This window comes from Panthera tigris, chromosome B4 (assembly GCF_018350195.1).
Source record: "Panthera tigris isolate Pti1 chromosome B4, P.tigris_Pti1_mat1.1, whole genome shotgun sequence".
NCBI classification, from domain to species: Eukaryota; Metazoa; Chordata; class Mammalia; order Carnivora; family Felidae; genus Panthera; species Panthera tigris.
Genome location: NC_056666.1, coordinates 76,080,180 through 76,318,505, shown reverse-complemented (window position 1 = coordinate 76,318,505; position 238,326 = coordinate 76,080,180). Strand labels below are relative to the sequence as shown.

The following is a 238,326-nucleotide window of genomic DNA, read 5'->3' as shown; positions in this document are numbered from 1 at the left end:
CTCTCAAAATAAATAAATAAACATTAAATAAAATTAAAATAAAATGCATGCTTTTCAAACTCATGGATAAAACTGATTTATCCAAGGAAATGAATAAGAAGCAAAAAAAAATTAAACTAAAATGGAATAAAAGTTCTAACATAGAAATAATATATTAGTTAAACTTAAAATTCTCAGATTGAATTTAAAAAAATCTAGTGGAGTGCCTGTTTGGTTCAGTCGGTAGAGCATGCAACTCTTGATCTCAGTGTCACGAGTTCAAGCCCCACATTGGGCATGGAGTCTAACTTAAAAAAAGAAAAAAATCTAGGGGCACCTGGGTGGCTCAGTTGGTAAAAGGACCAACTCTTGATTTCAGCTCAGGTCATGATCTCACAGTCATGAGATCAAGCCCCGCATAGGGTTCTGCGCTGACAGTGGGAGCCTGCTTGGGATTATCTCTCTCTCCTCTCCCTCTGCTCCTCCCCCTGCTCATGCATACTCTCTCAAAATAAAATAAACATTTAAAAAAAAAGAAAAAAATCTAGCAATATAATGTCTACATGAGACACAGTTTTTTAAAGTTTATTTATTTTGAGAGAGAGAGCGAGTGCAGGAGGGGCAGAGAGAGAGAGAGAGAGAGAGAGAATCCTAAGCAGGCTCTGCACTGTCAGTGCAGAGCCCCAAAATGGGGCTTGAATTCACAAACCACAAGATCATGACCTGAGCCAAAATCAAGAGCCAGATGCTAAACCGACTGAGCCACCCAAGGCACCCCGGAGACACTTAAAAGAAAGGTTGGACAAGTTAAAACAAAAAGACAGGAAATGGCAACAATTAACCAAAAGAAAGCAAGCATATGTTTAATATCAGGTCAAAAATAGAATTCAAGGCAAAAAGTATCACCAGAAGCAAAGGAAAACTATAGCTAAAGAACATGGAATATACAGAAAATATAATGCATCTCTATTAATACAGGTGCTTATTATGACATAACTTCAAAATATACAAAATAGTAGCTGACCCCTGCCTCTCCCTGCAGCCCTCTAAAATGATGTCGGTTTTAACTCCCATATCCCCCTCATCAGTTGGCCTGGAAATGAATTGGGGGTCTTACTCCTCAATGCCACTTCTAGATCATTCTTCCCTACTCTCTAATAATACTCAACTTTCAATCTCCTGTTACTGTGCCATATACCCCCCATTGCCTTCTCTGTTGCAGTCCTTTACCTCCTCTTTGTTTACTGTCACTCTGTCCAGTACTTCTGTCATAATCCCTAGCAATTTCAATATTCATTTAACTTTTTATAATACCTGACCTTGCAATGTTTTGATTTTTCTCCTTTGGTGACTTAATCCTCTAGCTATTTAGTCATACCCTTGACCTTGTCATTGCAAAAACAAAACGAAACAAAAATACCCTGCAACCAATCTGTAATTTCAGTTCCAAATAACTCATTCTGCAAACATCACCTCTTTACAGCTCATTCCCGCTAGTTTCCCAACTCCAACAATCCTCTGATCTTCACAGACCTTTTATTTCATCGATTCTACCATCTTCACAGTGTCCCTCATCCTTTCATGTCCTCAATTCCTTTGTAATCTACTTTAAATCATAGATAATTACAATCAGATAGATTACATAACCTATCTGGTGGATAGATAGATAGATAATTATAATCAGTCCTTTGCATATGCTCTCAACTCAAACTCACTTATTCCTCTCTTGCTTCAAAGTACTCCTTGGTTGACCACAGTCCAGCTTAAATCAAATTTGCTCTGCCTGCTCGATACCTGCATCCTGGCAGCTGAATGTAGCTTAAGATAAACATTCAAATTTGCTGACTAGTCTTACATTAAATAATCATTAACCTCAACTGGCCCCATAATACTGCCTGGCAAACATACTATATTTCCTTAATCCCTTTACTCTGACTTTGCTGGACAGGTTTTCTCCTATCTCCTTAAATTCCTGAGACTTTCCCTTTCATCTTCTTTCTTAGTTTATGACCAAGTTCCTCCTCTCACTGAGAAAATGGAAGCAATCATTATTAAGTCCACATACTTCTACCACATCTCTCTAACTATCTGCATTTGTACCCATATGTCTACTTTCTCTTTTGTTACCTGTGGATAAAGTATCTCACTTCCACCTAATGCCAGCCCCTCACTTGTACACTAGATCTTATCTCCTCTTTTCTATTCAAGGACATTGCTTCAGCAATTCTCCCATCTCTCTCTGTACCATCAATTTTTCCTCTATAACATGATGTTATTTTTCTCAACTTTGAAAGCAAACAACTCTCTCTCTCTTAGATCCACTTCCTTCAACAGTTATTGCTCCATTTCTCCCTTTCTTTTCACGCCAAAATTCCTTTTAAAAATTATGTAAGCTAACTAATTTCTCTCCTCTCCTGAACCTACTCTAATCAGGTTTCTGCTTCTACTCCATCATCGAACTTGCTCCTAGCAAGGTCACCAACAACCTTCATACTGTTAAATCAAATGATCAGTTTTGAGGTCTTACTTGATATATCAGCAACATGTGAAACTATGGATCACTCTGTTTCCTTGAAATAATTTTTTCACATGGGTTCCAGGACATTGTACTCTCCTGGTTTGCCTCTTCTCTGGCCACCTTTATATCTTTTTGCTGGTTCCTTTTTATCTCCCTGCCCTCAAAATGTTGCAGTGGTTCAGAGTTTACTTCTTAGGCCTCTTGTCCTGTCTACACTCCCTTGATGGTCTCAGCCTTATGGCTTTAAATACCAATATATGGTATATACAATGCTGATGATTTCAAATTTATATCTCAGACTTTTCCTCCGAACTTTGCCCCTGAATTCTAGTCCTATATATCCAACTATCCACTTGATATCTCCACTTAGCTGAGCTCCTGATAGCAACAGACCTATTCCTTATGCTTTGTCCCTGATGATACTTTTTGCCTTGAATTTGTAGCTTCAATTCATCTTATATAAAATAGATACTTTGTTTCTGTTTTTCATTTTGTTTTGTTTTTGGTGTTTTCTGTTCATATTAGTCTGGAATACCTACTTATATTTCTTTCCATTTGTCTGTAGTCTTTCATTTTAAATATGTCTCTTATAGATAATATATTGTTAGACCTTAATTTTTAAATCCAGTCTGAGATCCAACCTGAGATTCTGCCTTCTCATTGAGGGATTTAACTTATCCACATTTATTGTAATTTCAGTTATATTAGGATTTATTTTTGCCATCTTATAAAGATGAGTAAGATGGAAAACTCCCTAATGAGCTGATTAGGAAAAAGAGACTATTCAAGTAATCAAATCACATAATGAAATCAAAAGAACTAGTACAGATACAACAGAGATAGAAAAGAATATGATGGTCAATTATAAGCTGATATACTAAAAGCTAGATGATTTTTGGAAAATTATAAAATCCAAGATTGGCAGAAAACATTAAAAATATGAACAGATTAAATACCTATAAACACATTGAATAGCAATTAAAGACCTTTCCCCCCTGGGGGGCGGGGGGACCTTAGGCTTATATGGTTTTACAATGAATTTTACTAAGCTTTCAAGGGACAGATAATCCCTTTATCAATTAAATGTTCCAGAAAATAGGAAAAGGGAAAAAGCTGCATAATGATTTATTCCAAAATCAGTACAAGAAAAGAGAATCATAACCCATGTTACTGATGAAAATAGATTTTAAAAAATAAATGCAAAGAAATATTATCCAACTCTGGCTTAACATGACAAAGCAATCAATGTTATTGACCGTATCTATAGATTAAAGGAGAAAAATCACATAATCTTTCCAAGAATTGTGGTATAATACACTTGATAAGGTTACACATTTGTATTTAAAATGTCTTCAGAAAAACAGAAATATTAATTCTCTATACTAGCAATAATGAACCAAAAATGGCAATACCATTCACAATAGTACCAAAAATTATAACATATTTAACAATTAGTTCACAAATGTGGCACAATATGTTTACCCTGAAAAAAATTTAAACTCTATTCAAGGATATAAAAGAAGATCTAAAAAAAAATAAATAAAATAGATAAAGTATGTTCTTAGTTAAGACAACTTAGTAAAGATGTCAGTTCCTTGAAAAATAACCTATAAGTTCAAATCTTATTTTAAAGGGTGCCTGCGTGGCTCAGTTGGTTAAGGTTAAGCATCTGACGATTTTGTCTCAGGTCATTATCTCATGGTTTGTGAATTCAAACCCTGTACTGGCAGCTGTGCTGAAAGTGCCAAACATGCTTGGGATTCTCTCTCCCCCTCTCTTTCTCTTGTCCCTCCCCTACTTGCACTCTCTCTCCCTCAAAAATAAATAAATAAACTTAAAAATTTTTTTTTTAATGTTTATTTATTTTTGAGGGAGAGAGAGAGAGAGACAGAGCATGAGCGGGGGAGGGGCAGAGAGAGAGGGAGACACAGAATCTAAAGCAGGCTCCAGGCTCCGGGCTGTCAGCACAGAGCCTGACTTGGGGCTTGAACTCACAAACTGTGAGATCATGACCTGAGCCGAAGTTGGACACTTAACTGACTGAGGCACCCATGCACCCCAATAAATAAACTTTAAGAAAATCTTATTTTAAAATGTTAGCTGGAACTTTTTTAGAAACTTGACAAACTCATTCTAAACTGTATTGTGAAAACATACAGCACATGAAAAGAGGAATCACTTTTGAAAAAGAAAATGAGAAAGGGGTTAATAATATAGCTATTATGAGCTGGCATATTATAGAAATTATAGAAATTAAAAAAACACATTATAGAAATTAAAAAAACAACAGCAGCAAGATAGAAACACAAGAACAAATAAACCAACAAAGAGCTCAGAAATAGACCCATGACACACAGAACATGACATATGAAAAAGGTGGCACCACAAAGGTGTCAAAGCCACCTTCATGAGGAAGGAACAGATTTCTTAGAAATTATGTTGATAACAATAGCCCAAGTATGGAAAGAGCCCAAATGTCCATCGATGGATGAATGGATAAAGACGTATTACTCAGCAATCAAAAAGAATGAAATCTTGCCATTTGCAACTACGTGGATGGGACTGGAGGGTATTATGCTAAGTGAAATTAGTCAGAGAAAGACAAAAATCATAGACTTCACTCATATGAGGAATTCAAGAGACAAAACAGATGAACATAAGGGAAGGGAAGCAAAAATAATATAAAAACAGGGAGGGGGACAAAACAGAAGAGACTCATAAATATGGAGAACAAACTGAGGGTTACAGGTGGGGTGGTGGGAGGGGGGATGGGCTAAATGGGTAAGGGGCACTAAGGAATCTACTCCTGAAATCATTGTTGCACTATATGCTAACTAATTTGGATGTAAATTTTTAAAAATGAAAAATAAAATTAAAAAAAATTACGTTGATAAAACAGGTTCACAGTATGAAGAAAAATCAAGTTAGATCCCTACCTTACACTGAATAAATACGAAGATAAACTTCAGATGACTTAAAGTTAAAAAATTTTTTTCTTTATGTTTATTCATTTTTTTAATTTTATTTTTTATTTTTTAAAATTTACATCCAAATTAGCATACAGTGCAACAATGATTTCAGGAGTAGTTTCCTTAGTGCCCCTTACCCATTTAGCCCATCCCCCCTCCCACCACCCCACCTGTAACCCTCAGTTTGTTCTCCATATTTATGAGTCTCTTCTGTTTTGTCCCCCTCCCTGTTTTTATATTATTTGTGTCTCCCTTCCCTTATGTTCATCTGTTTTGTCTCTTAAAGTCCTCATATGAGTGAAGTCTATGATTTTTGTCTTTCTCTGACTAATTTCACTTAGCATAATACCCTCCAGTCCCATCCACGTAGTTGCAAATGGCAAGATTTCATTCTTTTTGATTGCCGAGTAATACTCCATTGTATATACATACCACATTTTCTTTATCCATTCATCCATCAGTGGACATTTGGGCTCTTTCCATACTTTGGCTATTGTTGATAGTGCTGCTATAAACATGGGGGTGCATGTGTCCCCTTGAAACAGCACACCTTTATCCCATGGATAAATGACTAGTAGTGCAATTGTTGGGTCGTAAGGTAGTTCTGTTTTTAGTTTTTTGAGGAACCTCCATACTGTTTTCCAGAGTGGCTGTACCAGCTTGCATTCCCATATGTTTATTCATTTTTTGAGAGAGACAGAGTGCAAGCAGGAGAGAGGGAGAAACAAAGAATCTGAAGCAGGCTCCAGGCTCTGAGCTGTCAGCACAGAGCCCAATGCAGGGCTCAAATTCACAAACTGTAAATCACGACCTGAGCCAAAGTCCAATGCTTAACCAACTGAGCCACCCAGGCACCCCATGACTTAAAGGCATTAATAAAAAAAAATAAAACTATCAGGCTAATAGAAGAAAATATAGAAAAATATCTTTGTGATCTAGGGAATGGAAAGGTTTCTTAAACAAGATCCAAAAATACAAAACTTAAATCGCTTTAAATACCTTACAGTTTTATTTTATGTATATTTTAATACTTTATGTACACTTTATACTTTAAATATCTTATACTTTTATTCCTCAATTATACCTCAATAAAGCTGAAAGTAAAATAAAAACAAAACCAAAATGAAACTTAAGGCCCAAACTTCATGGATTATTTGCCAGCATGGCAAAACTTAAGAGTGGTTAGTACCAATCTTGGCAAACAAAATATGTGGGAAGACTGAGCTCTTATGCATAGGATGTGGAAGTGTAAGCTGTCTTAGCTGTTCTGGGAAGCAACCTGAAAACACTTTCATGAAGTTAAGTGTGTGTGTGTGCCTTGGAATCCCAAATTACCATCTCCTGGGTATATGTCTTAGAAAAAAAAGTGTCATGTGCGTTATCACGGGAACATATACAAATGTTCACTTAGCTTTTGGCAAGATAGCAGGGAGATGAAAGCAGGTGTTTTAACCAGGGGAACACTGACAAAAAATAGGATGGAAGCAGACTGTGGAAGAAATGTAGCAACTAAAAGCAACAAACTGAGTGTACATATAGTCCATAGATTTTAAACACATAAAGTTTAAAAAGAAAAAAATAGGATATTTGAAGTATAATATTACTTATGCATATTAAAAATAAATACACACCTTTGTATGTATTCTTCCTGTACCTCTTCTTTTTTTATTTTTAAAAAAATGTTTGTTTGTTTATTTATTTTTGAGAGAGAGAATGCATGAATAGCAGATGGACAGAGAGAGAGACAGAGAGGAGACAGGGAATCCCAAGCAGGCCCTGAGCTGCCAGAGCAGATCCCGACACCGGGCTCAAACCCACAAGTTGTGAGATCATGACCTGAGCTGAAACCAAGAGTTGGACACTTAACTGACCGAGCCACCCAGGCACCCCACTTTCTATACCTCTTGTTAAAAACTACACACAGCAAAAAGGAAAGCGAATAAAAATGCCTACAACTGATACTAAAATGCAGGCAAAAAATCCTACAATCTCTAATTTAAATGCAAGTTGAGAGAGATAAAGTACATACCATTCAGAACTCCCACAAATGTGTAGAGGCACAGAATCTGCTTGAAAGTGTGGAGGATTTGCAGAGTCTTAATGTTGGTAGAACCTGGTAATAACAAGCATTTGCTCCCAGAAGGAAATCACCCAGCCATTAGTTGGAACAGCTGAAAGCTAGTCTGAAACCTGGCAGATCAGCACTGGCAACAGGAGTCAAAACATATGGGCTGGGAAAATTCATATGAAGGAAGGTGCTTGGGAAAGTGTCACTTTCAGGAGAAAGAGGCACTTTGGAAAGTAGTCATTGTTCCTTGAAAACAGCAACCAGTGGTAAATGGAAGAAAAGAAGTAACTGGTAATAAGTACCCCACTGAAAAAGTGAATAGGAGAATCAGAAATCTGACCATAAAAAAAGCACCTACTTAAGAAAACTGCTTTTCATTCTAGTAACAGAAGAGGGGGCCCTTGAGCTGAAAAAAAATCAGGAAAGGCCCTTGAAACCTTGTCCATTCTGGCTTGAAAGATCCACCTGCTAAAAACTCAGAAAATCTAACATATTCAAACATGAATAACAATAACAACAAAACTTCAGTATCCATATAAAGTTACTATAAAAAAACACGCACACACAGAAACAATCACGAGTTTTGACAGATGAAAGCATACCAAAGCAGAAATTGCTAACCCAAAGCAGAAATTAAAACTAAACTACAAGATACATAATTGTAGTGAATCCTGTGGAACCCTCTCCACACACCATCTTCAGGACCAAAGTACTCATATCCCAAGTTGCTACAAGTCACTATGAAGATATTATAGTCATGAATATCTATGCAATAAATAATATAGCAACGACTTTGGTAAAGTAGGAACTACAGAAGATTGGAGAAATGGACAGAAAATGCTAATAATGACTTTAATGCATATCTCTCATTTCAAGACAGTCCAAGAAAGAGTAGCAACAAAAAAAGTAAGAATTTAGGAGAACTAAACAATGTTGATCTATAAGACAGTCTTATAAGACAGATAAAAGGTTTATCAGTCTTTTACTACAAAATGTTACATGATGGTATATCAGTTACCTGTTGCTACATAACAAAATTTAGTGGCTTAAAACAACACACATATATTATCTCACAATTTCTGTGGGTCAGGAGTTCAGTACTGGTTTGGCTGGCTGGTTTTGGCTTATGGTCTCTCATGAGATCACAGCCAAAATGTTGGCTTGGGCTTCAATCATCTGAAGGCTTGATTGTGGCTGGAGGTTCTGCTTCCAAATTGGCTCACTCACATAATTGTTGGCTAGAGGCGATATGGATGTCTCCAAAGAGCTTCTTGATATGTGATACTCAAGGGAATATCATAAGTGACCCAAGAGAGACAGAAAAGATGAAGCCATAATGCCTTTGTATGTACCTACCAAAAGTAAAATTTTTGATTGTTTTTTCTGTTAAAATAAAAAATTGATCTTTGAAAAAAAAAACAGTCAATACTCAGATAACAGAAGTTTCTTAAATCAGAAAAATACTCTACTACAAGAGCCTGTTAAGTTTTGAGTTCTGCATTCACAGTAGTCATTCAAGAGGTGTAAGAAAGGAAGAATGGGAAGATAAAAAGCTACAGCAAGAAATACAGAGAAACTATGTTTGGTCAGCATGATTCACTAATGGGAATGTTCCAACATTATCTGACTTATTTGCAAGACAAAGACCTTTTAAAAATAGTGCAATTTACTGCTGGGAATTTACCCAAGGGATACAGGAGTACTGATGCATAGGGGCACTTGTACCCCAATGTTTGTAGCAGCACTCTCAACAATAGCCAAATTATGGAAAGAGCCTAAATGTCCATCAACTGATGAATGGATAAAGAAATTGTGGTTTATATAACACAATGGAGTACTATGTGGCAATGAGAAAGAATGAAATATGGTCCTTTGTAGCAACGTGGATGGAACTGGAGAGTGTTATGCTATGTGAAATAAGCCATACAGAGAAAGACAGATACCATATGTTTTCACTCTTATGTGGATCCTGAGAAACTTAATAGGAACCCATCAGGGAGGGGAAGGGAAAAAAAAAAGAGAGAGGTTAGAGTGGGAGAGAGCCAAAGCATAAGAGACTCTTAAAAAAATGAGAACAAACTGAGGGCTGATGGGGGTGGGAGGGAGGGGAGGGTGGGTGATGGGTATTGAAGAGGGCATCTTTTGGGATGAGCACTGGATGTTGTATGGAAACCAATTTGACAATAAATTTCATATATTTAAAAAAAAGATAAAGATAAAAAAATTAAAAAAATAAAAATAAAAATAGTGCAATTTAAAGATTTGGACCTGGTTCTGCTTGAATTGAAAGGGCTTTGCCTTGATCAAGAGCCTCAAGCAGAGGACGGAATAAGAGGATAAGTATAAGTATTAAGTCTTTTTTGTATATATGTGGTGATTACCTCCAACTACGATAAAAGCTACTCATGAAAGACCTTGTCTTTCTTTTCTATCTAGTTTAGCTGTTCAATAAATGAACTACCTAACAGATATCAAGATTTAAAAAATATGGTCAGCCTTCATTTGAAGTACAAATTTGTGATTACAAGAGTACTAAACTAAAAAGTCTTGACTTCCAATGCTGCTAGGTATTGGGCACCTGCGTGCTCAATAAGGGGCACCTGCGTGGCTCAATAGGTTAAGTGTCCAATTCTTGATTCCAGCTCTCAGGTCATGATCTCATGGTGAGCTCAAACCCCAAGTTGGGCTCCACACTGACACTGCGGAACCTGCTTGGAATTCTCTGTCTGCCCCTCCCCCTTCTCTCAAAATAAGTAAATGAACTGGGATGCATGGGTGGCTCAGTCAGTTAAGTGTCCAACTCTTGATTTTGGCTCAGGTGATGATCTCACAGTCATGGGATTGAGCCCATGTTGGGCCCTGCACTGAACATGGAGCCTGCTTGTGATTCTCTTTCTCTCTCCCTCTCTCCCTCTGTCTCTGCCACTCCCTGGTTTGCGTGTGTTCTCTCTCTCAAAATAAATAAATAAACATTAAAATAAATCAATAAACTAAAAAATGACCTAACTCGAGTTCATATTTCTAATTCTATTGACCTTCTATTTAAAAACTCAAGTTTACCATATCCTGGGCATTCTCTAATACTTAAAAAGCAAAATCAATCAAGCAATCCTAAAACACAATCTATACTTCTCTAATAAATCTAATTAAAAGTCTCCCAGAGAGAGGAGATGAGCTGAGTGTATCTGGGACTTCTTTCAGATTAAAGAATCTGTGGATTACTATTTAGAACCAGAGCACAATTACCAGGAGCTTCTTGTCATATTTAAATGATTTGAATAAACAGTTTGCTTCTGAGATGAGGTCAGTTCCCTTAAGGCTATAGCCTGGATGAGATTACTGACCTTTTCTCACTCTTTGGGAAGGCATTATATGTACTTATTCCAACATACTTTAACACAAGCCAATATTCCACACAATCATCCAATGGACCTAGTTCTGGGGATACTCCTTTTATGTTAGGATCTGGAAAATGTTAACCGTGTTTCTGACAATTACAATAGCTAAAACTTTTAGTTCCTTTTACTCTACTTTTCCCAGTTTACTTACAAAGAAAGAATATTTTAAGACAAATTTAAAACACAAATGATACAAAGAGTAATAAGTCTGAGGTCTACTACACAGAGTGTATGATCTTATGTAAGTCACCTAACATCTCTTTACTTCAATTTCCAATGTCTAAAATGTCAGTTGTTATATTTAATCTATATCACCAGATTACAATAAGCAGTTAATGACTTAATGTTGGCTGAGCTAATTTCAACAAAATCTACAGAAATCAAATTGCATGTTTTAGTGCAAGAGTTGGCAACCTATAACCTGTGGGCCAAATCTGGCCCATGGCATATTCTGTATGGTTCACAAGCTAAAGTAGTTTTTGCCTTAAAAAAAATTACACAGGTAAAAGAAGAAGAGGAAGGAGGAGAAGAAGCAACAGAGACTGTATATAGCCCACAAAGCCTAAAATATTTATTAACTGATCCTTTACAGAAATAGCATGTTGATACCTATGTTCTAGTGGATTTAGCTTCCCTAATCTGGGGAAGAAAACAGATATCCAGGTTCCCCCAAGTTCAACCCAAGAAGGTCCATACCAAGACATGTAGTAATTTAAAACTTCTTTTTTTAAGTTTATTTATTTTAAGAGAGAGAGAGCATACACGCAGGGGATGGGCAGAGAAATAGGGAGACAGAGAATCCCAAGCAGGCCCCACACTGTCAGCACAGAGCCTAACATAGGGCCCAAACCCACAAACCATGAGATCATGACCCGAGCTGAGAGCAAGAGTCTGATGCTTAACTGACTGACCCACTCAGGCGCCCCAAAACACAAAGTAATTTAAACAGCAAAAAGTAGTGATAAAGAATTTTATTTTTTTATTTTTTAAATGTTTATTTATTTATTTTTGAGAGAGAGAGAGAGAGAGAGAGAGAGAGAGAGAGCAAGCACAAGTGGGGGAGGGGCAGAGAGAGAGAGAGGGAGCCACAGAATCTGAAGCATGCTCCAAGTTGTCAGCACAGAGTCTGACACAGGGCTTGAACCCATGAACTGTGACATCATGACCTGAGCTGCCCAGATGCCCTGAGAGAATCTTAAAAGCAGCAAGAGAGGGGTGCCCGGATGGCTCCGTCTAAGTGTCCAACTCTTGATTTTGGCTCAGGTCATGATTTCATGGTTCATGAGATCGAGCCCTGCTGACAGCATGGAGCCTGCTTGGGATTCTCTCTCCCCCTCTCTGCCCCTCTACCCCACTCACACACACACTCTCTCTCTCAAAATAAATAAACATTTTAAAAAAGCAACAAGAGAAAAGAAGACAGTTATGTACAAGGGAAACCCCATAAAGCTATCAGCTGGTTTTTCAGCAGAAACTTTGCAGCCCATAAGGGAGTATCATGATATATTCAAAGTGCTAAAAGGGAAAATCTGTAGCCAAGAATACTCTTTCCAGCAAGAAAGAGTATTCTACTAAGAATAGAAGAAGAAATAAAGAGTTTTGGGGCGCCTGGGTGGCTCGGTCGGTTAAGCGTCCGACTTCGGCTCAGGTCATGATCTCACGGTCCGTGAGTTTGAGCCCCGTGTCGGGCTCTGTGCTGACAGCTCAGAGCCTGGAGCCTGTTTCGGATTCTGTGTCTCCCTCTCTCTCTGCCCCTCCCCTGTTCATGCTCTGTCTCTCTCTGTCTCAAAAATAAATAAACGTTAAAAAAAAAAAAGAAAGAGTTTCTCAGAACACAAACTAAAAGAGTTCATGACCACTAGACCATCCCTACAAGAAATATTAAAGGGGATTCTTTAAGTGGAAAGGAAAGACCATAAGTGAGGGTATGAAGTTAGAAGAACAAATGCAGTAAAAATAAGTACATCTGTAAATATCAAAGGATTCACAAAATTAAATGATGTAAATTATGACACCATATACTAAAACATGAAGGGAGAGGAATAAATAATGGGTTCAAATGTAATGAATAATCAATTTAACATAGACTGCTATATGCAGAAGATATTATATACATACCTAACAGTAACTACAAATCAAAAACCAGTAATAGATATGCAAAGAATGAAGAGAAAGAAATCCAAGTATATCACTAATAAACCAACAAACCACAAAAAAAGAGCAAGAGAAGAAAGTTTCAGAGAAAAATAATCACAAACCAAGTAACAAAATGGCAATAAATACCTATCTATCAATAATTACTTTGAATGTAAATGGACTAAATGCTCCAATCACAAGATAGGGTGACAGTGGATAAAAAACAAGATCCATTTATGCTACCAACAGGGACTCATTTCATACCTAAAGATACCTATAAATTGAAAGTCAGGGGGATATAATCATCAAGACAGTATGGCATTGGCACAAAAACAGACCAGTGGAATAGAATAGAGAACCCAGAAATGGACCTACAAATATAGGGCCAATTAATCTTTGACAAAGCAGGAAAGAGTATCCAGTGGGAAAAAAGACAGTCTTTTTAGCAAATGCTGTTGGGAAAATTGGACAGCAACATGCGGAAGAATGAAACTGGACCCCTTTCTTATACCATACATAAAAATAAATTCAAAATGGATGAAAGACCTAAATATGAGACAAGAAACCATCAGAGTCCTACAGGAGAAAACAGGCAGCAACCTCTTTGACCTTGGCCACAGCAACTTCTTACTTGACATGTCTCCAAAGGCAAGGGAAATTAAAGCAAAAATGAACTATTGGGACCTCATCAAGATAAAAATCTTCTGCACAGCAAAGGAAACAATCAACAAAACTAAAAGGCAACCAATGGAATGGGATAAGATATTTGCAAATGACATATCTGATAAAGGGGTAGTATCCAAAATCTATAAAGAACTTACCAAATTCAACATCATCCAAAAACCAAATAATATAGTGAAGACATAGGCAGAAGACATGAATAGACACTTTTCCAAAGAAGACACTCTGATGGCAAACACACGAAAAGATGCTCAACATTGTTCATCATCTGGGAGGTACAAATCAAAACCACAATGAGATACCAGCTCACACCAGTCAGAATGCCTAAAATGAACAACTCAGGAAACAACAGATGTTGGCAAGGATGTGGAGAAAGGAGAACTCTTATGCACTGTTGGTGGGAATGCAAACTGGTGCAGCCTCTCTGGAAAACAGTATGGAGGTTCCTCAAAAAGTTAAAAATAGAATTACTCTACAACCCAGCAATTGCATACTAGGAATTTATTCAAAATAAACTGTATGCTTTTATTGGTAAAATGAGCATACAGTAAACTAGTGTTTCCCCCCTACAGTTTATCATTGTTCTAATAAACCTATGGAATTGATCAATCTGTTTTATTTGAAAAGAACTATATGTTAATGAAATGTTAGATGATTTTTATAAATACTGTTTTCAAATGGGCAAGCATGAAAACTGTAATTTATTTTTTAATATTCATTTGTTTTTGAGAGAGAGACAGAGCACGAGCAGGGGAGGGGCAGAGAGAGGGAGACACAGAATTTGAAGCAGGCTACAGACTCTGAGCTGTCAGCACAGAGCCTGACATGGGGCTCGAACTCACAAACTGCGAGATCATGACCTGATTGATCATGGGTGACTGAGCCACCCAGGTGCCCCTTGGGTAGTGCTTTTCTACAAAATTTTGCACTGTTTCCCATATTTTACACATCTCCCTAATCTCATTTGAAGTGAGGGACTCCTCTGCCTTTTTCTCCTCCTGCTCTACAGATGAGGTGCAGATGTAGACTTATAAAATCTCGCAATTTCAGCCACTTGCATAACTCGTTCATACTTCTCAATAATTTTCCTTCTTTTTAAAAAAAAATTAAGTTTATTTATTCACTTCCAGAGAGAACAAGTGAGCGAGTGAGGGAGGGGCAGAGAGAGAATCCCAGGCAGGCTCCACGCTGTCAGCATCCATCCTGATGTGGGGCTCGAACTTATGAAATGCAAGATCATGACCTAAACTGAAACCAAGAGTTGGATGCTTAACTGGCTGAGTCACCCAGGTGCCCCACAATGATTTCCTTTTTAATTTCCACCATAATCATCTCCTTCTTACCACCTTTCTTTTCAATCTTTTCCTGCATGGGGGCCATTGTATATGCTTGCATGGATGTTGACTACAGTACAGTATTAAGAAATTCTTGTCATATACTGTATTTAATGTAACTGACAATAAGGCAGCAAAGGAAAGGGTCTATATCCGCAAGTAGCCTAACCTAGAATGAAGCAAAACATTCCTAAGTTTACTCTGGTATGGAAAAGCAAAGAATAGTCCATAGGTGCTTTGAAGTGACAAAAAATACTCTAGTGCCAGTTTTAGACACCTTCTAATGTTCTGAAAAATCACTGACTTCTGCCAAACACCACAGCCTGAGACCGAGCATCCACACATGGGGAATGATCACCCAAAATCCTACGGTAAGAGAGAGAAGTTCAGATGTGATCATGTGACATTCAGCATCACATACTACTCATATTGCAAAACATCATTCATTTATCAAGTTCAAATTTATTAGAAATGTTTGCTTGTCTTGTATAACACTTGCAGAACAAGTTACTTGTAACCCAAGGTTTTACTGTATACAGAAATCAGTTGCATTTCTATACACCAATAAAAAATATCAGAAAGAGAAATAAAGAAAACAATCCCATTTACAAATGCATCAAAAAAGAACAAAATACCTAGCTATAAATTTAACCAAAGAGGTGAAAGACCTATACTCTGAAAACAATAAGACACTGATGAAAGAAACTAAAGACAACACAAATAAATGGAAATATATACCATGCTCACGAATTGGAAAATGAATATATTTTTAAATTTTTTTTAATTTATTTTGAGAGAGAAGGACGGAGGGACTGAGAGACAAGAAGAGAGAGAATCCCAAGGAGGCTCCACAATGTCAGCACAGAGCCAGATCCAGGTCTCGATTCCATGAACTATGAGATCATGACCTGAGCTCAAATTAAGAGGAGACAGCTTAACTAACTGAGCCAACCAAGTGCCCTAGAAAAATTAATATTGTTAAAATCGCCATACTACCCAAAGTGATCTACAGATTCAATGCAATCCCTATGAAAATACCAATGGCATTTTTCACAGAACTAGAACAAATAACAGTGAAACTTGCATGAAACTACAGAAGACCCTGAATAACCAAAGCAATCTCGAGAAAGAAAAACAAAGTTGGAGGTAATCACATTCCAACATGTCAAACTATACACTACAAAGCTATAGTAATCAAAACATTATGGCATTGGCACAAAAATAGACACATATATCAATGGAACTGAACAGAGAGGCCAGAAATAAACCCATGCTTATGGAGTCAATTAATTAAATTAATCTATGACAAAGGAGGCAAGAATATACAATGGGGAAAAGACAGTTTCAATAAATGGTGTTTGGAAAACCTAACAGTTACATGCAAAGAATGAAACTTGATCATTTTTCTCACACCATATGCAAAAACAAACTCAAAATAGATTAAACACCTAAATGTAAGGCTCGAAACCTTAAAACTCCTAAAACGAAACATAGGCAATAAATTCATAGACGTTGATTGGTCTTAACAATAATTTTTTGGATCTGCCTCCTCAGACAGGGCAACAAAAGCAAAAATAAACAATTGGGACTACATCAAAATAAAAATCCTTTGCACAGCAAAGGAAACTATCGACTAAATGAAAAAGCAACCTAGTGAATGAGAGAAGATATCTGCAAATGATATTTCTGATAAGGGGTTAATATCCAAAATATATAAAGAACTCATACAATTCGACACCAAGAAAAACCAGACAATCCAATTAAAAAACAGGCAGAGAGCCTGAATAAACACTTTTCCAAAGAAGACATACAGATGGCCAGCAGGTACATGAAAAGATGCTCAACATTATTAGTCATCAGGGAAATGCAAATCAAAACCACAATGAGATATCACCTCATACCCGTCAGAATGGCTATTATCAAAATACAAAAAATACCAAATACTGGCAAGGATATGGAGAAAAGGGAAACCTTATACGCTGTTGGTGGGAATGTAAGTTGGGAGCAACCATTATGGAAAACAGTGTGGAAGTTCCTCAAAAAACTAAAAATAGAGCTACCATATGATTCAGCAATTCCACTTCTGGGTATTCACCTGAACAAAATGAAAACACCAATTCAAAAAGATATATGCACTCCTACGATCACTGTAGCATTATTTATAATAGGCAATCTGTCCACAGATAGATAAATGGATAAAGAAGATGTGCACACACACACACACACACACACACACACACACACACACAAATATTACTCAACCATAAAAAAAGAATGAAATCTTGCCATTTGTAACAACATGGACAGATCTAGAGGATGTTATGCTAAGTGAAATAAGTCAGACAGAGAAAGACAAACACCATATGATTTCACTTATATGTGGAATCTAAAAAAACAAACCAGGGGCGCCTGGGTGGCTCAGTCGGTTAAGCTTCCGACCTCAGCTCAGGTCATGATCTCACGGTTCGTGGGTTCAAGCCCCGCGTCGGGCTCTGTGCTGACAGCTCAGAGCCTGGAGCCTGTTTCAGATTCTGTGTCTCCCTCTTTCTCTGACCCTCCCCTGTTCGTGCTCTCTCTCTGTCTCAAAAATAAATAAATGTTAAAAAAACAATTTAAAAAATAAAAAACAAACCAAAACAGAAATACTCATATATATACAGAGAACTGGTGGTTGCCAGAGGGGAGGGGCAAGGGGGGAATGGGTGAAATAGGTAAAGGGGATTAAGAGGTACAAAATTGTGGTTATAAAATATATAAGTCACAGAGATGTTAAAGTATAGCATAGGGAATATAGTCAATAATATTGTAGTAACTTTGAATGATGACAAATGGTAACTACACTTATTGTAGTAAGAATTTTGTAATGCATATAATGTTGAATCGCTATGTTTGTATACCTGAAACTAATATAGTACTGTATGTCAACTACACTTCGATTAAAAATAAACTGAAAAAAATTACAAATAAATAAAAAATAAAATAAAATGAATAATGAATTCAAATGCTTGTTCTACCTCTATTGAGATGATCATAGTTTTTTCCCTATTAGTCTGTTACTATGATAATTTACACTGATAGTTTGTTTTGTTTTGAATATTAAACTACCCTTGCATTCCTGGAATAAAGTCAACTAGATTATTTGTATTACCTATTTAATATACTGTTCGATTCAGTTTACTAATAATTTACTTACAATATTTGTGTCTATGATAATTAGATTGGCCTTTAATTTTCTTTGTCTCCCTATCTGGTTTTGGTATCAAGGCTATCATGGTCTTATGGAAAGAGCTAAGGAGCATTGCTACTTTTTCTATGTTCTAGAAAAGTTTATATAAGATTTAAATAAGCTAGTCTTTGAAAATCTGAAAGAACACCTAAATAAAGCTACGTAAGTCAGGTGCTTTAATCACAGAAATGTAATCACAAAATTTCTTTAATGGTGCTATCATCAGCAAATACCAGAATATCCATGTAACAATAGCTAAAACAATAAAGATATTTAATTATTTCTTCTAACTAGGACTCTCTCCAGAAAAAAAGTGTTAACAACTGAGGGTTTTTCTTATTCTTGAGGTGTTGCATATAAGTGATACTGTAACAGAATGTGTAAAAAAGTTTGTATATACATCTGAGCAGGTTCAATTTAAACATGAATGAAAGGAGAATAGGGAATAAGCTTTCGGAAATCAATCAATGAAATATTATTTGATAGGTATTATAGTCTAAGTTAAACATACATATATACATGGGAATATATTTTAATTTTTTTTAACATTTATTTATTATTGAAAGACAGACACAGAATGTGAGCAGAGGATGATAGAGAGAGAGGGAGACACAGAATCTGAAGCAGGCTCCAGGCTCTGAGTGGTCAGCACAGAGCCTGATGTGGGGCTCGAATTCACAAACTGCGAGATCATGACCTGAGCTGAAGTCGGTCGCCTAACCAAATGAGCCACCCAGGTGCCCCGGGAATATATCTTATATAGAGAGTCAGAGAAAGAGTTTTATATATTTTTGTGCCTGAGATAGATCCAGTGCATGATACAATTAAAATTTTGCACATGTGAAAAAACCAGAGACTTTGAGTTCTAATCTTAGCTTGCTCTCCTCATGACTTAAGTATTAAGGTCCAAATCTTGTACTTTTGTATTCTCAGGGCCTAATACAGTACATAAACAGTTTATGGGAAGTCTGTTCTTCATTAGAATGGGGATAGTGATACAAATGTAATAAGTTAGTATGATCAGTCTGATTGGTTGAGAGTATTTTGTGTTTTGACAGATATCCTCAAAATAAAAATTGGTAATTTTTCTGCAATATCCCAAAAGTACAAATTAGATAGTTGCACACATAACTGAGAATCTGTTGTTTCGCTAATAGTGATGTGCAGATCTTCCCCCAAAATAACTAGGGCATTTTGAAAAGTTTTTTCTGCCTTTAGGAGTACAATTAATTGTGAAAGGGCAGGTGTGTTGGGGAGCAGGGAGGAAGAAGCAGAAGCAACTTGAATTAGACAGTACCTCTATCTTTTTCACAGGATAAAGGTGGGAGGAGGTAAAGAGGGCCAGAATCTGGTAATTTAAGGTGACAGGCACTAATAAAAAGTGTCTTTGAATTTAAAAGCTCCAGCGAGAGAGGACATAATTAAATTACATGAGGACAAAGACGGATAGAGAAAGACTAAAAGGTGTTCTCAGGTCACCCTTCCACTACAGCTGGGTACTGTTCTCACAGAGTTCCCTAGAGAGTCCTCTACCATCAAGTGACATTTGAGGTATTAAACATGTGAGATAGGATTGGACACCTTGAGCATATGATCCTTTAAGGGGTTGACAGTGCATACTTCCTGCTGAACTAGTTTCTTATCCTAGAGTCTGATCCCTGAGCTCAGATGTTCTCCTGTTTTCAATACTTTACAAACTTCTATCATTTTGTTACTAAAAGAATGAGGAAGAACCAACAGATCAGCTTCTGCTGTGAGGTATGCAATTTACCTCCAGAAAACTAAGCCTATATGAGAAAGGGCTGGGTGAAATGGGAAAGGGATCTATTATTTACTCACTATGTGCTATATGCTAAGGAGAGTACTAGGTGTTCATTTAATTTATCCTCATGACAATACTGTCAGCCAAGTATTATTGCCAAGGAAGAAGCTGAGATTTAGAGAAACTAAGAAACTTGCCCCTTGACTCATATTAAGAAGTAAAAGAGGTGAAATGCAAATGAATTCTGATTCCAGAGCTTATGCTTATTCCAGCAGAAGGAGGAATCCCTCCTAGCCAAGTGTTAATGCCTGGGTGTTTCCCTCTCACTTGATAACGCATCATCTCCCTCCTGTAACGTTTCTACAACACACTATTTACTGAAACAATTTAACATTCTGCAAACTAAGATTCTGACAAAATCCCAGATGTTTATGAAGTTCAGGAATATTAGTATACATGTGTTTAAAATTCCAAAAGATTGAAAGGAAGTATACTAATTCTGCCAACAATAAGTTTTTAAAAAAGGAAAATCACTTCCTCCTTCATTTATTGGAACTGCTTGGAAGCCGAAGTCAGGAAATCCCCTTCCTTGATTTGTGGTATTTATGTGGTTGTTATTCCCAAAGAACAGCATTTATTCTGCTTTATCCTCTGAAATTTTCAATATTTTATCATTCTTCATTAATAAAACATAGTTTTGATTGTTTTAAAGATTTCTGAATGACAAGAGTTTATTTTACTCCCTTTTTTACATTCTGAGAAAATGAAGCTATAATCAAAGAATACCTAATTACATCTTACACATAAAAAATCTATATTCTGGGGGTGCCTGGCTGGGTCAATCAGTAGAGCATGCAACTCGAATTTGGGGTCATGAGTTCAAGCCCCAATGTTGGATGTAGAGTTTACTTTTAAAAAAATGTACATTCCCTACAATGATAGTTTACTATCCTAGGAATTACTTATAGGAAAATACCTTTAATACACACACACATTTCTGGTTTGAGTAACAGATATTTGGGAAGAATGCAAATTGTTCACAGTATAGGATTCAGCCCTTTTTCATAAAATCCAAGAATAACTTCAGAATATTTTTAAGAACGTAAAATAAATTATTTTCATTACTGAAAGATTATCGTTTGTGGGGAAATAGGTTCTACTTACATAAAGGGGTTAGAAAAAAGCTTAGGGCAGAAAGCTGCCACCATGTGGCAAAAGCGCCTGAAGTTAGCTAGCAAGATATTATAATGAGATCATGAGTAACTTGTTATATCACCTGCAGGAAATTACTTTCTACCTGATGCCAATATACTATTGTACTTTGATCAGAAACTCCACTTGCCCCCAGACCCTTTGCTTCTAATGGTTATTGTCTGATTGTTTTCTCCACGTTCACCTGTGTATGACCTTGTTTTCTTCACGTTCACCACGTGGGTAATAACCTGTGAGTTCAATAAATATGGAGACAAAACCCCCATTTGGGGCTCTTGTCCTCAGACATTAGCCTCTCTCATATTCAATTCTGCATCTGCTCTCTTGCTGGACAAGTTAGAACTCCAGACTCATAGTCTGTGACAATCGTTGACAAATAGTTTAACGGAATGTTTCAAAATAGACTAACACAGGGATGTCTCACTGACTCAGTCAGTAGAGCATGGGACTCTTGGTCTCGGGTTCATGAGTTCAAGCCCAATGTTGGGTGTAGAGGTTACTTCAAAAAAATAAATAAAAATAGGTAAGTAAATAAATAAATAAAATAGACCAACACAAATATGTTCATTTAAATACAAATGAATTATAAAAGTAATTGAATGGGGGGAGGGAGGCAGATAGCCTTTTCCATGAATGGTCCTAAAACAACTGGGTATCCATATGGAAAAACCTTGACCCTTACCTCACACCAAATGCTAAAAAATTAACTTGAAATGGATCAGAGACCTACAGGTAAGAGCTAAAACTATAAAACTTCTAAAACTATGAGACATAAGTGAAAATCTTCATGACCTTGGGTTATACAAAGATTTCTTAGAATGAAAAAAGCACAAGCCATAAAAGAAAAAAATTGATAAAGTGTACTGCATCAAAACTTAAAAACTTCTGCTTTTTGAAAAATACTATTAAGAAAAATTAACACACCACAGACTGGAAGAAAATACTTGCAAAGCATGTATCTAATAAAAAACTTCTATCCAGAATATAAATAATTTTTACAACTCAATAATAAGACAAATAATCCAATTAACAAATGGGCAAAAGACCCCACCAATACAGAGGTGTGTGTGTGTGTGTGTGTGTGTGTGTGTGTGTGTGTGTCTGTGTGTATAAATACAAGATGTGAACCTTCATTAGTTATTAGGGAAATGCAAATTAACCACAATGAGATATCACAGCACCCACTAGAATGACTAAAATTTAGAAGACCAACAATACTCAGTACCAGTGGAGAATGGGGAACAACTAGAACTCTCATACATTGCTCTCAGGAATGCAAACTAGCACAGTCACTTTGTAAAAGTCTGGCAGTTTTTTAAAAAGTTAAATGCACATTACAATGCAATACACTCCTAAGCATTCACTCAAGAGAAATAAAAACAGATGTCCATATGACGACTGCTATGTAAATATCCATAGCAGTTTTATTCATAATAGCCCAAACTAGAAACAACCCAAATGTCCATCAACTGGTGAGTCCATAAATTATGATACATCCACATAATGGAATATACTACTTAGCATTAAAAAGGAATGAACTACTGCTACATAAAACAACCTGGATAATCTCAAAAGCATTATGCTAAGTGAAAGAAGCCAGAGCCAGACACAGAAGACTACAAACATTCATATGAAGTTCTAGTAAAGTTAAAATTGTGATGACAAAAAGCAGACCAAGTGGTTTGCCTGGGGAAGGAGTGCAAGATTAGGGGAAGAGATTGATGGCAAAGGGGCAGAACTGAACATTTGGGGGTGACAGAAATACATATCTGACTTGTTATGGTGGTTACACTGCTGTACACATTGAAATGTATACTTAAAAACTGATGAATCATATTGCATGCAAAACATACCTCAATGAAGTTTATTTTTAAAAAATGGTCCTTTTCTTTTGTGAGAATCAGAGATCTAGATTAGACATAAAATGTTTCTAATCATGTGACATTATTAAAGAGTCAATAATGTCCTTTCTTTGACAATTTTTTTAAACAGAGAAGTTTTTTTTAATGTGTATTTTTTAATTTATTTTTTTTACTTTTTTAATTTTTTTAAATTTACATTCAAATTAGTTAATATATAGTGAAGCAATGATTTCAGTAGATTCCCTAATGTAGATTCCTTACCCATTTAGCCCATCCCCATCCCACAACCCCTCCAGTAACCCTCTGTTTGTTCTCCATATTTATGAGTCTCTTTGGTTTTGTCCCCCTCCCTGTTTTTATATTATTTTTGTTTCCCTTCCCTTATGTTCATCTATTTTCTTTCTTAAAGTCCTCATATGAGTGAAGTCATATGATTTTTGTCTTTCTCTGACTAATTTCACTTGGCATAATACCCTCAATACCCTCCAGTTCCATCCACGTAGTTGCAAATGGTAAGATTTCATTCTTTTTGATTACTGAGTAATACTCCATCATATATATATATATATATATATACCACATTTTCTTTATCCATTCATCCATCAATGGACATTTGGGCTCTTTCCATACTTTGGCTATTGTTGATAGTGCTGTTATAAACATGGGGTGTTTATTTATTTTTGAGAGAGAAAGAGAGAGATAGCAAGTGGGGGAGGGGCAGAGAGAGAGACAGACAGACAGACATAATGCCAGGCAGGCTCCACACTGTTAGCACAGAGCCCCATGTAGGGTCCAAACTCAAGAACAGTGGGATCATGATCTGAGCCAAAACCAAGAGTCAGATGCTTAACCAACTGAGCCACCCAGGAGCCCCTCTTTGACAATTTTTAAGATAAAGAAGAGAAGGCCGTTTTTTGAACTAGATTTTTGAGGCTAAAGTATCTAACATATGTACTATATACATATTATATATATCATGTAATACATAGTTAACATCTAATTCTAAAAGCATTTAGGGGCGCCTGGGTGGCTCAGTCGGTTAAGCGTCTGACTTTGGCTCAGGTCATGATCTCACAGTTCGTGGGTTTGAGCCCCGCATTGGGCTCTGTGCTGACACATGGAGCCTGCTTCAAATTCTGTGTCTCCCTCTCTCTCTCTGCCCCTCCCCTGCTTGCGCTCTTTCTCTCTCTCAAAAATAAACATTAAAAAAAAAATTACCTAGAAATCTTGTTAAAAATTACCATTCCTAAGGGCGCCTGGGTGGTTCAGTTGGTTCGGTGTCTAACTTCGGGTCAGGTCTAATCTCACTGTTCGTGGTGGGTTCAAGCCCCACATCAGGCTCTGTGCTGACAGCTCAGAGCCTGGAGCCTGCTTCCAATTCTGTGTCTCCCTCTCTCTCTGACCCTCTCCCACTCACACTCTGTCTCTCTTTCTCTCTCTCTCAAAAAATAAATAAACATTAAAAAAAAATTTTTTTTAATTACCATTCCTATATGCTACCCCAGACTTACTGAATCAGATCTCTGGGGTAAAGTCCCCAAATCTGTATCTTTTAACAATACTGCCAAGTAATTTCTTATGCATATTGAAGTTTGTACAGTAAAGTATTTGAGTTTAGGGAATGATATGATCAGATGCATATTCTAGAGAGAGAACTTTGGTTGCAATATGAATAGTTTGGAAGGTGGTAAAACTGGAGGCCAGGAAACTCAATAGGTGGCTATTGGAATAATCTGGGTAAGAGAAGTTGATGGCCTAAACTAGAATAGGATTGGAGTTGGAGAGAAGTAGGTGAACTAGAGAGAGGTGAATGTCAAATTATTTGGAAGATGAATTGTCAAGACTTGATGGTTTGTTTGGATATGGAGGTAACTTCTGTAACTGGATAAATGCTGATGCTATTTTCTAACCTGGAGAATATAGGAAAACAAGCAACTTTCTAGAGGTAATGGTGAGAGTAGGAAGGAGAGACACCAAGTTCAACTGTGGGCCTATTAATTGTAAGGGGGACTTAAAAATAGAGATATCCAGTAGGCAGCTAGGGGATAGTTCTAGAGTCGCTAAAAGAAATATCTGGGTTTAAGATATAGCTATAGCAGAGGCAGGTTTGCTGTGAAGCTGATGAAGTTAACCTTTAGGTCTCTCTTGTGAAGGTCCTTTTCAAGGCCTTGAGACAGGCCCTGAAAATTCTATATTTGAAGATCTATATTAATTTTCTAGAGAGGGTCTCCCCTAATTGTGTAAACTTCAGGCCTCAGACAACTTTGGCTTTGCCTCTGAGCTATAGGCCAAAATCATCAGCATAAAAATGGTAACAAAGGACCCAGGAAAGGATGAAATTGCTTAGGAGAACGTATGTAGCAAACAAAACCAAAACCAAAACCAAAACCAAAACCACCCGAAAACAGGGGTTTTATTAGGTTATACATTATTTTCCAGACATGACTATTATTTTAAGTGTAAAGAAAAATCAAGGGAAAACATCCAAAAAGGAAGGTAAGAAACGGTTTGTGACCACAAAGATACATTATGGTTTAGTTGAACCTTAAATTTTAATTTTGTATTAAACTATTATGTAAATTTGCCTTTTTGGGTAGGCCCATAAGGAATCATTTTTATAACTATATATGAAAAAATTAAACTCTGTATTTTTTCAAATCTCAAAAGAGGGATGAATATTTAAGCTGAGCACCTTTGTGGTTCTTATCTAAATGCTTTTTTTTTTTAAATTTTTTTTTTAATGTTTATTTATTTTTGAAACAGAGAGAGACAGAGTGCAAGTTGGGGAGCGGCAGAAGTTGGATGCTTCACTGACTGAGCCACCCAGGGGCTTCATAGGTAATTCTGATGTAGGTAATCCATACTTTAAGGCACAATGTTTAATGGCTCCCCAGTTGTCCTACAATACAGTTCAAACTCCTTAACATGTCTTCCAATGTCTTATAAAATCTGGCCCCTGCTTCCCTTTCCAGCTTCATCAGTGACTACCACCTCGTGCACCCAAGGCTTAAACTATACTGAATTTTCCCTCATTTTTAAAGTAAGCACAGCTCTACTATGCATTGTTTTCCCCTTATTGATCCTACTCTATCTATCGCTTCCAGTAAACCAGCCACATACATACATCCCTCTGCCTTGCTAATTCCTATTTACTATTCAGTTTAGACATCAATTCCTCTAGGAAGATTTCTGATTTCCAAGTCTGAAGAAAATCAGAAAGGCTATGTAGCCTCCTGTATTTTCCTCTATCAGAGTACTTATCTAAAGCATCCTACTAACTTAATTATTTGTCCCTCTGAATCACTATCTTGTTCTCCAGTAAATACACAGTCCTTGGCACTGTACCTGGCATATAGTAGGTACCTGACAAATACTAATTGAATAGTAAAATGAATGACTTTTACTTAGAAGTATGAATGAAGTTAAGGGAAAGATGATAATAAAACTGCATTTATGCAACTTAAAATACGTATACCAACGAACAAGTACCAGGAGGGACTATAGAAAAAAACCCACAGCAAATGAACGAGGAGGAAAATGAACAAAGGATTAGAATAAGTTATTCAAACAAAGAAATCCAAATGGCTAATAAACATCAAAAAAAAAGATATTCTCATTTTCAATTAAACAAATGCTAATTAAAATAATGATATTATCATTCCATACCCATCAACCTTACAAAGATTTAAGTCTGATAATAACCAACTTTTGGTGAGGATGTAGAGAAATGAGATCACACACAGTAGATTAAAGGGTAAACTGGAGATATGTACCTAAAAACTCTAGCATACAAACAGACGGATGTCTTTTCAATATTGTTTATAAGAGGGAAAAATAGAAATAATCTAAATATCTATCAGCAATGGCATATGTGTTAATGGAATACTTCAAAGCATGAACTAGAGTTACACATATGAATATGGATAGTCCCCCACAATAAAGAATAAAGCATTACAAGATCTGTATGAGGAAAACTATAAAACTCTGATAATCAAAATCAAAGAACTAAAACGGAGAAGTACTGCATGTTCACAGGTAAGAAGAGTCACTGTTGTCAAGATGTCACTTCTTTGCAAATTGATCTGTACATTCAATGCAATCCCAATAAAAATCCTGGCAAGTTATTTTGTGGATATTGACAAACTGATTCTAAAGTCTATATGGAGAAGCAAAAGACCAAAAATAGCCAATACAGTATTGAAAAAGATGAACAAATTTGGAGAATTGACACTATCTAACTTCAAGACCTACTATAAAGCTACAGTAATCAAGACAGTGTTGTATTGATGAAAGACAGATAGATCATGCAGCTGAACAGACAGCCCAGAAATAGACCCACATAAATATAGCTAACTGAACTTTGACAAAGAAGAAAAGGCACTACAATGGAGCAAAGATAATTTTTTCAACCAATGATACTGGAACAACTAGACATTCACAATGAAAATAATGAATCTAGACACATACATTGTACAGTTTGTAAAAATTACCTGAAAATGGGTCATAAATCTAAATGTAAAATGTAAAACTACAAAACTCCAAGAAGATAACATAGGAGAAAACCTTGATGACCTTGGATATGGCAATGTTTTAGACAGAACACCAAAAGCACAATCCATGAAAGAAATATGGATAAGCTAGACTTCAACAAAACTTAAAACTTCTACTATGTGAAAGACAATGTCAAGAAAATAAGGAGACAAACTACAGACTGGGAGAAGTATTTGCAAAAGATACAACCAATAAAGGAGTATTATCTAAAATATAAAAAGAACTCTTGGGGCACCTGGGTAGCTCAGTCCCACTTCAGCTCAGGTCATGTGATCTCACAGTTCATGAATTTGAGCCCCACATTGGGCTCTCTGCTGTCAGCGCAGAGCCTGCTTCCGATCCTCTGTCCCCCCCTCTCTTTCAAAACTAAATAAACATTAAAAGAAAAAAGAACTCTTAAAACTCATCAATAAGAAAACCTAATTACAAAATGGGCCATTTGTGCCCACCCAGGGACACACACACACACACACACACACACCCCAAAGATCTGAACAGGCATCTCACCAAAGATATACAGATGCTAAATAAGCATATGAGAAGATGTTCCACGTCATATGTCAGGAAGAAAAATGCAAATTAAAACAATAAGATACCATTACACCTTTATTAGAATGGCCCAAATCTGGGACAATGACAATACCAAATGCTGATGAGGATATGGAGCAACAGGAACTCTCATTCTTTGCTGGTGGGAATGAAAAATGGTACAGCCATTTTTGAAAATAGTTTGCCAGTTTCTTACAAAACCTAGAACCTATGAAAAGACATGAAGGAAATTTAAATGCATATTACTGAGTACAGAAGCTGATCTGAAAAGGCTACATATTGCATGATCCCAACTATATGATATTCTTAGGAAAGGCAAAACTATGGACATAGCTAAAAAATCAGTGGTTGCCAGGGTTGAAGTGGAAGGAAGGATGTATAGGTGGAGCACAGAGGATTTTCAGGGTAGTGAAAATACCCTGAATGATGCTATAGTGATGGATATATGCCATTGTGTATTCGTCTAAACTAAGAATAAACAACACCAAAAGTGAATCCAAATGTAAACTATGGACTTTGGATGATTATGACATGCAGTGTAAGTTCATCCTTGGTAACAAATGTACCATCCTATATACCCAAAAGTAATGTAACATTATGTGTCAAGTATACTCAAATTAAAAAAAAAAATTTTAATGTACCATTCCAGTGGGGAATGTCAATAAGACAAGCTGTGCTTATATGGGGACAAGGGAGTATATGAGAAATTTTTGTACCATCCTCTTAATTTTGCTGTAAACCTAAAACTGCTCTTAAAAAAAAAAAAAGTCTTACAAGGACTTTGACACAATTGGAGAAGGGAGAGTATTTTAAATCAATAGCTTTCTAAGAATATCCATTCTTGCTACGATTTTTAAGGATGAGAACTTCCTTTCACAGTGCTGTCACACACTGGCCAAAGTAATTTTAGCAAAAATGGTTAAACCTTGCCCTCTGAGATGTGACAGAGGCTCAAGAATGTGAATGCCAGGATGGGCACATTTCTTTCAGGCTAAGTTCTTTCTCAACTGTCCTACTTATTTCTCAAAGACACATGCTAATCAATGTTACATTTTCAAAATAAAACACCAAAAAAACAGATAAGGAAAAATGAGTCAATAGTGCCAATGTTGAGAAATCAGGAGTAAAGAGATATAGGACCCAACACAGGAGAAAAGCAAAGTATAATGGTACAACCACTATTTGATGATATAATCTGCTCTTTTTCCAGTAAGTTTTGTGTAATTAAGTTTTATACATGTTCTACTATTAAACTCCCATTTCTCATCTCATGCAAATGCAATTAAAAGGAGACTTTTTTCAGCTTTAGTACTACTGACTATAATAGTGTGATTTTTTTCCCACTTTTTGTATAGTTGCAGGTATTGTAACATTGTGTGATTCTACATTATTATCTACAAATTCCTGAAAGTCATTAGAATTATTTTAAGTTTTAAAATTTCATTTGAATGATACAACCTCCCCCCACTGCCAAAGTTAAATCTCCATAAATCCAAGGAAATAGTTCTTGTAAATCAAAGTAATTAAGATGCTTTGCTTCTGGGGCACCTGGCTGGCTTAGTCAATAGGTAGAACATGGGACTCTTGATCTCAGGGTGCTGAGCTCCAGCCCCACATTGGGTATGGAGATGACTTAAACAAACAAACAAATAAAAGATGCTTTGTTTCTAATAAAAGACAAATTCATTACTTTTTAGAAATATATTCCTATACAGAGCTTCAAATTTATTAAGTGGAATGTCTTTAAATTCATTTGACTTAAATCTAACATGAGATTCATATTTCATAATCCAATTAAAAATTTTCCAAACCTTTTATGGTACACTTAATGTTTTTACTTTCTGAATATTAGTTGATCTTGACTGCAGTGCAATTGAAAATAATGAAAATTCTTCAAGAATGTCAATCATTAGGGGCACCTGGGTAGCTCAGTTGGTTAAGCATCTGACTCTTGATTTCAGCTCAGGTCATGATCTCAGGATCATGGGATCAAGCCCTGTGTGGGGCTCCGCACTGGGTGTGGAGCCTGCTTGAGATTCTCTCTCTTCTTCTCCCTTTGTCCCTCCCCCTGCTCATGTTCTCTTTCTCTCTCTCTCAAAAAAATGTCAATCGTTAAAGCAAGGTCTTATAACAAATTAATGTTAGCCAATCTCTTTGCTAAACCAGAATAAAAAGAGTGAAAAAAATGCACATATATTGAAGAATATGCCTGACATACAGCAGTGGCAGTTTGTAAACTACATGCCAACCTCAGCACTTAAGCAGTTTTAATAATGTCAAGTTCTTTACAGTTTTTAACCCAATTTTAATTGGATTGTATTGGTGTTAGACTAAATTTTATCTAGAATATTTTAAAATTATTGACTTATTTTATTTAAAATACAGAATTGTAATCGACAACTTTGTGCCAAATGATGACTTCAGGAAAATTTTCTAACAAATTTGTAGCTTGACTTCAGACTTCCTTCCCACTATTGTACAAATACCATTAGAACAAAACGCAATTAAGTTCTCTTTCAAACATTATCAAAGTCACAATCATTTCAAGTAGACAATAATGTATCAGAAATACACTCCTTTGTAGCTGACACAAATTCTTTTAAAGCAACAAATATTACCAGTACAAAAACTGACTCAATTGTGTACTGCAGATAATTCACTGGGTGCTTTTCTTCAAAAATGTAGATGCCTAATCAATTACAGCACATACCTGGAATTATTTTCTATAATATTCCTAAATATTTTCATATAATTTTTTGTTCTATCTTCTGTTTTTCTCATTGCATTGTACCAGGTATGTAAACAATTGCCTGTATCTACTCCATTTTTTAAAATACTATTGCCCTCCTATCAGATAAAGGCCTATTATGTTTTATTAAACTGTAAAAACTATTAAGAACTTTTATGATATTATCAATATTTTTATTATTTAGTTTATACACTAAATTAGAAATTGACCAGTTGATTCTTTTCACAAATTTTGGATCTTATTACAGTCTTTAGAAAAATACTGTTTTCTCTTTCTTTTTCTTTCTTTCTTTCTTTTTCTTTTTTTCAGGAAAGTCTAGTTTTATTAGTACCATTTGGGATTACTAAATATGCCCTCCATTCCCTGGACCCATGGACATGCTTTTCTGCTGTCACTCCTAAATGCTAAACTATCAAATCATCTTTACATCCTAATTTGCCTTCTTTTATTTCAAAGCATTTTCAATGAACATGAGGATCTGAGTTAGTGTTTTTTGTCTTCTTTGGGTATAGACACAAAAGTGGAATTACTGGATCATATGTAGTTCTATTTTTAATATTTTGGGGAAACATTCATACTGTTTTCCATAATAGCTACACCAATTTACATTCCCATAAACAGTGCACAATGGTTCCCTTTTCTCCACATCCTTACCAACACTTGTTACTTCTTGTGTTTTTTAAAATGGCCATTCTAAAGGTGTGAAATGACATCTCATTGTGGTTTTGATTTGCATTTCCAATGATTAAAGACATTAAGCATCTTTTCATGTATCTGTTGGCCATCTGTAAGTCTTTTTGGAAAAAAATTTTATTCAGAACTTCTGCCCATTTTTAAGTTGGATTGTTTACTATTTTGTTTTATCAGTTCTTTATGTATTTTGGATATTAGCCCTTATCAGATACATGATTTGCAAATATTTTCTCCTATTCAGTAGGATGCATTTTCATTTTGTTGATGGTTTCCTGTGTTTTGCAAAAGCTTTTTAGTATGATGTAGTTCCACTTATTTATTTTTGCTATTGTTGCTTTTGCTTTGGGTATCAGAATAAAAAAAATACTGCCAAGATATATGTCAGGGAGCTTACCACCTAAGTTTTCTTCTAGGAGTTTTATGGTTTCAGATCCATTTTGAATTAATTTTTATGTATGGTGTAAAATAGTGGTTGAGTTTCATTCTTCCACATGAGGCTGTCCAGTTTTCCCAGCACCACTTATTGAAGAGACTGTCCTTCACTTATTATGTATTCTTGAGTCTTTTGTTGTACATTTATTAGGTTTATTCTTGGACTCTCTATTCCATTCTATGTGTCTGTTTTAATACCATGCTGTTTTAATTATTGTAGCTTTATAAATATAGTTTAAAATCAGGTTGCATGATACCTGCAGCTTTCTTCTTTCTCAATATTGCTTTGGCTACTTGGAGTTTCTCGTGGTTCCATACAAATTTTAGGATTATGTATTATATTAAGAAATGCCAGGGGCGCCTGGGTGGCTCGGTCGGTTAAGCGTCCGACTTCGGCTCAGGTCATGATCTCACGGTCCATGAGTTTGAGCCCCGCATCAGGCTCCGTGCTGACAGCTCAGAGCCTGGAGCCTGTTTCAGATTCTGTGTCTCCCTCTCTCTCTGTCCCTCCCCTGTTCATGCTCTGTCTCTCTCTGTCTCAAAAATAAATAAATGTTTAAAAAAATTAAAAAAAAAAAGAAATGCCATTGAAATTTTAATAGGGATTGCATTGAAACTATAGATTGCATTGGATAGTATGAACGTTTTAACAATATTGGTTCTTCCAATCCACAAGCAAAGAATATCTTTCCATTTCTGTCTTCTTGAATTTTTCATTAATGTCTTATAGTTTTCAATATACAGGTCTTTTGCCTCCTTGGTTAAAATTATTCCTAGGCTTTTTATTCTTTTTGATGAAATTGTACATGGTATTGTTTTATTTCCCTGGTAGTGTATTATCAGTGTTGAGAAACAACAGATTTTTGTGTATTGATTTTGTACCAACAACTTTATTGAATTCATTTATTAGTCTCAGTTTTTTTTTGATGGAGTCTTTGGCAAGATTTTAAACTAAAATCCTTTGCTTTTAGCAAACTACACTTTGCTTTTTGGCCTATACCTATACTTTGTGTGACTTGCTATTTCTTGAAAATCCATTGGTTTGGTTCACTCTTTTTCCAACAATATTTCACAAAATCAGACTATGAATAAATGCTTAATTACAATTTTATTCAGAAAAAAAAAAAAAAAGACACATCATTGTCAAAGAAGTGTAGTTCAGGGGCACCTGGGTAGCTCAGTTGGTTGGGCATCATACTCTTGGTCCCAGCTCCGGTCATGGTCTCACGGTTCATGGGTTTGAGCCCCACACCAAGGCTCCTCACTGAGAGTGCGGAGGCTGCTTAGGATTCTCTCTCCTTCTCTCTGCCTCTCCCCCTCCCCGCCCCCCCTTAACATGTGCACCCACTCCCTCTCTCAAAACAAATAAACTTAAAAAAAAGTGAGGTTCAGACATGGATGTTGGTTGATATTTTCATTTAAGTTAACCAGTAAGATAAAAAAAAGGTAAAATAGTGAAGAAGTGTATTGGAATTTCACTCATTTATCAATGACATGAGCAACTTGTTTGCTGAACTGGATGATTGTTTTTTTTGTTTTGTTTTGTTTTTTTTAATTTTTTTTTTCAACGTTTTTTATTTATTTTTGGGACAGAGAGAGACAGAGCATGAACGGGGGAGGGGCAGAGAGAGAGGGAGACACAGAATCGGAAACAGGCTCCAGGCTCCGAGCCATCAGCCCAGAGCCTGACGCGGGGCTCGAACTCACGGACCGTGAGATCGTGACCTGGCTGAAGTCGGACGCTTAACCGACTGCACCACCCAGGCGCCCCGTTTGTTTTTTTTTTTAAACCGCACACTGATCTTGAGCACCACAAGTACTACCTCCCCCCAGAGGGAGGAGGGCACCGTTCCTGGAAGCACTGCAATACCAGGTCGATGCGTGGAGTGGACGGAGCAAGCTCCTATTCCATCTCCCAGCTCCAAAAATCCATTTAATATATTGTCCTCGGATAGAGGACGTATCAGATATTAAACTGATAACAACAGATACTACACTTGATCTTAGCCAAAAGGCCGAGAAGCGATGGATGATAGTTTTTGAATACTGAAAGACTACTTCAATTTTTTGTGCTATTCACAATGTCAAGGCCAGGAATGTGATCATGTAAAGTTTAATTCTGCATTATCAACATTTTCTCTACAAGCCTACTGACTGTTTTTGTAAATGAAGCTTTACTGGAACATAGCCACATCCATTTTTTTTGAGAGGGAGAGAGAGCAAGCGTGCACAAGTGGAGGGAGAGGGAGAGAGAGGATCTTAATTAAGCAGGCTCCAAGCCCAGCATGGAGCCAGCTGGAGGGCTCGATCTCATCCTGGTGAGATCCGACTGAGCCACCCAGGTGCCCCTGGCCACACCCATTTTTAATATAAGAGTTGAGTAGTTGTGACAAAGACCATATGTACTAGAAAGCCTAAAACATTTACTTTTTGTTTACAGAAAACGTTGTAGACACTTGGGCCTAGAAAATCAACAAAACAATAAACTAAACCCTCATTTGTAACTTTTGCCAATTTCGGCAATGCAAATGTTCCTATTGAAGCCAATTTCAAACTACAAATGCGACGTTTCTGAACAGAGCTGGGAAGAGATGCATACATTCCCATCCGTAAGATACAACAGACAAATGCTCTCAGAGGAAGAGTTATTGGTAAAAGTTAAGTTTTAAAAAAGTGACGAGTTTTGAGTATTTATTACCTGATTTTAACGTATTTAATTGTAAATTTACATAATTTGATTTTTAACAGTGGTTGAGCTTAACAACTGGCTCACAAAATCCCCCCAAATTTAGCAATGAGCGTTGCAAACTAGTACAAGTCAACTGTGGCGTACTACTAGCTCTGTTTTCAAAAGGGCATTAAGGGAGGGGTTCAGAGTAATTTGCCTAGTTAAGTGGCTGTGTCGAGATTCAAATGTAGGTCTAAAACTCTGACCCCAGTTAGGCTTCATAGCCTTCTTAGCGGAGAATAAGGGCCTTTATTGGCTTGGTTTTTTTTTGTTGTTTTTTTTTTTAAATTGGGTGTGTGTCTGTGACATATATTGAGGGAACTAAACCTGCAAGGGAATGCATCGTCTGGAGTACCACCCTATATTGATATCGCATACTCTTTTACATTCCCATGTCGCTGGCCAATTTTGCTAGTCTTGATGCTTGCTACCCTATTCAGAAATCAGTCTAGCCTGGGTATTTGAAGGAAGAAGGGAACAACGGATTGGTCCATGTATCATCTGCTGTTGGAAATTTCTCATTAGGTACTTCTCTTAACTGCTTTAGGAAGTGTAAGTATAGGCATTTAGTAACACAAGCCCCTTGTAGCACTTATCAAGCTACGTGAGTTCCAAAAAACTTCAGACAACTTGTGATCTGAAACCTTTGCAGTGCAGGAAAAGGAAGGACTCTATCAGAGGCACTCACGCAGCCTCACGGAACTGGGCCAAGAATCTGGGGTCAGGATGGCGCACTGGTAGGCCTCTTGACGTACTCAATCTTTCACAGAGCTCCAATGCTAAGCGAAGGAATAATAATTGTTCGAGCTGTTCGAAGAACTTGATCCGCCCCATCCAACCCCTTCATATTTACACAGCCTTGGTGAGGTGAAGCGACTTGATGAACGTCAAGCGGTAGAATGTGGATTAATTTATAGCTCTTTCCACTACACCACGCCACCTCCTCTAAATCACTCTCCCTGCACAAAACTTACCCCTGAAAGCACCAGGAAGCTGGCTGGGGACTGGCCTACAGTTGAACCTAGGTCAAACCTCCCAGTCGCTCCGGAGTCAAACTGCGGTAACTCTGGGTCAGCGTTAAGACCAAAGCAGAAAAACGCAAAGCCCAAGGCTACGAAACGCAGGCGCACCCCTCACAGATAAGCGCGGAGACTTAGACTTTGCCTCTAGAAAAGCAACCACGCCTCCCAAGACGCCAACGCAGCGCGCAGCGGAGCCACGCGAGCGGCCCAGAAGGCAGGGCACGCAGTCGGCGACGCGCACGCCCGCCCCGAGGCCGCACGGGAGACCCGCGGGCGTGCGCGCCCCCGCGGCAGTGGGCGGGGTGGGGCGGGGCTCGGAGCCGGACCGGGGCGGGGCCGCAGAAGCTGTAGGTGTTGCAGCTGGGTCGCGACAGGTGCGCAAGGCAGAGTGCCTGGGACCCGTAGCCCCGCTGGTAGCAGCACAGAGGAAAGACCGCCTTCAGCCAGGTAAGGGCCTTCTCTGTCCACATCTTGCACGGCCGAAGAGTGCGCGAGACCCCGGCTTCCCTCCACAGTCTCCTTCTCCAGCGACTTCTGGGGCCAGGGGTAGCACCAGGAGCTTGAACCCCTTCCCCCCACCCCCGCCGAGAGAGAGAGAGAGAGAGAGAGAGAGAGCGTAGAGGAACCGCTGATCTTCTTGCTCTTTTCCTCATGTCTAGGTACTGCGCTGGTCTTGGGAGTAATTATGTAGGGCCGAATCTTTGCTGCCTGAGGGCCGGAGCTGATAGGACCACCTCTTCCATCGGGAAGACTCCTTTCTAACTATATACAGTTTTGGTGTGGTGGAGGAAGGCGACAGTTCATCAAAATTCCAAATAGTCTCCTAGGGAAATATTCTGATATTCAACTGCTTTTTTCCCTTCTTCATTTAAAGCCATTCCCTCTGTCTTCGATTTTTCCCCATTCCATGCTGCCTACTGAATGAACTCTAAGACACTTACACCCCTTTGAGGCATGTTGAGAATATAGCAGTCCTTGCAGCTGAGTGTGTCATCCCCGAATCGCTGTCGCGTATATATCATTGACACCTGTCACCAATATAGGTAGGTGTTAATATAAGGTAACTGTACACCCCTGGCTACACCTACTAAGCTTGAAGTTGTACGTGCTAGGAGCCAACCATCTGGCGTCCTTCCTTGCCTCCTTACTGGTGCTTAGAACGAGTTTAGCTGATCCTAGTGAGAGATATTTGAACTACTATTGTCTTTCACCTAATTCCGGCTTTCAAAAGTCTGCCTAATCCAGATGGTTCTACTGACTTGGCTCCTCAAGTTAGTGAAAGTACTTAGGGAGTTATCAGCCTTGAGACAATACCCCTTTGGGGGAGAGGTCTTCTTTTGCATTATTCTTTCTTTTGCTGTTGATTTAAGCGGTTAAACACAATACTTTTTATCCCCATAGTTACTAATACTATTCACAAGTGATAAATATTTTAGAAACCATAAAATAACACTTTCTTCTGAGGTCTGATGGAGACACAAAAGAAGATGACCTTCAACAAACATTTTCTAAGTTTCTGTGGAGTAATAACCTGGCTATGGGATGATTGTCTTAGGTAGACCTCCGAAAAGGTATAGAATTGTCAGGAGAGAAGGTTAAAAAAAAAAAAAAAAGTTTGCGTCCACATCTATTTCCTTGTTTTGCATCGACAGAGTGATACATAACATGCTATTAAATAATTTAGGAATTTATTTATTTCATTTTTTGGACAAAACAGTTATTGAGTGCCTCGTTTTGTCAGTTATAGTATGGATTCAAAGTTCCGAACATCCCCAAACATTAAAAAAAAAAAAAAAAAGAAAAGAAAAAACTTTGGGCGCCTGGGTGGCTCAGTCGGTTAAGTGTCCGACTTCGACTCAGGTCATGATCTCACGGTTCGTGAGTTCGAGCCCCACATCAGGCTCCATACTGACAGCTCAGAGCCTGGCGCCTGCTTTGGATTCTGTGTCCCCCTCTCTCTCCGCCCCACCCTGCTTGTGCTCTGTCTTCTGTGCTCTGTCTCTTTCAAAAATGAGCAAACATTAAAAAAAAAAAAAAAAAGTTCCGAACATCCCTACTCTGAAAAAGCTTAGTTAAAATCAAGTGAGTTAGGCAGAATCAATAGATAAAACTTACAGTTTTGGTGAAATCAGTGCTATGCTACAGATGAGGCCAGAGTGCTATGTCCTTCTTCTACTTTTCCTTATAAACAAAATAAACAACACAAAAAAACTTTGAGTATTAGTGAATTATTTTCCTCAGACATTTGTGTTGCGTATATGTCCTACCTGGTGTTCTGCCAACATTATAGCCTTTTGAAGATGGGATTAAGACTTGTCCTTAATTCTATGGTAGTTCATTAATGGTTGGTGGAGCTGTTTTTCACTGTTCTGTATTGGGTCTCGAAGTGTTGTTATCATGTAGTCCCTGAACTGTAGAACTTCTGGGAATAGAATAGTGTATTGGCAACCTTAGCAAAATAGTGCCATTTTGTAAAATTGCGTCATTGTGTAACTTTAACTTGGTACAGTCCAGTTTTGTTCCAGACTCTGGTTAAAAGTGGGCCAAATTTCAACCTTCTAATAATTCTAAGAAGAGAAAGCTTCAAAAGTGAAAATATTTATATTAACAGCGCATCATGATGACAGGATATTTTTTTCTTGCTAAGGTGCCTTCAAAATGTCTCTTCTTTTCTTTCTTTCTTTCTTTCTTTCTTTCTTTCTTTCTTTCTTTCTTTCTTTCTGATGGGAGACAGGATGGGTAAATGAGTGAAAGAGGAAAGGGTGAGAAGTGTTTGAAGATTCCTTGCAGAGCTTTATGATCTGAAGTCTATGATAGTCTTAAGCGCTTTCCATGTAACTTCAGGCTTTTATTAATTGCCTGCTGTGTGCCAGTGATCTAGTATATAGAGGATGAACATGATACAGTCCCTTCTATATGATTATGTTTTTCATTTTTAAATAGAGATTCTGAGTTAATAAAACAGATGATGGTTGTCTCATTTGGTCATTTGAGCCATGGTACTCGATGAACACATTTCTTTGACAATTACTTACCTCCTTTCTTTCTGTTTACACTCTGGGAAAGCGGTTTCATTGGGAATTTTTGGAAAGCCAGTCAGTATTTGCATGTATTTTCGGTATCTGTAACAATTATCTTTTTCCCTTAAAATACTTTCAAGTTCAATTTTAAGTATTGTTCCTCTTGGGGTTTCAAATTCTTCGCTTTCCTCTGATATTCTTCAAAAATCAACTGTAACTGACTTAGGGCTTCTGTACCAGGAGGGTTCACCAAAGACGTATACACACAGACACAAAAGAATTTTGAGAGCACAGGAGATCATTAGACATCTTTGCCATAAAAGGCTACCTAACCACAAATTGGGAGAATTTGTCAGTCTATATTGACAGCAGAACGGGTTTTCAGTATTCTTAATTCCATACGCTCAGAAATAGGTGACTTTTATTTAGATTGGAATTGCACTCTTTCTGCAGATAGGAAAATGTGTGACTTGGTTCCTAAGTCAGGAGTTTCCATAAGAAAAAGCTTTTTTTTTTTTTTTCTTAAGGTTTCTATGGTCTTTCACTATGTTTTGTGATAGGCAGTTAAAGTACTTTATTTTGGATTGTGTACAGTAATCTCCAGGTGATGTTAAATTACTTAACACAGACTCTTAAAGTTCTTTAGTAACAAATGAGTGGTTGTAAATTGAGTAGTTTCCTAATGATTGTGGAACTGAGATTCTGTGGTAAATGGTACTCTTGGTAGAACCATACCGATGTGTTTATTCTGTGGCTGGATGCAAAGTCCTTGAGACCCAGTCAAGTTACTGTTCTAACGGAGACCTCTTTTTATTAAAAGGACATGGTTTGACCCAACAAGCAGTCCATTATTTAGCATGTCAAATGATTTCTTCACCCTTGAAAATGTTTCTAGAGACTTCACATTTGCAGTCATGAGAAGTTAACATGATACCATCATATTTTACATTCTTTTTATTTTCTTTTAAAGAATTTCTTCATAATGCTACACTGAAACTAAGAACTTCCGTCTCTAGGGGTGAAAAGATGCAACTTTTTTTCTGATAACAAGTATGGAGCTATTGTTTCTCTTATTTATCCTCTAATGGAGTTTAGAAAGTTTCACAAACCCTCAAACATGTTTTTTCTTGCACTCCGAAGTATTGCCAATTTTTGTTTCATTGCCCATAGATTAGTAATCCTGATATACTTTTACTCGGTTTTAGATTTCCACAATCTTTTTTTTCCCCACATAAACTGAAATTTAAACAAATGGCCTGGGACTTCTTTTCCTCGTAGTCAGTTTCACTGACTAGGTAACATTTGCTCAGATTTGGCTTCCACCTCTAGCACTGGAGGAAACCTGTCTGTCCTTGCAACGTACCCAGTGACTTCCCTGGAATGGCCCTGTCACTGTCCTCCTTAGTTACCACTTGGCAACACTTGACCAAGTGGACAACTTTTTTGGTTATTTCTTTTAGTTGGCTTTCTTGACATGACTTTACCTGGTTGTCCATCTTGTAGTCTAACCAGTTCCTCCCATGCCCCTTCACTAACTCAGTCTTTTGTCCCTCAGGTATGGGTTTTTGCCTTGGTTTAGCATCCTGTTCTTATAATGCTCTCTCCCTGTGCAGACTGATTTATTTCTGCGATTTCAACTAACATCTCCATTTGAGTGATTTGCTGATTCGCTTTGAAGCTTTTTTCATATTTCATATAAAATTTCATATGAAACTTTGTTTCATATTTCATTTCATATTCTTATTTTATTTTCACATAGACAAATATGCATATATAGTTGGAAGATAAGAATTACATATGCTTATTATAGAAAACTTGAGGAAAAATAAAGAAGGCAAAATATTCCATAATCTATTCCAGTGGGAACTATTTGGTATATTTCCTTTCAGTCTTTTTTTCCTTTGATACACACACACACATACACACACACAGACATACACAGGTAATTGGGCTCATCCTATTGCAGTAGATATAGTTTTGTATCTGCTTTTTCACTTTACATTATGTCATAATTTTCAGTGGCATCAAAATTATTTGAAAACAATTATAATGGATGTTCAATGTCCTAATGTGTTGCTGTTGCATAATTTACGTGTGTACTAGGGTATTTCAATTGTTACAATATTATTAACAAGTGAAAAACAATGAGAACAAATTGATGCATAAATCTTTGTACGGATCACTCACTGTTTCCTTAGGTTAGATTGCCAGAAGTTCAATTACTGGGTCATAAGGCATAAAAATTAAAAAACACTAAACCTGCTGCCAAATTGCTTTTCATAAAGATTAGACTGTAATTAATACTCTCACCTGCAGTGATTGTGAGTGCCCGAATGCCTCCTTCGTAATATTGGATCTTATTTTTTTATCTTTATTAATTTGATAAGCAAAAGTGATTAATTTGTATTTACTAGTGAGAGCAAACATTTTTCATATATTCATGTCCATTTCAGTTTCTTCTGTGAACTGTCTTTTGGTTAGTCCATTCCCATTTTTATTGGGGTCTTAACATTTTAATTATGTTGTTTTTTGTTCGGGGTTCTTTCATTTATTTGGGGCTATGGGGAGGGAGTACAGATTTTTGTTAGGCCAAATTGAATGAGTGAAGGGATGAAGTGGAAAGTGTGCAGTAGTTGAAATGGTGGTGTTTTAAATGCCCGTTGGTATAAGGAGCCAGAGCTTATGTGTGTTGGAGCAGCACTGCAAAATGGAAAGGGTGCCTCCTTGAAAGTCAGGATTGCCACCTTGGTGTTGGGAACCAACCACTTAGGTCGTCTTGGGAAAGTCATCCATCCTCTCTGAGCCTTATCTGTAAAGTGAACAGGGTTGGGTTATTGATCCCAAAGTCCATACACCATCTGCGCCGAAAGGGTGACTTACAAGCCACTGCTCTCTAGACATTGTGAAATTATTTTTTGTCCTGTCCCTGACCCGTTGCCCATTTTAGATATATAGAGCCCGAGGAAAAAGACTGGATGCAGTAAAGGCAATTTTCATAGTGGGTAGTAAGGCTTAATAGAACCTAAAGGCAGAACAATAGAAGTTGCAAAGATTGGTAATTTTTAGGCACTCCCATGGATTGACACTTGGCAACCTAGTTACGTAAGTCATTGGAGCCCTGCTGATGTATGCCACAAAGCCCCACCATCTCTAATGATACAAAGCAAATCTCATTTTATGACAGCCTGTTTAAGTTGCGAAGCCAAGGTACTCAACAACTTCCAGTATTCCATACAGAAACTATTCAGAGTGGGGGTTCTTCTTTGTTATTTGTACGAGCTCTTCATTTTAAGAATATTAATTATTTGCCCTGTGGTCAAATGTTTAACTAGTTATTTGCCTTTTAGTTATCTGTAGATCTTCTCCTTTGGGATTTCTTTTGTTGCTTTTATTTTGTGAAGCCTTTTGCCTTCTGGAGATGGATTAAGTATTCAGTTCGATTTCCTTCTAGTTTTTATGGTTTTACTTTTTATGTTTAATTCTTTGTCTTGAATTTATTTAGGAGTACCAAAGCAATGTGTTTAGTGCCTTTGCATATCTCCTGAGCTCCAGATCCCTGTCTCCAACTACCGGGACTATGTGGATAGTCCCTATGTACCTACCAGGCATTATGTCCACCTAGTTTCCCTAAGGAGAAAGCTTGAAGTCGTCTTGAAAGTTTTAGTCTCATTTCCCACATTTAATCAAAACTCACTACATTTGGTTGATTCTACTCCAACAGTGATAATGGCTCTTTGTCATTGTTCTAATTAATACCCCCCTTTTTTCACTAGTCCTTAGAATTGGCTTCAGTTTTTCCCCTTTAGACCAGAGTTGTCATTAAAAAATAGAACACCGACTCTCAAAGTATGGTTTCCTTGATTACCTGTTTCAGAATCGCCTGGGGTGTTGGTTAAAAAAGGTAGGTTCCCAAGTCCCACCTAGACTTATAAACCGATATATTTGGGGGAATGGGGTCTGGGAATCTGCAGTTTTAACAAGTGCCTCAGGAGATTCATTTACACACTTAAGGGGAAGCAAAGCACAAGTATATTAAATCTAAATTTCTCTGAATGCTATTCAAGACCCCCACTCCCACACCCTGACAGCCTATTTTTCCAGACTTATCTCCCACATCACTACCCACCCACCTGGCATTGTAGCCATACAGTGATTCATGGTTTCCTGGACCCACCCTGTCCTTTCCTGCCTCTGTGCCTTTGCTCATGCAGTTCCCACAGCCTCATACTCCTCTCCCTCCTCCCACTCCTGCCTAAATCCTTTTCCTTAAGAGCTCAAATAAAATGCTCCTTTTAAAAAATGAAGCCTCTAATTTGTTCTATTTTAATCATTGGCTCCCTCCCCAGTCTTCACTTAGCACTTTATTTTTACTTCTTTTTTTTTTTTTTTTTACCTCAATGCTGTCACTATGAATTATTGCTTCCTTAAATGATTATAAGTCTTCTAATTGTGAGAACTTTGCCTTTCATTTCCATTTTGTGGTCATTACACATATAATAAGCAATTAAATATCATAAAGTATATGAAATATATCTCATCTTGCAAGCAGTATTCCATAGAAATGTTTGGCTTTGCACCACACTTAGAATAAAGTTGAGATCTTTTACCACTGCTTGTAAATCCTTATTTAAGGATGAATGCTGCCACTCATCTCTGTCATCTTCTCATACTTTTCATTCACTCCCTGGTCATATTTTTCCTGCCTCAGTGCCTTTGCATTTGCTATTTCTTACACGTTGAAAACTCCTACATCTGTTCTCTTTGCCTGGCTGGCTGCGTTATCTCCTCCCCATCATTCAGGTCTCAGCTCAAATGTCATTCACTCAAGGAGGCTTTCCCTGACCACTATCTAAGGCATCTGCCCCTTTTCCTACTGCCACTTCAGTTACTCTCCTTGCATTTCCTTCACTGCACTAATCACAGTTTTTAATTGTCCTGCTTCCTCAGTAGAATGGAAGCTTCATGAGAGCAGAGACCTTGTCTCACTTTTAATGTCATGTCTTTAGCAAACAGAGCACTGAGGGCGCCTGGGTGGCTCAGTCGGTTAAGCAAACAGAGCACTGCTTGACATGTGGTAAGTCCTCAGTAAGTATTTGTTGAATGCACACATAAGCCTTGAAGATAGACTTTTCATTTTACCAAGTCCTGTTTTGGTTTGCAACTCAAAGTTTTGTTGTTGTTTTTTAATGGACAACAGCTGATGTAGTTCCATCAGGGTTCAAATCAGGTAGCAGCCTCTGAGGGTTTCTGAAGGTAGCAGGAAAAATGGAGACTGTGATAGCCAGGATTCACTTCCATCTGAATGCAGGCTTTCCAAGGTGTTCCCAGGATCCAGGCCACTATTTTACTACTGCTGTCAGCATCTACTTCCAGGGTTGTTACTGCTGGCCAATTCTAGTCTTTAAACTCTCATTACATTTTTAAAAGTGAGCAAAATTAGAATCCAACCAGTCCTCAAGCAACCAAAAGTTTTCTTCCGGTTTCCTTTTCTAGAAGAAAAATAAGAAAGCTACCTAGAATCCTCAAGGAAACATGAAATGATGTTCATTATATTTACTACATGCCTATTGATTTGAAAGATTTTTAGCAACAGCCTTAAACAAGGTGTTTCTTGGGAGCTTGGGTGGCTTAGTTGGCTGAGTGTCTGACTCTTGATTTGGCTCAGGTCATGATCTCACAGTCGTGAGATTGAGCCTCCTGTCGGGCTCCACAATGAACTTGCAGCCTGCTTAAGATTCTCTCTCACTCTGCCCCTCCCCTATGTGTGTTTGTGCTCTCTCTCTCTCTCTCTCTCAAAAACAAAACAAAACAAAAAAATAAACAAGGTGTTTCTTGTTAACATCTCATTGAACCAGTCTAACTCATCAGTTACAATTTCTTCCAATTTCTCTTCATTGGGTAGACTTATTCTTTAATTCCATTTTTTCTTGAAACTGGCTTGAAACTTTATTAGAAATTACAATAGTTTTTATAGCAACTTATAGTTTTCAAAGTACTCTGGGGTTTTTTTTTCCCTCATTTAATGCTTACAACCATCCCTTGTGAATACGTTTTTGAGATGTAGAAACTGAGACCCACTGATTCATTTTCCCAGGTCACCCAAAAGCCCACTACTCAATTAAATGCCTCTCAATAACTTTTTAAAACAGCACCATAATTTGATATAATTTTTAAAAGGTAAACATGAAAATGTAGTTGAAACATTAATGTTATACGTTTGTAACCGGTCCCTAAGAAATAAGATGCATAACTTAGTTGAGATAAGTACAAAATTTTGTCACTTCTGTGGCTCTATGGTTTGGTAATTCTTTGTTTGATCAGCCTCAGCTATGCTTGTCCTTGATTAAAGCATTGTTCTGGGTGAGCTGCTCAGATTTTTACAGAAAGGAAAGATTAGAGAACTTGCCTAGAGAAGAGTCACTTTTCAGTAAGCCCGTTTTAATTCTCCTCTTGCTTGAAGGGATTGGTTCAATTGATCTGAACTGGCCTTTCAGATTGAGCAGGTCCTGAAAAAAACACATCATCTAAAATTTCAGATAAGAAGAATGGAAGCCAGGTCCTTCCTGGAAATGGCCAGGAGTGAAACTAAGAAGCCCTGTATTTGGAGAAAACTCAATTAATTATTAAGGACAAAGGACTGGTATAAGGAGGTTATATCCTTAATGGAAGCAGCCTTCTTAAAATAAGTGTACATGATTCTTCTGTTGTGACATTGTAAAGAAGGTTCTTTAATTAGCCACTTTGTCTTAATTAAGCATGTGATTGGCAAGACCTGTGAGCATGTAATTTATAGACATTCAATTATGTAGGTGGGCCTTTGTTTTGATATGTGGCAACTGAGAACTAGCATAATGCTGTTTTTTATTCATATGACACATGTTTATTGAGTCCCTACACTGTACCAGGCACTGATATTTGATGCATCTGATGTCAAAGTATGGAATGGTACAAAGGTTAAAGGAGAAACAGGCTATTCAGAGTAAATCTATGCTTTCTATAATGGTCTCTGTTGACTATAAATTTCCACATTATTTTTCCAATTAACTGTGCCTTTTTCTACTTTTCGCTTTAAATTTGAAGTTACTGACATAGTTTTCTGCTTTTCTATGTACTGATAGAGGTTTTCCTTACTATGTGCGAAAAATACTGAAAAAAGACTCAATCCATTGGATTATGTTTGTCCTTACAATGTGTTAATTATCAACTGGGCACAGGGAGGAGGACGAAGAACCAAGCAGAGAAAAATTACAAATTAGATTTGAGAGAGAAGTCGAATCAAACTTGGAGTAGATTGGGTAATTTTTTATTTAAAGAAGAAAAAAAAAAGATTAGAAAGAATCTTGGGTGGTTCTTTGTGACCTAAAAATTTTAGACCAAAGTTCGTTTTTGAAGGCTGTAACTACAGGTTATTCTTTTACTAAAATAAGATATGCGAATGCTACCGCAATTATGTAAAAAGCTAATTTGGGTTTCAAAAGTGCAAGAAGATAAGATATTCAAATTAATGAATAAAGTGATAGAAGCTGTGTAGGATGGTGATAATTATATCATCTTCCAGTTAGACTTTTTACAGAGGTGTTAAGAACACCTAAAATTTGGCCCTTAAACAGTATAATTTGAGAGAGATTTAGACTTTTGGGCACAGAGAAACAGTGTCAGGGTTTTAAGCAGATCTGATGTTCCTGGTAGTTACTGCCAGCTTCTCAGAGATGACATTCAAGGTGCTCTTTTTTTCTTGCTGACGTAACGAAAATAAGTTGACCCTAAAATATAGTGTGCACTAGAATGGCAATTGTAGTTTATTCTCTCTGCAAGAGGTCGTTTTATTTTCATCCCAGCCTCCTAAAAAATGAAGAAGTTAACATCTATTTGGCCTTTCTGGGCCTCAGTTTCTTCATCTGTAGAGTGGGACAGCAATATTCTGAGTTTGCTACCGTGAGGATTAGTAAGTTTATATATGCAAAACAAAACAGGATCTGACGCGCGGTAAACATTCAATAGACATTAGCTATTTTTATTACCAGCACCACTGTTACTTTATAAGCACTTATTTTAGCACTGAGCTAAAGGAACATTTTAGAGATGATGAGACTGAGGCTTAGAGTAATTTTCCTAGTGTTACCCCATAAGCAAGTAGTAGATTCAAGATGTAGACCTAGGCTGAAAGAAACTGGAGACAGAATCGGCTTAGATATGGAACAGACTGGGGCATTTGGCCCAACCCTTACCCATCCCTTCTAGTTTCAAGACGCTTAGGATAAGACTGGCCCAGACCACCCCCCAGAGACCAGGAACTTGTGTTTTGCAGTAAGTAGTTAGAACATGGACATTAGTGTCTGTCAGACTGTCCCAAATCTTGGCTCTGCCACTTACTAGCTCTGTAATCTTTGGCAGGTTATTTAACCTTTCTGAGCCTCAGTTTCTTTCTCTGTAAGATGAGAATAATAGTATTTGTTTCGGGGCACCTGGGTAGCTCAGTTGGTTAAGTGTCCAACTCTTGATTTCAGCTCAGGTCATGATCTCATGGTTGTGAGTTTGAGCCCTGAGTCGGGCTCTGAGGTGGCAGCATCGAGCCTACTTGGGATTCTGCTCCTGCCCTGCTTCCTCTCTCTCTCAAAATAAAATAAATAAACTTAAATAAAAAATTTGTTTCATGATATTATAGGGACTAAGGGAGTAAAACCAAATGGAATGAATCACCCTGCATATGACCAGTACTCAATAACCTGGCCCCAGGCTTACTCTAAGGTGGCCCAGATTTTTTTTTTTATCTGATTCTGACACAGTCCATCTAGATGGTTGGTGATTAGGGCCTGTGTCTGCCTCCCTGCTGAGGCCTAAGAACCCTGGGATCAAACCAAGTCTAAACACCCAAAGCTGTTTTTACATTGGAATCATAGGGGACTCTTAAGAAAAATTGGAAGTGTTCAGACTTTACATGAGAGATTCAGATTCCAAAGATGATCCTCATATTCAAAGCACCCTCCCCACCCCCTGCCTCACCTCCCCACCCTTGACCCCTGCACAACTAAGAAGTGTTAGGTTGGCTAGTTGAGGGTAGCAGCTGAAGCACAATCCCAAACAGTGATCTTAATGCTTGGATTGTCGGTGTCAGTGGGAATATTAATGAGTAGTCAAGGGGTGGGTGCCCTACAAAAGGGAACTCTACAGAAACGATCTCATCTGTGTAGTCAAACAACGTTTCTGTTTGGAAAGAATATTAATGAGATCTGGATAGGAATCAGACACCGGGAAAGGACAGCTGCTGTGAGAGGCAATTTGAATTGTACAAGGAGTTACACATGATATTACTAAAGTCCTTGTGCCATTTTAAAAAGTAATTAAGTTGTAAAGATAATCAACAATTTATAAACAATGTTTTAAAAACAACTGTAGTTTCAAGAAATAAATGTATTGAGGGGCCAGCACATATTTGAAAATATGTTCAACTTTCCCCATGAGTAAAGGAATGAAAAGTAAAACAATAATATACCATTTTTCATACATCTAGCAGATTGGAAAATATAAAAAGGATTAGCAATGCTCAATATTCACAAGGATGTGGAGAATAGTCTTTCTCATATAGCTGATGGTTCAAATATAAATGGATGCAAAAATATATACAAATTGATGCAACTTTTTTGAAGAAAAACTTGGGAATGCGTATTAAAATTTTGATGCATAGGCCTTTTACTAGAAATGCTGCTTCCAAGAATTTATGCCATGGATGCATACTTCCAAGTAGGCAATGATAGAAACATTTTCATTGGCGTCTTGTTCTTAATAATGAAGAACCTGCAGCAACCTCTATGTTCACTGACAGGGGCCTGGTTAAATAAGTTATAGACTATTGCAGAGTGAAATAGTATTTGGTACTGAAAGGGTGAAGTAGATCTCTATGTCCTCCTCCATCTATATGTCCTTTCCTATATGTCTTCCTGTCATGTGTGAGAAGATGTCCAAGAGGAAACAAATAGTTGCTGAATAGCATATTAACATAAAGTCATTGCTATTGTTAAAAAAAGAAAGTATATGGGGCGCCTGGGTGGCTCGGTCGGTTAAGCGTCCGACTTCGGCTCAGGTCATGATCTCACGGTCCGTGGGTTCCAGCCCCGCGTCGGGCTCTGAGCTGACAGCTCAGAGCCTGGAGCCTGTTTCAGATTCTGTGTCTCCCTCTCTCTGTGACCCTCCCCCGTTCATGCTCTGTCTCTCTCTGTCTCAAAAATAAATAAACGTTAAAAAAAAAGAAAAAAAAAGAAAGTATGTGCGCTGGTGTTAACCTCACTGTGCCTCAGTTTCCTCATTTGTAAAATAGGTATCATTATAATGATGAATATAATGTCTATGTCATGAGTTGTTGTGAGGATAAAATGAGATAATATTGTGGAATGCTTAGGACAGTGACTGACATATTATGCTGGGTGTTTGCTATTATTATCATGCATGGGCAATATCAGAAGGTTTATGCTCCGAAGCGTGACAGAGGTTACCTTTGGCAAGTAGCGTTGTCTTGGGGGAAGGGGTGTGCAAGAGCAGGCAGAGACTTCGATTTCTTATATTGTATGTGTCTACATAATTGTTTATGACAAGCAGGCCCATCGCGTGACCAATCACTATGACAAAGAAGCGAGGCAAAGAAGAAAATGGCGGCTCCAGTTTGGAGTGCTTGTTGAAACCTGTGGAGTGAGAGGTTCCCCGAAGGAAAGGAGGAGGGTGAAAGACGGTGGTGATGTGGGGATACAAAAAGGATGCTCATTGATTCCACCTTGGCTGCTGAAGCTCTTTTTGAAAACCACTAACCTAATTAAAGATCAAAAAATTTTAAATTGCACAAGAACCTTACGAAGGCCCAACATTTATATCTGGACTTTTCCTTTTTGCAATTTAGTTTTACATTTATACTAAAGAAGTGATTCATGTTTCATTTGACTTTTGGACAAAAGCTACAAAAAAGTAATTGCTCACATGTCCAAAACATTTAGGAAGAGGTAGTTCTTCGAATAATTATAAAATAAAAATTTTGATCTTTTAAAGGCACCACTAATGTCTTTTCAACTAGCATTACTACCTCCATTATGTAATATTATAGAGTAATTTTTGCACTAAAAAAGTCAAACAGCTGAAGAATATGCTACATTTATGAATTATTTTCATCAGAGCCTTATGACATAGGCCTTGTTAAGACAGTATGACATATAAACTAAGCTAAGCCAAAATATGTAATCTGTTAACTGAACCTTTAGAATAATGTTTATTCGATGTGTTAGACACAGAGGCATACGACAGTACTAACAAGATTTGGCTCTGACCTCAAGCAATGTGCCAGGCACTGTTTTTCATTTATTATCTCCTTTTATTTTTAGAACAACCCTGTATCTTAGGGTTATCATCCTCATTTTATACAGAAGGAAAGTGTAGGACGGAGTGGTTGCCATGCATCTGGTTAGCACTGGAATCAGGATTGGAATCAGCTGGTGTTTCCATGGTACCGCTCTGCCCCCAAATAACCAAGACGTGAGGATAGGTGATGTGAGCCCCGTGTTGAGGGCACACTGAGAATTCTCAGGGACCTCAGTGATCAGCTATCATCCAGTCTAGTGACTTAAAACTATAATTTTTTTAAGTTTATTTATTTTGAGAGAGAGATAGAAAGAGCTTGCACAAGCAGGGGAGGGGCAGAGAGAGAGAGAGAGAGAGAGAGAGAGAGAGAGAGAGAGAATCACAAGCAGGCTCCACGCTGTCTGCGCGGAGCCTGACGCGGGGCTCAAACTCACAGACTGTGAGATCATGACCTGAGCCGAAATCCAGAGTCAGATGTTTAACTGACTGAGCCACCCAGGTGCCCCCAAACTGTAATTTTTAAAATAGAAGTTTTATTGAAATACTCATATACCATATAATTTACCTGTTTAAAGTGTGCAGTTCAGTGGTTTTTGGTATATTCACAGCCATCACCACAATCAATATTACAACGTTTTTATCACCTCCCAGAAAAAAACCCACACCCTTTAGCAGTCAGTCCAATCCCCTTCAACCCCCCTGCATGTGTGAGGCAACCACTTATCTACTTTGTGTTTCTTTTTTTTTTAAATTTTTTTACATTTATTTATTTTTGAGAGACAGAAACAAAGCACAAGTTGGGGAGGGGCAAAGAGAGAAGAAGACACAGAATCTGAAGCAGGCTCCAGGCTGTGAGCCGTCAGCACAGAGCCTGACGCGGGGCTTGAACCCACAGACTGCAAGATCATGACCTGAGCCAAAGTCAGATGTTCAACCAACTGAGCCACCCAGGCGCCCCTCTACTTTGTGTTTCTATAGGCATGCCCATCCTAGACATGAAATAGAATCATACAATATACGATCTTTGTGACTGGTTTCTTTCACTTGGCATAATTTTTTCAAGGTTCACCCGTGTTGTACCATATATCAGTACTTCATTCCTTTTCATGGCTAAATATCATACCTTTATATGGATAGACCACATTTTGTTTATCAGTTGATGAATATTTGGAATGTGTCCACTTTGGGGTTACTGTGAATAATGTTATTATACACAATCATGTACAAGTTTTTGAGTGGACATGCGTTTTGTTTGTTTTTTTTTCATTTCTCTTGGTGGGGGTGTACCTCCCCCAGGAGTGGAATTCCTGGGTCACATGATAATTATGTGTTTAACCCTCTGAGGAGCTGCCAACTATTTTCCAAAGCAACTGCATCATTTTATATTCTCATCAGCAGTGTGTGTGAGGGTTTCAGTTTCTGTATATCCTCTCCAACACTTGTCAGACTATAATTTTTTTAACCGCATCCCACAGTAAGAAATATTTTACATTCTTACCCAGTTTATCCACACACAAATAACTGAAACAAAAGCTTTTTGAAAGACTACTTATACTCCGTGTGATGCAGTCTGACATTTTGTATTTCATTCTGTTCTTTTTCTTTAGCACAGACATCTTGGCTCTGACCCGTTAAAACTGATTTCACAACTCACTAGTTGTGACCCGCAGTGAGGAAAATACTAGGCTGTTTTAACCTTTTCATTTCACACAAGAGGAAATTGAGGCCCTGAGACATGACTTTTTCAGCAGATGATACTGCTAATTAGTTGTAGATTAAAGATTAGAACCCATGTCTGTTGGCTTCCTGCTTTAACTTTTGACATCTCGAATTTAGTTGCCCTCATATTCAGTTCTTTCTTTTCTTTTCTTTCTGGAGTGGTAAAGTGTGAATCGCTAAGGGTGAATTCTGTAAGCACCCCATGAAAGTTGTTCTGATTCTTTGGTGAGCAGTTTCCAGAAGTGGAATTGCTTCTCAGAATTACACAACCTCCTTTTCATTATTCTTGCTCTGCATCTTAGTGGTTTTTTTTTAAATGTTTGTTTGTTTGTTTATTTATTGAGTGAGTGAGAGCAAGCAAGGAAGGGGCAGAGAGAGAGAGGGAGAGAGAGAATCCCAAGCAGTCTCTGCACTGTCAGCGCAGAGCCCTCCACAGGGCTAGATCTCATGACCACGAATGAGATCATGACAGCCGAAATCAAGGGTTGGATGCTTCGACTGAGCCACCGAGGCACCTCTCTCTCTCTTAGTGTTTTTAAAAATTTTTTTTTAACGTTTATTTATTTTTGAGACAGAGAGAGACAGAGCATGAACAGGGGAGGGTCAGAGAGAGGGAGACACAGAATCTGAAACAGGCTCCAGGCTCTGAGCTGTCAGCACAGAGCCCAATGCGGGGCTTGAACTCATGGACCGCGAGATCATGACCTGAGCCGAAGTCGGCTGCTTAACCGACTGAGCCACCCAGGCGCCCCACTCTTAGTGTTTTTAGAGATCAAAATATCCTTAAAGAGTGATTTAAAAAAATTTTTTTTTCAACGTTTTTTATTTATTTTTGGGACAGAGAGAGACAGAGCATGAACGGGGGAGGGTCAGAGAGAGAGGGAGACACAGAATCGGAAACAGGCTCCAGGCTCCGAGCCATCGGCCCAGAGCCCGACGCGGGGCTCGAACTCACGGACCGCGAGATCGTGACCTGGCTGAAGTCGGACGCTTAACCGACTGCGCCACCCAGGCGCCCCAAGAGTGATTTTTTAAAAGAGACAAAATGTTGCTAAGGTGATTCTGTCTTGATACAAACATCTACATCCTTGTTGACCCCTGGGAATTTGATCATTGCTACAAATTTCTTATTGTCTAGGATACATGTTTCTACAGAGACCTGGCTAAAACTATTCCAAGAAGAATAGCAGTGATAATTCTAACAGACTTGTAAAACTTGCCTGTAGACTTGTCTGTCACAGTGTGGCTGAATAATAGAGTAGTGAGCCTTTTAGGTACAGTATTTGAAGTTATTTAGTCATTCTATTTTTTTCATATTCCTTGAGTTTAACTCAAAAGTTTGAATAAACTAAAATTACTAAGTCAGTTCTGAAAAATGATATGTACTTTCTCAACAACTAGCCTTAAGACTGCATAACAAGCATTCATTTTTTTGTACTGATAGTGTTTTGGATAAAATTTAAACCTGATGTAATTTCACTCAAAACATATGCATAAAGTTCCTTCTATTTAAATTTTTTAATGTTTATTTATTTTTGAGAGAGAGAGAACGGGGGAGGGGCAGAGAGAGAGGGATACACAGAATCTGAAGCAGGCTCTGAGCTGTTAGCACAGAGCCTGATGCAGGGCTTGAACTCACGATAATGACCTGAGCCAAAGTCAGATGCCTAATTGAGCCACCCAGGTGCCCCAAAGTTCCTTCTATTTAGAAGGCAATGTACTAGATGCCAAGAGGGCAAAAGGCAAAGTAGATCTGTCCCCTGATCCCAAGAATCTTTCTATCAAGTAGAATTTATAAAATTATAATAAGATAAAGGAAGTGACCTATGCTGATTGGGAATAGGGCCAGGGCAGTTCAGGAAAGGGTTCTTTGAGGAGGCGATCTTTCCTGGAGTCTTGAAAGGTGGATAGTTGAGGAAGGGATAACATTCTAGGTGGAGTGAAAAAATATATGGTGTATCAAGGGAGTAGAAACTGGTAATGACATAATTTTGGAGATTCTCTTTTCATGTCAAAATTCTATGAAGTTAGGCTTCTCCCTATCAGAGAAAGAAGTTAAAATAAATAAAAGGAATGCTAGAATGAATCTTGTGATACTAGATTATTTGATGCTAGATTGTGTGTGTGTGTGTGTGTGTGTGTGTGTGTGTGTGTGTGTGTAAACAGGTAGATAAAGAAATAAATATATATATTCCTGGTTCTATCCCCCAAGGCAGCCTAGAAACAGTGACATCTCAGTAGCAATGAGAACATGTAGTATCCAGATTTGGTTTCTCCAATAAAAGGAATCATGACTCCTTGTAGTACTTGATTCCAGGCCTGGGGCCAGCAAATACAAGACAAGTTTGGGTCATCTTATAGTGCTATAAAGTAAGAATGTGCTTAAAAAAAAAAAAAAAAAGTTGGTGGCATATTGAAAGGACACTAGAGCCAAGCTGAAAGAGCTCCAAATGACCAAAGCTGGGAACAATTTGAGCAACAAAACAAAATTACCCAGGGAATAGAATAATACAGGAATTATTATAACTCAGGAAATAAAATAAATATCCATGAGTCTATCCTAATATTAATAATGATTGAATAAATAAGCAAGGGAGAAAGGACAGTTCTTTCTTACAGAAGAATCCCAAGTAATAAATGCAGACGGAATGAGGGCAAGAGAAAAATCACCATTAGAACAGCACAGTAATAATTGCTGAAGGCAAGATCAGTGCATGAATGCTAAAATTAGTAAAAGTTTAAGGAGGAATAGGATTAAAGGATCTCCCCCAAATATTTACAAATTATAAAGGGAAACATAGTAACTTTACAGTGGTGAAACCCGGCAGGCACTACCCTAACCGAATGATCAAGGTTAACATCACCATTAACAAGACATCAGCATCATGAGCCTTGTGATATGATGCACTGAGGAGGAAGGCACATCAGACTCTGTAGTATTCCTCCCAAAATTCTAGAACTTCACTCTAAATCTGAGAAAGTATCATATTTTAAAAAGTGACCTACCCCTTCCCCCCCCCTCCTTTTTTTTTAAGGATTGTGAGATATTCCAGGCTCATCTGGTATTTCCCTGCCCCAGCTCTGGAATCAACCACTTCTTCAAGGAGCCCTGGTTCTTTTTATTGGAGACACCAAGAAACCCAAATTGAGGGACATTCTATTTAATACCTGACCATTACTCTTCAAAAGTGTCATGGTCACAAAAGACAAAAACAGAGTGACTGTCATAGACATTGGAAGAGACTTAAGAAGCCATGACCATTAGGGGCACCTCGGTGGCTCAGGAGTTAAGTGTCCGACTTCGGCTCAGGTCATGGTCTCACTGCTCATGAGTTCGAGCCCTGCATCAGGCTCTGTACTGACAGCTCAGAGCCTGGAGCCTGCTTCGGATTCTGTCTCTGTCTCTCTGCCCCTCCCTCCCTTGCTTGCTTGCTCTCTCTCACACACTCTCTCTCTCAAATATAAAATAAAACATAAAAAAGAACAAAACAAAATGAAGCCATGACCATTAAATGTAGTGTAGGATTCTGGAACAGAAAAAAGACTCTAGTGGAAAAACTAGTAGAATTTGAATAAAGTCTATAGCTTAATTAATAGTATTGTACCAATGTTGATTTCTTAATTTCGATAATTGTGCTGTGGTAATACAAGATAAAACTAGATGAAAGGTACATGGGAACTTTTGTACTTTATTTGCAACTCTTGTGTAAATCTAAAATTGTTTCAAAATAAGTTTTTAAAAAAAACTTAACTTTCAAAAGCTTTTTTTAAGTATGTGAATTTAGTCACTGTTTTGGTAAAAAAATATGTACACTTAGAAATAAATGTAGTTTATATTCTGAAAAAAACATTATATGGGAACATTTTCACGTTGCTTTTGTTTAAAATTTCCCTTTGCACCTTGAAGGTTTTTTTAGGTTGTTTTTTTTTTTTTCTTTTAATCAGTTGCTCCTATGGTGCCTGGCTGGCTCTTTTGCTAGAACATGCAACTCTTGATCTTGAGGTCATGAGTTTGAATCCTATATTGGGTGTAAAGATTACAAAAAAGTAAACAAACAGGGGGCACCTGGGTGGCTCAGTCAGTTAAGCTCTGATTTCAGTTTAGGTCATGATCTCATAGCTCGTGGGTTTGAGCCCTGCGTCAGGCTCTGTGCTGATAGCTCTGAGCCTGGATCCTGCTTCGTATTCTGTGTCTCCCTCTCTCTCTGCCTCTCCCCTGCTCATGCACTGTCTCTCTCCCTCTCTCTCAAAAAAAAATAAAGTAAATCTTTAAAAAAAATTAAAAAGAAATAAAAAACTGCAATGGTTGCTCCCTTTTACCTTTTGACATTAAAATCAGAAAGAGTTCTTGATAAAAAAGAAACAAGAAACAAAGTTTAAAACTTTAGTCTATTTTTTTTTAATTTTCTTTTAATGTTTATTTTTGAGAGAGAGAGAGACAGAGTGTGAGTGGGTGAGGGGCAGAGAGAGAAGGAGACATAGAATCCGAAGCAGGCTCCAGGCTCTGAGCTGTCAGCACAGAGCCTGACACGGGGCTCGAACCCACGAACTTTGAGATCATGACCTGAGCCGAAGTCAGACGCTCAACCGACTGAGCCACCCAGGCGCCCCTACAGTCTATTTCTAAAAATAACATTCTTTTTACTTTTTAAAGTTTATTTATTTATTTTGAGAGAGACAGCATGGGCGGGGTGCGGGGGGGGACAGAGAGAGTGGGAAAGAGAATCCCAGTCAGGCTGTCAGTGCAGAGCCTGACGTGGGGCTTGAACCCACAAACCATGAGATCATGACCTGAGCCAAGATCAGAGTCAGACAGTTAACCAACTGAGCCACCCAGGTGCTCCAACATTTTCTTTTAATGAATGAGTTTGTACTTTGTTCTCTCTAATCTGTGTGTGTGTGGGGGGTGGGGGGGTGCTGTGTTCAGGCAACTATGCCTCTTGCACAAGTAACAAAAAGCAAAACAAACAAAGAGTGGGGGGAGAAAGATATGATGAGATTAGGAGATTAGATTTATAAGAACAGGAATAGTATTAATGACAGTTGATTTGCTTTTGTCCCATCCTGGATTCTGCAAGACAGTTTGCTTAGTTAGGTTAAGTCTGGAAATGCATTTATTACAGTAGGACTCCTGGAGCAGCCACAGGTCTCACCCTCAGCAATAGCTTGAGGAAGCAGATACCTGGGGCCAAATTTCCCAGTGAGTCATTGCCCAACCCTTAAACTTTAAAGAACCTTTGTTCAGGAGATTTTTATCAACAAGCTATAGCTCCCCATAGGACATTTAGCCGTCTTACCTCAAGCTACCTGGTGTGATAAAAGAACTTTGAGCTGGGAATTAGAACTCTGGCTTTCATACTTAACTAGTTGTGGAGCTGGGGAAAATTATTGGACCTTCATGTGGCTCAATTCCCTTATTGTATAAAGGGGGATTTGGTTACTTGATTTCTAAGCTTCCCTTTTGATGTTAAAATCTTCCCTATGCATCTAAAACTGAAGACTTCTTCCTTCTTAGCAAACAGTTTCCCTTTCTAGGTGTCCCATTATTATTTGTGATACCACCGTCCTTCCAATGTCTGAGGCTAGAAAATCTTAGAGTTATTTCTGTTATATCCATTTCCTTTAACTCTCGAACACAGTTGACAACCAATCCAGCCATTCTTCCCTCACAGTTGAAGTGGTGTCGGTAGCATGTATACTAAGACTGGAACGATCCAGAGAAGATTAGCATGGCCCTTGCTCAAGGGTGACACACAGTTAAAGTGGTAGTAGAATGCATTTGACCTAAGAGGCTGGGTTTTAGAGTCTGAACACGCCTTCTGCTTGGGCCATATATTACCTACATGACCTTTGGCACATTACTCAACCTCAATGAACCAGGTTTTGTTTTCGTTTTTGTTTTTGTTTTTGCTTTTGTTTTTAATGGAAATAACACTAGTCTGTCTCCAGGGTTGTTGTAAGGCTTACATGAGTTAGTAAGTGTCCAATAAGTGATAGTGCCTTTTATTATTTGCACGTAGCAGTGCAGTGGATTAGATCTTAGAGTCAAATGGGCCTTTGGGAAAAAAAAATAGTCAAAGGTATGGTAGCCAGGGGTGCTTCAGTCAGTTAGGTGTCCAACTCTTGGTTTTGGCTCAGGTCATGATCTCACGGTTTATAAGTTCGAGCCCCACGTCAGGCTCTACACTATCAGAGTAGAGCCTGCTTGGGATTCTGTCTCTCCCTCTCTCTCTGCCTCTCCTTCATGCACATTCTCTCTCTCTCTCTCTCTCTCTCTCTCTCTCTCTCTCTCTCTCAAAATTAATAAACTTAAAAAAAGGCATTGCAGCCCAAACTGAATACCTCCTTCTAGATGGGTCTTTCCAGGCATTGGTACATGCCCTCTCACTCTTAATAGGATTTCTAGGATTAGGAAGTTGTCCTAAAGTCTGAGAATGGGGTTCCCATCTGAGAGAGAGTTGGTAAGGAGGGAGAGATATCACACCTTTAATTCAAGCCCATGAAAGTCAAGATGTTCACAGTGGAGAGTATTTCAAGAAGGCCCTAGTTAATTCTAAGTTTCACTGAAAGAACAGATGATTTATCTCTGATGCTGGCCATTCTGGGAAGATAATTGCCACTACACTCTTGCTGAAAGATAATTTGTATGTGTTTGCAGCTAAGTGATTCAAAACTTTTGCTACCCAATTTTCTACCATGGCCAAAAGTGATGGTTTTAATCATTATTCATTACTTGTAGTGGAAAGAAAATTGACTTTGGAAATCAGAGAGAATATGGATTTGAATCCCAGCTCTGCTACTTATGACTAAAAGATGATTGTACAGTTATTTAATATCTCTGAATTTCGTTTTTTCAACATAAATATGAGATAGTAAAACCAATCTTGTAGAGCGGTTCTGAGAATTAAGTGAAATATGTACTTCATATAAGTAGATGTTTTAAAATGTTCATTTCTGGGGCACCTGGGTGGTTCACTCGGTTGAGTGTCCAACTCTGGATCTCAGCTCAGGTCATGATCTCATGGTTCATGAGATTGAACCCCTCATTGGGGTTCTTGGGATTCTTGTTCTCCCTCACCCTCTGCCCCTCCCCTGCTCATGCACTTGCTCTCTCTCTCTCAAAAATAAATAAAAATACACATGTGAAAAATAAATAAACAAAACGTTCATTTCTTTCCAGGAGTGTGACTTTTAACCTCAGCCTGGAATTTTTAGCTTCCTAAAATCACTAGGATTTTTCTTGCAGGCATGTATATTTCAACATATGTAAAACAAACTCATAATTCTCCCACTTCTTCCTATGTTTACTGTCTCTCTTAATGGCATCAACAATCTTCTAATCATTCAAGTTTGATGATTCCAATTTTGATTCCTTCCCTAACTCTAAATCCATTTTATTCTAAGAACTGTAAATTCTCTTCCCACCTTTCCATTCCCACCTATGCTAATGTAAACCTTGATTACCTCTCAGACAGTTTTAGTATCTTTTTGACAAGTAAATTAGACTCCAGTCTTTGCCCCCCAATTATCACGTTATACACTGCTGCAGAATCAGCTTTTAAAACATGGTTCCCATTATGTTACTTGCTTTTTCAGAAACTTCCCAGGTTCCACCATAGAGACTGTGGGCAATTCACTATAGAACTCTTATCTTACAGATATAGATGTTGGGCTCAGGGAAATCATTCTTTTGGGAGTGGCACATTAAGACTAGACCTTATCTCTGCTCACTCACAGGCTAGTTCTTTCCAGTATTGGAATATGGCTCAAACTCCTTAACATGGTTTGCAAGGATTTTCCCGTTCTGGGCCCATTCTTTCCCTACCTTATCTTCCACTACTTTTGTACCTACAGTCAAATCTATTAAAGTATTCTATGCTATTTCAGCTCCCTAACAGTATAATGCTGTTCTCCCTACCTGAGATGCACTTTCCTCCTCCTGGCCTCAGTTGATGAAGTTCTGCCCCTCTGTAAGTCCCAAGTCAATCTGATGTCTCTTCCCTTCCCTCCCATCAAGCCAGAAAATCAAATTCCCTACTCCTAGACCACACATTGCCTCTAACCATATTCTGCTTCGTGCTATAATTATTGTATACGTGTCAGCAAGCCCCAGCCAGGGCAGGCCCTCTCCCTATACCTTATAGAAAGTAGCTAGTTACTCGGTAACCTGATACCAACATCTATCAAAAAGCGTGTACTCATTCTCGCCTTTATCTGTTTCATAGGGTGCTGCTAATCACATTACTAAGAAATGATAGTATGCTTCTGTAAAGAGAAGCGTGGTGATGGTGTGAGCCACCTCATTCCTTGAGCAAAAAGTGTGCTTATCACAGCCTTATACCAAGATAGATATTCTGAGTTTTCCTGGATTTCTGGCCAATGTTAATCAAAACCATGGAATTAGACTTGGGAATTAAATAACCCCCCCCCTTTTTTTTAACCATACTCAGTCCCTCAAATAATGAATGATTTTTCCTTTTTACAAAGAAATTTGAGAACATATCTTCTGTATTTTTTTCTTTGATCCAGAATTGATTGCTATAGAAGCACTGACGACTTTTATACCCACACCTACATTGAAAGCATAATTGTACCAAACAGTGTCTTACAGTGTGATTCAGTATTTCCTAACCTTGACTCAAAGGGTCATTACTGTGATGTTGCGTAACTGAGTTTAGCAGAATTGTTTTGCTTCTGTATCTTTTTCTTATGAGAGTAAGGGCTGACCATGTTCGACGGGTCTGTCAGATTCAGACTGGGAAGCAGATAAACAAGTAAATACATATTATTTGATACACTGACGTTTACTTCAAAGAACATGTGTAGAATTAAGATTATTTTATCCAGGAAGAGAGAGATTCTTGAAAAACCAACATGTATTACTTACTTACTCTGTGTCAGGGTCTTTTCTTTACCTTATTTGTTCCTCATAAGGATATTATGAAGGAAGTACTATTGCTATGGATGAGAAATCTAAGTTTTAGGGATGGGGCCAAAACTCCCACTTAAATGCATCTGTGTCTAATACCAGAGCTCCTTATCAGGAGGGGGTTCTATGTTACCTTTCAACATGGGGATTAAAACAAACAAGTAAAAACCACAAAACTCTCATTGTTTTCACCCAAGACTTTAGTCGGAAGAACGAGTACCGCGTGTGGAAAAGTAGTGTGCTCTTTAAGGTTGCTTATCACTTGTTTTGCATAACAGAACTTTCAGTGTAAAATGGCAGCCCAGGTTGCTTGGTTAAGCCCACTGGGTTCTGTTGTTGTCAAGGTTGCTAGAAACAGTACATGATGAACTCTGCATTCTGTCTGATCAGTTATGCTCTGCAGTTGTCAAGAGACCTGCAAGTAGTACTTTATCTATAGTTTTCACTCTTCAAATAAGGAAACTATGGACTCATTTCTAATCTTACCTTTTCTGGACAAAGGTTGGAACTCCTTTGCTAACTACTAGGGCAAAAACATCTTTGGCAATTTCTGGGGCAAAACCGAAACAATCCAGATTAATGGGCAGGGACTAGGTGATTTCAGGGGCATAGCTTTATGTATTCTTTGACTTGAAGCAATGTTAGAAAAGAATTACAGAATAGAGGTTTTGTCGCCTGAATTTAAAGTTCATTATATTTCTCCATGTTGTCAAGATTGTTAAAATGTAAAAATAATAAGTATATAACAATAGTCAATTCCGATATGTATACTTAAATTGCTCTTAATACATTATAACCTACTTAATATTTTAAATATATCCTCTCCTTAAATCCATATCAAAACACCAACAATGGTAAGTATTATTCTCATTTTTCAGCAGAAGAAAGTAAAACTATATATATTAAATTATATAGGTTGTTCAAGGTGACAAAAGTTATGATTTAGCTGAAGATTATCTCAACTTAAAGCCCTCACTCTTTATCTTATACCATGCTGTGTCCCCAGCTCTCTCTCCAAACCAAGTGGCCAGTGATGCACAGTTTGGGGAGAAAGGGCAGCCAAAAGAAACTTGGACGTAGGTAGAACCTAATTTGGACCTGAATCTACACAGATGCCAAGTGTACTTCCCTTGGGATGTAACTCAGAAGAGTGGAACATTTCACTCCAAATGTGACTTTGGAACAGATTTAAGTTCAGAGGGAGGCCAATTGATGTTTGCACAGTGAGGTCAGTCTTAAAATGATGGAACTGGAAGGGACCTTAGAGATCATCTGGTCTAACCTTCTCATTTTACAGGAAACTACAACCCAGATATTGAATCATTTGACCAAGGTTACAGTTTTTGAGAGAGAACTGGTAGAGGCAGTGGTGTGGTCTGCTGGCCTAGGTAGAGCTCTCTGTTCTCTCTTCTGCCACACCACTGCGAGCCCTTGGCTGCTAGAGAATCCTCTTCTGTGTCTAATACTCTGACTTTCTTTATTGCATAGGTATTTCCGTATCTGTAGACAAGATGGAATCAACTCCATTTAATAGACGGCAATGGACTTCAGTATCATTGAGGGTAACGGCCAAAGAACTTTCTCTTGTCAACAAGAACAAGTCATCGGCTATTGTAGAAATATTCTCCAAGTAAGTGCTGATCCTTGTCCAAGAGGACCATCTGTCTTGAGCAAACATTACCACCTGTCAGGGAAATCAGTAAAGGAAGTACATGGTGTAAAATGGCTTTACTGAGGGGCACTTGGGTGGCTCAGTCCATTAAGTGTCCAGCTCTTGGTTTCGGTCAAGTCATGATCTCATGGTTCATGACTTTGAGCCCCACGTCGGGCTCCACTGCTGGCAGTGTGCAGCCTGCTTGGGATTCTCTCTCTCTCTCTCTCTCTCTCTCTCTCTCTTTCTCTCTCTCTCTCTCTGCCCCTTCTCTGCTCGTTCTCTGTCTCTCTCAGAATAAGTAAACTTTAAAAAAAAAAGTCTAAAAAAAAATGGCTTTATTGAACACCTTCTGAATTTTAAGCACCATACAAGACACTGTGGAGGAGGATGATAATAATCAGGAAACACATTCTCTATCCTTGAATTTTTGTTTAGTTAGGGAGAGAAAAATTTACACACAGAAGATAACTATAAAACACATAATTATTAAGCAAAATGTCAGCAAGTCCAAAATGAATGGAACTAAGGACTAGAAACAATAGGAGAGAAAGAGTGACCATCATGGGCAGAAGCTAATCAGGAAGGCTTTTTGGTTGAGGTGCGTTGTGAGGCAAGCATTGATTTCGTTGAAGGGAGCGTTAGTACGCTCTATACCCGCATTGTCCAGTATAGTAGCCACTACATATGTGCCTATTTAAATGTAAATTAATTGGGGCGCCTGGGTGGCTCAGTCGGTTAAGCCGCCGACTTTGGCTCAGGTCATGATCTTGTGGTCCGTGAGTTCGAGCCCCGTGTTGGGCTCTGTGCTGACAGCTCAGAGCCTGGAGCCTATTTCAGATTCTGTGTCTCCCTGTCTCTGACCCTCCCCTGTTCATGCTCTGTCTCTCCCTGTCTCAAAAATAAATAAAACATTAAAAAAAAATTAAAAAAAAATAAATGTAAATTAATTAAAATTAAATAATACTTAAAATTCAGTTCATCAGTTGCACTAGCCACATTTCAAGCATCCAAGAGTTACATGTAGCAAGTGGCTACCATTTTGGAAATCACAGAAACATTTCATCAATGCACAAAGTTTTGTTGAACAGTGAAAACTGTGTAGGCAACCTACGGCCCACTAGCTGCCTGTTTTAGTAAATAAAGATTTATGGGAACATGGCCATTTCCATTTGTGCATTGTCTATGGCTGCTTTCGTGCTATAGCTGCAGAGTTGCAGCGGAGACCAGATGGCCTCAAAGTCTAAAATATTTACTACCTGGTCCCTTAAGAAAAAGTTTGCTGACCCCCTACTCTGGACCATGAGTTCTTTGATATGAGGGCCCCTTTCCCACTTATTTTATATGCCTAGTATATAGCATGGTGACTGGAATGTAGTAGGCACTCAACAGATGTTGAAAGAATGGTATATGTAATATACCAGGGATGCACACATTGACTTCACTCAAAGGGAGACGCCATACTGGGGAGGAGCTTAGGACAGCTGGTAGGTTTACCTTACTAGTAGAGTTTGTTAATTAATAGGAAGCTCGATACATTTAAGAGATAAAACATGGTCAAGGTTTGAAGAAAGACATTCTGGGAGCTGTATCTAGGATATAGCTAAATAACAATAAGACATTTTTAAATCTACCGTGCCACCTTTTCTTCAGGAACAAATCCATCAAGCACTTGCTCTGTGGAAAACACTGCCCTTCCAAATTGTTGACTTTGTTTACCGCTCAAGGTGGAATGAAGGTGGGGGGAGACTGCATAGGCCGTTTATCTTCCACATTATGCATTTTGTATTGTTGTAATTTTATGGCAAACATGTATTATTCTTACCAAAAAAAAAAAAAAAAAAAAAAAAAAGAAAATCAATAAAGATATTTTAGAAAAAAGGGACAGAGATCCTGAAAGGTAGTAAGACTTATTTTTAATATTTTTTTGAAGCGTCTGGGTGGCTCAATCAGTTAAGCGTCTGACTTCAGCTCAGGTCATGATCTCACAGTCCATGAGTTCAAGCCCTGCGTTGGGCTCTGTGCTGACAGCTCAGAGCCTGGAGCCTGCTTCAGGTTCTGTGTGTGTGTGTGTGTGTCTCTCTCTCTCTCTGCCTCTCTCCTGCTCACACTCTGTCTCTCTAACTCTCAAAAATAAATAAATGTCATTTAAAAAAATTTTTTTAACATTTATTTTTTTGGGGAGTGGGTGGGGAGAGTGCAAGCAGTGGAGGGGCAGAGAGAGGGAGACAGAGGATCCGAAATGGGCTCCATGCTGACAGGCTGACAGCAGCAAGCCTGATGTGGGGCTCAAACCCACAAACCGTGAGATCATGACCTGAGCTGACATCAGATGCTTAACTGACTGAGCCACCCAGGTGCCCCTGGGAAGGTAGTAAGACTTAATCCCTGACCTCAAGGAAACTGATGGTATAAATTAGTATAGTTTATATGGTAGCTGAAGTCCCTGAACTTCCTTCATCTTAAGAATCACCTGGGGTACTTATTAATAATATGGTGCTCCGGTTATCTATTGCTCATTAGAAAAAAAAAAAATCTCCAAAATTTAGTGGCTTGAAATACTAACATTTATTTTGCTTGTGAATCTCCAATTTGATGCTTCCATTAGCATCAGCCAAGGTGGCTCAAAGATGGGGTCCATAGTCTTCTAAAGACTCACTCACTCGCAAGTCAGGTCATTGCTGCTGGCAGTCATCTGGGATCTCAGCTGGGGCCCTGGTCAGAATACCTACACATGGCGTTTCCATGTGGCTGCGTGGCTTAGTTGGCTGGGTGCCAAGGGCAAGCATCCAGAGACAGAGGGAGGGAACAAAGGAAGAAGGGAGACAGGATCAGGAGTTGTGTGGCCTTTTATGACCTGGCCTCCGAAGTTACACAGAATCACTTTTGCCACATTCTCTTCAAGTTGGCCCACATTCAGGGGGACGAGAACTTGACTCTACTTTTCGATGGGAGGAATGTCAATTTTTGTTTTTAATGTCTATTTTTGAGTGAGAGGAGGGGGAGAGGGGCAGAGAGAGAGGGAGACAGAGGAGCTGAAGCAGGCTCTGTGCTAACAGCAGACAGTCCGATGCAGGGCTTGAACTCATGAACCGTGAAATCATGACCTGAACCAAAGTCAAATGCTTAACCAGCTGGGCCACCAGGCGCCCCAGGAATGTCAAAAATATTTTTGGACATGTTTTAAAACTATCCTATATGGCTTCCCTGGCTCCTCCCCTAAAGAGTCTGATTCGATGTGTCTGGGATGGAGCCCAGGAATTTGTGTTTTCAACAAGTATCCCAGGTGAATTTTACTTTCAGGGAGGTTTAGGGAGCACTGGTAGTGAAAGATATTCTATCAGGCTTATGATAAGTTCAAACAAAGGATTGTGGAAACTAACCATAAATAAAGGGAATGGGAAAGCAAGCAGTCTGGCATGGAGAGATACAAAAGGGAGAAGGGACTAGTACAGTTTAGTTTGAGCCGGATGATAGATGGCCTTGAATGCCATACTGAGTTCAGGATTTAGTTAGATAAACAAGGGAAACAATTGAAGGTTTTTGTGTAGAGAGAATGACATGATCAGACTCGTATTTTAGAAAGATGCTTCTGGCAACAGTGTAAAAAGGTAGACTGGAAAGGTGAGAGATTGATAGCATGGAAACAAGTTGTGAGGCTCTCTTGAGAACCCAGTGAAAACTATTGAGGGTGAGGGGCAGCAGGAATGGAGAGGAAGGGAAAGAACTGAGACAGTGTTGAGATGTGATTAATGGGAGTTGGAAACTCCCTCTTCTGCAGAGAAACTTCTCCACATTCTTACCCTTTTCACCCTCCCTAGCCCCACCTCTCTTCAGCTGAACTTGGCTTTCCCTCCACTTGCCTTCTGTCTCTGAGCAGTGGCCGCCTGCTGCTTCTGCACATGCTGGGGCTGGGAGTCAGGGTTGCTGCTGTCCTAAATCTCCACCACTGGTTCCCATCGATTGTTTTTCATTCCTTGTTCTGAAGTTCTAAACCTGTGCTTTGAGGCTCACATCTAACTGTACTGTACTCTTTCTCTATTCCCCTTTCTTGCAGTGGTATGCCAGCCACCTGGCCAAGCTCCCTGCCTTTGCTGGGGACAGTAGCTTCCAGCTTCATTCTCTCCTCAGTGTTTCTCAGCAACGGTGCTATGGGCATTTTCGATGAGGCAGACCTTCCTTCTGCAGGATGTTCATCCTTCCTCCAAATGCTAGTAGTACCCCCACGACATTGTGACATCCAAAAAAGAAAAATGAAGGGAAACCTTAGGAAGATTCCCTCACATGTTTCCAGATGTCCCCCAGGGCCCATAGTGCCCCCCAGTGAAGAATCACTTGTCCACATAAATGACCTGTCTCGTACTCTGAACTCATAATTTCTTGACCTTCCCTACTTCTTCAACCGACACATTGTCTCCCATGGCCCTGCATCCAATCCCAACCTTATCTCATGCAGAATCCATCTCTGGAATGTGCATTTGGAATACCTCTCTGATTGGAGCCTCCTGTGCTAATACTCTTCTGCTCTCTTATTCCCACTGACACTGCTCTCAGGCCAAAGCAGGACGCCCAGGCCGTGGATGTCAGTCTCCTTCTTGGCTTCACTTCCTTCCCTGCCTACCTCAGTTGGTCACTTCAGTGAAACTCTCACCCCTTCTTCAGTTCCTTTCCCAGCCCTTTATTCTGTCATGGCCTCGCCCAGCCGGTTCTCAAGATAGAGGAACTGGGTCTTTTAGAACTGATGAGAGTTAGGAGGTTGGGAAAAGCAGTTCATCTTAGGGGCTTTCTTAATCTTACAGAGAGAAAGCAAAAAGTCATCTTAGAGGTTACCTTCTCCTAGCATAGCAGGGTGACTGTCTTTTCTCCATGAAGGTTATAAGGGCAAATGGCAATTATGCAAAACTAAATCCTGAACTCATTAACAGAATCGATGTGCCAGGCTTCATGCTAGATTCTTTTTTTTTTTTTTTTAGTTTATTTATTTATTTTGAGAGAGAGAGAGAGAGAGAGAGCAAAAGCGAGTGTGAGCCAGGGAGGGGGTGGGGTGGAGAGAGAGGATCCCAAAGCAGGCTCAGTGTGGGAGCCCGAAGTGGGGCTTGATCTCACGAACCATGAGACCGTGACTTGATCCAAATTCAAGAGCTGGACACTTCACCGACTGAGCCACCCCGATGCCCATGTGTCAAACTAGTTTTGAAGGATGAATAGATTTTATTTGGTAGGCTGAGAGGATGGTGGTGACATTGCAGAGAGCCACAGGAGGTCTAAGGCACAGTAGTACAGGGTGTGATGTGCACTTGGGACAGATAAACCAGAGAATCAGCCTGAATCTCTTCTCCAGGTTTCGTGCTCAATGGAGACCCTGAATCAATGTTGCTGATCTTGCTCAAGGCTTTTAGGGTTCACTCACTATAGGTTTCCAAAGCAGATTGCAGGACTGTGTTCCACAAAGCATATACTCATCTCTACTTCCAACACCTGGTGACCTGATTTTCTCTTATTTTGAAACACTCCCTATTATGGGGTTTGGAATGAACAAATCCTGTACAAGCCTAGTTAAGAGACTGTAGGAAACCTGAGGAGGTTTCTGATCAGAGATTAATATAAAAGTGGCATTTGGAAGCTTAATCTGGCTCACGTTTGTAGAATTAGCTGGGCTTTACTTTCTAACTGCTAACATGTTTTACATTTATTTGTATATAAGAGTAACTTTTTTGGGGCGCCTGGGTGGCTCAATTGGTTGAGCGTCCGACTTCGGCTCAGGACATGATCTCACGGCTTGTGAGTTCGAGCCCCATGTCAGGCCCTGTACTGACAGCTCAGAGCCTGGAGCCTGCTTTGGATTCTGTGTTCCTCTCTCACTCTGCCCCTCCCTCCCTCCCTCATGCTCTGTCTCTCTCAAGAATAAATTTTTTTAAAGAAAGAAAGAAAACATTAAAAAAATTTAAGAGTGATTTTTCTAGCATAGATCTTAGGTCTCATGAGTACTTTATAGCTCGACTTAATTCTTTTACTGAACCTCTATACTATATACATCATTAAACTTGAGGTAAGGAAGGTCCTATTGATGAGTCGGTTTGAATAGCTAGCTTTGGGGGCGCCTGGGTGGCTCAGTCGGTTGGGTGTCCAACTTCGGCTCAGGTCATGATCTTGCGGTCCGTGAGTTCTAGCCCCGTGTCGGGCTCTGTGCTGACAGCTCAGAGCCTGGAGGCTGTTTCAGATTCTGTGTCTCCCTCTCTCTCTGACCTTCCCCCGTTCATGCTCGGTCTCTCTCTGTCTCAAAAATGAATAAACGTTAAAAAAAATTTAAGAAAAAAAATGAATAGCTAGCTTTGGTTTACTCACCACTAACTTCAGTGTAACATATGCTTTGCTTGATTAAAATTTGACTTTTTTGGTGGAATTTGGTTTCTTTCCAGAAGACTCCTGTTTGATTCTTACATTTTTGGAAGTAAAGAGAATCTGGCTCATTGGTTTTCAACCTATCTTAATTGAATTCTTCAGAGGAACCTCAGGGGCCAGGTCTGGGAAGATGGGAAGAACGAGAGGACTGAGCGCGAGACATTCCACACCAGCCGTACTGCTTTGATCTCTTTTATTTGTTAGGTTCTGAATAAGATATCATTTGAGGGCACCTGGGTGGCTCAGTCAGTTAAGTGTCCAACTTTGGCTCAGGTCATGATCTCACGGTTCGTGGGTTCGAGACCTGCATCAGGCTCTGTGCTGACAGCTCAGAGCCTGGAACCTGCTTCAGATTCTGCGTCTCCCTCTCTCTCTGCCGCCCACCCCCACTCGCACTCTGTCTCTCTCTCAACAAAAGAAAAAAGAAAAAAAAAGAAAGAAACATTAAAAAAAGAGATATCACTTGAAGGTAGGATTCTGCAGTGAAAAGAGTTTTAAAACCACCAATCTGGCTAACCTTTGCCCCATTCCTCTGACAGACCAGGAACTTGATGGCCAGTGATTATGACTGAGGCTCCCACCCCAGACAGTGGCAAAGCCAAAGCCAGCACACAGATCCCTGAACCCCACCCCCACACTCATCCCTCCCCTCTGTAACACCTCCACCTTCTTATGACTTTACCCTCTCCATAGTCTCAAGAAGGAACCTGGTTTATATTTAGTTTTTCCTTCATTAAGAAAAAATTGACCTTCAGATCTCCCTGGCTACCTTCCTCTTTTTTTTTTTTTTTTTCCTTTTCCTTTTTTGCTCCTCTGTAACGTTTTAGTGGTGAAATAGTTCCAGAGGAAAATACATTGCCTGAAACTTGGGAGTTTCCATTTTCTCTTTGCTCTCTTTGAGGGCATGCGAGCAAGAGTCATGGCTCAGGAACTCTGTTCTGGCCTTAGAAAAGTTTGAGGCACTGCTATTACTCCCAAGATAATTCTAGCATCCTCCATCAGCTGCCTGCCCCACCGCTGAGCATTAATGAGCAGTTGCAAGATTAAATTCTGTGTGTGAACAAGAGGATGGTGGACGACAAGACAGTCTGGGAGGGGGAGAGGGATGAGATTTTAATTATAGAAATGTCACTGCAAATATTTTTCCCCTCCAATTTGAATCTTCAAAATGCCTTCCCCCTCCCCTGCCCCTGCAAAATCAGTGACCTTCACATTTTGTGTCAGAATTACGCCAGTTGCTCTAAGTGCCTTTGAGGAAAGTCTGAGGCCTGAATCCTGCCCCAACGCTCAATTTAGAAGTGTGGCACCCCCCTTGGGGCGCCTGGGTGGCGCAGTCGGTTAAGTGTCCGACTTCAGCTCAGGTCACGATCTCGCGGTCCGTGAGTTCGAGCCCTGCGTCGGGCTCTGGGCTGATGGCTCAGAGCCTGGAGCCTGCTTCCGATGCTGTGTCTCCTTCTCTCTCTGCCCCTCCCCCCTTCATGCTCTGTCTCTCTCTGTCTCAAAAATAAACGTTAAAAAAAAAAAAATTAAAAAAAAAAAAAAGAAGTGTGGCACCCCAGCATCTCTTAGCATACCGAGAGTGCAAAATGTAAAAAGTACCACGGCCCTGACTTGGAAGAAAGCAGTGGCATGCGACCTTTCTCCCTGCATATCTAATATTTAGCGAGTACTTCATTCCAAATAAAGGACAGGGATATTTGAGTGGAGTTTCAAAACAAAATTCAAGACAGCCAGCGGCAGATATACCTGTGTCTTTCAGATGCCTCTGTGCTAAAAGGAGAGGACTGAAGATGAAAATTATTCTGGTCTTCTTTCTTTAAGTCTGTATTTCTGTTAAGACAGAAAAGGGAAGGGAACCTTTGAGCCTATTTACTCAACTAACCACTGTGCAAATACTTTGCCTTGGAGAACAATTGACTAAGAATAAACCTTTCTGCTGATTGGCTCTGGCTCCCATATATTGTGTTATCACTGTAATATACTGTAGATGATTACCCAGGGGGTGTGGAAACAAGGGCCAAGGCCAATTGTAAGTTCCTTTCTATCTATAATCCACTTTTCTCTTGCATTTCCATTTCTAGGGACTCTCAGACAGACATATTAGTACAAGTAAGGGGGAAAATATACGCACGAGGACATTCACCAAAGTACTATTTGTAATGGTGGAAAGCTGGAAATAATCCAAATGCACATAAAAGGAATGTGGGTAAATTAATTATATTTATAATGGAAGAGGATTGCCAGGGTTACAAGAGGCTGCTGTGTTGCTAAACCCAGGTGTTGGTAGCCTTGGTATCACATGACCTCTCAGCACTTTGTGCCTCCCACATTTTTCCTTCTCTTGGCTTCTCTGCCAGTTTCCTGGTTGTCTGCTACCTCTCTGTCTATTCCTTGTCATTGTCTCTTATGACCTCTTCATCCCCTTTTGACTGCTAAAATGTTAGTCTCCAGGACCTCTTCTCGCAGTGCACACTCTTGTAGGTGATATGGTGTATTCTCGTGGCTTTAATACCACCTGTGGACAGACAAGTCCTAAATTTATATTGCTATTTAGTTAACGTGGCTAACGCTGAACTCTTTATCTTCCCCATCCCCAGATTTGCTCCTCCTTCAGAATTCCCCATCCCAGTTAACAGTAATTCCATGAACTCAGCTGCCAAAAACCTGGGACTTGTTCTTGACTGCTTCTTCCGCCTTCCCTCACTACCAGTCCTGTTGATTCTACCTCTGAAATACATCTCAAGCCTACTCACTTTTCTTTCACTCCAGTGTCACCACCCTGGGCCAAGCCAGCATCACCTCTCATTAATGCCACCTCCTTTGTCGGCCCCCCTAGTCCATTCTCCACACAGCCTCTAGAGAACCCCTTTATTATTTGTTTTAAGATTATTTAAGGGGCGCCTGAGTGGCTCAGTCGGTTAAGCATCTGACTTCGGCTCAGGTCATGATCTCACAGTTCGTCAGTTTGAGCCCCGTGGCAGGCTCTGTGCTGACAGCTCAGAGCCTGGAGCCTGCTTCGGATTCTGTCTCCCTCTCTCTCTCTGCCCCGCCTCTGCTTGCTCTCTGTCTCTCAAAACTGAATAAACATTAAAAATTTTTTAAAAAGTTATTTATTTTCAGAGAGAGAGAGAGAGAGAGAGAGAGAGAGAGAGAGAGACAGGGGGAGGGGTAGAGAGAGAGAATCCCGAGCAGGCTCCACTGTCAGGGCACAGCCCATTGCAGGGCTCAAACCCACAAACTGTGAGATCATGACCTGAGCTGAAACCAAGAGTTGGACACTTCACAGACTGAGCCACACAGGTGCCCCTGGAGCACTCTTTTAAAAACATGAATTGGATCAGTGACCATTCCTTGCACCTAGGATTACATTCAAAACGCTCAGCATGGCGCACAGAACCTCTGCCTTCCTGATCCGTCTCTTGCTCTCCCTCTCCCGATGTGCCCCAGGAACCCTGGAGCTTTATGTACTTACACACCTGAGGCACCTTGGGGCCTTTGTGTGGGCCATTTTTCTGTGCCTGGAATGCTTTCCTCACCTTGTTTCGCCTGGCCAACTCTTTTGGTCAAACTTCAGATCTCAGTCTAAAGGTCTTGTTCTCAGGAAGGCTTTCCTTCAGACACACAGCATACACATACCTCCACCACTGCCTTCTCAACTTGCTTCCTTTGTTAGGCTATTTCATAATTCTGTGTTCTTTTTCTTTAAAGGATTTATTGCAATATGTGTGTGTGTATTATATATGTGTATGTGTCTAATGTATATATTTTATGTATACATATTATATATATACACACATTGTATATATATATGCATTATATATATATATTCATGTGCTTATGTGTTTAATGTCTAAACTGTTAAGCTGAGAGCAGGAACTATATCTCTTTTGGTTATTTCCTCTTACTACTTTTCTCTAGTGCTTGAGTAAAAATTCAGCTGTTCTAAGATGGAGAAAGGGAGATGCAGAATAGAATGCACAATATTATCCCATGTTTGTTATCTTTAAAAATTTGTATATTTTGGATGTTAATCCCTTATCTGATATGACTTACAAATACTTTCTTTTATTATTTCTTTATTTCACTCTGTTAATAGTTTCCTTTGATGCACAGATTTTGTTGAAGTTCAGTTTATCTACTTTTTCTTTTGTTGCCTGTGCTTTTATTACAAGAAATCATTATCAAATTCAACGTCATGAATCTTGGCCCCTCATTTCTTCTAAGAGTTTTATAGTTTTAGCTCCTACCCTTAGGTCTTTAATCCATTTTGACTTAATTTTTATATATGGTATAAGGCAAGGGTCCAACTTCTTTTTTTTTTTTTTTTTTTTTTTTTTTTTTTTTTGCATGTGGAGATCCAGTTTCCCAGCATCATTTGTTGAAAAGACTGTCCTTTCCCTAATAGATGGTGTTGGTACCCTTGTTGAAAAGCTCTTGACTTCATATGTGAGGGTTTATTTCTGGGCTATATTCCTTTTCTTCTCCCCCCTACCAAAAATTTTAATGTAGGAAGCAACATGTGAACATTACATTTAGATGGTAAAAGTCACCTTACAATTATATGACATATATGAAGTAATATACTGCTGGCTTAATGGAAAACATAACAGTTGTGACAGTCATGCTTAATACCTTGGTGAAGTAAAGAGAGAAATGGATGGGGTGGCACAGATATATGCAAAGATTTCACAGTTCAAATATATTTAGCCCTTCTGAGAAAATGCAGATGGGAAATCTGTGGCAAATATTTCTGTAATAGGGTGACTTCCATCCATTAGTAATCATTCTGTTCATGCAATTGAAGTAACTGTAATTGTTTTTGACTGGGCTCTATTCCATTCAATTGATCTATATGTCTTTATGCTAGTATCATACTGTTTTGTTGTGTTTGTTGAATTGTGATATGTTATACATAACATATAATTTATCATTTTAACTATTTTTAAGTATACAATTCAGTGGCATTGAGAACATTCACATTATCAGGCAACCATCACCATCATCCCTTTTTATAGCTGCATAGTATTCCATTACAGGAATACATTGTAATTTATTTACCATTCCTCTGCTAATGGAAATTCAGGTTGTTTTCAGTCTTTTGTTATTACAGTTAATGTGCTGACAAATAATCTAATATGAAAGTCATTTTTGCTTGTGTGAGTGTATCTATAGGACAAATTCTGAAACAGAATTGATGGATCACAACATTTGTGCTTTTGTAAAATTGACAAAATGCCACCATAGAGGTTTTATTAATTTACCCCCAGTATATCAGCTTAAAAAAAAAATCTTTCCCTACTTCATAGGTTAAAAATGTTTTAGTGTTGGGGCATCTGCGTGACTCAGTCGGTTAAGTGTCTGGCTCTTGATTTTAGCTTAGGTCACGATCTCCCAGTTCATGGGATTAAACCCCACATCAGGCTCTGCGCTGACAGCCTGGAGCCTGCTTTGGATTCTCTCTGCCTCTCCCCTCCTCACTCTTTCTCTGTCTCAAAATAAATAAATAAACATTAAAAAAAAAAAGAAACAAAACAGATGAACATAAGGGAAGGGGGGGAAGAGAAGAACGGGAAGCAAACTATAAGAGACTCTCAATGATAGAGAGCAAACGTGGGGTTGCTGGAGGGACGTGGGTGGGAGTTGGGCTAGATGGTGATGGGTATTGAGGGCGATGGGCACCAGGTGTTGTATGTAAGTGCTGAATCACTAAATTATACTCCCTGAAACCAAAAAAAAAAAAAAAAAAGTAAGTTGGTTTTGGTAGAGGGATGGGCCCTTCCCCATTCTGCTTTTTCTTTTTCTCTCACCTCCTTTTCCTTCTCTAAGTGACTTGTGAATTCAGAAGTTCTACCTTAAGACAGAGAACAAGTGGCCCTTTTCTAGGGTTGGGTTGGTGCTGAGTTCTAGGCATGTAAGCCCAAGGAGAGGCATGGGGTGGGGATATTCTGGGTGATGGTGCTGCCTTCTGTGCTTGACTCAGAGGCCCTGGGGAAGCCAGGTTAAGGTTGTCCTGGGTGGCCTGGGGATTTGCTGCAGCCTAGACATCCCAGCCCATCTTTGCCTTCAAATGGAGAAAACCTAATCCCCTCTGAGAAGCCCTGGGACTTCTGTCGTTTCTCAGGGATCTTCTGATCCAAGTAAGAAAAAATGATGAAAGGGGCACCTGGGTGGCTCAGTCAGTTAAGCATCTGACTTCAGCTCAGGTCACGATCTCACACTCCGTGAGTTCAAGCCCCGCGTCGGGCTCTGTGCTGATGGCTCAGAGCCTGGAGCCTGCTTCAGATTCTGTGTCTCCCCCTCTCTCTGCCCCTCCCCTGCTCATGCTCTGTCTCTTTCTGTCTCAAAAATAAAAACATTTAAAAATTTAAAAAAAAGAAAAATGATGAAAGTAATCATAAAATTAAAATAATTAAATTATACATGCTTGTTTATCAAATCTAAAATGCCATCCACTGTAGCCTTGCCACTATTTTATGCATCACTCAGAAAAAAACAAAAACACTGCCAATTAAAAGGACCAGTGCTTGCTTAGCACATAAACTTTTCTCCTCACATATCACCCTTATTCATACCTAAAACAGTAAAAACAGTTTTTCTTCAAGTGCCAAATCACATGTAATTTCTTTAAAGACATTTTCAGTGGCATTTAAAATATGTGTAATACCATCAACTACATTGAGCTAAAGTGACGATACCAAGAATTTAGATTACACTCACACATGCACAGGCAGTGTGACTAGCTCTCCATCATTTGGCAAGAACTGTAAGATTTCAGAGGCATTAGTGCCCGGGGGAAATGTGCATCCTTGTTCAATGCCATGTTACATCCTTTGGCTAATTGCAAAGTGTTTTTTATGCACGTGATCTCATTTAACCCTCACAGCAACCTTGACAGGAGATCTGTAAAGCCATTTTCTAGATAAGGAAACTGAGGTTTACAGAGGTTAAGTGATCACAGTTAATGAGACATCAAAGGGGGATTTAAACCCCAGACTTTCTGCTCTATTTAGTTATTTCCCAGCGTTTGACCTGCTCGCCTTGGACCTGTTAGACCAGACCCGATGACTGTAACAGTGCAGGAAGTGAGGGCTGCTCTGATTCTCTGCTTCTTCTGCTGGAGTTGATTAAAGACACTTGCTGGCAGAAATATGTAGGCAGAAGTGGTTTTCTTAAAGGATAAAAAAGTAAAAACAGGGCACCTGGGTGGCACAATCGGTTGCGCCTCCGACTTCGGCTCAGGTCATGATCTCGCGATTCATGAGTTCAAGCCCTACACTGGGCTCGCTGCTGTCAGTGCAGAGCCCGCTTCAGATCCTCTGTCCCCCTCTCTCTCTGCCCCTGCCCTGCTTGTGCTCTCTCAAAAATAAATAAACATTAAAAAAAAAGTAAAAACATAAATTTAATTTGAGAACATTCTCTTTCTCCCCCCCTCCCCTTCTCTGAAGGTACCAGAAAGCCGCTGAAGAAGCAAACATGGAAAAGAGAAGAAGTGTAAGTATTGAGGAGCCCCAGGGCATGTGGAACTTCTTGATAAAGCCTGTGTGGTCCAGCCACCTGCAGCCTCTGTGGGGCTCGGGCTCCATGTCAGCTGAGCCAGGCAATGATGCCAGCTGCTCTGATTTGTGAGCCATTTACTCATGAGGACGTGGTTCAGGTGCAGGGAATCTTATTTTTCCACTGAGGTTCTCCTTTTGAACCCCTTTCTCTTCCCTGAGTTGAGTGAAAGATAGAAGGCCAAATGCTTTGCCCGAGGTTAGTAAAATGGCTTACTAATTCTGCTCAAATTAGAATACAGGGTTTCCTAGGTTCCATCCCTTGTTCCAAATCAAACAACCAGAATTTCTGTATTTCTGCATTTAAATGGTAGCAGCTGTGCCGCTGTCGTCATCCTGGGGTTCTTTGTTTAAAGCACACGTCTTGACCCAGTCTAGTTAGCAAGTTTCTTAGCTGCAGGATCCATCAAAGGCTAAAACCTTAGAACAAGCTCTTTTGCTCTCATTCTCTACTCTCCCTGCTGGCTAGCTTCCAGCTGGGCTGGAGAATGTATTTCTTTTGAAATCTTACTTGATTTAATCTTGTGAGGAAAAAAAATCTCACTTATTTGGGTAAGAATTCTTTAATTTGGCTGGCATTACAGAAACATCCTCCTAGCGGTTTTTAGTACCTAACCTATTTAAGTTAGTGCAGAACGTGCCCCTGTCAATTTGTTCTCTCGAAGGGGGTAATGTTGACCAGGTCTTTGGCGTAATTTTCCTGTAATTAAAAAATGGGTCCCTTGTGGTCCACTGTAAGCAAAAGCTACCATCATTTCACTCAACTGCTGGTTTCTTTCCTCCTCTCTCTCCGGCCTGTTATTTTTCCCCTTCCTCTTTTCTTCCTTCCTTCTTTCAGTCATTCATTTAGCAAGTATTCACGGGTCACCTACTAGGTGCCAAGCACTGTTTTAGGCACTAATACAGACTACGATTCTTCCATCATGGAGTTTACGATAGTGGGAGAGACGGACAATAAAGAAATTGTGTCAGGTGGTGGTTAATGCTAAGAAACAACACAAAGTGGGTAGGAGGGATAGAATGTAGGGTGGTCCAGGAACACCTCTGATGAGGGGACACTGGAGTAGAGATCTGAGGATACGAACCAGGGAGAAGAATGATTAGGGCAGAAGGAAGAGCACATGCAAATGCCCTGAGGCAGGAACTTTGTTGATGTGTTTGAGGAATGGGAAAAGCAAAGTCATAGCCACTATGAGGACCAGGGCTTTAACTCTGATCACATGGGGGCCTTCAGAGGGTTTGCGTGCAAAGGAGTGATGTTATCTGACTTAAATTTTAAAAAATAGGAGGAAGAAATTCTAGGAACAATGGCAGATGCATGGAGACAAATTATAAAACAATTGCCGTGATTTAGGGAAGAGATGATAATGGGCTGGACTGGAGTGGTTATATAGGTGATGAGAAATGGTCAGGATTTATACTGAAAGTAGAGAAAGAGAAAAATGGCGAATGGCAAAACTCATTTTGGCTCAAACACCTGGAAAAATAACATTAATTGAGATGAAGAAGTCTGTAGGAAAAGCAGGTTTAGAGAAGGGAAAATGGTAGAAGCTTGGTTTGGGGCATGTTAAATGTGAAATGCTTTAAGACATCCAAGTAGAGATTTTTTTTTTTAATGTTTATTTATTTATTTTTGAAAGAGAGAGAGAGAGCACAAGCAGGGAAGGGGCAGAGAGAACAGGAAGGGGGGGGGGGGCGGAATCCCAAGCAGGCTCCATGTTCAGCGCAGCGCCCAATGTGGGGCTCGATCCCACAACCCTGGGATCGTGACCTGAGCCGGAATCAAGAGTCGGACCCTTAACTGACTGAGACACCCAGGTGCCCCCTATGTAGAGATGTTATATAAGAACTTGAAACTGGAAGAGATGTGAGCTGGAGATAGGATGTGTGTGTATCAAAGTATCCATGGTATTTAAAGACATGAGATGCATGTGATCACTTAGGGAGTGAAAGGAGATAGAGGGGAGGTCTGAGGACTGAGCTCAAGAGCACTTTGATGTTTCAAGTTGGGAGATAAGGAGGAACCAGCAAAGGAGACTGAGTAGGAGCAGCTGGTAAAACGACAGCAGAAACAAGAGTATGGGTGCCAGAAGCCAAGTGAAGAAAGTGCTTCTAAAAGTTTTGTTTTGTTTCTGAGAAAGAGAGCATGGGAGGGGCAGAGAGGGAGAGAGAGAGAGAATCCCAAGCAGGCTCTTCACTCCTCAATCCCAATGTGGGGCTCAAGCTCACAACCGCGAGATCATGACCTGAGCCAGAATCAAGAGTCGGATGCTTTACCAACTGAGCCACCCAGGTGCCCCCAAGAAAGTGCTTCTAAAAGGAGAGTTATCATCAGAGTCAAACACCCAGAAAAAGCTGAGAACTGACTATTGGAGCAACATGAAGGTCATTGGTCACCTTGTGCTATTTGGGAGGCCTGACTGAAGTAGGTTCAAGACAGGGGGATGATAAAAGTTGGTACCACGAGTGTAGACAAACACTTGTGGAGCCTCTCTTAGGTGCCAGGTGCTGAAACACAAAGAGGAATAAGATGTGGTCCTTGCCTTCAAGGGACTATTTAGAATGTGGAAAATAGAGTTTATAATCCCAGTGCAGTAAGTACCATGTTAGAGAAATACTCATGGTGCTGGGGGAGAGTTTGGGAGAAACTTTTAACCTGGACTATACCATGTCAAGGAAGGCTTCCCAGAAGTGGTGCCTGACTAAGCCCAAAGGATAAATAGGAATTAGTCAAGCAAAGGGGGCAAGGAAATGGCAGAGCAAGTGACACATGCACCGCACAGACACATGAGAACGGGCACATTTGACATTTGAAAAGATAATTGTCACATCCACCAAGATGGAGAGTTCAAGAAAAGAAACAGATTAAAGGGTGAGAGGTAAAGAGAGGAGAAAGGAGACTTCAGCCTTAGGCAAGGATAAGTGTAAGATGTCTATAGGATTTCCAGGTAGAATTCCAGGTATGGAGAGGGATCTGGCTAGAGTTATAGGGTCTGAGTCATCTCTAGGCAACTGGTGGGTAAAACCAGAAGGTAGATGACGTCATCTACAGGGAATATGTAAGTGAACAATGAGGACCTAAGACAGAACCTTGAGGGACCCCAGCATACAAGGTAGGGACAGAGGAAGGGAAACCTATAAAGAAGACTGAGGAGTGGCCAGAGAAATGGGAAGAACCCTAGAAAAAAGGGGTATCTCACAAAAGCCATGGAAGGAGGGAATTTTTTAAAAGGGGAGGGGTAGTCAGTAATGTCAAATGCTATAGAGGGATCAATTAAAATAAAGCAGAAGTGTCCACTGCATTTGCCAATTGAGGCAAAAGGATGTGAGTAGGTAATTAAAAAAGAAAAAATAGGGGCACCTGGCTGGCTCTGTTGGTAGAGCTACGGGACTCTTGATCTCTAGGTTGTGAGTTCAAGCCCCACACTGGGAGTAGAGTTTACTAAACAACAAAAAAATTTTTTTTAATAAAAAAAGAAGAAACAATAAACATGAAAAAAATGCTTAGCCTCACTAATAATAATAATAAATGTAAATTAAAATAACCATGAGGTATAAATTGTAATCTAAACAGTTGGCAGATTTTTTTTATTGGATAATAATTAGTATGTGAGGAAATATGAACTCTCACATACTGTTAGTATAGTTACCATACTATACTGTTCGACACCTTGCTTTAATCACTTAACATGCTTTTTGATATCTTCACATGTAAATATATATATAGTATCTAAAAAAATAGAGTATATAAAAATAGGTGAAAAAATTTGAGAGCATATGCACCAAATCATTGGCAGTGGGTATCTTGGGTGGCAGGCATAGGGAAGTCAAATAGGAAAAATAAGAGCATACGTTCAAGGCATGTGTACATTCCTATATTGACTGTGACTTTTTTCCCCCAATGAGATTTTTATTACTTTTGTAACTGGGAAAAATTATTAATAATAAGATAATAAAATGAAAATATTAGAGACCTGATCAGTGATCTTGACTGGAGCTACTTCAGAAGTGTTTGGGCAGTAGAGTTAGTGTGAATATAGAGCGTTCAAGTAGAAATAGCAACTACAGACAGTGCTTTCAAGACCCTTAACTATAAAATGCAAGAGATAAAGGAAGACACAAAGTTGAGGGATGGTTACTTTTTTTTTAAACACACTTTTAATTTTTAAATAATTTTGGATTTCCACTAGAGTTATTAAGATAGCACAGAGACATTATCAACAATAGCCAAACTATGGAAAGAGTCCAAGTGTCCATGGACTGATGAATGGATAAAGAATATGTGGTGTATACACACACACACACACACACACACACACACACACACACCGGGATATTACTCAGCCATCAAAAAGAATGAGATCTTGCCATTTGCAACGATTTGGATGGAGCTAGAGTTTATTATGCTAAGTGAAATAAGTCAGTTACAGAAAGACAAATACCATCTGATTTCCCTCCTATGTGGAACTTAGGAAACAAAACAGATGAACATATGGGAAGGGGGGGGAAGAGAGGGATGCAAACCATAAGAGACTCTGAAGGATAGAGAACAAACTGAGGGTTGATGGAGGGAGATTGGTGGGGGATGGGCTACATGGGTGATGGGTATTGAGGATACTTGTTATGATGAGCACTGGGTGTTATATGTAAGTGACAAATCAGTAAATTCTCCCGAAACCAGTCTTACACTATATGTTAACTAACTAGAATTTAAATAAAAATTTGGAAGAAAAAAAAGAATATTACAGAGAATTCTGATATGCCTCTACCTACCTCCCCCTAATGTTAACATCTTGCATAATTCTGAAACATTTATCAAAACTAAAAAATTTGTATTGAGGAGGGCACCTTTTGGGATGAGCACTGGGTGTTGTATGGAAACCAATTTGACAATAAATTTCATATATTAAAAAAAAAAACTAAAAAATTCACTGATACAATGCTATTAACTAAACTATAGAATTTATTCAAATCTCACCAGTTTTTCCCACTAATGACAGAGGGGTTGCTTTTTTTTTTTTTTTTTTTTAATGTGTGTTTAGTTTTGAGAGAGAGACAGAGCTCGAGCAGGGGAGGGGCAGAGAAAGAGGGAGAGATGCAGAATCCGAAGCAGGATCCAGGCTTTGAGCCATCAGCACAGAGCCCGATGTGGGGCTCGAACACACAAACCATGAGATCTTGACCTGAGCCTAAGTCGGAGAAATATCCATATAAATTAGTAGAAGTGACTGATCAGATGAAAGAATACTTGTATTCTACCATGGAAAGCAACTTAGAGAAACATTCGGGAGCAAGAGGGTACATTTATTCCTTTAGCAAATAGTGGGATCAGGTTATATGATAGCCTAGATTCCCAGAAGTGTACTTCTCCTTTTCTCTTCCTCTTCCACATACATCTAGGAAACAGAAATAAAGACCATTAATACTGCCATCAGTTATATTTTCAGGTTCCTTTCAAGCATGCAATATAGCACTTCTTGAAATCTATGCTTTGGTCACTCATCTCCATAATGCCTAGCTACCACTTTTCTGAGAGTCTCTCAGCCTAGGAATTTCTTCCCTTCCTTGGAGGCTATACATTCAGGTAGTCCATATTTCCAACTCCACTGTTGTCTCCTACCAAACATCCTCCTGCTTTTAAGATGAAGATACCCCTGCTAAGATTTCAACACTAAAGCTCATTTGACCCAGCCTCTTTATTTTATGGGTGGAATAACTGAGACAGAGAGGAAAGGACTTATCCAAGGGCATACATCTCAGAATGACAGTGCTGGGACACATCCCAAAGTCAAATGTTCCTGCAGAAAAGACATTGTGTTGCATTTCCAGGTTGTGCCTAATCTGGATTCAGGCAGCCAGTTCTGATCCAGAGGCAAATCTGCCAAGATTCTCAGCCTTACAGGGTAGAGTGAACAGCGTTCTGGATGTCACTGAGAGAGGAAGCTACAGTAATGTAGCAACTAACAAGGTCCTTGAAACCTTGCAGTCTCCATGACTTCCCACTGCCTACTCTAGGAAAATACTTGGGACAGAGTTAAACCCTTGATACAAAGGACATCAACTAGAATTTTACCTTATTTTGTGCCCCACACCCCTACTCTGGTATAGTGGAGACTGTGAAGACAAAGAACAAGAAGAGACTGTAACCCAAGTTCAGGATTTGGGAGATGACTGGCTACTTACTGTGCTTGATCATCATGAGGTATGGCTGGAGGAGTAGGGAGGGCCACCCACATAATATTAATTGTCACCACTAGATTGGGTGCCTGTTTATGTCACATACTGCACTACATGCTTTAATGTAGTCACATCTGTTCTCCATACTAGCCCAGGATTGTGGGTTGCAGAAATTAAACTTGCCCAAGGTCACTTGGCTGGGTGGGGCTGGATTATACTAGTAACAGCTGTTGTTGTAGAAAATACAGATAAAGAAAAGAAAATAGAAGTGGCCCTTTATGCCTTATCCAGTGATAGCCCAGGCCATCGTGCTGTCCAAACTGCTTTTAGCAATTGCTCTTGTTCTACACCTTCTTGCTGCCTTACCTTCCCCAGAAAGCCTGTAACCACTGCTGCTTCCCCATTTTTTGCTCTCCTCACATCCTAAAGACCTGGACACCTGGCGTTGCCTGGGTATGTTGCCAAGAGTGATTTAAGGGTATGGGGCCTTTAACGCTGTCCGACCATGCAGCCCTTTTTGTCCCCACTTCAACACTTTTGGAGCTGTTTCCTTTAAGGACTCCTTTTAGGGGCGCTTTGGGTGGCTCAGTCGGTTGAGCATCCAGCTCTTGATATCAGCTCAGGTCATGATCCCAGGGTCGTGGGATCCAGCCCTGTGTTGGGGCTCTGTGCTGAGTGTGGAGCCTGCTTGAGATTGTTCTCTCTCTCCCTCTCTCTTTGCCCCCCTTCCCCACTTGAGCTCTCTCTCTCTCTCTCTCTCACACACAAAAACAGAAAACAAAAGAACTCCTTTTAATAAAAGAGCACATTTACTCCTAGCTACAATGTCCCCTAAGGGATGGGTCCTCCACCCATACCCGTTTGGGGACACTGCCGTTACTCCATCCCACAGATCCCTCCCTCCCTGGTCATCACAAGTAAAGTAGAAATGGTCATTTTCAAGCTGCTTACATTAACATCAAAAAAGTTTTAATATTCTGTAGCAGATTTTTGTGATAGGATGATGATGTATAGTTTTTTTTTTTATTCATTTTTATTAAATAACAAATACACATTTATTGTAAAAAGAAAGAAAAAAAATACAAACGCCCACAATCCACAATCCAAAGGTAACTTATTAACATCCCCCTGTCTTTTCTTCCAGCTACGTTTCTGCTTATATTTATAAATACACATGTGCATTATAAACTGGGATTATGCTGTCTTATAATTTGCTTTTTTCCGCTCAAAAGCATCTTACGAGCATCTTTCCATGTCAGTAAATACACTCTGATCACATGGTTACTGAGAAAAGTAGTGTCCAGTTCCCAAGACAAAATGCCACTTAGATTCTCAGGACTCCTATTTAGTCAGGGCGAGGGCAGGGCAGGTGAAGTTGGAGACCGGGATGACTCATCCATTGTGTGGCAGGAGGTAGCATTGAGCAAAGCATGTTGCCAGAGTTAAGGCAGCACCGGTGTCCAGAGCAGTTTTTTAATTCTTTTCCAACAAGAAAATTTTTTTGTGCTTCTTGTATCTCTGATCCGTTCATGCTTCCACCAGTGAATCATCTTGTCAGTAAAGATTTAAACACTAAAATCAGACAGTTGTTCTTCTGTAAGTTTTTTTGTTTGTTTTTTTCCCAAATCTTGGTGCTACTTGATGAAGTGAATTCAGAAGAATAATAGGGTGAGAGACTTAATTCCCAATATAGCTGCTAATCCTGTTTAATTCCCCCGAAGTCTTTCAGTCCTAGGTGGTTTGTCCTTTCTTTGTAGAAAGACGGGTGAGTCACAGACCACAGGAACGGAGAGAGCACGAAGGTATTGGAGTTCGTGGTTTGTTGGGAACTGGGGCTGTTCGCTTTATTTATAGGAAAGCTTTCAGAGTCTGGGACATTGAATTTCACTTCATCAAGCACATTTCCTCGGTTCTTGAAGAACAACAGTGGCAGTTTCCAGGTTGTTTGCAATCTGTCTTATGTATAAATTCGTTCCGTTTCGACCCAGGTGAAAGTGGCACTCCCTGAGATGTGAAAACGTGTGTCCTTCAATCAAGAAAGTGGGTGGTGGTGTTTTCATATGAAGCTTGGATGTTTTTCTACCAAAGGATGTGTGAAGTAGTAAATTTCCTGATAACTGAGAATTTACACATGGACAGACATGTAGAGAAGAGCAGGGGAAAAAAGAGGATTAGGTTCTTATGTAAAAATAGAATTTGATTGTTCATATGCCCGTAGATTATGTCAGATATGATGAAATATAATTTATGCAAATACATGTGAAAGTCTGGTGAGTTCTTTCGGTTTCTTTCAATAGTTTCAATCCTTGATGATTATTGGTATTGGGTGGTTTCAGCTACACTGCCTCTTTGTTTTATTTAAAAGAAGAAAAAAGATTCACCATGTAATTTTGTGGTATGTAATGAGGAACTTGTATTAATGCAGATTTGTGGTATTTAAAGTACCTAGTATTTTGCTTTTTCTTTCTTGTTTTTCTTATTAATCTCTGGATAAAAATCCCTTGTCTCATTAGATCTGGGCTCTCCTTTCTTCTCATTTTGTCCTTATAAGGCTATCCTGTTTTATCACTTCCTGCTTCAGCTCCTGACTTTTTCTCTCTTCCCCTCTCCCTCTCCCGGGGTGGATGCTTTCTCCATGTGGCAGGACTGTAACTGTTCCCAGCTGTCCGAAACGCCAGTGGACCAGGAGCAGCTTAGACTTTTAACTTTCATTTTACAAAGAACAACATGTTTGAATGTTTCAACAGGCAAGTTATAACTGGCACTTACTTCTTGTTCTTCTAGAACACTGAAAATCTCCCCCAGCACGTTAGAAGGGGGATCCTGACTGTGTTAAAGAAGAAGTGGGAGAACCCAGCCCTGGGAACGGAGTCTCACACGGACTCCCTGCAAAACGGCAGCGCTGAGGTCAGACACGGAGGCAACCGTCCTCCCGGTGAAGTGGCAAGAAGGTCTGCCTCTGGGGCGGAAGCTGACCAAGAAGAACCCGTCCATCCCAGACCTAGACTTGGATCGCCTTCTGAAGCCCTCAATCGGTATCCGTATCCCCGCACCCAGGGCAGTGAGCATCTTAAAGACCACTCGAAAGAAAGTAAAAAAATGGAAAATTGTCTAGGAGAATCCAGGCATGAAGTAGGAAAACCCGAAATCAGTGAAAACACAGAAGCTGCAAACAAAATAGAGAAATATAATGTTCCGCTGAACAGGCTTAAGATGATGTTTGAGAAAGGTGAACCAACTCAAACCAAGGTAAGGACTGGGCCGGTTTCAAACTTGAGAAAGGCAATTCAAGTAATTAACGCTATTTTTCTGAACTAGACAGTTTGAGTAGTGGCCAGCATGTCTTTCGATTCAATGTTAAATGAATTAATTAAAAGTCTTGAATTATGTACAGAGATGCTAAGATTTGCGGATCTCTGACCCAGTTTCACGTGAAATCAGGCACACACAGGGATTCAGTTTAATATCTAGAAATGAAGAGAGTTTGAGGCTGATTGGATTTTGTTTTTGTACGCTTGCCCTTTTAATTTGTCTTCCTGTGCCTTTTGTCATTTGTAGCTTGGGGGGGGGGGGTTGGGGGGTGGGATTTCTGCTGAATCTCTCTCCCCTTAGACACAGCTGCAGGCTGAGTGTTAAGGCCAGAGTTTAACATGAAGACTAAGGCTTAGTTGTCTCTTTGCTAGTGGACTCCTTCTCCTCTGAACTTCCTCATCTGTGCCTTCCAACAAATGTTTTCTATCAGCTAAAATCCTCTCCCAGGAAAAATCAATGAGGGTAGCCAGACTAGCTGTAGCCTTCAGGAGTTTTGACTTGCAAATGCACAGGGTTGCATTTTCCTAGGACTGCTAATGAAATTTGATCCTTCGTGTGGATTGCAGACCGGGTACCCAGAGGGAATTACTTAACTAGAAAATGAGTTACATATGCTGGTGACTTATAACACAATCCAGGGGCGGCAGAGCTGGTAAAATTTTCCAGTTTTCTCATACTTTCCTGCATATCTGGCTTTGTACATGGGGATGGTTTGTTACAACAGTCATTATAATGAAATAAACAGATTTGATAGGAAGCAAAGCCATCATTTTCTCTACATTCCATCTAGATGGGAAAGCTGAAATTTTTTAAGCTAAATATTTGGCCCAAATCCCTACATGTGTGAAGTAATGGTATAAGGCCTTCCTTCTGAGACAAAAATTCGAGAACCCGTCCAATAATCTTCAGTTATGTTTGACGTGACTTAGTTTATCTCTTCCCATAACTTGCAGTGCCTGTGGCTTTCCTGACTAGAACAGTTCTTGGATGTTTAAGGGATCATCTATTTAAAGGATGTAGTAAGAATTTTTAAAGGTTTGCAAACCTAGAACCCTTTCCTCTGCATGAGTTTTAGCTCTATTTTAACACTGGAACCAGTTGGCAAGAGATGTAACCACAAAGCAGTTTTATGACTTTTCTTAAACTCTCATCCCTCTGTTTTTAGTCCTCTAGGGCCTGCCAACTCCCTCTTTCTCCTTTATGGTCTTAATAAAAAAAAAAAAAATTAAATTTAAATGGGAAGAAGAATTTTAAGTGGAAGGGAAAAAATGTCAGAAATCCTAAACAGAGAGGAAGGGGTTTTGTTGTGACTCAAAGCACCATTGTAAGTCTCCTCCTCAGAGACCCTGTTAGGGGCAGGACGGCTGATGTCATGCTAGCACACACAATGTCGATTCAGTGCAAAAGCCTGGTGCATGTCGAAACTGGCCTAAGGTAGGAAATGACTGGGATTGCAGCAAACAAAAATGCTGATTATGTGGTAGGATCTGGTGAGAGACTTTTTTCTCATACATGTCTGGCGAGAGATGTGTCAGAACAAGCCTATCATTTTGTGGCTGGTCAGAAGTGAAGAAAGACTCCTCATATAAAGAAAGATCCATCTAAATCTCTAATGGCAGTGGACAGCCTGACTGTTAATGGTATAGGAAAAAGGGGCGGGGGGGCGGTGAGTGTCTAAGTTGACCTGGACTTTTTAGATGGCTTTTAAAACTTCCTGACTAAACAGTCATTTGTCACTTAATGGAGTGCTTAGTCAAACAGACCTGCCCTCGGTTTTATAGCGGTTTCTAAGCATCATTGTGTTTCATTTACTTTGAAAAGTTTTATCTAATATTTCAAAAAAAATGCTAAAGTTTTGTCTACTTTAGCTTGAGGAATAACTAATTAGTTCGAAACTGGATTATGGTTATTGTTAACATGATTTCAGCTTTAACATGGATAAGGCTTTAATCAGGAAGTTACATAATTGGATCTTTGGAAGGAAGCTCTCACAAATATGGTAAGGACACTAGAAATCTTTTTCGGAGCAAGAGCCTGCAAGAAAGAATGTATACTTCAGAGCTAACAAATGAGTACCTCAGTGAGACAAATGAATATAGTAGGGACAAATTGGTTCCATAATTAAATTTTAGAGAACTGGACTGAATCTCAACTAACTAGCTGGTCAGGGGCAGGGAGCACATAGATAATGAAATACATGATCTGTCTAATGTGTTGTCCTAAATCTTTTTATCAGTTATTTACAGGAGACAAAATTAATTGGCTTGACTTCCACTTTTCTTAGTTCCTCTTGTTCCCTTTTGCCCGAGATAGTTTCTGTTCTTGTCCACTTTTCTTCCTGATCTCTCTGACCTCCTGGTTTTTTCTCTCTCCTTGTGAAAAAATCTCCTCTCTTTCCATGACTCTAAGACGTGAACCCCCAAACTAGGTTCTAATCCTCGGTTCTTAACCCAAGTTTCAGCCTCATATTTCTGGTTGCCTGCCAGATCAAACATCTTTCTTTGAATATCCCTTAGGCACTCAAGTTCAAGAAGGCTACAAAAGAATCCATTGTCTTTCTAACTAAAAACCTGCTTTACCCAGGTGTCCCTTAATACATCACCATGTACCAAATCTCTTCGTCTGTGAAAGTTGGGATCAGTTCTTCCTTCTCCGTGTTTCTTCTTCCCAGTCGGTCACTTACTAAGCCGTCTAAATAAGCCTACCCTCTAGGTGCTTCTCAAGTATGTGCCATTCTGTCTGGTCCCATAGCATTGCCACCACCTCCTCTGTCAGCTTCTCTTTTCCTTTCTCCCATCCATCCTGTACACCGTTGCTATTTATCTTTCTAAATAGAGTTGTAAATTAGTGTACCCCCTTCATTTGATATCTCAGGATTAATCTTTATTTAATATTTGGGTCCTCCACAATCTGAGTTCAACCTGCCTTTCAGTCTCTAGCCAATCTTATACTTAAACTCTGTATTAACTCCTCACTCTCTAAATTATTCATGCCTATCCCCTGCATTACTGCCTTCTGAAATCTTACTCCTCAAGGTCTATCAAGACTGTGAGGTCTTACCTCCATATCTGTCAGATAAGTTAAGCAACCCTTCTCATTCTCCTATAGAATTTTCTTTTCACTTCTGTTTGGGCACTTATATCATGCTTCCCCTTAATAGTTGTGTATAAATTTGTATACTCCCAAAGTCTATAATTTCTTCCAAAGTAATGATGTTTTTCTTCCCCAGCGGTTAGCACAGTGACTTAGCTCTTAGTGTTTATTTAGTTAAAGGAAGAAACGAAGCTTAGAATTCAAAGAGCTTATAAGTAATAAGAATTGATTAAAGGCTTTTCTTCACTTACTCTCTACCTTTGGTGAATAGATACATTATCCAGGTCAGATGTTTTAGTTGAACGTGATGGTTCTAATTCCTATGAACAAATGAGCAGTGGATGGATTAATATAACCTACCATCATTACTAGGAAAAAGAAACTCCCCAATGACATATACTGAAGTGGTTTAGCATTTCTATCCTCATGTATATGTTGATCTGGATTTTTGGTAGCTGAGGTAACTATTCTGTACATCTTTTTATGAAAAAGCTGATTAACTAACTAGTCCTAACCAACATTCAGTTGTCATCGGGTTGACATTTGAATCCATAACCTTTAGAAACCAGGATGTGGTTATTCAAAAAATTAAGTGCCCCTTCTTTCATGCCCAGGAATGACCAACCACTGTAATGAGCATGTGACAGGCTCATTAAGTCTCACTTCTTTCTGTTTGGTTCGTAACATATTTGGTTCACACAAATCCTTGGCTAGGAGAGTAAAGACCAAATATTTGGATAATATATTTCTACCTTCACAACCTATTTAAATTATTGTCTTTGGCTTGGGTCGATGGAACCAGTTAGGTGTAATACAAGAAAATAAGACTAGGCTATGGATATTCGTTGATTGTTTTACAAAGATGCAGACTACTGCTTCTTCCATGTAGTGTTTCCATTTTCTAGGAGAGGAGTTAGATAAAGAAAGAAAGGAGAGAATACCTCCTCACCAAACGTCATTGTTTCCTAAAACACATAAACTCACTCATTTGCTCATTCTTTAAGACTAAACAAGGATGGGAAATAGTAATGAGAAAAATGATAAGTTTATCCACAAATGAAAAGAATTAAAACTATTTAGAAATTTTGTTTCTTTCTCCTTTTATCCCTGTTTCTTCATGGTATATTTTTTTATTTAAAAAAAATTTTAACGTTTATTTATTATTGAGAGACAGAGAGAGACAGAGCACAAATGGAAGAGGGGCAGAGAGAGAGGGAGACACAGAATCTGAAGCAGGCTCCAGGATCTGAGCTGTCAGCACAGAGCCTGACGCAGGGCTCGAACTCCCAAACTGGGAGATCAGGACCTGAGCCAAAGTCAGATGCTCAACCAACTAAGCCACCCAGGCGCCCCTATTCATGATACATTTTAATGCTTCCACTTAGTCGTATTTTAATTGTGTTGACTTGTCTTATATGACAAAGGCAAAACAGTACATTCAGCTAAAATAGAAGAATCTAAAATAAAAATGGAAGTGTCCCTTGTCCCAGCCAGCCCCCTTTTCATTGTTCACTACTTCTCTCCCTTTCTACTCCTACGCCCTTAAATTTCCCTTAGAATTTCTGTTCCTCTTTTTACCGGGATGACTGTATGAATGGCTGGCACCAAAACACCAACAAAAGCTGCACTTGTTAACGGGAGAGTAAAACCATCCTTCTTCAAACAGCCTAATATTTTTGTGGTTTTTCTTCTTGTAATTTCCTGGAAGCGACATTGGTATCTTGTTCACCTTTATGTATCTCTGGTACATAACAGTATATATGTGTTGGTGTAGTGTGGAGCAAGCCCTTGAGCAAGTAAGGTCACCAAGCTCAAGTTCATTAGATGTTTTATCCATAGCCAACCAATCTATAATCTACCTCAAAGAAACAATTTATGTTTGCCTTCTTGAAGAATGGGTAGGTGTCCATAGGGAATCTACAGTGTTATAAAATTATCCGTGACATTTAATTTTCTCCTTTCTTGGGTAACAACTGCATGTGTTCTTTTATCCACTTAATGTTATCTTAATAACATTTTTCTTCTGCTTTCTTAATGTCTTTTCTTTTTTTAATGTTTACTTATTTTTGAGAGAGAGATCGAGTTGAGTGGGGGAGGGACAGAGAGAGAAGGAGACACAGAATCTGAAGCAGGCTCCAGGCTCTGAGCTGTCAGCACAGAGCCTGATGCGGGGCTCAAACCCATGAACCATGAGATCATGACCTGAGCCGAAGTTGAGCACTTAACTGACTGAGCCACCCAGGTGCCCCTTCTGCTTTCTTAATGTCTTCAGTAAGTCATTTGAAATTATGTTCCAAGAAGAGGAAAAGAGATTTGAATAACTGTCAACACACTGTAGGGTCTAATGTAGTCGTCCAAATGTTGGGGAGTATATCCTTAATTTGCTTATCAGCAAATCATAAATCTTAAATTGACCTGACATTAAACCTCCAATAGATACATTGCTAAAGCTTTCAATATGGATACGGTAACTGGTTTTGTTAAATAAACACAAGAATTATCTTTGGTTTTCTATCAGTGCCATCTTTCTCATATTAAAAGTAATTTTTTGCCCATTTATTGTAGTCACCTATGCTTTATAGCTTCTTTTATAATTTCAAAATGTAAGTACACTGTAAATACAAGTGTTATTTTAACTGACCTCTCTTTATAGTGGATTATTTCTCATAAAGACCTCACACCAATGTAAATTAAGTTTTATTTACCCTTAATTAGTAACTCATTAATTCTTTCATCTTTTGTGGTAAGGTAAATAATGGATCCAGGTGTAAAGACGCCGGTCAAGGAATTCTGATATTTTTCACTATGGCTGTCCTTGATGTACCAACTAGAGACCAGTCATCTCTTTTCTGTTTACTTTCAGGCCAACTAATTACTTACTGGTTTCTAGCTGGTTTCATTATAATAAAACATGTTGAGAAGTTAAAAACATGTTGAAAAGTAATGTCAGAGGAATGGAACATTCTATTTGCAAGGTTGGCTGCATTAGAATTTGAAGTAGCCAGAAAGACTTCATTTACCCCCAAATATGATATCATACCTTTCTGGTATCAGACTCACTCCTGCATTAGACAGTATAGGTGTGTATACCCGGATGAATATATTAGTCATTTCCTCTAGCCTTTTAACTCACTGATGAGTTACAGTGAATGAAGAGTCCCTATCAAAATCTTTGACATAGGGACACCTGGCTGGTCAGAGGAGTGTGTGACTCTGGATCTCAGGGTTGTGGGTTCAAGCCCCATGGTGGGTGTCAAGATTACTTAAATAAGCAAAACTTAAAAAAAAAAATAAAAATTTTTAAGAAATGTTTGACATAAATCCTAGAGCCATAAGGGACTGTAAAGTTATTTAATCCAGCTCACTGCTGTCAGTTAGGATGTTAAAATCCCTAATTTACAGATGGAAACAGCTAAGGTCAGAGAAGTTTACTGATACACCCAATGTCATTTGGCTAATTAATATCGGAATAAGGACTGAAATTGTTTAGTAACATCTCTACCATGTAACAGTATCTTCATTGATATTGTAGTAACTGTTTATTAGATAAAAACAACTGGCCATGGCCTTACTTATCTGAAATCTAAGGAAGCCAGGGAAAAATTTAAATATATCAACAGTTGTATCCTCAAAGACTTTAGCTATCTTCCCTCTTCCCACGCTTTATAGTCTCATAACTGAATTTAAAATTTTTTAAGTTTATTTATTTATTTTTAGAGAGAGAGCATGAGCAGGGGAGGGGCAGAGAGAGAGGGAGAAAGAGAATCCCAAACAGGCTCCACACTGTCAGTGTGGATCCCAATGCAGGGCTTGAACTCACGAACCCAAGAGATCATGACCTGAGCCGAAACCAATAGTTAGACACTTAACTGACTCAGCCACTCAGGCACCCCTTGTAACTGAATTAGAAGCCTCAGGGCAATGAAGACAAGAAACATGCTGGAATGCAAGAGATTTCAGGGTGCTTGGGTGGCTCAGTGGTTTGAGCATCAGACTCTTGATTTTGGCTCAGGTCATGATCTCATGGGTTTGTCAGTTCAAGCCCTACATCTGGCTCTGTACTGACAGTGTGGAGCCTTCTTGGGATTCTGTTTCTCTCTGTCTCTCTCTCTCTGCTCTCTGTCTCTCTCTCTCCCTCTCTCTCTCTCTCTCTTTCTCTATCTCTCTCTCTCTCTCTCTCTCTCTCTCTCTCTCTCACACACACACACACACACACACACACACACACACACACACACACACCACACAGTAAACAGAAGAAGAAAAAGCCAAGTAAACCAGGAAAAACCAGTAACTTTTATCAGGAAAAAATAATAAAACAACTGTGCACAATGATATGCTATCACTGCATGACTAGTTTTTACATGGTTTTAGTCCCTGTGTGCTGTTTTGTGTGCTTTATCTTTTGTTTGGTCTTTTTTATATTGACTTTTCTATGTATCTTCCTAGTTCATGTGGTTCTCCGTTTATAGCAATATAGTATTTCATTATGGTTTAATTATGCACCAGTAATTAGATATTTTTCGAGCCTAATAAAAAACTCTAAGCATCGTGGCAGAAACATTTTGTTTTTAGTTATTTTAGGGGGAGGGCTATATTACCAAAGTGGTATTCTCATGACCAAAAGTATATAATTCATTAAACATTCTTCTTACATATTCTCAGCTGTTCTCAAAGGTTGTACTACTTTATAATACTATTAGCATAGCCTAAGAACATATTTAATTCTCTAGCACCTTGTCAGCATTTGATTTTATCATTTTTATCTATTTATATTAATAAATTACTTCTCCTTCCTTTTCTTTTTCCCCCTAATTGTAAGAATATACACATAGTTGGGGCGCCTGGGTGACTCAGTTGGTTAAGCATCCAACTTGGGCTTAGGTCATGATTTTGTGGTTCATGAGTTCGAACCCCATGTTGGGCTCTGTGCTGACAACTTAGAGCCTGGAACTTGCTTCAGATTCTGGCGCGCTCTCTCTCTCTCTCTCTCTCTCTCTCGGCCCCTCCCCCGCTCACACTCTGTCTCTCTCAAAAATAAATAAACATTAAAAACATTGTAAAGAATATACACAGTTTTTGTAGAATGCTTAGAAATACAGAAAATATAGAGAAATCCCACAACCTGGATGCAACTGCTCCTTCTATATATTATTGTTCTACTTAAAAGATCTTTATTTTTTCTGTTTTTTTTTCTACCTGAAGAAGGCAATGTTTGTCTCTCAGTACTTTGAGAAATTAAGGCTAGGTTTTGTCTACATGCTATGGATAGTTCAGCAAAGTCCTATTTTCCCTACAGGCCATCCTTCCTCCACCCTTGACTTTCAGGGATGAGAGTCTAAAGGAAGGTCAGACTTGAAAGGTTGAAGAAAGTGGTTGAGAGAGGTAGAAGGTAAATTATAAAGTGTTGAGAATCAACTTTTAAACAGAATTTTTCCTAAAAATTATGGGAATAGGAAATCCTGCATTTTACTTGATATTTGAGACCTCACTTACTGTATTTCTTTAAGAAAATTTTCCAGAGAAAAGAAATTCTGCAGACCATTAGCTAAAAGCCCTAAGCTCTTGTTCTCCTAAGGGTACGTGTTGATACATTTGGTTTAGGGATTCTCAGTGACTATTTAAAGAGGCGTTCCCACTAATGAGAGTTACTATAGTCAGCTGACAGGAAGGAGGACTTGTGGGTTGGGGGGAGGCCAAGCCTTAGGAAATTCCAGAAAGTCTTAAAGTGTCTTGTCTTTTCTCTCTTCTCTTAAAAGGCTCCCTCAGGCATCTGAGTAAACAGGGCTGAAATGTGATAAAAGTGTGTTACAGAAGAGTATTTCAGTATCAGAATTCCTGGGGTGTGTGTGTGTGTGTGTGTGTGTGTGTGTGTGTGTGTGTTTCTACTTCCTTGAGAAATATTAGAGGAAACTCCTCCTTCTTCCTGTACCTCAAATTACCACTTATAAAATGAGGATCATAAAATTCATCGTAAATGCTTCTGAGTTTTTGTTATTCTTTAAAAAAAAATTTTTTTTAACGTTTATTTATTTTTGAGACAGAGAGAGACAGAGCATGAACGGGGGAGGGTCAGAGAGAGGGAGACACAGAATCTGAAACCGGCTCCAGGCTCTGAGCTGTCAGCACAGAGCCCGACGCAGGGCTCGAACTCACGGACCGCGAAATCATGACCTGAGCCGAAGTCGGCCGCTCAACCGACTGAGCCAGCCAGGCGCCCCGAGTTTTTGTTATTCTTAATATTTGAAGGATTTGGAGGTGAAATGGTATCAAAAGAAATGCTTCGTGCTTTGCCTGGAATCTCATTAAAAGCTTTCCCATCTCAGAGCTGTGGTCCTCCTCAGAACCAGCATCAGTATAACTTTGATTTCCAGAGACATTTCTCTCTCTTTCTTCTTTAAGACCAAGTGGCTTTGCACAGTCACTTTTTTAGTATTTGGAAGAAAACAATTCCAAGTACTGATACCCTCATGAACCTGAAGGCTTTAAAAAAGAAAAAGGCTCTTGACTTCATTTAACCTGAAGGTTTAAATTAAAAGCGAGCAAAGATGGAAAATATTATGTGCCTAAAACCAAAGTAAGCCTCTGCCCTGGCAAGGCATATGTTCTGGTTCTAAATGAGCTTGCTGCCAGTTATGCCAGTGCAGGGACTCTGCAGGAGGCCGAGAGGGACTTGACCATGAGTACAGACAGAAAACAGCTCTCTGCAGTTGTGGCAGATAACACATACTCTTAGAATTGAACTTTACCTTTGACAGCATGTAAATATTTGAAATATTGCTTCAGTATTAAGGATTCAGAGCCTGTTCCCTTTCGGTTAAAAAAAAAAAAGTGTATTTGCAGGCTCTCTCCCTTTTTTGAGCCCGGAAAATTCTTTTATAATACTCATCTTGCAGTGAAGCAGCATTCAGAATAAGTCTTTGGAATTTCCTTTACTTTAATTATCTGCAAATGAACAATGTTTTGAAGATGAAAAAACGTGGATGGGGAGGGTGTCCTGCCAAACTTATCTGTTTGTTTGGCTGATGATGTTCATTATCTGTTGCGTCATGTAAGTCACATGGGTGTGGTTGATGTTGGTGCAGCTTACCTGAGTATGGTGTGGCAAGGTTAGAGTTGCTATCTATTATTTTATTTTTTTATCAATTCATAATGTTAATAGCAAAGCCGACTGAAAATAAATGATATTAAGTGTATATTGAATTTACAAGAAACTATTGTCATTGCTGTGGTACAAACAAACCAGCCTGTGGCTCTGATTTCTGAAGCGGCATGTTTTCTGTCTCAGTGGAGGTGGGGGAGGATTGAAAAAATGATAGTTCACAGTCTCAAACTTTACTGTTGACTTGATTAGCCCATTGAATGTAAAGGTTTAATAGCGATTTACTAATGTTGAATTCAGAAGAGTGCTAAGTGTTTTACTCTTATCTCCTGTCATACCAGATTTCAGATATCTTTCCTACTTCAAGTTATCTGGAAATAAGTTGAGATTTGAATGATAGGATCTGGTTGAAGGCTCTCATTACAGGCTGAATAAACATGACATACCCTCTGTGTACTATGTCTGGGAACATTCTGTGACACTAAATGGCTTTCTCTTGAGTTACTTTTCCAGGCTTAAAAATTATCATTTGTAACTTTAATTAGAGATCTACCCTAGATGTGAGAGATATAAATGTAGTAATTTATAGGAATCACAAAATAACGTATTAAAAAAATCTGTACCACCCACTTTTCCATTTAAAAAACAAAAAACATGGTCTCTGCCAGGGACACACAATAAACGTTGTAATGGAAGTGTGGCCAGGGACCTTAGAAACAGAGGGAGGGCAACTTAGATTTAGGTAGGAGAGATAAGGTGTACTTCACAGAGAGAAGGTTGCTCAGCCTCCTCCGAATCTTGAAGGAACAGACAACCAGAGGGACAAAAGGGTAATGGGAGAAGGGAATTCATGTATAATATGGACCTCACAGCAGTTTGCTTTTCCTGGAGGGTAAAGAGTGAGGAAGGGAATACTCAGAGAAGGTAGGTAGGTAGGGACCAGATGTAGAATGGGTCTTCTGTGACATACTAAGCACTTTAGATTTAATGTAAGGAGTGATTAGGAATTTTTAAAGAATTTTGAACAAGGGAGTGATATAGATTTATATTGGGGGATAATTACTTTCTATGACTTGGGATAATGGCAGCATCATACAGACTTGATTGGAAGGTATAGAAGAACTGATTAGAAATGTAATGCAATTAGAAATGTAATGCATCTTTTCCGTCCAAGGAAAAGATGACGACGGGAACCAAGGCAGCAACAGCAAGGATAAAGTGGGAGGGAGAGGGGAAACAAAGAGCAGGTAACAGCCATCGATCCGGACTTAGCAGTTTGGGAGACATGTCAGTATCATCTGGGGCATGAGGATTCACCTCCATGACTGTTTAAATTACTAAGTTTTCTGGTTAAGCTGATTAGGCAGTGATGATTACCAGAGAGAATTACCTATATACAGTTACTTATTTTTCCCTGGGCACCTGTGAATATGTACTGCTTCATATTTATAATGCTAAAACCACATTCTGTGGAAAGTAAAAACAAATGTAAAATCTAATTCCTTGTGGATTTTGTTAATAAAAGAGATTTGCAGACCTCTTTTCTGAACATTCATCAAGATTTCCCGTCTCCTATGTAAACCTTATTGCTGGGTTTTGTTTTCCAAGCAGATTCTTCGGACCCAAAGCCGTAGTGCAGGTGGAAGGAGGATCTCTGAAAACAGCTATTCTCTGGATGATTTGGAAATAGGCCCAGGTAAGCAGAGTTCCATGTATGTGAAGTTCCCTAGGAAATACTCATAAGTAGCTATACCTTTTGGTCTCATGCTCAAAGCTTTTAGAGAAGAGTGGCACAAATTAAAAGGAAGTCTGTGGGGTGCCTGGGTGGCTCCATTGGTTGAATGTCCAACTTCAGCTCAGGTCATGATCTCTTGGTTAGTGGGTTCAAGCCCCGCTTCAGGCTCTGTGCTGGCAGGTCAGAGCTGGAGCCTGCTTCAGAGTCTGTGTCTCCCTCTCTCTCTGTTCCTCCCTCATTTGCACTCTGTCTCTCTCTGTCTCTCTCAAAATTAAACACATTAAAAAAAGTTTTTTTAAAGGAAGTCTATTTGTGAAAGCCAAGGGGTACCCTTGTGGGATTACAAGGCAAATAATGCCAGCAGTTTTGGCTTCATGGGCATCTGGGGCTTGAGGGCTGCCATGGATGGGCAGTTCCCTCTGTCAAGATTGGTTATCCTGGGGCACGTGGGCATCTCAGTCATTTAAGTATCTGACTCTTGATTTCAGCTTCGGTCATGATCCCAGGGGAATCAAGCCCCGTGTCAGGCTCCACGCTGTGTGTGCAGCCTGCTTAAGATTCTATCTCCTCTCTCTCTCTCTCTCTCTCTCTCTCTCTCTCTCTCTCTCTCTCTCTCTCTGCCCCTCTCTCCCACTTGTGCTCTCTCTCTCTAAAATAAAAAAAAATGAAAAAGATTGGTTACCTTATATTACTGGTGGTAACAGAATGCCTTGAGAGCATAATTACTATGTTTTGAAAGGGGCATTTACAAGCACTTCACAAAAGAAAAAATTAACAGGCAAATTATCATCCTCCTGATAAAAAATGCAAATTAAAATGGCATTGAGATCTTTTTCCAATGTTAAATAAGTCAAAATGTTTAAATATACAATACTCAGTTATGGTAAGGGTTCTCCTTTTAAATGTTGGGAAAGTGAGTAAATATTACCTGGTAAATGACAGTTTTATTCCTGATTTCCTTTGTACCTTTTTTTTTTTTTTTTTTTTTTTTTTTTAAGTAGGCTCCATGCCCAATTTGGGCCTTGAACTCATGACCCTGAGATCAAGAGCCACATGCTTTACCTATTGAGCCAGCCAGGCGCCTCCCCCCCACCCCCCTACCCCCGCCCGCTTCTTTGTACTTTTCTTTTTTTTTTTTTAGAGAGAGAGAGAGAGAGCACAAGCAGAGGAGAGGAGCAAAGGGAGAGAGGGGAGAGGGAGAGAGGGGCAGAGAGAGAGAGAAAGAGAGAGAGACAGAGAGAGAGAGAGAGAGAGAGAGAGAGAGAGTCTTAAGGGGACTCCATGCTCAGCACAGAGCCCACTGTGGGCTTGATCCCACGATCCTGAGATCATGACTTGAGCCAAAACCAAGAGTCATATGCTTCACCAACTGAGCCACCCAGGTACCCATCTTTGTATTTTTAATACAAAGAAAATACAAAGAATTATGGTAGCTCAAAATTTAGAATCTGAAAATCATTCAAATCACGTTTTATCTTCTTGTAAAGCACATTATTTGCATGCTTCCAGGTCAACTGTCATCTTCTGCATTCAACTCAGAGAAAAGTGAGAGCAGGCGAAATCTGGACTTACCACGCCTGTCAGAAACCTCCATAAAGGATCGAATGGCCAAGTACCAGGCAGCTGTCTCCAAACAAAGTAGTTCCACCAACTACACAGTATGTGTTCTGTACCATTCATTCATTCGTTCATTCCCTCATCTGGCAAATGGTCACTGAGCGCAGAAACTAGAAATGTCTCCCAGACCCTACCTTGGAGCCCTGGCTCCGTCCCTGGTCCCCAGCCATTCTCTTTTCTTGTAAATCCTACCCTAGCCTCATTCAAAATCCTTACCGTGTTTTAATACTGACTTTGCTTTCCTAGGCCTTATTCCCACCCCACTCATTTTTGTGTGTGTGATGTTATCATCCAGTAATATTGAGAGTTTTCCTGTCTCTTCTACTTAATCTTGGTGTTGTTGCTAAAAAAGTGTCCTCTGTTAGTTTTAACAGAAACACTTACTTTTGGTTTTTTTTTAAATTTTTGTTTTTTTACATTTATTTATTTTTGAGAGACAGAGTGAGACAAAGTGAAAGTGGGGGAGAGGCAGAGAGAGAGGGAGACACAGGATCGGAAGCAGGCTCCAGGCTCTGAGCTGTCAGCACAGAGCCCAATGTGGGGCTTGAACCCACAGACCATGAGATCATGACCTGAGCCAAAGTCAGATGCTCAACCGACTGAGCCACCCGGGTGCCCCATTTTTGTTTTTGAGGAAAGAGAGAATACTGGAGAGAAATATAGGATATATTCAACATTAATGTTGTACACTCATCATCACTGTCTAATTCCAGAATATTTCTATCACCCCAAAAAGAAACCCATATCTGTGTAGTCACTCCCAATTCCCCCTGCTTTCTGTCTTCAATGGATTTACTATTCTGCACATTTTGTATAAATGAATCATATAATATGTGGTGCACTTAATCTTTACCTCTTATGATGTAATGATTTTCTAAAGAAATAGTATAGTAGATAAGTAAAGGGGAGGGGGAAATAACAAGATGGCTTGCTCAGTAATCACAAAATTTGTTATTCTAAATAGGATTTTCCATTTTAAACTTTCCTAGGCTTAATTGGCAAGCTGACACTACAGAACTGCTTACCAGAAGTTACCTTTCAAATGCCATTTATTCATATATACACACGCCTACAGACACCGTACATATGTATATTTTATGTGTATCTTTCAAACATTTGATCCTTCTAAGATTTAAAAATACAAGCTATAAACCTATTGGTGTCCTTTTTTTTTTTTTAAACAAAGTTCGAAGAAGAGCGTTGAATTTTACTTGTTCCTGGGCAGACCGAAACTAGTATCTATTAGAAATCATCACATGTATTCCAGGAGTGGAGCCTTCTTTTCCTCATATTATTAAGTATGCATTCTCTAGTAGCAGTTACCCGTGGACTCTGTCTCTGGGCAACGAATAATTTCATCGTGATTTTTCACTGTGGTTTTTAGAAGAGAGGATGTGCATAATTTGATAGTAAAGTGGAACACCACAGGCTCATTATTCCCTGAGTGTGAAAATGAGCAAAATTAGACTTAGAAGGCAGGGTAGGAGATAGGGCAAATGGGTGATCTTTGGAGCATAAGTCCTTCCTTTCAAGATTCTGCTGCTTCTCAGTCTTCCTGCTACAAACATTCCAACCAGGTGACTCCCTAGGTGGAAAAACCTGTTCTGTGACTTTTTTTTTTTTTTTTTTTAACTCCTAATAGAGTTTATGCATTGCCGTTCTCCTGCTTTGTAAATTTTAAGAGCCTTTAGGAATTCTTGTCAAAAGTACATTTTATCTCATCCCCAAAGAATTTCTCAGGCTCCTTACAGAGGATGGCTGTAACTAGGCGCACACTCTCAGGCCGTGATTCTGGAGGCAGGGCTTTGAGATGGGGTCAGAAATGAGTCCTTGGGCTGGCCTGTTGTGTTCTGCAGCTCTGGCCGCCAGCTCCTCACAGATGTTCCTCCAGAGTCTCGTCCCTTAGTCTGGGAGCCCACACCTCAGCCAGCACACTCACACCCTCTTCACTGGCCCCGAGGCCATAAATTGCTTGTTTTCTCGCCCTGCCTAAAGAATCGCAAACAACAGAAAGGTACTAGCCTTTCAGAAAGGTGGCAGACTAAAGGTTAGGAAATGTCCGTATTCATCTACCACTATGTTAACTTTGGATCTAGTCGATAAAGTTAATTTTAATATTTTGCCCCAAGTGTTCTTTGCAAGGAAAAACATGTGATTATGCTTACTCCATATGACAGTGCTAATGCCTGCTTGTTATATGTTGAGGCTTTGTTCTGAGAAGTAGAATAAGGTATGTCTTTAGTACAATGTATGACTTTGATGCAAAAAAGAAGCATGTTTTTGAAACTCTCACAAAAAAGGTTGTTTTATGGTATCATTAAATATAATCTCCGTTTTTATATGTATGCATCATCCCTGTCTCTCTTTCCAGGCCGAGCATTTATATATATGGTCAGTATATTTTCTTAATTATTGGCACTTGGCATTTCCTTTCCCCTGCTCCAGAATGGTCTTTTCTGATAAAACTCACAAGCTTTGCATTCCCACGAGCTCTGCTGCTAGAGGAGTGAATCACAAGAAAACTGTATGCTGGGGGTGGTTTCTGTGTGTGTCTGTGTTGATATGTCTGTATTCTAATGAGCATCCAGTTTTAGACTAGCGTACAAATATTTAACTCCGAGGTATGTGTCCACAAAGCTGCTTTTGTCATTTCACTAGTAAATGGGTTTTGCTTGTGAGAATTAGGGGGTTGATTTGACCCAAGGCCTCTTAAAAGAACTTTTCTTTTACCATTCCAAGTTTATTTAATAGATGTGCTATGAAGAGCGTAGAATCGTGAGATTTTTAATTTTAGCTCACAGATTATTTTTATTTTCTAGAATGACTTGAGAGCCAATGGTGGTGAAATAAAAACTCATAAGTTGGAGCAAAAGGAGAATGTGCCCCCAGATCCTGAGGTCTGCATCTCCCATCAGGTTGGAGAAAAGGTGGGTTGAAGAGTCTGATGTCCAGTTGCCAAGGAAGCATGTGTTCTAAATTAGATGCTTAAAATTAGAAACAACTCTAACTCTAGGCTGCAGAGTGTCTGGGAATTTGGTAACAGCTGCCAGGACAGATTGTCATTTTTGCAGGTCACATAATTTTAGTTGGGGAACTCTGCAACTTATAGCTGACCAAATAATGAACCTTCACTGGAAAATTCTTTTGCTCAGCAAATGCTCAGATGGCGTAGAGCTAAAGTGATTTTAAAAAATCTGTTTTGATTAGCGATCCTATCTTCAAAGTATTTGTGTATTCTTAATTTAACACATTTTATGCAAGACCATTTCATTCTTTCACTCAAACTATTTGGAAAGCTAGGCACCATGCTAAGCACAGGAAATACTAAGCTTAGCAACTCAGTGTGAGCAGACCATTCCATGTGGTCTTTATCTGCAAGGAAGCTAACAGAGTAGAAAGGAGATGAGTAACAGGTTGGCTGTTAAAAAGCAATATGGTAAGTGTTGTGAGAAGGCTCTGTGGGGCCATGGAAGCTCAGACTAAGGACGTTTAACCCGACTTCCTCAAGAAGGTGATGTCTGAGCCAAGTCCTGAAGAATATGTGGAAAGAGACCAAGTGAGTAAGGGAAAGGCTAAGTAAAGAATAAGAAGGGCACTCCAGGCAGACACAAACAGAGGTTTGGAAACCAGAGCTCCAAACCAAGATGGCTTGGCTGGAACACAAGGCACATGCAGGTAAAGGAGAGACAAATGGAGGGAGAGCCAGGGCGGGTCTTAAAAAGCTCTATATGCCACTGAGAACAAACTGAGGGTTGATGGGGGGTGGGAGGGAGGGGAGGGTGGGTGATGGGTATTGAGGAGGGCACCTTTTGGAATGAGCACTGGGTGTTGTATGGAAACCAATTTGACAATAAATTTCATATATTAAAAAAAATAAATAAATAAAGCTGTTCTAAAGGGAAAAAAAAATTAAAAAAAAAAAAAGCTCTATATGCCAAGCTTAAGACTTTGGAAAGAGTCCTGCAGAGGTGGAAAACGACGGGAAGATTTTAAGCAAATCATATTTGCATTTTATGCAGCCATCATTAGATGAATGGCTTGGTCGGAGTAAGTCACAACATTATATCAGGTGAATTTATAATTTTCTCTGCCAATCCATTACCCAATTTCTTTTGGCTTTTGGTCAATGTCAAATGTTAAGTTAGATGAGGAGAAAGAGCTTTCAAATATATTACAGTGATTAATTTTAGGAGAAAAATCATTGTTTCTGTTACACATATTGATAACCTTGAGGCCATTCTTCCAAAAGGTGAAGAGATCATTAAAATGGATTAAGAGCAATAGTTCTCAAATTTATTTGACTATAAGAGACTTTAAAAAGTTTGATGTGGGGCACCTGAGTGGCTCAGTCGGTTGGGTGTCCGACTTTGGCTCAGGTCATGATCTCACAGTTCGTGGGTTCGAGCCCCGCGTCCAGCTCTGTGCTGACAGCTCAGAGCCTGGAGCCTGCTTCAGATTCTGTGCCTCCCTCTCTCTCTGCCCCTCCTCTGCTCGCACTCTGTCTGTCTCTCTCTCTCTCAGAAATGAATAAACATTAAAAAAAAAAGTTTCATGTATTGGGGTGCCTGGGTGGCTCAGTCAGTTAAGTGTCTGACTTTGGCCCAGGTCATGAGTTGGAGCCCTGCATTGGGCTATGTGCTGACAGCTCAGAGCCTGGAGCCTACTTCAGATTCTGTGTCTCCGTTTCTCTGCACCGCCCCTCCCCCACTTGCGCTCTCTCTCAAAAATGAATAAACATTTTTTTTTAAAAGTGTGATGTATTGACAGAACACCAACAGAAACTTGTGAAACACACTAAGTAGGTGCACAGGAAAATGGTCTCAGATTAATGGCTACAAAATATGAATCATATGATAAAATGAGAAATAAATTAGAAAAATTAAATCACTTTATTTGACAAAAACATATTGCAAATGTATTTTGAAATAGTAAGACAGAATACTTAGCAGTAGTGTATTTCATAATCATAAAATCCAGTAAATTACACATGTCCTTGCAACAGTGGGCTCATGCATTAGTCCCATGAGTCCCATGCCATGTATCAAATGAGTTCTCTTATTAGACTACCTGGTTTTCCCATTTTTAAGTGGGAGATTATGTTTTAAGAATAACTGAGTTGTGGCATTTGGGTGGCTCAATCGTTTAAGCATCTGACCCTTGATCTCAGGTCTTTTAATTGTTTTTTTTAAGTTTGTTTTGAGAGAGAGAGAGCAAGAGCAAGCATGAGCAGAGGAGGGACAGAGAGAGAGGGAGAGAATCCCAAGCAGGCTCCACACTGTCAGTACAAAGCCCAGTACAGGCTCAAACTCACAAACTACGAGATCATGCCTAAGCCGAAGTCAGATGCTTAACTGACTGAGCCACCCAGGTGCTCCTTGATCTCAGGTCTTTATCTCAGGGTCGTGAGTTCAAGCCCCACGTTGGGTGTACACATTACTTAAAAGTAAAATCTTTAAAAAAAAAAAAAAAGAAGAAGAAGATGAACTGAGTTAAAATGTTGCATACTATAAAAAAGAAATTTAAAGGATGCCTGGGTGGCTCAGTGGGTTGAGTGGCGTACTCTTGATTTCGGCTCAGGTCATGATCTCACACTCCTGGGATCGACTCCTTAGTTGGGCTCCATGCCCAGCATGGAGCCTGCTTGGGATTCTCTCTCTCTTCTGCTCTCCTACTTGCTCTTTCTCTCTCTTTCTCAAAATAAATAAACTTAAAAAAAAATTTTAAGAGAAAAATATTCCCAGCATTGAAATCCCCCCATCTACCCTAGGAACATATAGTTTGAGAAATGGTCGTCTGGAAAATAATGCTTGGATTGTCCCTAATCTGATTTTGTGTTTCCTTCTTGACGGTCTTCACACTGATTTGAAACTGGAACTCTGAGTCGAACTGGAGGATCAAAACATTTTAATTATAGCCTAAAAGGCATCAGTGCAACTAAACCATGAATTGAGGAGTGGGTGGGAAGGAAAGGAGATAAAGACAGTAGTACATAATCTTCACGTACCGCACTGCAGGTTCATAAACCCATAAACCAATGGCAAATTCATAACATTTTTCAGAGCCTTGCTTACCTTTCAGCTGTTCGCCCAGCTTTTGTTAACCAATACCTAAGAACGATTGGAACATCAGCTTGTTAAAAAAGGACACTAGGTGCACTTGTCTGAAATAGAATATTATGTCAAGGTATTGTTCTTCCCTTTGTCCTCTTGTGATCAAATCTGTGCTTCTCTTTAATGAAATGTTTGAGCAGAAATCTCACATGCTCTCTCCTGGCTGTTCCTGTAGTGAAGTCAGCTGGTTGGGCATGTGCAATGATGTCATGATTGGCATTGACTTTACCCTGCACGTTCAAGGTGACCAAAATTAGAGGTGAGAGAAGAGCATCCTGAGATGGATGTACCTACTAATTAACAGGAATTGAAGAGCTTTTAGTTTCTTTCATTATCATTAAATGACATAATGCATGTAAGATGATTATTCCAATACCTGGCACATACTAAATGCTCAGTAAATGTTAGCTGTTATTACAGCAGTTTGTTCTATCCCATGTCAGAATTTCTGTAATGAAAACAGAGTAATGAGAAAAAACAACCTTGCTATAAATTCAGGTGCAGTCAGCCAATGACTCAATCTGCATTGTAAATTTATTCAATAGAAACACTCAGCATTGCCCATAAAATCCCTGATATCTGAATGAAAGACTGTTACAGGCAGACTCCACATTGGTCACCTATTGGCCCTTCGTGATTTTGGGTGTGAAGGAGGATACCAGAAGGCCTGGGACACCAGAAAGGAGAGGGAGAGCTCACAGAAAGTTTTTATTTAAATTTGATGGCTTCCTGGGAAGAGATCTGTACCTATGCACAAGATCTGCCATTTTGTTAAACACTCTGCTGTTTTGAAACTGGGATTTAGAAGGAAGGGGCGCCCAGGTGCCTCAGTCGGTAAAGCGTCTGACTTTGGCTCAGGTCGCGATCTCACAGTTTGTGGGTTCGATCTCTGTGTCGGGCTCTGTGCTGACAGCTCAGAGCCTGGAGCCTGTTTCGGACTCTGTGTCTCCCTCTCTCTCTGCCCTTCCCCCACTCTCACTCCTCACTTGGTCTCTCTCTCTAAAATAAACATGAAAAAACAACAACAACAAAAAGGAAAACTAACCTTGAAGAGAATACCAGAGGTTGGTTTTAGGTAAATTTGTTGTTTAGCTATCAAAATGTCTTCTGTACTGGCAAGCTTGTTTCAGCTGAATGTATCTGGTTGGGAAATTAGCAATTAGGAAGATAAAAGAATAAGAATAGTTCCTAATGTAAAGACTCCATCTTGGCTTGGAGTGAGTTATAGTTATATGGTGAGAAGCTTTATTCTCTCTGATAGAGGGTTTTGTTTTGCCCTTTTTTTTTTTTTTGACAGTAGAAAGATGTGGTTTAGAAGTTCTTTTATAAAGGGAGATGATGCACGCTTGGCAGTTGAGTGCAGTCTGTTTCTCCCGTTACTCTGTAATTGAGAGGCATGTTAATATCCTCATAAAAGACATTTTGCTGCCTCTTGTTTAAATGCTCAGCTGTTCTGAGGCCCGTTATTTCCCCCAGGCAGCCAGTGACTGACTAGAGTCAGCAGGTTTTTATGGCATTAACAGCAGTTTGCTCTTTTATTTTTAATGTGATTCTTAATCCCCCCTCCACCCTTTTTGTAGGTTTCTGCAACTGAGAATAGCCTGGCAATCCGTCCCACCCCTGCTGAAGATGACTCCCGTAAGCATTTGTTCTCAGATCTGGAGGATGAGGTTCTTATTCTGTGTTCTGTATTTGGTCCGGGGATGTCTCCAATGCTGTCAGTGCTGAGAATGTGATATATTAAATCCAGTAATTTAGCTGATCAAATCTTTCATTTGGTTTCAAGGACTGGTGCTTGCCTACCCTTCACACATTCCATGGCTTAGGGAGAAGTTAAATTCGATATGATTAACTTGAGGCAAACTGAATACTTTTGGTGCTTCTCTCATTGAACTTATCCTACCTTTTGCATCAAATCTTTTCAGGGTTAAAGCTGCAAAAACTAATTTTGAAGTTTCATTTTAATAGGAGTTTGGCCAAGAAGGATTTTATTCATTTACAAGGATAAAGAATTGATATTTGAGTAACCTTTTAAACATATCTTCCCCTGCTTATCTAAATGTGTACCATATTCCACCCTCTAGCTAGATTATAGAGATTTTCCTGCTGGTGCTGAATTTTTATCACCTTTTCATCCTATTTTACAGTCATTTTGAGCCTCACCTCTCCCAAGGACAAAAACATTTCTTTTTTTTTTTCCTTACTCTATCCACATTTGATTCTGATTTTCAGTGTATTTTTAAAAATATTTATGGATTTCTAGCTTCCCCCAGGATAATGACTTTACTAGACATTGAAAACTCAGCGACTAAAGTAGAAATATGAGCTAAACAAATCTCTAGTAAATCCTACCTCAAAAAATTTCAGAGAGAAATTTGCTGCTTGAATCCAGGAACATTCCTTTTGCAGGCATTTTGGTTGGACTAGAAATTTTTCTGAGTTTTGCCTAGGTTTGCAAAACATTTGAAAAATAAGCCTAAGTCTTTTAGTACTTTATTGACTTAACTCTAGATTTTAAGGAATTCTCTTATGGTTCCTTAATAGCATTTTTCTGTGCCTGTTCAGAGTTTTCCGCAGTTAATATATTAGCAGGAAATTAACTTATCCAGGTGACACATCAATGATTATGGAAAAAAAAAACCTCATAGAGCCTTTTTCCATAATCTTCATCCATGGATGTCTGCTATAGGATTGACTAAAAAGACTGTCAGATTACACACACACGCACACACATACACACACACGTGTGCACATGCACATGATATGAAATTTCTACCCTCACATCCCTTCATTTTCCCAACTCCAGAAGGAGTTATTGGGGGGTGCTGACTACCAGGAAAGCCATCAATGTCTACAAACAGCCTTTAAATATGACATCCCACGGTGGGGGGGTGGGGAGGGGGGCTGGCAGAAAGTTCTTCAGATCTGGTGATTTGGATTTCTGCTGTGTGTGGCTAAGGGTGAGAAAGCCTCCCAGCTCAGAGTCTAAGAGCAAAGCTTTTAGCATTAGAAAAGCTGTGTATCTCCTGGCGTTGAAAGGACCTGTCCTGTAGTGAAGGTGACAAAACTTTGCTTTGGAGAGGAACCATTTCTGAGACTTGCCAAGAGGTGCTATAAAATTTCTTCCTTTTGAAACTCAAGCAGGTAACTTCCTGGTTAAGAGTGAGGTCCAGCAGCCTGTCCAGCCCAAGCCACTAAACCCAGATGCCAGAGCCTCCAGCCTCTCTGAGAGTTCTCCTCCCAAAGCATTGAAGGTATGATGGCAATTTCTCTCTGAGCCTTTAGACATTGGCTTACTGGTAGAGCTCATTGCACTTTATACCATTTATGTTCATTATAACTTATTTTTGCTTTCCTGGGGATAAAAACACCAAATAAGGGCTTACTTATGCCAATCACTTTCCCTGGAAATCTTGTTTTTTCTGCTCAAATGTTTGAGCCAGGAGGGGAGAGGTTCACTAATAGCTCTCAGTTTGAAATATGGAAAATTCATGAAAGTTTTAAGGAAACCCAAAGTTAAAGAAAATTATGTTTTTTGAGGGAAAAAAATGCCCAAAGTTCATAAATCTGTGAAGGGGTAAAAGACCACAAACTGGGAAACTCAAGAAATCTGTTAAACTAAATCAGCTCGTTGGGTGGGAACGTGCATGTCAACTTAAAGTTAGTGGCTCCCTGGTCTGAAGAACTTGACCATAACATGATTAGTGGTTAACTTATTTAAAGAATGTGTTCATCGCAGTGGGGGTTGGCCAGCCCATTTGCTATAAAAATGGGCATTCGAGTAACACTTATACTAGGGTGTATAATATTAGGTGTTAAGGAATGTACAGACTTTTTTATCCTAAGAAAACTTTACTAGACTACTTAAACTGTGGCTGCCTTTTATTCACCAGTTTTTAAAAACAGTCTTCTCCCTTTCTGTGAACAAATATATACTCTCATAAAAATAAAGTTTAAGAAAAAAAAAATACCCAACACCTACCTTAGGCTTTATTACCTGACTTGTTTTAATGGAATGCTTTGCTGATGTGGTGCTAATGTAGCCATTTGGATTAATAACCAAACATACCCACACTTCTTTAGTGTCTTTCTCCTCTGGCGCTCTCTTCAGTAGCCTGGTTTTGTTTAGAAAGTTTTAACATTTGAAAGAAACTCAGTAGGTCGAATTAGTGTTAAGATGGTATGTAACTGGCATCAGCCCTGTGGGTATCTCTCAACTGTGGGCATGACTGGTTCCTTGATGAAAGTTCTAGTGCACAAAAAAGGATGAAAAGAGGACATAGGTGAAGGTTTGCAACAAAAAGAAGGAAGCAGAGAATCCGGGATTTAAAGGGTGAGTTGAAAAAGGGAAAGGGGGGGGTGAAGAATGTAAATGAAAATTTTAGGGGAAGCTGAGATTTATGAGGAGAGTGAAGTTTGTTGAAAAGGAGCAAAAGGTGAAGAAAGTAATAAGAGAACGCAAGTAAAGGGAGGAAAAATGGAGTGACGGTGATAGAGCTGCACATGTATTCAATACGACTCCCTCTTCTGACCTTAAAGACCAGCTCACGCTGTTATCAGTACTTCCTTTGTCCGGTATCTGGAGTCCAACAAAGTAGCAAATGCCATGGGGTTAATTTATTTTCCGACAGCAACCCTGCCCGGATTTGAGTCCTTGAGTTGGGGTTCTGGATCAAGAACAGCCAACAAATCTGACTTAGCAATGGACTTAGGGACTAGGAAAATTCCGTGGCTTATCTAAGAACTAAAATCTGTTCTTGAGTGTATTTGAATTCTCAACCCAGTCTTGTTTCCCTCCCTCAACTGCTAGGTCAGACCTCCTGGTACTGGGTTGGACTTTTGAGGTCCCTTCTTGATGCAGGCTCCAGGATCTGAGCTGCTGAGTGATGAGTGACAGAGTGCACCTCACTTGGGTCCCTCCCAGCATAACCAGGGACAAGAGGAGGTGGAGATGAAGCCCCCTGTGCACCTGCCCCAGACCCATGACTGCTTCCTCTGGTTACTCAGCAGTAGAATGCAGACAGGCATGCTTTCACCAGACATACACCTCAGGTTTTGAGTATTGTGTAAAGACTGGAGTAAATTGACCTGGTTCCCTGTGTTTGCCTGTGGTCCAGAGCTCAAAGGATTATGGTGTGGGATACAGATGGGACTCAATCACATCTCCACTATTATTGAAGGATAGTTTATTTTCTCTTCCTCAGATTTATCCATTACATTCTGAAGGCAAGTACAGACACAGACACACACACACACACACACACACACACACACACACACACACACACACTTTAGTGTCTATAGGTAAGACCTACTGATGTAATTGGTGTCGTGGTAGTAGACTATGCAACAGAAGTTGTTTCTGCACTTGGGGAAATTACATACAGCTAAGAATAAATTTGCTCACTCAGAATAGATTTTTAGGTCCCACACATCCTGGAAAAACTGTTCCTTAGTGCTTGTCTATTATTGAAAATAGGGTATCTAAGGTAGAGATTCATTTCAAACTTTAGCTTGATAAAGTAAAAAAAAAAAGTTGATACTAGTCTTTACAAGTATGAGTTTTATTTGTATATTTTGGACACTGGCCGGATAGCTCAGTCGGTGGGACTTGGTGCCGATGAAATTCAAGTTGCAGGTTCATTCTCGAAAGAGGTATTCTGGGAGCAGAGCTCAGTGGACCCTGGGGAAGGATCAGGACTTTTCTACTCAAGAGACCCAGAGGTCTCTTGGGGTTTATGTCCTTCCCCTGAAAGAAGTTGTCCCTTAAATGTTTCCAGAAAGGAGGATAGGAAAAGGCAAGGAGATGTGACCAGCCGTGGGAACACCCCCTTGCCCTCATTAGGACAGACAAGGCTTCCTCGCTGCTGATGGATGTGGAGAGAAAAGATGGCAGACTGCATGAGAGGACACACTTTGCACCCCCTCTGTGCCCTGTCAGCTGTCCCTTCCTCTCTGGACAGGGTAGGAGGTTTTATGCTATTTTGCAAAGCTATCAGAATTATGCTAGAAGGTCATCTAGAATCTTTTATTTATTTATTTATTTATTTATTTATTTATTTACTATCTATGTTATTACTGCTTTATCAGAACACTAACCTGTCCTCTATATGTAAAGCAATCTAAGATGTGAGTATCTCCAGAATGCTGTCAAAAAGAGTTTCACAGAAAGCCAGGGAAAGGGCCAAGGCTGCACAGAGCTGGCCCAACCATTTACTGTATGCGAAGAATTTCAGTTTAATTACCTAGATGTTTTGCACAGATTGGAAAGGAGGGAATGAAAGGCATTTTGTGGTGTTCTGAGGAATGGCAGCCTGACATCAATACAGACTTTTCTTCTGACTTCACCACGTCCAAAGGTTAGTTAGCTTTACTGCTTGTTGCCAGCTACCCCCTCTCTCTATATATATTATGTGCATTACATAGATATCATCTCCCAACTAGAGCTTTCATTGGGCTGAAACATAGACGTAAGGCAAGAGGGTGAAAGAATGCAAATGTAGCAATTTATTGGAAAAGTGGCTTTAAGTAGGTGCTGACCAACAGCAGGCCTGTAAGACCTGTCATATGGGAAAGACGTGACAGTGTTTATGAACATCAATTATGTATGTATTACCTCATTCATTCCTGAATATCCCGAAGATGTTATCTACATATTTTAATTCGAAACAAAGGGAGGAAGTAGTTTGAACAAAGTAGTTTGTTCCAAATGCTCAAGTGAGATTATTTTCATTTGGGTTAGCATCTGCTCTCATCCCCAAGGAGTTTCCTTTAGTTATGGAAAATTAACATTCCAGGATAATTTAGAAAGTGCTCTCTTGGTTTGTGAGTCGGGAGTTCCAAGTTTTAATTTTAAGTCTGCTACTGACCATGTGAGCCTTGATAAGGCACCTGACGTTCTGGTGCTGCAGTTTCTACATGTGAAAAAGAGTGAGGGAGGAGAGATGAAAAATATCTTACTAACTGAAAAATATATAAAAGATTAAAAACTGTCTAACGTTCTGATGCTGGCAGCATTTTAAAATGTGGCTGCGCCAGGTCCAAGCATGCCATGGAGGCATGGGCAGGATGTATGCCAGGCCTACCATAATGGTGGAGATTTTTGGGCACTGACTGTGCTTCCTGTTGTCTGAATAGACATGGGGGCAATTACAGAAAAGTGGCTGAGAGCCCAGGACAGAGGAAGTAAAGGGAAGGCACAGACACAGCCACTCTGATTTGGCATGTTACCAAGTTGGGATCCTCTTGACTTTATGAAACTCTGAGGCCCTCGGGCAGCTGCCACATAAACATTAAATACTATTGCAAAGGGTCTGTGTAAAAAGCTGGATGGGAATAATGGGACTCTGATAGGTCTGGCTAGTTAGGAGTTTGTGGTTAGTCAGATGTTTGGGCTAGCAGTCTATTAATTTGATGTTGAGGAGAAGGAGGATGGCCTTTCAGTTGTGTGGGCGAAGGCCCCATTCAGGAGAGAGCCATTGTGGGTCAGGTGTGGGAGGTGGTAAGACACTAAAGAATTGTTAATGAGACGCTCCTCGTGTGGGTGAAGGCTCAGAAGAGCTCTTTCTCCTGAGCTGGGACATGTTCCAGCCTCAGGTAGATATGAGTGAGGCTGATTTAGCCACAATTAGTAGAAATACTTGAAAAAGAAAGCAAACATGGTCTTATTCTTGGATCGGAGCCTGCACCTGAGTTTCAGCTCAGCTGCGGTAAAGCGCTCCAGGGCACTCCAAATGCTGTGTATTCATTGAAGGTTCCTGTTTGTCTCTTCCAGCTTCTGCTTCCTGCTCCGGTACCTAATTTCTGCTCCTGCCTTCCACTTTCCTCCTAACGTGAGCTCAGCTTTCAGCTTTCTCTCAGGTTTTCCTTTCTGTTCACTGGGCCGCACCCTCCTACAGTGTGTTCTCTGTATGTTTGTAATGGAGGAGTGCTCTGTAGGTCTTCGTTCCCCATTAGCAGAATAAATAATGCCCGTCTCCCCTTGTACCGTGTGAAATTCCCGTCCTCTGCTCTGTCTTTACTGACCAGTATGAATACTGTTCTAAGTCAAGTGTTAAAAATACAGAAGTCCCCCTGCAGCTGAAAAAGATTTTTAATCTGATAAATAAATACATTGGGCCGATTACTTTTACATTATGTGAACAGTGATCTGTACAGGATCTCTCCAATGCCATCAACTGTACTATGATACCCAAATTTTATTTTGCATTTTAACGTATTTCCTGCTTGCTAGACAAGGACCTAGTTCTTTTCGAAGAAAACCCAATTAAAACTATGCAATGACATCTCCACTTAGTCCTGTCTTGTTAGAAGTGGTCATATAAGAATTCTGAACTCTGGGGCGTGGCTCAGTTGGTTAAGCATCCGACTTTGGCTCAGCTCATGATCTCGCAGGTTCATGAGTTCGAGCCCCGCATCAGGCTCTGTGCTGACAGCTCAGAGCCTGGAGTCTGCTTCAGATTCTGTGCCTCCCTCTCTCTGTGCCCCTCCCCCATGATGCTCTGTCTCCCTGTCTCTCTCTCTAAACATAAATAAACATTAAAAAAAAAAAAAAAGAAATTTGAGCTCCAAACAATGCCCTAATTACTTCCAACAGCATTCAATTACAATAACATTTGATCATATTTAAATACCTCCCCTACACTTGGTAAACTAGGTTGAACCTGTCTTTAATTATTACAGTTTTTCTTTTTAGGACTCTAACCTTAGGAATGGAAGAGGGCTGTTGATAAGCCATTTCCACTCAGTTCTCTTCCTTCATTCTTAAATCCCTTGGTGCTGTTTGGGAGTTTACCACTAAACTCTAATAAACTCCCTTTTATAGAGCTTTCCCTTTATGGCCATTTTTTGGTCCATTTTCTACTTTTGTTTCCTATTCAAATCTACTTGGAAAACTATTCCTATTTTTTGCTTTACTTCCTGGTGAATCATATAGCAAGTGAACCAGCAGTCTGATTTTTTTTTATGGGACTATTTTCGGGTTTTTGTAATGAAAATTCTGTCTTGCCCATGACCTGGTTTATTTTTAGGCTTATCTTAACTATTCAGGTCCTGGACCTCGGGACTAATTTATGTTATTTACCACCACCCGGGTCTTAGCAGCAAAGCCTTCCCCAGGTGTCTACTGAGAGCTTCCTGGCCACCTAAGCTGCTTCTGCATTTGCTGGATAAGGTGTTTCTCTTGGGGTAAGAGTTATTTACATATACCTAGAGACTTCTTACCCCCCACCCCTGGTGGCCATGTTACCATTTCTTGTGTAAAAACTTGCAGTTTGGTAATTCTGGCTTTCATCAATGCTGGAATACCAACTATTTGGTGTTATTTAGGATTGGTAGTACCAGCTAGAACACCTGTGCTCACCTCACTTTTATTCCACACTTTATAGGCAGTTCATGAATTCCTAGTCTATTATGACCTTTCATTCCCCATTACAATAGTTTTATTCTCCACTGAGTTGTTTTGTTTTTGTTTTTAAGTAGGCTCCATGCCCAGCGTGGAGCTCTAACTCATAACCCTGAGATCAAGAGTGGCAAGTTCTCCATACTGAGCCAGCCAGGCGCCCTTCTCCATTGGTTTCTGAGAAGATTCTAGCTTTGTTGGGCTGTGCTGTCTTCTGGATTTCCTAATAAAATAGTTTGTCTCTTTAAAATTATTACATTTATCTGTCAGCTTTGACTTCAAAATATTATGCCTAGTGGGTAAAATAATATGCCAAATTAAGAGTATAAGCAGAGGGGACTAAAAGATACTTTATAAAATTGTCTTTTCCTCATCCCCAAAGTTAAATGCTCTTCCTCTCCTTTAAATTTATCCCCTTCAGAATCTTACAAAAGTCTGTCCTGCTTTTACCAGGCACTTGAATCAAATAAACTTCTGTGTGTGATGACATTTTCTCCTAGTTTCCTGTCTGTGGAAACATTTTTTATGTGCTTTTGTGTGTATGTGGTGGCTTGTCTAAGCCTCTCTCTGCAATCCAGCCCTAGCTCCACCTGTCCTTGGTGGCAGCTACACTTGGGGCAGCCAGGCAGTTGGGGAAAGGAATTCAGGAGTGCTTCCTGGCCTTAAAGAGAACTCTTTAAGAGAATCATAACAGGCTTAGTGTTCCTGTGAGAATTGACAGGTAAGGGAGCCTTTAGCTAACAAAGTAAAAGCAGGGTGCCTCTCAGCAGAGCACTAACTCATCTTGGCCGGTGCTTGTTAAAGCTGTCCTTTTCCTTTTCCTAGAAGTTTCAGGCACCTGCAAGAGAGACTTGTGTGGAATGTCAGAAGACAGTCTACCCGATGGAGCGTCTCTTAGCCAACCAGCAGGTGTTTCACATCAGTTGCTTCCGGTGCTCCTATTGCAACAACAAACTTAGGTAAGCCAACCAAACCAGCTATCTCTGTACAGTTGGACTTCCGGAGGGCATGTTTGGCTTTTAGAGCACTGGTGCTAAAAGCTGTTATACCAAGAGCGCGCTGTTGAAAGCCCTTGAAAAACATAAAAAGTATCATTTAGTGACAAGTATTTCATATCAAATGATAGTGGTGTTTGGAACATCTTAGTACATTGATATTTTAATTTACATGGAGCTTAAATCTTAATGGGTGGCAGGTAAAACCCCCCTGTGACTTAATTTAGTAGAATATTTTCCTTTGGTCTCACAGAATCTTTTTTTTTTTTTAAGTTGATTTATTTATTTGAGAGAGAGAGAGAGAGAGAGAGAGAGCTTGGGAGGGGCAGAGAGAGGGAGAGAGAATCCCAGGCAGGCTTCACACTGTCAGCACAGAGCCTGATGTGCGGCTTGAACCCACGAACCGTGAGATCATGACTTGAGTCGAAACCAAGAGTCGGATGCTCAACTGACTGAGCCACCCAGGCGCCCCTTTAAAGCTAAGAAATCTTAAGAGTTTAGGGGTGCCTGGGTGGCTCAGTCAGTTGAGCATATAACTCTAGATTTCGGCTCAGGTCTTGATCTACAGTTTCGTGAGTTCGAGTCCTACATCGGGCTCTGCAATGACACCGCAGAGCCTGGTTGAGATTCTCCCTCTCTCTGTGCCCCTCTCCCACTTGCACTCTCTCTGCCTCTCTCAAAATAAATAAATTAAAAAAAAAAAAAAAAAGAGTATAGTTGTTTCAGCCCTTACTTGAAAATGTCCCAAACACTGTATAAATGGTAATAATAGCAATGATAATGGGCACTGAAGAGCACATATTCTGTATATTGCTTCTTTTTATGTGTGACAAAATAATTATGTATCATTTCTTCCAAGTAACTCAAAGTATGGATATAAATGTGGCCATTTGGGGACATATTCCATATTAACTCATTTTAATCATAGAGTTTTAGAGAAGAAAGTAACCAGGATGTCACTTCCTCCAGCTTTCCTTTCAGAGCAAGCATTCCTTCTAAAATACTCTTGAGGGGCACCAGGGTGGCTCAGTCAGCTGGGTGTCCAGCTCTTGATTTTGGCTTGGGTCATGATCTCACAGTTCATGGGTTCCAGCCCTGCATCGGGCTCTGTGCTGACATCACAGAGTCTGCTTGGGATTCTCTCTCTCTCCCTCTCTTTGTGCCCCTCACTCAGTCTCTCAAAAATAAATGAAAATACTCTTGAAAGACGTGCTGGCGTCTGTGTGGCACTTCCACAGGGGTCGATACCCCACTGCCTTGTTCCAGTGTGGGGGTAGCTCCAGCCCAACAACTTTTCCTTCTGTTGAGCCAAAACGTTCCTCTGTAACTTCCGCTCCTTGGTTCTTTTTCTGCCCACGGTATTACTTTTTTTCTCCAAAGCATATTTTTCTAAGCTTCTGAATTTTTGTATCTCTTCTGTGGAAATGCTGTTGTTTTCATACCCCCTTCGAACTGTGTTACCCTGCAAGAGACACCAACTCTCCTAAAGGCCTGTCCAGCACTGACATTAGAGTAGATTTACTTCCCAGCTACTGTGCTCCTATTAACCACATTCATTCACTAGTGTCTTGTGAGTGCAATCCATTTGCAAAGCATTATACCTACTCCTGTAGATATGTGTTTTTAAATTATAACACAAATGGGAAACGAGGAGGAAAATGATTCAGCTTTGTACAAAGGAAAATATCATTATAAGTAGTGAAAGGTTATAAATGCTTAGGAAATATATGAGTGGTCAGAGATAGGTGGGATAGCCTAGGGAAGACTTCTTGGAAGAAATTTTTTTTTTTTAACAGTTTTGACAGAGGGGAGTGAAATCATTTGAAAATAGGAAGATGTACCACATGAATGTCTTGTGAAGCTTTAGGCCTAGAAGTGAGCATGTTTTTTATGAGGGTAATAAAACAAACGTGCTTGAAAGGGAGGGGGTAAAGAATCCTAGGTGATTGATGTGCTTTTAAAGGTATTTTTCTCACGTAGCAACTTCTGAAAATACTGAAGTTGCCAAATTTCAGCCTGCTAGTATAAGTAAGAGTATATAGATACCTCAACTTTATGCTCTTTTTCTTTTAACAACAGTCTAGGAACATATGCATCTTTACATGGGAGAATCTACTGTAAGCCTCACTTCAATCAACTCTTTAAAGCTAAAGGCAACTATGACGAAGGCTTTGGACACAGACCACACAAGGATCTGTGGGCAAGCAAAAATGAAAATGAAGGGACTTTGGAGAGACCAGCCCAGCTTCCAATTGCAGGGGAGACCCCTCAGAGCCCAGGGGTCGAAGATGCCCCCATTGCTAAGGTGGGTGTGCTTACAGCAAGTATGGAAGCCAAGGCATCCTCTCAGCCAGAGAAAGAAGACAAGCCAGCTGAAACCAAGAAGTTGAAGATAGCCTGGCCACCCCCCACTGAACTTGGTAGTTCAGGAAGTACCTTAGAGGAAGGGATCAAAGTATCCAAGCCCAAATGGCCTCCTGAGGATGAAATCAGCAAGCCTGAAGCTCCCGAGGATGTGGATCTGGATCTGAAGAAGCTAAGACGATCTTCTTCACTGAAGGAAAGAAGCCGTCCATTCACTGTGGCAGCTTCATTTCGAACCACTTCAGTCAAGAGCCCCAAAATCCTATCCCCACCTATAAGGAAAGGCTGGAGCATGTCAGAACAGAGTGAGGAGTTTATAGGAGGAATGGCAGCAGAAAGGAAACAAGTGGAAAATGCCAGTGCCTCCGAAAAGAATGGTAGTGTGAGAAAAACAACCAGGCAAAACAAAGAATCTAAAGGAGGGGAGGCAGGGAGGAGAAGTAAGGAAGATCATGGTTTCGAGATGGGGAGTGAGAATCTTCTAGAAAATGGTGCAAGCTTAGATGAAAATGATAGAAACCTCAAAGAGCAGTCCCCACTAGAGCCCAAGTCTACAAATTGGTCCAGCTTTGCAGAAAGCACCTCCCCTAAAGAATTCACTACCCAGCATCAGAAATCCCAGGATGTGGGATTCTGGGAGGGAGAAGTAGTCAAAGAGCTGTCTGTGGAGGAACAGATAAAAAGAAATCGGTACTACGATGAGGATGAGGATGATGAGGAATGACAGACTGCAACGGTGCTGGGCCTTAAATCTGTGTTAGTGTTAGCAAGCCACTGCCCTTTATCAAAGTGATGCACCGTAAACAGGTGTCTTAGCATGAACTGTCATTTATGTGGAAGCAGTTCTGGAGGAGTTCTTGCTTCAAAAAAATCCCATACTGCAGCTTAAGTGAACCAATTCTAAACGCTATAGATAATATTACTTCAGTCCTCTATTTTAGCAATGATGATATACATAAGTGCTTTAAGGTCTTATGGGGGCGGGGGGGCGGGTATGCCAACTGATATAGTTCAGACTCCACTGTATTCCCAAAAGGCAGTACAAAAATAGACGATTAGTAGCACATTGTCGCACTTCAACTATGGAATTAGGGAACACACAGAAGGGGTTTAGGGACCTAAACATTATGACTGAACGCACTTTAGTATAAAGGGCACAGTTTGTATATTTTTAAATGAATACCAATTTATTTAGCATTCATCTGTTAAGAAATCAAATATGTAATCTTTAAAACATTTTTAGGTTAATTTTCTCACTCTGATATACATGGGGAATTTCTTGCTTTGCATCCCATTCTCTAAGCCACATCCTGAATTGGATTACTGAGATATAACACAACTGTTCTTTTGGGGCACTTTTTGAGCACATTTGGTGCTTGGAGAGATCCACTCTCTCTCAAGCTCTGGTATTTGCCAATGAGTCTGATTACACCCCAAATGATTGCTTTCTTCTTTGGTGGTATCTATGGGCTCATCATATACTGAAAACTGCAATATTTTTATAAGATCTTTTGTACTGCTGTTTGCCATGTTGCATGTTAAAGCAAAGTGAGGAGTTTAAAGAAGGAATAACAGAAAAAAACTGCCTTAAGCCACTTGAGCTCAGACCCCCAGACCCTATATTCCACTTCTGATATCCCCTTTCTGGGACACTAGTTTTTTAAATACATACCAGCTCTGAAATGTATTGATTTTTATGGCAGACAGTATTCCCAGGGTGCAATTAAACCAATTACAGGCCTTTGTGTGTGTGTGTGTGGGGGGGTGGTTTTCTAGTAGTTAAGGCTTTGGAACATAAACTTGAGTACACTTGTTGTACATAATCGATATTCCAAATTGTATGTGGGGAGAGAGATGTTTTAAGCCATAGGCTTTTCTTTGTCCTGCATTTTTAGAGATTTAGCTCTAATATTTTTTAGAGATGTAAAATATTCTGCTTTCTTATAGTCTTGCTTAGTCTGAAACATTTTTATTCAATAAAGCTTTTAATTTACATCTGAACTTTTCAATGTTCCTTTTCCATTATTATTTTACATTATGACAGTGTCTCAAGACCTTTTACTTTAGCAGTCTGGGAAGAAAGGCACATGGGTCTGATGCATTTTAAGTGAAGAGAGGTGTTATGAATATATCTCCCCACTAGGTGGTGGCATTGGGTCGATCTTGGGCTTTGATCTTTCCTAAAAGAGGACAAATTTTTCTGAAAAATTGAGAGCAACTTGGCAAGAAACTTAGTGTGTACATTCCAAATGAGCTGTGTGTTTTAACAATTCAAACTCTGGTGGTGGTTTTTTATTGTTAATTGTACTCAACATTTAATAATTCACCTTGCAATTATGCCTAACATGCTAAAGGGAATTTCCAAATGTCTCTGCTTGAAAATGGATGTTTTCCACCCTGGGCAGAGGCATAGTTGGTTGTTTGATTTCCTTGCCTGTAGAGGCAACTGCCCCAATAGTTAAAACACTTTTTGTTGTTGTTGTTGTTAATGGAAGTGTGGGAGTGTGGATTTCCTTGGAGATAAACACACTTTTTGAGTCATCTGTTACATGTTCCAGGGTCTTGCCTGGTCTTCCAAATGGATGGTAGGGTACTACTTTCTGCTCTTGGCCCCATCACAGGCTGAAGTCCTTTAGAAAGTCCTGTTCACTGAACAGTTAATCCAGAAGCTCCTGATGACATTCATAAACTATCGAATCCTGGCTTGAGTTTAGCTGCCTTTACTGTATGACTCTGCTGCTCCAACCCATCCACATGGTACTCACTGAGCCTACTGATTTTATTTTATTTATTTATTTATTTATTTATTTATTTATTTATTTTAACGTTTATTTATTTTTGAGACAGAGAGAGACAGAGCATGAACGGGGGAGGGTCACAGAGAGAAGGAGACACAGAATCTGAAACAGGCTCCAGGCTCTGAGCTGTCAGCACAGAGCCCGACGCGGGGCTCGAACCCACGGACTGTGAGATCATGACCTGAGCCGAAGTCGGACGCTTAACCGACTGAGCCACCCAGGCGCCCCGAGCCTACTGATTTTATACAAAAAAGTCTGAGTACCTATGGCCAGTATTTATGGATATCAGTTGAGTATGTCACCATATATCAGGTATGCAGGGACTGAGATTAACCTTAGAAGAAATGTTTTCTTTGCCATTCAAAGACTAAGACAGATATAGGGACAGAGAGTAGAAACAAGGACTAGCTCCATATCAATATAATAAAAGGTGGTTCTTATCAAGAGAATGACCAGGTAACACTAAACATTCTTAGAAAACAAAAGAACCTACAGCCAAAGTGTTTCTCTCAGCTTTCTGAATGAAGGCAACTTGTTTGGGCTTGGTAGGTCAGTGGTGGCAACAGGTCCTGTTGGTGAAGCAAGAAAAGGGGCCAGCTTGTAACCTGAGATGGTTAAGGAGACTCTTCATGACTACTACAGGACCAACTTAGTTCTACCAGCTTGCTGGTTGAATCACTCCTGGACAAAGTGAAAGTGGCAGAAAGTTTACATTCATTACACATTTCCTTAAGTATATATTTTCTCACACTCAAGATGTCGAGAAATGGTACAAATGTGTTTTGGGGGGGGGGGATAGACCTTGAGACCAAGATCACTGTGTGCTTGTGCCCGCATGCCAAATTCTTTGTCCTCTGGGGCTCTGATTTGAATTCCCAGGAATCAGGGAGAGTTCACTTCTTGTTCACCCTTGTGGTGCCTGGGTGGTTCAGTTGGTTAAGCATCAGGTCATGATTTCACTCTTTATGGGTTTGTGCCCCTCATCAGGCTCTCTGCTGTCAGCACAGAGCCTGTTTCAGATCCTCTCTCTCTCTCTCTGCCTCTACCCTGCTTATACTCCCTCCCTCTCTCAAAATTAAGTAAACATTACTACTATACAATACAATACAATACAATACAATACAATACAATACAATACAATACAATACACCTTGAATATAGGGTGGTCGTTACCACTAAGCTATTGCTGGGTTTGGACAAACATGGCACCATGTAGTGGTTCTCAGACCAGCTGCAGTGGCATTGCCTATGAGTTTGTTAAAAATGAGAAATGCAAACTCATAGGCCCCACTCAGACTCACCTCCTGAATCAGAATCAGAATCTCTTTGCTAAAAGAAACCTTTTAGCAAACTCTCCATGTGGGAGATGGGACAAGCTAATATCTGGGCTGTGGTACCCTAAATTTGAGAACCTTTGAGCTAAAGCAAACCTAGTCTACTTAGGATGGCACACTTTTTTCTCCTGTTTCCTGTCCCCTTGAAACTCTAACTTCTGGTGTAGGCATACCTTACTCGTTATAAAGTTACTTTATCTGTCCTTGAACAAGAGGTAGAGATTAATTTCTTTTAATCTTTTTTCAGATCATTCTAGTTAGCCTGTGGTAATTAACCTTGTAGCCAGGTTTGAACAGACAGCAACCAGAGGTCAGGAATCTCAGGCAGTTGAGGGACATTTTGAATTTAGCTTTCTGAAGGTTTGTCTGTGGCTCCCCTTCTTTTTTGTGTAGATCCACAAAAGAATTAAATGTTTACTGTGCAAACCTAAAATTAAGGAGGTTTATAAGGGCTCAGTGTTTCAGAGTCTAAAGACTTTCTAGCTCAGAAGCCCTGCTCTACCACGATCCTATATAACTTTGGGCAAGCTGTTTGATCTCTATGGACCTCAGTTTACCCATCCATAAAATAGTAAATAAAACAATACCTACTTCATAGAATGATGGAGTTAAATACCTGGTGTAAAATGTTCAGTGCAGTACCTGGCACTTGGTAAGCCTCATTAAATATTCGCTATCATTTATTTTTCTTTTTCCTTTGTACTTTTCTTTGTATGATATCCTTTGGCTATTTTCCCATTTCCTTTTACCCATGAGAAAAATAAAAGGATTTTGAAAAGTTCATTTTAGGGGATAAAACAGTGAAAGGGAATTGAGATCATGGAAGGACTCGAAGGAAGGAAAAGGTTAGGAACAAAAAACGCTAGAGGTGGAAGGAGGAGCGGTTAGGCGGAACCATCCGAGATGGCGAGGTAGACCCCAATGAAAGCCTGCTCTGCTAGGAGCAGAGACGCAGGTCTGGACTGCCTGGCAGCGGGAACAGCCTTTGAGACTGCTGGGCTGAGAAAGAGGAGTGTCCCCTTAAGGGAGCTAGGCCTGAAATAAGGGGTGTGGCCGTGGCTGGCAGAGAGAGAGAGAGAGAGAGAGGGAGAGAAAGAGAGGGGGAGAGAGAGAGAGAGAGAGAGAGAGGAGAGAGAGGAGAGAGAGAGAGAGAGAGAGAGAGAAAGCGTGGCTGAAACTCACAGAAAAATGGGCGGGGCCAGAATTGAGGGCCTGCGGGGCAGGTGGAGGCGGGGCGGAGATGGGAGGGGCATGGCCCGGCGGGGGGCGGGGTCCCAAGGAGAGGCGGCCCTGGGGTCTGCCGTCCGGGAGGTGGGTGGGCGGGGAGGTGAGATGGGCGTTGAAGAGGCCCGGCCCCACGGAGGAGGCGGGCTGAGACGGGCCGGGGACCCGAAGGGGCCGGAAGGGGTGGCTGCCGGCTCGGCCCCGCCCCGGGTCCGCCTCCCCGCGGGTTCCGTTGGCTGTGGCGGCAGCTGAAGCTGTGGCGGCGGTGGCCGCGGGGCGGGCGTAAGATGGCGACAGCGGCGGCGGGAGCCCTGGGCCTGCTGTGGAGTTGGCTGTGGAGCGAACGCTTCTGGCTGCCCCAGAACGTGAGCTGGGCCGACCTTGAGGGGCCGGGTGACGGCTATGGCTACCCGCGGGCACGACACATCCTCTCGGCATTCCCAGTGGCGGCGGGCATATTCTCCGTGCGGCTGCTCTTCGAGCGGTGAGAGCCCGCGAGCGAGTGGCGCGGAGGGTCGGGGCCGGGGCCGGGGAGCGGACCGGTGGAACCGGCTCGGGGCGGGGAAAGGCCGAGCACCGGAAGCAGAATTGGCGGGGAAGCCCGGAAGCAGGGGGCTGGGGGAGCCCGGGCTGCAGCGCGGGATGTTCGGAGGGTGGCGGAGGTGGTCGCGGAGCCTAGGTAAAGACAGTTTGGGGCGTGGACAGTGGAAGAACGAGAGTCCAGGGGAGGCCGGGCCCTTTCCCTTTTTAGATCCCGGAGGCCCTGGGGGGGGGGGGGGGCTTCTTCTGGGCCTGCTCCCAGCCTCCAGGGATCCTACAGACAGGAAACAGGTTGAGTGTGTGAGCTGCGGCCGAGAACCCGAACACCCGAAGAGCGAAACAGGAAAGGGCCACAGGAACCAGAACTAGTTGGGGCTGTGGAAGCTGAACGGTTAACGTTAAGAGCCAACCTTTCCAAGCGAAAGGAGCGGGTTTTTGGGAATCTGAGATTTGCGAGGACACTTATGAGAGTTGAGGGGAGCAGGGTTAGGCCCCAAGCCTTGCTTTATCAGTTCATGGACATTTTTGTGCATGTGTAAATTTCCAAAAACTGCTACCAGAGCCCGCAAGAGAGTGGAAATCTGGTAGGGATAAGGCGTGGTGGAGCCTGGGGTTCCAAAGTCTAGAAAGGTGTCAGGTTAGTTGCGGAACAGGCCTTAGAGGCCTGAGATGGAAGGAGGAGTGGTCATTTTGAAAGGAAGAGATCTGTAGGGCTTATCAGAGGAAAGCTGTATTGAGCTGGCTTCTAAGTGAGTTTAGCAGAATCACAGTTCTTTTTCTGACCGCGTGTTCTTGATAAAAGTGATTTCACTTTTCCTTAAGTGAGTAGTTGGTACCTACTGTCTAAGATGAAATGTTCACAGAGGACTTGATGTGGCGATTTTATACTGTGGGCTTACAGCTGTGGGTGATTTTGATCAAATCTACTCTGCGGAAAAGGAGACTTATTTCTTCATAGGTCTCAGGTAATGAGGATGCACATTGACATCGTTTGTTCATTTGGCCCTTATCTGGAGCAGAAACGCCCTTTCTAGGACGGGAATATACTGCAAATAAAGAGAATCTATTACTCTCTGAAGAATTAGTTATTATGTGTTTTGGGTTACTTTTCAAAAGTGCCTACTACTTCTGACACAAAAGTCTTTCACAAAATATTTCTTTTCTGTAGCCAGCTTGTCATTCATCCATTTGTTCATAGTGTTTGTGTATTGTTATCAAAGTGCTCTCCGTCAGACGTTCAGGTATAAAAATCAAGATGCTTTTAACTGAAGCAAATGAAACTGAAAGATCTAAATGCCTTTTCTGGGTCCTTGGGACCTTAGTGTTACAGTTTTGTAAGTATAGGCATTGTATTAAGTATTCCTGGGGTGGGGGTACAAACCACTTTTCCCTCTTAGGAATAACTTAGATCTGGGTACTCTCCACCTTGGCAGCTGTATGTGAGGGCTGAAAAAAGAGAAAGACAGTGTAATGACTAAAAAGGAAAATACACCAATTTAAGAAAAAATTTAATTGTCCTAGGAAAATATTCTCTGCTTTTTATATAAATGTATACCAATATGGAAGTTTATTCACGTTACTGATGAGAGGAAATAGCATGTTTCTTATAAATACCCATTTTATATAAACTTGCATAGGGGCACCCCTGGGTGGCTCTCAGTTAAGCGTCTGACTTCGGCTTAGGTAGTGATCTCATGGTTTGTGAGTTCCAGCCCCGCATCATGCTCGCTCACAATGATAGTACAGAGCCTGCTTGGGATTCTCTCTTCCCCCCCCCCCCCCCACTTGCACGTGCATTCTCTCAAAATAATAAATAAACTAAAAAAAAAACTGCATATATCTTCAGATTTCCAAAGAGTTCCCTCAGACGGCTGTGAAGACTTCTATATCCCCTGGCGGAGCCACTGGAAAAGGATCCTTTACCTGTGGGAATTCTATCTGAATGTTTCTATGGTGCTCGGTGTCAGGGGAGCAGGGGAGGATGGGAATACTGAGCTGAAAGCATTCTAGTATGATATTCCTTGGCTAGTAAGGTCAGGCATCCTGTTCATCTCATGTATGATCTTGGGAAAGTTTAACCTTGGAGGCGGTCCGGCTATTTTGTTTCTTTTTATAAAACCTACTACCTTAGTTAGCAGTAGAATTGAGTGCTGGATTAGCAGTTCCTCTCTTGCTACACCGGTCTTCCATAAAGGTAGTAGAAGCCACTCTTAAGAGTATAGGAAAAGACGTATTAGAAATATTGGTACAGCTAAGTTGTTTTTCCTCCTTTTCTCATTTCTCAAATCCCATCTAATTTGTTTCTAGAAGTGACTTGGTTTCTAGTAATCATAGACTGTGTGAGCTAGGACTTTCTTTATAGACAGTAAACTAGCCTGGAAACATCCTGCAGCTTTTCAGAGGTTTCATACTCACTGGAGGAGGAACTAGAACCAAGATCCAGATCATTTTCCCAAGCCCCGGGCTCTTTCCACTATATGGTGTAGCCATCTTTAACCTTTCCTTAAACCTCCTTTCAAGGATTAAGGTTTAAGCCACCTCTTCCTAGTATTCTAGGATTTGGAAAACAAATCCATGCTCATCTTATTCTTGGTTATTTAATGTGTTTGATTTGAAGATTGTATTTTTTTTCAGATTTTTGTTTCAAATTGTTCTGCATATTTTAATGAGTCTTATATTATGTCCCTTGATAAATTATCTCTATTTGTGTTGTTTTAAGAATTTCCCAAAGAATAGGGGTGCCTGGCTGGCTCAGTCAGAAGAGCATGTGACTCCTGATCTCGGGGTCCTGAGTTTGAGCCTTAGGTTGGGTGTAGAGATTATAGAGATTACTAAATAAATAAACTTAAAAAAAAAAAAATCTCCCAAAGAATAGAGTTTACAATTTGGTTTTACCTTCCCATCCTTCTCATCAACCATGCTGAGCATTGTTTTTTAGTTCCCACATTCCCTGGAGAATCACAGCCTCCTCTGATAGGGATGACTTGAAAAGCCGCGGGGCCATAATAAGTAAAGTGTTTGTATCTAGCTATTTTGCTAAAGAGCTGCGGATAGGAGATTGTTACTTACCAAATACTGGAGGCTGCCCTCTGTGGACCTCTGCTGAGTGGCTGTATTGTGGTGGCCTGTGCCTTGCAAAATGCCTCAGGTGTGGCCTGTGATCGGTAAATATTTATTGAAGGTTTGAGGAGGGCCCATCCTCATCTACATAGATGCCCAGAGGAGTAATCAGAATCTAGATCTCCAACCTGAAAAGGATGTTTGGCTTGACTGAGAGAAATTCCTTTGTTTCTGTTGTTAAATTTCATCATATATTTGCATGTTGTGTACCTTTCTACAGCTTTTTTCTCTCTTTATCCCCTCCCCCCATACACATATTCACACTACCCTGTACCCTAACAAAACAGGGATAAGAAACTCTTCCATGTGTGTTTTTTTTAAACTTCTTTTCATGTTATGTTCATGATAAAATTGTTTGAAATTTAATATCTAGTCACTTGAGCACTTGTTTCTTGGGATCAAGTAGAAGCTTGAGACACCATTGACACCATTAGATCTATATAGGCTCATTTATTTTGAATATGCTATTGCAATAGGAGCTCTGTATTGCCAGAAGAAAATTATTTTGTGAATTATTCAGGAGATAGATTAGAGCTCTCTCTGCTGCTCATTCATTATTCCAATCCCCTCTTCTCTCTTGTTACTTCCAAAGCAACCTCACTGGGGTGTGCAAAGAGCCTTCTCAATACCATTCTCTGTCATAGGAGACTGAACAGATTCACTTGCTAGCCTGTCATGTAACTGGTAACAAAAGTAGTGACTCTTGTGTGCACGTTTCTCAGCCACTCATTTCATCTTCCTCTCGTAAGCCTTGCTACCTCTGCTACGTACTGCTTTTTTTTTTTTTTTTTTTTTCTTCTTGTTTTCCCCCATTTCCCCTAAGTGGAGGAAGAACTTTTTTCCTCTCCCTGACAGGCCTGCTGCCTTCCTCCCAGATCCATGTCAAGTGACTGCATTGTGACCCAGGATCAGTGGGTCTTCCTGACGGGTTAGAAAGGCTTTGGGAAGAATGGACATAGCTGCTGACTAGGCTGTGAGGGAAACTGCCCATTCCATTGCATCTCTAAAGGTATTCTGGTGGGCGTTATTGAATTGTAAATCACAGAATTAAATCAGGTTTGCAGATCCAGCAGGGCAAGATTGAAAAAGATACTCACATGGCCCTGCCCTTGTCTAAGAATCCACCTCTTCATTAGCTCCAGATGGTCAGAAGCCTTATGCGCCCCTCCTCTTGCTAGGGAAACTTCTTTCCCCAACCCTTTCTGTGCAGTGGGTGTTGATGCTCTGCAGAAAACTGAATACTGTCATGCCTGAGGTCAGGTTCCTGGCTTATCCCTGGAGACAATATATTCAGCACAGCAAAGAAACATGTCAGATATTTTTGCTTTAGCCACTTCCTGATTCAGAAAACTAGGGTCTCCTAGATGGGTAAAGAAGAAATTAAGAGGAGGCAGCAAGTGAAATCTGCACCTTTTTTTTTTTTAATTAAAAATTTTTTTTTAATGTTTATTTATTCTTGAGAGAGAGACAGAGTGAGGGCAAGCGGGGGAGGGGCAGAGAGCAAAGGAGACAAAGAATCCAAAGCAGTCTCCAGGCTCTGAGCTGTCATCACAGAGTCCAACATGGGCCTTGGAACTCACGAACTGTGAGATCATGACCTGAGCCGAAGTTGGACGCTTAACTAACGCTTACCCAACTGAGCCACCCAGGCACCCCCGCACGGAGCGGCAAGGGAGATAAACCTATTTTGGCTTCCTTTCCAGAGGTATTTTTAGGCAGATAAAAGCTGCCCTTCACTGAGTTTTGGACTCTGCTTGAACCCACTCCTACCTTATCTTTGGGGAAGTTAATTGAAATGTTACTGCAAAAGGAGCTAATCATAATCACTTCTAACTAAAAAAAAAAAAAAAAAATCTGAAACGAGTTTTCGTAGAAACAAAGGCATTTTTCCTAGATATGAAGAATTCTCTAAAACTGTGCTGTTCTGCACTATACTATACTGCACTAGCTAGTATAGTAGCTACTTTCTTTTGGGGATTTCAAATGTCACTAGTCCAAATGTGCTGTGTTAGATACGTTTGAAGTGTTAACACACACCAGATTTTAAAGACAGTGCAGGGGGAAAAAAAAAGAATGTAATATATCTCATTTTTAACATTGATTACAAGGAAATAACTATTTTTTAATTTATTTTTTAAGTTTATTTACTTATTTTGAGAGAGAGAGCAGGAGAGGGGGAGAGAGAGAATCCCAAGCAGGCTCCCTGCTGTCAGCACAGAGCCCAACGACAGGCTTGATCACACAGACTGTGAAATCATGACCTGCGCTGAGATCAAGAGTCAGACATTTAACTGACTGAGCCATCCACCGTGCCTCAACATTGATTACATATTGATGTGATATTTTGGATATGTCTGTTTAACCAAAGTATATTATCAGAATTAACTTTACCTGTTTCTTTTTTCCTTTTCTGAATGTGGCTATTAGAAATTTTAAAATTAGGGGTGCCTGGGTGGCTCAGTCGGTTAAGCATCCGACTTGGGCTCAGGTCAGGATCACAACAGTTCCTTCCTGAGTTCCAGCCCCATGTAGGGCTCTGTGCTGACAGCTTGGAGCCTGGAGCCTGCCTCAGATTCTGTTTCCCGTTCTCTCTGCCCCTCCCCTGCTCATGCTCTTTCTCTCTCTCTCTCAAGAAAAGTAAACATTAAAAAATAATAAAAAAAGAAAAGGAAAATTTTAAATTATATATGTGGCCTGCATTATATTTCTGTTGAATAGTGCTGATGGGAGTAATTCAAACAAGTGTTTATAACTGAAAATAATTTTATTAAAAAAAATTTTTTTTAATGTTTATTTTTGAGAGAGAGAGGGAGTATGAGCGTGAGCATGAGCGGGGGAGGGACAGAGAGAGGAGGAAACACAGAATCCGAAGCAGGCTGAGCTGAAGTCGGAAGCTTAACCGACTGAGCCACCCAGGCGCCCTGAAAAGAATTTTAATATAAATTCACATTTGATTTATTTTTTTTAGGACCAGAAGGGTGATCAGTCCTAAGTATATCAGACCATGCTTTTATTTTTTAATTTTTTTTTCTGACCATGCTTTAAACAAATCTTTCTAAAAGTTGTGGCAAAAATGGGTTTTTTTTAAATATAAATCATTTTCCGAATGATTTAAATGACTAGTTATAGTCTATTTTGAGTAATACTGAGTAATTGACAGTGCCTTCTAGCCAGGCATTGCTCTGTAATTTTAGTTTTCTGCATATATCTTCTTAGTCGAGTAGTTAATGATCTGTAAACAAACAAGTTTGTCAAGAAGTTAAATGTATGTGGAGTGCTGCACAGCCCTGATAAGACATTGGGAATAATCACAGTATTTTGGGGCGCCTGGGTGGCTCAGTTGGTTAAGCATCTGACTTTTGGTTTTGGCTAAGGTCATGAAGTCACAATTCATGAGTTTGAGCACCACCTCAGGCTCTGCACTGATGGTGTGGAGCCTGCTTGGGATTCTCTGTCTCCCTTTCTGCCTGCTCGCACTCTCTCTCTCTAAGTAAATAATAAATAAACATTAAAAAAAATCACAGTATTTTATCTCTTCTCAAAATTATGGTGTTTTGTTTGTTTGTTTTTAAAGTTTATTTATTTATTTTGAGAACACACAGGGAAGGGGAGAGAGAGAGGGAAAGAGAGAAAATCCCAAGCAGGTTCCACACCAACACGGAGCCTTATGCGGGGCTCAAACTTACAAACCATGAGATCATGATGTGAGCCGAAACCAAGAGTTGGATGCTTAACCGACTAAGCCACCCCGGTGCCCCTGTGGTGTTTCTTAAAAAGGGTATTCCTTACAGCCTTTGGCTTCTGGGTAGCGTCAACATTTGTAAGAAGTCTCAATAACCACGCAGGGCACGCCTGGGTGACTCAGTTAAGTGTCCATCTCTTGATGTTGGCTCAGGTCATGATCTCACCATTTGTGAGTTTGAGCCCCTGAGCCCCAAGTGGGGCTCTGAGCCGACAGCGCGGGGCCTGCTTGGTATTCTCTCTTTCCCTCTCTCTCTGCCCCTCCCCTGCTTGTGCTCTCTTTCTCTCTCTAAATAAATAAAAAAACTTAAAAAAAAAAAATGTTTAAAAAAATAAGCACAGGAGGTCTCAAACCCAGTCGGGTTGTGTTTGCTGTGTTTAATTCTGCTTGGGGAAATCCCCTTATACTGAAATTGGTTAACTTGAATTTCTACTGATTCCTCAGAAATCAGGGACCTTCTCCTACATGGAGCTGGTAGGTTATCTGATGACCCAGGAGGACAGGTGGGCACATTTCCTTGAAACACTTCACCTTTTGGTTAAGAATTTAGTTTTTACCTATTTTCTTCTTTCTCCAGCAGTTATTTATTGAGAACTTAGTATCTGCCAGTTGTCAGACTGTGTGCCACGGATAAAAATGTAAGTCATGGTGTTTGCTCGCAGGAAGAAAGCAAGAATATCAGTGGTTTAAAATACAGTGTCATAAATGTATGCAGAAGGCTGTTATGGGAGTTTGGAGGAGGTGGGTTCAGTTCCTTTTAACAGTTGTTAACTAAAATATAGGCTTAATGTCTCACTAGCAAACACTTGTTTCTTGGACCCTGAAGAACGGTGAAAAAACTTCTTAAGGAACAGTTTTTTTGTTAACCTGTTTCTCTGATCCACCTCTTGGCACTTGTACATTTGTGTATTTCTACTTTAAGTTACATTACATTTAAGTTACTATACATTAAGTTGTATCGTCATTTAAGACTGTAAGTGGAAAGGTAGTCCATTTAAGAAAGATAGATATGTGTAGTGAAAGAAATGTATGCATATAGTCGGAAAGGGAGAAACTCTTCAACAATGAGAGTGTCAGGGACCCCCAGCTATTTTTCAGCCACACTTTGAGAACTGCTGCTCTATAGCAAGTAAAATATTCACTAACTACTGTACAATAATACTACAACTTAGTCTTAAATTGTGTCCATCTGAAACATTTCAACATATATACTGTTAGTAATTCTTATTATCTCAAGACTTACATTCCTTACAGTGAGGTTAGATGTAAGCAGGATTGCTGATCCTTCTCATCACAGCACCTAGCAGTGTATCAAATTGCATGGGCACTAATTATCTTAATGCTTTAAGGCTCTGTAATAGTCTAAGTGAGGATAACTTTGATACATGTGGGAGGAGTGAAAATAGTCTGGTATAAATCCACAGTGTGTGCCTTGCCATGGTTTAGGATAATATATGCCATAGAGGTCGTTTTCTTTATAGTCTGCTTCTGCTTTAAGAGCAAATTTGCCAATTTAAAAAAAAGTCCTCGCGACACCCGGCTGGCTTAGTCCTAGGAGTGTGAGACTATTGATCTGGGGTGTGTGTCTGAGTCCCACTTGGGGTGTAGAGATTACTTATAAAACTTAAAAAATGAATTAAATTAAAAAAAAGAGAGAGAGGTGCCTGAATGACTTTAGTTGGTTAAGCATCAGACTTTAGTTTAGGTCACTATCTCACGGTTTGTGAGTTCAAGCCCTGCATTGCACTCATTGCTGTCAGTGCAGAGCTGGTTTTGGATCCTCTGTCCCCCTACCACTACAGGTCCCCCACTCAGGCTGTCTCTCTCAAAAAAAAAGAGTCCCTGAAGACACTATTCTTTAAAAAAAAAAAGTCCTCAAAAGAAACTGCGTGGGGTGCTTGGGTGGCTCAGTTGGTTAAGCATCCGACTCTTTGATTTCAGCTCAAGTCATGATCTCACAGTTTCCTGGGTTTGAGCCCCACATCAGGCTCTACACTGAGAGTATGGAGCCTGCTTGGGATTCTCTCTCTCCCTCATTCTCTGCCCCTCCCCCACTTGCACTGTCTCTCTCTCAATGAAAGAAAGAAAGAAAGAAAGAAAGAAAGAAAGAAAGAAAGAAAGAAAGAAAGAAAGCAAAGAATACATATACATGTACAACAAATGTGTATAGCACATGAGTTTGTAGATAGCAAATCCTATCCTTTGAACATCTTACTCAGAAGGGTGCCTGGATGGCTCAGTAGAAGGAGTATGCAACTCTTGATCTCTGGGTTGTAAGTTCAAGCCCCACATAGGATGTGGAGATTGCTTAAAAACAAAATCTTAAAAAAAAAATTAGGGCTGGCTCAGTCGATTGAGTGACTGACTCTTGATTTCACCTCAGGTCATGATCCCAGAGTCGTGGTATCAAGCCCTATGTCAGGCTCCACGCTGAGCATGGAGTCTACTTAAGATTCTCTCTCTCTCTCTCTCTCTCTCTCTCTCTCTCTCTCTCTCTCTCTCTCCCCCTCTCTCTCCCTCCCTCTCTCTCTCCCTCTCTCCCTCTCTCTCCCCCTCTCTCCCCCTCTCCCCCTCTCTCCCCCTCTCCCCCTCTCTCCCCCTCTCCCCCTCTCTCCCTCTCTCCCCCTCTCCCCCTCTCTCCCCCTCTCTCCCTCTCTCTCCCTCTCTCCCCCCCTTCCCCCTTTCTCCCTTTCTTTCTCTCTCTCCCCCTTCCTCCCTCCCTCCTACCCTTCCCTTCTCCCCTACTCACATGCGCTCTCTCTCAATCAAAGAAATGAAATTTTATTTCTTTTTAAGTTTATTTATTTTGAGAGTGTGAGAGAGAGCTCAAGTATGAACAGGAGAGGGGCAGAGAGGGAGAGAATGAGGGGTGACAGAGAATCCCAAGCAGGCCCTGCATGTGGTCAGCATAGAGCCTGACTGGGGCTTGAACTCATGAACCATGAGATCATGACCTGAGCCGAAACCAAGAGTGAGATTTAACCACCTGAGCCACCCAGGCACCCCTCAAATAAATAAAAATTTTAAAAAACATTTTTTTTTAAATGTTTATTTATGAGAGGGAGACAGCATAAGCAGGGGAGGGGCAGAGAGAGAAGACGACACAGAATCCGAAGCAGGTTCCAGGCTCTGAGTTTTCAGCATAGAGCCTGACACAAGGCTGGAATTCACGAACCTTGAGACCATGATCTGAGCCGAAGTCGGACGTTTAACCAACTGAGCCACCCAGGTGCGCCGCCCCCCCCAAATTTTTTTAATAAAAAAATTTACTCAGAAAAATACACTGACATGGGTGCATATGTATAGGGGATACTCAAAATGTATGCTTGGGAGTCACCAGCACATAAATGAATAGTATTAGTATAATTTAAATGTATTATTTCATTAAAAATAACGATAGTAGCCATGTTACATGAATAGCATTTTTGAAAAGTAATTATTTTCTAAAAAAAAAAATCCAGAGAACAGCATTGATTTTACATTTTTGGAAATCTCTTTACTGTCTGACTTAATAGAAGATAGTTGGATTCTTCTCGGTGGCTTCTGCATTCAGGCTCTTGTTATATGTAGTTTTAGTTGAAGTATATAAATAAAAGCTGGCTTCACACAAATATGTCATTGGAAAGGGGAAGTATTTTTTCTTTGATATAACACCAAGACATAACAAATATTTTCTTTTCTTTTTCTTTTTTTCCTTTCCTTTCCTTTCTTTTAATTTTTTTTTTTTTTTTTTTTAATTTTTGAGACAGAGAGCATGAGCAGGGGAGGGGCAGAGAGAGGGGGAGACACAGAATCCGAAGCAGGCTCCAGGCTCTGAGCTGTCAGCACAGAGCCCGACGTGGGGCTTGAACTCACAGACCGTGAGATCGTGACCTGAGCCGAAGTCAGACGCTTAACCGACTGAGCCACCCAGGTGCCCCTCCTTTCTTTTAATTTTTGAGAGAGAGAGAGAGAGAGTGTGAGCAGGGGAGAAGGGCAGAGAGAATCTTAAGCAGGCTCCATGCTCAATAGAACCCAACGTGGAACTAGATCCCATAACCCTGGGATCGTGACCTGAACGGAAATCAAGAGTTGGATGCTTAACTGACTGAGCCACCCAGGCACCCCAACAGGAAGTAGTTTCTTAAAGGTTGGTTGCATTGTGGAATATGAAACCCTGTCATTGAGCTTTTCATTCATGTTAAAATCCATTGGTCTGTCTGGAGATCATGGGTTGGTAATTTTGCCTCACTGCATCCCAGAGAGCAAGATGGGTCACCAGCAGCTCTACTGGAGCCGTCCGAGGAAATCCGGTGAGGGTTCTCATTCTTGCCACATCTACTCAAACTGGCATAGTCTAATCTGGAAATATAGCCTCACTATGTGCCACCATCATTTCCGTCAGTATGCAAAGGATAAAGGCTTCATTAAGTTTGATTAAATGAGCTTCCTTGAATGGGTCATCCAGGATACCTACATTAACTGTAGATATCCAAGACACCTACCTTCCTGCTAACTCTTTGTACATAAAATTAAAGTACTTCAATTAAAAAAAAGAAAAATACTGGTTTATTGAGTTATATAGATCTCCCAAATGTCAATACATTTCTTTATACAACATTTAAAAATCCTATTAATCTCATCAGAACTAGTCTTATCATAAAAGCTTGAACGATTGGGAAGTTTTCAAGTTCAAAGGTGGATATAAGTTCTCTAAAATTCTAATTTTCACTTGAAAGCTTGAATTTTATCATTGGCAACAATGTTTGTTTTCTTGAAGTGACAGGCTTATTTCATTCATTTTTAAGAAAATAACCAGGTCCGAATGACCTTAGTTTGTTGGCCATTCTTTGAGGTAAAAATTGTATTCTATGAAAATGTAATTTTAAAAAATGTTTATTTATTTATTTGGAGAGGGAGGGAGGGAGGGAGAGAGAGAGAGAGAGATTGATTGATTGATTGATTGATTCCCTAGCAGGCTCAGTGCTGTCACCACAGAGCCCAATGTGGGCTCAATCCCACGAACCTTGAGATCATGACCCGAGCCGAAATCAGGAGTCAAGACGCTTAACCGACTGAGCCCCTCAAGTGCCCCAAGGAAAAAGTGATTTAAGTTCAGTGCACAACTTAGTCAAACAAGCGTGTTTCCTTGAGACAACCATATACTTTGCTATGTAGCAAAAGTGCTGTGTACTTCCCATTTCATCACATAATACTTCTTAAAAGTATACTCAAAGGCCGAGATTTGTTAAAATCAATCATTTGTATTGCTTCGTCAAGGACATTCTTAAGTGAACTGGCTTAAAAGAAAAAGAAAAAAAAACTAAGAGGACATAGCAAGGAAGAATACAATAACCATTACTACAGTTGGTGCATTTGTGCTCAGGTACCATAAGTTTTATCCACCATGGCTTTGCCCTGTCGTTGCAAGTGTCAACACAGTAACAAAGGCAAATGATGTCTTGATATTATTATTAAAATAGTTTTTACTTTCTGGGCCTATAGAGAGTATCTCAGGGGCCTTCTGGGGGTCTGTAGACCATACTTGGAGACCCTCTGCTATAACTGAATGAGATCAACCAGAGTGGGTGTGTAGAGTAAGAAAAGAACCTGCATAGGACTCTGAGGAAACCGCATATTTTAGGAAAAAGCAGAGTGGGGGAAAAAAACCCAAAAGGAGAAAAGAGGTATGACAACCCTATAGTATTTGATAATATCTGTAGTAAGCATTTAATAAGTACTTTGTCCCAGGCACTATTCTTTTTTTTTTTTTTTTTTTTTAAACATTTTATTTATTTTTGAGACAGGGAGAGACAGAGCATGAACAGGGGAGGGTCAGAGAGAGGGAGACACCGAATCTGAAACAGGCTCCAGGCTCTGAGTTGTCAGCACAGAGCCCGACGCGGGGCTCAAACTCACGGACTGTGAGATCATGACCTGAGCCGAAGTCAGCGGCTCAACTGACTGAGCCACCCAGGCGCCCCCCAGGCACTATTCTAAGTGCTAAACATTGAGTCCTCATAGTAACTTTATGAAGTAGGTAGATAATTACAGTTATCCTCATTTTGTAGATGAGAAAACGGGAGCACAGAGAAAGTTAAGTAGCATGTCCAAGTGACTCAACTAGCAATGCATACCAAGCAGTCTACTTCTGTTGCCAGAGAGATGGAGGGAGAAAAGTAGGAGGAGTATGGCAAGTAAGGAAGCTAAGAAAAAAAAAGTACATTTCAAGAGGGAGGGCATGGTCAGTAATGTGGAATAACGTGGAGTGGTCAGGTAGGATACCGGACTGAAAAGCATCCATTTGATTTCACAATAAGGAGATCATTTTTGGCAAGAGCAGTGTCAATGGAGTGTAGGGACAGAAACGAGATGAGAGAGAGACGAAGACTGAGGAATGAGTGGGAGTTGGAGAAGTGTGATTCTGATGCAGGATGTTGAAGGCATTCCCTTCTCTTCTTAGTCAAGATTCTTAAGAATCTTAGCTATTTCCATTTCTTTCTTCCTCCTCCTTATATCTTTCACTGATGTAACTCACTGCTGTCTCTAGACTTTCTGTTTTACTGGAATTTCTTTGGTGAAGGTTACCACAGATCTCCAAATTGCTAAATCCAGTGGATACTGAAATCCTTGTCTTACTTGATCTCTGCCTCATTTGATACAACTCTACCTCTGGTCTTCCTGCCCTCTAAATTCACCTTTTGTATTAGTATTTCCCAGGATGTTGACCTTGGTTTTCTTTTCAATTTGTGTTCCTTTCTTTCTTTCTTTTTTAAGTAGGCTCCACATCCAGCATGGAGCCCAACACGGGGCTTGAACTCACTATCCTGAGATCAAGACCTGAGCTGAGATTAAGAGTTGGATTAAGCAATCAACTAAGCCACCCAGGAGCCTCAGTTTGTGTTCCTTTCTTGTTTCACTCACATCCACCCCCACGATTTTAGCTAACACCTATATTCTCATTCTCTTGTGCTTTTTTTTCTTTCTCAGGTGTGTGTGTGTGTCTTAAGCCTCTTTATTTGCCTACTAGACAGTTCCATTTCAGTGTCATATGAGCACTTCAAATTCAGCCTAACACAATTCATCTATCATTCCCAAATTTGCTTTATCTTATGCTCTACTTGGTTGAGACACCATAATCAACTTAGTTTCCCAAGTCAGAAATAAGGAAGGCTGGACTCTGCTTTTGCCTCTTACATCTATTCTGTTACCAAGTGCTATTAATTTTACCTCCTCAGCAGCTCTTGAATCCGTCCTTTCGTTTTCATTTCTATAGCCTTAGTTCAGTGCTTTATCACTTAAAGCATGGAGTTTTTACAGTAGCCTTTAACTGATGATGCTCCTTTATTAATATACAAATCTAGCTCTTCTCCTGGCCTAAAGCCTTCCAGTGCCTCTCCATCAACTATAGGATAAAGTTCACTCATAACATAACATAACATAACATAACATAACATAACATAACATAACATAACATACCTGTGATTTGGCCTCTATCTGTAGAGTTTTTTTCCTCCTGCCACTGTTGCCACCCCTGAATTTGTACATTGCATAGTTCTGTAAGTAGTTTGTCTCTTCTGTTTGCTTTAGTACATGCTGTTCCCACTGCCTGAATGTCTTTTTGTACTTTCTCCTCTGTCCACCCTACAGAAGCTACTCAAATTTTTAATGTGATTGGTTTATTAAGAATTCAGTTGCGGGGCGCCTGGGTGGCTCAGTCGGTTGAGCGCTGACTTCGGCTCAGGTCACGATCTCGCGGTCTGTGAGTTCGAGCCCCGCATCGGACCCCTGTGCTGACAGCTCAGAGCCCGGAGCCTGTTTCAGATTCTGTGTCTCCCTCTCTCTGACCCTCCCCCATTCATGCTCTGTCTCTCTCTGTCTCAAAAATAAATAAACGTTAAAAAAAAAATTTAAAAAAAATTCAGTTGCAAAGGGAAAGGACTTTTGGAATCTGTTTTGTGTGGAACTCTGCATTTTGCCTCTTGTATACATATGTCTTGGGGGAGGGTTTTCAAATGCTGCTTGTGTACCTAAGGATTAAATTTTCTTTTTTTTTTTTTTTTTAACGTTTATTTATTTTTGAGACAGAGAGTGACAGAGCATGAACGGGGGAGGGGCAGAGAGAGAGGGAGACACAGAATCGGAAGCAGGCTCCAGGCTCTGAGCCACCAGCCCAGAGCCCGATGCGGGGCTCGAACTCACGGACCGCGAGATCGTGACCTGAGCTGAAGTCGGACGCTTAACCAACTGAGCCACCCAGGCGCCCCTCTAAGGATTAAATTTTCTAAACAGGCTTTATCTGGACCTAAGAATCTTTATTTAAATATCTCAGTTCTCATCTCTCCCGTGTGTGTGTGTGTGTGTGTGTGTGTGGCAGGGAGCATTCAGGGTCAGATAATTATTACTCAGTACTCTACCTAATGATACACCATCCTCATCAGTCTGTATAAGACCTTTCTCTTTTTTATTGTATTTTTCACTCCATCTCATTCCCTATTTTGATTTCTTTGATGGTTATTTTTCTTTTTTATATATAAATTTTGGCACTTTATATTTTTCCAGAAATTGATCTAAGCCACTGCTTCCCAACCTAATCATGTTGCTGCACACATAGAAAATAATTCATGTATTGCGCAGTAGGGTATATGAGGCCAAAGGCTACAGACTAAGGTTTCCTGGTTATCATAGGCTCCGTGGACCACCCTTGAGAGCTAGGAGCAGTATCTCAGCATCAACGTAGCCCAAATACATTACTTGCCATGATACACTAGTTGAAAAGCTTAATCTATACTGTGAAACATATTTGTGTATAGTTCATATCCATTAATGATGTTGCGGTGAATCGCAAAGATAGAGTTGTTAGTATAGCTCCTATCTTTGGTAAAAAGCAAAGTAGTAAGTAATTTTGTCTTCATTAGCCCAGGCCTTAGTCAGCTGCTGCCATGTATCTGAAGGGCAGAAAAAGGCAGAATGAAATGATGTCTACAAAACATAACAGTTTGGATCACTAGACTCATGTTCCTGGAGTGGCAGGTGGAAAGGAGCAGCTTACCATTCAGTATAGGCCACTAAATGCCTACTTATTTAGACCTGCAGGCTAAGGGAAGTCTGGTCTTTCAAATTAGTTTAGGGGTGCTTGGGTGGCTCAATCGGTGAGTGTCTGACTTCTGCTCAGGTCATGATCTCCTGGTTCATGAGTTCGAGCCCCACATCGGGTTTGCTGCTGTCAGCCTCTTAGTGCAGAGCCCACTTCAGATCCTCTGTCTCCCTCTCTGTGCCCATCCTCTGCTTGTGCTTTCCCAAAAATAAATAAATGCTTTAAAAAATTATTTAAAAAAATTTTTTTAATGTTTTTATTTATTTTTGAGACAGAGACAGAGCATGAGCGGGGGAGGGGCAGAGAGAGAGGGAGACAAAGAATCCCAAGCAGGCTTTAGGCTCTGTGCTGACAGCTCAGAGCCTAAAGCCTGCTTCGGATTCTGTCTGTCTCTCCCTCTCTCTGTGCCCCTCCCCCGCTCATGCTCTGTCTCTGTCTCAAAAATAAACATTAAAAAAAAAAAAAACTTAAAAAAAATTATTTTAGGGGCACCTGGGTGGCTTAGTCAGCTAAGCGTCCAGCTCTGGCTCAGGTCATGATCTCACGGTTTGTGAGTTCGAGCCCCGTGTCGGGCTCTGTGCTGTCGGTTCAGAGCCTGGAGCCTGCTTCAGATTCTGTATCCACCTCTTTCTCTGCCCGTCCCCTGCTCATGCTCTCTCTCTCTCAAAAATAAACACTAAAAAAAATTTTTTTTTAATTATTTTAAAACTTGGGCAACAAATTGATCCTGTAGAGGACAGAAAATCACAAGATAAATTTGATTTCTCACTGCCATCAACAGCAGTTTCAAACTATGATGTCAGGAATCTTTTACACTCTTAAAAATTTTTACATTCTTAAAAATTATTAAGGACCCCAAACATAAATTTATGTTTACATGGATAATATCTATCAACATGTACTGTTTTAGAAGTTAAAATGGAATTTTAAAGATATATATTCTATTAATTCATTTACAAATGACAGTAAATTGATTATATTGGTAATACAACTAATGTTTCATGAAAAATAACTATTTTCCAAAACAAAATAAAATGTGAGAAGAATAGCATTATTTTACATTTTTTTTTTTAACACTCTTTAGTATTTGGCACCTGTATTCTCATGTCAGCTCCTGCATTCAGTCTATTGCAATGTCATGTAACCCATGGAAAATTCCACTGCACACTCATGAGAGAGTGAGAGAGACAAGAATTATTACGAAGTTATAGAATTATTATGAGAGTAGTTTTGACCTTGTAGACCTCCTGAAACGGTCTCTGAGACCCTAGGAATCTGTACAGTTCAGTAAATGCCTATCTAACAAAAAGGATGAATACCTAATTTCACTTTCTTCATTAAGGTGATTTCATTAAGTACATAAATAAATCTATGTATTTAATTTTTTTTATCATGTAAAAAATTATTTTTCAAACTTAGTTATGTTTTGTGCTTATTTATGTTTTATGCTTCATGCTATAGCACAAAATAGGTGCCCCATAAATATTTGCCAAATAGATAAATTTTCTTAGGGTCTGTTTTTTGGGTTTTTTTTTTTAAGTTTATTTATTTATTTTGAGAGGAGAGAGAGAGAGAGAGAGAGAGAGAGCATGAATGGGGAGGGGCAAAGAGAGAGGGAGTGAGAGAATCCCAAGCAGGCTTTGTGCTGTCACTGCAGAGCCCCACATGGGGCTCAGTCTCATGAACCATGAGATCATGACCTGAGCCAAAATCAAGACAACTTAACCAAATGAGCTACCCAGGCGTTCCTCTTAGGGTCTGTATTTGTCTAACTGTAACTGACTGCATGCTAGTAATTTTGTCTTTCATTGCACTCTGTGAACTAATGAGGTCAGGATATGAGCTAATTCCGACTCTAGGATATTAAGTTCACTCCAAGGTCTAGATAATAAAAAAAATTATCTTGCCTTCACCCAGGTAAGCAGGGTACAAACCTATCTCTGTCGTATGAAAGAAGATTTCTTGCACTTCTTGGCTTCTTCCAGAGATACCATCAAGGAGAACCAAGACTGAACTGTTTCTAGTAAAAATAATAATAGCTGCTTTTAATAATAATATTAAGAACAACAACAATAATAGCTGCCTTTTAATGAGTGTTTACTAAATATCAGGTACTGGGTTAGGCATGGATCATGTCATTTCATTTTTAAAATAACCCTGTGAGGTAGATATTATCTCCATTCTATAGATGAGTAACTTTCACAAAATCTCTTAGCTGGCAAAATCTAACTCCAGGGCCTTGGATCACCTGACTGCTTCTGGACTGAAGAGCTCTGGACCAGGGAGTAAGAGTAGGAATTGGAAAAGCTGTTTTTGTTATTGGGTCTACTTCTTCATACAGTTAATGTAGATGAGAGGATACAGAGATAATTCAGTGCTTTTCTCTCTCCTGTAGCACCAACTGAAAAGCAAAGAATGACTGACTTAGTTACTCCTCTGGATGCTGATCAGTCCTGGGTCCAAACTGAGTTCCAATGGAGCAAGGGTAGGATTTGAGAGACCTGTCACTTGTTAATTACTGAGCACAGACACAGAATCTTGGTAAATACAAAAACAGCATTCCCTGTATACTGTGTTCATAAGGAGTTTAAACATGAGTGGGGTGCTAAAATATTTGTACACAGAATAATATACCAGGAAATATAAAGTATCTAACAGTGTTGGCCTTTGGATGAAACTTTTGTACCACCTGTGTCAAAGAGGAGACAATAGGTTACAGATGTGGTTAACTTTGTGCTGTGAATAAATATTTCTCCATGGCTCAGGAACTTTCGTGATAAGGGTAGAAGAAGTTTTCACAGAGGAAGATAATAAAGTTTCTTATTCTCAGTTCCTCCCTTAGAGATAAATTCTGGATTCAAATGCAGACCAAGAAATAGGTCAAGAGCACTCGATCTTACGCCTCCCAGTCACAATTTCATCTTGGGACTCCTTAAGATGCTAAGAGAACTAAAACTGGTTTTGACTTATTCTGAAAATGACTACGTAGAGCTTTTCCTAGAGCTAATGCTCACAGAAATTTATGGATGTGGAAGAGAGAGATCTTTTTTTTTTTTTTAAAGAATTTTTTTCTTTTAAGTAAACTCTATGCCCAATGTGGGGCTTGAACTCACGACCTTGAGATCAACAGCCGCATGCTAAATGGACTGAGCCAGCCATGTGCCCTAAGAGGGATCTTTAAAAATTTTTTTTTAATGTTTTATTTATTTTTGAGACAGAGCATGAGCAGGGGAGGGGCAGAGAGAGAGGGAAACACAGAATCCCAAGCAGGCTCCAGGCTCCGAGCTGTCAGCACAGAGCCCGACGCGGGGCTCAAACTCACGGACTGTGAGATCATGACCTGAGCCGAAGTTGGACGCTTAACCGACTGAGTCGCCCAGGCGCCCCTAGAGGAATTTTTCTTGAAGAACCAAAGAATAGTTCCTTATTTTTCAAAGGTCTACAAGTTAGAAATTAATTACAGTTAATGATAACACCATGGAATACTAGATTTGGGAAAAAATCTTAAGGGCGCCTGGGTGGCTCAGTCGGTTAAGTGTCCAACTCGATTTAGGCTGAGGTCATGATCTCTCTGTTTGTGGGATCCAGCCCAGAGTCACATTCCAATCTAACAGCATGGAGCCTGCATGGGATTCTGTGTCCCTCTCTTTCTCTGCTCCTCTCCCACTCATGCTCGCTCTCTCTCTCTCTCTCTCTCTCTCAAAATAAACTTAAAAAAAGAAAAAAAATCTTAGATATCATGTCATTACTTCTTCTAGATGATGAAACCAAGACCCAGAAGTTAAGTGACTTAAGTTTATATGACTTATTAATGGTAGATTTGGGAATAGAATGGAGTACTAATAGGTAATTTATTTCTCATCCTTCCTAATTTCCTTTCTTCCAGGCTACTAAAGTTCTAAGTATTTCCATAATTTTTTGTTTAGGCAGGAAGGTGACCAAGACCCAGGATATTTGTATTTAGGAAGAGCTCAGTCTCAGTTCTACTTTGCCCTCCAGTTAAGATCTTCTTGATTTTTTGATGTGAGGGAAACTACCGTTTATTAAGCATTTCCTTTGTGCCATGGTCTTCATATATATTATCTCATTGAATAGTTATAGGATTCTTGTAAAGTAGACCAGTGCTTCTCATTTTAATAGGCATAGGAATCACCTGGGGATCTTGTTAATGCAGGTTCTGATTTTGCAGGTTTGGGATGGGGTTTGAGATTCTGCATTTCCAAAAGGTTTCCAGGAAAAACCAATAATGTTTTGGTCTTATTTTGAGTAGCAAGGATGTTGATACTATCTTCATCTTCTAGAGGAAAAAACAGACTTATAGAGATTAAGTGAATTGCTGCAGTTCTTTCCTACAGGCAATAAGTGGAAGACTAGTAGATAAAATGATAGGCCTGACCTAGGTCTTTCTGACTCTACAGCTCAAGATGTGATAAGAGAAGCCAGGAAAAAAATGGAAAGAGAGCTTATGTTCTAATATTTCTTAAACGGGTCACTTCGCAAGTAAGTCAGTGGCAGAATCTAGGAATAAATTAAAAAGTCCTGGTTCCCAGCCCAGTTTTTTCCCTTTGCCTTCCATCAGCCCCCTAATCAGGATTTTTTCTTTCATGCTTAGCAAACCATATTTAAAATTGGCTTTGGATTTTTATCCTTACAGGTTTATTGCTAAACCCTGTGCACTCCGTGTTGGCATCCAGGACAGTGGTCCTTATCAGGCCCAACCCAATGCCATCCTTGAAAAGGTGTTCGTATCTATTACCAAGGTAAGTCGGCAAAGAAAGAGAGGAAGATTCATGTGAGAGGTACCCCATAGGGCAGGGGGCGGTGGAGAGCAAGTGTCTCCAAGGATAGGGATAGGATGGGATGATCTTTCACATTTCGGTAGTCTATATAACTATAAGGAGAACTTTATCCCCTCAGGGAAATACCTTTGGGTCAGGATCCCTTAAATAAGTTTACATACATTTGGATTTTAGACCTAGTAGCCACAACCCCACCTTCTCCAGACACACATAGTATTTTGATGTTGTTTTTTCCCTGCTCCAGTTTCTGTCATTATCTAGTTGCATAATCCAGATAGGGATGGTACCAATAGCCTTTGTAGTTTTTTTTTTTTTTTTTTAAGTTTATTTATTTATCTTGAGAGAGAGCACAAGCAGGGAGGGGCAGAGAGAGGGAGAGAGAATCCCAAGCAGGCTCTGCACAGTGTGGACCCTGATGTGGGGCTGAACTCACAAACTGTGAGATCATGACTTAAGCTGAAAACCAAGAGTCAGAGACTTAACCGAGTCACCCAGGTGCCCCTGCAGTTTGGGTTTTTAATAGCTTTTTTTATTCAGCTTGGGCTGGAGAGAGAAGACCAAACAAGGATTCTAAAGGAAAGCTAATAAAGCTTTGCTAAAGGCAAAGGTCTTCGATATGTGAAATAGGACTTCTTACTAAAAATGAGTGTGGGGGTGAAACCTAGAAGGATAAACATCCCTTAAAGCGCTGTAGTTATATATCCCCCCTTTTTGCCACTCAGCCAATCAGGGGGATTTAATGAGAGGGTTGAAGAGAAAGGGACGTTCTGACTCTGGTCATGCATCCACAGTATCCTGATGAGAAAAGGCTAGAGGGCCTGTCAAAACAACTGGATTGGGATGTCCGAAAAATCCAATGCTGGTTTCGTCATCGGAGGAATCAGGACAAGCCCCCAACGCTCACTAAGTTCTGTGAGAGCATGTAGGTGTGCATATGGAGGTGGGGAGTGAGAAGGGTGGGGTATGACTGGACTGAGGTTTTCTTTTGGTAGGACAAAATAGTCAATGAATGTAGAGGGCTGACTCAATTTATTGTAGGCAGGAAAGAAGAGAACTGGAAGACCGGTCGCCCTTAGTGTCTTGAACATGCTTGCCATTAAGCTACATGTTGTAGTTTGATTTTGTTCTTCCTTCTCAAATAGATTGGGAGTGAATTCCTATAACTGCACTTATATAGGTAGATAGGCACACCCTTGTACACCTTGTTAGAGACAGTACCGGCTTGCGGTAAATTGACATTTTGGTAGGAAGTATCCTTTCCTGGACATACTGTACTTCATTTCACTGGGTTTTTACTAATTATCCCCTGTACACAGAACACAATTGATCACTGTCATGCAAAGAAAATATTAGGCACTATCATTAGGGAGTCTGATATGGAAGAAAAGTTGATTATAACCAGTATACACTGGTGGGAATCTATTTTAAACAAAGCTGGAAGATGTCTATCATTTCAGCTTTTTAGGTAACAATATTTGTCCCTGTGCTGGGAACTTTATCTTTTTTTTTTTTTTTTTTTTGGAAGATGTTATTTATATATATTTTTTTAAGTAAACTCTATGTTCAACATGGGGCTCAAACTTATGACTCCCATGATCAAGAGTCACATGCTTTACTGGCTGAGCCAGCCAGGTGCCGCTCTGGGATCTTATTTCTTACCCATAATTGTGTTGTCCCCAAATCTGCTATCTTGACCTCCTTAGCCTCAAAAACTTTCTTTTGAGTGAATATTCATCTAACCTCTATTCTTTGCCCACCCAGGTGGAGATTCACTTTTTATTTATGTATATTCTGCTATGGAATTAGATTTCTCTGGTCGGTAAGTCTAAACTCTCTCTGGTCCTCTGTTGGGTTCTAATCATGCCTACATCTCTAGAGATAAGAGTTGTGTGATACCATTAGATCTTTATTTCCTCCCTGCCCTTTTATTTTTTCTGTAATGCCTACAGCCCAGGTTTATATGCCAAATAGATTGTTGTCTGTCTGGCATCTGATTTCATAACTTTACTGTTTCTCCCTTTATTTAGGGGAGATAATTGTAATAGTAATAGCATAGTACACAAATAGTAATAGTATTGATTAAATCAGATGTGATTTAATCTGATGCTGGTTTACAAAGTCTGTGATGGTTTACGAAGCATTTGACAAAGATCTTGTTCTTCCAAGGAGACAGTTGTAGAAATCAGGGTTAGGTTACTGTAGGAATCAGTAAACCTTTAAAGTGGATAAAACAGGTATTATTCCTGCTTTTCAGTTAATTGTCAAAAGAATTTCAGGCTTTTTGATTCCTGAGTCCATGTTGTTTTTTCCACTGTACTGTACTATTTTCCTCTAAATGTTATAATTAAGACTTCAAAATACATTAAGTAAAAAGCAGAACTGAAGGAAGGGAACAGATAAATAGACACCACGGTTGGTGACTTTTTAAAAAAAATCTTATAAAAAATTGTTTGATGTTTATTCATTTTTGAGAGACAGAGACAGAGTGTGAGTGGGGGAGGGGCAGAGAGAGGGAGAGAGGGAGACACAGGATCCGGAGCTGTCAGCACAGAGCCCGATGCAGGGCTCAAACCTACGAACCGTTAGATCATGACCTGAGCTGAAGTCAGTTGCTTAACTGACTGAGCCACCCAGGGGCCCCTGAAATCTTACAAAATGTGTTCTGTGATCATAATGAAATTAAATTAAAAATCAATAATAATAAGATATCTAGAAAATATTTGGAAGTGAAACTCTTCTAAATGACCCATGGATCAAAGAAGAAATCACAAGGGAAATTAGAAAATACTTAATTGAAATGATGCTGAAAATCCAACATACCAAAACTTAGGAGATGCCCCTAAAGCATGCTTAAAGGGACATTTATAACTTTATATGTTTATATTAGAAAAGAAGAAAGCTTTAAAGTCAATAATATAAGTTTCTACTTTAAGATCTGGAGAAAGAAGAGCAAAGTAATGTCAAAGTAAGTTAAAGGAAAGAAATAATAATTAAAAACAGTAAAAAAATTAATGACATAGGCAATAGACAAAGCCATGAGTTGGTTCTTTGAAAGGTTTCATTAACATTGGTAAACCCCTAGATAAAAAGAAACAAATCATCAGTGTCAGAAAAGGGCGGGGGGGGGGGGGGGCTGTAACTATAGATCCTGTAGACATCGAAAGTATAGTAACACAATATTATGAACAATCAAATAGTAAAAAATTCAACAACTTAGATGAAATGGACAAATTTCCTTAAGGGACATTGAAACTCCATTAGAGATAATTATTTTTGATTTAAATCGTTGGCATGCAGATCTCTCTCTTGGTTGTCGAATGGAATCACGGTCTTCCTGCATCCCTAGTTCCTATATCCTAGGTGTTGAGGTTTTTAAAAACTATCCTAGAGCTCTCCCTGCTCTTATTTATTTCAAAGCATGGTTTTTCTATTTGTAATAACACTTTTCTTGCTCTAGAACAAAAACCTAACCATTTATTGACCTTTTAAGGACCCCCTAAATTCTGTCAAGAGGGGGATTCCTTTTTCTTCCCCATTTCTCTTGTGCTCCTAGCAGAGAGAGAAAGGGATTATTTGGTAAACCAGGGTTGAATCCTAAGGGCTGACTTGGATTATCTCTTTCCTTTTAGTCACCTTGGTTCTGGGACATCCGACAGTGCTGGCATAGCTATCCGTATCAGGTACAGTCTGAGCCCTTTCAAGGCAGGGGCCTCGTGTGTGTATAAGGTAGGGTGGGCAGGACAGTCCCAGGGCAGATGGCATGTTTTCTTGGTTTTCTTGAGGGATTAGGGGCTGAGTCTCTTTGACTCATGTATTTAGGGTATCTATTTCTGGGGCTCCCATAGCTGTGAAATCCAGTGATCTTTTTGTTCCAGATTCCCCGTTATATTCACCCTAATTGGGCCCAAAAGAAAAGCAGCTTCCTGGCACTTGATGAGATGCTTTCTGGCTCAGGTGTCCTTTTTGAATCAAGGGTAACTTGGAGTCTCCTTAAAAGCATCTTGGTTCTAATCTATTCTAGAAAAATGTCGAGGGGCTGTAACAGGGTGGAAGAAAAGACCTGAGTATATTAAATCCCCTGAAAAGCACTAATTGTCCAGAATTCTAGATACACTGATTTGATTGTGCTATAGTATGTGTTAACCTTATCTCTAAAGATGCGAGTAGGAAATGTGTATGCGGAGGGGCAGAGGGAAGAGGTTTAAGTCTCCATACTAATCCCAAATCTGTTAGCTGTTACAGATCTTGCAACACGGTGGGGAGGAAGGGTGTCTAATAATTTTGGGTATTGGTCCTCCAAGACGGAGAAAGTTGCAGAGATGGAATGAATTTTTGACTAGCTGGTATTCTAACTACTTCTTTCTCTCTTTCAGCCTCTCACAAGTGGGCTTTATTACTATTATATCATGGAATTGGCCTTCTATTGGTCTCTCATGTTTTCTCAGTTTATAGACATTAAACGAAAGGTAAGGACATTGTCTCCCTCAACTCTAACATACTGCATCCTCCTTTCTAGCAGCCACCATCACTGCCCTTGTGGATTCTCTACCCTGATTGGGACCACAAAAGAGGGAAAAAGTAGGCTTGATGGGACTATTAGCTTTTTGTAACCTTCTCAGAAATGAGACTTGACTAATGATGAAGTAAGTATATTTGAGGCGTTCAGGGCAGCCCAGGATAAAAAGTTAACCAGCTAAAAAGCATATCCTTTTCCTTATTTTTCTCTAAGGTTCTTACATGTATAGAGCTTTGGAAACTAGTCAGAACTAAGGGATAGCAAGGCCTGATCCAGGAAAAGGCCAGCCTCCAGAATAGCTAGATCTGGCTTTTGTTTTGCTGTAGAGCCCTCGTTCTCTCTCTCTCTCTGTTCTCCCTTCTTGGTGACCCCACTTACTTAAAGAATGTCAACTGGAAAGGGTTTTAGATGATTTCATTTACCATTTTCTTGCTGTTGTTTAGGAAACAAAGATTCGGAGAAGTGAGTTGACTTGCCCATATAGTGACAAAGTTGGGAATGACTTAAGTTTTTTATAAGTGGACAGAAAGGGCAGAATCTTTACTTTATTGGTATGCACCTGAAGTAATGTGGTTCCAGCAGCTCTGACTTTAATTTGTCACTATCTCATGGCTATCTTTGGTGAGGAAGACCAGAATTAGCATTTATGGGAATGGATTAAAACTAATCTGGGTTATTAGTTGTTGTGTAATCTAGAAGCTTGATACTCAATTCAAATGTCTTGCACTCTCCTATGGTCAGGAGACACAGGTCCCCTTATTACAATTTTATTTTAAAACATGACACATATAAAAAGATTTGTAATATATATGTGGGTTTTAAAACATACTAGAATGTATACTTATGAACCCGCCCCCAACTCAAGAACTATAACATACCACTATATCTATGTGGAGAGCACAGACTTTTCATCCTTGTTTCTCTCACCCAAATTCACCTGTCTTCTCCCATTCTCTGTCCCTCAGTGGGCTGAGAAGTATTTATTAGACATGTCTGATAACAGGTATTTAGAGATTTCTGAGTCTGACCTTGGCATTTGAACCCAAGAGGAAATTAGAGCTTTAAATCTGAAAGCAGAAAGTGCTTACAGTTAAAATGGATTGTTTAGCATTTCTCTGAAACTTTTTTGAAGAGGTTAGCTTTGCCCTTCCATAAACCTCTCCTTTCTGTTAGGTCTCTTTGGTTGAAATATCTTTCATCAAAACAGTCTTAGAATCTCACAGATTATCTATGGCTTGTAGGTCTGACTACCACCTAGGAAATTATTTCCAAGTGTCAACTCAGCATACATGGTCTACATATTCCACAACTTCCAAAGAAAACTGTTATTTTCTGTGCTTTGAACTATATTAACATAGATTATGGGTCAGTCACTGGTGTGGAGTTTTGGGTCAAACGGTAGGGGTGCTCCATACGGGAGAGTTTAGACAAAATGGAACCTCTAAGCGGTGGGAGAAGATCCTCAGAGAACATGCAGGGCATTGGGTTGGCTGATATCTCTATGGCCTTGCCTTTACCTGCCCCTTCTATTTCCATTCCTTGCTAGGACTTCCTGATCATGTTTATGCATCACTTGGCCACCATTGGGCTCATCACGTTCTCCTATATCAACAACATGGTTCGGGTGGGAACTCTGGTCATGTGTTTACATGATGTCTCAGACTTCTTGCTGGAGGTGAGACCCCCCCCCCCCCAACTCCTTTTTCCTCATTATTCCTCTCTTTCTCTCCTTTTCTTCCTATTTGAGAACTGGCTTTCTCTCAACTCAATTCTTATCTTCCTTTCTCCAGGCAGCCAAACTGGCCAATTATGCCAAATACCAGCGTCTCTGTGACACCCTTTTTGTGATCTTCAGTGCTGTTTTTGTGGTCACTCGTCTAGGAATCTACCCATTCTGGTGAGTGTTAGGGTCATGGAGCTGTGGTCAATATGTAGCTAATGATACCTTTTGCCAATTTAGGAAATAGGCCACCGAAAACCCTATTGCCCTGCTTTATCCTTGGCTTAACCCGACCCTTTGTGGACTCACAGGACCCTCCCACAGTATTCCTAGGGAGGTGTAATCCAGACTGAGAACATCCAACTCACTTGGCTGTGGCTTTCCTGACTCCTGTCTGAGGGACAGCCCTCACTTTATGCCTAAGTAATTCCTTTGCCTTCTTTTGCGCTGATTATAAAATTCTCAGCCTCTTCTTGTTTTCCTGCTCTTATACCTTCTACCCCACCCTAACCAACACACACACCACTCTCACTTGTACACTCCCTACTTAATGGTACAGAGTCAGTGACTGCAGGTTGGAGATTTTGCTTAGTCTGAGCGAATCAGCCACCACCTGTCCTGTATGTGCCTGAGGATCTGAGTAATGACTAGGATTATGATTAAAATTGCTGCTCCAATTGTGTGAAACTCCGCATATTTGAAACGATTAAATGTGACTTAATCCACCAATTTCTGAGATTCACATATCTTTCCCTGCCCCTAAAGATAGAAAATTTCATAGGCCCCCTTTCTTTATTTTCTCAGTGTTAATGAATATCCCTAGAATTTCAACTGTTAGAATGTATAGGGAGAAAACATACTGGGTTCTGCTTCCCAGGGAACTCCACTTCATTGCTGTCTACTTGGCTTTAACTCTAGAATCTCACCATTGGCCTACCTCTTCTAGGATTCTGAACACGACTTTCTTTGAGAGTTGGGAGATGATCGGGCCTTATCCCTCCTGGTGGCTCTTCAATGGCCTTCTCCTGATCCTACAGGTTCTGCATGTCATCTGGTCCTACCTAATTGTGCGAATTGCTTTCAAAGCTTTGATCCGAGGAAAGGTGAGGAGGAAAGATGGCTTCTTTCTTTGGGGCTGGGTAGGAAGATAGATATTACTCAGTAGACTTCTCTAGCCTAGTGAGCCCCAGCTACTCAAGCAGACCCAGCAAAAAGCTTAGGACTCCAGAGGACTCCTTTTCTGTAAGTGTTTAGCCTTTTAAGATATCACTAAGAGGGGTGCCTGGCTGGCTTAGTCAGTAGAGCATGCAACTCTTGATCTCTGGGTTATGAGTTTGAGCCCCACCTTAGGTACAGAGATTACTGGAGAAAAAAAAAAAAAAAGATACAGGAGGAAGGATCTGCCTTCTTTCTGTCCCTTACAATAACTGTGGTTAAATAATGAACAGTGTTATGTTTCTAGATGGCTTTAACCATTTCCTACCCCTTACCTACTTCAGTGGATTTCATATTTTTGCTTTTTAGCACAGAAACCTTTTTTCCAAAGGAAATTGTATGTAGAACTCTACACTATAAACTTATGAAAGCAGAAATGTTTGATTGCCTAGGAATGGCATGGTAGTTCACAAGCCACCCCAAGATGACCACACTGTGATGTTTAAGATATGGGACTAAGTATTGACCTCATCCCACTGTTGTATGAAGAAATGATCCTAAATGAGATCGGTATTTAGGGTTTCAAATACCCGTCTTATGCCAAGAGCCCAAAAACACAAAGAAAGATGTCATTTATGGTAAAAATGATGAAACTCATAACTGAATTTTGCAAGTTCTGAAGCAGTCAGGCTGGGATTTGCGCATGGGCTGAGGATTCAGCCTTCAGCAAATGCAGAGCCCAAGCCGGGAGGGGTGGTGGGGGGCGGGGGAGGGGGGCTCTGCTAGAGGAGACACTGACTCTAGGACAAAGGGATGGAATGTAATGTAACCCAGGCATATATGATTTCTTGTGTCCCTGTTCCTTATGGCTGCAACTGGTTTCAGAACTTGCTCAGTGTGCCTATGCATCTTGCTGTAGCTACTGGACACCTCTCTTCTCCCCTGCTTTTCTTTCCTGACCAGGTGACCTATCCAGGAAGGATTAGACCCAGACTCTGTACTCTCCACTCTTTTCTCACCTCCTTCCTTTTTTCTATGCCTGGTGGGAGCTGGACAGTTTCATCTCTTGCATGTAAGTGTATCTGTACTTCTAGTGTTCAGTAAAGCATGTCTGTCTGAATGTGTTCCTCTTCCTTCCTGCTTCCCTTCCTGTTCCCTGTGTTGTCTCAGAGCATGCCTGTCTCCTGACCTTGTGGGGCCATTGTTGACTGGAGCTCAAGTTGCCAGATAGTTTTTTCTAAATGGAGGCAAGAGTTGAGTCGACTTTTATTTTTTCCCCTTTCTGAGCCTCCCTTTACCTCAAATCTGTCAGTTGCCTGGGCTCAGAGGTCAAAGCTGCAGTAGATCACAGAGTCTTAGAGCTAACCAAAGCAAGTGCCCCACTCCTTGGCAACAGCATATATATCTTTGTTCCCTTCTCACCCCCTTCTTTCCTTTACTTTTTTTAAAATTTATTTTTTATGGATTTATTTTTTTAAGCTGATTCATTTTGAAAGAGAGACAGCGTGTGCACTCAAGCAGGAGAAGGGCAGAGAGAGAGAGAGAGAGAGAGAGAGAGAGAGAGAATCCCAAGCAGGCTCTGCCAGTGCAGAGCCCAACAGCGGAGCTCGATTCCACAAACCGTGAGATCATGACTTGAACCGAAATCAAGAGTTGGACACTCAACAGACTGAGCCACCCAAGGCACCCCTTACTTTTTTTTTTTTTTTTTTTAACAAAACACATTGAGGGGCGCCTGGCTAGTTCAGTTGGTAGAACATGAGGCTCTTAATCTCAGGGTCATGAGTTGAAGCCCCACATTAGGCACAGAGCTTACTAAAAAAAAAAAAAAAACCCACACTGATTATCTGTCAGTTCTGGAAATCAGAAGTCTGACAGGTCTCACTGGATTTCTCTCCTTTACTTTTTATGGTCCATGGTAAAGAACTAAAAAGACTTTGCTTGATATGCAGGGTAGTTTTGATTAGAAAATGTTTTTCCAGTCCAAACTCTTCATTTGAAAATCTAAAACCGAAAAGCTGTGGTTAAGAGGTAAAAAGATTCAGGCTGCCTGAGTGACTCAGTCGGTTAAGCATCTGACTCTTGATCTTGGCTTAGGTCATGATCTCATGGTTCTGTGAGTTCAAGCCCCACGTTGGGATCTCTACTGTCAGCACAGAGCCCACTTCAGATCCTCTCTCCTCCCCTCCTCTGCTTGCTCACTCAAAAATAAACATTAAAAAAAAAAAAAAAGGTGGGGGGGGGTGTCAAAATACAACTAGCAAGGTAGCAGGGAGATTAAATGAAAGAATCATTCAGTAATATTCTTGAGGGCCTACTTTGTGCCAGGCTCTTCCCCGGACCCCAGGGAGACAGTAGAACCACACACTGACAGCATGGAGCCTGCTTGTGATTCTCTCTCCCCCATTCTCTCTGCCCCTCCCCCGCTCATATGCTCACTCGCTCTTTCTCTCAAAATAAACAAACATTAAAAAAAAAAAAAAAAAGTAAAGATTCACAGACAGCAACATGATTGGGGCTGGGATTCTTCTCTTGATGACTGCCAATCCACTTTTCTTTTCACCAGATTGGTATCTTGGCAATGCTAAAGTTGCACAGAAGTGGTCTTGCCAGTGGGAAAACGGACAAGATTGGAGAAATAGTGTCATAGAGTATTAAGCCCAAAGACAGTAAAACTACTGAAGAAGGCCTAGTTATGAATCAGCTTTGGGGATAAAGCAACAGTCAGGATAACCAACATGAATAACTGCAGTGGCCACAACCATCACGAGATAGAAGCGATGGTGACGGCCATCTGTATTGTTTGTTTCGGCCTTTTCTATTTTTTGAAGTGGGGGAGGAGAAGAGCATCTGGAGTTTCCCTCAGACCTAAACCTGGCCTCAGAGAATGATTTCACCTCCCTCGGCTGGTCCTGAGAGACACACACCCCCCACTGCCAACGCAGCTGCTTATTCCATAGGGAACAGAATCAGAGATGAGGAGAGAGAAACTGAGAAAGAGGCAGAGGATACCTTTTCACGATGGTACCCATGGCGCAGGTAGTGTTTTGAGTCAGGTGCCACCAGAAAGTGGGCCACGGTGGGAGCAGTGCCCAAACACGGGCTGTGTGGTCTGTCTGACAATAGCAGACAAGTTCTGTCCTCACCTTTCGTACTTCTGGCCCCGTCCCACGCAGGTGTCGAAGGACGATCGCAGTGATGTGGAGAGCAGCTCAGAGGAAGAAGAAGCGACCACCAACTCAAAAAGCCCCTGTGGCAGCAGCTCCAGCAATGGCGCCAATCGGGTGAATGGTCACATGGGAAGCAGCTACTGGGCTGAAGAGTAAGGTGGTTGGTGTGGGGACTAGAGCACACATGGACTTGTAGGGCCACTGGCAACCTGCTCCTCTCAGGCCTCCCCACCTACACTCTTGTGACTAGGGGCTCTGCAGGGCACTGAGGAGAATCAAAAGAGCAAATATTTTCACTTAAAAAAAAAAAAAAAAAAAACCAACTCTGCCATTTTGTATTTAATAGCCTCCCGGTTCTTTCGGTAATGTTATTTGCTTTGTGGGTGTGTGTGTGGGCGTGTGTGTGTTTGTCTGCATGTGTATGTGTGTGTGCATGTGCAGGTGTGCATATGCACGAGTTTCATTCCCTGGGTTGGGGCACAATACTAGACTGGGGCCGGTAGGCCTTGTGCCCCCTTTGAACCCACCTCAATCCCAGATTTGGCTGCATCTTGAGTAATGCTGGCTCTGGACTGTCCCTTCCCTTGTTGTCCATGGCTTTTGAAGCTATGGCCATCTGAATGGAACAGTAGAGTTCAGCTCCAGGTTTCTGCACTGTTACTCCTTGGAGCTCGAAAAGTCACACGAAGTTGTACAGAAACAGATAACCATGGATGGATGATCAGGGTTTTTGTGGCCCCTAGCTAGATTCCCTTCCTACCACCTGGTAGTGACAGGGTCCTGCTGACGCCCTGCACTTCACTCAATGGTACGCAGGGAGCGGGAGTGGGGGAGGGTGAGCTGAGGGCTGGAAGAGGACAATAGCCACTGGGCGAGCCGCTTAAGGTTTATACTGTTGTTTACTCTTGTGTGATTAAAAGTGCTTCAACCCTCCTCTGCTGTCTCAGCCTCTTCAGTGACTCTATCCCCAATTCCCTGAATCCATACACTAATTCAGAAAATGTTCAGACCTGATTCTAAAGGCTCTTAGACACCACATTTTTTTCCTTTCTGTGCATTGCTGGAAAGAGTGCCTACATTTTATGGCTTTATGTATTAAGAAAAAAATAAACATGCATAGTAGTCACAAAAAATACTGAGCAGATATATGCATGTTACCAAACCAACAAAGGATTTGGTTGAAGACACTTTTAGATACCCTTATTTCCCATACAGAGACTACCTGGGTGTCTCTACCCCTACCGGGGTAGACTACCTACCACCCCGCCTGGGTGGCTCAGTAGGTTGATCGTCCGACTTCAGCTCAGGTCATGATCTCACTCTCTGTGAGTTCAAGCCCCACGTCAGGCTCTGTGCTGACAGCTCAGAGCCTGGATCCTGCTTCAGATTCTGTGTCTCCCTCTCTCTCTGCCCCTCTCCTGTTTGCACTCTCTTTCTCTCTCAAAAATAAATAAACATTAAAAAAATATTTTAAAAAAGTTTTTAATAAAAAAACAAATAGACTTACTATGGGGCATGCAAAAATTTCTAAAAAAAATCTTACATAGTTATTTGGTCAGAGCTAAAGTCTTACATTTAGTTCCTCAAGTTGCCTTATTAGTTGAATAGACTAGTTATTGTGAAATGTGAAATTTATTTTTGTAAGATTCTGTTTTTTATAGCATTTATTTTTTTTTAGTGTTTACTTACTTTTGAGAGAGTGCATGAACAGGGAAGGGGCAGAGAGGTGGAGAGCCTCCAAAGCGAGCTCTGTGGTAACAGCAGAGAGGCCAACGTGGGGCTCGAACCCATGAGCCGTGAGATTATGACCTGAGCTGAAGTCACTTAACTGAATGAGCCACGATCAGTGTGGAACGTGCTTAAGATTCTCTTTCTCCCTCTCCGCCCCTCTCCCCTGCTCACACACTCATAAAAACATTAAGAATGTCATCTAGACTGGCACACATCACTTCCACGGTATTCTATTGATCAAAGTAGTCACAGAGACCACCTAGATTCAAGATAGAGACTACAGTACCTCTTGATGGGAGGAGCAAGGTCACTGCAGAAGGACGCGTAGAATGGGAGACACAGCTGCTTTCATCTTTGAAAAATTCAATCTGCTACACTGAGGACATGGAGTCTCAAATTGCTCAAAAAGACCAGTGGGGCGCCTTGCTGGCTCAGTAGAATATGCTACTCTTGATCTCGGGGTGGTGAGTTCGAGCCCCACGTTGGGTCAGGCACAGAGATTACTAAAAAAACAAACCCAGATTGCCCATCATCTATCATGAGCTATCACGTTATCGCAATCCTAAAAGTAATGGTACGAGTTTCGTTCCTAAGTGATTCAGTACGCTGGTTGTAAACCAAGTTCTTCAGACTTTAGATCCAGTATTTCAGGCAGGGAAGTATTTTCAGTTCAATGAAATATTTAAGTGCCTTCTGGGTGGCTCTGTCAGTTAAGCATCCACTTCAGCTCAGGTCATAATCTCATGGTTCATGAGTTTGAGCCCCGTGTTGGGCCCTGTGCTGAAAGCCTGGATCCTGGAGTCTGCTTCAGATTCTGTGTTTCCCTCTCTCTCTGCCCCTCCCCTGCTCGTGTTCTGTTTCTCTCAGAAATTAACATTAAAAAAAAAAAATTAAGTGCCTACTTTAGGATCGGCACTGTGGCAGAAGCTGGGGACACAAAGATGAACAAGATCTGGGTTTCTACTCTAAAAGAGCTCAGATACCCCGAGTAAGGGGGAAAAAATACAATGTGATAAGAATTATTTTTTTTTTTTAGTGTTTGTTTATTTTGAGAGAGACACAGCACAAGTGGGGTTGGGGCAGAGAGAGAGGAGAGAGAATCCCAGCCAAGCTCCACACTGTCAGCACAAAGCCCAACGTGGGGCTTTAAACCCACAAAACTGAGATCATGACACAAGCCGAGATCAAGAGTCAGATACTCAACCGATTGAGCCACCCAGGCACCCCAAAACTATTTTTTTTTTTCTAATGTTTCTTTTTGAGAGAGAGCATATGCACAGTAGGGGAGGGGCAAAGAGAGAAGGGGACAGAGGGTCCAAAGCGGACTCTGCACTGAGAGCAGAGAGCCCAATGTGGGGCTTGAACTCACAAGCCTGATCACGGCCTGAGCTGAAGTTGGACGCTTAACTGATTCAGCCACCCAGGCACTCCGTGATAAGAACTATCCTAAATTATTCTTGGCAAGATGGGAGAAAACTTGAAAATTGAAGCTAGGCCATTAAAGATGAGTAGAGTTTTGCCAGGAAAACAGAAATGGAAAGGTATTATGTTTAGAAGAGATGTCAAAGTATATGAAAGAGATCAGTTCTGGCTTAATGCAGGCTAAAATAACCTGAGACAAACATCTAGAAATGGTACATAAAGGTCACTTTTTAAAATATATATTTTTTGGGGTGCCTGGGTGGCTCAGTTGGTTGGGCATCCGGCTTCGGCTCAGGTCATGATCTCGCAGTCCGTGAGTTCGAGCCCCGCATTGGGCTCTGTGCTGACAGCTCAGAGCCTGGAGCCTGTTTCAGATTCTGTGTCTCCCTCTCTCTCTGACCCTCCCCCGTTCATGCTCTGTCTCTGTCTCAAAAATAAACGTAAAAAAAAATTTTTTTAATTAAAAATAAAAAAGAAAAGAAAAAAGAAAAAAATATGTATTTTTAAGTTTATCTATTTGAGAGAGAGGAAGAGAGAGAATCCCAAGCAGCCTCCACAATGTCCGTGCAGAGCGCAACGTGAGGCTCGAACTCCCCAATCATGAGATCATGACCTGAGCTGAAATCAAGAGTCAGACATTTAATGGACTGAGTCACCCAGGTGTTCCCTGGTTTTTTGTTTTTAATGTGTAGCTGAGCTTCCAAGAAAGGGACACAAAAGACACAATGAATTACTAGAGGGATAAGGGGAATATACTTGCTAATGCTGACAAGAGACAAGACCAAGCAGGAAGCTGGAAATGAGACCTCCAGTTAAAGCTGGGACCCTGAGATAGCAACAGTCTTAGTGAAAGAGGGGAAACTGAAAAATGCATCCAGTTGGCAAAAGAAGAAAGCGAGGAAGTTTGCTTGGGCTTGTGGAGTCGGAAGATTCCAGAGTTCCAGGCCCATGAAATGGGCCTACATTTCATGTGAATTTGAGAACTTTTTTTTTTTTTAATATGGAATTTGTTGTCAAATTGATTTCCATACAACACCCAGTGCTGATCCCAACAAGTGCCCTCCTCAATACCCATCACCCACCCCCCCCCTCCCACCCCCCATCAACCCTCAGTTTGTTCTCAGTTTTTAAGAGTCTTTTATGCTTTGGCTCTCTCCCACTCTAACCTCTTTTTTTTTCCTTCCCCTCCCCCATGAATTTGAGAACTTCAAATAGATACTTCCTATGTGGTCTAGGAACCGTCATGACCCCCACCCCCACCCCATCCCCAAGTAAGAACTTGCATGAAAGTGGTCTCAGGTCAGTTATCCATGGCACTGCTCTAGAGAGACATGTGCATGATGATGCAGACCACGTGGGATGCTTACGCCACCACCGCCACCACCTCCCAGATAAAAAAGCTCTAGAAGACCATCTCTGTCAAACCTGCAACACCTTTGATTAACAAAATCTTGTTATCCAGAATACAGATACAAAGAAACAAAGACAACCCAATAGGAAGACAAAGGCAGGGGAAGGAGCAAAGGATATGAATAGGCAGTTTCTAGAGGAAACATATGCTAATGGATAAGAAATCAACAAAAAGGTGCTCTACCTTACCAGGAGTCAGTATGTAAATTAAAACGAACAGAAACCACCTAACACCACTTTGGAAAAACAGCTTAACAATAACTAGTAAAGCTAAATATTAGTAATAATTATTCTTGGGAGAAAGCAGCATATGGGCCCAAGGAACCTACACTTTTCAAGGAGGGAAAAAGTGGAGATGTCTCTGTGATCTTTCACTAGAGGGATGGAATAAATTGATTTACTCATGCAGTTGGAATATTATGTCGCGATTAAAAACTAGGTTTCTTGGGGCGCCTAGGTGGCTTGGTTGAGCAACTCTGTGCTGGGTGTGGAGCCTGCTTGGGATTCTCTCTCTCCTCTGCCCCTCTCCCCGACTTGCATGCACGCTTTACACTGTCTAAAATAAAAAATAAACAAAAAAAACAAAACCGACTAAGTTTTGTCAATATGGATGTACTAGTCTGAGCCAGTAGAATGGAGATATAGCTACCTAGATATCTAGATATGTTTCTTAATTTGTTATAAGAAATTGGCTCACATGGTTGTGGAGGCAGAGAAGTCCCAGGATCTGAAGTCAGCAGTTGGAGCACCAGGAGAGCTGATGTATTTCCAATCTGATTCTGAAGGGCTGACAAACCAGAGAGCCCATTGGTATAAGTTCCAGTCCGAGTCCAAAGACAGAGGAAGGCCAGTGTCTCAGTTCAAAGACAGTCAAGAGGACAGAAAGCATTCTCTCTTACTATGCCTTTTTGTTTTAATTCAAGTTGACAGTTGACAATGGACTGACTGAGGCCCAACCACACTGGGAAGGGCAATAGGCTTTACTTCGGTCTATGGATTCAAATGTTAATCTCATCCAGAAAAGCCCTCACAGACGACCAGGAATGTTTAACCAAATATCTGGGCACTCCGTGGCCCAGTCATGTTGCCACATAAAATTAGCACGATGGATAAATAAATGTCAAAAACAATGTTGAGTGAAAATGGCAAGCTTCAAAAGAATATGTCCCTTTTGATGCCATTATAACATTACTTTTTTTAACCCCAAAATAATAAGGGCATTTCTATAGTAAAAGTATGGAAACATATACAGCACGAGAAGGATAGATAGTGTTTCTCTGGGAAGGGAAGATGTGGATAAGATGGGTAAATGGCATATTTTATTTTTAGTGCTTTAAATACATTTGGGATATTTCAAAAAAATTTTAGTGTTTATATACTATTTATTTTGAGAGAGAGTATGCACGCATGCAGGAGGAGTCGAGAGAGAGGGAGACAGAATCCCTAGCAAGCTCTGTGCAATCAGCGGAGAGCACAACGCAGGGCTCAAACTCATGAACCTTGAGATCATGACTTGGGCCGGAATCAAGAGTTAGATGCTTAACCCACTGAGCCACCCGGGTGTTCCTCAAAAGTATAATGCATTGGCAGGGAACTGGAACTTGTTGGGAGTTGGATCAAAGTGGGAGATGAGAATACGAAGATGGCTTGGGGCCATATAGTGAAGGACCTTGACTTTCGTGCTGAAGAGTTAAGTTTTAGATGGTAGGTTATGGGAGCCCTCAAAGGTTTAAAGCAACAAGTAAGTCTTTGAAAAGTACTCACGGGGAGGGTATCTTACTAATCGGGACTAGACCTTAGAGGCACAGGAAATGGAAAAGGAGACTATGAATTGACACAGACTGATAGGTAGCAAGGTTACAATCTGTTACCACCCTCACCTCAGCCATCTGCAGTTGTTTTTTCTTGTTCAATAAATAGTCTTTTGAGGAGCAGGCCTCACCAAGAAATTTAGCCACAAACCCTAGGCCTATAGAAAACAAAACAAAACAGATTGGGGATCTTTTTTCACTCCAATGACTGCTCTATGAAAGACATCTAGGAAACAATACTAAACTTATTGGCAGCAACAGGGCTCTACTGACAGTAATTTATTATAAGGAATTGGCTGACGGAGTCACAGAGGCATTCCTTTTTATGGCTCTGCCTGGCTACTTTCCTTCACTGTCCCCTCCCTGCAGTAGGGTTCCCAGGACAAACTATAACCTTGCCAGCAAAGCTGACCTTGACTAACACAGGGTGTGGAGAGCCATGGTGTCCCAGGCCTTGCCCATTACTGGCTCTCTTCTGAGTCTCTGGCCTCTGAATAATAGAAGAAACCAGAGAAAAGCAAACTCAATCAACACACACCACATATTTTACGTATATATAAACACACTGGAAATGGTTAAGACTAGTCACTTCTGTGTAGGGAAATGATGAGGAATAGAGGGAGTGACAAGGGGTACTTTTACTTATCTCTATTTTTTAAATATTTTACATTGGAAATATATTCATGTATTCAAAAAAAAAGCTTACAGACTAGTAGATATGATACAAACAAACATCTTTTTCCTTGAACAAAAAAAACCAGTAACTATTTTTGAAGCAAGCGTGGCAATAAGTTGATAACAGTTCAAACTGAGGGATGGGTATAAAGGTTTTCTTTCTATTCCCTCAGGTTTTGTATATGTTTGAAACTCAACAGATATTTTTATTATACAAGCTATATATATGTGCTCATCGTCAAAAAAGGAATTAAGAAAGTACATGACCTCTCCATTTGCCCCAATAACTATGAATGCTTGGTATACAGCCTTCCAAAACCACTTATCAGATAACCACATGTACACAAATGTTCCTTTTAAAGCAAAAATGAGATCATACTACACATATTCTGCTAGTTTTGACTGATCAACATTCCACTTTGTGGTATACCATTATTCTTTAACTTATTTAACACTCTTTGTTATGGGGCACCTGGGTGGCTCAGTCGGTTGAGCATCTTTCTTCTGCTCAGGCCACGATCTCACGGTTCGTGGGTTTGAGCCCCACATTGGGCTCACTGCTGTCAGCATGCAGTCTGCCTTGGATCCTCTGTCCCCTTCTCTCTGCCCCTCCCCTGCTTGTGCTCTCTCAAAAATAAACATTAGAAATTTGTTTAAAAAAAGATTAAAATATTGCAAATAATATCCTTCTACAAATACGCTGTGCGGTTGTATGAATATTTCTAAGGCCTAGAGGCTTAGCCGTGAAATAGGTAGGTAAGAGTATAGACACTTTACATTTTTGATAAAGATCCTACAAACTTGTCATTTCCATTAGCAAGAGAATGCTGTTATTTAAATATTAAAAGTGCTGTGAAAGGGTACATAACTGGTTGCTATGGAGCACAAAAGAGGTCTTAAATATCACAACAGGGAACCAGTAGCCAGTGGTTCTCATCTATAAAGTCCAACACCTACTTTTGTTTCTTGTGAAGGCATTTAAGGGCATACATCTCCTGACACCAGCTTGGGCTATGTTCTGAAGGTCTGCATGAAATACTTTGTTTCATTGCTTTAAATTAAGTTGAAAATTTGTGTTTTTTCTTTAAGGGTTGCCAGGAATATTTCATTTCCGGCAAGTTGAGACTATTTATTTATAATTTTATTGGATGTGATAAGAGAATACAGACTTTAAGATTCCTACTTTAAATTTGTTTAAGGATTTGTTTTAAAAAATTGTTTTGGAGGGGTACCTAGCTGGCTCAGTCGGTTAAGTGTCCCACTTCAGCTTCAGGACGTGATCTCAGCTTGTGAGTTTGGGCTCCGCATCGGGCTCTGCACTGACGGTGACGGGGCAGAGCCTGCTTGGGATTCTCTCTCTCTCTGCCCCTCTCCCACTTGCTCACACACTCTCTCAGAATAACAAATAAACTTAAAAATAATAAAATAACACTTGTTTTGGAATAGTGAATACAAATGTTTCTAAGTGTTCTATGGTCATGGAAAACTGTTCCATATTATACACATACATGCACATATACATGTCAGGTTTGTTGTTTGTATTATTTCTTCTCAGTCCTTATTCTAGTGCTGTTCAGTTCCAAAGTATAATAAAGTTCCTCACTATAACCATATTTTTATCCTGTTCTTGCATTCCTAGGAATTTTTGCTTTAGCTTCTTAGTTGCTTTGTTGTTTGTTGCAAACAAATTTATGATCATCCCTTCTTCTCAAGTTATTTTTCTTTACATTAGCAAATGATCACTTTACTGTTTAGTATTTAACTTTTCTTAATATTGTCACTCCTTACATGTGTCTACATTCTTCAGGAATGTCTTAGCCATCTATTTTCAATTTCTCTTTATTAATGTTTATTAGAAACTACCTACAACTTGGATTTGCTTTTTTAACCCAATCTATTAGTCTTTGTCTTTTAATTCAGTCCATTGATATTTAGTGTAATAGCTCATGAACTTGATGGTATTCACCTTGACAGCAAATATGTCTATTCTTCTTAATTAAATACAGTTTATGCTCCATAAAGACTTAACAATTGCTTGACGGTTTTGACAAGCTACATTTAAAATGACAGTGGGTGCTCCAAGTGAAAATGACCGTCAGACAATTAGGAGGTAAAGAAGCACTGGACAGCTACATATTGGCATTATCTGTTCGATTAGAGATTGTTTAAGTTTTTATTTAAATTCCAGCTGGTTAGAGGCACCTGGGTGATTCAGTCAGTTAAGTATTCGCCTTTGGCTCAGGTCATGATCTCGCGGTTTGTGAGTTTGAGCCCTGCGTCAGGCTCTTTGCTGATAGCTAGGAGCCTGGAGCCAGTTTCAGATTCTGTGTCTCCCTTTCTCTCTCTGCCCCTCCCCTACTCATGCTCTGTCTCCCTCTCTCTCAAGAATAAACATTAAAAAAAAATTTTTTTTTTAATTTCCAGCTAGTTAACATACAGTATGTTAGTTTCAGGTATAGAATGTAGTGATTCAACACTGTCATATAACACCCGGTGCTCATCACCCCAAGTGCACTCCTTAATCCCCACGTCCTATTTCACCCATCCCCCTACCCACCTACCCTCTGGTAACCATCACTTTGTTCTCTACAGCTAAGAGTCTGTTTCTTGGTTTCTTTTTTTTCCTTTGCTCATTTGTTTCTTAAATTCTACATGAATGAAATCACACAGTCTTTCTCTGACTTATTCTTCTGCTTAGCATAATATTCTCTAGCTCCATCCATGTCTTACAAATGGCAAGATTTCATTCTTTTTTATGGCTGAGTAACATTCCATTTTGTGTGCATGTGTGTGTGTGCCCTATCTTTATCTGTTCATCACTGATGGACACTTGGGCTGTTTGCGTAATTTGGCAGTTGTAGATAATGCTGCTATAAACATTAGGGTGCATGTATCCCTTTGAATCTGTGCTTTTGTATTCTTTGAGCAAATACCTAGTAGTGCAGGGGCACCTGGGTGGCTGAGTCCGTTAAGTGTCCGACTCTTGATTTCAGCTCAGGTCATGATCTCACAGTTTGTGGGGTCCAGCTCCACATCAGGCACCACGCCGACATCACAGAGCCTGATTGGGAATCTAGCCCTCCCTTTCTCTCTGCCCCTCCCCCACTCATGCTTGTGCACTCTAAATAAATAAACACTAAAAAAAAAACCCTAGTAATGCAATTGCTGGATCATAGGGTAGTTCTATTTTTAACTTTTTGAGGAACCTCCATACTGTATTCCAGAGTGGCTACACCAGTTTGCATTCCCACCAACAGTGCAAGAGAATTCCCTTCTCCACATCCTCGCCAACACCTTGTTTCTTGTTGATTTTAGCCATTGTGACAGGTGTAAGGTTTGCTCATTGTAGTTTTGACTTGCATTTCTAAGTGATGTTGAGCATCTGTTCATGTGTCTGTTGGCCATGTGAATGTCTTCTTTGAAAAAATGTCTATTCATGTCTTTTGCCCATTTTTTAATTGGATTGTTTTGGGGGTGGTGAGTTTTTGTTTTGTTTTTAAGTAATCTCTATACTCAATGTCAATGTCGGGCTTGAACTTACTTACAATTCCAAGATCAAGAGTTGCAAGCTTTGCCAAGTGAGACAGCCAGGCACCCAGGGTGTTGAGTTTTGTAAGTTCTTTATGTTTTGGATACTAACCCTTTATCAGGTATGTCATTTGCTCTATTGGAGTTCTCCAGAGAAACGGAACCAACAGGTTAGAGAAAGAACAAAAGTGAGAGTGAGAGTGAGAGACTTATTTTATGGAATTGGCTCACATATTGTAGGGACTGGCAAGTCTGAAATGTGTAGGGCAGGCTAGCAGGCTGGAAATTCAGGTAAGATGGATGACGTAATCCAAGATCTACAGGCTAGAGCGGTGCCTGGCTGGCTCAATAGGTGGAGCATGTGACAACTGATCTCGGAGTTGTAAGTTCAACCCCACTTTGGATATAGAGATTGCTTTAAAAAAAAAATCTACAAGCTGGAAACTCAGGCAAGGTTTCTGGTTTGTTTTTTTTTTTAAGTAATCTCTTCACCCAATGTGGGGCTGGAACTTAAACAACCCTGAGATCAAAAGTTGCATGCTCTACAGACTGAGCCAGTCAGATGCCCCCCATGTTAGTCTTATGCAGTATTCCTTCTTTGGGAACTCTCAGTCTTTGCTCTTAAGGCCTTCAACTGATCGATGAGGCCCATCCATATTATGGAGGATAATCTGCATTACTCAAATTACTAAATTACTGATTTAAATGTTGATTACATCTAAAAAATACCTTCACAGCAACATCCAGACTGGTGTTTGACCAAACAACTAAACACTATAGCCTAGCCAAGGTGACGCAAAATTAACCAACACCTCAGCACCACAGCAAAAGATGACCAAATGTGAATGAATTATATCTAAAACACCTACTTTATATAACAAGTATTTTTAACACTCCTGTTACTATCCTTAAATACAGTAATTTTTTAACGTACCTACACATTTTTTTTTAATCAGCATAATGCCCGAATAGTAATATAAAGAGTTTTTAAAACAATTTACAATGAAATGATGTCTGCCTACAAATATTTGGACATAGTTATATTAGCATTCAGATGATTAGCACTTCTGTGCATTCACCATCGATTCAGTGTCTACAAATGCAGATTGTTACGATTAGCATTGTGTCAGAGACTCAAATACCAAGAACAGGCTTAGCCATCAATAGCATGGCTTTGTGAAATGTAGTCTTCCCTCCAAATTACTGTAAAACAAATTACTGTAGTCTTCCCTCCATTTAAATAAAGTTGCATAGCTAGAGAATTCAGAGAACACTAAACCTGTACAAAAAATACTTTTGTGTTTATATGGAAAAGAGATTATAGGCTTGGCTAATTATAAACTGTCTTTTCACTTATTTGAATATCTATGGGGACATTTAATAGTTGCGCAGGACTTGGGACAACACGTTGTGCCAAGATTATCACAGGCATTGCAAGAAATCTAGCATCCTTGGCGTTCACCCACCAAATGCCAGAGATGCTTCCCAATCACAGTGACAAAACACTTTCACCTTGGCTGGGGGGCCGTGGGGGGCAGGGGGTGGATACCACTTCTGAGAACCACTGTAGTAAACAGGAAGCTATCAAAGATACTTCCCCCAAGTTTTTCTTTGAGCAATTGGGAAAAAAAAATGCAGAAAAACATGAAGACTACTTACATACTCCCATTATTTCCAGTACCGAGATTTAACACCTCTAACATTCTGTCTTATCCCCAATCTTATTTGTAAAAGAAGTACAAAATTATAGACCTGTGACATTGTGTAGAAGAAATACAGGGGCGCTTGAATGGCTCAGCTGGTAGAGCACATGACTCTTAATCTCAGGGTCCTGAGTTCAAGCCCCACGTAAAAGGTAGAGCTTATTTAAAAAAACAAAACACATACTCATTTGCTCTTCTTCACAGGTTGTCGGCACAGAATTTCTAAGGCCCCTGTAACCTCCAGAGTGATGACTGTATGCTAATGAGATGAGTTGGTGGGCCCCTAGTTTAAGGATGGGAGCTGACTGCCACAGAACAGGACCAAGCCATGATTAGAGGACTGGAACTTTCAGCCCCACTCTCCCAACCTACAGGTTGGGAAGAAGGGATGGAGATTGAGTTCATCACCAATGGCCAATGATGATTTAATCAATCACGCTTACGTAATAGGACCTCCATAAAAACCCTAAATAATGGGGTTCAAAGAGCTTCTGGGTTGGTGAACATACTATGGTGTTCTTAGGGTGGTATGCCTTTACCCTGCCCTAATTATCTCTTCCATTCGACTGTTTCTGAGTGGCATCCTTTATAATAAACCAGGAACAGTAAATAAGGTGTTTTCCTAGTTTGGCTCTGTGAGCCATTCTAACAAATTATCAAACCTAAGGAGGAGGTCATGGGAACTGAGTTGTAGCCAAGTCACGCAGAAGTGGGGGTAACCCAGGGACCCACTACTTGTGATTGGCATCTGAACTGGGGGACAGTCTCAGGAGACTGAGCCCTTACCTGTAGGGTCTATACTAACTCCAGGTAGCTAGGAGAACTGAATTATGGGATACTTAGCTGCTGTCTGCAGAGCTGGGAGAATTGTTTGGTGTGGGAAAAACACATTTGGTGTCAGAAATCCTGTGAATAGAGGAAACAATTGTCAATTTAAAACGCCTTCAACCTCTGCCCTACTCCACCTCACTTCACCCCCAATACAACTTCTATTGTGAGTTTAGTGTGTCTTTTCAATCTATTTTTACAATTTTATCCACAACACGGAGTATGGTCTTTCCCATGGGTTTGTGATACTCTATCATACTCAATTTCTCACATATACATATGATCTGTTTCTGAGATTATACTATGCCAATGATCTATTTGTCTACTCCTGCACTATAATGCCACATTTATATTACTCTAAGCTACTATGTCTTGATATCTGGTAGAATCAACCCATCTTTTTTGTTCCTCTTCAAACCTGTCTTAGCTACTTGTGCTTTTAAAGATTTTTTAAAAGGAAAAATGGTATTTTCTATAGACATGTGACCCAGCATAGGACAGTGAAGAATCCAAGAAATCTTACTGGAAAAAGAGAAGACAGGGGAGTAGAGAGGATGTTCTATTCAGAAAGAAAGCACAAACAGGCACAGAACAAGAAACAGCATGTGATCATACAGGCAGTTGATATTAAAGAACATAAAGCATGAAGTAGAAACATAAAGTGGGTCAGGTCTTAAGGACCTCATATGTCATGCTAAGGAGTCTGGACTCAACTCTACGGGTGAAAGAGTCTTAACCTATTGTTTATGATAGAGCTTCAGAGAAGATTGAAAGCAAGAGAGTGCCATAATTTAGTTAGTTCCAAATAGAGATCTAGGATAGCAATGTGGCAAATAAATTAGATGAGGTCAAGATTGGAACCAAGACCCCTAAAAGGCTTCTGCAAAATTGTAAGCAAGAAATGGAAAGGACAGAACTGATGTAGTGGATGCTTAAATAGTAAGAATGAATAAGACAATTACTTGGTTGGGAGTAGGATACAGGGAAATCTACTAAAACTCTCATTTCTGACTTGGATGATAACATCATTAACTAAAATAGGGAGAAAAAAATAGGTCCTGGAAACAAGGAATGCGATTAGTTGTGAACATGTCAAGTTAGGGGACTATGAGATATTCAAGTGGATATGTCACACAATTGGATAGAGCTGAAGCTCCAAAGGTCAACCTAGACGATACAGGTTTGGAGGTCAGCAGTAGGGATGAATAGCTGACATTTATTGAATGCTTATCATATGCCAAAGAAATACTTAACATGAATTATCTCATTTAATCTTGAAACTAATCTTTTAAATTAGGAACTATTATTTTTTATTTTTATTTATTTTATTTTTTTAATTTTTTTAATGTTTATTTATTTTTGAGACAGAGAGAGACAGACCATGAATGGGGGAGGGGCAGAGAGAGAGGGAGACACAGAATCGGAAGCAGGCTCCAGGCTCTGAGCCATCAGCCCAGAGCCTGACGCGGGGCTCGAACTCACGAACCGTGAGATCGTGACCTGAGCCGAAGTCGGACGCTCAACCGACTGAGCCACCCAGGCGCCCCAGGAACTATTATTTTTTAATCCACCTTAAACAGAGGTAAACTGAGGAATTAAGAATAAGCAACTGGACTACTGCAATACGGCTAGAATGGTAGAGCTGGGATACCAACACCGAGTACTTAACTATTCTTGTAATGTTAAAATCATTGAGTGCCTAGAATAATCCAGGAAAAACATACAGAATGAGAGAAATGGTCTAAAAACAAAATTCTGAAGCACATCAGTGTTTAAAGTGGGCAGAAATTCCCAAAGGAAATCAAAAGAAAAAGTCAAAGGCATAGAAGGAAACAAGAGAGTGGTCCCTCCCTAGGGCCAAAGTCCAACTTCAGTGCAGCAGAGAAACAGCCAGGGAAGGACCGAAATCATCCGTGGGTATGGCACAACAGAGGCCACGTTAACCAGGAGTTTCAACACAACTGTGGAGGTGGAACGAATTTTAAGTCTGTGGAAGTGGCATCATGTGGAGTTCTCCTTAAATAATCTTGAGCAAGTTCACATACTGAGAAGGAAGAATGTGAATTAGAGACAACTAATGGAGCAAGGTCTGGGATTGAAAGGGTAATGAGGGAGGCAAAGACTGCAGCAGAGCTGTTTGAAGGATCTGTGATGGGCACAGGCTAGACAGGAAATCAGTTTAGGTCAAGAAAGGGCTGAAAGACTGGAAGAAAACAGAAGGTAGCAAAAGACCTGAAGTCTCCAAGTTCCAGAGAGGGTGGAAATGAGAAGGTAAGAAAGCTTCTCAAAAAGACTGATGTAAGAAAAAAGGGGGGGAGGAAAGGGGTGAAACAGAAGTCGGAGAGAAAAAAAAAAAAAAAGACTGATGTACCACTTTTTTTTTTTTTTAGGGAGTGGGAGGGGCAGAGAGAGAGGGAGAGAGAATCTTAAGCAAGCTCCACACCCAGCGCTGAGCCCAACCTTGAAATCAGGACCTGAGATGAAATCAAGAGTCAGACGCTTAACCTACTGAGCCACCCAGGTGCCCCTATGTTACATGTTTTGAAAGTGCACAGGGGAGCTTGGAGAATGGTAGTGACCCTACCATACAGGCAAGTGAGAAAGCAGAGAAGGCGAAGCAGAGTTCTTGGTTAACACACCGAGAGAGGATGGGAGTAGAAGGGCTGGTGGTATAGGAAAGCTGAGGTTTTTTTAATCACAGAAGAGGGCCTTTAGGTGACAGGTTTAGGAGTCGGACAAAAGTCAGAACAGTATGCACATGAGAGAGACAAGTGTCCAAGAGGATTGTTATTTTGGGCGATTACCAAGAATGACGTGAACCAGCAAGACTCAAAGCTCAACATGGAATGGTGGCAAGAACAGCTCTTTTCATAGTTGGGTTTTACCTTGAATGCACGGTTTTCTTTCACATCCTCTTCACAACTTTGTGAAAAGACCTGCAGGTAGATTTCCTATGTGAAATCAATCCTATGCTAATACTACACCCCCTGAGTTTAAGGAGCTGGACTGCATTACTATAAGCTGCCCAACAATTCTTCCCTTTGAGAACTAGGCCTCCTTCACTTTGGGCAATTTTGACAGGGCTGTTAAACAAGGGCTTCTGCCTTCCTTAACTGAGGGGTGCACCGCTGGCCGTGAGCTTGCCAGAGTACTTGTCAATTACCTTGACACAGTAATTGGTGCTGGAATGGTCACTGACCAAAGAAGAGCTTTGGTCTCTACGGAGTCTTTTCAGGGGATTTATACAGATGCTGAGACAGTCTTTTCTGACATCATGAGTTGATACTACCACTCCTAAAACTGCACACCCCCATTTCATGGGTGCTAAGAACTCAAAATATAGAAATCCAGTCTGTGACTAGAAAACAGGTAGTCAAGGCCCCACCTCTGTAGCCCATACCCTATTTAAGTACACAAAAATACCAAGACACAGACACGGCAAAATATTTAATGTCTGCCTTATCCTCCCATTCCTGTTGTGATTCAACAGCCTCCCCAAGATGGAGTATCAGAGAAAACATGGGCACTTTTTCTCAGCAGGATTTGGAAACCATTAAGGCCCTAGTTCTCTTGACTTGGAACTGAGTGCAGGTGAGATCGTTCCACAGCATGCCTCAGGCCTCTCTGTTCAAGGAAAATAGCCCCCCCGGTTCTACAGGACTCCTGAGGTCTTCTGTTCTTCTGCAGCCTGGCGCCGGGAGCTGCGCCGCTGGAAATAGTGGTAGACTCGGGCACTGCAGAGGTAGCCCCCGTACACAGTGAGGAGCATCATGGAGGTAGAGAAGGTCTTGTAGCCAATGTCAGCTAGTTGCTTGGCAGTTGGCATGTTGTCCCCTACAAAGACAGACTGGATTTAGACCCAAGGATACAGCCTCATCTGCCCAGCCCACTTCTCTGCTTAAGGCCATTCTACAACTTCTGCATCCTGCTTAGTCTGTCTGTACTCTACTCTGGATGGCCACTACACACACGCAGAGTCTCATACTGGAAGATACTGTTCAAGAACTCTTAAGATTCAAAAAGACAAATATAGTCTGCATATGAGATACAAAAACACAGCTAGAAAGAGGTGCATTTGAATGACATCACAGGTAACACCCGGCCCTCTATGTTTGTGGGGAAAAGTGACTGGTATGAACCACCCAGAAATGTTTGTAACTGGTATATGACTGTAAGCACACATCAATTTTTCTGGCTAGTAGGGAATGAATGGGGGTAGTCAGGGATTAAACGAGAGCAGGAGTTCTCTCCGGGAGATCAAATGGGAAACTTCTACGCTATATCCAATTTGTTTTCCCATAAAACCAATCTTGTTCACAGTGGTTAAGTTCCCAGGTGATCCCTCAAGCATCTGTTTAAAGCCATAATATACCTGAAATAATGCCAACAGTATGTTTATACTATTTCAATTATACTTAACCTTCTACAACTTTAATTCCAAGTTCCAAACATAATTCCAAGAACCCATCCTAAGGGTTAAAAAGAAACTGAGTCCCCAACAAATTGTTAGCTCACATTTGCATGAATAAGTTACTTCTAATTTAACTGTTCCCTAGATACTCTGAACTAGAGAACAAGATAAAGTTTAACATGGGAATCTTTCATCCTGAACAAAATGTTCCTCAATTTGGGACTCTGAATGTGTTCTTAGGCTCCTCTCTGTTGAGGGACTTGAAATTAAAAGACTGACTGAAATTAGCGAGAACAGGTTGCTTAAAAGTCAAGAATTTGGAAGAAAAGCTCAGGATTGGCTGGTTTAGGGGTCAAGAGTAGGGTGAGGCAAAGAGCTTCTCACAGCAAGCTCTATGGAAACACTGCCTTTGAGCCAGTTCCTGAGGGTGGAACCCAAGCTGGGCTGAGGCACAGCTTCCCTGAATTCCAATTCCAAATGGCTATGGAAAGTGACATTACATAGAGGAAGAAAACCAAATGGCACAGGTTCAGGCGAGAAAGAGTTGCGTTCTTGGTTATCTGAGGGTTGAAAGGGACCCTGAGCTGTGAGACAGTGAAGAAAACACACATACCTCGAGCTAAGGTGATAGACAAGATCCCAGGAAAGAGACCTGCAACCTTCAACCTCCGTCTCACTTATTCCTTCTCCACCTATCCCCTATTATCCCGGCCAGATGCTAACCAGTTATAGGACCACTTCTTCGAGGGGCTGGAGGAAGAAGGCTGGAAGCATTCACCAGCTAACAAAAGTAAAAGGATGGTACAGCTTGGCTAGAAGAGCGACAGAAGACCTACTGACAGATGTAATTTTGGTGTCTAGAACCTCACTTTCGTTTCTTATCTAATCCAACCTGAGATTTCTATGTTCAAGCTGACAAAAACTCTCCACAGACCCTGAGCTAAGGCAGGGCAGTAGAAATGGAGAGGAAAGATGCACAAGTTATTTTGGAAGAATGTGATTTATCAACGGAATGGATTAGGGCAAAGCTGAAAATATCTCCAAGGTAGCAAATTAGGAAACTCTGTGGATGGGATATTAATAGGGATAAGAAATGGAAAGAAAAAGGTGTATCACTGTGCGTATGGGGGTGGTAGTGGCAGTGAGTAGCAGTCAAGTTCATGAGATGGGTTTTGGATATGTTAAAATTCAGATGTTCAACACAACATTCATGTGATAATGCCTACCAGGCAGAAAGACATGCAAATTGGACCAGATCTTGAGAGAGAGACTAGGCTATAGATACAGAGGTTAACAGTGACACCAAAGCAGAGGATAAGACCAGAGAGAGAAACCAAGGGAACGCTAGTTTGAAGAAGAAGAAAAAGAATTCATGAAAGAAGGCAGGTGGGAAATTCCAGAAACATCTAGGAGGGCTTTTTCATTTAACTACATCTCCCTTCCTGGTTGCAAATCACTGCAATCAAGTCACTGCCACTGACTGAGTTATCCTTCCCACCTGTGAGCCAGAATGAACACTAGGAATTACCACTCCAAGTTAAGTGCCATGAAGACTGGTCAGATGAGATCACCAGATGGGAAAAGATAACTCGATCATGGGTAAACAAACCTAGGGTAGAAGTCAATTTAGTGCACTGATTAAGTGAAAGCACAGATCCTTTTTTTTTTTTTTTTTTTTTAAATAGGCTCAAGCCCAACATGGGGTTTGAACTCATGACCCTGAGATGGAGAGTCCCATGCTCTACCAATTGGGCCAGCCAGGCACCCAGTTAAAGCACAAATTCTCAGCCAGAGTTCCAGTAGAGCCAAAAACACCACCTCCCAAGTTTCATGTGTCTATGTATTTTTCTGGGACAGAGAGAAATAGATTACTAGAAGGGTAACTTTTTACCTCAAAGATAAGAATTCTTGTGATTTTTCTGGTTAAGGGAACAGAAGTAAAGGTGCAGCAGCTTGAGGATGTTAACAAGATCAAGGAAATTCTGTTTTGTTTATTGATAAGATACGGATATGTTTTAAAAAGGAAAAGGCTGGTGGCTAACCTGAGAATAAAAAAAGAGGTGGATAGGATGGAACAAGATCCAGGATGGTTCAGGAAAAGGCAAAATTAGAAGCCCAGGTAGAAGGATTTACCTTGGAAATGAAAGAAACTTGTGAGGTTAGCAACACACTCTCATATGAGAGACATCCATTTTCTTAAAAAAAAAAAGAAAAAGAAGAAGAAGAAGAAGAAGAAGAAGAAGAAGAAGAAAAAGAAGAAGAAGAAGAAAAAGAAAAGAAAGAAAAGCAAAAAGCTCAAAGCCGGGTCTGTTATGGGGTGATGGGGTTAGACTGAAGTTTTTAAAAAATAGGGAGGCAAAAAAAAAAAAAAAAAAAAAAAAAAAAAAAAAACAAAACAGGGAAAAAAAACACAAGAACCAGTATGAAAAATTCCATAGGAGTGCAATCTGCAAAGTTCCGGCTCTTCTCTTTTTCTGCCCCCTAAACATGGGAGTACCTGAAGACTCGAGTTTCTCCTCTGGAAATCATTTCCTCAAATGTGTTCCAGCCACCTCCGCCTAGATTTACTCATTTATCTGTCTACCTTTTACTCGTACTATGAAGGCCACAAAGAAGAACACGGCTTATGTCACAAAACAGCTATGGTCTGATGGGGAAAAGCCATATATCCCAAATCCTGTTACCTAAGGCAGAAGACGGAGCGGATCAGAAGAGAGGCAAAGTGAGAGTTCAGAGAAAAGGTGGGGGCTCAAGAAAAGTTAGCAATAAGCTGGGGAGGGGGTGTGCGGCTCTGTCTTTTAGATGCGCAAGCAGGATTTACACCAGTAGAGAATAAGGAGGGGGGGAGCATTCGAGGAGCCGAAAGCAGCGAGTGGAGCTGTTTAATCTGTAAGCACGAAGGGTGCCCGGCGAAAGCCACATATCAAGGCGCAGCCGACCGTAAGGCAGGGAAGGGTCCGAGCTACCGAAGTCAGAGCATGGAGGGCCAAGGCGCGGGGTTGGAGTCAAGGTTTCACGGAAACCTATGGCTGTCGGGGGCCTGTAGGGCTGGAAGCCGGGCAGATGGCGGCTCGCGCGGTTCGCGGCGCAGGAAACGCGGTGATCTCAAGGGCACTGAAGACGGGGGCTTGCCAAGATGGGTTAACAAAGGCCGACCCAAGACCGGGCGCCTCAGCGGACAGGCGGCCCCTGCGGGACCCTCGCAACGGTGTACCTGGATGTTGCAGCTCCCCAGCGTCCAACCTCGGCCTCTGCAGGCAGCGTCAGGCCGCCGCAATCTGCGCAATTTCCTAGCGCAGCCGGACTCAGCAACATTGACCATGTATGCGTTACTGGCATAGACCTGGGGCGCTATTGGCGCGGAAGGCCACCCTTTCCGCCCCCCCACCCGACCCGCTTACCCTCTAGGACTCCGCTCCGGACGCCAGAGAGAGCAGCGCGCGGAACACAACACAAAGCCACCCACCGAGGATGCAGCTCTCGTCTGCCGCAGCTCGGCTGGTTGCCGCCTTTGTGCTTCCGGGCCAGTCACCCTTACTACGCATCCTCAGACGAGTCTTTCTTTCGGAGAGGACCGTTGCATTCTGGGGGTTGTAGTCATTGTCCATTGAGAGAGGGTCTTTGGCGACCCAGCTCTAGAACCGGAACTTTTAGGGATACACAGTCAAGATAGAAAACATAACCTTTCTCTTCGACTCAGAGAGAGTCAGCCAATCCCCAGCCTAGGCGCGGTGACGCCCCCGGAGCTGGTAGATTCTCTAGGGGTCAGCCCGCTGGAGGTGGGCCGCACTCCCCCTAGAGCCTGGAGCTGCCCTCTTCCGCGTGGCCGGCTTTGGCCGAACTCAGGTAGGAACCGATACGCACCGCGAGGCCTGGACCGCCAAGAATGCTACAGGTTTGGCTAGGGCCACAGAGTGGGTACGAGGGACGAATGTCTGACGTTTCCGGCCAGTGCGTGAGCTCCCCGCTTGCAGGAGGAGTGGTGAAGACCCAAAGACGCACTGGGAAGGGAGTGTCACTTGGGGGAAAAAGGACCCGCATGGGCACCCCTGCCAGGGGCCCAGAGTGGCTGGGATTATCGAGGGGGGATTTCCGGGTTTTTTTCTTCATTTTTTTTTTTCCTGTGGCATGAGTGAAAATCTATACATGCAGTGATACACCACAGCATACACACTGCCACGTGCGCTGAAGCGCCCCCCTCCCCTCCAACTCGTTTCTGGAAAAACCACGATTTATTGAGTAGACAAGTAGTAGGCTTGATTGGAAGGCCCAGATTGTTAACTGTGGAGTGAACAAAAGTAGGCAAAGGTGTCGGACTACCTAACAAGGTCGCAGCTGCAGCTGAAGGCAAAGAGCTGTCTTTCTGTCCCCACTTTGACCTCCTGGGGAGGAGCTCTGGTTTCAGTCAGTGTCCGGACCTGGGCCCAGCCAAATCTGGGGTGGCTGTGCCCCTCACTCCTGCAGCCTGATGCAGGCAGCTCTGCCCTTTACTGGTTAAGGCAGTGTGAATCCTCGAGGGCTGGGACTGAGAGGAGCCTGCCTCCCTGGTTTGGCACAGAGTAAGAAAGGGTTAACATAATGCTGGCAGAACCACAGTGTGCCAGGTGCTGCCACATAGGAAGCTGAGATCCTCTGCTGAACATGGCTGGAGGCTGGCAGGCCCATAGGGCCTATTTATAGCCAGGGGTCCAGGCTGCTGACCTGTGACATTCCCTGGCTGCCAATCCTTCCTGAAACAAGGCCAGTTCAAAGCACACTCCCTCCTCCCCTTCCCGTTCTTTCCTCATCACAGGGGGTAGGGTGGTTTTAATTTTTTCCTCCTTGAGTTTCCCAGCTCCAGAGGTGCCCAAAGTGGTCAATACCTCAGGAGAAGTCCTTCAGATGACAAAGGAGAGCTGGCCTTGGAATGTCAGGAGCCATCAACATGGACTTGCTCACCCTTACTTCCCTATCCCAGATTACCCTTTGGGCCACTCTCTGGCCCCCTGATGCAGGTGTTGGTTAGTTGCCCTGGCTGCTCTGGGGGCAGCTGAGAAATAGGTATAGGGTTTGGGAGGAGAAAAGGGGTGGAGCTAAGGATGTCCTTGGGAAGACAGCGGCAGGAGGGACCCAAATGACACCTCCCCCCACTAGAGCTCCAGAGAAGAGAGGCGGAGCAAATTCAAAGGTCATAGGGAGCAGAGTGATCTGAACCAGCTATGAAAAGGTGTAGCTGTCAGCAGATTAGGTTCCTGCTCCCCAAAGAGGGCCCTGGCCGGGAGGGTGAGGGAAGGCTTAGAAAGGTCATGCATGATGGGGAGAAGCTGGCAAGAACTAGGAAGTCCCCGGGGAGAATGACAAGCCCCAGGGCCAGAGATGCCAGCATGGCAGCAAGTCTGGTGCCAGGGCAGCCTGGGGGCGGGGGGGAATAGGAATGACCAGAGGTTTCTGAGGACGCAGATGTTGCTAGGAGAAGCTAGGAGGGGGTTGAGAGCTTTGTATTTTGTTAACAAACACTGAGATCCATTGATGCTGTGTGGGGCTTGGCGGAGGTCAGAGCAAAGGGGTCCCTGGGGCCTGTGTCGGCTCAAAAGCCCAGACCCCTCCTTGGCAGCCCTTACCTCATTCCTCTTGTGGCTGAGGTACTTCTTTAGCCATTTAACTGGGCTTGGGGACAGGACTTCTGGTGTGTGAGAGGCAGCAGTGGGCAGCCCTTGCCTCCCTCTCCCTTCACCCTCCCCTCAACACACACACCCAAAGCAGACAGGACTGGGGTGTGATTCTACCCCTTTCAGAGGACAAGGAGAAAACCCCGCATCTGGAGAGGGACAAGGCAACTCCATTTCTGGCGAGATGCGGTGGCAAGAGGCTATGGGCTGCTTGATGGTTCAGGATCTCCAGGCAGGTAGTTGGGCCCCACAGCCTCCTGTCCCCCAGAAGAGGCTGCTTCATGGAGAGTCCCAGAGATCCTGGTGGCCAGGTACCCCAAGCTTCTGACTATCTCCACTGGGGTAAAGAAGCTGCCTGGCCTGGCCCCAGCTCCGCTCACAAATGTTCTGGATGATTCTGCAGGCAACAGATGAATTCACCCACTGGATGGTTCTCATAGCATATCTTGTACACAGCCATGAATAGAGGAAACCTAGAATGGGGAAGGAGAAACCCAGATTAGCCTTCCGGTATACCTCTACTACCTGCCCCCGCCCACTCCCTGTCCACCTCCTAACCCTCCACTCTCCTACTCTCCCACCTTTGAGCTCAGGCCGACTCTGGTTCTCAATTTCCAATTGCTGAGAAGTTGAACTCCTAATCCTGGGTTTAAGGCAGGTTGTTAATTGCCCTGCTCTCTATTGTATTGAACTTGCCTGTATGATTCCCTGGCATGAATTTTTTTTCTAGTTGGGTAAACCACTTAACCTCTCTAAGCATCAGAATCATCAACTATAAAATAGGACCAATATAACAAAGTAATGAAGAAGCCATTATGTATTAATGTGTAGGTGCTCAATAAATGCATTTCCTTCTTCCCATCCTCTTACACAGGCTGCTTCCTTTACTTTGAGGCTTTCCACCGACCAGCCATAAGCTGATCTTCTGAACCTGTTTCATACTCTCTTATTCTAGGATTCTTTCTCAGATCAGTAGAGCTCTGCTCTGATCAGCCCATCACTCCCACTGTCTTTGTGCTGAGGCTGTCTTCCTCACCCCTCGGCACCCAGGACAAGATTCAGGGGACAGAAAGGTTGGCCTCCAGGGAGCAGCTTAGATGGGATGATGGGACAGTCAGTTGAGTTTACTCCTGCTGCCCCAGAGCTCCAGCCCCCATAGCAAAGGACAGGAGGAAAGGACCGGAAGTGAGGCTATGCAAAGGGGTCCAAGCAATGTGGTGCAAAGAGCAGTAGACTGGAGGGAGTTCAAAGACTATGAAGTAGCAGAGGGACAGCAGGCAGACCAGACTCCCTCCAAGCTGTAGTCTCCTTGTCTGTAAATACAAGGCTCCCTCTCCACCCACTTCACCGATTAAGGAGGGATCAGGAAGATGAGTGTGGAAAGCACTTGTGGCTGTGGTTCCCTCCTCCACTGGGGCTGGGGCAGACACCTACTTGTCCACCATGCCCTTGTGTTGGAGGATGCTGTGTAGCTCCCGGGCTGTCGGGGGCCCCTGCAGCTTCTGCCCATTCAGCATCTCTTTCTCCAGCTGCTCAATGGGCTGTGAAGAAAACGAGACGGGTGGATGGAAATGGCAGAGAAGGGTTGTCAGGGGGAGGTGGAGAGTCTGGGGCTCAGATGGGAGGTGGGATCTTAGGCACCTAAAGGGCCCACCCTCCATTCTCCATTCTCCCAGGGTTCCCACCTTTCCTGTGCGGACGAAGGCCTCGGCCACCTTTCGGTTCCTCCCTCCGTAGCAGGTGGTGATGAGGTCACCGATACCACAGCTCTCCAAGAAGGTGGCAGAGGACACAGGGCCACTGCAGAAGAGCTTGGCAAAGGCGACCATCTCCATGAGCCCCAGTCGGATCACCGCTGCCTTGGTGTTGTCACCAAAGCCCAGCCCGTCACAGAAGCCAGCTCCCACGGCCACTATATTCTTTGGGGAGTGGAGGTCACAGGTGAGAAAGGATCCCTTCCTGCAGGCCCTCGGGCACCATCCTCATGCCCCTTCCATCAGCCATGTGAAATATAGTGGGTGGGCTCCTCAACTAGCTCCTCCTCTTGATTTTCCCACTTGCTGTACCCCTGGGCTTGTGCTTCCTGGCTCTGCAACCCTGCCCCCTACTCCATCCTTGAGAACATTTCCTGAAAACCAATCTTCTGTTCAGCTAGCCCTCCCATCCTTGACTATTCTGTTCCATATCCCTGATGTCCTCAACTTGTCCAAGATCCAGAGTTCTGGCCATCAACCTGCCTGGGTGCCCTAGATATCTTATCTCCCATTAGCCTGGGTGCTTTCCCAGGACATCTCTTCCCCCTGGACCACCTACTGGAGGCAGGGACAGGAATGTCCTACAAGGGGCTATAGGGAGAAAGGGAGGAGGAGGGAGGTTCAATGTTTGATAGTGAGTAATTGTCAGGCCTGAATGACCCTGACCTTGCTGTTGCAATTCTTCCTGCGTGTGTGGGACGTGGTGGGGAAGGCAAGCAATTGCCCAAGAGTGAGGAGTACCAGCCACCTCGTATAGCTAAGCCAGGCCCTCCATCAGGATCTTCTCCCCACCTCATAGATGCCTCTGCACCCCTCTCACCTTTAAGGCCCCACAAATCTCTACTGTATCCACCTCTGGCACCACTGTGATGCGGAAATTGGGTGTCTGCATCAGCTTTTTCAGAAGCTCTCCTTGGGCCTGGTCCTTGCAGCCTAAAGTGGGAAGGGACGTGAAGCTTTGAGAGGGGATTCTCTTCCCACACCAGCCCTAAGCAGGACCTGCCACCCTTTCCCTGGGGGGGAGGGGGGGGTCCCGGTCCTCCCTCACCTCTGATGCTTGGGTCTTCTTTCCTTTGCCTGCCTTATGGGGGAAAAGATGGCTACGTGGGGGAGGGGGGAAACGGAGAGGGGATGTGACAAGCTGCATTTGTCAGTGATGGTTAGGGCTCTCACCAATGGTTGTCTCACAGAACTTCTCATCAGCCACCTCGCTGGCAATGTTGGCCCCCATCAGCACACTCATGGGGATGCCAAGGTGCTCCCCAATCACTTCAGAGATGAGCTTCAGCCCTTTAGGGCCCTCGTCTACCCCCTGGGCACAGGATGGAGCTCAGGCCAGGTGCCCTTTATGCCCAACTGAGGGCTTCCCACCCAGAAGTCCTGCCCCTTCCAAATCTACTGTTCATCAGTGTCCCTCCCCAAAGGCCCTGTCCCATTCGAACTCAGCCAAAGCTTGCCGTGAGGAGGGTAGATGGCACGTGAAAATGAATCCATTTGAAAATTCTTCCATATACCCTCAACCAACCTACTTCTTGACATCCCTCAACAACCCACCCCCAAGGACCTCAAACTAACTTCCATCCCAGTCACTGCTCCAAACCACCTTCCCTTTCACATTCCTCAAACCCAACAGCTCCTCATACCCCCAGGCATCTCTAGTATGCCTCCCAAACTGCAGACATCTGCCTCCAAAGCTACTTCTAACTTCCCCCCAACCACCCTCCCCACCCCAGCGGCCCCCAGCACCTATTTCTCAGCCTCCTCCAAGCAACTCCTCTCTTCTCTCCAAAAAACTCTTGGCCTACTTCTGCCATTTTCTGTTCTCACTTCCCCTACCCTCACCCCACAGCAGTTAGCTGCACCCCATCCACACGAAAGTGTTCCTGGCACCTTAATAAGAGATACACCAATGGCGTTTGCCTTCAGGTGGCCCTTGAGTTGATCACAAATCTTGCCGATGAACTGATGGGGCACCACAAAGATCAGGATGTCAGCACCGGCTGCAGCCTGGACCACATCTGGGACAGCCACCTGTGGGGGGCGACCAGTGCTCATGGGCCTCACGGACTTCTGCTAGCCCATTCTGGAGATCTAGGGGCCAAGATGTGAGGCTGGTGGGGGAGAAGGAAGGGCAGTCAGGGGATCTAATCTGGAAGGCCTGATCTTGGAGGAAATGGAACACTGCATTCCCTCCCCCTCGCTGTCATTCCCTCTCCGGCTCCAGCTGCCCCGGGGCTCTTGAGGACTCCTGGGAGCCTCCTCTCAGTGCTTCTGTAGCCCTTGGCTGTGGGACAGTGAGGGAAGCCACAGAAGGCCTGGGCTTGGCAGGAGGGAGAGGCCAAGTAGGGTTTCATCACCCTGATTCTTAAGGCTCCCAACTGGGAAGGGAGAGCCCTTCCTGCTGTCTTCCCTGCTCCCCCTTTCCAGGTTGGGAACAAGCCACGTGGATTTGACTAGAGACCTTAAGTCCAAGGAGCAGCCTCCACGTCTGCTAATAACCCAGTGAATAAGTAACAGGATTAGAGCCTGAGGCAGGCGCTACCCAGACCCCAAGTCTTTAGTTGTCATGGAAACCAACTTCCTCGTCCTCCCTTTCCTACTTGGGAGCCCATAAGTGTATTGGTGTTGGGGTGGGGGGCCAGTGGAGGTGGAGGTGGAGAGGGTTCAAGTTCTTTTCAGTCCCAGGAAGTCCCAGGAGAGCAGTTTGGGGATTTTATATAGGGGTGCCCTGTGCCTAGAGCAGCCCTCCCAAGATGCTTTCCAAGTCCAAGTAACAGCTGAAATGACCCCTCTCTCAGCAGGAGGCACCCCTCCGCTTCCCTCTCCCAGGGTATTGGGGCTCACCACGTTGGGGGGCAACTTGTGCCCTGGCAGGTATTTGACATTCTCATGCTGTGTGTTGATGATCTCTGTCAGCTTTTTCCCCCCGATGTCTTCCTCAAACACCCACATGGTCACCCGTGGGTCAAAGTGTGACAGCTGGGCCGCATTGCCACCCACAATCTTGGCGATAGCGGAGCCCCTGGTGGGAGGGAGAGCACAGAAAGTGGAGGAGTCAGGACAAGAGGGAGGAATGGTGGCAGGGGAGGGGGCAACGCTCCACCTCAGGATGGCACCACAGCCTACCAGATTATTTGCTTGCCACCTTCCTTATGACCTGGACCACCACCATGAAAGTGCGTCTTTGGCAGTAGAAAGGAGACTTAGTCTATCTTGTACTTTGCAGTTGGAAAAGGGGAACAGCCTTCAACCCCCCAGCCCTAAGCAGCTATTCAGGCAGAGAGGACTCTGGAAGCTCCCTTCCTGTGGTGAACAGGTGCAGCTGCCCAGGCAAGCAAGGGCCAGGAAAAGGTTTGGGCACCATCTGTCCTGTGGGGGTAGGCACAGAAGATACCAGGGGTGGTACGGAAATTGGAGGGCATTTCCTACCCAGTGTCTGCCTCCTGCCCACCAAGCCTCTCTCCCTAACCCCCTGTGTACTTGGGGGAACCTCCCTTTCCCTCCCCATACTTGACAGAGTCACTTACCAGTTGCCGGAGCCTACAATGCAGACTTTCTTGCCAGCCATCGTGCTGCTGCTCTAACCGATCTGGCTCAGTGCTGCACTCCCAGCTTCTCTGCGGGGCTCGGAGCATATAACTCCACCACACGTGGGTGCAGCCAAGTCCCGCCCTCCAGGGGCGGGTGGGGAGGCGGGAGCCCAGGGAGACGGAATCTGGCAAAGCCAGGGAAAGGGGAGAAAAGAGACAGGTGGAGAACAGGAATGAGGCAGAGTCCAGGCCCCGCTTTTCTTTTTAGGTTTGCCAGCTGATGGTGCTAGTGAGCTTCTTCCCTTGGCCCCAGCCCTCCCTCCCTGTAATGGTCTCATTTTGAAATCTGCCAAGAAATAGCCCAGATGAAAAGCAAGTGACTGGTCCCCCCCAATCCCTTCTGTCCCCCAGCACTGGCCTAAGTTGTATTCAGTCCTAGTCGCAAATACAGGAATGCTTTCTTTTCCAAGGTAGGAATCACGCCACATATCCTCCTAGGACCCCAAAGTCTGCTCTAGAGGTTTATCCTCTAGCAGTGACAAAAGACTACATGTCACTGGCCCCACACTAGCTCTGCTGCAGGGCTGCGTGAGTGAGGTGCATGGGTGTAGACTCACTTTTGAGGATAAGACTACGTAAGAGGTAAGGGCCTGCTTTGGGGGCATCCCAGCCCAAGGATTAGGAGAGACCTCAAGAGCCCCAAGAGACAAGGTCACCTTGGTTACCCAGTGTTCATCTGAGGGACTCACCCTTGGGCCTCTCTCCTCACCCCAAAGGATCCTCACCTGAATGTCTTCCAGGAAAAGAAGGTGGGAAAAGCCAAAGTTAAAAGCTCTGATGCCAAGTGGCTTACAATTCTCTTGCAGACTCTGGGTTTAAGGAAGAAGAGGACAGGACAGAAAAGAAGGCAGCTAAAGCATTCACTGTCCTTGAGAGGTTTTGAGCTTCCTTCAAGTCTTTCTTGGGTTTCCAAGCTACCACATCATGGGCTCCCTCAGGTTACTGGCTAGTTTGCAAGAAGCCAGAAAGGGGGAGGCAAGACCTGGGGCAGCTGGAACTTCTGTGGAGCTTTGTGGTCTCAGATCTTGTAATGGAGAAGTGGGGTGTGTGATTTGGGGCACAGTAAGAGACTGGAAAGAATACATTGAGGGGCACTTGGGTGGCTCAGTCGTTAAGCATCTGACTTCGGCTCAGGTCATGATTTCACGGTTCGTTAGTTTGAGCCCTGCTTTGGGCTCTCTGCTGTCAGCACAGAGCCCGATTCAGATCATCTGCCGCCCCCCACCCCCGCCACCACTCCCCCGCTCACACTGTCTCTCTCTCAAAAATAAACATTAAAAAAAAGAAAGAACACATTGAACAGTCCAGGGCCCTACATCACCCACAGCCATTTGAGAAGAGAAGCAGCTCCGGTTTCTAGGCCGAACTGGAATGGGACAAATGGCTCTAACACTCCAGCTGTCCCTGCACCTTGGCCTAAAGGGCAGACGCCACTGTCTGCTCATGTGCTGACCTCCTGGCTTGGCAGATTGCTGAGTGGGTGTTTTCATCCCTCTGGGCCACTGCTGGCCGCCAACAGCAACGAGCACTAGGCCAGAGGGGAGTCTGTGTGCAACCACTGTGTAAGAGTAAATGGGCTCGAGGGCAAGTCTGTGGAGAAAAGGTTTTTCTAAGTTCTAGGGACTGCCTGAGAAGAGCCCACCATATTCCCCTCCCATGGCCAGGGAGTTCCCATAGGGAAATATACACGAAGTTGGTAGTTGGTTTCCCTTAGGAGTAAAGTTGCACCTGCTACAAAGCCAGCCTCCCACAGATCGCTCCATTATTGCACTGGCACAAAGACAAAGGCACCAGTGCCAAGTGCCAGCTGGGAACACTGATTATGGGTGATGGAAGAGAAAGAATGCTTCTGTCCCTGGTGCATATGATGGGAATCCCAGAGAATGGACGCTTATGCATAAAACAACCCCCTTGTTTTTGCCTAAATGCTTCCTTCTCTCATTTTGCCCTTAAAATCATCTTACTAAGTATGGAGACAAAGAAATTGTGCATTTATATACGAATAAAGAGTGTGCAGATTCAGAATTAGCTCATCACAGGAAGTTATCTGTACCAGAGCTCTTTTCCCAAGAGCGAACTGTAGATTATTTGCTTGAAATTAATAATGGTTCATCAGCCATTCATTACACATGTAATTAGCCTGGGTAAAAACAGATGCCATGTCAATGTCCTTGACATCAATTTTTTCCACTCCCAAGTTCTCACCCCACACGTTCTTCTGTTTTTCCTACTCAAGTCTGGTAAATCCCCAAGTTCCAAATTGGGAACAGGCTGCATCCTTGGTGGGTTTGACTGCATGCAGACAATACTTGGGTGTTCCCATCCGTGGAGGCGAAGGAGAATTTTTTTACAAGTTTGGACTGCATTGCGCTCATCCTACATTCTAAACCCCTTCATGGGTAGAACCAAGCTAGACAATGCCACCAGGTGGGAAGCTGGCACATTATGATGCGAACTGCAGAATTTCATGCTTCTGCAGACAGATCAATCCTGAGCAGTCTTCTCAACTCTGCAGAGGGGCTGATCATTTGTAGTATGGAGAGGACAACACTTCTCTGCTGGTCTGAAGAACTGGAATCTCACTCAGGACCATGAAGTGGAACCTTAGAGGGACAGCAGGCAGAGGAACACAGTCTTCAGTTGTGCAGGCCCTACCTAGATAGGAGCCCTGAGAAGAGGAACTCCTCTACAGGTGGCTCAGGATCGTCAAGCCTAAGGAATCACAGGCACTCAAGGGCAGTGCTCTTGAGCCAATAGGTGCTGTGGGGAGCTCAGAAGGTTAGGAGGGATGGCAGTGCCGTGGTCTTGTTAATACCGCCCGAACAAGAGCCGGGGGCGGGACTCTTAGATCCAGTGAGGAAGGCCAATAATCCCAACCAGCACCTGGCCTGCTTGGACCACTGGGCTGACAGAGCAAGCTCTAAGGTGAGAACCTGATGTCCGCAGGGTAGAAACCTTGTTTTCCACCGTAGTCCTAGTGCCTAGCACCACAGCTGGCACACAGCAGGTGCTCAATACATAATTGTCAAATAAAACGAATAAACACCATGAACATGGCTAATGGTATTCAGAGAATGAGCTCAGGGAATCGCTCTCCCTCAGCAGGTAGGGGGACCCATCCTTCAGAAGATTCTTTTATTAAAACTGGGTGACATCGATAAGGGGACAGTACAAAAAAAATTTTGGTCCATGAAAAAAACATAATAATTCAGTTAATAAAAACAGTTATCTTCAACAGGGACACTATGTAGGAGTGCTGAGCTTCCTTCTCATGGTTCCAGCCCCAAGGACAGAGGTTGTCCAGTGTCTCTGTGGGGAGAACCTTTTAAGGGAGGGGTGGGATAATGGCAGGAAGGGGAAGATGGGGAGAAAATTCTGCTGTCCCCAGTGTGGAACAGGCAGGGATATGGGGCTGGAGGATGTGCTCGCAGGAGCCTGAGGAGGGGGTGGGGAAGCAGGGGCTTTGTCAGTTCTGTGGGGTTAGAGCCCAGGCTGAACGGAATTCCCCCTCTGTGCCCAGCTGTCTCCCACCCTGCTATGTTGAGTCTGCGAGCCTGGGATATGCTAACTCGGGTGATACAACCTGGAAGAAGAATCTGAGGCTCTCCTGGAAAGATGCAAAACCATCTCAGTTCCAAGGGGCCAAGATCACAAGGTCCTGCTGCTACCTGAGGGGTCTGAAGCTTTGAGGGCAGGGGCTGGGGAGTCACAATCCTGTGAGGCAGGGAGAGGGAAGAGTCACAAACCCAACTCAGAGCTATTCGCTAGCCCTAGGCGCTTTCACTCCTCAGTGCCCTAGAAGTCACCAGTGGGTGTCAACTGGGCAAACAAGGGACAGGAAGACAGGGATGGCCCAGGGCTTTTACCCGTTTGATTTCAGGCCTGTTTCTCCATGAAAGGATGAGGGAGGCAGGGTGGAGTGAATAAATGAGTCACACCTCCAAGCAACAGCAGGAACAGCCTCTGCTGGCAATGATAGTACCCCAGGTTAGATCCCTGGGGCTCTGACAGGGAAAGGCAAGATCCCCCCACCCAAATGCCCTGAATTAGGACGATGGATAGCAGAGGAATCCTACAAAGAGCAGCTATAGGGAGTGTGCTGGGAGGGAGCAACAGTTAAAAAACAAACTCCAATACTGATGTGGACCCCCTACGAGGGAGTAAGAGAAGCACTGAGACAGCAGGCCAATCCAGAGGGCTGCGGACTGACCTGGGGCTCAGTGGAGCCCAAGAACCAGGGTTCCTTTAGTGCTAGAGGGCAACAAGTGAAGGAGGGGTGTGCTCCAAACCTGTGGAGGGAAGGAAGGAAATTGGATTCTGTTATCAGGAGAGCCAAGATCAACTAGCTTATAGAGTGCCCCCAGGCCTGAGTCTCAGAGAAGGGGCTAAACCTCCCAACTCCTGGGTCTCTGAAGGGCAGGGTCAGTGTAGCCGGTCCCCTTGAAGACCACCTGGCCTTAGGCCCAATCCATTCAATGCACTGATTACCACTACAGGTTCTCTCTAATACTATCTAGAGGTCCTATGTAGACCAGGGGAGGGTAGAGGCACATGGGAACTTTGTGGGGCAAAGGGAAGCTGGGGGACAGGAAGGGATGGGGTGGGAGAAGAGGGTAACAGGTGTCTGATAAGACAGAAATGTGAGACCCTCTTCATTCTGGTGTTGTCCTTGAACCAACAGCATCCCCTGGAAGGCCCCAAGCAAGACCAAGGCAGGTGCTATGAGGCAGGCAGCACAGGGCCCAAATAAGAATCGGTGCAGCCGAATCAGGGCTGTGAGGGAGGCCCTATGTATTTCGAATTCCCAGGGCTTGCTCTAATTCTTGTCGTCTCTGCTGCACCTAGGGAGAAAACAGTGAAGAGAATAGATGACACAAACCAGAAGCTGGTACCTAATATCCTGACCCCCACCAGGGGTTCAGACCCCTTGCTTTTCGTCAGTTTCCTGTGCCCAGGCACCTACCTTGGAGTAGAAGTATCGGCACACAGCCTCCTGGGCCCAAGGCTGGAAGTAAAACTCAGCTCGGCGCTCTTCCTCTGGGTTCCCCACCACATCAGTCATGGTCTGGAGGATACGGGAGGGGAAAAGAGAGAACAGACTTGTGTCCCTCCTTCGCACCTGTCATGGACTGAATTATAGCCCCTCAAAAGATGTCAAAATCCTAACCCCCTAGTACCTGTGAATGTGACCTTATTTGGAAATAGGGTCTCTGGAGATGATCAAGTTAAGATGAGGTCATTAGAGTGGGCCTAATCCAACAAGACTGGTATCCTTATAAAAAGGGGGAACTTGGACACGGGGACAGACATGCACAAAGGGAAGATGACGTGAAGACACACGGAGAACACCATCTGCAGACCAAGGAATGCCTAAGGGCCATCACAAGCTAGGAGGGTGCCTCGGAACAGGTTCTACCTCACAGCCCTCAGAAGGAACCAGCCCTGCTGGCACCCTGACTTCAGACTTCTAGCCTCTGGATAAACAGTAAATACCTGTTGTCTGAGCCACCCAGCTGGCAGTACTTTACTATGGCAGCCCTAGCAAATTACTGCCACCACAACCAAAGTCACCTCCTGCCATCAACAAGTCATTGCTTTGTCCAGGGATCCTTTCTGGCTCCCCTCTTCCCTTGTTCCTCTGCTCAGCCTCTATAATTCTAGTCACAGTCACCACAGGATAGGAGAAAACTGAGGAGACATTTCAACTCATTCAGTGCTCATTTCCACCTTCTTGCCTGCGCTTATAGTGCTCCCCTCTCGGAGAACGACCTCAAATCCCAACTTCGCCACAGAGAACTCCCCAGCTATCCTAGCCTCATCCATCTCCGTTCTCCTTTGAATCACCTCATCGGTAGTGGTGAGTTCTGATAACGTCTTACGTGGTTTACAACTTTGTAAGAAATACTAGTCTGTTCCCTTCCCCACAAAAGAAAATAACCTGGTCTGAAATAATCCTTTCTTTACTTTTGCTAAGACTTCCTTGCCCCACCCTCCTCCTCCTTATCAAAACCTTCCATTCTCAGGGGTGCCTGGGTGTCTCAGTTGGTTAAACATCCGACTTCAGCTCAGGTCATGATCTTGCAGTTTGTGAGTTCAAGCCCCGCATTGGGCTCTGTGCCGACAGCTGGAGCCCGTTTCAATTTCTGTGTCTTCCTCCTCTCTCTGCCCCTCCCCTGCTCTCGCTCGCGCTCTCTCTCAAAAATAAACAAACGTTAAAAAAAACTAAAAGCAAAACAAAAACCTTCCATTTTGTACAATCCTCAGAATGCCTATTTACTGGAAGGGATGCTGCCTGATTCATAAATCATTGAATAAAACCAATTAGACCCTCAAATTTTAAATTTTTTTTTTTTTTCAACGTTTTTAATTTATTTTTGGGACAGAGAGAGACAGAGCATGAACGGGGGAGGGGCAGAGAGAGAGGGAGACACAGAATCGGAAACAGGCTCCAGGCTCCGAGCCATCAGCCCAGAGCCTGACGCGGGGCTCGAACTCACGGACCGTGAGATCGTGACCTGGCTGAAGTCGGACGCTTAACCGACTGCGCCACCCAGGCGCCCCTAGACCCTCAAATTTTAAATCAATCAATCAATCCTATTAGCCTACTTTCTCCAAACAGAATGCAGGCTGCTTGGAAAGGAGAGATCCAATTTTCTGCTCTGCATCTCCTACTATATGGTACACAGTGACACCTCATAGTAAGTAGTAGATAAACACTTGATGGTTCCACCTCCAATTCCCTGCTTGATTGTAAAGTGGACCCTAGAACATGCTAAAGAAACTCTGGTCCTTCACTCCCCTCTCTGGCTCTTCTACCAGATGCTACAGAAATAAAGCAAATGTGTGCCCCACTGACCTAAGTCTCTTTGCACCTTTCCTAGGTTCTTTACCTTGAGGTCCCGGCATTGGGACTGAAGCCAATCATTGATGAAACCCTGAGGGTCTCTGGCAAAGCTCAGCATGAACTCCCGCTGGGTCTTCAGCTGATTGATAGTTTCTATTGTCTCATGGATCTGAAAGAAGAGAAGGAAGCTCATAACATTTTCAAACTAGGAAATGCAAAGTTAAATGGCAGACACTGTCTGACATCTCCATGTGCCTGCCACTTCCAGCCCAGGTCCAGAGTGCCACCCAGAGCCCTAACTGCTCCAGCACTCGACATTCTTTCAGCAGGTATGTAGTTTTCCTTCTGGTCTCCACAGGGTCCACTATGGGTGAAGCTACATGGTGAATACTTAATCCACAGCACAAATGGGTCCAAAAACACTCTCAGGTAGAAAAGCAGTGGTACACACAGCTGTCTCAAAAGCTATGGTCTAGGGGTTTCTTCCTGCCCTTTTCTCATTCTCTGTACTCTTCCTGGCAACCTCATTCACTTGCATATCTTCCATTACCAATGACAGGTTAGGGAGTCCTCAGTAGGCAGACCAGAGTCCATTTTCTAAACTTCAACCAATCCAACTGCTTGACTTCTCAAGGCTCCTGAAACTCTCCAAAACATAATTCACTACCTTTTCCCCAACACTCACTTCTCCTCCTGTTCTCCAGTTGCCAATCTGAATAAATACTACTATCCACCCAAGCTAAAAACCTGGGAGTCATGCCTCCTTCTCCCTCAAGCCTCACCCCACCATCTCCATCAAAATAGTATCCAAATCTCTTCAGTTCCACTTAGACACCTCTCAGATCTGTCTACTTATTTTCATCCTCACTGTCAGTACCACAAATTTAGGCCCTCAACACACCTCACATGCGTTACTGCACTGGCCTCCTAACTGGGCTTCCTGCCTCCAGATTAGAACTCACTCTCCACCTTCCTGCAGGTGATCATTCTAAATGCAAAGAGCAGGACTTCCTCCTGTCTTCAGGACAAAATACAAACCAGCTCTCCCTATATCAAAGCTTCTTCACGACTAAGATCCTGCTTCCCTACCAGGTTTCCTTTCTCCAAACTTCCTATCCGTAGCTAGCACCCTGAGATACAGCTAGCACACGGAACGGCTTGTACTTCTTAAACGCCAGGCTCACTCTCTCATCTTTCGACCTTTACATACGCTGTTCCCTCTTTCTGGAATATCTTCTGCCTCCCACGCCCCTAAGCACCACTGTCCCTTCTCCCCTTTCCTTAACTCTTGTCCTTCAAGATTTAGTTGGGGCATCAACTCTTCCAGGAAAGCCACCCTGTTCTCCTTTGCGCTCCTCAGAGCATTTCTGGCTTTACCCGCATGGACTATGTCTAATAAGGATAGTAATAGGAAGAGCAGCAGTTACCGTTTGTTCTTACGTGCCAGATGCAGAGTCATCCTTATCTACATGGTCTCATTTAATCCTCATAACAACCCTTACAGAAAAGTTCTTATAATCTCTATTTCGCAGTTCAGAAACTGAGGCTCAAAGCTATTAAAAGTTACAGCCAGAATCAGTGTCTGGCTGCAACTGGCACCAAGCACAGTACCTGGCATATATTAGGTGTTAATATATTTTAAATGAACACCAAGAGTCAAAAGACAGCCTAGAAGCTACGACAGGAGGCTGGTGACACCCAAGCTACCCTGGGCAGGGGCCCCTACCTTGTTGTCTAGAGTAGCAATCTCCTGCTGGCTGGCAGTAGACAGCAGAAAAGAATTCATCTGGGTCTTCAAAGTATCATCCACTTCCACATCAATGTCATAACAGGCGGTCTTTTTCTGATCATTCGGGTCAACACTGGGGAGGAAACCAAAGGAGCCTGGTAAAGGGCTTGTCCCCTAAGACCTATTTACACAGGGTCAAGAAGAAGGCCCAAGAATGAAGGGTTTGACTGCAAAAAGGCACAAGAGAACTTTTGCGTGACAGAAATTTCCTGTACCTTCTTTGCGGTGGCAGCTGCTACATGGTGTTACATTTGACAAAGTCTCAAACTATATTTCAAGTGTGTGTGACCTACTGTATATAAACCTCAATAAAACTGTACTGTTTTTTAATCAATGGTAAAAATTCAAACGGTACAAAAAATATCCAGGGAAAATTAAGTTTCTCCCTCCCCAAAGGAAACCCATACTGTAGTATCTTATAGGTCTTTCTCCCTGTTAAACCAAAATTGACCTGAAAATAAATTCTAATAAAACACATGCCAGGGCGCCTGGATGGCTCAGGTGGTTAAGAGTCTGACTCTCGATCTCAGCTCAGGTCTTGATCTCAGGGTCATGAGTGCAAGCCCCGTGTTGGGCTCCCTGTGTTGGTGGGCATAGAGCCTACTTAAAACACACACATGTACACACACCGTACAAAATAAAAAGTGGCTTAACCTTACACACAGGAACCCAGGACAGATCAGCTTCTAATGATCCAACACATAAGTTGGAGGAGTTACCATTGGCTGAGTGATGGTTCATATAAAGAAAGGAAGACCTTTATTGGAATTAATATGGAGTAAGGGAAAGAAAGCAGAGAGTCTACAGCCAGCCACCTTCTGCCGTGAGGAGGAGGAAGGGCATTCCTTCACTCCTTATACACGGAGACACTTTTGCCCATCCATCTTCCGAACAAAAAAGTGGAAGGAGATAACGGAATTGGGAGTCTCAGATTAAATGTTTTACCATCCACAGAAGAGACGGCAGCCCATCAGCGACGAGCCGGTACATGTCTAACAAATGATTCTCCAAAAGAGGAGGAAAAGAAAAAGCTAATTTGTAGCATCTGCTGATTTCTGTGGTTTAAATATTCCCAACGTGGCTGACTTCAAGCTGTCAACGTTAGGTCACTGATCAAGGAGCTGGGAAGACATGTGCAGTTAAGACATCATGACACAGGTATCCCCTGGTTTTGGATTCACGTTACACCACGTTGCTTTTCTGAAAGGCCTACATTAGTCTTTCTGAAGAGAATTTTCACACTTACGAAAACAGGCAAAAAGCAAAAACAGCGTTCGGCATTTATTTTGCAGCAGCATTATAGAGGCAGCACACACCCTGAGCAGCAAACGACACCACCAATCTCCTCCTCCGGGAAATACCCTTGGCATCTCAGCATCAAGCCGCTACAGCTTTGAGTTGTATCTGTGAGCATGTGTGCTTTATTTCATCATATTTTATGCAAAAGAGGTTATCTGGGGGGTCTGGGATGCTCAAAATTTTTTCCATAAAAATTAACAGAAATCACTTTTTTGCTTTGTGCCATTTCGGCTTAGGAAAGTTTTCATAGAATGCTCATACTTTGGGATATAGGGGAAACTGCCTAGTACTTCCGCTATACATACTCAACTAATAAAATGTAATAAAGTGAGAAATGATGAATTTTTGAGTATGTGTTACCTTCCTTTTTCCTCTAACATATTTTTTAATGTTTATGTATTCTGAGAGAGAGCACATGCATACAAGTGGGGAAGGCGCAGAGAGGGAGAGAGAGAATCCCAAGCAGAATCCACACTCAGTGTGGAGCCCAATGCAGGGCTTAATCCCAGGACCGTGAGATCGTGACCTGAGCCAAATCAAGAGTCGGACACTTAACTAAGCCACCCAGGCGCCCCACTCTAATGTATTAAGTTGTAAGTTTATATGTAACTTCAGTAACTGCTATTTGACCACCTGCTTCCTGAAAATTTAACAACTGCCTTATGCAAGTTGGTACCAGCCCACCCCAGCACAGTGCTGCCTCTCATACATACACATGCTTACCTGATGACATGATTAATGATGATGGGCTCTGGTGGCATAAGCAAGGCATGGAGCCGTTGAGGGATCTCTGAAAACTTCATACGTTGAGACTCAAAGATCTATGTGAAAGAGGAAAAGCAGCTAAGAAGTTGGCATTTTGAGCACAAAACTAATACTCTACTGGTCTTTGGCAAAGAATGGGTCCTTTTCTTACCTGCTGGAGGTACTTGTCACAGATGACAAACTCCCGCTCATGAGGGTCCTGGAGCTTGTGTGTCTTAATATATTGCCACAGTGCTTGGATGATCACTGGACGGGTCTGGGTGTGGATGCCCAGGAGCCGAGCCAGGCGAGGGTCTAATTTAAACTGGGGAGGCTGCAGAGAACCAAAGAGTACAGGGATGAATCTAGTGAGCTGGGTCCACATGCATTTTGGGGTGCTTTAGCAGGGCCATACATTCAAGCCATTTGACAAGCACTAAGGTACTGTTTTCTCTGGGACCAAAAAACACTAGGAGGAGCTCAGAGATGACTAAGACCCTATCCCTGTATCTCAGGAGCTTAAAGTCTGGTGACAAAGTACCCACAACTAGATTTAAACCTTTAAATATCGGGCCGCCGATGGGATGTGGCTGTGAAAGCTGGATCCCCTGACTTCACCACAGAATACCTGGTAGTCCAGCATCAGTAGGACAGTACACCGTACATTCACATCTCCTGGCCGCTTCACCTGGAAGCCATCCGTCTCCTGGGTAGTGGCGGTCCTGTGCCACTACAGAGAGGAAGATGTCAGGGGGAGCTCTCCCACAGGAAGAGCTGGGGTGGGAGGGAAGAGCTTCTGTAATGACTGAATATTCAACTTTGATTACTGAGGCTATTGGAAAAGAGCAATAGCATAAGACATTTTTAAATACTGCATAAAGCTCTGGGATTACTGTCTGTATATAAGCAGATTAACCTTTTGATTCTGTACAGGGTCACATTTAAATTAGCCAGAATTTTCAGTGGTAATTTTATCCACAAAATGGTTAATACACATGTACATAGTAAAATAACATAGCTATCATTTCTTGAATATTTACGATGGACAAGAGTCTTCTAAGACATTTCCCTGGGATCATCTCATTTAATTCCCACAACATCCACATAAGATAGGCACAACTAAACCTATTTTACAGGTGAGCAAACTAATGCTTAGAAGAGTGAAGTAACTTGCCCAAGATCAAACAACCACTAAGTGGTAGCCCTGTGATTTGAGCTCTGGCATGTCTGATTCTAAAGCCCACGTTCTTAGCCACTATACTCTACTGCTATAAAGTCCAGTTAAGTATATTTACAAATTTCTATTGGTTCTATGACTTACTTCCCTTATTAGATGGTAAAGACCTTCCCATGTCTCTTAGTGGTTGAGGTTAAGGGGCTGCAGCTACACTGGCAAAGAAAGGAGCAGGTTAAGTTCATTTAGAGAGCTGGACTGTCTCATTCTGTTTTGACTGTACCCCAAAGAATACTGTCGTTAACACAGTCTTCAGAACATTGTATAACCAGGCATTACAACAAAGGGTTTTTGCTGATGTGGAAAGTGAATCTGAACAGGGACCAAAAGAAAGTCCCAGATCTATCGATGGAGGTACCCTGCAGGGACTCGAACTCTATTAGTTAACCCCCTTAATGACAGTACCTGCTATCAGGAAAAAGTATGAGTAGGGTGTGGATAACTACATCTCACCATTATTAATAAGCAAGATGCACAGATGGCCTGGGATGTGTAAGAGGCCTCCATTAGAATTTCCCTTGAGGCAGCAACCAGGATAAGATTAAAAACGTGGGACAAGTCAGACTGTAAGAGCTCTTGGGTCCAAACAGTACCAGAACTAAACAGCTAGTGCCACCTGGAGGTCAGTGTACACACTGCAACGGTAGTACTGCGTGCTAGGGGTTACCCTTTCTTTAAACCTCCCCCTCACCCTAAACATTAAAGTTTGGCTCCCACGTTCATCATCCTCCAGTTACGGAGTCAAAGTCTACAGGACAGAACTACTCACTTCTACCAGATGGTTGTCTGGCCCATACAGGTCTTTGTCCAGTTCGATCACCAAGGACTTAAAAAAAGAAGAGAATTTCCTCTTTTGTTTGGTGGCATCATATTTGGACAAGGCTGACTAGAGGAGAGAGAGAAGAGGTCATGTTAGAAAAGACCAGAGAAATTTCTCAAGACAAAGTCCCATTAAAAAAAAGGAACCCACACAACAGTTGGGGGGGAAAAACTCAAAAATGTCTTCTGAATCTCCCTCAGGAGATGACAAAACAGGTGTCTGTAGGTATTAAGCCGGTCAGGGTAGCCACAGAACCCTGAAGAAGCAGCCTATAACATGTACAGGGTCACTGACTTACCCACCTCATTTCCCTAAAGGAAATAAGGCAAGTTAAGCCAAACTGTTGCCCATAACAAAGTGAGTCTGAACAGAGAAAAGTCTGACTCTAGAGGGGAAATGAATCACAGGCAATAATCAGCCAGAACAAAAACAGCTTTATTTGGATGGAATGATACCACCAGCAGATGGACTGGACCTATATAGAGGAGGAAGCTCTGACACAGAGCCCCGGTTCTCCTTCAAAAATGCATTCTAATTAGCTTGCTTATGAATAGCTAAAAACAGACCATCAGGGAGTGTAAGGGAATAAAAGGTGAGCTTCCCCAAGGAGCTTCTGGGATGGGAAGTAGAGGGCTAACACCCGTCAGCTGATATTCCCCATGATGCAAAGAAAACTATCCCACTTAAACTATGAAAGGCTGGAGAATGAAAATTGGGAAGGTGGAGATACCACAGTGGGAATCAAGGACCTCTTGGACAGAGAGGAAAGCATGTCTTCAAATGCTAAGTGCAAAGTCACTTGACTTTAGAGAAACAAAAAACACAAACTGAATAATCTGCAAAGGCTAGGTCCAACGGCCAGCACCATCAGGAGGAAGGTAAACAACAAATCAAATCCCAGAACAATAAGGTTCTCGATATGATACCACAGCAAGGGCCAAGCTGTGGGAGCCAGACACAAAGCACCATTGTCTTTTAGTGCAGGGAACACAGTGACTCTCTCCCTGCTGTTCGCAATAGGAGCTGTGAGCACCAGTCAGGATTCTTGCCAACCAGACAACACTGCTTGCTCCCAGAAGCTTCCACCCTAGATGTCAACCACAGCGGACTTTGAACTCACATCCTCCAGGAGCCGTCCTTCTACCCGAAGCTCCCAGGAAGCCACCGTCCCTTCCCCATCCTCGGCATCTGACTTAGCCGGATTGAAAGTGTTAGAAATGAAAATTCGCAGCTTCCGTTTTTGCTGAAGAAAGCAGAAACACGATTGATGGTGGGGCTTCAGTGGTTTGATATTTAAAGAATCTCCCCAACCCCCCAAATTACTCCTAACAGACTGGCTTACTATCTACCCAGTCCCTGGGCTGGGTAGATTGAGATTCCATCTAGAAGAATACAGTCCACTGGCCTGAGTGCAACTGCACAAGCTAGGATTGCAAATAGACAAAGTCATGCCAAGGTGCCAGGTTCCCAAGGTGGCAGAGGAGTTACAGCAAAAACAGGGACAGGGTATATTTCTGGTGCAGGAGATATCAAAAGCCCCTCCCCCTTTGCTGTTCAGTTCTAATGTAATTCTCAGTTCGTAGGCGGATGGGAGAGATATAATTTAAATGCCAAGGAGAGCCGTGCTGCGCCTTTGATTTCTCATCCTAAGCCTATGGAAGGTTCCCGAGTCCTCTCCTTTGGCGCTCTGCCTAGCACTCTCCTGCATTACCTTGATGGGACGTTTCAAGGCCTCCTGGATATCTAGCCGTTTCCTCATGATAGTCTGGTCCAGCTTCCTTTCAAAAGCCAAGAGATCCATATAGGCCTGGGATTCTGGTACCAGTTCACGAATCTTAGGAACAAAAAGGCATCATTGAGATCTAGAGCTGACCGTCTCTATTTTCAAACTCAGCACATCCTCAAGAAGATCAACATCCTGGACTCACCCTTTGAGGTAGAATTTTGTCAGCCATCTTCTTTTTCTTTGCACTGTTTGGAATAAATACTGTGATCAGGTTGGGATGGAACTAGCCAGAACATGAAGACAGACTGGTCAGCACCTCCATTTATAGGAAAATGAAGGAACTGCAAAGCGTCTCTCAAATCAAAGACACTCCGCCTACCCCAACCCCCACCCATGTGAGGCATTCTGAAGAATGAGCACCCATCTGACACAGCACCACCACTTCTGGATTCAGGTTCTCCCACTACCTGTGTCCTCACGGGCTCCCTCCCTCTTTCCCTCCCTCCTTCCCTCCCTCCCCTACCCCAGGGTCATCTTACTTGTGGTTTCGATTTTGGACCGCCTGCTGCTGGACCTGCTGTATCTGCTGAGGCGCAGGTCTCTTGCGGGACTGGTCCATCCCTGACTGGGCCAGGCCAGGTCGGACTGAAGGATTCCCCCCATAGCCAGGGGGTCCCATGGAAGGTCCCTGAGGTGTCATTCGGCTGCCTGGAAGCATACCTGGTCTCTATAGAGAGGAAAGGACCCAGAGATGTCATGACTTCCCTACTAGCCCCACCAAGTAAGAGAAAGTGAAAGACGCCTGAGTTCTTTAAATGAAACAAGGTTGGCGGGGAGGTGGTGGTGATGGAATACAACGGGAAGAGCCCTCTGTTTCTGAAATCCAAAAACTAGAGGTTCCTGTACTCCAGTTGCAGTTCCATAGGAATACAGCCCCAAACCTAAAACATAGCTAGATCATACTCAAATTCTCTCCAGTCTATTTCATATCTGACATACTGGGCATCTTCTCTAAGTCCCACATAAGTCCCACATTTACTCAAATGGTACTGGGAACTATCGTCTCCTTAGAAGCTGACCTCGATTGGCTAGCTACACCTTCTGTGTTCCTCTGGGCACTGGGGCTGCGCTGATCCTTTTGCACTCCAGTTCCCACATGCCCACCTTTGGCCCCACTTCATCCACACTGTTTCCGTACCCTGACTCCCCAACGCAAACAATGCTCCCAGGAGAAGGTGGGGATGCTAACCGCCTCCCTTCCCTTCCTCCGCACTTGCCTCCCCTCACCCCCGCTCAGGGCCCAAATCCCTCCCAGGAGAGTCCCTCCTACTTCTCCCCCACCCCTGTCACTCCCAGGCCCCCGCTCGGCCCCGCCCCCAGCCCGCGCGCCCCTCCTCCTGCCCCACTCACCGGATAGGCCGCTCCGGGCATCGGGGAGCGGTACAGCCCTTGACCCGGCGCCGGGCCCATTCGCACGGGAGGCCCCGGAGTCCCGCCCGGGCCCAGGGCAGCCGCCGCGCCCGCCCCCCCTGAGGCTCCAGCGCCGCCGCTCGGAGCCACAGACTGGAAACCCGCCCGGGCCGCCATCTTCCCCGGAGCCGCTGCTGCAGCTGCACAAAGAACCGGAACCGGAACTCCCCCCGCCCCCCGCGCGCCCCCCGCGCGCCCGCCTGTCCACCCCGCCGGCCGGCCGGCACGGGAGGCTCAGGGCAGCGAGACTGTGGGCTAGAGGGGGGCGACAAGCGGAAAAGGCCTACTGACCACTCCCTCCCGTCTACACGGTCCGGGAGGGAAGACCATAGAGATCTCTGGGATAGAGAGGCCCTGTGAGCGGGCGCCCCCAGGCTGACGGGAGGAAGACGAGGCCCTGGAAAGAGGGACCACACCTCAACCTCAACGCTCTGATGACGGGGGTGATGGAGAAACTGCTTCATCTAGGCGCAGTAGATTTAACTTTCCAAAGCGCTTTTTTTGTCTTCTTCTCTCATTGCTTCAAGCCTGGGGGGCACTGAAGAAGCGAATGCACCGTTTATTCCATTTTACAAACTGGAGAGCTGATCTTAGTGAATGACTGGGCAAAGATCAACCAAGTTAGCAATAAAGCCAAAGCCCAGAATCCAGATCTTCTGGCTAATAGCCCAGAGGTCATTCCACAAATTCAGTGCAATAACTACCTCACGCCAGAACTTGGACCCAACTTTGTCCCTGACCTTTAAAACCTAAGCTGCTTCCAGATTTTATTTTGGATTTTGACCCTGCCCGCTCTCCAAAGAATCCTTTGTGCTAGGACTTCTCTTTGGGACCTTTGACCTCTCCCTCTTTCCCTGCCCAGTGGTTCAAACCATACCTGGTGTGATGGTCAGTCTGTCCCATCCCAGGAGAACCAGAGTCTCCTTGCTCAAGCCTCCTTACTTCTCCCCAGTTGTTTGGCCCTAAGCTAAGCTCAGTTTTAGGCACTTCGTGGAAAGGCCCAAATACTCTTCAAATAAGAGAAAAACGACAACTGAAGAGATGGTTGAAACCCAGTTTATTAGACCAGAGGCATGCGTCACCCGTAGCCCTGCCTGCTGTTCTCCATCCGGTGCACACCCCTTGGCCTTGTTCCTGCTTCCCTCTGGAGAGGTCTGATCTCCAAGGAACTTCTAAGAACCAAGAGCTCCCCCAACATCCCATAGCCTCACTCTCTAGCTCCAGGCAGTGCACAGGTGACCTGCCACAGGTCCTGTTCTGGGGTTGGAGACCAAGAGACAGTTGGGCGGAGAAGGCCTGGGAAGGGGTAGGGCTCTGGCCTAGGGGGAGTGCCTGGGGGAGGGGGCATGGCAGGCCCTCTACTTCACTCATTTCTCATTAAGATAGGAAGGGAGAGACAGAAGAGCAGAGCTTTCAACTTCCCCTCTAAACCTGTATTTTTCCCCACCATTACCAAACCATACCTCACCAGAAAATAAAAGTGGTGGGCTTAGGTATCAGGTGAGGAAAGGAGGCTGGGCACCCAGAAGGAAGGAAAGGTCACTGACTAAGGACCTGAACTTCTGTCTCTCCAGCTACAAGACCGTAGCTCCCCTTCTCTCTGACACCCTTGGCTTGGTGTGCAGAGCAGATCTCCACTCCCTGGCAGGGTCTCTTTCCGCAGCTATCCCTTCCCTGGGGAGGCCACAGTCAGCCAGGCAAAGGGCTTTGTGATTGTGAAACAGGGGAGGGAATGTTAAGGCTACGGGAAGGGCATAGGGTGCCCGGGTTGGGGGCAGAGGGTGAGGCCAGAAAGAGGCAGAGCTTGTGATTCACAGCTTCCTTTATGTCGCCACCGAGACAGTGCGAAGGTTACAATGCGCGTGTCGTCTCCTTGTGCTTCTCAGAGGGATGTGTGTACACAGTACAGACACCAGGGGAGAGAGTCCAACTCTTTATACAGGCGAAGGCATTCAGAGACCAGGGAGGGAGTAGAAACACAGAAAGGGGGACTTGGAGCGGGAGGATGGTTCTTAGAGACAAGAGGGGAGGGGGTAGAAACAGACAGAGTTAGGGGAAAGTATATACAGAGATATAGCAATATAGAGTCTGTATCATATAGAAATAGAAAATGCAGATGAGGTTGTTGAGAGAAGCAAATGAAGTTGGGGGAGAGGACTTGGGAGAGTTCCATAAGAAAATTTATGGATGTGGCCCTCCGCAGGGGCCCCTGGGAGAGGGACCAGTGAGGTTAGGCACCAGTGTCCCTCTCCCTGAGCTGGAAGCCAACCAGCTGGATCTTTCATGGGACAGTAGAGGAGTGCTACCTCTTGGGATTTCTCTCCAGCAGTTCTGGGGTGGGGGTGAACTTGTAGGTATCAGGATGTGGCCTACAGCACCAGGGCCACATCTTCTCCCCGTCATCCACTTCTTTGGGGTATTCCCATCCCCAACTCCCTAGATAGAGACTTCACATGTAAGGGGGTGGGAATGGGGACTAGGGTCTTAGTTCTTGCCTGGAAATTTGCGGTTGGGGGGACACTGGGCTGAGAGGGTCTCTTAAGGCTGGGGAAGCCTCCCCCCCCCCCGCAACTAGCCCTCCCCTTCAAGGTACATTCTCTGATTCGGGGCCAAATTCCAGACCCCAAGGATCCCCTCCACCCCCCACTGGGAGGGGCTTTGGTGACTGGTGGCAGCAGAATGTAGGTGGACAGTCAGATGACAGACAGCCAGACAGACATAATTCAGGCTGGGAGCTGGGGGAGGCAGCATGGAGCAGAAAGGGGCAGCCTGAGGTCACCTGCCCCATTCTCTCTTTTTAGTTTTTAGTTTTTTAGTTTTTTTAAAGTTTTTTTTTTTTAGATTAGTTTCAGTAAAAATAAAAAGAACGGGATAGAGGCAGGGAGAGGGCTCTATGGTCAAGACTCCTTCCTCACCACAGACAAGAGGAAAGGACTGCCCAGGAGTGGGGGACTACCTTGGGAGGGGGGAGTGAGTCCCCAGGGCAGATGCGGAGGGGCGCAACTGAGGGCCCCCTTATTCTCCTAGCCCTCCCCACCTAGGCCTTTGGTACGGTGGCCTGCGGGGCTCAGCAGGTAAAGTCCTCAAAAGTGCCTCGGGCCGGATGGTGAGGTAGGATGTTGGCAGCATACGTCATCCCAGCAGGATGGCCCCGGAGGCTCTCACACGGGTTCTAGGGGAACGGCACAGGACAGGGACTGGTTATCAGAAGGGTGACAGGTGGCGCTGGGGCTCGGGGGAGGCAAAGGAGAAGAGGTGGCAAGGGGGTGGTCCTGGGGCTGGGGGGGAGGGAAGGGGCAGGGCCAGAGGGCACCCCTCTCTTGCTCCCTCACATGTCTTTTGACGTCATCCAGGCTAAGGGCCACACCCTTGTCCGCGCTGCTCCTTTTGGCCTCCTTCTGGCACTTTCCTCTTCTGCACAGCTTGTGCTTAATGACCTGAGACAGAGGTGGGGTGGTGAGTGGTTTGGCAGGCAGGAACCCTGCAGCGCCTGTGGCCCCACCCCGACGGCCCACCCACAATTACCTCATAGGCGTAGTCAAAGAGCTCCAGTACTGTGAGAATGCTGGCCCCAATGAACAGGCCCATCTGGCCTCCAATGTCACCTGCAGGGGAGGGGGCACAGGGAGGTTAGTGGCGTCAGGACACCTTGGAAGCAGCAGAGCTTACTGGGACAGGGACAGTTAAGTCGTATTTGCAAAAAGATCCACAGCCTTTGCACAGAAGGAGCACAAAGCGATTCTGGTGGGGTTTATTTTCTTCTCCGTGCTTTTCTGCATTTTTTTTTAAACTTTTCTAAAGTGAACAGGTGTCATTCAGAAAATATAAAATACCCCAACATTCATTTTCCGGGTAAATTTTCAAAGGCTTATGAAAGAGTCCCCGCTTCATGCCCACAGGCCTGTCTCTACCACTTTGCCCTAAGAGAAGGTTCAGCCCCCTCCTCCCACTATATACCGAGACAACAGAGTTTGGGGAAAGGACCCGGGGGGATGGCAGGCGAGGAAGGAACTTGCGGGACAGAGGTAGGCAGCCTGCTTTGGGTAGTAGGGTGTCACGCCATGCCCATGGCATGGGAAGGGGACAGTGCCATGAGCAGCTCACCCAGGAGCCCTGCAATTTCATAGGCCTTCTTCTGCTCAATAGTCTCATAGTTGAGGACTTCAAAGAAAATGTCCAGCACCAGGATGTTCTCCCTGCAAAGGGGTTGGGGGAGGAGACCTAGGTTCAAGTCACATCTCTGTCCCTTACTAGCTAGGTGACCTTAGCAAGTTATCCTCTTTGAATCTGTCTCCATGTCCATAAAATGAGATGTCGATGGGGGTGCCTGCCTTTTAGGATTGTTGTAAGGATTAAGTGTGATGGCACCTATGAAAAGACACTCCGCACACTGGCAAGTGTGGAGTGACCCCAGCTGTAGCAGTGCGGATGAAGATAGAGAATGAAGCAAGGAGGAAAGAGAGGTGCTTCCTTTGCTTGCTCCAGCTAGATCTGCCCTCCATGCCCACCCCAGACTCCTTGGTTGCCTTCTCCTTGTTATCTCAACCTCCTCCTGTCTGCTGGCCCCTCAAAGCCCCGTTATACCCTTTACAGTCCCAGCCCAAGGGCCCTGCCCTGCACAGTTAGAGCCCTTACCCTATGTACTGCTCAGACTTGTTGAACTTCTTGGCCAGGTACTTGGCTGACGCTTTGCTGGGGATCTTGACCATGGACAGCTCCTTGCCGTAGCGGGTTAGGTTGCAGGGCATTTCACACACACAGTATTCCTGGTCCTTCTCCACCAGGAAGTCTGTGCCCGACCAGGTGAGAGGCACCAGTTGAGTGGGGCTCTTCGGCCAGCACCTTCCCAACATGAACATCCTGGCCCTGTCCAAAGGAAGCCTGGATCCCCTTCTCTTTACCTGACCTGTCCTTTGCCTCAGCCCTGTGCCTGCCCTGTGCCCACCCTGTGCTGATCCTCACCCAGCCTCCCCATGGATATTTCATAATCCTGTATCTCATTGCTTCAGGGCCCTTGGGGGTCAACCAGCTGAGGTGTTGATGAGAGAGGGTGAGGGCCCCTCCCGGGTGAGCCCGGTTCATTTTTCACAGGGGCCTCTAGAGATGCCATTCCTAGCCTTGCTGAGGTCAGACACAGGAGAGAGAGTTCAAGTGAAGCCTGATCCAGGAGTTATCTGAAGCTTCTGGGAACTTGGTCTGAAACCCCCATGCACGTGGCTCCTTCCTTCCCCCAGACTACCCCAGGACAGGGGTGCTCACCCAGAGCAGGATCCGCACACTCCTTGTACTGTTCTGGAGTGCAGTATGGGGCATCCCCTAACAGAGGAGAAAAGACAGTGGTGCAGGATGGAGATTAAAGGGGTCTTCTGATGATGGTGGTATTAAGGGCCTAGAAACTGGAAACTAGGAGAGGGTGGGAGGGCAGGACTAGCCAGGCCCCAGTCTGTCCTGAAGGTGACCCACCCCACAGTCCACACCCCTCTTGGATGCTTTCCACACTTTCTGACGGGTACAGTCAGGAATTGAGGTCAGAGGGACAAGAGCCATAGGCATATGGACGGGGCTAGAACTGTGGTGGGGAGAAGCCAGTTAATCTTGCTTCCGTGTTGGCAGGTGGTTGATATGCATGGGGAGCTGGTGAGAGGCAATGCAGGCTGAGGGGCCCCAAGACTGTGTCTGGAGCTTTGGGGCCTGACCTGGCATGTGCACCATGCGACAGTTACAGTTCTCCACCAGGTAGCGTGTCTCACAGTCGATGCGGCAGGCAGTTATGCTGTAGGAGTCGAAGAAATCCGAGTCCATGGTAACAGCTTTGCAGGTGCCCCAGGGCGGGGGCAGGTAGATGAGCTGCTGGGAGAGCCGGGGAGCTGGGGGGTGTGGGGACTTCTCCCCGAGTCACCTTGATGGACTTGTCTGACAAGATGCAGAACTCAGGAGTCCTGCCCCCTCTCCCTCTGCAGACTCTGAGGGTCTCAGAGTTTACAGAGCATTCCTGTTCATTCATGCTTCTCACTAGTCAGACTGAAACCCAGACCCTAGCTCACCCGTCCCTCCTGTATTGATTGCCCACCACTCCATCTCGACCCCTCAACACCCCACCCTGGGACCAGCCTCCCGTGGTCCTCTCACCCGCTGCTCCTGGCAGGACACAAAGGTCTGGAACCCTGGGGCCACACCAAAGCCCAGCTGGTCGATGAAGGGAGGTTCATCCTGACTGTGGATCTGCACTTTGATGCCCGCTTCGAAGGACGTCTCATCTATGGGAATGAGGGGGGTGTGTATCGGGAAGGCTTCTGACTCCCTAACCTCCTTCAGAGCTGGGGTCATGCCACCTCTCCTAGGAATAAGCACAGTGCACACTGGGACGGGGAGAGGGGTTAGTCTATGGGGCCCATCCCCAGGATCCTTTTGGGTTTGCTAACTGCATGCTGCCCTGATGAACCCTGCAACCTACATACTTTTCTTATCTGACTTCAGCTATGCATCTCGGCGTTTCATATTCTTTCCCAGACACTATCTATTTCTCCCTCTCCTTTTCTCTCTTCTCCTCATGTCTCTCAGCCCCAAGGCCCCCTGGGACCAGACTAACGGCAGACGGCCCAAGAAGAGAGGGAGTTATTTATAGAGCGAGTGGCGGCCACTGATGGAAAGGGATGGCTGGTTACCTTGGAGAGTAACTGAGCCAGGAAGGGGGAGCCAGAGAACTGTGAGGGTGGCAATCAGGTAGAGTCGGAGATGGAGATGGCAAGATGCTAGGAAGAAGGGAGGAGAGCCCAAGTCCTGCCTCGGGTCCCACAGTGGAGCTCAGGAGTCCCCTGGTGGAGGCTGATGACTAGGGCCATGGGAAGGGGTCTCAGAGAGAAGTGACATACCAGTCTCTCCCCATACGGGCAGGTACTCGTCCTGCTGGATGTCCAGCATGATCTCCAGCCCATTGCCAGTCCCACCCTTCATGGTCTTCAGCCGTGGACGCCCATCTCGGCCCGAGTTGAATGTGTAGCACTTTCCATACCGTGTGAAGACCTGGTGAAGGCAGAGTGAAGAACCTGAGAGTCCTGGCAGCGCCTCCTACCTACCAAGGGCTGTCCCCAGACCCCTCGGCTGCTCAGGAATGATTCCTTCTATGTAGCCCATTCTCCATTTGTCCTCCTCCTCACTCATTCGCTGCCCTTCTTTGCCCTGCTCTGTGCCCCGGAAAGCTGATCCTGATGGAGTGTGCTGTCCGTGCCCCTTTGTCACTTGGACAGGCTCTGGGTTCGGGATGGCCACTGGGAGCTATCACTAAGGGATCAGAGGGCAGAAGGAGACAGAGATCCGGGTGTTCATCCTTCCCCACCCTTCTCCCCTCTGAAAATGTTCTGGCAGTGGTTTAGACCCTGAACTACAGACCCTGCCAGAAGGGCTCCCCGCATAGCACTGCTGCCTCCCTGTACCCCTTTAGCTTGTATGTGACAACTTCCCACTATCACTAGGTGCCTCAGGCCCCTTCAGGCAGAGTTTCCTTAATTCTGCCCACAGCTCTGTAAATAGACCCTTTGTTCAAGTCTTTTCAATTAGACTATCCGAGTGGCAGTCTTTTTCCTGCTGGGACCCTGACATATATACACCTCCATCACCAGGATCCTGTCACTGCCATACTCCTGGTCCCTCCTTGAGACCCCCTCCTCAGGCCCAAGATCCTGGGGCCTTCTGAGATATGATTTCTCTTCTCCCGGATTTTGCCCCAGGCATCTGAAATCTTGCTCTCCCCGAGATCCTTCCCCCAAACCAAGCGAAGCTTTTTAGTTTTCTCTAGCAAGTAGCCCCTTATGTCCATCGTTGTCCCATCATCACCAGAACCTGAAAGCGGACCTAGTTGCCATCCCAAGGACCATGCTCACCCAAGCACCAGCATCTCCTCTCCCAGGATTTGGTACTGAGCATTCAGGGCATGGTATGCTTGGCAATGTTTGTGCAGAACTATGAGGGCCTCAGAGGAGATCTGAGCCCTGGGGGCAGTCTCTCCAGCCCATCCCTCAGAGCAGCCCTTGTCACAGTTCTGACTACACAGCCACAGAGAGAAGAGTGAACCAATTCCTTATGGCCCTCTCCCTGCTGCTTGCCTGAATGTTTCCAGGTTCCCACAAATGGGGTGAGTATGCTTTGACTACTGCTTGATGGTGACAGAGTCCACAAAGCAAGTCAGAAGGTCAGTACAGACACAGCCCAGGGAAAGAGAAAGACAGTGTTAGGCCAGACCAGAGCAGTGGGGGTATGTGGAGGTTCTTAAGAAATAGAATCCCTGGGGGCGCCTGGGTGGCGCAGTCGGTTGAGCGTCCGACTTCAGCCAGGTCACGATCTCACGGTCCGTGAGTTCGAGCCCCGCGTCAGGCTCTGGGCTGATGGCTCGGAGCCTGGAGCCTGTTTCCGATTCTGTGTCTCCCTCTCTCTCTGCCCCTCCCCCGTTCATGCTCTGTCTCTCTCTGTCCCAAAAATAAATAAAAAACGTTGAAAAAAAAATTAAAAAAAAAAAAAAAAAAAAAAAAGAAATAGAATCCCTGTCCCCTTCCCCCTTCCTGGAACAGCCTCCTCCCCCATTCAGAAAAGAAAACATGTGCTCTCCTCTATTCTGTGGGTAAGGCCCAGAGATGAAGTAGAGACAGAACTCCAACAACTCCCAATCCCCCAGCCCCACAAGGAAGTTTTGTGGCACTCAGTCACAGGTTCCAGACGCACACCCACGCCTACCCTCCATCTGGAAGGTGAGGGACCCCAGGTGGCCCAGAGCACCAGCCCTGCCTGGGCTGAGGGCTGTGAGGTTGACCAGTGGGCTGCTGCTGCCACCTGGTGGTTCTATGTGAGAAGTGTTCTACCCTCAGGTCCAGAGGCGGCTAAGTTGACCCCTTTGTTATCATCCCACGTTCCTGTATTTCCCGGCCCGCCTGAGATCCAGTGGCCAAAACCTCGAGGTCCCTGTCTGCGGTTGGTCCACAACACACTGATGACAGCCACCTGCTCCTGCGCTATGGATGAGGTGGGGGACGGAGGGACAGATGTGGGGGAAGGGAAGGCCAGGCATCTGGCACCTGGAGGGGGCAGGAGAGGAGTCAGGCCAGACAGAACTGGAAGCTGAACTGGGGAGGGGAGGGGGTGCCACTTGGTGCCTCAGCAAGGACCCTAAACTCCAGAGTGGGAGGGCAAGCAGGAGGCTGACTCCCACTGAAGGCTTCCCTGGGCAAGAGGATCCCTAGGCACTCAGAGCTGGAGGGGAAGGAGAGGATTTAGAGGAGGTCTGTTGTTCTCCCTCAGATACACAGATAGACACACACACACACACACACACACACACACATACACACACACACTGTAGGAGGAACACTGAAAGACCACATGAGGATGCACTGACATCCCTGCTGTGGTCATTACTGAGAAGGGGTGTGGTGGGGTGGAGTTGGGGGCTGTCCCCACCCCTCCACCTCCCTTCCACGCTCTTCTTCTGTGCCTCCAGAGACCAGGTTATACCTGCCCCAGCTCCAGTCCAGGGGTGACAGTCAAAATTGTTAAGGCCAGGAATAGGTACCCACCATCAGACCAGAGGTTGACCCCAAAGACAGACTAAGGTCCTAGGCCCTGCTCGATCGCAGGGAGGTCTGGGAAAGGGCTGGAGATGCTGGAGAATATTCAGGGAGACACCAGGGGCCTCAGGGCAGCAGCTAATTACCAACTAGCACAGATGAATTTCAAGATTCTAACAGGAAGAGCAGGACGGCACAGACCCGAAAATAGCAGCCCGGTTCCAGACCCTGGGGCTCCCGGGGCAAGCTCTGGCCAGGTCTCTCTGAGACAGGTCCTAAAGTGTGGGTGGCCCAGGTGAGGCAGGGGAGGTGGTCACCAGCCCCAGCCCCAGGAGGCGACAGTCAAGGTGTGCCATGTCAGACACGCTTAGGGTGCTACACCCGGCCCGGGCCCCCACTCACCACCGAGAAGTTGTGGGGGCCACAGGGCCCCCCGCAGTAGGAACAATAGAGCAGCATGTCCTCCAGCCGGTGGCAAGAGCGATTGTAGAAGCGGTGCAGGTTAAAGGGCTCCCCAGAGAAGGCCTCAGGCCCCGGTGGGGCCAGAGGCACCCCAGGGTCGTCACTTTCATCCAGCCCCAGCATGGGGGCCAGGTAGAGCAAGTCGGGGTAGCTGAGCTGGGACAGCCGCACAGCATTAGTGTTGCAGAGGGTGACCGCCGGGAAGGCCAGTTCCGTGGTGGCCACCTCGTCTAGCAGAGTCACGTGTGGGTAGCTGAGGTAATAGGCAACGCGGTCCCCTACCTGGCACAAGAAGGCACCCAGTGCCAGAACAAAGGCCACTGCCCACAGGACCTGCCTCGGCCCTGGACCCCCCTCCACGAAGATGTGGCTGGTGCCATGCAGGGTGCAGCTGTTGGCAAAGGCCACCAAATCCATGGGCGAATCCCCCTCTCTAGCCTTCTTCCTCACTGCCTCCTTTTCCTTCTCTTCCTCCTCTTCTGATTCTGACTTGTCCTGCTGCCGCCGCTGGTGCGGACCCCAAACATCTCCCAAGGGCCCTGGGGCTTCCTCTCCAGAGGAAAATGACACAGAGCAGAAGATCTGGATGGGCATCTTCTCCAGGGGCTTCCTGGCACTGGGGATTGGCAGGTGAAGGGAGAGACAGATGTGATCTCAGGCAGGGTCCAGCAGAGCCAGCCTCCCAGACCTTCTGCCAGGTCTCCTCCGCCCCGCCAGCCAGCTGTCCTTCTCTGCCAGGGCCTTCGTGGCAGTGTGGCTGAGATGGGGCTGAGACTGGGCGGGGCATGGGGAGGAGGACCTGCCTGCTCCGCCACAGGGCAGGCCTCTGGGCTGATGAATAATGGATGGCAGTGGGAAAGGGAGGCTGATGGAGGGGAGGGAGCCCCTTTCCTGTCACCAGCTCCAGCAGGACAGAGGGGGTGGAAGACAGTGGAAACCCTAGACAAGCCTAGGGGCTCCAGGTGAGATGGGACCTAGCAGATTCCTTTGCTTCCACAGCCCAGAGCCACAGTCCCTGCCCCTCCCCCATGACATTCAAGCTCCCTATCATCATCCCATCGGTTCCTCAGCATCTCCCTTGGTCTTCCTGTCCCAATTCTGGGTCCTCGCCCCCATTCTCACCTGGTGCAGCCATTTCCCTGAGATATCAGAGCCTCTGCACTCTCGGCTCTCTCAGACCTCTAATTCCTCCATGACTCCCCCTGATCCATAATCCCCCCAATTATTTCACTGACCATATACCCCCATCATCTCCCAATACACACATGAGACCCCAGTTCCCTTTCAGTCACTGCCCTGACCCCAATTTACCCTGTTACTTCCTGAACCCTTAATTCCCCTGTAATCATTGCCTTGACCTCCAATTTCCCTCCCGCCAGTCCCTGACCCCATTTATCCTCCCCTGCCTCCCCTGATTCTGGCTCAGCTTCAAGTCCTCACCCTCCCCTGTGCTGAGCAACACTTAGGTCACTTTCCCCTCCTCCACCTTTCCCTTCTGTGGCTTGGGGGGCAGCCCAGGTTCCATTAGCAGAGGTCTCTCACTGACCACAGACTCATTTATGGCCAGTTCCCGGCACCAGTGGGGGGGAGGACCCTGTCTCTTGCAGCTGAAAAGCTTCCTGGCAGACCACCACTCCCCCTCCCAGCTTGCCCACCCCTCAACGTCCAGGAGAGGAGTTCGAGGAATTCTGTCTGGTAGGTGGAAGAAATTGAGATCAGAGAATACTGCTAGGTCAGGTGGAGAGTGTCAGGAACCAACTCGGGGTGTTCCCCAACCCTCAGCCTCATACATACACCTGGCTGCCCAGTCTCTGAGACTTGCCCCCAGTTTACCATTCTCTGCCCCCAGGCCCCTGGCCCCTCTGTGCGCTCTGATTACTCAGGGCCAATGATTGAGGAACTTGAGCCACAAGCCAAGTCTCTAGGGCCTAGAAGGTGACCTGAGGGGAGGAGTGGAAGGGAGGGAGAGAGGGGAAGCCTGTTAACCCTTCCTTTGCAGGACCAGAGGTAAGCAGTGGAGGTCAGATGAGTCTACTGGGCCTTGCCCTTCCTTAACCATCACACAGCCTCAGACCTCCTTCCCCCTCCTTTTCTCCCCTCCCTCCCTGCTCCCACACCTCTTCCCTTCTCTGTTTCCAGGCAGAGACCCTGGAGTGTGTTGGGGATTGGAGGCAGGGTGCCAGATGCCAGCAGAACTGACTAATATAGGACCTTTGGCCTCAGCTTTGCTGCCAGGGACACAGAGGCCCCAGAAGAAGAGTGGTGTTTGAGCTCTGGCCCATCTCCATCTTTCACCATTGCCCTCAGACTGGCCTCCACCTCTTTTGCCTAAACAATGGCTTTCCAACTGCTCTCCCCAATCCCCTGCCTCCCAGTAGTTTCTCCCCACCTTATATAATTCTGACCATTCTCCTGCATAGAGACCTTCACGCCCCAGTGCCTCTTGGTGAAATCACCTCCATCGCAAGAGGAGCTATGAGGCCTTTGCAATTTACCTTCCAGCCTCCCTTCCCCAACCTTCCACAGCAGTCTAGTGCCTAGCCACCATGCCCTTCTCCCGTTCTGCATACACACAAGGCTCATCCACAGCTCCATGCCTTCCCTGGACTCCATCTGGAGAATTTCTACTCATTTATCAAGACCTTACTCACATGTTACTTCCTCCGAGAAGGCTTCCCTGATTGCACAGGACAAAGTTAGTACCCATTCAGGACACAGAATGAGGGGTCCAAATCTGCTCAAGCCCCTTCAGGCATGAGCAGTGACCAACAGGTTCTTGAAGACAGAGACCGTGAAAATGAAAGAGCAAGACCCAGGGACCATGTTAAGAAACTAGAACCAAGAAGACCAGGAACACCCAGGGCAACCAGACAGGTCACTCAAGAGATGAGAAGAAAGATTACCGCCCCCCAACCCCCTTCGGCTGTGGTCCTCAGGCTTCTTCTGTGTGAATTCATGGGTTCCTTTTCTGTTTCTGGTCCCGTGTGCCTTTTCTCCACCTGGGCACCCCCCTCCCAGACCTCAGCTTCTAGAAGGCTTTGCATGTCCTCAGGATGTGTGTTTCACAGGTAAGTTCTAGGCCTGGGGTGAGGGTGGGGAAGCCACAGCTGCCCATGCGTTCCACACCCACTAGAGGGCATTGTTCCCCTCCTTCAGACTTCTGGCCGGAGAGGTAGGTTAGACTTCCAGAGGGAAGACACCAAGACAGGGGACAGACACTTCCACCACGAGGCTTCACTAGAGAGAAGGGCACGCGCACACACAGCAGCTTCAGAGGACGGCAAATCCAGCATGGCAGGACACTTCTTCCCCCACACCAACACAAAGACCCACACTGCACACCTACACATCACTACACACAGCTGCCTTGTGGGGCAACAAAGACACACACACACACACACACACACACACACACACACACACACACACCAACCACATTTCTTCCCTCCTCCATCCTCTAACATTCTCTGCTACCACATCTTGTTCCAGTAGACAAATCCAAAATTTTCACAGTAATAGGAGGTAAGGAAAGTATCAAGCAGCACACACAGACCGCCCCCCCCCCCCAAGCACACACAGAGGCCCCAGGAGAAGTGGCCAAGCAGAACGCAGGTAGGACAGCACTCGATTCTGAACCCTCTGTCCAAGGATGCAACCCTTCCCTGTGTCATTCCCTACCCAGCACCGCTCTTAAGCTGTGTGTGGCGACTCAGTGGTTTCTGACTTTCTCCACATGTCTTTCTAAACTCCCTCGCCCTCAACATCTGTACAATGTTTCATGCTCTTCAATTAATATCTCATGGGATCCTTATACAACCAAGTGAATTAAGCAGGTTTGAGTAACTTCACACCCCCCCCCCGACAAATGAGGAAACTGAGGCACAATGATCTGTTCAAGTTTCATGGAGAGCAAGTAATGGGCATGAGACTAGGATTAGATCATCCCCCTCCAAATCCCTTCCTCCTTCTTCATTCTTTCATTTATTCATCAAATATTTACTGAGTATCTGCATACTGAGGACACGTGAAGAATACATAGGGGCACCTGGGTGGCTCAGTCGGTTAAGCATCTGAGTCTTGGTTTCAGTTCAGGTCATGAGCTCACAGTTCGTGAGATTGAGCCCCACATCAGGCTCCATGCTGACAGGGCAGAGCCTCCTTGGAATTCTCTCTCTCCCTCTCTCTCTGCCCCTCCCCCATTCCCTCTCTTTCTCTCAAAATAAATAAACTTAAAAAAAAAAAAGAATATATAAAGGACCAGGATCTTGCCCTTGTGGAACTTACTGTCTGATGGGGGAGACAGACACCATTTTCTAAAAATTGCAAAACTAAATGTTTAATTGCAAACTATAAGTGCTATGAAAAAAATAATATGCTCTATGGGAGTGAATGACAGGGAGATCTGACCCAGCCTTGGGAATCAAAGCAGGTTTCTCTGAGGAAGCGATGGTTTAATTGCAATCTAAAGAATAAGGAGGCATAATTAGGTAAAGGTCTGCATGGGGGTAGGGGGGGAGGCAGGGGGAAAGAGTATTCTAGAGAGCAGAGTCATGCAAAGGCCCTGAAGACCACGGAAGGAGAGAGCTGAGCAGAGGAGGAGGTAGTTGGAGAGCCAGGGCAGGGTAAGAACAGGCTGGAGGAACATGCAGGACCCAGACCTCTCAGGGCCTTGAAGGCCACAGCAAAGATTCTGGTCCAAGGACAATGGGAGGCACACCGTGGGAGAATTTCAAGTGATCAGAACAGTGTTTTGAAGAAAGGACTCTGGAGTGGCCAGAGGGGTTGCTGGAAGACCTGTTAGGAAACGATTGCAGGGTCTAGGTGAGACGGTGAGTAGTGGGCTGACGGTGAGTAGAGGATAGGGATATTTGGGAAGCAACAATGGCAGGTCCGGTTAAGGGCGGTGAGGGAGATGGGAGTGTCAGGGATGATTTCTAGTCTGCATAAGTGGCTGTATGGTGGGGTGGCTCGCTAGGCCAGAACACAAGGCAAGGACTAGTTTGGGAGATAAGATGATGAATTTGGCTTTGCACATGCTGGGTTTTTGGAGCCTTGGGGACATCCAAGTAGAGATGTGAAGTGGGAGATTGGTCACTGGTGCTGAGGCTGAGAGGAGAGAGCTAGACTGAGGCATACATCTGGCACTCGCTGGTATATAGATGCTGACTGAAGTCATGCGTGAAGATGAGATGGCCCAAGAATAGAATAGAAAGTGAAAGAAAGAAAGAAAGAAAGAAAGAAAGAAAGAGCAAACAAGCCTGATTTGTCAATATCCACTGAAGCTAAACAGAATCCCAACCTGTGACTTAACCACAGCTCCTAGTTATATACCCAAGAAATGAGTATCTATGACAAGCAGAAAACATAAACAAGAATGTTCATGGTAGCTTTATTTATAATAGCCAAAAAACTAATAACAACCCAAATGTCTAGCAAGAGTAGAATGGATAAACACATCTTGGTATATTTATATAATGAGATACAACACAGCATTGACAAAGAGCTAACTACCACCACACCAAACAAGATAATGTCACAGACAAAATCGAAAGCAAAAGAAGACAAGCACAAAAGTGTGTATGGAGGATACATATACTCTAGGAACTTCAAGAACAGGTGGAACTTACCTGTCCCGACAGAAGTCAGAATAATGGTTACCTCTTATGGGACAGTACTGACTAGGAAAGGGCCTAAAGGAACTTTCTAAGGTGCTAGAAATGTTTTACACTTTTATGCCAATGTAAGTACATACTGATGTAATACGTAAAATATAACATTGTGAGATACACCAATGCAGGGGCACCTGGCTAGCGTGGGTAGGGCATGTGACTTTTGATCTCAAGGTCATGGGTTTGGGCCCCACATTGGGTGTAGAGATTACTTAAAGATAAAATCTTATATGTAAAAAAAAGATACACCAATGTAAAAATGTACTAATGAAAAATTCATCAAGTTGCACCATTAAATTGTGCCCTCATGATTTATAAAAAGAGAAAAGCTTGGGATTGAGACTTGAGTAGTGCTGACATTGAACAGCCAAGTTAAAGAGAATGAACTGGCAATGAGACAGAGAAGGAGGAACTAGACAAAGGAGGAAAATCGAGAGTGTGTGGGTGTCAGGACAGAACGGTTTTAAGAAGAGGAGGTGGTCAACCATTTTTTAATGTTATTGAGAGAGTAAGGATAAAGAATGTTTGCAGGATCTGGCCACATGGAGGTCCCTGGTGGCCGCAGCTAGAACCATTTTGGTGGAGTGCTGGGGGCAGGCAGATGGCAGCCTGAAGCAGATTGAAGAGGGAGTTTGAGATGAGGAAATGGAGACAGTGGAATATATACATCACTTTTCAGAATTTTTTTCTGTGAAAGGAAGCAGAGAGATAGTGTGCGAGCTGGAGCTGGAGGGAGCTGTGGAGTCGAGAGACCTTTGGTTTTGGTTTTTATCTTAACCCCAACCCTGATACATAGCAAGTGCTCAATAAATGACAGCTGTCGTTTTAGCTGTGTATTTCTAGATGGGAGAATCATAAGCATGTTTCAGTGTCAGTAGGTAGGTTCCACTGGAGAGGCAGAGACCGAGTGTAGAAGGAGAGGCAAAATCTTTAGGGTAAAATTCCTATATAGGTAGGAGATCAGATGGAAAGAATAGGTTGAGATTTTCAGCCTAGATAAGAGGAATGCTCCCCTCTGGGGATCGCTGCCCAAAGGAAGGGCGAGTTCTTGGCTGAGGCTTCTATCTTCTGAGGCTTGTATCTTCTCTGTGGAGCAGGAGGCAAGGTCATCTGCTGAGGGTGAGTGGGGGGGCTAGGAAGGGCGGCTGTTTGAGATGAGTGGAGAAGTCTACAGTAATCATTGGGAAGAGCGAGGTGACCAGGAAAATACAATGGGGTTGCCAGGTGGCACAGCAGGCCCATTTCAGGATATTGATCATGGGCACAAGGTGATTTCAAGCTGGCCTATTGTGTGACTTCCTCCGGTAGAGCTTGGTTGCCCTAGAGCCACCCTGAGGAAAGCCAGTGGTGGGTCTATCTACTAAGGTCGGGATTTGGCCAGGTGGTGCAATGAAAAGGCAGAGGAATCAAGAGACTTGGTGTGGCCAACCTGAGTCTGGGGTTCCTTCTCCTTTGTACCCTTTTCCTTCCTGCCTCCTGCTTCTTTAGAGAACACGGCAAGCTGGGAAGCCAGACACACTCCTCCCCCCACCACCCTGCTCCACACATCTGCTCCTACAGTCACACACAAAGAACCTGGATCTAGAAGATCTGAAGTCAAGGTCCCACTCTGGCATTCACTGGCTATGTGACCTCAGACAAGTCACCTAACATCCCTGAGCCTCAGTTTCCTCATCTTTCAAGTGAAGATATTAATATCTTCCTGCCTCCCAGAATTGAGGACCATGAGCTAAAGCAAAGGGAGTTTGTATATTGCAAAGCTCGACTGGAAGAGATGATTAATTTTGCTGCTATGTGCTCTGCATGCAACCAGAGGTTTGCCTGCACACAAGCTCCCTCCCACAACCACACTGAGCGGCGTGTGCCCCCATGCACATCCACACACGTCCACCTCACCTAATCTACATCCCCATTCTCTCATCCTCAGACCCCACCATGGAGGTGCACATGTGTGCTTGCCCACTTGGGGCCCACATGCAGCGAATGTGTCATAAGGAAGGCTGAGTTGACTGCTATTCATGGTCAAGGCCACTGCAGCCGTCTCACCCCTAGGAATGTCCCAAGCCTGGCCCGATGATGTGACATACTGATTAGAGACACACAGCACTAAGCTACACAGCCCCACTTCCCAGGGCCCCCGGGACTGCAGCCACATCAAGGAGGTGCAGATGAGAAGGGTGAGAAAGGGTTTTCTTTCCAAGAACTCATAGTAGCTCAGAAAAATCACAATTTGTCCTCCCTTTCCCTGGGGGGTGGCCTTAGAAAACCTGGGATGCCAGAGTCTCTGTCCTTAGAGTTTCTTAAGGGAACTTCCCCTCAAGGTGAATACACTGCCTTTTTGTGCTCATTTTAACATTTTCCACAAGGAAGGGGCACCTGGATGGCTCAGGTGGTTGAGCATCTGACTTCAGCTCAGGTCATAATCTCACGGTTTGTGAGTCTGAGCCCCACATCAGGCTCATTGCTGTCAGCACAGAGCCTGCTTTGGATCCTCTGTCTCCCCCTCTCCCTGCCCCTCCCCTGCTCACACACACACTCTCTCTCAAAAATAAATAGAAACATATATATAATTTTTTTTTTCCCACAAGATGTCTGATCCATGTGTCCAGAAAAGTCAGTACCATACATCCATTCCACACATGGGCCAGCATGGGCTTAGCTAGAGAGTCCCAGAGGCTGAGGGAGGGGCTGCCCCCAGGCAAAGAAGAATTTAGCAAACTCCTTAGAGCCCCCTTTCCTCACAGGAAATTGGGCCTAGAAGCTAAGAAGTGAAGCCAGATGAAACTATGCCTAAAATAGAACCCAGGGGTCCCCATGCCCAGCCTCGCCCTCTGCCAGAACTAGGCATCACTTCTCATTCTTGCTGTCTGCTTCCCAGTTTGGCCTCCCAGAATCCTCACACAAGAGTCCTGACTGGGAGGTTCTCAGCCGGAGGGTAGAAGTTCCTGGAGCAGCCACCTCAGACCTACATGAGGGCAGGCTGGTGCCTCGGGTGCCTGGCTGGAGGCAGACAATGACCCCTGCTGGAGAGCAGTGAGCTGTGCATCTGCTGGGGGAGGATGGCAGCGGGTGGGGGGTGGGGGTGGAGAGTCACCACACATTCTATGAAAGTGGAGTTTCTCGGGTGCCTGAGTGGCTCAATCAGTTAAGCATCTGACTTCAGCTCAGGTCATGATCTCACAGTTCGTGGGTTGGAGCCCCGCGTGAGGCTCTGTGCTGACAGACCAGATGGAGCCTGCTTGGGATTCTCTCCCTCTCTCTGTCTCTGCCCCTCCCCTGCTCTCTCTCTCTGCCCCTCCCCTGCTCTCTCTCTCTCTCTCTCTCTCTCTCTCTCTCAAGAATAAATAAATAAACATTAAAAAAAAAAAAAACTCTAGAGTTTCTGAATAGCTGAGCTGGCCTGGGGAGATTGGAAGGACTCCACCCAGATGTCGAGGGTCCTCTGGTACCAGTCACATTACTCCCTGTTCCCTGAGGCTTCCTTTGTTACTGCCGCCACTCTCTAGGCTCTGAGCCTCTCTGGGTACCACACTTAACTCCAAGCTCCCTGAGGGCAGGGACTGGGTCTCTGGGACCCAGCATGGGGCCTGGCCCTTAGAAGGGGCTCTGTCACAGTAATGAACCAAAGTTGAAGCATGCTCAGAAGCAACCTCCACCCGCAGCAGAAACGGGACCTCCCTGCAGGCCTCCCTCTGCTTCCCAGATGGATGCATACCAGGTGCAGCAGTGACCATACCTTTGAGTTTTCCGCAGGCTGGGGCAGGAGAAAGGCCCGCGGCTTGGAGGTGCTCCCTCCACCCCTGCACTTCCGACTCTGCCCCCAGAGGCACTTAGTTACTTACATCAATTCCCTATTACTTTAGCCAGCAGCCGAGAGATCAATTAACTTAGAGTAGCCTCTTAGCTGGGAGAGGGGTGGAGTCAAGAATGGCAGGGGAGGAAGAAAGGACCGGGAGAGGCGGTGAGAAAGGAAACTACGTTATCCAAAGGATGTTTGTGAAAGAGAGACAGAAAGAGAGGGAGAAACCCTAACCACGGTCCCCGGGATTCTTGCACCCGGCTCTAACTCCCGTCTCCTCCCTCCAACCTCAGGCACTTCTGAGGGAGGGAGGGAGAGAAGGATAAGGCTGGAAGGAACGCCCTCCTCCAAAGTTAACTTCCCCGCTCCAGCCTCTCCGGTCCCTCTGCAATCTGTGCATGCTCCCTGTTAACCGCCCCCCCCCCCAACAAAGACCACTGGGCCTTTGCCCCCGGGCAGGGTTGCTCAGGACCCTGCTCTCTATGTAGCAGTCTGGGCAGCTTTTCCCCTCAGCAGCCTCCATTCCCTGCTAGCTGGAGGGAACAGACTCAGTGAGGTCTGAGCTGGTCTGAGCTGCTATGCGGTGGGAGGGGGATGAGGCAAGCCAGGGCGTGTGGGTGTGAGGGGTGTCAGTGAAGGGGCAGAGCCAAGTCGGGGATAAGGATGCTCCCATGCTAGCCCTGGCTCTCTCTGGGACCTGCACCCCGGCTCAGCTTGCTATAAGATGGCTGCTCCCTCCCCTCTCCAGGTCCCAGGATCACCTACCTACACCCACTTCTTATATCTGCTTCTTACCCCTCTAGGTGATCCAGAAGAGTCCTGTCCCCTTCCAGAATCTTAGGGGGATTTCTGTGCCTCTGGGTCCTGGCGGGGGGGGGGGGACTCCTGTAGGCACCTCAATCCCTTATCCCCCAATTCCACCCCAACCTGAGAGAGAATACTATCTCCACTGCATACCCACCCCAAGGATTTCCATTTTCTGCCCTCCCCTTCCTTCTCTTCCAGGGTCCAGAAATGAATTCCCCACTCTCTCTCCCCAGGCAAAGGCTCTGGGTCTCAGCTGGAGGAGGGGGGTGGCATAGGGCTGACTGGGCAGCCATCTGCCAGCCCCCTCCCCTGGTGCTGTTCAGCATTCCAGCCACACAGGCGCTCCCACTGCCAGGGACAGATAAGGTGCAGCTGGAGGCTGGCACCAGCTGCGACTGTGCTCACTCCCTCCGGCCCCCACCCAGACACTGGCAGACAGCTGCGCCCCTGGTCCCCCTCCACGGAACCCCTGCCCTGCCGTGGCCTGGCTGGCCTCTGCTGGCCTCGAGCTGGGGTGGGAGAGAGCAGAGCCTCAGACCCTGTTGCCCTGGCAACGAAGCACCCCTCCTCAAAGGAAAAGAAGTGGACAGGGAAGACAGGGTCCTTGAGAGTGGGTCTCTGGTTGCTCTTATGGTAGCTCAGGAGAGAGCCGCTAATGTCTACCCTCTGCCCTCTGCCTCTTCAGTCCCAAAGAGTTTCCACATCAGTTTCTCCCAGATTTAGCCCAGGTTCCCCAAATGTATTCCTACTCTCCAAAGCCGTCTCAGCTACGACTGGGGGATGGACCCAGTCAAACACTCTGTGACCACCAGTCCATCCCCAACGGTTGAGCTGGATTCAGAAGCACGTCTGGGGGAAACACTTGTCACTGCAGACCCCTGCTAGAGAAGCTGGGGTCTTTGAGGGACCAGAATATGCCCTTCCTATGCCCCCTGAACTGTCCCCCATGAGCAAGGTTCTCACTGTTGGATCAGCTTTGCCCTTGGAAACCAGGAGAGGAATTCACATGTACCTCTGCACGCTATATTTTGCAAAAACTGTGAGCCAGGGCTTGGATTCCTAGTTAGAACCTCTGTTTCAAGGCAGCAGAAGATGCCAGGACAGTCTCTCCGGAGCTCTGACCCAATAGGCAAATGCTTTCTGTCAGTGCCCTGTCTGTCCAGGGGCTAAGTACATACCTCTTGGCCTAGCAGAGAATGGCAAGGATGGAGAGGCAGATGTTAACTATTAGACCAAAGAAGAAGAGAGAGAAGGTGGAGCATCAGGCAAGGAGTGTCTGTGCCCCTTAGTACCAGGGAGCTGGAGGAGAGGGCCTGAGCCCTTCCTTTCCACTGGGGAGATGTCGGACATGGATTCACAACCAAACTCCCATGTGTGTAGTAACATCCCTATCGGCGGAAGTGGTATAGTTCCTGACATGGAAAGAGGCGGGCAGGGAGATCTATGAGAGAGGGTCGAAGGAGGGGGTGAGAGGTTTGGGTGCGGCCAGATTCAGGGTCAGGTCTTTGACATGAGCTCAGAAACATCCAAAACCTAGTCTTCCCTGGCGACCCAGAACCAAGAGGTGCCAGTGCTGGGTCTGCAGGTTACTAGTTCTTGTGTCTCCCCTTACGCCAACCCCAAGCAAGAGGAAGAACTCAGATTGTTCCAGAGCTTTGTGAACCAGTCATATGTCCATCTGTCTACTTAGAATTGTTCCCTCAGATAACATGGACCGATCACATTTCAGTATCTCCAATTTCACGAACCGAACGTGTCTCGGCATCACCACTTGGAATCTTTCTGGGCATGAGGGACAAATGGAGCCTCAACTGAACCCTTTCTATGGACTAATTAAACCCCCGCTTTACACCTTCTCGGGTTGAGCCAAGTAGTCTGCCCACCATCCAGAATTACAAGCCATTCAAGCTAATGGGTTTTCTCTTTCTTGCTGGTCCCTTCTGCCTGTACACTGGGTATGTTACAGAGGAGGAAGGCTCTGTCTTACTTCTACCTTCGCCCACTTCTACCACTCATGGGTATACAGTTGGTGAGCCCGGGAACCCTTTGGTCTCAGGCTCTGGAGAATCCAGGACTTTCCTGTTTCGAGGAAGGAAAGAGGGAAGTGGTTAACACGCCATTCTAGGCCCCCCATCAGCTTGGCTCGGCAAGGAGTGTAGTCTTGAAATCTTTGTCCGGCAGGATTGACAAAGGCACATGAAGCTGGTCGGCAGAGCAGGGCGTAAGGAAATTGGGAATCCTTGTGTAACCTCAGCAGGAGAAAACAAGCATGGCCACAGCTCCAACATTTCTACACAAGCAAATGCAGTTCATGCTCCCATAATGCTGGGAGGAAGCAGGCAAGGAGGGGAGGAAACGGGCAGGGAGAAAAGGGAATATCTGAGAGCGGAGAATTGGGGGCAGGCATGGATAGCAAGGGGGTCCTAGGGGAGGCTGGGTTTTCAAAGAGCAATGATCAGGATTGGAAATGGATACAATGACTCCAGGGCCAACAATATTAACAAACAGCACACTTCACTGGAACTTAATGAGACATGAGTTCTAATCCTGAAGCTGTCACTAACCAACTACGCGAACTCAGGCAACTCATTCTACCTCTCTGTGCCTCAGTTTGTGCATTTGTAAAATAGAGATAATGTGGCTGTTTATCCAGGGGATTGAAGGACAGCCTACAAAGCATTCTGAAGGGTTATAAGCATTGTTCTCTCATCTGGTGTTATTTTTCACACATGGCTCCAGGTCCTCTGGGCCCTTTCCAGCCTGTCTGGTTGTAACTGCTCAGGAATCTATAGGACTTGCCCAGGATCACCTGGCACATGAGATGCAAGTCAGTTCCCCTAACCCTCCTTGGGATGCTGGCTTTGAGGCAGCCCCATCTGTGGGGAATGGTGTGTGTGTGTGTCTGCGGGGGCATCTCCATTTTAAGGAGCAAAGGGATGAAAAAAAAAAGCAAAGGGAACTTCCAGTTCAGCCATGACTGTGTACCCCAAATAATCTCTCCTTCCTCAGACCCTGGCTCTGTGGGTCTTGCTGGCAAAGGGGGAACCCAATTGGACAGTATGTGCATGTGTGTGCGTGTGTGTGTGTGCATGTGCGTGCGTGTGTGTGTGTGTGTGTGTGTGGACAGGGGTGGCACAGAGAGAATTACCTGTCTGGCTGTTTAAGAGAAAGCTTCCCTTACTTCCCAGTTTTCTCAGTGCTTCCCAAACTTAAGTCCAAATCACCTGCTAAAATGCAAATTCTGATTCAGTTGGTCAGGGGAAGTGGAGTAGCTAAGTCCTGCAGTTCTTTCAAGCTCCCAGGTGATAGTCCTCAGACTTCATTTCAAATAATAAGGCTTACCCACCACCATGTCCAGCTCTGACACCTGCAGCCCACACAGTAAGCTGTGAGGTCAAAGCCATGCCAGGTCGTGTGTGTGTGTGTGTGTGTGTGTGTGTGTGTGTGTGTGTGTGTATGAGTGCATGTGTCAGCCTGATGTGTGTTATGCACTGTGGGCCCTCTTTCCTGCTATCGTGGACACAAGGTGATGCTCAGGCCCTCACACAGAGCACACGTTCCCCTGTGCTGAACTAAGTCCCGTTCGGACAGAAGCAAACCCCAGGGACCCACAGCTTCCTCTCCCAGAGTAGCAAGCTTGAAGAGAGGCCCTCGGCTCCTAACCTCCTCCTCTGGGGGCAGGGCTGACTCATGCCCCACACCAGGGGACTCACTCACCACCTTGAAGTCTTCAGCGCTGCAGACCTCCCCCCGGAAGTGGCAGGAGAGCAGCATGTCTCGAATGTCGTGCCCTGCACGGTCATAGAATTCCCGCATGTTGAAGGGCTTGGGCTTGAAGCTGCGGAAGTTGGCCTTGTCCTGCAGTATCTCCAGCTGCTTTTCATCTGCCATCTGTGTGTCCGGTATCTCATACCTGGAGCCCAGGGGTGAGCAGCGCATGGATCAGCATGACCTTCCATTCATCCCTCCACTGGGCCTCCAGTGTCCCATACCCAACCTCGGTGGGGGGGGGGGGGCGGGGAGGGAGGAGGGTAGCAATCAGCCCTGGGAAGCAGGCCTGGGCATAGGCACAAGGAGAGCTGGGTGTGTCCAGAGGACCTGAACCCCGGGGTCTGAGAAGACAGTAGGATCTGCCGTGGCCGCATGGGTAAGGGAGAGGTGGGCAGAGACATCAAGGCAGGAACTATCTTTATACTACAGTCCCTACCCTTTAAAGATAGAGGAGAAGATCAAGACGCAGCGGCAGGAGGGTGGCAGAGGTCATTCCAGAGAAGGTGCTAATGTCTCATAGCTCAGGCTGCGTAGGGGCAGAGCTGTTTGGGACTATGCTGGGATCAGAGGTTGGGCTCTCTCAACTGCGTGCTCAGCAGCACCCCAATTCCTTTGCTGTGAGTGGCAGGCTTGGGGGGCCTAGAGGACAGGGTTGTCCGGGCTTTACAGCAGGTTTGGAGAGGCGAGCCCCCTGATAGGGGTATCCGGGAGCTGGGATGCATGCAACTCCAAGGAACCCGGCTAGCGGATGGGTGGGAGCCGCCCACCTGTTGTTGAGCAGGGCCAGCAGCTCCCCAGCGTGGTACAGGTCATTCTTGGAGACTTGGCTGAAGCGGAACTCGTTGAGATTGCACAGCGTGACGGCGGGGAAGGTGAGCTGGGAGGCAGCCACCTCATCGAGCTTGGTGACGTGGTGGTAGTGGAAGTAGTACTGCACTCGCTCGGTGCACACACACAGCAGCACAGCCAGCGAGCCCAGGAAGCACAGGGCCCAGAGCGCCCGCTTCAGAGACAGCCGTTCGTAGGAGAAGATGTGGGCCAGGCCGTGCAGCGTGGAGCTGCTGGCGAAGGCCTGGATGCTCACCGGCTGGACGCCACCCACCTCTTCCTCCTCGGCCTTCAGTTCCATCCTGGCCGAGGGGGCCCTGGGGAAGGGGGGTGGGGAGACTGTTATTGTCCTGAGATGAGAGTACACCTGGGGGGCCCTGCACGTGTGCCCATTCGGAATCCCCGTCACCAGAGGTCACTGCCCCTGGGGCAGGAGACTTCCCTCTGTGTGTGAGCCCAGAGGTGGCCGGCCAAGGGACACACTCGTAGAAGAGGGTTCCTCCAAATGCGGGGGCACAGGGGTCAGCTCAGGCCAAGAGAATGCCCTCCCAGGAAAGCTTCCCAGGCCAGGGGAGACCCCAGATATAGTCATTGGAGGGCGAGAGGGAAGTCCCAATATTTCCACAGGCAGGCACAGGAGTTCCCTCCAGATGTGGGGTCACTCTGGGACAGGAATGTCCACCCCATCCTAGAGACGAAAACTCCCCCAGATGGACAGAACCCAGGGTCAGGAGCTCCTGGCCAAGGGTGTCCCCAGGACTGAGCTTTCTTCTGGCTGAGCTAAACCTGGGCTAACCACCCCCCCGCCCCGCGAGGTGGGGAGGGGCCCAGCCCGAGTCCTCACCTGCGGGCGTCTCCAGTTCTCCTAACCGCGCAGGCTATGTGTGTGTCTATTTGGGGTGGGGGGTGGAGGGCAGCCGGAGGTGGATGCATGGTGGGGGGGCACGGTTCCCTATGACAGCTAGCTGTCCCCGCCCCGGACGCAACCCCCCCACCAGTCCAGCTTCTCGACGCAGCCAGATCCCCTGCTCGGCCCCCGCCCCCCTCCCCAGCCACCGAGCCGCCCCAGCAGCTGGGGAAAAGCGAGAGGGGAGGAAAGTCTCGGCTTCGGGGCGCTGGGGAGTCCCGCAGCCAAAGGCGGGGGTATCGGAAACCCACCTGAGGGGGCTTCGGGAACCCGGCAAGCGGCGGCGGGTCCTGGGGCGCGGGGCCGGACTCGGGCTCAGCGCCGAGCCGCGGAGGGGCTCATGGCCCGGAGCCGGAGCCCGCGGCTGCCGCGGCACGCCGCGCAGAGCCCTGCAGGGAGCGGCCCGCCCGGCCCGGCTCCGCTCGGCTCTGTCCGCCCGCCCGCGCGCGCTCGCTCGCTCGCCTCGGCTCGGTCCGCCCGGGCTCGGCGCGGTGCGCGGTGCTCTCAGCCCCGGGATCTGCAGGGATCCATCGTCCGGCCGGGAGGCGGCGGGAGGGAAGGCGGAGGGGGAGGGGAGAGGGTGCGCGTGCGCGCCTACGGGTGTCTGCGAGGGTGTCTCTGGGCCGGTGTGAGCGCGGGGCCCCCGGACGCAGGAGCGGGACCGAGGGCTCCCCCCGCTGCCTCGCCCCCTCCTCCCGGCCGCTCTCGGCGGCTCTGCCTCCCTCCGGTCCCGGAGCCGTCTCTCTGCCTGTGAGGCCCTATGGCTTGTGTGTGACTATGTGTGAGGTGTGTGTGTGCGCGCGCGCGCGCGCGCGCGGGAGGGTGTCTGCCCCCAGCGTCCCCCTCCCCGCGCTGTCTCCTTCGGATCGATGCTCCTGCCTCTTGCTGCTGCTTCCTCTGGTGGCACGCGCGCGCGCGCGCGCGGGCGCGCGCGCACACACACACACACACACACACACACACACACACACACGCAAGCTCCAGAGTCACACTTGACTGATTCAAGCACTTGCTCGTGTGGAGACACAGACACACATAAGACCAGAGTCACACCACGCCACTCACAGCCACACACACCCCCACAGACACCCACGCATCCCAGAGGCCTGGCCTACAGGGCAAGCACCCAGGAGCTGACACTTATTCACCTGTTCTTATCCCTGCTCCCACCTACATATGACATGGGCACACATGTACATATATAAACAAACATACAGCCTTGGCCACCCAAATTCCATCCTTGGAGCCTTGGGCTTGCCTTTGGAGGGTGGCATATTGGCAGCCCCTCACTGCTAAATCTCTGAAGGAGCAGAGAGAAAGAAGAAACAGCCAGAGGTCAAGGTTTTGGACAGAAGTCAAGAAAGGGAAAGGGAAGGGGGTGGGGTGGAAAGGTGGAGGGTTAGGAGGGTGGGGGCGGACAGGATGAGGAAGAGATGGAAGGAGGAGCTGTACTCAGGAAAGGAGCAGAATTCTGGGGCACTAAGCTCAAGCCTGGGGGCTGCTCCTGTAGCTCTCACTTCTCTCCTTCTCTCCCTCCCTCCTCCTCCTCTCTGAGAGGCCTTGGGGGGCCCTCCCTATCCAATTAACAGAGAAGGAGCAATCAAAGGGAAGTTGTTAATTTGCTGATGCTCATTAGGGGCTCTTAGCACAGAGACTGTTGAGGTCTGATGGTGTCAGATGATGAGGAGGGGGGTGTGGGGGACCAGAATTCTATCTCTAGCAACTCCTTCACTCCACTTGCAGGCTGGCGCAGCTCTGGAGAAGGAAGGTGAGAGGTGTGTTTCCAGGGCTTTAAGTGAGAAGAAAGAACCTGTAATAAGAAGAACTGGCGCAATGGAAAGAAGTTGCATGAGAAGTTGTGAAGTATTGGGGGGCAGGGGGTACAAGAAAAACCAGAGAAGGGAGTTGGAGATCCCTAGAGGCAGTGTGGGCTTAGGACCCCAGGAGGGAGAGTGGGATCCATTTACTAGGGGCCTGGGCATGGTGCTGCCAAAGGAAAGGGAGGATCCTGGGTTCCGGTCTTGAGTTGGGGAGCTGTCCAGCAGCACCAGACACTGCTGGAGGGCTGCCATATCCCTGGGCAGCCACTGGGTGGCAGCACTATTCCGGATACTTAGAATCAACCCAAGGGGGGCATTTGGGAGTGGAGTTTGGCTTCGAACAGGGACGGGAGGAAGCATGGGGCAGGATTCTTGAATTTCAAGTGTCTTCAGGGGAGGGGAGGACCATCTTGGAGCATCTGTAATTCCCCTAACTCCCCACCCTCGCAGGCTGAGTGACATATGGAGCTTCCTCAAATGGGTGCAAATTGCTTCAGTCACCTGGGATGTTATTGAGGGAGCAGCGGGGGTGGAAGGAAGGTGATGAGGTGAGGTGGAGGCTGGCAAGGACTAATCGAGGCCAACGAACAGCCTCAGGAGTCTGAGGGAAGATAAAAGTTGTGAATCAGGCAATCTCAGCTTTCAGAACTGGCCCTGCCATTCATTAGAATGGGCTGGTATCTTGACCTCTCTGAGCTCAGTTTCCACATCTGTAAAATGGGGTAATATTTAGTTCACAGGAGTTTCTGAGGATTACATAAGCTAATGCACGGAAAGTGCTTAGCACATTAGCTTGTACCTACTAAATCCTCAATAAGTAATTATTATAATTAGCATTAGGGTTTGGATCCTGCCGTAAAAGCACCAGTGCAGCCAAATCAGGGCAGAATCTGAGAGTGGTTCTCAACCCTGGCTGCACATTTGAATCACGTGGGGAGCTTTTTAAAGTGATGCTGTGGCCCCACCTTAGTCCAATTAAATCAGAATCTCTGAGGGTGGGGTCCAGATTTCTCAACTTTTCAGCACCTCTAATATATAGCAGCCAGTCTTGAGAAACCTTGATCTGGAGAATCCACAAGTCTGAATCAAAGCTTCAGTATGGTTCCTCCTTCAGTATGCCCAGACTTAGAAGTTCTTTCTTATACGCAGCCTAAGTACCCTGTTATTGTTTTGTCTTCATTTGAGGTGAGATAGATCCTCATACAGATCCCCACCCCCACCCCCCATCCTTACCCTATACATGTCAGCAACCCTACACTGTGTCAAATCCCAGGATTGGACACGGTGAGGACTGGCATAGTCACTGCCTTCAAAATCTCCCAGTGTCAAAGGAGAGATGAATGTGTTGACAAGTGACTCTAGTGCAAAGGCCAAGAGTGAAATTGAGGGATGGCCCAGGGCTGCCAGCTTAGAGTGGCAGAGGGGCAAGTCCTGCTGACAGGGGTTTGTGTTGCAGGGATGAGGAAAAGGCGAAGTTGGCTTTGGCAAGATGACACTTGAGGGATCCAAGGACTGTGATTAGTGTCCCACTGCTCCTTTCTGCTTCTCTGGACCCACCTACTTCTTATGCAGGATGTGACAGATCCTAGCTCCTTCAGCCTCCTCCCTGACACTTGTCCACACTTCCCTCCTCTCTGGCCCTGTAGTCCCAAGACCTCAGTGCCTTTTCTCCCCTGGGGCTGAGAGAGAAATAGGCCTGGAAATATTCTTCCTCCACTGGCATGAAACATCTGGCCAGGACCCACACAGAGCTTTGGCATTGTGCTGACCAGGATTGAAATTCCACCTCTGTCACACCAGTGCTGTGTGATTATGGACTAGTTACTTAACCTGTCTGAGCCTCACTGTTTCCACAAGCCGTAAAATCTGGCTAATGCCCACAGTGATGAAACAATGTGTGCCTAGTAAACAGTAGGTGTTCCACCAATAGTAGCAAGTATTATTTTCATCCCCGAGAGGCTGATGGGGGCATATTCCCCACGGACACTTCCTTTGCAGATGGCCCCATCTGCTCTAGGTACAGAAGCACCCTCCAGCCTCTCAGAGACAGGGGTGTGAGGGGGGAGGGCAAAAGGGGGGCAAGGCCCCCTGGGACTCCCAGGCAGCTCTTCTCTGCTCCCCCATGCGTGAAATCACACAAGCCCCAATCTGTCTGCATCCACTTCATCTGCCAGCTCAGCAAATGCAGAGACAATTAAGGAGTTAATTAGCAGGCGGGTGGGAAGGGGCTGTGGACCTGAGGCTGATGGGACCCATCAACACACCCCCCCCCACACCGGGCTCCACATTGCCCCTGAGACCCTCAACTTGCCCCCACTTGCTTTCTCTTTTCTGAGCCGAATGCTCCTCTTAACCCCTCGCTCATTTCTCTGCTACCCTCGCCCTTTCCCCTCAACCCTGTGCTGTCCTCTCTTCTTCTCTGGTCTGTCTCTGATCTCTCTCCTCCCCCATTTAGCTTGTCCTCCCTTCCCCACCCAAGTCACTGCCTCCTCCATCCTTCGGGGCTCACCCTTCTCATGTTTTCCTCTCATTCCAGCCCCTCTTCACCTTCCATCCCTTCTCCTTCTCCAACTTGAAGAGAATGTGCCTTATTCACTCATTCGAGCGTGGGGCTCCAGGAGTCAGTGGGTTGAAGGCCGGGCTGTAATTTGAAGGGGTCTCCTCTGGTCCTCACTTCCCCAGAACCTCTAACCCCTGGCTCTCAGGGTATCTCAGTCTCTTTCCTGTGCCAGTGTTTCTCTTGAGGCTCTCTCCCCAAACTGTTACTGCTCCTGCGTTCTCAGGGTCTTGGCAGTTTATCTGCATATCCAGGACCATGCTGAGCCCTTCTTTTTTCCTCCTTTCCTCCCCCAGGGAAGGGGGCCAGAAGATGGCCACCTTTCTTCCATCATATGCCCCAATTTCTGTGTCATCCTGTCATTCGGGGAGTCATGGCTTCAGAAGAAAGGAATGATTAAGGAGAAAGCAGAGATTGAGAGACAGAGAAAGGCATGGTGCCACAGAAAGGGGAGAAATTGGGGCCAAGGCAGAGATTAAAAGGGCAGATGTGGAGGAGGGAGGGGGAGGTGGGAGGAGAGATTGAGACAGAGAAAGGGTGAGGAGAATGCAGTAATAGAGACAGCAAGATAGGGAAGAGACTACTACTAAGGTCCCTTCCTGCTTTAAAATTCTGGGTCTTTGAAGAGTGAACAAAGGAGAAACAAAAGACCCACAGAGTGCCTGGGTCTTTTCCTCTTTCAGGAAACGTGCCTGGTTAATCCCTTACCCTAGCTATGATTCCCTGCCGCACCAGCTGCCTTGGTCTCTGTTTTGTGAACTCTGGTGGCCCTAAAAGCAGGTCTGTCCTCCGGTCCTCCTCAAGGTGAAGTGCTTCAGCAGAGTGGGTAGCAGCTGTCTAGAGCTCCACAGGAGGGAAGGGGGGAAGCGTTGTAGACAAGGCAGATGAGGGGGGAACAACTGTGTTCCATCCATACTCAGTAGGTGTGTTGGATCCTGGGCACCTTGAGGGCAGGGACTGCATCTCCAGCTCTAGGATGCCAGACTTGGACCTGGCCTGGCACTTACAGCTGCTCAATTGTGTTTAGTGTATTGCATAAATGAAGAGCATCCCTGGGGGCCATAGCTGGGTCTGAGGGTTCCTTGGGCTTGGGGACATCTTCCACCCTCTGCATCAGCCGGCCCTGCAGGGCACTTGTGTCTCTGAGCTGTCTCCCACCTAAGCACAGTCCTCCCCTCTCCCTGCCCACCGCCCCCCCCCCCCCGCCCCCAGGAGGACCCTTCTACAGCCCTTGCCTTCTCCATGGACCCTCCTCCCACATTACCCAGGCCTTTCTGGAAGGTGCAATCTCAGCGCCCAGGGCAGCCTTTGAGCCGGAGGAGGCAGTGCCGGTGAATAATTCATGGGGCTGGGAGGCCCTTATCTCCCAGGCCGGCCCCACCCGGGGCCCCTGCGCTGGGCCGCTGTCCCGCGGCTCCCCGCTTTATCTCGACGCCCAGCTTGTAATGCAGCCCGCCATATCACAGGCAGAAGGGGAGATTAATTTTCTGGTTTTGCATGGGCGGGGAGGGGGAGGGGGCGTGGGGAGGTGCTGGGGAGCAGAAGCTGGGATCTTTCCGATTTCAGACTCCAGTGGCTTAATCCTCTCCCAGGCCTGTAGGAAGGGGAGGAAGAGGGTGTTGCAAGCCAAATTTCATCATCAGCGGCAGCCCCAACAGAGGGAGGAGGAGGCGAGGGGCAAACAGAAGGGAGAAGCAGGGCGCTGGCCCAGAAAAGGGAGTTGTTTGGAAACAGGGTAAAAGGCAGCCCTCTCAGCCTGGGCTTACAGACTGCTCGGCTTGTCAGGAGAAGAGACTCGGGCATGCGGGGCGCACATGTGGGCACATATATGTGTACACACAGGAGTTCTGGGCACATGGGCACAACCTCTTTTAGGGAAGTGGCACCAGCATCTGCCGTGCCTCACACGGGGCCTAGCACAGAAGAGTCCGAAAAAAATCTCGACTGAGGGGTTGAATTTCTGGGAGAATGATGATAAGCTGAGCACATGCTCCTGGAATCTGGCCATGCCATTTTTCCATCTGCCCTGTGGGCCCTGGTACATACAGACCGTTGGCTCCTTCGGATTCCTGTGCTCTACGGTCTGTGTAGGCCAGCGAGGGTGGGGACCCTGGCCTGGGGAGTCTGGAGGTCCCTGCGGCCTCTGCTTAGATGACACAACTACCCGGAGCTAGAAGAATCTAACATCTGTTAACTGAGCACCTACTACACACCAGGACCTGGGCAAGGCTGCCATGTGTTCCCCACGATCAATTAGAAGTGAGTCTTATCTTCAAGGAACGTATGGCCTAACTGGGGTGACCAGACACATAAGTAATTGATTGTGATGCATGACAGAATGTGATGCTTGCCAGGAAAGAACTAATATAGTGCCCCAAGGAGGGGGAGAGTTGAAGATGGCCAGGAAAGTGTCCTGGAGGATGTAGCATTTGAGATGGGTTTTGAAGGGTGGGTAGGAGTTTGAATAGCCATCATGGCACAGGAAGGAGGCAAGACATTTTAGGAGGAGGAAGAAATGGAAGAAATGATGATGAGGACGAGAGCAAAGCAAAGAGGTGGTAACTTTGTCTGGTGGCTGAGGGGGAGTAGTGAGGGCCAAGGCTGGGAAGCAGGCAGAGGTGAGGACAGGAAGGTTCTTGACGTGTGGAGGAGCTTCCATTTGTTTGGGGTCACTGGGGAACAATCGAAGGGTTTTGAGAAGGAGGTGGCATGATCAAAGTGGTATTGGGGGAGGGTAAATATAGGCAACATTATTGAGTCGTTGTGTGGTGTGTATTGTTCTAAGTGTTCTGGAAGGAATTCTCTCAATCCCCACAGCTACCCTCTGAGTAGGTAATATTATCCCATTTCATAGATGAGAAAATGGGGACACGGAAGTCTTGGCAGGAGAATGGGAATTAATTGAAGACCGTAGAAATCACAGATGGGAAGTTTAGGATGATAAATTCTTTAATGTCTCAGGCACTTTGGGGCATAGAGGGGAATACTCCATATTTTTTCTACTTTGATGTCCAGTTTATTAGTCTTTATCCAATTATTAACACTCCCCTAAATATTCTTTTTATGTTTTTTTAATTTTTTTAACGTTTTATTTATTTTTGAGACAGAGAGAGACAGAGCATGAACGGGGGAGGGGCAGAGAGAGAGGGAGACACAGAATCGGAAGCAGGCTCCAGGCTCTGAGCCATCAGCCCAGAGCCCGACGCGGGGCTCGAACTCACGGACCGCGAGATCGTGACCTGAGCTGAAGTCGGACGCTCAACCAACTGAGCCACCCAGGCGCCCCCTAAATATCCTTTTTAAAAAATGTTTACTTTTGAGATGGGGGAGGGGCAGCGAGAGAGGGGGGACAGAGGATCTGAAGCGGGCTCTGTGCTGACAGCAGAGAGACTAATGCAGGGCTTGAATTCATGAACTGAACCGTGAGATCATGACCTGAGCTGGAATAGGACACTTAACTGACTGAGCCACCCAGGTACCCCTCCCCTAAATATTTTCATACTACTTATACAACCAATAATTCAAAAACTTATGAATTCGGCAAATCGTATGTCCCCATATATTTAAACCTTGACTGCGAATGAAGTCAATTAGACTCTTCATAAAGCAGGTTTTCTTAAAAACTTTCAACATCTCTAAAAGCAGACAAAACAAACAATATTACAATGATTGCCCCCCCCAAAAGCCCACTATGAAACCAATATCATGAATTTAAATTTCTTTGTTCAGTATTTCTAATATTATTTTCTTTATTCTTATTCTTTTTTCTTCCTGCGGTAGGATTTTCCTGACTTAAACTAAAGAGTCAAGGTTTACCCGCTCCAGCAGGCCGAGGGTGCCAATTGGGTTGCCTGGAGTTGATCTGGGACCAGTCACAAAGGTCCTGGCACGGTGGGGTTTCCAGAGAGATTCTCCGGGACTTCATTATGCAGCTTTTCACCTATTTCATCAGGAACTGTCCTCTTTATGCTCAGACCAATCACAGATTTCTGAATTTTTGCTTGTGACCCTAATCTTTTCCCCCGAATGATTCTACTTCTGAGTGCCTTATCTTTATAGTACAGCCCCCTGTGTTCTGAGTGGGGCCTGGTCTGGTTCAGCTAAGTCTAAAGCCCTTGGTCAATTGGTTAACTGGAACTACATCCTTCCCTTCTCATCGGCCGCTAAGACCTACACTATTGTCAGCTGGGGCGCTGAAGCAAGGGTCTAAGACAAGGCATTAAAGGCTTGATTTAAAGCAGTGGCAGTGGAAATCAAAAGGAAAGGACAGTTTTCAGAGACTCCATGAAGGCAAAATTGACTTCCATTAAGTGTGAGAATAGTTTACCTCGTGGAATCAAATAAAAATACATGTGGAGGCCCTTTGTGGCATGTAAGAACCATTAAATCCTAGTTGTTTTTGCTTTTGTTATTATGTTACCATTATGAGATGGCCAAGGACAAAGCCTTAGGGAGTTCACCTAAATTTAAGGGGTGAACAGCAGGATGGGAGGACAGGAGGATGGGAGGAAAGGAGGCTGAAAGAGAAAGAGAACCAAGAAAGATTGGTCAAAGAGAAGAACCAGGAGAGAGAGGTGTCATGCAGACCAAGGAGGTGGGAGGCATGAGGACAGTCAGGTGTGTTTTTTCCAGAGGTCCAGGAGAGAAGGGGCAAAGGCTGAATTAGGGTGGGGACAGTATGGGTGTGTAGCGGGGGGTCGGGGGAGGAGAAAGGAAACAAAAGAAGTGAGTGATATCTTAGAGATGGAAGTGGCAGATGGGGACTGTCTGGACATGCTGATGAAGGGCCAGAGAGGGAAGCTGGCAATTCTAAGGTCATGCATCTGGGGGTGGGGGGTGGGGGGTGGGGAGCCTGGGAAGATACAGGAAAGGAAGGTTGGGGTGGCCTTGGGCCCTACAGTGCACGGAGTGAAGACCCCCTACTATGACCAGGTTTCACTGTCCTTTGCAAGCAGACACTATTCTGTCAGCCACGTAGTCCTTGGCCTTCTAGCCTGGCTATCATCCTCCACTCAACTTCCACCCTTCTCATGGGAATTAGCATCCGAGAACTTCAGAACTGGCAGGGTCTTTAGAGGCCATCTGATCCACCCTCCACCTCCAACTACCACCATTAAACAGATGAGAATGTTGAATAGAACTGGCATGATTCGTGAGTGACAAATCTGGGATTAGAATCCTGGTCTCCTCACTCCCAGTCTATTTTACCCCTGTCACTCAACCTGATGATTCTACTGCAAGAGGACTTGGCTCCACGGCACCCAATATCACCTGGCTGCTTAAAGAGACGTTTCCAGATAATAGGCTTTATTTTGGCTTACCAGACCTAAATGCCTTGGCATTGAGATAGGATGAGGGGGCTTAGTGATGGCCATGGAAGGTATGAGACATCAGAAAAGATGAGCCCCTTCTGTGCTTATCAAAGGACAGGGGAAATATTGGGGGGATTTTAAGAAAAGGCAGGTAGTCAGAAGTAGGAAGAGATTAGAGGAAGGAGGCAGAGGCAGGGGGACTGGAGAGGATGGGCTGCTCTGGGCTTTGCGAAGCTCTAGCCTAAAGCCTTTGTGAAGAATCGAGAGAGGAAAGATAAAGGGATGGCGGTGGTGGGCTCCGTCCTATGGGAATGTGGAGCTGGAGACCAAGGACATGAAGACTCAGTATAGGATCGGGAGGATGGCTTTACCCACCTCGCAAGAACCACAGCCCAGCCCCCAAACGGGCAGCACCTCTTTGTCTCCCTTGGGCCTCTGACCACTCTCTTCCTCTTTCCTTTGATTGCTGGTGGTAATTGCTCTCCATTTGGCCATTAGTTAGCTCATTAATTGCCTAAAGGAGAACATCAGCCTAGGGTGGGGATGATTGGCAAAGAAAGCAATGGGGAGGGAGTACTCTAGGGGAATGGATATGGGCCTGGACCTGGGATGAGGCTGGAGTGTGGTGGAGGAGAGTGGGTGTTGTATATCGGGCTCCAGTCAGCTGTACCCCTCTGCCCAGATCTAGTTTGGGGAACCATTTTCCAACTCTATTACGGACACCAATACTTCCACTCTCTGATACCCTATCATCCCTGATACAATTGTACTTCTCCATCTTTCCTCCTCTATCACCTCATCACCGCCATAGCCATTGTAGTAGGCAGCCTCTAAGGTGACTCCCAGTGGCCACTGCCTCCCAGCATTCATGCCCTTGTATCATCCTATCCTGTCAAGTATGGGCTGTATTTGTGTTGGTGAGGATGTGGGGGGAAAGAACCCTCATGCACTGTTGGCGGGAATGCAAGACGGTGCAGCCACTGTGGAAAAGAATATGGAGGTTCCTCCAAAAGTTAAAAATAGAACTGCCTCATGATCCGGTGATCGCACTATGGGTTATTTACCCAAAGAAAACAAAAGCACTCATTTGAAAAGGTATATTCACCCCATGTTTGCTGCATCATCATTTATAATAGCCAACATATGGAAGCAGCAACCTAAGTGGCCATCAAAAGACAAATGGATAAAGAAGAAGTGAGATATGCATTTATATATATATGTGTGTGTGTGTGTGTGTGTGTGTGTGTGTATGTGTATATATATATGTGTGTGTGTATATGTGTGTATATATATGTGTGTGTATATGTGTGTGTGTGTATATATGTGTGTATATATATATGTATATATAATGAATATTATGCAGCCTTAAAAAAGGATGCGATATGCCATTTGCAACAACGTGGATGACATAGAGAGTATTATGCTATGTGAAATAAATCAGACTAAGAAAGACAAATACCATATGATTGCACTCATATATGGAATCTAAAACAACAAATGCATAAACAAAACAAATGCAGAATCAGACCTATAAATACAGAGAACAAACTGATGGTTGCCAGAAAGGAGTGGGGAGGGGGATGGACAAAACAGGTGAAGGGGACTGGGAGATACATGCTCCCAGTTATGGGAAGACTAAATCATGGAAATAAAAGGCACAGCATAGGGAATATAGTTAATGATATTGTATTAGCAGTGCATGGTGACAGATGGCAGCTACACTTGTGGTGAGCACAGCATGACACAGAGAAGTTGAATCACTGTTGTATACCTGAAACTAATGTAACACTGTGTATCAACTATACTCAAATAAAAACATTTTATTTTATTTTTTAATTTTTTTTAACGTTTATTTTTATTTTTGAGACAGAGGGAGACAGAGCATGAACGGGGGAGGGGCAGAGAGAGAGGGAGACCCAGAATCGGAAGCAGGCTCCAGGCTCTGAGCCATCAGGCCAGAGCCCGACGCGGGGCTCGAACTCACGGACCGCGAGATCGTGACCTGAGCTGAAGTCGGACGCTCAACCGACTGAGCCACCCAGGCGCCCCCAAATAAAAACATTTTACATTATGGGCTGTATTTAATGCCTCGCTTCTAGTGAAGAGAATTTAGTAGAGGTGATGGGATGTTACTTCTAGATTAGGCGACAAAGAGACTGTAGCTTCTGTCCTGGGTATTCTCTCACTTGCATCAGGGAAAGCAAGCTGCCATGTTGCCAGCTACTCTACGGAGAGGCCCATGTGACAAAGGACCGAGGGAGTCCTCAGGCCAACACCCAGCAAGGTCCAAGAGCCCAAGAGGAACTGAATCCTGTCAACAATCACATGTGTGAGTTCGGAGGCAAATCTGCCTCCAGTAGGCGAGACTGTAGCCCCTGCCAACACCCTGGTTGCTGTCTTATGAGAAAACAAGCCAGAGGCACCCGGTTAAACCACGCCCAGATTCCTGACCTGCGGAAACTTTGAGAGAATAAATGTGTCTTGTTTTGAAGCGTTACGTGTTGGGAGTAATCTGTCGTGCAGCCACACGTAATTTACACGGCCACTATCACCACCACCTCTTATCACCACCATCACCATCATTATCCCCATCGCTACCGCCATCTTCAAACTCACATCATCAACATCGCCACCGTCGCTGCCAACACCAGCATGCTCTCAAACTCACCGCCATACCTACCACTACAGCTACCAGAGCTATTGCCACCATCCCCCCCCTACCCCAAATGTGGATTCTATCATGAGCGCCACCATCACAATCATCATCTCCCGCTATAAATGCTTTCCTGACACCCAGTATGTACCAGACTCTATGCAAGCC

The 238,326-nt window shown here is 43.4% G+C and overlaps 7 protein-coding genes, 1 long non-coding RNA gene and 3 other non-coding genes across 25 annotated transcripts; 5 read left to right on the top strand and 6 right to left on the bottom strand.

Annotated features, from left to right (window-relative positions):
- Positions 1–33,955: 33,955 nt before the first annotated feature.
- On the bottom strand, positions 33,956–34,146 carry LOC122240696. Its single transcript, XR_006220465.1, has one exon. It is a non-coding gene; the product is annotated as a U2 spliceosomal RNA (small nuclear RNA).
- Positions 34,147–36,205: 2,059 nt separating this feature from the next.
- Positions 36,206–120,389, top strand: LIMA1 (LIM domain and actin binding 1). Of its 5 annotated transcripts, none has more exons than XM_007073009.3 (11): positions 36,206–36,316; positions 62,366–62,507; positions 76,376–76,421; positions 85,445–85,909; positions 97,776–97,863; positions 99,412–99,560; positions 102,339–102,446; positions 107,210–107,267; positions 108,771–108,883; positions 115,855–115,988; positions 118,104–120,389. In XM_007073009.3, exons 2-11 carry the CDS (start codon positions 62,389–62,391, stop codon positions 119,110–119,112), a joined length of 2,289 nt encoding a protein of 762 aa, XP_007073071.2. In that variant the 5' UTR covers positions 36,206–36,316; positions 62,366–62,388; the 3' UTR covers positions 119,113–120,389. The 5 variants fall into 5 exon arrangements, with proteins under 5 accessions (XP_007073071.2, XP_042848194.1, XP_042848192.1 ...); XM_042992260.1 differs by lacking the exon at positions 36,206–36,316 and adding an exon at positions 61,276–61,378 and having other exon boundaries at positions 97,779–97,863; positions 108,774–108,883; XM_042992258.1 differs by lacking the exon at positions 36,206–36,316 and adding an exon at positions 61,276–61,378 and having other exon boundaries at positions 97,779–97,863.
- On the top strand, positions 57,626–57,729 carry LOC122240637. Its single transcript, XR_006220416.1, has one exon. It is a non-coding gene; the product is annotated as a U6 spliceosomal RNA (small nuclear RNA).
- A 3,478-nt stretch (positions 120,390–123,867) lies between the features above and the next one.
- On the top strand, positions 123,868–156,515 carry CERS5 (ceramide synthase 5). Of its 4 annotated transcripts, none has more exons than XM_042992253.1 (11): positions 123,868–124,228; positions 144,877–144,982; positions 145,813–145,943; positions 146,783–146,840; positions 148,651–148,701; positions 149,395–149,487; positions 151,084–151,212; positions 151,328–151,434; positions 152,204–152,360; positions 153,376–153,484; positions 155,589–155,712. In XM_042992253.1, exons 1-11 carry the CDS (start codon positions 124,032–124,034, stop codon positions 155,609–155,611), a joined length of 1,161 nt encoding a protein of 386 aa, XP_042848187.1. In that variant the 5' UTR covers positions 123,868–124,031; the 3' UTR covers positions 155,612–155,712. The 4 variants fall into 4 exon arrangements, with proteins under 4 accessions (XP_042848187.1, XP_042848186.1, XP_042848189.1 ...); XM_042992255.1 differs by lacking the exon at positions 153,376–153,484 and adding an exon at positions 142,618–142,707 and having other exon boundaries at positions 124,201–124,228; positions 155,589–156,515; XM_042992254.1 differs by lacking the exons at positions 123,868–124,228; positions 153,376–153,484 and adding exons at positions 129,021–129,109; positions 142,618–142,707 and having other exon boundaries at positions 155,589–156,515.
- Positions 135,211–135,806, top strand: LOC122240349 (40S ribosomal protein S29-like). The gene has a single exon (XM_042992256.1). It carries the CDS (start codon positions 135,324–135,326, stop codon positions 135,564–135,566), a length of 243 nt encoding a protein of 80 aa, XP_042848190.1. The 5' UTR covers positions 135,211–135,323; the 3' UTR covers positions 135,567–135,806.
- A 15,607-nt stretch (positions 156,516–172,122) lies between the features above and the next one.
- Positions 172,123–176,686, bottom strand: LOC102961528 (cytochrome c oxidase assembly protein COX14). Of its 2 annotated transcripts, none has more exons than XM_007073004.3 (2): positions 176,503–176,686; positions 172,123–172,524 (listed from the first exon to the last, which is right to left on the bottom strand). In XM_007073004.3, exon 2 carries the CDS (start codon positions 172,514–172,516, stop codon positions 172,343–172,345), a length of 174 nt encoding a protein of 57 aa, XP_007073066.1. In that variant the 5' UTR covers positions 172,517–172,524; positions 176,503–176,686; the 3' UTR covers positions 172,123–172,342. The 2 variants fall into 2 exon arrangements, with proteins under 2 accessions (XP_007073066.1, XP_042848185.1); XM_042992251.1 differs by lacking the exon at positions 176,503–176,686 and adding an exon at positions 176,316–176,389.
- Positions 174,792–174,864, bottom strand: TRNAE-CUC. Its single transcript has one exon. It is a non-coding gene; the product is annotated as a tRNA-Glu (tRNA).
- A 1,875-nt stretch (positions 176,687–178,561) lies between the features above and the next one.
- GPD1 (glycerol-3-phosphate dehydrogenase 1) lies at positions 178,562–184,160 on the bottom strand. Its single transcript, XM_007073003.3, has 8 exons — positions 184,031–184,160; positions 183,348–183,525; positions 182,394–182,534; positions 181,677–181,815; positions 181,324–181,436; positions 180,435–180,668; positions 180,184–180,290; positions 178,562–179,222 (listed from the first exon to the last, which is right to left on the bottom strand). The coding sequence occupies exons 1-8, from the start codon at positions 184,069–184,071 to the stop codon at positions 179,126–179,128; spliced, it is 1,050 nt and encodes a 349-aa protein (XP_007073065.1). The 5' UTR covers positions 184,072–184,160; the 3' UTR covers positions 178,562–179,125.
- Positions 180,625–191,050, top strand: LOC122240348. Its single transcript, XR_006219940.1, has 3 exons — positions 180,625–180,690; positions 188,939–189,950; positions 190,975–191,050. It is a non-coding gene; the product is annotated as an uncharacterized LOC122240348 (long non-coding RNA).
- Positions 184,808–200,163, bottom strand: SMARCD1 (SWI/SNF related, matrix associated, actin dependent regulator of chromatin, subfamily d, member 1). Of its 6 annotated transcripts, none has more exons than XR_006219937.1 (14): positions 199,960–200,163; positions 199,089–199,276; positions 198,752–198,794; positions 198,535–198,657; positions 197,944–198,066; positions 196,773–196,889; positions 195,398–195,499; positions 194,942–195,103; positions 194,749–194,846; positions 192,664–192,799; positions 190,984–191,106; positions 189,057–189,158; positions 187,677–188,934; positions 184,808–184,826 (listed from the first exon to the last, which is right to left on the bottom strand). XR_006219937.1 is itself a non-coding variant. In XM_042992249.1 (13 exons), the coding sequence occupies exons 1-13, from the start codon at positions 200,134–200,136 to the stop codon at positions 188,881–188,883; spliced, it is 1,548 nt and encodes a 515-aa protein (XP_042848183.1). In that variant the 5' UTR covers positions 200,137–200,163; the 3' UTR covers positions 187,215–188,880. The 6 variants fall into 6 exon arrangements, 2 of the variants coding, with proteins under 2 accessions (XP_042848183.1, XP_042848184.1); XR_006219936.1 differs by lacking the exon at positions 184,808–184,826 and adding an exon at positions 186,611–186,696; XR_006219938.1 differs by lacking the exon at positions 184,808–184,826 and having other exon boundaries at positions 187,215–187,807; positions 187,960–188,934.
- A 906-nt stretch (positions 200,164–201,069) lies between these two features.
- Positions 201,070–225,210, bottom strand: ASIC1 (acid sensing ion channel subunit 1). 2 transcript variants are annotated; one of them, XM_007073001.3, is made up of 11 exons: positions 224,849–225,210; positions 224,028–224,223; positions 206,892–207,042; positions 206,149–206,276; positions 205,716–205,866; positions 205,279–205,335; positions 204,655–204,808; positions 204,124–204,215; positions 203,545–203,624; positions 203,352–203,456; positions 201,070–203,191 (listed from the first exon to the last, which is right to left on the bottom strand). In XM_007073001.3, exons 1-11 carry the CDS (start codon positions 225,208–225,210, stop codon positions 203,087–203,089), a joined length of 1,581 nt encoding a protein of 526 aa, XP_007073063.1. In that variant the 3' UTR covers positions 201,070–203,086. The 2 variants fall into 2 exon arrangements, with proteins under 2 accessions (XP_007073063.1, XP_007073062.2); XM_007073000.3 differs by lacking the exons at positions 224,028–224,223; positions 224,849–225,210 and adding an exon at positions 209,976–210,629.
- Positions 225,211–238,326: the final 13,116 nt, after the last annotated feature.

Coding starts and splice junctions, on each gene's coding strand:
- LIMA1 (XM_042992257.1), top strand. CDS start 61,342: ATGGACTCATTTCTAATCTTACCTTTTCTGGACAAAG. Junction 97,864..99,411: donor TGATTTGGAAATAGGCCCAG/GTAAGCAGAGTT, acceptor GCATGCTTCCAG/GTCAACTGTCATCTTCTGCA. Junction 108,884..115,854: donor CTCCTCCCAAAGCATTGAAG/GTATGATGGCAA, acceptor TCCTTTTCCTAG/AAGTTTCAGGCACCTGCAAG.
- ASIC1 (XM_007073000.3), bottom strand. CDS start 210,629: ATGCCCATCCAGATCTTCTGCTCTGTGTCATTTTCCTCTGGAGAGGAA. Junction 207,043..209,975: donor GCCCCCACAACTTCTCGGTG/GTGAGTGGGGGC, acceptor TGCCTTCACCAG/GTCTTCACACGGTATGGAAA. Junction 203,192..203,351: donor TGGATGACGTCAAAAGACAT/GTGAGGGAGCAA, acceptor CCGTTCCCCTAG/AACCCGTGTGAGAGCCTCCG.
- GPD1 (XM_007073003.3), bottom strand. CDS start 184,071: ATGGCTGGCAAGAAAGTCTGCATTGTAGGCTCCGGCAACTG. Junction 180,291..180,434: donor CCTTCGTCCGCACAGGAAAG/GTGGGAACCCTG, acceptor TTTTCTTCACAG/CCCATTGAGCAGCTGGAGAA. Junction 179,223..180,183: donor CACAAGGGCATGGTGGACAA/GTAGGTGTCTGC, acceptor TCCCCATTCTAG/GTTTCCTCTATTCATGGCTG.
- LOC122240349 (XM_042992256.1), top strand. CDS start 135,324: ATGTTAAAATCCATTGGTCTGTCTGGAGATCATGGGTTGGTAATTTTG.
- CERS5 (XM_042992252.1), top strand. CDS start 124,032: ATGGCGACAGCGGCGGCGGGAGCCCTGGGCCTGCTGTGGAGTTGGCTG. Junction 145,944..146,782: donor ACTAAGTTCTGTGAGAGCAT/GTAGGTGTGCAT, acceptor TTGCCCACCCAG/GTGGAGATTCACTTTTTATT. Junction 151,213..151,327: donor TCTCAGACTTCTTGCTGGAG/GTGAGACCCCCC, acceptor TCCTTTCTCCAG/GCAGCCAAACTGGCCAATTA.
- SMARCD1 (XM_042992249.1), bottom strand. CDS start 200,136: ATGGCGGCCCGGGCGGGTTTCCAGTCTGTGGCTCCGAGCGGCGGCGCT. Junction 198,067..198,534: donor CCTTGAAACGTCCCATCAAG/GTAATGCAGGAG, acceptor TGCTTTCTTCAG/CAAAAACGGAAGCTGCGAAT. Junction 195,500..196,772: donor CAGACAACCATCTGGTAGAA/GTGAGTAGTTCT, acceptor TCCTCTCTGTAG/TGGCACAGGACCGCCACTAC.
- LOC102961528 (XM_007073004.3), bottom strand. CDS start 172,516: ATGCCAACTGCCAAGCAACTAGCTGACATTGGCTACAAGACCTTCTCT.